General features: G+C 41.4%; 2 protein-coding genes and 1 pseudogene across 2 annotated transcripts; 1 reads left to right on the plus strand and 2 right to left on the minus strand.

The window, feature by feature from the left end:
- Nucleotides 1-3,646: 3,646 nt before the first annotated feature.
- On the minus strand, nucleotides 3,647-6,125 carry LOC113836272 (transcription factor Sp9-like). The gene is given in 4 exon segments (XM_027420175.2): nucleotides 3,647-3,703; nucleotides 3,706-4,749; nucleotides 4,751-5,089; nucleotides 6,105-6,125. Coding segments are annotated over 4 exon segments (1,461 nt in total).
- A 63,674-nt stretch (nucleotides 6,126-69,799) lies between these two features.
- Nucleotides 69,800-199,565, plus strand: Ola1 (Obg like ATPase 1). The gene is made up of 11 exons (XM_027420176.1): nucleotides 69,800-69,951; nucleotides 71,292-71,392; nucleotides 82,231-82,374; nucleotides 84,985-85,112; nucleotides 135,891-136,066; nucleotides 149,956-150,036; nucleotides 150,349-150,446; nucleotides 192,896-193,036; nucleotides 193,717-193,813; nucleotides 195,817-195,939; nucleotides 199,051-199,565. The coding sequence occupies exons 2-11, from the start codon at nucleotides 71,292-71,294 to the stop codon at nucleotides 199,150-199,152; spliced, it is 1,191 nt and encodes a 396-aa protein (XP_027275977.1). The 5' UTR covers nucleotides 69,800-69,951; the 3' UTR covers nucleotides 199,153-199,565.
- A 17,523-nt stretch (nucleotides 199,566-217,088) lies between these two features.
- LOC100770591 lies at nucleotides 217,089-217,436 on the minus strand (annotated as a pseudogene).
- Nucleotides 217,437-288,358: the final 70,922 nt, after the last annotated feature.

Genomic DNA, 288,358 nt, shown 5'->3' on the forward strand with positions numbered 1-288,358 from the left:
GATTGGGGCCGGGTAGGCGCAGGCCCAGCAAACTTGGTCTTGGTTCATCTACTGCGCGGAAGCTGGAAACAAGAAATCTCTGGAAACTCGATGAAACGAAATTGCATTTCCCCTCACCCCGGCGGGGGTGGGACTCCTGGCCCCAAATCTCAGGCCTGGCTTCACAAAATCCACTTCCAGACCAATGCCCTCATCCCGGCCACGGCCTCCCCGTCTATTCTACCCGGGACCCAGTTAGGCCCAAGCTGCGGGAATGCATTGGTGGCCCTGGGGAGGCGCAGCGGCACCTCAGTCGGGGACCCAGCCAGTGGGTGTCCTCGCTGGCGGACCTCGCCTCTGGTGCTCGCTCTCTGCAATCTGCTAGCCTTCAGTCGCCACCCACTGAGGTCAAGGTTCTCAGCGCCCCAGGGACGCCTAGAGCTGGGGGGAGGGGGAAGGGGCTGCTATGTTTCCCCTGCTGGGCTTCCGACTGGAGCTAGGGACCAAGTCCCTCTTGGCTCAGCTTCCGAGCACACGATGTCTGACTGGACACTGGGGCCTGGGCTGCCGCCCGCGGTTCACCGGAGCCGCGGTGATGGACGTCGGCTGACCCGCGGGGCAGAGGCAGCGCGCAGAGGCCTTGATCACTGGCCTGCGGAGGGAGCCCCTCCGGGAGCGAGACCTGCACAGCCAGGCCCTTTGATCTGCCTTTATTATCAACAAGAAACAAAGCTGCCGGGGACCGACGTCCCGGCGCCCTCATTCTCAGGAACCCCCCAGCACACACTCACCTCCGCGCCTCCAGCCCGCAGCCCCCAGACGCGCAGGGCACCCTAGGGGCCTGCAGAGCCTCGGCCCAAAGCCCCCAGAATAAGCGCCTCTGCCAGCTTCTCCCCAAGACCAGACCCAAACCCGAAGACGCCTGGGGGGTTTGGGGGGAGAGGGAGGCAATGCCAGGCAGGAATGGATGAGACGGGAGAAAACGCGAACGAAAAGAAGAAAAACTAGAGGAAGAAGGGCCTGGCAGCTGGGGCGGCTGGGACCACAGGGGGGAAGAACCTCGTGCAGCAGACATCCCGCTGGGAACCTTCCTGCTGTCTGCTCGCTACTTTGCTATTTGGCTTTTCAGAGCAGTTTTTGTTGACTGTTAATACCAATAATGTATTATTTCCAAAGAATCAAAATCTTCATTTAAGTTTCCAAGGCCAGTTAATCAAGGGGGAAAAAAAAGAGGGAAAATTTATTGATGCTGACTTCGCTTGTAGTTTCTATTGTGTGAGAAGCCTTTTAGAAATATTTTTATTCTGTAAATATGTACTTTCTTTTCCAAACTAACATTTTTTTTTCGAATTGCGAAATTGTCTCATTTACCAATTTTCCTTTCGTCATTCTCTCCGTTCTCCCTCTTTTAAACTGGGGCTGTTAAGTTGGTGGTCAGAAGACAAAGAGAGTGAAAATAATTTTCATTTCAATAATTGCCTTCTGGTCAATTTAACTGTGCCTTATTTTGAAAGAGACTGTCTAAATGAGATTCCTGTCCCAAATGTGTTCCCAGGCCTGATCCCAGCCTTTAATTATTCCTGAGTTTTTTTCTTCAGAATAAGACGCCGCACTGAGTAATCACAAAGAACGCAGAGAGCATCCTTGAACCTTTTCAGAAGCAGCCACTGATATTCAAATAACCTGCGAGGGCCATTTGACGGCGAGGGGACCTAGGCATTTCCAATTCACTATTTGCATAGATCAGCCGTCTTTGAAAAGGAAAGGAGCAGTTGTCTTCCATAACATTAAAAAGCCTAGTTATCAAATCAAGTGCTTAGTTTGGGGCTTCTAAAACGTTTACATTTTATCTCAGGTTGCCCTTTACCGTTTGACATGCAAATTTGGTGCAGTTAATTTAGACAATTAAAAAGATCTTCAAGGGAGCTTTGTCACAGAGAATATTTGGAGTTTTCCCCGCGGACCAGCTGAGATAAAGTTGGCCAGAACAAATGATGTCTAGGAGATTAATTAGATATTTGATAAGACATGAATCCCTAATAAGGGAATACAAGGCACAGGGGGCTGCTGTGTGCTCTAAGTCAAAATTAATAACATTTAACAAGATTTTCATTTAGGCATGAAATGTCTTTTCCGGGGTATTGACTCTAGCGATTTATTCCCCAGAGATGACTCCCAACGTAGAGGGCCTTGGAAACTAAAAGACTTTTTTTTCTAGAAAGATTTTTTTTCTTTCACAGATTGTTTTAAAATCATACTTTAAAACAAATCCACCGATTTTCTCTGAGCCCTCTGGGAGATGTAGGTACCTCCACAGTTAAAACTGCCCAAAGAACTAGCCTTTTTAAGAAGGCAATCCAGAGATTTAAAATGTCACCTTTTGCTAGCCCTCCCATTAAGTAATACAACTACACGTTCTTATAACCCAATTTAATTTATGCTGTTGATACACAAATAAATAAATTTGACTTCTCAAAATGTATGTGTGTTATGGCTTTTGCAACCCATACCAACTTCATTGGCTAAAACTAACATTAAGGGAATTTGTTTCCCAACCGAAAAAATGATCCCACATTAAAGGTTATTGAGGGGGAAACAGGATATTTCTGCGGGGTTTGTTCAGAGTCCTTTAATAATACCAAAATGAAAATATGATGTCAAGATTTTCTTCATACAGATAAACGCATTTAATTTCTTTAGATGACCTTAACTTACGTGTTTGAGTGAAATGGTAACTCAACATTTTAAATATCTTTTACATATATACTGACTTTCACAAAGTGCATCAGAAAATTAAAAAAGAAACTCCCTGAATTTCAGGAATTCACAAAAAAAACTATTCGAATGAACATTTACAAGAAATTAAAAGAGAACACAATCCTTTGAACCCTATTTATACAGATGTTATGAAATACAGAGAAACTGTTGCTAGACTTCCAGTTGAGTATCTCACCTTAAGCCGTTTTTGATACTTCCTTTTTTAGGGGAAAAAAAAAGAGTCTCATTGTAAGTAGACATCAAGCAGGACTTGGAGCATCTTATATATAATATAATCCACACAAAGGGTCTGTTTTTATAGGTTTCGTTTGTTTTCTTTCGAAAGTTCTGACAGTCCTTTGCTGAATGGTAGCTAGTTTTTTTTTTGTTTTGTTTTGTTTTGTTTTGTTTTTGAGAAAAGGACAGAGGATGGTGGAGGGAGTGGGCAGTAGGGGGGTTGGGAGGGACTGTTTCTGTGTATTGCTCTTCTAGGGAGAAGTTTGTGCGAGTGGGTCGCCTGTGAGTGCACGCGCGCGAGTGTGCATTCTTGCAGTTGTGGGTCTACTCTGTGTGTGTGTGTGTGTGTGTGTGTGTGTGTGTGTGTGTGTGTGTGTGTGTGTGTGTGTGTGTGTGTTCTCGCGCGCGCGCAGTTTTGTTTATGTCGGAGGATGGTTTGCTTTTGTTTCTGGACCTCAAGTTCGATTCTGGTCTGGGTGCATTGGGTAGGGGGAACTCCGGCTCCGCCAGCAAGCCACCGCCCGAGGATCAGCGTGGCTCCACCTCGTGCCCAGCCTGAGCTCCGGGGTGTCACTGGAGCCCTTGCCCTCCCGTGCTCCCACTCGCTCGCCCTCCGAACCTCTTGCTCTCTCTGGGTGTCTCTACTTGCTCGCTCGCGCTTCTCCGCCAACCTCTAGGAGTCGTTGGGACCGGTCGCAGCTTCTTTGCCTCCCGCCGAGGCCGCCGCCGCGCCGCCGCCGCTGCAGCCGCCGCCGCCGCCGCAGCCGCAGCCGCCCGGGCTGCACTGACGCCGGAGTCGTGCAGGATGAGGTCGGGGGACTCGGAGCGGGGCGTCTCCAGGTTGCTGGCGTCCGTGTCACTGTCGCTGCCCTTTTTGCCCCCGCCGCCCCCGTTGTGCGTCTTAATGTGTTTGCTCAGATGGTCGCTGCGCATGAAGCGCTTGTTGCACACCGGGCAGGCGAAGCGCTTCTCGCCCGTGTGAGTCCGCAGATGCCGCTGCAGCTCGTCTGAGCGCGTGAAACGCTTGCCGCAGAAGAGCCAGTTGCACACGAAGGGCCGCTCGCCCGTGTGCCAGCGCAGGTGCGCCTTCAGGTGCGACGTCTTGCCGTACACCTTGCCGCAGCCCGGAATGTGGCAGCTGTGCAGCCCCTTGCGTCGCAGGCTCGCCCCGGCCGGACCTAGTCGCTCAGCCTCCTGGCAGTTGGGGCAGTCGCAGGTGGCACGGCCAGAGTAGCGGCGGGCGGAGCGTGCGGAACTGCCCCCGGCGGCGGCGGCCGCGGCCCCGGAGATCATGGCACTGGCGGCGGCCGCGGCGACTGCGGCGCTGGAGTCCGAGTAGGAGGGCAGCACCGGCTTAAAGCCGTCCTGGGCCAGCAGGTGCTGGCTCGTGGAGAGCAGGTGCGACGCGGCGGCGGCCGAGGAGCCGAGGCCGGTGGAGCTGAAGGCCGAGTGCGTGAGCGAGCTGAAGTCGGGGTTGTAGGTGCCCAGCTGAGAGTGCAGCGAGGCCTGGGGGGCGCCCGAGTGCAGCGAGCTCTGCAGCCCCCCGGCGGGGTTCTGCACCTCTAGCCAGGAGCCGGGGCTGCTGTGCACGTCCCACCACGACGACGCCGCGCCATTGGTCACCTCGCCCGCCGCCAGCGTCGAGTGGAAGCCGGACTTGTACCACGACTCGTACGGATGAGCCATGCCCACGCGCGGATACAGGCCGTCTGCAGCCGTCGTGTGCACCTTGGAGATGAAGGCCGACTGGCCGCCCGCCTCCTGCGGGGACACGCCCGGCCGCCGCGGCCGCAGCCGCCGCCGAGTTAGAGAAGAGGCCGCCGTAGTCGCTGCTGAAGGCGGACGACGTGGGGGACGTGGAGGCCAGGCAGAAGGCGCTGTTGGCGGCTCCGGAGCCACCCGCCAGGCCGCTGGAGCCGCGGCCACCCGTGGCCACAGCGAAGCCGGAGAGGCTGGAGCCGAGGTTGCAGCTGGACGAAGAGCGCTTCCAGGGGTGGAAGCCGCCTTTGGCGAAGGCGCTGGACTCGGGCAGCGTCGTCAGCGGGCTCGTGTTGCCGATCTTGTTGCAGGTCGCCGCCAGCATGGCCAACGGGGTCGTTCCGAAGCGTGGCTCTTCCTGGAGTGGGTGGGGTGAGGGAGGGAGCAAGGAGGAGGAGGGCAGGAGGAAGTGGGGGAAGACACAAAGTGCACCCGTGAGCAGCCTCGTTCCCCCGCTCCGGTCCCAGAGGGCCCTGGCACCCCGACTAGCGCCTCCTCCCCACGGGCTGGCCGAGGACGTGCCGCACCCCGCACAAGGCAGAGGCGATCACAGTCGTGGAGGTCCTGGCGCTGTAAAGTTGTTCTTCGGTGAGGCTAGATCAGAGATGCCTGGGTTTTCTTCACCTCATTCGCTGCCTTGGCTACAATCAGACCTGGCTGACGCCATAAACCCGCTCTTCTCCCAGGAGCCCCCAAGTCGCCCTTCCGGGTGTAGCATGAAGGTAAACACAGACGACTAGCAGGGGTGAGGGCAGGGGTATGGCCGAGATAGCGGCCCAGAGCTGGGAAAACTTAGCTAAGTCATAGTCACTCAGGCGAGGAGTGTTCTATTTTCTTTTATAGTTTAAAAACAACAACGTGGTTTTAATATTTACACGCACACACACACACAGTTACAAAAATAATCCGAGTATAAACAGCCCATACAACACGCTGCACGAAGCCGCTTTCAAAGTCAAGGGCGGGGGGGGGGGGCACGCAAATGTAAATGTTTATTAATGTAACTGCATGGCCTACAAAACAAGACTTTTCTGAAAACATTGTCTTATAATGCAACAATCCCCAAAGCAAGGGGGTGGAGTGAAACCAAAGAGAGTAAAAGAATCCTTCAGCTTTGCTTTAAAACCAATTACAAGGGAATTTGCTTAATTTTTTTGCTTGCAAAGGCAATGCCCCAGGTTCCAATAACTTGAAAAGATCAGTCCCGGGAATGTGGGAAATGCTAAAAAAAAGGAACCAGAAGCTGCGGTCCAGCAACAGTTTCATGTGAGCCGCGGACCCAGAGAAGCCATAAAGAAAAAAATAACTCCATTCAAAAACAAAAACAAAAACAAAAAAACCGAGCAACTGCTTTGCAGAGCTTTTTTACTTACCCCGAGTATAGACGTGGCCATAGCAGGTTTCTTGGCTGCGCGGCGAGGCCGGGAGCGGTGTTAAGCCTGGCGGCTGCTAGGAAACACGGCTCGGGTCCCGCGCGGCTCCCGCGTCCCGCGCTCGCGCCGAGCGGACTCTGGGCTCCCGCCGGCAAAACTCAGCCTAAGTGCGAGGAGCACCCGCTTTGAAGTGCCGCTGGCTGCGCCTCTCGCCCAATGAGGGCGCAGGCAGAGCAGACGGGAGCTGCCCCGCAGCCAATCAGACACGCCGAGGGGCCCGAGCCCGGGCTCCTGGCGCGTGCCAGTCAAGTCTGCGGGCATGGGTGGGAGGGGGGGCGGGCTGGGGACAGAAGAAATTACAGTGCAATTAAAAATTTACACACAGTCACGTACCAAGCCAGGTTTAAGTACCGTTGAGACCGTTCCGCAAGACCCCCCCCCCCACCTGGGTCACCTCAAGATGTTGCTAGTTAGGGCTGACAGTCTTCACTCCCCACTTGTGGGAAAGAAGCAGGAGAGGTGGGGACACCCGGGCCTAGGGCACAAGTGGAAATGATTTGCGTTCACATTATGTGTACAGGTTCTTGCTGCGAAGAACTTCGGCTTGTATCCATCACTCTCGCTGTTGATTTCATCATTGTCGTGGTCGGTTTTTTTTTATTATTTTTTTATTTACCAGTTTCTTATTCTCAGTGTATTCGGTTTTACGCTCAGAGTCCGATTGAGCAAAGGGCGCAAAGGACAGCTGGGCCTCTCCAGGCAGGTCTACACCCACAGACTCATTGGGAGAGCCCAGAGCCTGCTGCATCCCGCCATTTCCCTCCAGCGGTCTAAGTGACTTCCTAATTGTCGCTTTGGCCTCTGACCCAGAGGGTAATACAAGTGCCACTCATGCCAGAAGCTTCTGGTGGTAATTGAGGGCACCCTTTGTACGGCTTCGCCAGCGCCTAGATACCAGGTTAACCCAGTTGTCAAATATGACTAAACAGTGGGACGTGCTGATTATCTGCCAGGTTTTGCTGGGGGCTGGCGTGGGGGTGGGAAGCACCAGCCCATACAACACGCTGCACGAAGCCGCTTATTTTCACATTGTAACAACTTTGGAAACAGAGACCAGCGCTAGAGGCGTCCGCCCCCACCGCCACCCCCGCTGAAGCTGCAGCTTGCTTTGCACCGCTGTTTGTTTAACCCGGTGGAGATTTGCATGTCGGATTTCAGCCTGAAGTCAGAGTTTTAGACGTATATAAAAGTCGTTTTTCTTGCTTCAGCTCCAACCTGTCTCTATCGCAGACTGCAAGGCCTAGAAACTCGGTCTGCAGGAGCAAGGGTGTCCAAAGGTAGGCTCAACCTCAGTAGGCACCCTGCTGGCACAGACCTCGGAGGACCTCTCTGGAACCTTCACCGAAGAGTCTGCGAGAGCCAGGCCACACGTGGGCGCCTCCGCGTTCTACAAGCTGGAAGCTCCTTCCACTCCTCTCTGGACCTTGGTGTAGAAGAGGTGTCTTCGCACATCTCAAGGTGCCGCCGCTGGAGTGTTTCTGGTCCTCTGGGTCTCCACTTTCTCTTTTCCAGGGTAGCCAGAGGCTGCTTTTGAACTAGAAATCCCAGAGCCCTCAGGCAGATCTGGGTACTGTAAAACATGTACCACATTCCCCCTCCGAACCCACATCCTGCTCTCTAAAAATAATAACCACCATCCCCAAATGCTCGAGTGCATAAGACAATTTGTCGAGGAAGGACCATTGAGGAGCCCGTGGAGGTGCGCTTCCAGCGTTTTCCGTGTTCTCTTGCAAGATCTCTAGGCTCCAAAGTAAGTCTCCAGCAGCACTTCTCTCCCACCTTAAGGTGGAATACTAGGCCTGCGTGCATCCGCTCTCTTCTTAGATGTGGATAGCTATGTGGATCGCGTTCATTGCTTTTCACTAGAATATTTTTGTTCAGAATGCCTTGAAAAGAAAAAACCTTTAAGGTGGCACAAAGCACCGAGGGAGATGATTGCAGAAAAAGAGAAAAGAGAGAGATGGCTTAAGCAGCTATGAAGGCAGCAATGTGCCCTAGGGGACTGAGAGAAATCTGAGGGGAGGGGGTGGGTAAAGAAAGGCCCTAGGGCTACTGGGTGGAAGGTTGGGGGTGGGTACCAGGCCGCAGGACCAAGACGGAAAGCCCAGCAGGGGGACCCTGGAGCTTTTCCCAACAGGTGACTTCTGCCCTGGAAGGGGAGGCAGGCCCTTGGCTTCCCGTGGCGTCCCCGCGTCGATTTACTAATAGAGGGATTGTTAACTGGCAGCGAGGCGTTTCCGATTCACCCGGTGCAGCCACGGGAGGAGAAGTGCCGAGGGTTCCCCACGACTTCTCCTCCACAACCCACCCTCTTAAGGAAACCTGACCAAGTAATAAATAAGACAGCCTGCAAAGCCACTTGGCACTGGTGACATTTTCAAGCCAACCATTTAAACAGTTCTTACAGGCACCTCAGGCCTGCGGCTCCCGGGTCTTCTCCTCCTCCTCCTCCTCCTCCTCCTCCTCCTCCTCCTCCTCTCCAGCAGTCCCCTCCCCCTCCCGCTGTTTTCCACGCAGTTCCAGCTGTCAGACTCTGAACGTAGGTACTCTCATATTCCTAGATACACGCGTCCTCATCACAATAAAAGTTAGGGACATCTTCCGAACAAGACAGACAATCCGGGCTAGTTCAACTCCCAGGTGGGGCTCAAAGGAACTCTTTCGGGCAAAGTCCAGTTTTTTTTTTTTTCTTCCTCCCGTCTGACAGATTTTTTTCATCTTCTAAAAAATCTAGTTTTTAAACAAAGATCAATGTGTTATGCTAAAGTGTTGAGCTGACTGTTAAAACATTTGGGGAAATAATGACAATGTAACAAAGGCCTGGTTTGGAGTGAATCATCACCCTTTTAAAAGTTAAAGCAATTTTCAGGAGAATAGCTTTCAGCAAACGCTTTACATTATTCAAAACGGCCAAATAATGCTCTATTATAGCGCCTGAATGCTGCCAGTCAGCCCCTAAGTGCAATTTGTGCAAAGGCCCCGGTGCCTTATCTCCACTTCTTTATAAAGAGGTGAATATAAAACAATTTCTTCCAAACCCAGACAGAGAGCACGAAAATTGCTTCCCTTTCTGCAATCAGGGCAATTTAACTGGAGTGCAATTAGCACTATTAAATGTCGATTCTGCATAAACAAATCTGACTGAGCAGAGAAAGTGGGGTGAGAACCTCATATACACTGAAACTGATTTTTTAAAATTATGTATCCGGGTCTTTTACAATTGATCCGTGACGTTTTCATCTTGGCATATATTTACATCGTAAATACACTATGGTTAAATCAACATGATTTTTTGCGAAAAAAATTTCAATACGAAACCCAATAAAGAATGGAGCGATTAAAGGGAAGAGTTCACTTCCTTTGAACAAATGTTGTTTCTCCCGTTTTTTGGCTCTGCGAAGGGCTTTGATCTGAGCAACTGCTCAAGTTTGTGGTGTTTAAGGGGCGAAGCTAGGGAAACAATTTCATCTTGCGCACTCATCCCGGATCGAAGCGCCTATGCCATAAGTGAAATGCTTTCTCGCTGAGCTGATGCACGAAGCAGGGTGGCGATTCCGAAGACCGGTTATTTTCTGAACCCCTGCATACCGTAGCTGAGTAAACCTTAGGTAGTGGCCCAGTCTCCCCGCAGGTTAGCGGTTGATGTACATCACGGAGGTGGGGTAAGGTGTGGTTGGAGACTCAGGATGTGGGCAGGAAGGGAGACATTGGGAGGGGAGGAACGGAAGGATTCTCAAATTGGTGGGGCCGGTTTCAGTGGAAGCCTGGGCCACTAGAACCAGGATGCGGGGCGGGGGCGGGGTAAGAGGGAGAAAGCCCATAAAAGCATTTGTCTGACCTGTCCTCCCACCTGCCTTTATTTATTTATTTGCTAAGCCACAGAGGCACCGGTTTTGAATCATTTGTGCAATTAATTATGCTTTTCATTTGCATGATCTACACCAGAGCAGTGATTATCAGGTCAGCACCGTGTGGGAGTTGGGGAGAAACATAATAACTTCAGAAAAAAAAAAAAAAAAAAAGCTGCATTTGTACTGTAGTAGCCTGCCTTGAGCAAGGGGGGAAGGAAGCCCGGTGCAGCCTTTAGCGCCTGTTGAGTCGAGTGAATCCTTCCCACAGTTGGAGTTTGTCAATGTGAGTGAAAATGAAATACAGCCTTTGATTACACGGGAATCTTTTATAGTTAACATATATTTATGTCTTTAAAAGCACCAGTCTTGAGTTCAAATGGATCAAGAAAATTAATTGAAAATTGAGGAACTCTCCCACAATTTCTGTGAAGGTTTTATTTAATAGTCATTTTATAACACCCTTCCTTATTTTAGCCCAACCCTTACAAATAAAAAAGCCAAGAAGATTCAATAGGCCAATGAGATTTTCATCTTTTTTTTTCTTTCTTTCTTTCTCTGTCTCAAAGGTGTCACTCCCATTTAGAGGTGCTGGGAGGTGAAAAGCATTCCGGCCTCTGGAAGGTTTCCAGAAGAAAAGGAAAGTCCCTGGCCTGTGGAGAACAGTCCATGTCTTTGCTGCACAAGCAACTGTCTGCCCCTAGATGTGACTGGACCTTATAGTCTAAGCTTGCCTTGATCTGTTTATCTGAGTCAAAAATGCATTACCAATTAAAGGAGAGACTGGTATGTCAAAGGAAGGAAGGTGACTGGAGACTGTGATGATTTTAATGACTGCAATTATTGGAAGATTATTCAACAAGCATCATAGGTTTGTTTACTGTACCACTGGGAAACTATGGGGGGCCTGTTTGGCTTGAGGCTGTACTTTCCTTCCTCACCAACCATGATGAGGGAGTCCCATACAGGAGAGTCAGTTTTCTTCTTTTTAAGAGAAGTTTAAGAGGCTGTTGCCTCAAACAAGGCTAACAGAACCATCCTTGGAGCCACTGTAAGATCTTCTTATTTTCATCTGAACCTTGGTTATCCAAGAAGGCCAGAGGATTCTAGTCATGAGCCCTCTTCTGGCCAGCACACCAGTTCCCTCAGTTTAAGCACTCCCCAGGCAGCATGAGGGGAGGCTTCTTCACCTTCCAGCTTTTTCCTCCTTCCTCTAAAGCTCAGAGAAGGAAGACACTCCACCTATAAGAAGCACACTTCCCAGAGCTCTGGGAAAGTTCCTCTTCCCTTTCTTCAACAATCCCCTCAAATCATGCCTTATCATTACTGTTCAAAATAAGTAGAGGAAAAGATATGAGCAAGGGCATATTGGTTTGTGACTAGCCAAGGTTTTACTGCAAATATAACTGCAGGGGATGTCAATACAGAAGGTTTCTGATAGTGACAAAATGTGTTTTGGTTCACAATCAATTATTCTGGGAATGCTGGTGTGGAAGTCAACTTGGGCACCCCCAGCAACACTCCCTCTTCTGGGCACCAAGGTTCAAGTAACAGGGTGTTCTTTCTGGGTTCTGTAATGACCAGCTGGGGCTTAAGGTAGACTGAGCTGGAACTGAGAACCTTCCCTACTCAAGTGTGAGCCTGCAGGCTTCTGCAAATGACAATTAGGAACCTATTACAAGCCATTAGATTGATCAATGTACCTTAAACAATGTGAATGATTTATATGGCTGATTTATAAGGGTGAAAGAAAGGGGGGGGGAGACAGCTCCATATGCTTTATATCCATGACACTGCTGTGCAGAGTAGGGGACCCAGATCCTGGCACTTCTCAGCTTAGAGCCACCAGTGACAACTTTTCAAGCAAAGACTTAGGTTCCTCAGCTTGTCCAGTGGGTGGCGAGATGCATGTTCTTTGCCCGTGTTTCTTCTTTTTAAGGAAAATCGAAGAAGACCAACACTAAGGCCAGACACAGAAGAGGAGGATCACAGAGATGCCCCCCCCCCCCACACAGCAGAGGACACTACCAGCAGGGGTCCCAGCTGCCTTCTTCCTCAGTCTTTCCCCACAAGGATGACTTACATATTTGTTTAACGGAGTGTTGGGTTGCTGCATGGTCCCTAATTACTGCAGAAACACACACCATTAGCCCTTGAAATTTCAGGCCAGACTAGGGAGGAGCAGCAGCAGCTCCGGAAGGAAGACACTGCTGATGGTGAGGATGAAGGGGAGTCCTCCTTAGGACAGACTCTTCCAGCTAGTCTACACAGCAAAGACAAAATTACAATGGGGCTGAAGCCATTAAAGCTGCCCATCCTTTCCTACAAAGTCTGTTTTGTAGTTGTCTACTTACTGCAGACACTCTTTGGCTTCTCACAAGGAAATTCCTGCCAGTTCCCCCCACCCCCACCCCCACCCCCAGAGCCTGTAAGGAGAGGACAGACATACTTCACCCATCCCAAAGGAGGATTCCCTTTGTCTAACTTCTTCCTTCTGGTGCACCTTCAGCTGAGCAATGGAGAGGGAGGCCAGGCTGGAAAGACTGTGGGCCTGATTAGTGACTACCACAGAACATCCCATACTCAGGCCTAACTCTGCCTCTCCTCCTCCTCTCCCCCTTTCTCCCTTCACAGGAAAGGCTCTCTGGGTCTCTTTGCCTCCTGACCCTCCCCAGGTCCTCTTAGCACTCTAGTTCTGTCCCCAGCTCCTGTCTGTAGAGCCTGGACAAGGTATGTCCCCTACCTTAGTTTGGCAGGAAAGAGCTTCATCTTGGTTTGTTCACGATTGTCTAAAACAAATCCTTTTGCTTGTGTCTAAGTGTGGAGTCAGAAGCCTTTCAAGGGTTGATGGCAGTGTGGGAAGGAAGAGGGAGAGAGCAGAGAAACAACATACATGTGTCTTTTGCAGCCTGTGTGCCACGGGAGACCAGGATTTGGAAAGCCTTCTAGAAAAAAGGATCATGCTCTTTCCAGAACACCTCCCACCCCCATCACACACACACACACTCACTTCCAGAGGCTGTCCTCTGACCTTATTTCTGCAGATGGCACCCTGCTGAGTTCTTCTCTGAGTAAGTTCCTTCAGCACCCCCCCCACACACACACACACATACACACCACCCTGGAGTATCTTCTCAAGGCCCAGAAACTCCAAGAGGCAGAGAAGAGAGGTAGTTTGTGTGGGCCATGAGATTCCCAGTGAGGTCTCAGGCATCCCTGTGACATTGCCCAGACAAATCTATGCTTTCTGGATTTCAGCCGCTCTAGAGCCCATCCCTGGTGGGCCGGTCTTCTGTTTTACCACCCACTGGTGTTACATACACCCTGTGGCCATGAGAGCACCTGGACTCCCTCCCTGGAGGATTGAATGGTGTGCGGGCAGCTCCATACCCTTTAGGCACGTGCTTCTTCACTCTTTCCCAGGACGGCAAGCAAAAGACACACTTGCTGATATGGACACACTCACCGAGCACATGCCAGGGACGTCCATCCTCATCCCCAGCCAGGGTGGCCCTAAGGCAGGTGACAATGTGCAGAGGCAGGCTCAGAGCTCCAGAAACATCACTGGGAGTTGTGGCAGGCGGGTGACATCAGATCTCTCGGAACCGCCTGGAAGCCCCTGGTGTGGTGGCTCTGTCCGTGGCTGGGCCTCTCCTCCACCTCAGCTTCCTTCACCGAACCATGTTGAGTATCTCCGTGGCTACAGCACCCCTGCTCTGGTCCAGCGGCTCTCTGCAGGAGCCCAACACCCGTCTTGCACGCCCTCCATAAGCTCAGTTACATCTGGGATGCATTCCCCCTTAATTGTCAACCCAGTTATTGTGATCTAGTGAATGTTGCTAATCTCTACATTTATTGTTTAGGTAAATAGAGGTTGCGTTTCATCCGTATGCAGGGCCCCAGCCCTCGCAGCGCCAAGTAACTTAAGTCAACGCTGAAAATTTCAGGGTGTGTGTAATTACAGGGCACGCAGGGATTTTCACTCGATCCTAATTCCACATCTTTTCTCCGACCCGGGGGCAGCAGGAGGAGGGAACCCGAGGAATCTCCACCCTCTAAGGAGTGGAGGGTCTGCTCCTTTCAAGCAAAGGAACTTCATTGGCGGTGACACCGAGCTGTGCTGTCCTCGACCCACAGCCTGAGATGGATCTCAGGACAACCCTAAACTTCCAAGCTGCAGAAACCAGCGCTCAGCGTTCCCTCAGCAGTGCTTCTGGAACCCTCCCCCGAAATCTGCCGCAGTGAGGAGGGGGTTCCCCACTCGGCGGGTCCTCGTGGGAGGGGGGAAGGGATTTGGAGGCGGGTTGTCCCACGCGTGCCCAGTTCCTTGCCCCGAGGTTGGAGCGAGAGAGTGTGCTGTGCTTGAAAGCTGGCGCTTCTTAAATAGCTATTGTTTACTAATTAAGAGGATCTAAATCCAGAGACTAGGAGGAGACTAGGAATTCGCCTCAAGGAATGGGGGTCGCCAACAGCCAAGGCTGGTAGGGGCTTCTTCCTGCCTCTGGGCTCTGGGAGTGGCCTTGGACTGGGGTGGCTGCGGGGGAGAGGGGGGTTGCTCTGAGCCTGGCAGGGAAAGGGTTAGCTGAGAATATCCCAGGAGGCTGTAGAAATGAGACTCTTAAAAACTGATCCTCAAATCTGAGGGAGAAACACTTCATCAGGCAACTAGGTTGCAGGGAATTTGCTTCTCTGTTTCAGGAGTAACTCCAGTTATAACCGGACGTCCACCTTGCAGGAGATAGTCTGGCTTTATTTAAGCAGAATTTTGAAGTCAACTCCTCACAAGTTTAGGGTGTTGGTGCAACCACTAGATTAAACCGCGGCGTGAACTAGGGGCCACAGTATGGAGTGGCAGCTAGCAGTTTTTCATATAAGGTGTTTCTCTTTACTTTCCTCTTTACTTAAGAGTTGAATAGCGTTTGCAGCAAGGGGGAAATTAAACACAAATGTCAGTTCAATCCGGACAGCCTTTCTTTCTATTATCCCATTCTCAACCAACCCTTTGCAGGCCCAAGCTGCTTTCAAGCCTGTGACCCCCTTTAACATATATGCTGGTCTTTTACCACACTGACAATACCTCAGTGCTCTCTGAGAATTAAACATCTTGCCTTCCTAGGAAAGTCCACCCATAGCTAAGACACTAAGACTAAAACAAGACCAGTGGCCACTCCACAGAAGCACAGATGCCTGTTTGGAAGGCTTCAGGTCTGTGCTCCATGGATTCCAGGATGGTTTGTTGTTGGTTTACTTTGGTTTGGGTTTTGATTTGGTTTAGATTCTTTTGTTGTTGTTGTTGTTGTTGTTGTTGTTGTTGTTGTTGTTGTTTTAGTTTTGTTTTTAAACCAGGTCCCTCTCTGTAGCCTGGCTGTCCAGGAATTCTCTATGTAGACCAATGTGCCCTCTGAGACCCACCTGCCTGTGCTTCCCAGAATGCTGTCTAAAAGGGGTGCCTCACCATGCCTGACATTTTAATTTTTAAAGATCATTTATTTATTTACTTGTTTATTTTGTGTTTGTCTGTAGGGAGGCTTGTTCAGGGTTCCCAGGGATGCCAGAAGTGTGTGTTGCTGGACATAGAAGTGATTGTGAACCACACAGTGGATGCTGGGAACTTTGCAAGGGTAGTAACTGTCCTTAATCATTGATCCATCTTTCCAGCCCTTGTTTTTTGTTTTTTGTTTTTGTTTTGTTTTTTAAATGAGGTAAGGTCTCACCATGAATATCATACTGGGCTTGAACTCACTTATTTAGCTCAGGCTAGCCTCTAACTTGTGGTCCATTTGGGGTTACATGTGTATGCTAGCTTCCACGATTTTTGCACATAGAAAATGAAGGTCTTATTTCTAGGAACAAGAGCTAACATTTATTGAGCAATTATTATACCCATGCATTCTGGCACATGGCTTTGCACTCAGCATCTCATTTATTTCACACAATAATCTAAACATTTAAAAATGTGTTATTTTCAATTGTGTGTGTTTACACACATGGGTGCAGTTGCCCTCAGAGAGCAGAGGTATCAGATGCCCTGGAGCTGAAGTTCTATGTGGTTGTGAGTCACCTGATATGGGTGCTGGGAATAGAGCATGGTTCTTCTGGAAGGACCTGCATGCTGACCTTAACTGCTGAGCCATCTCTTCAGCTCTCTCTTTAAAACATTACTATATAAAGTGTCAAATACATATCAAAAAGTAGAGAAGATGCCATCCATCATCCAGTGTCAACCATTGTCATCTCAGGGACAAATTTGTTTTTCTGCTATTTCCATCTTCTCTTTCTTCATTTAAGTCAAATCTCAGATACCATATTAATTATCTATATTACATATATATGTGAAATAATATTTTTAAAATGTACAATGCCATGTTATGATCATATTTAAACACATTTGAAATCATTCCTTATAGAATCAAATATCTAATCAGTGTTCAAGTGTACCCTGGAGTCTTAAAGATGATGCTTTATAATTGTTTTTTTTTTTAGACCAAAACCAATTTTTTGTTTGGTTTTTTTGAGACAGGATTTCTCTGTTTAGCCCTGGATGTCCTGGAACTCACTATGTATACCAGGCTGGCATTGAACTCACAGAAATCCACCTGCCTCTGCCTCCTGAGTGCTGGGACTAAAGGTGTGCATCACCACTGCACAACTGATCAAGTTATTCTTACATAATATTTAGCTAATTGCCTCTTTGTGGGGGTTTTCTTTTTAGTTTGTTTGAGACAGGGTTTCTCTATGTAGCCTGGGTGTCTTTGAACTATGGCCCCAAATGAGCAGAGATCTGCCTGTCTTCACTTTCCAAGTGCTGGGATTAAAGGAATATAGCACCACACCTGGCTTTAATTGCCTATTAAGTCAATGTTAATCTATACATCGCAAACCTCTTTCACTCCTTTTCTTCCTTCCTTCCTTTTGTTTTTAACGTTGAGTCACTCCTTTTTTCTTGCAGTTTATTTGCTGAAATGAGTCATTGGTCCTGATATTTATTTTTAAAGTGAATAAATCAAGGTTCAGAGAGATTAGAAAGGTTTAGAAATGAATAGAAAAAGAATTTGTTTTTAGCTACTTCCAACTATAGTGTCTTTGCTATATTTGCTTTATTATATCCCCTTTAAGTCACACAATGAAAAGTAAGACACAGGAGAACCTAGTCACCCCTAAGGATTTCAGAGTCTGTGTGACTTACCTAAGCAAGCAGATTTACCAAACAACCAGAGAACACCATTCACATAAAACCCAGTCAGGGTTTGAAACTGGAAGAAACATTGAAAACAGGAATTCGGCATGATGAGGTAATCCCTGCATGTCCGTGTGTCTGTAACATGAGCAGATTTTTATGTTTATGTTCAACAAATATTTAATGAGATAAAAAATTTCTCAAAGAAACCAAATTCGTTTTTTCTTCCTCTTCTTCATTCGCTCCACAATCTCTACTTTCCTTTGCTCTACAAGGCAGGGTAAGGAGAAAATATCCCTTTCAGGTAGTTATTTTAAAATACCAGTCAAATTAACAATTTGGTAGTTTGATATGTGATATCTGGCTTTTGTTACCGTAGTTTTGAAACCACACGTTACCCTAGCAACTGAATACATTTTTTTCCTTTAAAAATTTTTTTAGCTGTCTGGAGGAGAAAAAAAGAAAAGGAAAACTTCTTGACAGAATTTTCCCATAATAGCTTCCATTAACTGCAGTGACTTCTATTGGAGAGGCCAGAGCTGCTGTCCCCTGCTGTCAGCAGTCATTCACTGATCTAGCAGATGTTTTGTTTGATAAGGCCAATTTGAGCTTTATAAAACATTTATTTTTTCACCTCCAAGGAGCAAATACCAGTAAGGGTGGGATTCAGCAGTGATCACTAAATACCACACAAGGGCCTCAACCCGCCAGTGGAGATGCTGGGTGAGAAGAAACACTAAAACAAATCGAAAGCCTTCATTTACTAAAAAGAAGGGACAAAAAGAAAAAAAGAGGAGGGATGGTTAAATAGCATTAGATCAGTCTCTAGGGACTTAACATGGGGAAGAAAGCAAGTTGAAGAGGCAAGAGTCTACTGTGGAATCAACTGGAAATTTCTGGTGGGTAAGCGGTTCCCAAAGAGGGCAATGCTGACAGTGAGAAAACAGGAAGGTGTAGCAAGCTTTGTTTTGGGCCACCAACCCGCTCCCCAATAAAGGTATGGAGACTTAATATTAGTTATGAATGCTTGGCCTTAGCCCATGCTTGTCCCACAAGCTCTTTTAATTTAACCTGTTTCTCTTCATTTACATTTTGCCTTAGGGCTTTTTACCTTTCTTTCATTCTGTATGCCCTACTCTGTCTGTCTGGCAGATGCCTGGCTGGCTGGCTCTGGGCATCGTCCTTTCTATCTCTCCCTCTCCTAGATTCCTCCTCCTATTTATTCTCTCTGCCAGCCAGCCCCTGTCTAGCTATTGGCCATTCAGCTTTTTTTTTTTTTTTTTTTTTTAGACCAATCAGATACCTTAGGCAGGCAAAGTGAAACAGCAACACATCTTTACATAGTTAAATAAATGCAGGATAAACAAAAGTAACACACCTTTACACAGTTAAAGTAATATTCCACAACAAGAAGGTGTGATTCATTTTACATTTAGTTCGTACTTTGACTTAGCTGTGTGTCAGCATTTCAAGCAAAGTAGAGAAGAATCAAGATGGAAAACAAATAAATGTTAGGTCTTCTCACAGCCACTAGACTGAAATAGCGACATTCATCTGAACAAGTGTCCCTACCTCCAACGTCATGACCCCAATGCAGATGGATCTAGGTTCCACTCTTTAAAAACACAAATTGATTTGATAAAATTATGAGCATATCAGTCCTTTTCCTGGAGTAAAAAGAAGACCTTGAAGTTGTACTATGTACAAATAATGAATCAGGAAAAAAGCATTCAGTGGTTTGTGCCTCTAGGTTCAGTGCCCCCTTTTATGTGTCCCTTGGGGACTGCTTATTTAGTCATTTTTGTAGTAGAGAAGGGAAAAGGGAAGTCATCTGTTGCAATATTTTGGCTGAACAAAGTTTGAAAGAAAAAAAACGGTTACACTGTTCAGGACTTTATTTTTGATTACCCTATCTCTATAATATTTTGATTTGGAGAATATATTTTGAGCAGAGTGAGAACTAAAGAACTAAGAGAGGGAGAAAAAGAAGGAAGGAGAAAGGGAGGAATGGAGGAGGGGGAGGGATGGATGGAGGGAGGGAGAGAGGCAAGGAGGGAATGAAAATGTTGACACTTTTTATAGAAAATATAAATTTTTGTAATAAACTCACCCTGATATATATATATATATATATATATATATATTATATATATAATATATATTCTCTTCTAAGAGAAAAGCCATAATAAACTTACAATATTAATTAGGACTTTTTCCTTCAATTATTTGTTTTTTTGAGACAGGGTCTTACTATGTACCTCTGGCTGTCCTGAGACTTCTTTTTTCTTTTAAAATTTATTTTTATTATATGTGTCTAAGTGTTTGCCTATATGAATGTATGTGTACCTCATGTGTGATTGGAACCCTACAAGGCTAGAAGAGGGTGTCAGATACCCTGGAACTGGAGTTACAATGGTTCTGAGATGTCATGTAGGTGCTGGGAGTTGAACTTGGGTCCCCTGGAAGAGCAGCAAATGCTCTTCTCTGTTGAACCATCTCTCCAGTCCCTAGAACTCCTCATATAGTCAGTTGTCTTCAAGTTCACAGAAATCTTCCTCTGCCACAAAGCTGCTAGGATTACAGATATAAATACCTATGACTTTCCTTAACTCCTTCAATAATTGCACGAGCCTTTGTTGGCCATCTACACAATGCTGCCTTTATCTGTGTTCTTTCCCACCTGTGCAGTCATGGAATGGATCATATTGACCTCTCACACCAGATCCCACATTGGAGAGAATGAGTCTTCAGAGGGAACTCTTAAGAAACAGAGGGGGAGCTGGGCAGTGGTGGCTCATGCATTTAATCCCAGCACTCGGAAGGCAGAGGCAGGCAGATTTCTGTGAGTTCAAAACCAGCCTGATATACAGAGTGAGTTCCAGGATACCTAGGATTACACCAAGAAACCCTATCTCAAAACAAAACAAAACAAAACAAAACAAAACAAAAAAGAAGGAAAGAAAGTGAGAGAGAGAATTGGATATTGAGAAGATAAAAAAGAAATACCCACTACAGAAAGCATAAATATTGATTGGTTTGAGAGAAGAGCTGAGGGAATTAGAACACATTATTTTGAAATGTTTCAGTATCAATAACATCAAACATCTATGCATTCATGATCAGAACTGGAGAAATGTGTGGTAGATTCAGTTATAATTTCTAGTCCTTGTCTCTTGTATGCCTTTTCTTATTTTCTTTCTTTTTAAAAATTTTTTATTTATGTACATTGGTGTTTTGCCCCTAAGTATGTCTGTATGAGGGTGTCAGATCCCCTAGAACTGGAGTTACTAACAGTTGTGTGCTGCCTCGTGGTTGTTAAGAACTGAACCCTGGTCCTTTGGAAGAACAGTCAGTGCTCTTAACTGCTGAGCCGTCTCTCCAGCCCATTGTTTACTTTCTCTTCCTTCCTTCCTTCCTTCCTTCCTTCCTTCCTTCCTTCCTTCCTTCCTTCTTTCCTTCCTTCCTTCTTCCCTCCCTCCCTCCCCTCCCCTTTCTTTACCTCCCTCCCTGCTTTCTTTCCTCCTCCTCTTCCTCCTCTTTTTTATTTGTTTTTGAGACAGAGGCTCACAGTGTATCGCTGGCTGATCTGGAACTCACAGAGTTATACCTGCCCTGGCTCCTGAGTGCTGGATTGAAGATCTGTACTGCTACAGCCAGCAACTTGGTGATTTTTAAATAATTTCAAGTGTTCAGGGGAGTTTTAATAATCATACAAAGAAGCACTTTGTTTTGTTTTGTTTATGTGTGTGTGTTTTTTCTTTACCAAAATGACCAGGTTTTAACACTTGGCTTCATTTGTTCTTCTTTTTCCTCAGAAGGTTCTTCTTACAAAGAAGACAATGGGTTGGTTTGAGAGCAACAAAGTTCTATCTAGTGATAAGGATACAGATAGAAAGCTCAGCTACACTGGGATTCAAGAAAAATACTACTCACAAACATTCAAATTTAAGCACAAAAACAAAACAGCACTTACTTGGCTGAGGACAGGACTTTCGGGGAAGAGTTCTGGAAGACAAAAGTCTAAACCAAATAAAAGGACATGGTCTGTGAATGGCAATTCTTTTCTGTCTCACTCCATTTTAGTGGGCAAAATGACAGTTCTCATCCATGGCAGGCAAGCACAATATCACTCAATTACACCCCAGGTCTGTTCTTAGTTCGTGATCCAGAGATACTTTTGAATATGTCCATTTCACGGTTTCTATTAATTACTTGTCTCATTGCTGTGACAAATACCCTGAAGACAAAGGTTTTTGTTTTGTTTTGAAAGATTTAGTATGTATACAATGCTCTGCCTGCATGCATGCCTACAGGCCGGAAGAGGGCACCAGATCTCACTATAGATGGTTGTAAACCACCATGTGGTTGCTGGGAATTGAACTCAGGACCTCTTGTAAGAACAGCCAGTGCTCTTAACCTCTGAGCCATCTCTCCAGCCCAAGACAGATCTTTTAGCTCACAGTTCAGGGTAGAGTTCAGCATGATGAGACAGAGGGTCATGATAACAGGAGCCAAGGCAGCTGGTCACATTGAACCAGCAGTCAGGAAGCAGAGAATAGTGAGTGTTAATGCACAGCTCATTTTCTCCTCTTTATTAAATCTAGGATCCCAGCCCACAGAATGGTGCTGCCCACATTCAAGGTGGGTCCTCCCATCTCACTTAATACCTCACAGGCATGCCTGTGTCTCTCAGGCGATGCTAGACTATCAAGTTGACAATAGCAACCATCAGGTGGTTCTCTCCTGATCAGCCTTGATTGCCAACTTTACATAGCCTGAGAGAAAAGCCTGGATTGAGGAATGGTAGACCTCAGATAATTGATGTAGCAGGACTCAGCCCACTGTGGGTGGCACTGTCCCTAGGCAGGTGAGCCTGAGCTGTATAAGAAAGCTAGTTAAGTGTGAGCCTAGGAGCCAGCCAGCCAGCCAGCAGTGTTAGCTCCATGGTTTCTGCTTCAAGTTCCTACTTGAGTTCCTGGTCTGCCTTCCCTCAGTGATGACCTGTGACCTGGAAATGGAAGCCAAATAAGCCCTTTCCCTCACCTTTAGCCAGAGTGTGTATCACAGCACCAGAGAGCCAACCAGAACAAGTTCTGTCCTGGGAAGTTATAGATACTGAAAATGTTACTAATATGACTTGTAACATTTATATTCCAGTTACTGTTACACACTAACAAACAATCCTGAAACTCAGTGGCATAAAACAATTGTTTTATCGTGCTAACAGATTTTGTGAGTTAGGGATTCAGATAGGAGACAATGGGATAACTTCTCTTTGCTCTGAGACACAGAAGCTTAGAGAAAGATACAAGGGCCAGGCATGTTCATAAGGACACATCTGGGGCTGGAATTACTGAACACATCTTCACACATATCCTACAGATGTTAGTGGCTATTAGCTGGGTCACCTTCCAACTAGTGGGCTAATTTGTGCTTCGTCAGGGGTATCCAAGTGAGTTCCTGCAGTGAGTGTTCCAAGAGACCAACATGAAACACTTGGCATTTTTGTCATCTAGCCTCAAACTTTACATAGTATTATTTCCCTGAATTCTGCTGCTTGATACAGTCATAAATGTTTGCCCAACTTTAGGGGGAAAAGGACATAAACTCCATCTTTCTGTTAAGGTCGAATTGTGAAGCGAACACTGGGACATGCCATACTGTTTCAACCACTTTTAGAAGATACAGTCTGTAATGATTCATGTATATGCATTTAAAGGAAAATCTGGCATCTGAATTGTTTTACTGTTTTTGGTACTTGTAAAGTCTTCTCATGTGTGATGTTTAAAGTAGGATTTTACCTCTTTATGCTTTCTCTACCAGGAATTATTTTCCATTAATTTCTTGGAAGTATAAGACTTACAGTATTCTTTTGAATTTATCTTATATATTTATTTATATTTATTTATTTTATGTATATGAGTGTTTAGTCTGCATCTATGTCTGTGTACCACATGCATGCCTGGTGCCTGAGGAAGTCAGAAGACATCAGATCCAATGGAATGGAGTTACAGAGAGCTGTGAGCTATCATGTGGGTACTGGGCATCAAACCCAGGTCCTCTTAACCACTGAACCATCTTCTCAGCCCCCTGATTTTCAGTATTTTAATTAATGTAATGCTCTCACACATGCAATATAGTAATGCATCAATTTTCTAAACTTCTTGTCACCAGGTGAACAGCAGCAAGCCTGGAATTCCAGAGCAGCCTTCACTGGGCAACGATGATGCTATTGAGGATGCTATCTCTTGTATCTCATTAAGGTAAAATAAGATGCTGGGGATGTAGCTTAATGGTAAAATACTTGTCAACACACGCAAGGCTCTAGGTTCAATACCTGGCACTGAAAAAAGAAGGTAGACTTTGTAGATGATTTCAATAGATAATTTTATAGTGAAAAGTAGTATTTTTGTCATTTCAGCAGCATTTCTGTATTCACTCCAGCAGAATTGGGACAATGCAGAATTTAGGGTGACCACAGCATAAGGATGACATGCAAATCTGTGAAGCAGTCCATATAATTTTTTCCCAATAAAATAAAATAAAAAAGAAAGAAAGAAAGAAAGAAAGAAAGAAAGAAAGAAAGAAACAGATCCACGACCTCACTGGGCATTTTGAAATGAACTTCCTTCCCATACCTAGCCTGAATGTTTGGAATATTGAAAACTTGCTTGCATCTTTAAAAGAAACCTTTTCCTTTTCCTTAATCCTTTTCCTCATTACCAAAAGTCTTGTTCCTTACTCTTTTTTTAAGTATAAGAAGAGACTGAGAAAATGCCATGATGTTTGTTTAACAAATGAAAATCCCATGTTTAAGTTCTTTAATACCCTGGTCCTATTTCACTGTGTCATCAGGGGCTGCTTTCCCAGCTGTAAAATTACTTGGGAAACCTCTTAAATTTGGACCTGTTGACAGTATTTGAACTTCTGTACATGTACTTTGATCTCTGCCTAAGGGTACATCCACTCTGACAGCTCAGTACACTCACCCAGAGCCGGCAAAAATCAGTGATGTGTGTTTAGAAATCTCAGGCTGTTCACCAGACGGCTTGCTCTAGTATCTCGTTTCTGTGCCACTTTCAGTTGTGCAGGCTTCTTGCAGTCTTCTTCGAATCCTTTTTAGCAGGCCAGCAACAAAATGTTTCTCTTAAGAGGCAAGCAATTTATTATATAGCAAGGACAGCTTCCAGGGAAAGGCATTTGGGAGGTGAACATGTATCATTTAAAAACAGTAGATTTTATGGGCTGTATCTCAGCTAATAGTGTATAAGGTGAAGAGCAGTAGCTCAGAGCTAACCTATGTTTCTGTGTCTAGCACCACCACAATGGAAAGACTATACGGAAATACATGTCAGTTATAGTTAATTTAGCTATATGTGCTAAAATCATTAGAAACCAAGATAACTAACATTGGCTTGAAGTTTGGAGGAGAGAGGCTTATTTCCCAATTGACCAGGTACCTCCATGCCCGTCAAGGATGGAGTGTTTCTTTCTTGGACACCTTACCCACTTTTACATAGTATGTAGGTTCATAGGTCAAAATGCTTAAGTTCCAGCTACTGGTTCATCTTTCTAGTCAGCAAAGGAAACATGTATTCTCCCCACTTAAGGGCATCTCCAGAAGCTTAATTCAAAACATGGTCTAATGCCTCACATTCTAGAGTTTACCTCTCTAGCCTCGTGAGGTTGCAGGAAAGCTTTCTTCTTCTTGACCATGTCTCTAGTTAAAAATTCTGTGACTGCGCCGGCATTGGTGGTGCACACCTTTAATCCCAGCACTCAGGAGGCAGAGGCAGGTGTATCTCTGTGAGTTCGAGGCCAACCTGGTCTACAGATCGAGTTCCAAGACAGGCTGCAAAACAATACAGAGAAACCCTGTCTCTGGGGAAAAAAAACAAAAAAATTCTTTGACTGAGTGCTATGGAGAGAGTGGGTGCCTCCTCTAAATTCTCACATGAGAAGCTCAGTCCCTGGTGCATCCATATTGGCAGGTGGGTCCAGGAAGATGTTTAGCTTCTACAGGTTTAGCCCTGGCAAATGGATTAAGACTATGAGAAGAACTTGCAGTAGTGGTCACTTTTGCTTTTCTGATGCTTGAGAAAGAGCACTCCCTTGGTGGCCACAGCCTTCAGGGCATCATCTGTGGAGACTGTGTCCTTGGCAGACATCAACCTGCTGCCTTTGTCTTGGACTTCTCAGCCTACAAAACTGAAAGGGAACTTTTTTCTTTATAAATCACCCAAGCCTAGGCATTCCGCTACCCTAGTACAAATGAACACTAAGGAACTAATAGCATTCCTTAACACAAAATCGAGTTTCATTTGGAAAAGGATGCATGATCTAAAAACAAAACAAACTGTTTTGGTAAGACATATTTAGAGTATGTTTGTCACTTTGGTCGTTTAAGATAAGAGTCTTTAATTGAAAAAGGTTTATACTGAATATAAAGAGTGAAATAAACTAATCTTCAGGATTTATTTTATATTACCTCTGCAAAGGTAATATAAGAAAAGGGGAACATGTAATAAGCATGCCCCGAATTTCTATTGTCTATCTACATATGCATGCATTCATAATCTCTATAATTTATCTACTTGTATATGCATATAATATATATATCCTCAATAGTCAGGATCAGCATTTTTCTCTTCTAGAGCAGAGAGTATAGCTCAATTATAGTACTTACCTAGTATGCAGGAGCCCTGGGTTTAAACCTCAGTATCAAAAAAAAAAAAAAAAAAAAAGAAAAGAAAAAAAGAAAGAAAAGAAAACAAAATCAGGGCTGGAGAGATGGCTCAGTAGTTAAGAGCACTGACTGCTCTTCCAAAGGACCTGGGTTTAATTCCCAGCACTCACATAGCAGCTAACAACTATCTGTAATTCTAATTGTTCTTAATAATAAAAATCCAGAGTCAGATATTAGGGAATGAAAGCTGAAAGATCAGAGAAGTAAAGGAGCAAGGCACAGCCAATTTTTACCTTGCCAACTCCTCAGCCTCAAAAGAGGACAGAGCTCCTATCTCCACCCAATTTATATTCCTCCCTCTGCCCAGTCATATAACTTCCTGGCTCCTCCTCCCTAGTGCTGGGATTAAAGGTGTGAACTGCCTGGCCTCTATGGTTAACTGGTGGCTAGTTCCATGCTCTGATCTCCAGGCAAGCTTTATTCGTTAGAGCACGAACAAAATATCACCACACCTTCGTGTATGTCTGTGTGAGGATGTTAGATCCAATGGAGCTTGAGTTACAGACAGTTGTGAGCTGCCACGTGGGTGCTGGGAATTGAACCTGGGTCCTCCGAAGGAGCAGTCAATACTTTTACTGCTCAGCCATCTCTCCATCCTCAAAGTTTATTTATTTACTTACCCATTTATCTATTTATTTATTCATTTTTGGCTTTTTGTGACAAGGTTTTTCTCTGTAGGCCTGGCCAGCCTGGTGTTTGCTCTGTAGACCAGGTTGACTTCAAACTCAGAGATTCACTGTCCTTTGCCTCATAAGTACTGGGATTAAAGGTGTGTGTCACCACAGCTCCGAATTATTTTGATAGTTTTAACAACTGAGTTTCTTCCAGTGTAGACTACAGGTGATTGGGGGTGGTGAGGTGGCTCAATGGTTAAGAGGTCTTAATGCCCTTCCAGAGGACTGGCATTTGGTTTCCAGCATGCTCATCAAACATCTCACAACGGCCTGAGCCTCCAGCTCCAGGAGATCCAATGATCTCTTCTGTCTCCACAGGCACCTGTGCTCACATGCTCACACATCCCACCCACCCTCCATAAACAGGTACACACACACAATTTTTTTAAAATACAGATGTCCTAACCAGTTAACAGCCTTCCAGTGAAACTGAGTATAAAACTGCCTGTGACATGTTATAGCATGTCAGATATTTTCAATAATGCTGCCGTTTTTAATTCATGGTAAAGTGAGTGGAGGCCATGTCTGGTGGTTTGCTATTGTATCTCCAATGATTAGTAAAATGCTTGGCACATAACAGACTAGAAATCAATGATTGGTGATCAAAGCAAAATTAGGAAAAAGTAATCTGAAACTGATACAGGCCCACGAGGATAGAAGTGATCGGATGATTATCCAGCAACCTCGAGTTACCCACGAGAAAACTTAGTGACAGAGCAAATACATAACCAACCTAAATGCCAGAATGGAATACTAAAGGCATCGTCATCTTCAGAACCACAAGAGAAACACCAGCACCCCAGAGAGAACGTCCTTCTCTTCTTAGTTACCTTCCGGAAAATATGTTGCAATGTAATCACTCCACTCTTTTCAGAATCCCAAGGAACAGCACATTTTCTTGCAGTACTCAGATTTTGTTCTATTAACTACTGTTTCCAAATAGGAGGTTAACCAGTGGGGACTCGGATCCTTTTGTCACGCTAACATTTTGGTTCTAATGGTCTCAATTATGAAAACTGGTTCTGTCGATGGAACTACAATTACTTGCAATCATTTCTTTAAAAATTCTCATAATACCGTTACATAATTTTTGTGTCCAAGAGCTGTTTATTCTGTTTAAGTATTTCATGGGAAATCTACTTGAACGAGTACCTGAGTGAAGTTAACAATGTTCTGACACAAAAAGGGTTACATTTACATATGAATGTGACTTTGATGGATGGGATCTGTAGGATCAGCAGTCCTCAGGAAACTCATGCAGAGCAGTCAGCCTGGTCTATGGATGTAGCTCAGTGGTAGAGTGCTTACCTAGCATAGGCAAAGCCAGGATTCAATCCCCCAGTGCTACAAATAAGACAGCATTAACTAACCAAGTTTCCATGTTAGAAATTATTAGACATTTTCTCTACTTCTTAGCACACAAACCATTTCTTTTCATTCATAAGTTTATGGGTCATTGTTGTGGTTTAGATACAAATGTCCCCATAACCCCGTATGTTTGATGCTTGGTCCCCAGCTAGTGGCACTGTTTGGAAGGTTGCAAAAGCTTCAGAAGGTGGGGCATTACTGGGGGAAGTGTGTTGTAACAGGCTTTGAGGTTTTCTAGCCTGGCCCTACTCCTGCCTGTTCTGCTTCCTGACTGTATAGGTAATGTGACTTTAGGCTCCTGCTGCCATGCTCCCCTATTCAGTAGATTTAATCCTCTTAAGCTATACACCAACTATTCCCCTTTAAGTTGCTTTTTATCATGTATTTGGCCACAGCAACAACACAAGTGGCCCAGACAGAAAATTAGTACCAGGAGTGGGGACATTGCTTCTATAAACCCCACCACATGGTTTGTAGGCGTTAGGACCTGGTTTGAAGAAAGAACATGGTGTAGTTTGGAACTTTGAGCTAGGAGAGCCTAGCTTAATGGTTTATTTTGGTGTGTTTTGGAAGGCCAGGATGCTTAGAAAAACAAGGACAGTGGTATCCCAACTATGAAGTTTCAGAAGTCATTAGGACTCTGTTGGGAACCGGGATAGAAGCTGTTCATGTTACATTCTGTCAAAGAATCTGACTACATTCTGCCACTGTCTGGAAAACCTGAGTGAGGTTGAATTAAAAAAAAAATAATATAACTCTTTTTTTTTTTTTTTTTTTTTTTGGAAAAGGAAATCTCAAAATGGGTTGGCATTTAGGCTGTGTCATGGCTACTCCTCAATGCTCTTATCCAGGTCTGCAGTGAGGAAAATCAGCAAGTAAAACAGAAAGATATAGAAATCTTCAGTTTGGCCTAGAATAGACAGACACAGAGGACACTACACTGTAGTTATAACAGAATGGGGCCAGGCTGCACCTCAAGCTGACAACAGAACTTGATAGCACTGTCTACATGACACTCTTTGTGCAGGAATGCAAAGTGTAAGAGTGAAGGGGACATAAGAGTTTTGTATCAGGTTCCATAAAGCTATTAAGTCCAAGCAATGTGTGGTAGGGTCAGCATCTCCTGCAAAGAGACTCTGAGAAGCCATTGAATAGAGCTGAAGCCTAAGTTGCCATGGAGACTTCAGGATGTTGGAGATGGCAGGACGATGAGGTAGGTGTCTTCAGAGGAAAGCATAGGTATAGAATGGACCTGGCCAAGAAAAAGGCTATGTGTGCCAAAGGCAACAGAACTGGAGAGGTAGGGATGGTTCTGTCAGGAGCCTCCGGGGCTGGATATGGAGCTATAGAGTTTACTGTTTGCCCTGCTGGTTTTCAGTCATGCTTGGTCCAATCTTTTCTTGTGTATCTCCATATTGTATTCTGAAGATGAAGGTTTCTGTCCCACCAGGTCCCACAGCCCTTCAGCCCCAAATAAACACACAGAGACATATTAATTATTAAACTGTTATCTGATGTCTAGGGCTTCTTACTGGCTAGTTCTCTCTTAATTATTAACCCATAACTATTAACCTATTTATTTTCACTTGGTCTTGGCTTACTAGAGAATGCCTGGACCTGTTACTCCTTTGGCGGCTACATGCCTTCTCTTGCTGCCTCTCCTCTCTCCCCAGCCTTCTCCTTGTCTCCTAGTCCAGCCTATCTTCCTGCCTCTACTGGCCAATCAGTGTTTTATTCATCAACCAATAAGAGAAACATATTTACAGAAGGACCTCCCCCATTAATTTCCTTCCCTTTTAGAAGGAGAATGATCACTCTGTGCTGTTGTATATTGGGAGACTATGACTTAAAAAAAAATTGTAGTGGCTAGCAGTTAAGAGATTGCCTTGAGTCTCAGAAAAGACTTTAGACTCTTAACAGTGTTGAGACTATTAAAGATAATGGGGACTTATGTGGTTAGAATAAATGCATTTTTCTCTATGAGATGGTTGTTAGACTATGGCAGGGACGGATTGAATGTTCTGGTTTGAACATGGAATGTCCTGCATAGGCTCATGTATTTGAACACTTGATTCCCAGCTGATGACACTGTTTTGGAAGGTTGTGGAACATTTAGGAAACTGAGCCTCAGTGGAGGACATTGGTCATTGGGGGGTGGGGCTTAAGGCTTTACAGCTCAGCCCACTTCCTGTCTGCTCTCTGAGTTCTGATTGCAGAGGCAATGTAAACAGCACCTCACAGTCCCACCACTAGGCCACTGCTCCTTGATGGACTGTGTGCTCTCAAACTGTGAGTTGAAGTTGGAGTCCTTCCTCCTTACATTGCTTTTTCTGTCGGCAAAAAGGAGAATATCTGTACTGGCTAGTTTCATGTTATCTCAACAAAAGCTAGAGTCATTTGGGAAGAGAAAATTGAGAAAATGTTCTCATCAAATTGGCCTGTGGGAAAGTTTGTGGTGCATTTTCTTGGTTGGTGATAGATATGGGCAGATATGGGATTATGGCTCTAGATGCTATAAGAAAGCAGACTGAACAAGCTATGAGGAACAAGCCAGTAAGCAGCACTCCTCCATGGCCTCTGCATCAGCTCCTGCCTCTAGGTCCTTGCCTTGTTTGAATTCCTGCCCTGACTTCCTCAGTGATGAATCGTGAATGTGGTACTATAAGCAGAAATAAACCCTTTCCTCCCCAAGTTGATTCTGGCCATGGTGTTCTGTTACAGAAATAGAAATCTTAACACAAAAATTGGTACCAGGTTGTAGGGTGACAGACCTGCCTATGTGTTTTCGGGAGGACTGTGGTAGCATATGCACTTTGGGCTGGAAGAGCTGTTGAGTGCTCAGAGCTCAGTGGTCTGTTCAGTAGGAGCTGGGAAGATAAGACTGCTGAGAGCAGCACAGACTACAGAGGCCTGGCTAGTGAAGCTTCTGAGGGAAGCATTCATGTGATATTTTTAATTAAGAACCACTGAAGTGAAACTTTCGCTTTTCTGGGACAATTGATACTGGTCAGCTGTAGCTGAAGAATCGGCCATGATTAAAAAAGAGAACAGAATCATTGAGGGAAAAAAAAAAATCTTCTGGGACAAGTTTCCTGAGGGTCCTCACACAGAAGCTGTGTTCCAGAAAGGGCTCAGGCTGTATCTTGTGTTGGTAGCCAAACTTCGTAATGTGCAAGAGTCTCCCAAGTGTTACTGGTTTAGAAGGCATGAAGGGGTCATGGAGAGCAGCTGAGGTGTGGCACCCTGAGAGGATAGGTGAAACTTTTGGTGAATATGCAGCCTAAGTTGAAGTAGAAGCTGTAGGATTGAAGGGGTTAAGGATAGAAGTTGAGGCTTGGCACCACGTGGTAGAGTCACAGTCCCTAAAGGGAGCCAAATGAAGCTATTGGTTTGAGATGCCAGTACCATGGGATGACCACTAAGAACAGTCACAGGTATGGAGGGGAGCCAGCCTGAGCCTATGAAATGCCTTGTGTACTGCAGCAAAGCCCTGGGAAATCTAGAAGACTGGTAGTCCCAGAAGCCTAGCAAGGAACTGTTGCTAGTTGGTTTTGCTTTAACTTTAATGTAACTATGCCCTCTTGGAATACGAAAAGCTGTAACTAAATTTTTTTAAATTTTATTTTACAGGAGTCAATAGCTAAGAGATTTTGAAATGTTAGAGAAACTTAGAATTTTAGAGAGGATTTGACTGTTTAAAGATACTTTGGATTTTTAAAAGAGACTGAAGTGTTTGGATTTTTAAAGGATAAGACTTTTATTTAAAGCTTGGAATCTATTTTATAATGGAATATTTATATGAATATGGCATCTCGGGGACAACAAGAGGGGAAAGGTTCTAACTGAATAGTGATGTGTTTCTGTGTCAAGCTGACAGTAGGTCAATTGTGCTGGCTGGTTTTATGCCAACTTGACACAAGGTAGAGTCATTTTGGAAGAAGAATCTCAGTTGAGAAAATGTCCCCATCAGATTGGCCTGTTGGCAAGCTTGTGGTGCATTTTCTTAATTGATGGCTGATGTGGGAGGGCCTAGATCACTGAGGGCAGTATCGCTCTTGGGCTGCTGGTCCTGGATGCTATAAGAAAGCAGGCTGATGTTCTCCTCTACCCTCCCCTTCCACCTCCCCTGCCCCCCCACCACCCCTCTGCTCCCAGTTTGCTCGGGAGATCTTGTCCCTTTCCCCTTCTCTGGGTGTCCATGTTGGTCTCTCTTAGAGTCCTCCTTGCTTCCTAGCTTCTCTGGTGTTGTGGAATGTAGGCTGGTAATCCTTTGTTCTATCTGGGTCTGGGTTATCTCACTCAGGATGGTTTCTTCTAGTTCCATCCATTTGCCTGCAAATTTCAATATGTCATTGTCATCCCCCCCCGGAGTAATACTCCATTGTGTAAATGTACCATGTTTTCTCTATCCATTCTTCAGTTGAGGGGCATCTAGGTTGCTTCCATGTTCTGGCTATTACAAATAGTGCTGCCATGAGCATAGTTGAACATATGTCCTTGTGGTATGAATGTGCATCCTTTGGGTATATGCCTAAGAAGGATTAGGAAGTAGAATCCGGGACCATCTGCCCAGGGGTGGCCCTGCCCACAATGGGCTGGATCCTCCTACATCAAACACTCATTAAGAGAATGGGAAGTAGTGGCCTATGCCTTTAATCCCAGCAGAGGCAGGTGGATCTCAGAGTTCAAGATCAGCCTGGTCTACAGAGTGAGTTCCAGGACAGCCAGGACTGCAAAGGGAAATCCTGTCTTGAAACCCCCTACACATACAATACCCCCAAAAAAAGAAAAGAAAGAAAATTCCCTATAGCTTAATCTTAAGGAGATGTTTTCTCACCTGAGGCACCCTCCTCTTCAGTGGTTCTAGCTTGTGTCAAGTTGACACAAAACTAGCCAGCACATGGTGTTACCCCAGGTCCCAAAATTCAGGAGCTGAGGCAAGAGACTGGAGAGTACAAGTCTACCCTGGGCTGCATACGGAGGTCAGGGCCAGCTTACAGGACATACTAACACTGTCTCAAAAACAAAAGAAAGTGAAACAAAGGATGCTCCAGTGAATTTTCTATGGATGAAAAACTGGTAAATATTTGACATCTTTGCCACAGAATGGTCATCAACTGCTTTCTTGGCCAACACATTTGTTACTATGTCTGTTAAGGTTAATTTGTGTTACATAGGTCTATGCAGTAGTACCTAATTAAAAATACCACAGACTCATGTCTAGCTAGATAACCCCAAAGGATCACACAGACCACTACTGGGAATACACCCTGTAATTTACACCATGTCAAAAATTTTGAGGTAATCACTTGAGATTTTTTTCAACTCTGTGTTTGAATCCAAAGTTTCCTAAGCACTGCAGATGATTTCAGATGACATGGATGATTTTTAATCTCAATCATGGTATTTTATTTTATTGTACAGCAGGGACAAAATTAGGTTAAAAAATCCTTATATCACAGATACTATTATTTTTAATTCATAACTGCTCATATCACTATAAATTTCAGGACATGGTACATAGGAGATGATTCTATAATTTTGTAGGAAGGAAAAATTACATACAAAGAACAAGAATGAAGACTAGGGAGATTGCTCAAAGTGTTTGCCATGCAAGCATTTGAGCTTAAGGACCAAAGTAAAAAAAGGCAGGCACGGTGGCGAGTGCTTGTGATCCCAGGCAGATAGGTCCCTGGGGCTAAGAGGCCAGCCAGCCTAACCTACTCGGTGAGCTCCAGGTGAGCTACACACACACACAAGGAGGAGGAGGAGGAGGAGGAGAAGGAAGGAAAGAAGTAAGGGAGGGAGGAAGGAAGGAAATGATGGCTCAAGCAATCACCAGTCCTTCTACCAGCAGCACTGGATGCTTGAGAAGCAAGTAAAAATATTTGGAATAAAAATTATTTTAAGTGTAGAATTTTGTTTCCAATCAAAGTGTTCAATAAAGACTGAGAACAAAGCACAGTCATTTTCAGGAGTTCAATAACTCAGAAAGTTTAACACCAATAAATTCCAGACAAATTAAAAATCTTTAATATAGCACACACTTGTTCCCAGCAGGGGTGAGATAAGCAAGACCAGATTCCCGTCCCACCCCATCAGAAACAACTGGGAAAAAAGGTCACAAAATATCCCTTTGTGTGTGTGTGTGTGTGTGTGTGTGTGTGTGTGTGTGTGTGTGTGTGCGCGCGCGCATGCTCTCGTGTGTACAGATTATGGGAGTGTGTGAGCCAGAAAAGGATGTTGAGTGTTCTGCTCAATTGTTCTGGCTTAGTTACTTGAGACAGTGTCTTTCATTGAACCCGGAACTCATCATTTTTCTGGTAGGCTGGCTGCTAGCCTAGTGAGCCCTAGTGTTCCTCCTGTCTCCACTCCACTGCCACGGAGCTGGGATTGCAGGTCTAGTGTAGCCACATCTAGGTTTTGCATTGTTTCTAGGGATATGAGCTCAGGTCCTCATGTCTGCAGAGCGGGTACTTTAACCACTGAGCCATTTCCCTGGCTCTAAACAAGGGGTCTTAAGCCTCTGGACATGAGACAATGAAAGGCAGTGATCGCTGAGCAAAGATAAATCAGGTGATGCTAATAACTGGCCCCTCTTAGTGCTTAGGGTTTCCCGGCTGGGACTGCAGCCACAGGGAATGCAAGAAGAAACATCAAAAGCTGGAGCTGAGAGGGATGGCAGCTGCTGGAGTCTGTAGGACGGATTTCTAGAAGAGAGAAGGAGGGGGGTCCTCTACATGTTCAGGGCTTCTCTCAAGTATTCAGCAGAGCACTAAAAGCAGATGTAGGTGAAAACTACTGTAGGTCATGGGTTCAACCAACCACAAGGGGTTCGTGTAGAGCTAGAAATGATGCCAATTCATTCTGGCTAGACTGGAAAAATCTTGTCATTCATGGGGCACTAGGTAGACTATGCAACATCTTATTTTAGTGCTAGAACAAAATTAGCCATAGATGCAATACTATTTTAGCCCCCACTAATGAGGCTAAAAGCAAGACCTGAAAAAAAAATCAAACCTTTTGCCAGGGACTTAGTTGCATCTCAGAACAAAGCTCAAGAACATATATAGGAGCATAAAAATATCCAGCATCCGCGAAAGTAAAATTCTCAGTGCCTGGCATCTAATAAAAAAAAAAAAAAACTATAAGGCAGATGAAAAGGTATGAAGTTTATAAGGAGAAAAATCAGCTGAAACTCTGTAAGCTGGATATATGATAATGGAAACAGTTGACAAGGGCGCTTGCATCTACAGCATTAGCAATAACCAAGGAGCATTTGACAATGCCTGAAGACAACATTGCTACAACCTGGAGACAGCTCATGACACCAGGTAGGTAGAATCCATAGGTCAGGTAAACATTCCACAGTGTACAGGATAACTTACCACAACAAAATAATATCTAGCTCAAATTCTCAACAATTCAGATGTTGAGGGACCCTGGTCTTGAGCTCAAAATAAAATTTGAAAATAGACTCATGGGAGACATGAAAAAGATACAAGTTGAACTTCCAAGTATGAAAATGAGAGATACTAGGATGAAAAATGCACTAAGTAAGATTAACCACAAATCAGATACTTCGGGGGACACTGGTATAAATTTGAAAACAACAGCAGGAATCTTGCTGAGGGAACCTAACACAATAAGCCTGTGGTGGAAAAAAATTAAAAAAAAAAAAAAAACCAGCCAGCAGTGAATCTGAGATAACTTCAGGTACTCAAATACACATGTCATTGGAGCCCTAAGAAAAAGGATGGTGACAGAAAGAAATCAACCCAAAACTCCAAACATAAGAGCCACAACATTTCTAAATCTGATAAAAGGGAGGACAACAGATCCAAGAAAGTCAAGGAACTCTGGGAGCAGGGAACAGGAAGAAAGCTACACCAAGGCAGCACCATCATCAAATTGTTTCAAATGAGTGATAAAGAAACCTTTTGTGTAGTGCTGGAAATCCAACCCAGAGACTTACACATGGTAGACAGTGATTGGTCAGTCACCAGCCTACATCCGCAGCCCAAGAGAAAGTGTTGAAAGCAGCCATACATAATCAGTACGAAGGAACAAAGATGATGACAGACTATTTCCTATCAAAGTCAATGTGAACAAAGCAAAACAAACAAACAAACAAAAAAACCCACAAGACGACAACACCCAAACTGGACAAACCAACATCTTTAAAGTGCTTAAGAGCAAAAATAAAAGTCAATTTAGGGGTTGAGGGTGTAGCTCAGTTGTGCTTGCTTAGAGTGCTTGTTTAGTGTGCATGGAGACTTTGGTTTAATCCCCAGCACCACACAAGAAAATAATGCCAGATATACAGACATAATGAGCTGATGAGATGGCTCAGCAAATATTGCCAATAGTTACTACTGCACCCTTGTATGACTAGGGTTCTAGAACCCTGACTAGGGGCAATGAGGGAATGAAGAAAAGATAGACAATAAAGCAATGACAGACATATGAACACAGAAAAGATGAGACAGGGTGATCTGATGGAGGAGCTGCACCCCTGAAGCTCAGTGTATTTATGACACAGAGTTAAACAGGGAGGCGGGGTTATTGCACACAGCTAAATAAGGAGCCAGGGAAGAACGCTGCAGTGGACATTTTCTTCACACACACTTAACATTCTCACCCTGCCCAGGGAGAGGAAGGCTTTTCAAATTCCTTGAGCCTGAAGTGGAAAAAGCTTTGCCTTTCCCATGGGTCTGAGGCACTGGGGTTCTTTTTTTTTTTAAGATTTTATTTATTTATTATGCATACAACATTCTGCTTCCGTGTATATCTGCACACCAGAAGATGGCACCAGATCTTATAAGGGATGGTTGTGAGCCACCATGTGGTTGCTGGGAATTGAACTCAGGACCTCTGGAAGAGCAGTCGGTGAGCTCTTAACCTCTGAGCCATCTCTCCAGCCCGCATAGGGGTTCTTGACATGGCTGTGCTCATATCAGCAACACATTCTCTCAGGGATTTCTCTGCTCCCCACAATGGTGCATGACTGTATTCCCAGAATTCTAGAGGTAGAGTAAGGAGGATTGCTATACATTGGAGGCCAGTTGGGTCTCCATAATGATCTGCATATTTTTAGATAGCCAAGGTTATATAATGAGATTCTATCTCAGATAAACACACAAATACACACACACCACCGCTGCCACCACCACCACTACCATCACCACCAACACCACCACAGGAATGTAAGTAAGGAAGATTTGTTTGGGTGACATATCCTTAGTTTTGAGGCTTTCTCTTTGACGCACCCCATTACTGAGCTCTGATACCATAATATTTTGCAGGTAGGTTGTGTCTATCAGATTTGAGACTGGAAGAGGAATTTACGAAGTTTCCTTTTTAGGGGACATCATGGCAAGCAACAGACAGCAAGCTGGCTCTTCTCAAGAGGCATGGCTACTATAATAAGATGGCAAAGCCAAACCTGGATCCTTACTGCTCCTTTGGCAACAATCCCAGACACAAGGTGTTGAAGCTAGGAAGGCAACTTTACTTTCTAAATGGCTCACTGGAGAGATAAGGATTACTTTCCAAAGTCCAGCTTGCTGTGTGCGGTTTATGTACTTGCTAGAGTAAATACGCGTGTATGTGTGTGCACAGAGGACATTACTGAGAGCCTTTCTTTGGCCAATCTTTTTTTTTTTTTTTTTTTTTTTTAGACAAGGGACAAGGTTTCTCACTGAACCTGGAGCTTATCGTTTTGTGTATGTGCTTTTTTCTTCTTCTTTTTTTGAGACAGGGTTTCTCTGCATAGCTTTGGGGCCTGTCCTGGCACTTGCTCTGTAGACCAGGCTGGCTTCAAATTCAAAGAGATCTGCCTCCTGGGTGCTGGGATTAAAGACGTGTGCTACCACCACCCGGCTTCTGGAGCTTGTCATTTTGACTGGACTGGCCACCTGGTCTGCAAGCCCCTGGGATCTTCCTGTCTTTGCTGCTAGGCCTGGGATTACAGCTGTACACTACAGCCTCCAACAGTTCCTATGTGGAGGCACTGGAGATCCAAACTCAGGTCCGTAAGCTTTTGCAGCAAGCACTCTATCCACTGAGACCTCTCCTCAGCCCCAATACAACTTTTCTAAATCTTTGTTACTTAACACTTTCAGACTGTTTTGTTTGTTTGTTTTTTGAGGCTGGGCTTCTTTGTGCAGCTTTAGAACCTGTCCTGGAACTCATTCTGTAGACCAGGCTGACCTTGAACTCACAGAGATACAGCTGCCTCTGCCTCCCCAGGGCTGGGACTAAAGGTGTGCGCCACCACCACCTGGCTTCAGACTGATTTTTAAATTTAAGTCACATTTATGTATTTGTTTATGCATGTGCACATGTACACATATGTAGGTTAGTGTCATAGTGTTCATGCGAAGGTCAGAGGACGATTTGTAGGAATCAGTTCTCTCCTCCTACCGTGTGGATCCTGGGGATCAAACTCAGGTCACCAGGCTTGGAGGAAATCGCCTTTACCTGATGAGCCATTTTACTGGTCCTAACTTTATACATTATATATAAATACACACATATACATATATACATATATGTGTATTTTTTAAGATGGTGTGTTCCACCACAGTTCCAACCTCTTTAATATTCATCGATTGCTTGATGTCATCCTAGTTTTTTGGTTTCCATTATGATATGGTTATCTTCTTGGTATCATTGCTTAGTCTTATTAGAGTATGTAGGAGAATCACTCCATTGATCCTGTTGTTGTCTTTAGAGAGAGAAATGTCCTTATCACTTGGTGAGATGATCTTCAGAGACACTGATAGCAATGCACAGGTCTGATGGAGAAGACTTAAAATTTTCTCTCACTCTTGCCAGGGACATAAGAGAAAGTTTGAAATTTACAAGGGACAACACCTAGCAACTGGATACTTGATCCAATCCAGAGTCATGAACTTTGGATTTGAAGGGTCATGGACCACACTAGGCCTTCTTTGTAGCCTAGTGTGAACTCCCAGTGTAGAAGTTAGGATGAACAAAATTTCTGAAGAAGTAAATAGCCTTTAGAAACCTTCACCTTTCACTACTGAAGGGGATTCAGAAACTCTAAAAGGAGCTGAGAAAGATCAAGGGCCATTTTTATCAATGTGACAAAGATGATTAGTCAGTCCATACAGGATTTCTCCAAAGAAGTTTATCTTTTCTCTTGAGACTGGGCATCACTACATAATTCCAGGCTGGCCTTGAACTTGTGATCTTTCTGTCAGCCTCCGAAGTGCTGAGGTTAGAGATTTGCGCAATCATGTCCAGCTGGAAATGTTTAAAGATAGAAGTGATGTACAAAAACTGAACATTTTGAGTGCCTACGTCTTGATGGATATGATAACTATACCCATGAAACCATCAACACAATCAATGACACAAACACAGCCATGACCCCTACAAGCTTCCTCCCACCCTGCTTCTTCATTTTTTTAAAGACTGAGTAGTATAAATGTACCTTCTTGCAGTACAGTATTGACAGCTATAGGCACTATGTTATTGTACGCCTCCAGCACTGCCAGGTTGTTCAACTGGGGATTAGTGTGCTTTGGCTCACACGTTCCCATCTCTTTCCTCTAGTAACTACCAAAGGCCACTCTACTCTCTGTTCTAGGGAGTCTTCACAGAAGCCCCAAGTATGAAGTTATTTGACCTTCTCTGACTTGTTTCATTAGCATGATGCCATCTAGGTTTGTCACACTGTCACTAGTGGCAGGATTTCTTCTTATAAGGCTAACATTCTGTTACATATACCACATTTTCTTCTCTTGGTCAACATTTAGATTGCTTCTGCATCTTGGCTTGTATGGATAGTGTGAGAAGTATTCACACATCATTTTGAGATATTTATTTTATTTATTTTTGACAGGAATGCCCAGGATGGTAGTTGTCCACCTTTGTGGCTATCTAGCTTTATTTTTTTGGAGCTTCCATGATGTTTTCGATAGTGAAGAAACAATCTACGTTCTTGCCAATGGTACACAAGGGTTCCCTCATTTCACATCTCACAAACAGTATTTAGTTTTTAATTTATAATGGGCATCCTAATAGACATGAAGAGGCATCTCATTGGTTTGCATCTCTCTGATAATTGGCTGTTAACCACTTTTTCATATACATGTTGGCTATTTATATATCTTCTTTAGAGAAATGTCTCTTTGGCTTAGTCCCAATTTGAAATGTATCTTTTATTTTATTTTATATTTTTAATTGAGCTGTAAGAATTTCTCAGGCATTTTAGATATTAGTCTCTTGTCAAATACATGGCTTACAAATGGTGTGGGTTGTATTTTCTTTTTTTTTTAAGATTTTATTTATTTATTATGTATACAACATTCTGCTTCCATATATATCTGCACACCAGAAGAGGGCACCAGATCTCATAACAGATGGTTGTGAGCCACCATGTGGTTGCTGGGAATTGAACTCAGGACCTCTGGAAGAGCAGTCAGTGCTCTTAACCTCTGAGCCAACTCTCCAGCCCCGTGGGTTGTATTTTCATTTTTTAAAAATCTCCTTTGCTACTGAGAAGCCGTTTAGCTTGATACAATCTTACCTGTTCATTTTTGCTTTTGTTGTCTGTGCTTTTTTTGCAAGCCATATGCAAGATATTATCTCTAAGTATCAAGAAGATCCCCACCACCAATGTTTCTTTTAGAAATTTTATGCTGCGAGATGCCCATTTATTATTAATTATTATCACATTTATTCAATATAGCAATAGCTGGGCCGGCTAGGCAAAAAATTAATTAAAAGTATTCAAATCATAAAGGAAAAATAATCTCTGCAGATTCCATGGTTTTATATAAAAAACAAAATCTCAAAGACTCCACAGAAGCCTGTTAGACTTAATAAATGAATTCAGTTTATTGCAATATATGAAATCAATGAATGAAATGATTTGCACCTGTGTGTGATAGCAAACACCTGTACTAACCCCAGTACATGGAATGCTAAGGCAGGAGGGTTATGAGTGGAAGGCCAGTCTTGGCTACATACCAAATTCCATGCTACTCTGAGCTAAATAATGACAATTTTTTTAAAAAGTCAGTTACATTTCTGTACAGCAGCAAAGGATTCAAAAGGAAGTTAAGAAGACAATCCCATTTACAATAGCATTAGGAACAAAATACTTAGGAACAAGCTAAGGAGATGAAACTTATATACTGAAAACTATAGAGCATTCATAAGGGGATTTGAGGAGGACACAAATAAATGGGAAGAAACTTTGGAGGAAGAATTGATTTTTACTGCAATGTCTATGTTACCTGAAGCACTTTATAAATTCAACAAAGAAATACTAATATTTCTTTGTAGAAATAGAAAAACATCCCCAAGTTCATATTGATCCATCAAAGTATCTCAGGCAAGAGGAACAAACTTGGAGGCATCACACTATAAAGCTACAGTAATCAAAACAGTGTGATACTGGCATGAGGACAAACGTAGAGTGATGGAACAGAACAGAGGGCCTGGAAGCAAACCCCTGTATGTAGAGTCAACTGATCTTCAACAAGTGTGTCAAGGGGCTGGAGAGATGCCTCAGAGGTTAAGAGCACTGCCTGCTCTTCCAGAGGTCCTGAGTTCAATTTCCAGCAACCACATGGTGGCTCACAACCATCTATTATGAGATCTGGTGCCCTCTTCTGCTGTGCAGATATACATGGAAGCAGAATGTTGTATACATAATAAATAAATAAAATCTTAAAAAAAAAAAACAAGTGTGCCAAGGACAGCCAGTGGAGGGAAGGCTAATCATGTCAACAGTGTTGGGAAACTAAATATCCAGGTGGGAGGAAAAAAAACCTCAGTTGGCCCTTTATTTTATATCAAATATAAATATTGACAAGAGACTTAAATACAAAACTCCAAGAAACCATGGAGGACCTCTCTCCTTTCTTTCCCTAGGAGTTAAGAGAAGTCAGAACCCATGAAACAAGGTAGCCAGTGGCCCGGCAGGACTATGGGCTGTTGTCCCGTGACGACAGCCCACAGGTGGTTTCTGGAGGAGATGAAAAATAGCCTCTTCTGGTGTTATAGAGTCAGCCTAGGTCTTGTCTTGGCTAGTAATCTAAGCTTCACCAGTGTTTAACTTAGACTGGGCATGAAAGAGGTCTACATTGGGTAAAGCCAGCATGGAGCTGAGTGCTAGAGTTTTAGATAAGGACTTGAGAGTTGGAAACTCTAGGAAGGAGAGTCATGTCTTGGCCCAAGAGGGTGGGGTACTTGAAGGAAGTTATTAGACTGTGAACAGGGTCACCAAGATTAAAGACAGATTTTTCTTCTTTCTTTTACACAGTGGAAGCTCCTAAGACCCATTCACACAGGAAAAAAAAAATCAAATTATTGAGGTCTGCCTCCTTGAGGATGGCAGTGCCATCTTTCTCTGTGTCCCTTTCCCCAAATGAAATGCTTCAGTCCCTAAGTTAAGTCCCTTCAGACTTTCTTGGTTTAGGTAATATTGCCTCTTCTTAACCAGTTGTGAAAATGTTTCCTGCATCCTACACATCTCTAAGAAGAACAGTACACAACAGACCCAACCTGTTTCCAATTGGGTTTCATTCTATTGGCTGGAGGGAACTAATCCATTCTCCCATGGGCAAAGGTAAAGGAAAGATGGCAGGGTTTTCAGGGTTGGAGAATGTGTCAGTGGTGGTTAGACTGCAGGTCTACAAATGGCAGAATTGCATTTGTTATACTGTTGAATTGGAGTCACAATAGGATAAGCAACATGCTAGGCAATGGGCCGATAGTAAACACATCAGACAATCCGTGCTCTACAGGTGTTTTACATATAGGAGTCTTTTATGTGTAAAACTGGGGAGAAAACAGCTGTTCCACAGCCCTTCCTTTCCCAGCAGGCCTTTTCTTTAAAGAATAATGAATATATATTGCTCCCTGCACATTCTCTACTTCTGCTGTCACAAAGATTGTATCCAGGAGGCATGTGAGTCCCGAAGATCCATTTGATGATGGGTGAATAGTACGAATTAATTTGGCTGGATTTCTGGAAGTCGCACCCAACTATCCTGTCCTCTTTGAAGTGCCACATAAGATGGCAATTTGACGGCTGCTGGCCTTCTGCAGTCTCTTTTGTGGCAGATGAAAGGACCAACATCATGTAAATCACTACAGCATTCAGACTTCCTGCATACATTGTTTCCTCAAGGAACAAATTTGTGTTGGTGGGAAGGTGACCCATGCAACTTAACTGGAACAAAAAGTTTGGGTGGCCAGTAGGACAATATGGAGCCTGCTGTCAAGCCTTCAGACTTGGAGGAACAGTGAAGGAGAGAGTCTTGATGGGAGCTGCCTGCTTGAGTCATCAGGGGTGTGTCCATTGGGAATCTGCCACCTCAGGACAAGAGACATGAGCCCAGATGGTAGCCCTAGAATTCAGCTGCTCACCAGAGTCTACTTGGCTAATATGATGGCTATGTCTGTTGGGAGTAGGAAGAAAGGAATGTAGCATTGAGTTGCGAGTATTCCTGGACTTCAAAGAATTGCCAACTGGGCACACTTGCTACTTTCTGATTCCTTCTGTCTGGTTTATGACATAACTCAGATCCAAAAATTCTCAAGACAGAGTTGGGAGTAGCATTAGTTCAGGTAAACATCTTTGCTCATATCTGATCAGAATTTAGTGATTTCTTTGAATCAGGTATGACATTTCTTTTGTTGTCAAAGGTTTTTACTTGTTATTATTGTGTGTATATGTATGTGGGAGTGCAGGTACATGTATGCTTTGGCGAGAGACTGTGGAGGTCAGAGGACAGCTGGATTGAACTCAGGGTGTCAGGCTTGCAGTGCAAGCACCTGACCAACCAAGTTGTCTTCTGGCCTCAGATATGTCATTTCTTCTTCCAGGATTTCCTGCTTTGGTGGATGGCTGGCACTCACTGTTATGTAGATAGGCCAATGGTTGTAACCATACAAACATTCACTCTATATGTAGTACCTGAAAAGCAGCGAGCTGGAGGCTAGCCTGGGCTACTGATTGAGTTCCAGGCCAGCCAGAGCTTCATAGTCAGACAACATTGGGAAGACTTTAAGGTCTCTCTCTCTCTCTCTCTCTCTCTCTCTCTCTCTCTCTCTCTCTCTCTCTCTGTGTGTGTGTGTGTGTGTGTGTGTGTGTGTGTGTTCATTATTCATTGAGATAAAATATCAGGGGATTTTTCCACATAGGGACAGTGTAAATGCACCTATGCTCTGGACTTACACTAGAAAGGTCTATGGACCTTTCCCAGGTCTAAGCAATCACTTATGCAGCTCTCCAGTTAAAAGACTCTTGTCCAAATCAGAGGAGCATGTACTCTTCCAAACAGTTGCTTGACAAAGGATGCTACCACGGTCTTTTCCTCCAATGCTTGTTTCTTATTTTCTGAAATAAAACTCTAAATAAAATTTTAAGATCCAAAGAAAACATCATAAAATAAATCCTTAAAGTCTACAATTCAGTAGGTATCAGTAAGGAAATAAGTAACATCGCTGCCATTATCACCTTGTAATTCGAGGGTATTTCTATCACCTCAGGCCAACACATGGGAGGCAGAGGCAGGTAGATCTCTGTGAGTTCTAGGCCAGCCTAGTCTGCAAAGCTAGTTCCAGGACAGACAGGGCTGTTACACAGAGAAACCCTGTCTTGAAAAGCCAAAAATAAATGTTTAAAACAAAACTTAAGCAATCATCTCATTACTAAGCTTTAGACTGGACACAATTTGTAAACACTTCTTCCTATTCTGTAGATTGTCTTTTTCTTTTTCTTATTTTTTTGTTTGTTTGTTTTTGGAGACAGGGTTTCTCTGTGAAGCTTTGGAGCCTATCCTGGCACTCTCTCTGAAGACCAGGCTAGCCTCGAACTCACAGAAATTTGCCTGCCTCTGCTTCCCGAGTGCTGGGATTAAAGGCGTGCACCATCAATGCCCGGTTTCTTTTTCTTATTTTTTAACATCATTTTAAAATTAATTCTTTAGGAATCTCACATGATGCAACCTTATCCCACCCATATCTGCCCTTCACCCTTGTGATGCACCCTGCAAGGAAAACTTAAACATAAATAATAAAAATAAGAAATGAAAAATACAAATAATAATATTAAGCAAAACAAAAACCAAAAACACTTTGCCCCTCCATTCTTCCTGCCTCTCCGTCGCCTCTTCATTCATCTCAGTGGCATTGGAAGCCGCAGTGTAATCATGCAACAGAGTCTTTTCCAAACAGCTTTTCTTGAACTGCTCATTGTGTAGTATATTGTCGGTAAGGTTCAAGGCCTCGGGCCTCTGGTACACCATCAATACTGGATCCTCAACCAATATCCACTCCGTTAGCCTGCTGTTGCCTTAGTCATGGAGATCCTGCAACCATGGTGCAGTTCCTTCACGTTCTGTAGCAGGTCATATATGGGGTAGATGTTGGGGAGCTCCAACTCAAAGCCCTGGATGTATATGCCTGGGTGGTAGCTGAGTTGGTCAGTCTAGGCCACTGGGACCACCCTCCTCAGGTGAAGGGTGGATCCATCTTTCCCAAGTGTAAAGGGCCAGCTCTCTTACTGGGGCAGCCCAGCTATACTGTTCCAAGATCATAAGGGTTTTCTATCCCAGAGGTCAGCTTTCTAGTTAGGTGGTGCTCTCTCAGGCCAGGAAGGGGCATGGCCAGCTCAGCAGGGGGCCCTTGTCCTTCTACACATGGTTCACAAGGGCCCTTGTGGTAACATGGGCAACAAACATCAACACCGACCCCAGCTGCAGCAGGACCCCATTACCAGTCATGGCCATCAGCATCAGCTTGACCCAGATGTTACTATGGCCCCCGGAGGCAGTGCAAGCCATCCTTATCTGTATGGCCCTGGTAGCATCATGACCCTGGGACACCAACATGGCCTAAGGTGTGGACCCAGGTCCCAGGCATCTGTGCAGCCTTCAGTGGTAACAGGAGCCACAGACTCAGCCTCTGACTGTGGGTGGGCCACAGAGTCTTTTAGTTTTTTAAGTGTCCTTTAAATCACATAGCTTTACGTTTATTTGCCTTTTCTTTGATTGCTTGTATTTCATGTGTTTTAATTAATAAAACACTGCTAATCCAAGACCATAAATGTATACCTGTATTTTTTTTCCCTTAAAATGTTACATCATTTTGGTTCCTACATTTAGGTTTTTGGTCTATTTTTAACTCATTTTGTATATAATGTGAGGTAGGAGCTTAGGTTCATTCTTTTGTCTGTGGATACTTACTAATTTTATACTGTGTCCATAGTTTCTGGTAATGTATTACAGCATTTTTTTCCAGTTCTGCAACTTTATTGACATTCAGCAGGTTAGTTCTCATCCACGTGTACAGAGCTTGTTTGGTGAATCCTCATCCTCATTACTTGTTACGTTTTCTAGACAAACCCACACAGATACGATATGGCACATTCCTTTTTCCTTTGGCCTAGATGGCTTTATTGAGCCTGGTATCAATGCTCACATCTGGAATTCCCATCTTTATCATGACAAATTTCTGGATTTCTTTGAGAGACATGCTTCTTGAAGCCTACTCCATGGATGCAACTGTGAATGTTGAAGGTGTATTCTTGGGTCACCTCCTCGTTGATGGCAGAGCAGCCCTTCTTCTCGACACCCTTCCTTGTGGGAACCTTTCTGCATGGCTCAAGCTGGAAAGACTGTAAAGCAGTTTCCAAGAGCAAACTGCTTGAGTAAACTGTCGATCCTACAGTTGGTGGCAGGTACACTATTTGCCCAACACTGAGCAGTGATTGTTTTTTTGAGCAGTGATTTTTATGTCTTATTTTTAGCATTACTTTAAGATCACTTTCTCTTATTTTTATAGCAATGATTGAACAGCCAATATCTTCAATTTTACACTTCTATTTTGTAGCATTTATTGGTTTAACTTTAGCCAATTGTAATTGTTAGCATGAATACTGGACTGTTGTCCATAATGCCTTTTGCCTGCTTGTAACTAGAATCAAGGAGCTATTTTATTCAGTGAAGTTACTCATCCCAACAAACAAAAATAATCCAAATAAAAGCTGGACATGATGACACAGCTGTTATCCCAGCGCTCGAGAGGCAGAAATTCTGTGAGTTTGAGGCTAGCCCTGGCCAGCCAGGACTACATAGTAAGACCTAGTCTTAAAAAAAAATCTTAAAGAGAAATAAGGCACTAGGGAAATGTCCAGATATCTACAAGGATGACACCAACTAACAATCTAAGCAATAGTGGAGAAGCTACCTTAAATGCCCTCCCCGATAATGAGATTGACGACTAACTTATATGCCATCATAGAGCCTTCATCCAGTAGCTGATGGAAGTAGAAGCAGGCACCCACAGCTAAACACTGAAATGAACTGGAATCCAGTTGCAGAGAAGGAAGAGTGATGAGCAAAGGGGTCCAGACCAGGCTGGTTAAACCCACAGAAACAGCTGACTTGAACAAGGGGGAGCTCTTGGTCCCCAGACTGATAGCTGGGAAACCAGCATGGAATGATTCAGACCCCATGAACGTGGGTGTCAGTGAGGAGGCCTCAGAAATCTATGGGGCCTCTTATAGTAGATCAGTACTTATCCCTAGTATAGGAATGGGCTTTGGGAGCCCATTCCACATAGAGAGATACTCCCTCATCCTAGACACACGGGGGAGGGCCTAGGCCCTATCCCAAAGGATATGATAGACTCTGAAGCACCCCCCCCCAATGGAAGGCCTTGCCCTCCCTGGGAAGCAACAATGGTATGGGATAGGTAGGGTGTTAGTAGGGGGCAGGGGAGGGAGAGGGAACTGGGATTGACATGTAAAACAATCTTGTTTCTAATTTAAATAAAAAAATTGAGGAAGAAAAAAAAAGAAAGGAAAAAATCAAATCTTGGTTACCTTTGAAAATGTTACAGGAAAGAAAAAAGCACATAGAACCTTGCACCTATATTCCTCAAAGACATTCAGACCAAAGCCACTACCTACCATTGTGGAAATGGCATTCTAACAAGCAGACACTATGAGCAAGAATGTGAATTAGTGATGCACCATAGTACTGCCACTAGCAGACCACAAACTCTTTTAAAAAAAACTTCTTTTACATACATAGTTGATTCTGCTGCGGCACTGTGTACTCTCAAAGCCACAGATACATCATGGAAACACTGACCAAGCCGTTAACTGCTCTGTCTGTTTGTTCATAGCATATATCATTATTCAAGAAATTTAAGAACCACAATGATGGGAAATCACGCAGGAAGAAAAGAGGAGGAATGTAGACTGTCAGCAACAAGGGCGACATTTTTATTCAAGAGGTCCCTAATGATGGAAAATCACAGTGAAAGGCAGGAATGAAACTGGGTTTCCATAAAGAACTCGACACACACCAGTTGTACAAGTAGACCAGCCGTAACAGACGCATAAAGATAAAGAAAAACAAAATTAGCGAGACAAGTTGTACTGGGGCTGACACACAAAACAGCAGCAAATCACAACACATTCTGAAGATTAATTTCAACGAATCTTCTGAAATAAGCAGGGAGACAGACAGCATCAATATTAATGATTGTGAAATGGAACTCTCCGAAAGACCCCCGGCATCAAGCAGCACATGAAATGTTTTGTTTTTAAATGGGTTGTAGATTGGATTGCAGGACCATCAGGGAAATGAAGGGACATCTACAGGAACATCATAACAGGGCCAGCTGTGTGATGAGCAATTACAACATCAGTGCTAAAATCCCCAGAGTAAAAGGAAAACATCAGTGTGGAAATAAAGGAAATGTCAACAGTCTGCAGATGAGGGAGAAGAAAGTAAAGAATGGATTTTATTGAGACTCAATTGCTTGCACTGTGTCTATATTGACTATCCTTGATAAAACGGACAATAGGCATTTGAAGAAAAATGAGGATTTGATTCATCTTGTATTGCACTCACTCCCCTTCAGATTGTTGGGTAAGGCAGGCTGGGAGTCAGCCCAATGCTTCCAGTGCTTAAGCTAGTTGCTGGTTACTTCTGGAAACTGTGTCAAGTGTCATGGGTTCCTACAGATTCGATGTGTCTCTTATGTACCTGTGTAGCTCAAAATTTAAAATAAATAGTTTAAATGTGTAATAACATGGTCTACTTAGTCCTATGTTGCAGTCTAAATTCTTATGACAAATTTACTATTAAAAGGCAAATGATCCTTTTTTGTTGTTGTTGTTGTTGTTGTTCTTATGGAATTCTGACTTCTAGTTATAAGTCCACGGGCTATGGCACCCAGCCACACATGATAGCACATGCCTGTAATACCAGCACTTGAGAGACTGAGGCAGGAGAATCATAATCTTGAAGTCAGGGTTGGTATGGTGAATTGACTAAGAACGGCTCCCATAAGCCCATTCTATATGGAGAGATGCCTTGCTCAGCCTAGACATAGGGGGCAGGGCTGCTTCAATGAAATGATGGGACAAACTTAGTAGACTTCCTAGGGGAGGCCTTACCTTCTCCAGGGAGCAGATGGGAGGTGGGGTGTGGGGGGAACTGGGGGGAGTTGGAGGAGAGGAAGGAGGAGGAACTGGGATTGTTAGATAAAAATAAATTAATAAATTAAAAAATATTAAAAACAAAATAAGAATGGCTCCCATAGACCCAGATGTTTGAATACTTTGTTGCAGAACTGTTTGGGAAGGATTGACCAGTTTGTAGGAGGATGTGTATCACTGGGGGCAGGCTTTGAGGTTTCAAAAGACACATGACACTCTCAGTGTACTCTCTGACTGCTGCTTGTGGGGCCAGATGTGAGCTCTCAGCTGTTCCTGCTGCTATGCCTTTTCTCCACCATCATGGACACTGACCCTCTGAAACCATAAGTCCAATTAAATATTTCTTTTGTAAGTTGCTTTGGTTATGGTGTTTTATTACAGCCATAGTTAAGTGACAAATGCAGTGGGTTACATAGAAAGACCTTGTCTCAAAATGACAAAGAAAAGGAGAGAGAGACGAGACAGAGACAGAAACAGAGAACTGTATTATGTTATCCTCCCTTGGAATGTTGGCTAGATTTAATGAGAAATAGATTATGATGAAGAGAATGATTGGTTGTGAAAGACTCTGAGGTTTCATCTTTGCTCTTTTGAACCATTCACTCTGAGGAAGGCAGATGTCATTTCCCAAGGACACCCAAGGAGTCCTGTGGAGAAGCCCACCTGGCAGGAAACTGAAACCTCCTAAGAACAGCAACAGGAATGAAGGAGTGACTGAGGCCTTCCTATCTTTCTATCTATCTATCTATCTATCTATCTATCTATCTATCTATCATCTATCTATCCATCCATCCATCTATCCAACCAGTACTGGGATTAAAGTGTGCAACACCATGCCTGACTCAAAAAAAAAAAATTCTTTACAGCCATCCATATTCTTTTTTTTAAAGATTTTATTTATTTATTATGTATACAATATTCTGCTTCCATGTATATCTGCATACCAGAAGAGGGCACCAGATCTCATAACAGATGGTTGTGAGCCACCATGTGGTTGCTGGGAATTGAACTCAGGACCTCTGGAAGAGCAGGCAGTGCTCTTAACCTCTGAGCCATCTCTCCAGCCCCCCATCCATATTCTTATGTAGCCAAAGAATAAATTTTAAGATTAAATTTCTTTTTAAAAAAGATTTATTTTACTTTCATTTATGTGTATGGAGTATGTGTGTGCTGGTGCATACCGAGGCCAGAGTGATCCCCTAGAGCTGGAGTTTTGAATGGTTGTGGGCCACCTGACAGAGATGCTGGGAGCCAAACTCAGGTCCTCCACAGTGATGATACATTGTTTATGATCTAACAAATAAAGCTTGCCTGAAGATCAGAGTGCAAAGCTAGCCACACTTGTTAGCCATAGAGGCCAGGGAGTGGTGGTACACACTTTTAATCCCAGCACTCAGGAGACAGAGGCAGACAGAGCTCTGTGAGTTCAAGGCCATCCTGGGGTACACTAAATTGATCCAGTCTAAAAGAGAAACAGAGTTCACACAAAGGTGATTTCAGCACTTGGGATTCCACCCCTTTAATGCCAGCACTAGAGAGGAATATAAGGCAGGAGGCGACAGAAGCTCAGTGAAGTGTGAGGCATGGTAGAGACAGATGCAGTCAGGAGATCCAGTCTGAGGACAGGATTTTCCTTTCGGTCTGAGCATTGGTAGAGACCAACTGGAATTCATGCTACATTCCACAATAGCCAAATGCACTCTTAACCACTGAGTTGCCACCCCCACCTCGCCAGCTCAGAGAAATGATCTTTTGGTGGTGAGAGCATGATGGTGATAAAAAAGAGAAATTAGATCCAAATACTACAAAGGAAGCCTCATAGGCCTATAATCTCATTTCCATTGTGGTGAAAGAGCCCCAGGAAAGGAAGGGAATGTTGATCCATTTTCTTGGATTTTGACCAATCTTCTATTGCTTAAGTGACTGTCCTTATCCATGCTAACAGGATATTGCAATTTGCATGGGATGAGAACACAGATAGAAACATCAAGAACAATGGAAAACCATACTGTATCTAGATGGAGACTTTTGGTAAACACTGAAGAGAATAATAAGTACTCCTTTTTTACCCTCCTGAGGCAGACTTGCTCTGTGTAGCCTGTCCTGGAACTCACTCTGCAGGCCAGCTGTCTTCTCAAACTCAGACCCACCGGCCTCTGCCTCCTGAATTCTGGGACTAAAGGTGTACCACGTTATGCCCAGCTAGAGGACAGTAACCTAAAGTAGTAGCCACAGACAAATCAATGAGGCCATCTTCCTTAATTGCTTTGGAAATGACTGTGGGGCTGTTTCTTCCCCCATGAATTGGTACCCGTGGCCCCTCTTCTTTCATAATTCTCTGTACTGTCCTTGATTTTTGCAGATGGAGTTTTTGTAGGTGTTATCTTCTACCTGCAACATATGATACCTCTTAAATTCTACAACTGCAGTCTGCCAAATTCTCACTTTTTTTGTTTTGTTTTGTTGAGACAGGTTTTCTCTGTGTAGCCTTAGCTGTCCCGGAACTCACTCTTGTGGACCAGGCTGGCCTCTAACTCACAGAGATCCACCTGCCTCTGCCTCCCAAGTGCTGGGATTAAAGGTGTGCATCATCAATGCCTGGCTTCTCACTTCTTTTAAAACGTCAGAACTGAGTCACAAGATAGCCAACAGCCATCCCGTCTCCCTAAAAACTGCTTGAAGTGCAATGCCAGTGAGTGATGCCAACCTCAAACTGTACAGCAAGCATCTGCATGTCTCCAGTCTTCATCGTGCTAGAAATGATGCCCCTCGAGTCTCTTCTGTTGTCGGTTTTGTGCCTAAAATGCACTTTCCAACTCTAGTGAGTAAGGCTGCAGACTCATGTCACCAATTCTTTCTTCTTACTTCACTGACCTCAGATAGTATGCAGCAGGATTCTGTCTCCATTGTTACTGCAGAAACTGCCGTCTTAGAGGAAATGGCTTTGGGAATCTTGAAAGAACTCTAACTTGCTTGGCAAAGGTTGTAAGTTTATTTTGGGGTGTTTTTATTCTGTCCCCCCCCCCGGGGAACATCTGTTTAAAACAACAACAACAACAACAACAACAACAACAACACAGCACTCTACAGCTTGGTTCCTTGTGCACATGGCCAGTTCCTTTTCTACTTCCCTGACATATTTAGCAAAGCCAAGAGTCATCTCCAGGATTACCATGCTCTTTGCATTTTCCAACCACCAGAAATGTGAGCCAACTACCTAGCATTAAATATTGTGTTATAGCAACACAACATGGACTCAGCCATTATATGACCTCAATTTACCTTAGTTATCTCTTTTAAGCCCCCCTCTCCAAATATAGGCACATTCTCAGATGCCAGGGTTTTAAGACTCCCACGTGTGAATTTGGATGAGAGACACAACAAAGTGCATAATAAAGAGTATTGTCTGCTGGGGCAAGAAGATTTGTGAGATCACTGTTTGCTGTAGCAAAAATGTAATGTTATTAGAAATAAAGCAGAACGGTACTGGTGCTCAGAGGTTTAAGGTTCTAATCTGTCAAAGCAAGATTTCGTCCTGGAGAGCATAGGCCTTGCAAAAACTGAAGCCATAGAAATTCCCCAATCAGCCAGGTGATGGTGATGCATGCCTTTAGTTCTAGCACTTGAGGCAGAGGCAGGCAGATTTCTGAGTTTGAGGTTTGCCTGGTCTACAGAATGAGTTCTAGGACAGCCAGGGTTATACAGAGAAGCCCTGACTTGGAAAATCAAACAAAAGAAAAAAAACAGAAAAGGAAAAAGAAAAGAAGTGTCCCAATGAAAGATGTTTTTTGAATTCTCTGCAGTGCAGGGACTAGACTGTAGAGAGGGGTAATGTTTGAGGACACAGAAACTAATTAGGAAGTTAATGATAAACTCAGACTGTAAATGAGGATGACATTTGTAGAGTGTTAATGTAGAGAGTGTATGGAGAGAGGACAGTAGCTGAATGTAAAAACGTTAGCCAAAGGCAGCCCTGGAAAAAGCTAAAGGACCATAAAAACAGAGAAAGACATCCATGAAGAAATGAGGCCCAGGCTCAATCTCTAGTAAAAGAGCAAACGGAAAAGAAAGGAAAGGCGTGGCCAGCTGTGATGTATGATTCATACTTTTAATTCCAGCATCCCAGAGGCAGGGAGATCCCTGTGAGTTCAAGGCCAGCCTGGTCTACATAGCAAGTTCCTGGCCAACCAGAGTGAAATAGTGAGACTATCTCAATCAAAACAAAACAAACTGTTGATGAAAAATTCAGGTATATATGTAAACAGTAGAGAATTAAAGGAGTGCCAACTTAATTGTGCCCCACCCATCCCTCTTTCCTTCTTTTTGAAGGACTAGTGTTGGGAACTTGAGAAGAGACATAACGTTTTAGGGCAGGCACTATGGATAGAAAGGAAAGAAGGAAAGAAAGCAATTCCTGAGCGATATTGTGAGCCCAGGAGATGTAGGGTTGGGACAGTGTGGGGAAATGCCATAGGACAGTTGACTTGTTTAGAGGCTGAGAAGGTCAGAGTCCAAGACTAAGGCTGTTGAGGGTGAGAGGGTGGCTACCATTTGGGGACCAGGCATATGAAGAAGGGAAAGAGCCAGGATTCACAGAACGAATGGCCAGATGGCTCGGTGGTTAGAAAAAATGAGGTTGCGGGTGACAGATGCCTGAGAAAGGACCGTCTGAGGTAGTGACAAGTCTGAAAGTCCCTGCTAAAGGAGAGGAGACATGTGCCGAGTTCCACAGGAGAGATTTATTTGTGCAATGTCCAGAGGAAGCGTTTCCTAAATACTCTGTCAACATGGCTTTATTGTTTGGCCCTTTTTAAGCATAGGGAAATATTGAAAACCTCTGTTCCCTAAGGAAGATGAAAGTGAGAGGATGGGTTCTGGAGAGCAAGTACATCTGGGGACCATTAATTATGTGTAAAAACAAAAACAGAGCAAGAGCAGGACGGGGAGGTGAGGACTCTACCTCTCGCCCTGGCAATAACCAATGAGGAAAGCATTCGCTACACAAATCTCCATAATAAGGCAATTTTATTTGGCTCATACATCCCATAAATCTTGAAATAAGAGAACTTTTATTTAAGTTTTGTTATATAAATTCCCCTACCTCTGAAAAACAGCATGAATTCTCTTTTATGTTCTTGTCACCCTCCTCCTGGGGTTGTGGGTGTGATTAATACAGTGGACCCATAATTTCTAACTTCACACTAAGTATATATTATTGCCCTAATTTCTCCCCCTAGAAATCGGTTTTCTTTTAGATGGCTTTCTCCCTTGAAATACAGATTCCAATCTTGAAACAAAAGCTGAAAAAAAAAAAAAAAGACAACGTAAAACCCTACCAGAACCAAACACATTCATCTTATTTAAGACATTCTACAGAACCCTTAGTTTAAATTGAATAAAGCTGTAAATAAATATTCGTGGAATTAGAGTGACTCAAAGGGGAAAAATAATCAAGTTATCTGGCAATTGATGAATGATTGAAAAGGAACCGTGGTATCACCACATGCAGAACAAAAAGGTGGGAGACAGGAGAACCGTTCTTTCTGCCTGGCTTCTTGGGCTGGACACCAGCCTTCTGCTCTGACTGGGACTAACACCAACAGCACTCTGGTCCTTAGGACTTCATCAACAGTTTCCCTGGGTCTCCCAGTCACAGGAGCCAGACAGTGGGATTTCCAGTCTCCATAGTTATGAGAGCCCGTTCTTCGTTATAAATCTGAGCCACATGAAAAGGGCCCAGAACTCACTCTTTTTAATTTACCCCAAACTAGGCAGCTCTAGACTTAACTTTTGCAACAGCCTTTCAGATTCTTTATGTTCTTGGTTCACATGTTTCTCATGTGTGTGTGCACTTGTGCACGTGTACAGACGTGCACAGGTGTGCATTTAAGAGGTCAGTATTGGGCTGGAGAGATGGCTCGGGGGTTGAGAGCACCGCACCGACTGCTCTTCCAGAGGTCATGAGTTCAATTCCTAGCAACCACATGGGGTCTCACAACCATCCGTTATGAGATATAGTGCCCTCTTCTGGTGTGCAGATATACATGGAAGCAGAATGTTGTATACATAATAAATAAATAAAATCTTTTAAAAAAAAAAAAAAGGTCAGTATTGTTCCCTCAACTGCTCTCCTTCATTCTTTTTGAGACAGGGTCTGTTATTGAACTCTGACCAGCTATTCCCAGGGATCCTCCTGTCTGTCTCCTTCCTCCTAGTATTATAGGTGAGTATGGCTTTTTACATGGGTTCTGGGGATTTGAACTCAGGTCCTTATGGTTGTACAGCAAGCACTTTACTGAGGTCTGAGATCTCTTTTGTAAAAGCACTATGTCTATTCACACCTCCATGAAGTAATAACTTTCCAAAGGACATAACTTATAATAATATCATATTGTGGGGCATTATTTGGACATTTGCATCTGGGCAGACATAAACATTCATCCATAACAAACTCAATTGCTATGACTACAACTACATAAGAGACCGCAAACAAGATCAGAAGAACTACTCAGGGAAACCCTTGACATTCCCTAGAATCAAGAGAAGTGATAAAGCCACGTCAGTTTTAAGTCACTAAAACTTTGGTTTTACATAGCAAATTTTACATAATAATAGATAACAAAATAGAAACGAGATTCACCTCAGGGGTTGCTGTAACATAAATCTAGGTCATGTGTCATTGGTGTGGGGACCAGCTGGAAGGCAGAGGCTAGAAGGGCCATAAGGAGACTGTAAATGGGACACAAGGACAGTGTCATTGGATCAGAAGATTTTATTTATTATTATGTATACAACATTCTGCTTCCATGTATATCTGCACACCAGAAGAAGGCACCAGATCTCATAATGGATGGTTGTGAGCCACCATGTGGTTGCTGGGAATTGAACGCAGGACCTCTGGAAGAACAGTCAGTGCTCTTAACCTCTGAGCCATTTCTCCATCCCCCTGCATATTCTTAAGCAGAAATAAAACCTTATTTTATATATGCTGCCATATAATGTATATATTGGTATTTTATATGTATTTATGTGTATGTATATATATATACATATATATATAATACATGTACATATGCATGCTTTATTTGGATGTATATCTCCAATTCTTACTTTCTCAAATCTCAAGAGTCTTACTGTTCTTAATTTCTTCTTTGGGCGTAAATAATCTGAATAAGAGTGTGTTGGCTAGTTTATCTCTTAACTTGACATAAGCTCGGGTCCTCCGTGACGAAGGAATCTTAATGGAGAAAATGCCTCCATAGGATTGGCCTGTAGGTAAGTCTGCAGGATGTTTTCTTGACTGATGGTTGACGTGGGAGGGTCCACTCACTGTGGGCGGTGTCACCTCTGGGCTGCTGGTCATAGGTTCTGTAAGGAAGCCCCCTGAGCATGTCTTGAGGAGCAAGGCAGTAAACACCACTCCTCCATGGCTTCTACATAAGTTTCTGCCTCCCGGTTCCCACCTTGATTTTTTTCTATGATGAACTGTGATGTGGAAGCGAAAGCAAAATAAACCCTTTCCTCCCTAAGTTGCTTTTGGTCATGGTGTTTCATCATAGCAATAGAAACCCCCAACTAAGAAACACTGGAAGTTTGTTTTGTTGCTTATTTTGATAATACCTTTTTATTTTTATTTCTATGGGGAAATCTTGTTATTCACGAGAGCCTTTGGCTGGCCTTGTGCTGTCTAGTGAGGCAGAGAACTATTCATTGTATTAGACTTTCTTTGAAGTTGATGTTTGTCTCATTAAGTGCAGCAGAAGACAAGTGTGTATGACAGGCACGTTTCTGAAAGTTTGGCTTTTAAGGAAAGAATATGGAAGGCGAACATAAAAAAAAATAAGCAGCATGAAATACCTTCAAAGCCTCATATTGAAGACGAAATCTATGGTTAAAGAATAGTGAAAATTCTATACTTTCCCAAGATAGCTCATTCCAGTTTATTCACAGATTATTAGGTAGTTATATTTAGCTAACAATTCTATACAAAGATCACTTAGTCTGTCTTAGAAGAATAGCTTTATATAAATGTGAACAATTGCTTGGAGGCAAATCAGTTCTTTATATCCACCTGCTCTGAGTGATCACACTTTGGCCTGCTTTATGGTTATTTTTTCAGCTGGTTAGAACTTTATCATGCCTTAATTGAATATGTTATCAGGAGTAGTGGGGACAACTGTGGAGGGAAGATTCTGGCAGGCAAGCCCTTGTAGGACCTTGCTTCTGTCCAGTGGCAGTGGGCACCCTATACTCTGCCCTAGTCACATGAAGCTATGCGTTGTGAGGGAACTGTACCTTTGTATTTCTCTGAGACTTCCTGCAGCCATCTCAGTTAACCCCATCTTAGTATTGCTCCCCCACTTCAGAATGCAGTTCTTTCCAGTTTGGTGCCACATTAATTCTGCTGGTCAATGCTATACGGTTCATTCACCACACCGAGTCCTTCGTCTCTTTCCCCTGTTAGGTTAAGGAACTATTAAAGAAGGAATTGTAGTATGTCCATCTTTAGCTCTCTTCTGAGAGCACAATATCTGGCATGGCATTAGCTTCAATAAATGCCCATTAAAGGTAAAAGTTAAAGTGAAAACTTCTGATCTTAGAAGAGGGAGAACACCAAGTCTTAGAAAGACACCTTCAAGGGGACCACAAGAAAACATGATTTTACTTCTTTAAAAAGCTTTACTAAGTACGGGACCTCCTGTAGTAGTCCAGTACTTATCCTGAGCATAGGTGTGGACTTTGGGAGCCCATTCCATATAGAGGAATACTCCCTGAGCCAAGACACACGGGGGTGGGCCTAGGCCCTATCCCAAAGGATACGATAGACTCTGATGACACCCTATGGAAGGCCTCACCATTCAGGGTGAACAGAAAGGATATGTGATAGGTAGGGTTTTAGTTGCGGTGGGGTAGGGGGGGGTAGGGGAGGGAGAGGGAACTGGGATTGTCATGTAAAACGATCTTGTTTCTAGTTCAAATAAAAAAAAAGAAAAAAAAAAGCTTTACTAAGTGAGTCTTATAGTGTACCCTTTTAATCCCAGAACTCAGGAGGCAGAAGCAAATGGATCTCTGTGAGTTCAAGCTCAGGCTGGTCTACATAGTGAGTTCCAGGACAGTCAGGGCTATGTAGAGAGACCCTGCCTCAAAAAAAAAAAAAAAAAAGAAAAGAAACAAACCAACCAACCAACCAACAAACAAACAAAAAACTATTGAGTGACTTACTAAGACTCAGAGATAATTATGCTGCTATGATGAACTCTAGGAGACAGTTAAATCTATATTCTTTTAGGTTATCATCTATATACATACACTATATATGATCTATCACAAATAGTTTATTTTTAGACAGGGTCTCACTACGTAGCCATAGATGGCCTGGCCTGAAACTCACTATGTAGATCACGCTGGCTTTGAACGCATAGACATCTGTCCTCCTCTACCTCCTTAGTGTGGGTGTGTGTGTAGCACTTGTGGAGATCAGAGGACAGCTTTAGGAGTTGGTTTAGTCTTTTACTGTGGACTCTTGGGATCCAACTCAACTTGCATGGCAAGGGCCTTAACCTGCTGAGTCATCTGACTGGTACCCCTTCCTTTTTTATCTGTTGATAAAATCATGTCAATCATTTTGTTGGATATGGATGATTGCTTCCTTGTAGTGACATTAACTTGTCCCTCTATTCACTGTATTTCTTGTAAACTGGGAGTTAGAACTAATGGTTCATTTGGATTCAGTTTTAACTTCTTTAGCAATACAGAATTATATTGCTGCCACAATAGGAGGTGTGGTAGTTTGAATGAGAATGGTTCCCATATGCTCATATAGTTTTTGCTTAGTGCCTGGTTGGTGGAACTGTTTGGGAAGGATTAGGAGGTGTGACCTTGTTGGAGGAGGTATGTCATTTTGGGCAGGTTTTGAGGTTTTAAAAGCTTACATCATTCTCAGTTAGTTCTGTCTACCTCTTGGTTGTATCTTAGGATGCAATCTCTGAGCTACTTCTCTGGCAACATGCCTGCCTGGCTACTGTTGTGCTCTCCACCATGAAACTGTAAGCCCCAAATAAACTCTTGCTTCTATAATTTGCCTCAGTCTTGGTGTCTTATCACAATGTGGTGGTTTGAATAAGAATGGCCTCCATAGGTCATTTATAGATTTGAATGCTTGGCTACTGGCATGTGGCACTATTTGTAAGATGAGCAAGTGTGGCCTTGTTGGAGGAAGTCTGTCACTGGGGGTGGGCTTTGAGGTTTCAATGGTTCAATCCAGGCCCAGAGACTCTCTCTTCCTGCTGCCTGTGATCCAGATGTAGAATTCTCAGCTACCTCTCCAGTACCATGTCTGTCTGCACGCCACCATTGCCATGATGATAATGGACTAAAGCCTTGAAACTGTAAGCAAGCCCCAGTTAAATGCTTTCCTTTATAAGAGTTGTTTTTGTCATGGTATCTCTTCACAGCAATAAAACCCTTACTAAGGCACACAGCAATAGAAAGGTAACTGACACAGCAGGCATAGGTCTGTTTATCTCACTTTTAGTGATGCTAAGTCAATGGCTCTATTGAAGAAATAGTGGCTTAACTTTATGTTGTACAGTGTACTACCAACCTTTATCCTAGTAGTTTTACTATCCACTGATGAGCACTGTCTATCTCATATAATGGTACTCTTCTAAATATACCACTTCTTTCATATTTATTAGCATCATTTCTTACCATTAGGTCTATTTTGTTGTGGAATATTTGTGTACACTATAAAGACGTGTCTTGGCCTAAGGCACCTTCTGATTGGTTTAATAAAGAGTTGAATGGTCAACAGGTAGGCAGGGGAGGATAGGTGGGATTTCCAGGGAGAGAGAGGAAGAGGAGGAGGAAACTAGGTGCTATGAATTATGCTAGAGACTCTGAGCAAGTCAGACATGCCATACTGAGGAGGTAACTGAGCCATGTGGCAGAACATAGATTAAAAGGATGGGTTAATTAAGTTATAAGAACTAGTTGGAAACAAGCCTAAACTAAAGGCTAAGTTTTCATAATTAATAATAAGTCTTTGCATCATTATTTGGGGGCCAGTGATCCAAAGATAGCCTGAAAAGAAAGCTTGATATATTTGGCATCCAGCATCTGGCACATAAATCCACATAGGGCTTGATAAAGCTAAAACAACAAAAAAGTTCCAAACATGGAGTAGTATGCAGCCTGGCAACTGTGGTCTCTTGATATGCTTGTGGCATACAGAGAGGATGAATGCTCCAACGTTACCGGGAACTCTGGGCTGATGGTCCAGGAAGCCAGATGTTTCTGTTGTTTATTAGTTTTGGATGTGTTTGCTCTGCCCTTCCTGCTTACTCAGGTAATAGTATATCCTTCTCAGGTCTTTGATGGAGTTGAAGATGAGAGAGTTACAGTTTTCCTTGTTACCAAATTCAGAAGAAAAAAACTCACAAAAGATATGTAAAGTGTATAAGGTTAAGAGACAGAAAAGCTTAAGTTGTTTATCTAAGAAAATGTTTCGAGGCCTAAAAAGATAGCTTGGGTTGGTAACACAAATTATGGTAGAAAATAGTTTAGGTATAAAACATTGGACTCATCAAGATAATAGAGTATTTTCTCCAAAACTGCCAAATACAAATGGACTGGACATTGTGAACATGATTCTTATCTTATAATTGTTCTTATTATATATAGTTTTGCTGTGTTAAAGTTGCCTTTTTGCCAGTACCACATATATATAGTCAAAGTCTAATGTTCTAAAACATGGCCCCCCAAATTATTTTGTGTGGCTAAATCATTAACTTGATAAAGAGTTTGTTTATTTTAGCACAGTCTTTTGATACTTTGTAAGGCATACTCTTTGTCTTACTTTATAAGCATCATTAGAAAACAGTTTTGTTCAAGTTTGTGTTAAGAATTGAGGTTAAAAGAAGAAATGAGAAGAAGCAGTTTAGGAAGCTCATCTTCCCCTTATATGCATCACTTAATTATTTTTTTTACCAATGGTTTCACAGCAATTCATCCAAGATTCCCTGCAGAAACTGTTACAGTAGGAAAAAATTTTAATCACTGCCTCAATTTAGATAATCCTGGTCAAGTCACTGACACCAATGCTGGTGCCTTAATGTAACAAGCTCTTGTCTGTCTTTGAATACCGAAGCCAATAATATGTCTTCCAACAGTTAATAATCATATTGACCAAACTGAAATGGTCATGATTAAAGAAAAGAAATCCTAGCCAAGCATTCCCTTTGAAGTCCATGTTTGTACATAAAATATTTGAATTCATCTTTTGATCCTGTAAGAAGAACACCCATACACACACAGTTCTTTTTCAATAGGTGTTTTTATTTTATTTTTAAAGAGTGGTCTTAGGCTCACAGCAAAACGGAGAGGAAGTTACAGAGATTTCTCATATCCCTCCTCTCCCCACAATGCATGGAATCCCATTCCCAGTCTCCCTATTGGAACAGTGTATTTGCTAACAGCTGATGAGCCTGGCTGATACCTCCCCTCCAAAGTCCATAGACCCTAGAGTTCACTTTGAGGCTGTGGATCCTTGGGTTAGGACAGAATATGGAGTTATTAAGCACTGTAGTGCTATGTAAAGTCATTTCATTGCTCTAAAACTCTCTGTGCTCAGCTCCTCCTCCCTCTCTCCATCTTTCTTATCTTTCTTCCTCCCTCCCTCCCTCCCTCCTTCCCTCCCTCTCTACTCTTTCTCTCTTTTTCTGAGGCAAGGTCTCACTGAATATGTGCCTAAAACTGGCTGAATAGATCAAGCTGACAATGAACTCACAGGGATTCCTCTACCTCTTCCTTCTGAGCTCGGAGATTATAGCCATGTGCCACCATATCTCAATGTTATTTTTGTGTGTCTACATATGTGCACATGTGTGTACATGTGTGTGGAGGTCTCAGAACAACTTATGGGAGCTTGTTGTCTCCTATCATGTGGATCCTAAGGTTCAAACTCAGGTGGTCAGGCTTGGCAGTGTCTTTACCTGTTGTGCCATCTTGCCAGCGCTTGAGATTTAACAGGTGTTTTTATGGGGCTTGGCAGATGGTTCAGCAGTTAAGAGCACTCACTGGCTGCTCTCCCAGTGACCAGGGGGCTTTGATTCCTAGCACCCACATGGCAGCTTACAACCATCCATAAAACTCCAGTCCCAGGGCATCTAACACTCTCTTCTGGCCTCTGTGGGCACCAGGCATGCATGTGGTACATAGACGTACACACTGGCAAAACAGTCAAACACACAAAATAAATGAGAAAAAAGGTGTTTTTATACCAACCTTCCAAACAACAACACCCAACCCTTATCTAATGTATTACATCAATCTCCTGAAAAGATTATGCAGTGCTTCCTGAGCTCATCTGCCCCTGCGCCCCTTTTCAATACACTGTTACAGGGAGCACACTCTGGGGAAACTGATACATAATTTAAAACTACAGAGTAGAGGACCGGAGGAACAATGTCACTCCTGCATACAATGCACTAGTTCTCAGGAGGGTCTAAGTTCTTTTCTGCCTTGGCCACTGCAAATTTTGCTTGGCTATTAGAAATCTACTGTAAACCAATTTAAACAGAAAATGGAAGTTCTTGGTAGAAAGCAAGGTTATCAGAGAGTTTGCGGTTAAAAAGTAAACAGGCCATTAGGTGGATTAGCCACTTGGAATTGGACACTTAGAACTTGTGATTGCTCTTTCCGCTCTCAATTTCTCCTGGTCCAGCCTATGATTGCCTGCCCCATTTCTGCCTTTTCTTTCTTTAGAATAGATCTCTGTCAAAAAAAAAAAAGTGCCTAATATAGTTCTTAGCCCTGGTTTTATATTCTCCTTTAAGGAGCTGATAGCATTTGTTATGATGGCTTAACTCCAACTTCTAGAGAGAAAGAGAATCTTGATTTGTTCAGCTAGGGTTTGCTGTCCCTGGTGCAATGTGTTATGGCCAGAAGGTTCATGTGCTACAAACAGGAAGGCTTGAGAGGAATAACGCCTTTTTAGAATGAAGGGGCCTGGGATATGTAAGTGCCATCACAGAAACGGGTCACTAGCTTGGGTAACTCTGAGAGGATCCTTTGAAAGCAGGGCAGCCTATGCAGATGTGGTGTTGTTTACCTGTGATGCCAACACCCGGGAAACCGAGGCAGGTGGATTAAGAGACAGAGCCTAGCTTGGTCTAATCCGTGAGAGTGTCTTTAAAAAAAGAGGGGCTTGGGAGTGGCTTAGTTGGTATAGTGCATGCATGCTGTGCAGGCATGCATGCGGGAGGCTGAGTTTGATCCTCAGCACCCATATAAAAAGTCAGGTGTGGAGGCTGTATGCTTAGAACCCCAATGCTGGGAAAGCAAGGCAGGAAGACTGCGGGCTTTACTGGTTAGCCAGTATGCCTAATGGGTGAGCCCCAGGTCCCAGTCATTCCAATGAGAGATATGGCTGGCTCCTGAGAAATGACACCAGAGGCTGGTATACACACACACACACACACACACACACACACACACACACACACTTCCGCATTCCCACCTAAACATACACATATTTCCTAAAAAGAAAGTTTCCTAAATTTTGTGTTGTATTTATATATGGGGGTGTTTTGTTTGGATGTCTGTGCACCATCTGGCTGCCTGGTACCCTCAGAAACCAGAGAAGGCATCAGATCCTCTGGGACTGGAATTACAGTTTTACGTTGCCACGTGGGCGCTGGGAATTGAACCTGTGTCCTATGGAAGAGCAGCTAGTGCTCTTAACCACTGAGCCATTACACCCCCAAAATGGGACATCTTGATTGCCCTAGAATAGCTCAATCCTCTTATCTGTGGTTTTACTTTCTAGGGTTTTATTTAGCCATTCCCAATTGCAGTGTTAGAATACTAAATGGAAAGTTCCAGAAATAAGTAATTCCCAAGTTTTAAATCATGTTATTCTGAAGACACAATGCAATGTAACTTTTTCACTCATTTTACATACTGACCATAGTTTCCTCTCCCTCCTCTGGGTCCCACCCTTTCCTATCTACCCCTCTGCTCGTCTCCATTGTGCTATTGGGGGATGTATGACTAACTCATCACACGACCTAGCACATCCACACTCCTAATACCCCTCCCCTGTGAGTCAAATAGGATCCACCCAGTTTTGCCCTGTGAAATGGAAGATGTTTGCTAGCGGCTTCGGATAGATTTTTTTCCCAAGAGGTCCACTAGAAGACAAGTCATTTCCTCTCTTACTCCCCATATTTTAGTGTTGTCCAGAACTGCAATAGTCTTTTTGTTGTTGACTGGAGGATGAGACCAGAGGAAGACCCAGCAACGTAAAGCCATGATATGGGAGGAAATCAGAGTCATTGAAAACAATGTTATTCTTGAATCTATCAGACCTGAAATTGTTTCTAAACTTTGCTATTTATCTATTTGGACTTTGTTAAATGGGATAAATTTTTACTGAACTAGAATTTTTGCTACTCACAGCTAAAATCATTGGCTTGCCCAAAACACTGATTGTATAGTTACTTCCATGGATTAGCAGGTGCATTTTGATGTTGCCTCAGGAAAAGAGTGCATGGACTTTTCTTCTAAGAACACCTATATCTTGGGCTGGAGAGATGGCTCAGAGGTTAAGAGCACTGACTGCTCTTCCAGAGGTCCTGAGTTCAATTCCCAGCAACCACATGGTGGCTCACAACTATCCATTATGAGATCTGGTGTCCTCTTCTGGTGTGCAGATATACATGGAAGCAGAATGTTGTATACATAATAAATAAATTTAAAAAAAAGAATGCCTATATCTTTACCTGCGAATCACAATGGTAATAACATAACAAAAACCTGCTTGTTTCTAACCTGCATTCTTTCATATACTATGAGTAATTGGTTAAACTGGGGTATGGATTAGATTTCAAATACCTATATGTAGTTGACTTGAATAGAAACAGTGATTAAATGTTTTCTTTTACCAGTTCAGTTATGGGCAACTTTCTAAGGTCATTATCTGTTAAGTGGAAGAATGAAAATGGAAAATCTGCTTCTTTGCTGGTCCTTAATGGGCTGAGTGCTGTGCTGTGGTGAAGGAATAGGGAAGGGGGGTGATGACCAGTCATAGAGACAGAATAGGGAAAGGGGGTGATGACCAGTCATAGCATGGACTATAGCATCAAAAATCCTGTCAGGGAAAATCAAAATGTCTTATCTTAAACTCAGTATTAATTAACTGTAGCTAAATTATGTAGGTATTCTGTCAATTTTTGTTTTTTGTTTGAGACAGGCTCTTACTATATAGCCTTGGGTGGCCCAGAGCTGAATATGTAGATCAGCCTAGTCTTGAACTCACAGAAACCCTCCTTCTTCTGTTTCCTGAGTGCTGGGATTAAAGGCATCTTCCACCATGCCCAGCCCATCTGTAGATTAAAAAAAAAAGATTTATTTACTTCATGTGTATGAGTGTGTGTGTGCGCGCCTGATCTCAGAGGAGGCCAGATGAAAGTGCTGGATCCCCTGGAACTAGAGTTTTGTGTCCTATGGGTGCTGGGAACTGAACTTGGGTCTTTTGCAAGAATATCAAGTGCTCTCAACTGTTGAGACGTCTCTTCAACCTCCATCTGAAGAGATTTCCAGGCTGCTATTACATACATTCATTGCATGAGGACTTGTCTTCACACTAGATCCCATGTTCCTCAAGGGCAAAGGACTATATTTAGCTTGTTCTTCACAACCCCAAAGATCACTGGGATGGAGTAAGAGGCTTTTCAAGAACACAAATGTATATGGACAACAAAATACAAATAGACATCCTAAAGTTTTCAATTGTTATACATGTAGATATTGGATATGACAAAACTTAGTGTAAAGACAATTTTGATGAAAGTAACAGAGAAGAATGCTATTTTGTTTTCTGTTACACCTTATAATGGATTGGATCTGGACTAGTCAATAGGTGTTGCTATGGTTCGGTTTATGTTTGTCTTTTATAATGGTTACTTTTCTTGTTGTGGTAACAAAGTAATTGACAAGAAGCAAAGTAAGGGAGGGTTTACTTTGGCTTACAGTTCTAGTGTATACAGTCTGTCTTGGGCCAGGAAGCACAGTGGAAGAAACATGAGATGACTATCACACTGTCTAGGCAGTCAAGAAGTGGTGAACAGGCAGGAAATGAGGTTAGACTATAAAACCTCAAGTCCCACTCCCAATGACTCACTTCCTCCAGCAAGGCTCTACCTCCTGAAGGCTGTACAACCCTGTGGAAACAGGGACACCCTGTCTGTCTTTAATGTGGTAAAGTGAAGAGGTGGAAGAACCTTTGAACAGTCAAATTTTTTTTTTTAATTAATCTTAGTTAGCCTGACAAACATGTTTCATGTTTGTTGCCTTCCCCTTTGTGCACATTAGCCAATCCCATCTGACTGTGAAGCCCACCTCTCATCACTGGGATGAGAGTGGTTAAGGACTATTCTAGAATAAAAGAATTTCCCATCGTTTGTGGGTTCCTTTGTGCAACAGGGACATGACTTTGTTTGTGGCAGGGTGAAGCCTAGTGGAAAGTAATTAGATCTCCAGAGATGCTGTCCTCAGTGAGATTAAGGTGTTCTTGTCAGAATTAGTTCTCCAGAGAAGTGTGTCACAAAAGAGAAAGATAGGAGATGGGTGTTCTAAATCTGTAATCCCAGTTACTCATGTTTCTCACCTGGTCATCAGTTGAGCTCAGGAATCTGACTCTAGTTTAGGCAAGAATCCTCATTCCAAAAGCTGGGGGTAAAATTCACTAAGCCCAATAGGTACTATACTTCACTTTGCGCAAACGGTTCCAGCAGTAGCTCTTAGATTCAAAGTCACATTAGTTTTAACTGTTACCATTGCTTATTTCATGGACTCTTCTTCCATTGTGTAAAATAGCTGATTCTCACTCGGCTATTCTCTCAAAATTACCTGCTTTATGACAGGGAGGTCACACACACAGGGATGTTATGATTGTGATTTGTAGGACTCCCATTGACCTGGCTGCTTCAGTTGGGCCCTTAGGAAAACTATCAAAGTTAGGCAAATTAGGTATTTCCCGTGAATAAAAGTTGACTTCCTGACCCTTCACTGTAAGTTGGAAATGGAGTCCAGTTACTACAGTGGTTTTCAACCTTCCTAATGCTCCAACCCTTCAATACAGTTCCTCATGTTGTGGTGACCCCTAAACATAAAATCATTTCATTACTACTTCATAATGGCATTTTTCTACAGTTATGAATAGTGATATAAATATCTGATATGCAGGCTATCTGCTATTTGACACCTGTGAAAGGGTCATTCGATCCTCAAATGGTTGAGACCCTCAGGTTGAGAACCACTGTGTATTAACTGTTAATAGCAGCAACTGGCCACTCAGGAAACTGCCAGAATCTATTTGTCTATTTGTATGACTTGCTTTGTCAAGGCACTTTAAACTCAGTCAAAAGGACTGGAGGAAAGATACAGCTACACAGAGTACGATAACTGACTCAAGGACTTGAGTGAATTTAAGGGAATGAGTAGACTTGAGATGGGTGAATTAGCTAGATTTGGCCAAAAGACAGTGATAAGTTGAAGTTGATTCCACTACTCCACACTGGGGGAAATTTTCAGTTGGTATTGGAGTGTCTGGTTTCAGGGAGTGAGGGCTATTTGGGATTCATGAGTTTTTTTTTTTTTTTTTTTTTTTTTTGTGTGTGTGTGTGTATGTGTGTCTGTTTTCATAAGCAACACTGTAAACCCAGCTATCGAATTTCAATACTAAAGAGCAATAAAGTATTATTGAGGAATTATTTTGTGCTGTTCTTGTGAGTTACACTGATAGTGGCTACAATGTGTACTGACATCTATATTACAAATACTTGATTTGGTGACTAGTATTGAGTGTATAGTGTATTAGTAACTGTATAAAGTGAGGACATGACCCCAGTTAATGACCTTTAAGCAATAATAAAACTAAAGACAAGTTGTCTGTGTCTTTAACATTTTTTTTAAAAGCGCTAATACTTTCCTCAGATCACTTTCATAGGGTGACAGAAAAATCTTACTGCAATTTCATTATCAGCAGTGGCTCAGTTGCTGCTTACAGTAAAGTCACTATTCAAGAGGATTCTGAGGAAGAGAACTGTTTTAGACCCTGAGATTGCTCAGTGTGGAAAGATGCTTGCTGCCAGGCCTGGAGATCTGAGTGTGATCCCCAGAACTGGCAAAGTGGAAGCAGAACTGATTTCAAGTTGTGCTTTGAATTCCTGTGGCAAGCACACGTACAACAGATAATAAACATAATTAAAAAAAAAAAACAACAGATTTTGCAGTGGTCAGGGTTTGGAAGATGTCTTTCTTTTTTTTTTTTTTAAAGATTTTATTTATTATGTATACACATTCTGCTTCCATGTATATCTGCACATCAGAAGAGGGCACCAGATCTCATAACGGATGGTTGTGAGCCACCATGTGGTTGCTGGGAATTGAACTCAGGACCTCTGGAAGAGCAGTCAGTGCTCTTAGCCTCTGAGCCATCTCGCCAGCCCAAAAGATGTCTTTTGTCACTAGTTTGTGTGACTTTATCAATTAGCCTTTCTAATACTATTCTGTCATCTGCAAATTAGAGGTAGCAACCAATTCACATCCTTTCCTTTATTTAGAGCTGGTATGCTTGAAAAAATTATCCTTTTTGGACATTCACTGCAATAAATAGTTGAAGGTCACTGAAGAAAACTTAATAAAAATACTTTTTCCAGGGGAGTTCATCGTGTAATCAGCAGGAGTGGAGACTTTATACATCTTATTTTATCCTCGTAATCCCTTCGTCAGATGGATCGCAACAGTCTCATTTTATAATCAGGAGGAAAACATGTTTTCCAAATTCCAAAGGCCTCCGTTCTTAACTACCTTGAGAAAAGGGAACGTGACTGTGGCCGTGGGAAAGGATATGGCGATTCTTTAAGTGTTTTCTATACTTCTGCTAGCGGTTCCTTGGATGCTAAGTTTTTCTTGGTCCATTTTTCCTTGAAGAAAAGTTTAACGACCTCTCACCGTCAGCCGGTCTGAAAGAAGTTATCGGAAACGAGAGTCGGGCGGCGCCGTGCAGGTGGCGGAGGGCGGATCTCGGTTCAGTCGCTCAGGCCAAGGGGAAGCCGAGGTGGTGCGGACGAAGGAGCCGGAGCAGCAGGGCGGAAGGAAACACGGAAGCCTTGCTGAAGCCCACGTGTCGAGACGCGGAAAGCCTGGCGCAACGGCTAAGTGCCCGCCCCCTCGCAGGCCCCGCCCATCCGGGACTCCGCACCCGGACCAATGGGCGTGGCCCATGTGGGGGCGTGGCCTGCGCACAGGTGCCGCCCCGGCCCGCCCGTTCCGTCGCTTTTGCCGTCGTACGTGCGGCTCGGCGGAGGGCCGGGCCTGCGCTCTCTCCGCCTTCCTACCCACCTCCGGCTGCCGGCTACACGGGTATTTGCAGCCCGGTACCCCGTGCGATCATCAGCCCTTTGCACGGTGAGTCCCTAGGGAACACACGGACGCCCAGGCCAGGGGCTTGGAGGCTAGCACCAGGCCGGAGCCGGGCTGCCGGGATGGACTGAAGGCAGCGGACAGCATGGGGCGTGTGGATGAATGAGGCGCCCTCGGACTAGGCCGCGCGGCCACGAGATCAGCCCTCGCCGCAGTCTGGGGAGAGCCTTGCCTGGGCGGGACGCCAGTGCGGGGTCAGGAGGGGAAGGTGGTGTGCCGGGATCCTGCTCAGCTGGGCCGCGGGCCACCCCCTGTAGGCCACAGGACTGGACCGACCCTCCCCATGTAGCTGTTCATTGGAGGCCTGCAGTTGGGCCCGGAACAGGTGTCAAGACCCTAAGGGAGATCTTTGGTCTCCCGATCTGAGTTTACTGGTTGGAAAATCACTTCAGGAGTGGGGGGGAGGCCTGCGTGACTCGAGGAGGTAACAAGCCAGCCAGTAGACAGGGACAGTTTTTTTAGTTTGCAGCTTCTGAGACCCGAGATTGCCATTCTCGTCGACTCCTATTGCAGTGTTAAAGTGGGATCCAGTTTTGCACAGAGAAATCTTGGAGCCAGAAGGAGCATGCAAAGACAGAAAGTTTGGACTTGTCAATCAAAGGGCTAAAAATATTTTAAATGGGGCTGTATAGCCTATTGGTAGAGCCCTTGCTTTTTAGCATACCTGAAGCTCTGGGTTGGAATTTAGAAGGAGGTGAGAGCCTGAGAATTACCCAGTGTGTGTAGAGTGTGGGTTTTGAAGATGTTCATAATTAGCTATACCTACAGTGTCAAAGGTGGAAAAGTCTGGGTTAGGAGGACCTCCAGGCCTAGCCGTGGCTATTGTGGAGAAAGGTGAAAGGGCACGTCCTACCTAGGTGATGGAGGAATGATTGGTGAGAGGTGACTTGGTTGCTAGTGTTTCCAGAATGGTTTTTCATTGACTCGTGTCCATGCCCCTGCTTCCAAATACTCTCCTTGATATATAATATGACAAGTTAAGAATGTGGTTGTCAGCAGCCAGGATGGAAGCTTGGAACTAAGTTTTACATTTATCTTTGACTCCTGCTGCCAGAGCCTTTCTGGGACTACTCAGAAGTGACTCTTTCAGAAGTGACTCTTTCACAAACATTAGAATCTGGTATGTTCACAGAAACCCTTCCCCTTTTGTTGAAAACAGAATGGATTTTGCTCTTATTTTAGTTGTGGATTGATATATACAGTTTGTTTTATTTTCTATTACGCAGTATTAGGATTATTTTCTATTTCCCACTGATATATTCTATATAGAGGAATGTGTTTTGTTTGTAGAGGTCCACTTTAAGAACTTTATTTTGACATTTTAGATGCCTCCAAAAAAGGGAGGAGATGGAATTAAACCACCCCCAATCATTGGAAGATTTGGAACTTCTCTGAAAATTGGTATTGTAGGATTGCCAAATGTTGGGTAAGTAAAAATTGGGACTTTTTGTGTTTTTATTTTATAAACTTTTGGGTCCTGTTGTAGAAATAGAAACTCACAAGGCATTAAAAATTGTAATGGAAAAAAAAGTCTAGAATATTATTGTTATAAAACTAGGCTTTAACTTACACGTGCTTTGATTATTTAATTTTAGGGTTCTTTTTGCACACATTGAAACGAGTTATGTATATTGCTTTGCTAACCTTGGAGGAAGAAGCAAGGAGAGTTAAAACATCAAGAGGCAAATCCACTACTTTTTTTTTTTTTTAATGTTGGGAGAAGCATAGTATTGCATTTGCTGGGAATTGTATCTCCTACCTAGACTGCTACCAAGAACCTCATAGCAGAATAATTTAGGAAATAGTTTTAAAGTTTTTTAATAAAGCTGTTGAGAGAAGGAATGTCTAGGGGGTGAATTTTTACCGGAAAAAGAGGTGAGTACTTTGCATATATGATTGGAAGGCGGGTAAAGAGTTACTGTTCCTGGCATGTTTAAAGGCTGAGACAAGGAGTCTACAGAGCAAGCTGGCTAGCCAGTCTAGCCAAAATGGTGAGCCCCGGGTTCAGCAGCAGACCCTGCCTCGGTAAGGTGGCAAGCACTCAGGAAGACACTTGATGTCAGCATCAGGCTGCCTTATACACACCTGCACTCGAGTCTACACATATTTGAATATGCAAATACATGCCACACACATGCGTACACAAAAACTTTTTTTTTTTTTAAATTTAAACTTAGGAATTATGAGAACAAACTACTGAATTTTGTCATGTTTTCAAAATTAAAGGTAACCATATATACCATATATTTGTACATAAGGCAGTTATAGAAGATGTGTATGGGGTTTATCATATAGTTCTCTGCACATGTAACTTAAATGTTCAGTGTCTGCTCTTTGATATTTAAACTGTCTTAGCCAGGCATGGTGATTCACATCTTCATTCTAGCACTTAAGAGGCTAATGCAAAAGCATTACTATGAGATTGAGGCCAGTCTGGGCCATAGAGAGATCTTGTCTCAAAAACAAGAAACATTCACACATATTAAAAGTGATTAGGGTAAACCAGGCGGTGGTGGTGCTTGCCTTTAATCCCAGCACCCAGGAGGCAGAGGCAGGCGGATCTCCTAGTTGGACGTCAGCCTAGTTTACAGAGTGAGTTCCAGGACAGCCAAAGCTACACAGAGAGACCCTGTCTCAAAACAAAACAAAACAAAAAAGTGATTAGAGTAATAAGCACATTGTGGATTTGTGAAGATCACTAGGCATTTGGGGATGTGCTCTAGGTCTTTAGATTGGTGACATGTAGAACAGCTGTGTTCTCTCTGCTCCTTGGAGCTCCTGTTAAGAGTCCTCAGTGAATGGCTCACAGTACGCTCAGGTACCCCAGTTCTTAGATTCTTGTAATGTAAAACATGAGCAAATATGGTTGTCCCAATTTTGGTCTCTTGCAGAGCAGGTTATATTCTGAAGGGGTTTCCTGCTGTGCTAAAGTCTACTTGTAAAGTAATAATAAAGAGTGGAAATATAGCAAAACAAGTAATCAAGCTAGGTACTGTAGGGTACTGTCAATACATTTGAAAGCAAAATAGGATTATAATGTTTGCAGTGAGTATTTCAGCACCAATAAGAAAGGTTTTAGATATTGGCATTCAACTCTTTGCAATCACTGTAGTCAGAGCATCTTGACTTTAAATAGGACTAATTGAAAATTGCAATCTTAAGATTTTTTTTTTTTTTTTTTTTTTTTTGGTTTTTCGAGACAGGGTTTCTCTGTGTAGCTTTGGAGCCTATCCTGGCACTCGCTCTGGAGACCAGGCTGGCCTCGAACTCACAGAGATCCACCTGCCTCTGCCTCCCGAGTGCTGGGATTAAAGGAGTTCGCCACCAACGCCTGGCCAATCTTAAGATCTTAAGTGTTTTTTATGTAAGTTTTTTTGGGGGAAATAGAGTATAATCATAATATATGAGAAAATAAACTAAAAGATTTTATTATTCAGTGTAATTTATACTTTCAACTTCAAAATAGCCTTTGTTTTCAATTTTTTTGAGGTATGTTTTACATACAGTAAAATTTTACTTAAAAATATTGGAATTACATTTTTATTTTTTTTGTTTGTGGGTGAGGACACAAATATTGGAAATTAAGAAACAACTTGTAGGAGTTGGTTCTTCCACCACATAAGTTCAGGGGGTTGAATTTAGGTAATCAGGATTGGTGGTTGGCACCTTTACCTGCTGAGCCATCTTGCTGGCTTGAATTTACTCAGTTTTGATAGGGAGGTCCTGAAGATTTAATTTAACTCAGGTCTTACGTGAAAATTCATTTTTTTTATTATTTGAATTAGAAACAAGATATTTTACATGTCAATCCCAGTTCCCTCTCCCTCCCCAATTCATTTGTTTTTAAGCGATAGTTTATTCAATTTTGGCATTTGTGCTTGCTTGTAAAATTCCTTTTTATAGAATGATCTTCCCACTAAGCAGTATCAGGTAGGATTCACTGTATGGAACACATATCTTGACTATTTTAAGCAATTGAAGGAGAGAACAGCCAGACTTCAGGAGGATAAGAACTTGGGTGATACAGGCAGGTCCACATGGGACTACTCTTAGCATCATCTACATGCCATCTACATGAACTTGACCTGGATGATTTTTATTTCTTTTCTTCTTCTTTCCTTTTTTGAGACAGGATTTCTCTGTGTCGCCCTGGTTGTCCTGGAACTTGATCGTAAGCCAGGCTGGACTTGAACTCACAGAGATCCACTTGCCTCTGCCTCTGAAGTGCTGGGATCAAAGGCATGTGCTACCACACCCGACCAGGGTAGTTTAGTTTAGGATGGTCTGCTAGTGGAAATAAGGGCATTCCATGTAGAAACAGTTTTGGTTAAGGTTACTGCTGCAGTGATAAAACATCATTATCAAAAGTGACGTGGGGAGGGAAGGGTTTATTTGGCTTACACATTCTGAATCACAGTCCATTGATAGAAACTAAGGCAGGGACTCAAACCAGGTAGGAACCTGGAGGCAGAAAGTGATGCAGAGATCATGCAGGAGTAGTGCCTACTGGCTTGCTCTCCATGGCTTGTTCAGCCTGCTTTCTTATAGAACCCAGGACCATCTGGCCAGGGGTACCCCCACCCATAATGAGGTGGCCCTCCTCCATAAGAAAATGCCTTGCAGGCTTGCTTATAATTGATATTATAGAGGCCCTTTCTCAATTGAGGTCCTCTTAGATAACTCCAGCTCATGTCAAGTTGGCATAAAACTGTGCAGCACAAAAACTACATAAAGAATCTCTTGATATTTAGAGAGTTAGTTAAGAATGTTTGCTTTTAGTATATATCTGTAAAGCTAATTGCTAGAAACTAAGAGGTTATATTTATAGATGCTGATTTTTTGTTTGTTTGCTTGTTAGTTTTTGTGTTCATGACAGGGTCTCACTATGCAGCTCTGGCTGTCCTGGAACTCACTATGTAGACCATGTTGGTCTTGAATTCACAGAGATCCTTCTGCCTCTGTCTCCCTAGTTGCTGCCACACTGAGCCCAGCTGATTTTTGTAACAAGGTCTCATTCTGTAGCCCATGCTGATCTAGAATTTACTGTGTAGCCCAGGCTTTCCTTGAGTTCCCAGGAATCTTCCTGCCTGAGCCTACTGAATGCTGGAGCTACAGGAATAAATCCCTTTGCCCAGAAAGCTAATCTGACATTTATTGAACATTTAGTATGTGCAAGTCTCTGTTCTGAGTGTTTTATACATACTGTTTAATTGAATTAGCTGTTTGCCATCTCCGAGAAGACTTTCAATCCCATAGAGGAAGAAATTGTGATGTTCCTGTTTATTGACATAGTTCTAGTGCCTAGATTGGTGTTAGTAACATAGTGAACACCCAATAATTATTTGTGGAAGGTAGTAATTATTTGTGAATAGGGTAATTTCCCCCCTTTGATAGCTGTATGTAGGCTTAGTGATAAAGAGACATGTTTTAATGCTGCTTTTAATGAAGAAGAAAGAGATGATGCTAAGAGTACGGACATTTAGTTTCTAGTTCCGTCTCACTGTTTCTTCCCTCAGGGTGCTTTGTAAATGGCCTCTTGTTAGACCAGTATATTATTGTGAGGCTTAGAAGCACTTGGGAAACTACTCAGTGTTCTAGATTTGTATCAGGGATAGCTCTTCTTGCATGGCATTAGATTGAGTTATGGATGTAGAATATTCCAGATAACCTTGGCTTAACGAGTTTATTGTGTAAAGGTGTATTGCAGTCAAGGTTGGTTGCTTCTGTCATAGTGGACCTTCTTTCTGTAGGGAGCCCAGGTTCTTTTTGGCTTATAGCTCAGCAGTCCCTAGGATTGTGGCTCCAGACAGCTGGTTACCCAAGGTTTCAAAGGACCAAATAATTTAGCAGCATTTTTCTTTAAATTGCAGTAGCATATTTCGATATCTTGCCTTTGCCAGATGTAGTCAAGAGTTTAGTTGCAAAGAATGTTAGGAAATGTAGTTCATATTTTAACACACACACACACACACACACACACACACACACACACACACACACACACACACACTGTGAGAGTGGAATTTAGGACACATGTTGTATCCTTTGCTCAAGCACTCCAGAGCTACCCCAGGAAAGTAATTCCTTTGCTTGGTTGATGTTTCAGGGAATTGTTCTTTAGTATACCTACAGCTTTCCCCTTCTAGCTGGTTCCCTTCTTTCTTTCTTTTTTAGATTAAAAAAAAAAATAGCCTGGCGTTGGTGGTGCATGCCTTTAATCCCAGCACTCGGGAGGCAGAGGCAAACGGATCTCTGTGAGTTCGAGGCCAGCCTGGTCTCCAGAGTGAGTGCCAGGATAGGCTCCAAAGCTACACAGAGAAACCCTGTCTCGAAAAACCAAAAAAAAAAAAAAAAAAAAAAGTGTGTATGCATGTGGCTGGAAGCAAACAGGTTCCCTTTGTACTGGAATTACAGGTGATTGTGAGACTTCCTAATGGGTGTTGAAGACCAAACTCAGGTCCTTGCAAGAGTAGAGCCATATTGTGCTCTTAACTGGTAAGCCATCCCTTTAGTCCCCATTCTTGATTTTGTAAAGGAACTCTGAGGAAGGTATTTATAGACTGCAAATATGGATGGATGATCACAGTATTTTCATTTAAAAGAACTGACACAGTTAAGAATGATTCCACCAAGCCTGATGACCTGTATTCAAGCCCCTGGACCCACATGGTGGAAGAACCGACTCCCACAAGTTGGCACATATTTTAAATGTATATATATATGTATTTAACTATATACATGAAACTTAATATATATGTGCAATTTTAAATACTTTATATATTGTGCTAGAGATTCAGTGATAGTTGCTTTATTTATTTTATTTGTTTGTTTTTTGAGACAGGGTCTTACTATGTAGACAAGACTGGCCTTGAACTCATAGAGATAAAGTTCTGAGTGCTGGAGTTAAATGTATGAGCCACTATACCCAGCTTGCCTTTTTTTATGAATTTTAATTCTTTGGTTTCAGTAGGTTTTTGCCTGTAAGAATATGGCATTTCAAAGGTAATTTCCCACTTCCCTATTCCTTCCTCTTGTATTCTTTGAAATGCTTTTATATTGAATTATTTTTTAAATTATTAGTATAGTTCTATTCAGTATTAGTGAAGCTTATTTTATTCCTTGGATTATAATCCATTACTACCTCTTAATTTTGCTGCTCAAATTGCTTCATCTTTGGCTGTTGGGAGCTCTTTCAAGTTGGCCCTAATATATATTTGATGTATTCTCATCAAGTGTGTGTGTGTGTGTGCAATTGGAAGCCAGAAGTAGATCTGGGGCAGGTGTCTGGCTTAGTTGATTTCTACTTTTCTTTTTGTTGAAAATAATTTTTTCCCATATAATATATTCTGATCCCAGTTTTCCCTCCTCATCTTCTCTCGAATCCTCCTTACCTCCCCACCCATCCAATTCCCTGCTTTCTCTCACTCTTTAGAGAACAGTCAAATAAAACAAACCAGAATAAAACAAACATAAAACAGCCAAAGAAAAGGCACATACACATATATGTGTGCGCGCGCACACACACACACACACACACACACCATCAAAGCAAAAACCAGAAACTATAATATATAAGCCAGATACCAGTAAGGTAAATGCCCACATAAAGCATTATGAGACAAAAATATCCAAAAATGCCATTGAGTTTGTTTTTTGTTGGCCTCTCTTAAGTGTGATTCCATTGGAGAAAACTTTTTGAGCAGTTGGCACTTGGAGATAGTTTCTGGGTTAGGGATGGCGGCTCATGTCTATTTCCCCTCAGCACTGGGACTCCATCTGGCTTGGGCCTGTGCAGGGCCTGTGCTTGCTTCCACAGTTTCTGTGAAGTCATGTGTGCATCTGTTTCCTTGGTGTCTTCCGTCCTCCTGGCTCTTAACATTTTTTCTTTTCTTTTGCATCGATCCTTAGTCTTGAGGTGAGGCATATGATGAAGATACTCCATTTAAGACTGAGTTCGAAGGACTGCCACGTGCACGTTGTCCTGTTGTGGGTCTCTCTATTTCCTCCCATCTACTGCAGGAGGAAGCTTCTCTGATGATGGATAAGCTAGACACTGATCTGAGTCCAGGTCAGGTGTGTGGCTCCTGGGGATCCCAGGTAGAAAGTATTTCTAGATAAAGGTAGCTGCCACAAAGGAACAGGAATGGGCCCAGCAGATCCACAGGAAAGAGGAAATCTGGGCCAGCTGCAAGGTTTAGAGGAGTTGTCAGACAAGAGGGTTTGTTTGAGAGGAGAGGCCCCTGCCAGCTGTCTCTACAGGGCTGGGATGAGACTGGAGAAACTGATGGAGAGCAGGAAGGGGAGTGTCTGCCTTAGTTTTCTAAACAAGTTCTTTCACTGAACCTGGAGCTCAACTCAGCTAGACTAGCTGGTCAGTAGCTCCATGGATCCATCCGTTACCACATCGTCTGCCCTGGGATTGCAGATGGGGGAAGCACTCCATTATTACATGGGTTCAGATATAAACTCAGGTCCAGTGAACTTTTGACCCAGCCCCTCACCTGTTTTTTTGGAATAAAGAAATATTTAAAAACATAAGGAGAAGATGACTTTTAGGCTCATTTTCTTTCTTTTCTGGGTCTTATGTCCAGGGAGCCCTGTTTCTTTTTATTCATGAATGGCATTAAGGGAATAATAATCTCATCTCTAGGTATGATCATTGTTTCTGGGTGTGTTATTGAATTTAGGCTCCTTTACCTAATAGTTATAAAATATATGTAGCTACACTGACTTGTGTACATACATATATATTGGCACTCATTTGTCTTTTGTATTTTTCTGCTGGGTGGATGCTTTTAACAGTTAAGTATCTAAATTCAAGAAAGTTTAGGACTGATAAGACAATTCAGCAGGTAAAGGCACCTGAGCCTGACCACCTAAGTTCAATACTTGGGACATACATGGTGGGAGGCATTGTTCTCCAACCTCTGCATGTATGTAGCGGCTCAAGTGCACCTCCACATATAGGCACACAAAGTAAATAAATGAAAAGTATAATTAAAGTTGAAAATAAAAGTATGAAAGGATATTCTGCTTTTATCTGTCTTAGGGTGTGCGGTATAAATGGTTAATTCATTGTACAGTGGGAATTTACATTAGTATTTCTATTTTTCTTTTACCTACTGGCATTTTACCAAGATTTTAGGTAAAATATCTATTCAGTTAGATTTTTTTAATATATTAAAATATATAATTTCCAAAGTAAAGTGTTTATGTCTTAAGTAGAGGACTATACAATAAGTTTATCCATTGTTTTCTAATTGTGTTTTTGTTTTGAGATAGTGTCTTGTTTGTAGCCTTAGCTGGCTTCAAACTCACTGTGTAGCTCAGGGTAGTTTGTGAATACCAATTTTGCCTCAGCCTCCTGAGTGTTAGGATGAGAGGCATGTACCACTAGGCAATGTTTCTTCAAGTCCCATTACTGCTGAAAGAGTCCTTTGTGCAAACCAATCCTTTTGTTTAGTTTTATTTTATGTGTCTGTGTGTGTACCACAAGTGTACCTTCTGCTCATTGTTCTCACAGAGGACAGAAGAGTGTGTTCCCTTGGTACTGGAGTTACACATGGTTGTGAGCCAATATGTGGGTACTGGGAATTGAACCCAGTTCCTTTGCAAGAGCAACAGGTGCCCATAACTCATGAGTCAACTCTTCCAGCCCTTCAAATTCATTCTTGTGTACATTTCCTATAATTTTGAGTCTTTCAGTGGTTTTAAGTTGTAATAATCACCTCACAAGATTTAAATGTGTATGTATGTATAAAATTTCATTTCACAAAAAGCAGTCTCTGTCTTAGGCCAAAATAACATCCTTTGCCTCCACAAGGTATTGGTTGAATAGATTTAAATAGATCAAAAATGTCTTAAGTTTGCTATTGAAGTCCATAGTAATAATCTTAGTTGTTTTCTAATTTCTCCTTATTTCATTTTGCTTTTTTTTTTAATTTTTATTTTTTATACCTATAGAACTGTTGGAAGATATGGTACAGCTTCTTCAGGCTTCACTGAAGTCTGCAGGAGTAATCTTCAGACATCTCTATTTCTTCCTTATTTCCTTTTTCATGCCTGTATAATTACTCACCTTCCTAAAATTTGAAACATATCTAAGATGAGATGGCCTATAAAAAATGGAGAATTGCCTTTCAAGTTTAGTTTGAATGTGTTAAATTTTGCCCCCTAACAACTAAGGGGCATTTCTTGTGTATGTTTTGGTATATGGCCTGAAGGATAAACTTTCCTTTTTTTCATGACACTGAGGATTGTTCTGCCACTGAGCATCCTTAATATGTGGACAATGAGAATTTATTTTTTGAGGTTTATTTACTATGTATTGATATTAAAATTACTTGATTTGTTACAACATGTATTTGGGCATTTTGATTCATGCTCAGATTGATGGACCTTTGGTTAGGTGGGTTTTGCCCTCTGATGGAGCCATACTTAGTACTGCTACAACCTGGAACCTCAGCACAGGGTGAGAGGGTCTCAGTAGGCAGTCTCCAAGAGGAAGCTGCAGTTGCTAGTGTTTGTACACAGTGGTCATTCTGTTGCACTTGGATCACCACTAAGAAAAGTTTTGCCATCCTATGGAGCCTGGTCTGTATGGGAACCAGCTTTGTCAAATGCCTTGTGAGCCTAGGGCCTTGATCTTTATTTATTATGGCTGTGTGGGTGTCAGTGGTACACATTCATTTAGGACTTCCTCTGCTCTCCACATACTAGGTTGTTATGAGTACCACTATAAATCCTACAGCAGTCACCATTAGTTTGCGGTTTGTTAGCTGAGCATGAATCTACTGCATGTTTCTAAAAACCTGCCTTTATACCATGTATCTGGATATATTTAAAACATGGGGTTGTATACTGGTGAATCTTGAAGAGGTCTGGTAATGCCCACTTTTACCCTCTGTGATGCAGGTATTCAAAAGTCACTAATTGATTGGACTAGTGGTTTTCCATCCAGCAATGATTTATATGCCTGTTGTAGCAGTGAAAGGTGTAGTCTCAATGTGATGTAAGTGTAGTATTTAAAGACTGATAGGGACAGTTCAATATCTTGTTAAAACATATTTCTCACTAGTAGCACTAATGTTAGCCTTGTTACTTTTTGTTCATCACATTTTTATAGGGTGCTCAAAATTAAATAAAAAAGGTCTGGTTCTTTGATTTAAAAGTTTAATCAGATGTGCTGTGGTTAAATTTGATCCCCCCCCCCCCCGATGAATATAAGCTAATTAGACCTCATCTTAGAGATAGTTATACCTTAAAATTTTGGGGGGGAAGGGGAAAATAATCATTTTTAATTTCACCCTAGTAGCACAACTATTATACTTTTTGAGTATTCTTTGTTATCAGATTTACTCCATATGCAAACATTTTTACATAATTACATCTAACCAGAGTTTGTAAATGCTGGCCTTACAATTACCAACTAATCCTTAGCCACTTCCTCAATTCTTCGGGTAAAAACCAAAAGACACTGTATAACAATAATTCTCACTTTTAATTACTTGTGCCCTTGGTCTGGCTCAAGGGAGTGTTGTTGTAGTGAGGTCTCTGCCATCTCTTGCTCATGGGAGTTTGGACAATCGTCCAAGCTGGTCAGTGAGTCCTTAAATGTCTCACTTTGTTTCAGATTTTACTGTGCTTGCATATTACTGTGGGTTGGCATCGTCCTCTGGGCACATATCACTTGGAAAATTAGTGGCTAGTATATTCCATGTGAATGCACTTTTTATGTTGATTTAAATCACATAGCATAAAATTTACATTTTTACTTTCATAAATCATAGTTTGAGGCTTACCGGTAATCCTTTTATAGTAACAGAAGTTTAGTGTGAGCTCTGACCTCCCCTTTTTTCACAAATAGCAGCCACTCCTCATTTTAGAATGCTTTGGGAACAGTTGTGCTAGCTTTCCAGTATGTCATGTTACAGAAGGTTATGTTAGATATGGGTGAAATGATACTGGCGATACTGGCACTATGGGGTACCTTATGAGAAGAATATGTTTTCTGACAGTCTATGAAACTCCAGCTATCTTATGTAACAAAGGTTCTTTGGGAACATTCTTTTCAAATTCCAATGGACTGAAATAGGGAATATAACCTAATTATAAAATTATATATCAAATTAGGTATTTTGTTAGTAAAAATGTTTCTTCCCCCTTCCCAGGTTTGTCCTTATAAACACTGATCTCTGAAATTAGTACCAGATGCGTTTTTCTTAGCAGTTTAAGAATTGACTGAAAGTCTTTCCTTTATTTTAGGAAGTCCACCTTCTTCAATGTATTAACCAATAGTCAAGCTTCTGCAGAGAACTTCCCATTCTGCACTATTGACCCTAATGAGAGTAGAGTGCCTGTGCCAGATGAGAGGTTTGACTTCCTTTGTCAGTATCACAAGCCAGCAAGGTAAGAAATACATTATGCCTTTGTTTATTTGCGCTTAGATGGGGGTAAATATGTGTTTGATATGTTCATAATCAAGTTTCTTTCAAAATTAATGTAGCATTACTTTGGATGATTGTAAAAGCAATGTAGAATAGAAAATGGAAGAAGGAAGGATTTTCTATGTTAATGCAGTTATTTTCTTCTGAGATTGTGAAGTAGAGGGGAAAATTAGCTTATGTTATATATCTCATGTAGTAGTATAAGGATATGCATGTATTATGCATAGGAAAAGGTGTATAATGAATGACATAAAATTTATTGATGGTTATTTCTGGGTAGTGGAATTTTTAGTAATTTTTGTTAGTTTGTTTTTGTGTGTTTATTAACACAAGGTTAACTAGGTAGCCCAGGCTGGCCTTAAACCCGTAGTCTTTTTTTCCTCAGCCTGGGATTACTGACATATAACTCTACAAGCTGGTTAAGGTGATTTTTTTTGCTGTGTAGTTGTTCCTTGGTACTCATGAATGGGAGATTGATTCTTAGGCCTTAGGAATATCAAAAGTTGCTCACCTAAAATGCTGTAATCATTTCATTCATATAACCTTTGCATATCATCTCTGTTATTTATACAGTGAATTTAAATGTTGTGCACTGTATTGTTTAGGGAATAATGACAAGAAAAAAATCTGCATGCTCATTACAGGTGTGCTTCCTTTCTTGTGAATATTTTTTGACCTGTGATTGGTTAAATGTGAGCTTGTACAACCTGTGATACATAATACTGTTTTTGTTTTGTTTTTATGGCAGGGTCTCACTGTGCAGCTTTGGCTAGCCTAGAACTCATTATGTAGATAGACCAGGTTGACCTCAAATTTACAGAGATCTGCCTGCCTCTGCCTCCTGGTTTCTGAGATTACAGGCATGGGCCACCACACCTGGATCTAACTGTATTCTTAGTTCTGCTGTCATGTTTTCATACAAATTGTAATTTTTTTGCTTGTTTGTTTTTGGTTTTGGTTTTTCGAGACAGGTTTTCTCTGTGTAGCTTTGGAGCCTATCTTGGCACTTGCTCTGGAGATCAACCAGGCTGGCCTCAAACTCACAGAGATCTGCCTGCCTCTGCCTCCCGAGTGCTGGGATTAAAGGCGTGCACCACCAACGCCTGGCACAAATTGTATTTTTGACCTTATAAACTTCAGAAGACAGGCTTCCTTTCAGTCTCCTTATTTCCATAAGAACCTTTAATTGATTGTTTTTAGTAAAGGAAAACATGGAAATTTTTGAGGAATTCATTCCCTTACTACCTAAAACTTCAACAGATTTGAAATTCAAAAGACTTCTTGTGTCTTTATCTATTTGAAATTTTCAGCAGCATCACATGACCATACAGTGGCAGCTGGACCTCTACAAGGACTGCCTATTGGCAGGAGCACAGCCTCACAATAGCCAGGGCCCAAACAGGAGGGGCTGCAAATTAGTAACCGATGGAGTTAAGAGAGTGATGATAAAGAAGGATTCAACAAAGGAGCAAATATATTGAGCATCACAGGAGTATCACATCAATGTTAGAAAAAAAGAGAAGGGCAAATACAAATAAGAAGAAAGCCAGTGTTAGCTCTGCAGTGCTGGGCAGGATTAAAGAGAGCTGGTGGCCTATAATATACATTCAGATATATTAATACTCTAGAAAAATTCATATCCTCTGCTTGAGTGTGCACATTGAGAATAGAGTAAGGACAGGGACCATCACTCCTCACACTATAGCTGCTTTCTGTCTCAATGACCTACACTGTGTTGTCTCATTTTCTCATTAATAAGGTTTCATTTGGTCTAACTAAAGATAAAATACACACCTAAAGAAAAATAACTTCGTAGGTTAAACACACATTGAAACTATCATTTCTGTTATCTATTTTTAATACCATGTGCATATATAGTATATTTAGTTTTTATTATTACTGAGAATTCAGTTTTCTTTTTAGCTTTTCACTCAATATTACATTCATTCACAAAATAGTTTCATTCACTATTTTGAAGTGCTGATAAATACGAGGTTTCTGTTTCCAACCCTAGATTCTGTGGAATCTCAAGAGTATCTAGCTGCCTATGTGATTTTGGTACTTGGTATGCTCACAGAATTTTTAGTGTTACTACTTGTTGGAGTTTGAATTGCAGAGATAATAATAGTTGCGCCCTCATCTTCCTAGGTAAGAAAGTCTTCATGTGGGCTGTGGAGATGGCTCAGTGGGTAAGATGCTTGCCATACAGTCATGAACACAAGATGGCTCAGTAGGTGAAGGAGGCTACCATCAAGAATGATGACGTAAATTTGATTCCTAGGACCCACATGATGGAAGGAAAGGACTGACTCTTGCAGTTTGTCCTCTGACCTCCACAAATGAGCTGTGGCACATCTACACACATGTACATATACATGCACAAAATAACAATGTAATAAAAAACAAAAAGAAAAAAGTCACAGTTTATTTATTTGGGGAGCTACTAGTTTATCAAGTTATTATGTGTTTTCCAAACTTTGTTCCAAGAAGCAAGTAGTTAATTTATGTGAAATGTTTGGAGAATTCAGTTGGTTGATAAGCAGGTTCTTTATAATTATCTTTTGTATTTCAGCAAGATTCCTGCTTTCCTAAATGTAGTGGATATTGCTGGCCTTGTGAAAGGAGCTCACAATGGGCAGGGCTTGGGGAATGCCTTTTTATCTCATATTAGTGCCTGTGATGGGATTTTTCATCTAACACGTAAGTACAATTGTTTGTTTATTAATTAAGACTAATGTATGTGTGTGTGTTTTACATATAGAAATAGAAATGAGTGGTTTATAGATGAAAGTGGTTTGCTTTGTAAGATGAATCATGAATTAGTTTATTGATTTCTAACCTTAAATGTTCCTAGCATTTCCCCATGAGACCATTACATAGCAGATGTATTCCACGACATTAAAGTCCAGTTAAATGTTATTCCTTGTTCTGGATTAGAGACCTGAGGTGTGTTTCTGTCTGAACTGACTTGGTGATTATAAAAGCATTTAGATTTTTTTTTAATTGTGCTGGGTTGAGCCAAGAACTGTGAGCAGACCTTACTTTTTCTTATGTTGTGGGACTCTGCTGCACTCTGCTTTCCCACATGCTGAGAAGGCAGAATTGGTAGAGGAGGGGCTTCTGTTTCAAAGGAGGGAAGGGAGGGTACCCAGTGTATTTGTTAGAGATACAAAGAGTAAGAAGGAAGTCTAGATCGTGTCCATTGTTGCTAATGGAAAGGACACGAGGAAGACCAAGATTGGAGGATTATCAATTGACAGGAATCTGAGAGGAAAAATAGTGAAATTTGAAGCATCTAACCTTCAAACAGTAGAACATATAGGCCATTGCTGTGCCTAATTCTACTATTAGCATGAAACGTGGAAGGCCCCCATCATCATTGCATCATTGTGTTCCTAAACATGGATACTAGTCAGTCATTAAACTTAAGGCACAGACTGATGACTTGTTTTAACTTCAGCACAGTGGCTGTGCCTTAGTTTACTGCTATTCCAGCCAACAATCACAACTCTACAGTTACCAGCCTGCTTTTCTAGTAGCCTAGTGGGAATTCTGTTCCCACATGCGCTGTCTATGTCACTGCCACCAAAGGTAGCTTTAACTAAATCTCTATTGTTCTGTTATGAATAAGACTCAAGGTTCAAAGGCTGGGGTGAACACCTGCTAGATCAGAGAGCCTGAGTAGCAACAAGCTAACCCTTCTTGCTGGCATCTCCCATAGACCTGTGCTTCTGCTTTGCCAAAATAGAAAACCTGTGCCACTCCAAACTACTACTACTATTTCCTATGTCTCTATCTCTCCAGATGCCCTCTGATACTCTGATAACTTTCTGTCAACTAGTTGCTAATGCTGCCTCCTGACCCAGGTTAATTTTAATTAACACAAATGCAAGCTCAGGGTTCACAGTGTGATCAATATCCCCCAATGGATGACTGATCTTGGAGGAAAACTGAGGAATAGTGTCCAAATTGTTAGGTTACATTTAACATTTCACTTTAGTAGTGGCACAGGTTCAGTTGAGACATTGAAGACAGCTTCCTACAAACCTGAATAAACCTTGATACTCTGTTTCCATTCAGTGACAGTGCCAGTGCCAGCTCCATGGAACAAAACTTGAGAGATTTGGGCTGAATTACAATGTTTTATGTGTCTTTAAGTCCTGTCTAGTTATACTGTTTTGTTTTATGTCTGTTATGATAAATCTTTCCGCCAAAAGCTGCTCGAGCTCCACCGCCACATGTGCGCTTTACACCAGCCGCCTGCCCGAGTTAGGGCCCAAATTAATGCACTTGTATTAGGTACAATGTTGCTTGGCCAATGACTAGGATTCTCATCTGTTAGCTCAGTCTTAATTATCATAAATCTATATATTTTATAAGACTTATCTTATTGGTCGCCTTATTGGTGTCCCTCCTTGTAGGTGGCTCACATCCTGCCACTGGAAGAGGCGAAGGGGAAAGGGGGGACACTTCCTGTTTCCTTTGCTTACATGAGTCTCCTTGCTATGTCACTTCCTGCCTGGATCACCACTTCTCTACTACATTTCCCAGAACCCGCTTTGACTCCTAGTCCTGTCTAACTTGCTGTTTCATTGTCCAAACAAGTACTTTATTCCATAATCAATAAGATGGAACATACACAGTACATTCCCCATCATATGTCACTTGTGTTACTGAATAAAACACATGCTGTTTAGGCTGGAGAGGTGGCTTGGAGGTTAGGAGTGTCACAGCCACCTTCACACATTAGACATTCATACATACAGACATGCATACATTAAAAAAAAAAAGAGCTTAAGTCAGAAGGTTGTGGTGTACACATTTAATCCTGACACTCTGGAGGATCTATAAGCAGAGGCAGGGAGATCTCTGTTAGTTTGAGGCCAGCCTGGTCTACAGAGAAAGTTCTAGGATAACCAGAGAAACCATGTTGAGGGGGGTGGGGACAAAAAACAACCCACATGAGATTTGATGATTCTATCAGGTAGAAAGTCAGTAAAAGAATTTTATGGGGGTTGGAGAGATGGCTCAGCACTTAAGAGCATTGTCTGTTCTTCCTGAGGAAGCCAGGTTTAAGTTCCAGCAACCACAACTGTCCATAACTCCAGTTTTAGGGGATCTGACACCCTCACACAGATATACATGCGGTGAAAGACCAAGGAACATAAAATAAAAATCAACTCTTTCCAGGAGCTGGTGTGTGCCTGTGAGTCCTCTGCTGGAGATGGTGCAGATGCAGATCTCTTGGGGCAGACTTGCTGGCCAGCTGCTCCAGCCAGTCTGAGCTTTAGTTTCCCTGGAGACCTTGTTTTAAAAAGTAAGGTGGAGAATGGTTGAGGAGGATGCCAGTGTCTGACTTTCACACACATTGGCCTTCACATAGGTCCCTCACACACTTGAACACTTACACACAAATGTGCACACATACCAACATACATACACAAACTTTTTTGTTTAAACTGTCCATTGTCTTTACCTGTGATCATTAAGGAAGACCCTAGGTTATTCCAAACTCTTAATAGGGGACTGGAGAGATGGCTTACTAGTTAAGAGTGTTTACTGATCTCCAGAGGACCCACAGACTCTACACCAGGTTACTTACAACCACCTGCAACTCCAGTTGCAGGAGATATGACACCTCTGGCCTCCAGTGGCTCCTTTGCACGTGTATATCCCCCCATACACATATGTACACATAATTAAAAATGAAGTAAATCTTAAAACAAAAACCTCTTATTAGGGATAGGGGTATAGCTTGGTGGAAGAGAATTTGCCTACCATATATAAAACTGTGTTTTGTCCCCAGCAGTGCCCTACCCCCAAAGGAAAGTTTCTGGTGTTTATAAAACACTAGAAATTTATATTCCAAAGAGTTATTTAGCAGATTAGACTGCTTTTGAAAATAAGTATCTATTATGCTTAATATGTATTACTTTTGTGGAAGATTTTATTGTTGGGAACATCTGTTTGTACCAGTTTGTTTATTTTTAAATCTTCTGAAGATAATTATTCAAAATGCCTCTGCAGGTTAGTTATTTACATGAACTGAGGCAGCTTTTTAAATAAAAATTTTAAAAAATTGCCAAAGCCTTATTCACATTGAAGCGAAACTACAAGTAATGTTCAGAGTAGTTTTTGAAGTAGATCCATAGATGTGACTGTTTAGAGGCTCACTGCTCTAGTACCAAGAAAAGTCATTTAAAGATACCATGAAAAGAAAAGAAGAAATATGGTCATGTTAGATTAACACATTTTAATTTGAGGATAAAATGGTTTGAATGAATACAGTGTGGTATTTGTGTGTGTTCATGTGTGTGTATGTGTGATTGTGGGGATGAAATCCTAGGCCTCTGCATGCTAGTACTACCACTGAGCCATACCCTGATACCCTCCACTAAGTATGTGTTTTAGAATCAAACTGAGTGTGACCATTGGCTCCCACTGATAGTTATAAAACCATGAAAGAGTAATCTGCATTTCTGAACCATAGTTTTCCATGTAAAATGACAATGGCAATGCTATACTACCAACATAACTATTTTGTAGTTGAAATATAAAAATATCTTATGTTAGCACGTATAAATTGTTGCTTATAATGCTGCTTTTTTGTGAATATAGGTTTTATTTTATATATTTTTTGAGATATAGTCTTATCATACAGTTCTGACTTGCCTTGAACTTGCTATGTAGACTGGGCTGGCCTTGAACTCACAGATATCTGCCTACCTCTGCCTCTTGAATGCTGGGATTAAAGTCATATGCCACTATGTCCATGTGTGAAGGTAGATTTTAAATGTCAATTATTTTCTCTTTTTTAATATTAAAAATTATGTTAACATACATACATTTGCTGTTTTAATCATTATTACATGTAAAGTTCAATGTATAAGTACTTTTCCCATAGTTGGATAGCCAGTGTCACCATCTAGTTTTAGAGACATAAGAAATATTGTTCACACTTATTATGCTTTCTTTTAGAGTTGTTAAAATGTGTGTTTTGTTCATATTGTATGTGTGTGCGCTATGTGCATGCCTGGTTCCCATGGAGGTCAGAAGAGGGCCGTAGATCTCCTGGAACTTGAGTTATCCATGGGTATAAGCTGCCATGTCAGTGCTGGGACTCATACCCAAGTTCTTTGCAAGAACAGCAGTGGTTTTAATTGCTGAGCATCTCTTCAGCCCCAAAGATTTTTTTATGTATATAAGTATTTGACCTGCATATGTGTATGTATCATGTTGTAGGTAGAGTTTCTCTGTGTCCTGGCAGTCGTTCCCAAATAACCATTCAGACATTTAATATTAATTATAAGTGCTCAGCTGATAGCTTAGGCTTGTTTTTAACTAGCTCCTATAACTTAAATTAACCCATTTCTATTAATCTATGTGCTGCCCCAAGACTCTTTTACCTTATCTGTGAACTTCCAAGATTGCTTCTTCTATGTCTGGCTCCCAACTTCTCAGACTCTGCCCTTCTTCCTAGCATTCTCTGTCCCGAAAATCCTGCCTATCCATCAGCCAATCAGCTTTTTATTAACAATGAGATCAACAGATATTTACAGTATACCAAAATTGTTCCACAGCATTTCCCCATTTTTGTTTAATTAAAAAGAAAGGTTTTAACTTTAACATAGTAAAATTATATACAGCAAAACAAACAGTTATCAAGTAAGAATTACAGTTACAGTATCCAGGTTTGTATTTGGCAAAATTAGAGAAAATACTTTATATCTGTTTTAGATAATATCTTTGTGAGTCTAAAGTTTTATACCTAATTTACTTTTTGTCATAACTAAGGAAAATTTTAACTATGTCTATCTATTCTTTAACTCAATTATTGAATCTATTTTAATCCAAAAAACAGCTATTAATCTCAAAATATTTTATGTTGGTATGGATTTTGGTTTATTGATACAAATTTAAAGTTAATTTTCTTAGATAGTATATATGTTTCTACTCTTGTTTGGGGTATTATGCTTATGTGACCCATTTTAAAAATAATGAATAATTAAGAAATACAGGTAGAAATATAGGTAGTTATAAGAAATATAGGTTACTGAACAGCTTCTTATTTATTATGTGTAACTTCAAAAAATTTCAGATGTTGTTGCTAATGTATATTCTTTTTGTTTTTCGAGAAGGTTTCTTGGTGTATCCCTGGCTTTCCTGGAACTCTTTCTGTAGACCAGGCTGGCCTCAGACTCAGATCCACCTGCCTCTGCCTCCTGAGAGCTGGGAGTAAAGGCATGCACCACCACCGCCTGGCTACTAATGATTATCCTTATCACAGCTGTCTTCTTTGTACATCTCTGGTATTTCTCGAAGAGGTAGATTTAGCAGAAGGATTAGTAAGTGAGAGATGTATAATATACATTTAAAAATTCTCTTAGATATATCCTGGCTCCTTTTCCATCCCCAGGAGAGTTTTAATTTTCTTTTTCTTTTTTTTTTTTTAAAGATTTTATTTGTTATGTATACAACATTCTGCTTCCATGTATATCTGCACACCAGAAGAAGGCACCAGATCTCATAACGAGATGGTTGTGAGCCACCATGTGGTTGCTGGGAATTGAACCTGGGTCCTCTGGAAGAACAGTCAATGCTCTTAACCTCTGAGCCATCTCTCCAGCCCGGAGTTTTAATTTTCTAACGATAATTTTTGAAAAATAAAAAGGTTTAAAATATATGATAGTGAGATATGCATTGATAAATATTATTCTTGTTTGCTTTATGAATTTTTTTATTTAACTTTTATACTGAATGGTACTTACTAGTTTCCTGGCTTTTTGTTGTTGTTAAACATTTTTTAAAATGATTTACTTATTATTTTTTGTGCATTGCTGTTTTGCTTGCATGTATGTTTCTATGAGAATGACAGATCCCCTGGAACTGGAGTTACAGACAGTTGTGAGCTTCCATATGGGTGCTGGGAATTCAACCCAGGTCTTCTTGAAGAGCAGCCAGTGCTCTTAACTGCTGAGCTCTCTCTCCAGCCCCCTGGCTTTTTTTTTTTTTTTTTTTTTAAAAGGCAGACTGCCATGTAGCCACAAACTGTCTTTGAATTCATCATCACAAAGATGATCTTGAAATCCTGATCCTTCTTTTTCTACCTGCTAAATGCTGGGATTATAGACATGTACCACTACTTTTGGTATATGTTGTACTGGGGATCAAATGTAGCAATTCATGTTAGACAAGCACTCTGCCAGTTGAGACATCTGTATCTCCTTCTCGGTGGAACATTTTTTGGGAAACTTTTTCTTTTCTTTCTTCCTTTTCAAGTCGGGGTTGTAGCATGAATTCTAATTGGTATTAATAGTAATGACCCAGAAACAGATATTGGAGTTAAAGCTGAAGATTGGAGAAGCAGAATGGCTATCCATAGGGAGTTCTCATCTCTACTAATGAATGATAAGACCGAAAGAGTGATCCTGTCCTCAGACTGCATCTCCAGATTGCTTCTGTCTCCACCAAACCTCAGACGGCACTAAGTTCCTGTCTCCTCCCACCTTATATTCCTCTGTAATGCTGGGGTTCAAGGTGTGGGATCCCAAGTGCTGAGGTTACCTTTGTTTGAGCTCTGTTTCTCTTTTAGACTGGATCAATTTGTGTAGTTCAGGGTAGCCTTGAACTAACAGAGACCCATCTGCCTTTGTCTGCTGAGTGCTGCTATTAAAGGTGTGTGCCACCATTGCCTGGCTTTGCACCCACCTTATATTCCTCTGTAGTGCTGAGGTTACCTTTGTTTGAGCTCTGTTTCTCTTTTAGACTGGATCAATTTTGTGTAGTTCAGGGTAGCCTTGAACTAACAGAGACCCATCTGCCTCTGTCAGCTGAGTGCTGCTATTAAAAGTGTGTGCCACCACTGCCTGGCTTTGCACTCTGATGTTCAAGCAAGCTTTATTTGTTAGATCATAAACAAAACATCACCATACTAGGTTTCTTTGTGTATCCCTGACTGTCCTGGAACTCCCTCTGTAGACCCAGACTGACCTTGAACTCACAGAGATCCACCTGCTTCAGGCCTCCCAAGTGTTGGGATTAAAGGTGTGTGCCACTACTACTGCTGGCAAACTTTTTCTTTAATGGCCAGTTAGTAAATACATTACTCCATTGTATATTCTGTGTATATGTATACTTGTGTGTTGATGTGTGTTGTGTGTGTTTGTAGTGCTTGGAAGATACAAATGTCATGCCTGCTCCAGGATCATAATCCACAAGCTTTTAGTTTGGCGATCTCTATTATAGAGTTTCTTCATCCAGTACAGGTTCTTAACCTGTGAGCCATGTCTCCAGTTCCCACTGTGCAGAAAGTTTATTTTAATGTAGTCCTATCTGTTGTTAGTTGGGGCTGGCTCCTGTGTTACATGTTCTGTTCAGGAAGTTCTTGCCTAGCAGCTTGAAGAGAATTCCCTATGGATTTTTCCCAGAAGTTTCAACATTTCAGGTTTTAAATTAAGGTCTTGGATTCATTTTGAATTGATTGTTATAAAAGTGAAAGATGTGAACCTAATCTCCCTTCTTCCTCAGGTAGAAATCAGGCTTTGCCAGCACTGGTGAAAAGGCTGTTTTTATCCAGTGTGTGTTTTGTCTTTGTCAAAATTAAGCAGGCATAACTTATTTGTTGTTTTATTTCTGGGTCCTCCGTTCTGTTCTATTGGCCTACCCATCTATTTTTATGTCAGTACCAGGCTGTCTTTATTACTGTAGGTCTGTCTGTAGTATAATTAGAGGCCAGGTATAGTAATTTCGTTAATGGTGTTTTTAGCATTGGCTATTCACAGACTTCTATGGTTCCGTATAAATTCCTGAATTATTTTTCTAAATCTGTGAAATATGACATCAAGTTTTGATAGGTAGTTTAGTTTTGGTAGGATAGCCACTTTTTGCAATTGTAATTCTGTCAATCCAGGAACATGGATATTTTTTCATCTTCAATTTTTTTTTTTTTCCTTTCAATGTCGTGTAACACATTTCTGAAGCTCATGGGCCTTCTGGCTAATCTGGAGGAGTCAATGAGTTTTGGGTTCCTTGAGAAGCTCTTTCTCAGAAAGTAAAAAGTGGAGAGTGAGGAAAACACCAGTGTTACTCTGTCCTACACATGTGCAGACATGTGAGCCAGCATACATACATGCACACACCTACACCAACAAGCACCCCCCATACACACAAAGTAGAGGGTGTGAAAAGAAGCACAGGACACTGCCTTCTCATCTCCATGTGCGTATGCAACAGGTGAGTCTATTCACATATTCATGTGTGCGTGCACACACACACACACACACACACACACCCACCCACACACACACACCCACCCACACACACACCAAAAAAAGGAAAAAGAGAAAAGAAAAAAAAAACAAAGAAAACAGCCCGTAATAAGTATCAAATCAGTCAATTACACATAAAATTAATGATATAGGAGATCAGAATGAGAAGTTACAGAAATAAACTAGATCAGGATGTATGGATATCAACATTAAAGAAAACATTTATATTTTAAAGTAATAGATTATTATTTTTATTCAGGAAAGTACATAGCCTCATGGGCATGTGACGGGATGTAAAGATACTTGATGGAAGAAGACTGGAAGCAGGATGAGCAAACAGTTAATATTTTAGCAAACCAGCTTGGAGGAGGGAGGAGGAGGGAGGGAGGGAGGGAGAGAGGAGGGAGGGAGGGAGGGAGGGAAAAAGGGAGGAAGTTGGCCCTATAACTCAGACGCAAATGAAAAGCTGATAAGAAGGTCCCGGATTTTGCCGCAGATTTTGAGTACTGCTCATTTTTTAGGATTCTGAAACATTTTCCAAAGCTCTAGAAAAGACTGGAGATGGGAGAGTGAAAGCCATGAATAGTAAAGACTTTTGCTGTGTGATGTGTTGTAGCTGGCTTAAGAGGTATGCATTACACAGGTTTGAATGCCAGCAAAGAAAATTCATATTCCTCTGAGGGAGAAGGAAGATGGTGGGGGTGCAGATAGAAATGTAGATATTATATCCGGTAGATTCTTCCTAACTTAATTGTTTTGATTGGATGTGAGCGTATAACTCTGTTGACTTCTCTGTATAGTTAGCTAGCGAGGCCAGTTAGCTCATAGCTGACGGTTTGATTACTTTTGCACATCCTCTCAGCAGTGAGCTGTCTCCTCTTCCCTCAGTTTTACACGTATCACAGAGGTCTGGAGTTCACAGTGTGGTGCTAGATGTCCTTTGCAAATGGAGAGGAGGCCAGTTTTGGAACACAGAAATGCATTACTTTTGCTCTCTCATAATGTAATACTAAGCCCCAGACCTCTTATTAGATGTCATTTACTCTCTTTTTAATTTCAGTGCTTATTTCATTAAGTAAGAGGCTATCGTAGTAAATATAGCATTTCAGGTTTTAGAATAACTGCTTACCGTGTGATTTTATTTTATTAATTTATTTATCTTAGCTGGGATCTTTCTATTATGTAATTCTGGCTGTCCTGGAACTTGCTGTGTAGACCAGGCTGGCATTGAACTCACAGAGATCCACCTGCCTCTGCCTTCCAAGAGCTGCCTGTGCCTTGGTAGTTGGATGCCATTCCTTTTTGTTTCTGAATATGCAGTCTTAATCCTTAGAAAACACTTTTTTCTTTCCTTTCCAAATAGGAATGTGAGCATTTGCTAAGTGTACTTCTCTCTTGCTTGTTTCCCTCTTTGGCTGGTCAGCCCAGTTCTTATGGACACAGCTAAGATCAGTTCAATGAAAGACTATTTCTGTGCAGATGGTTAGAATTTTTGGCAAGGAAAAATAAAGGCCTTTATCCTTTCTCCTGTATTATTAATGGCAGATGTGTCTTCTTTCTGTTTTATATTACTAGGCCCCTATATCTGTTTGAATTTCATGTGTCACAATTGTTTAGTTAGAACTTTAACACACGGCTCCAGAGAGCTCCTTTAGTTTTGTTGTGGCCACTTGGCTAAAAGAGCTGAAGGTGGGACTCCAGTTTTTAGTTGCCTTTTTAGTTTATTTGGAGTTACAGCCTCCAGGCACTACTGCTTTATTGAACTGCTAAATGAGAAGGTAAAAATGCCTTCATTCAACTGCCCCTCCCCCTTAGGTTAAGTTAGGTGTTTATATGTTAGTAAATCACCTTTAATTACCATGAACATAAACTTCTGTTTTCAAGAGCCCACCTCCCCCCTCTATAAGCTCGTCATTTAGAAGTTTTAAATGAGTCACACATTTTTGCCTAGACACAAATTGCCAATATAAAGTTGTCTTTGATTGTATTCTAAAATAATGGAGCCCCCTCCCTTGGGTTCTGTAATTATCTTTTTCAGCAGTATATATTAAATTAATCTAGTGTTGGACTTCAGCAAATAATTTGACCAAAGCCTGTATGTTTTCTTTTCTTTAGTACAAATTCAGTGGGATAAATAATTATGTGGTAGTTCTCATCTACATATACAAAGCATTCTAATACCCAACCTCTGTTTACTGTGGAAAATACTACAGCAGAGACAGTTCCTTCTAGTTTGTATTGCAATGCTATATGAAACTATGTAGCCTACTTGCTATTTACAGCTTAATTGTTTGGCTGTATCCTTAGATCCTTGGTGGTCTCATATCTATTTTAGGTGATTGGAGCATTCTTACTTTTTCTTGAATATTTTTTCTGACATAACTTTGAGGCCTCATTTCCTGTCCTCTGCCAAAAATAGCCAACTGAAGGGGTTCTTTTCTAGCTCTTGTATCATTAATGAGTTGAAATTAATCAGGGATGTGAGAGCAACTTCTAAGGTCCAGGAGAATCTCTTGATCTTCAAGCATCAAATTTTGAACCACATTCTTCTTAGTTGTCAGAACTCTGTCTTTTGTTAAGTTAAAAATGTTAGTATCGAGACAGGCTTGGTTTTGAAAATCAGTGCAGTCTTTGTTATGCTTACTTGAATGAATGGTACCAAATTCCTTACAACCTGTCCTTTTGTGAACTTTTCATGAATACCTTCAGCTCTCCTTTCTGTGCCAAGTGTAGCTCTCCTACAGCAATGATGATACTAACTGCAAGAACAGCCATTCCACAGATGTCTGTAATCTGCAAATGTGTCTAGTAATTATAGTGACCCCTTTGACACCAGTAACTGTTAGAGGATTAATAACCAAGGGTACTATGGAATATATTGAGATTTTAGTTAGTAAGACTAAGAGTGGGAGGGAAATATGGTGGGTAAAAATAAGGATTAAGTATTAGATTGGCTCTGAAAAGAAAAAAAAAATATTTGGGTTGGGTAAAGTAGTCGGGAGGAGAAAGTTGGGATACGGTTAGGGAACATGATTTTGGAGGTTGCTAAAGGTATGTGATGTTATAATTAAGAAGTAAATACAGAAAGTGAATAAAGATGAGAGAAAAAAGAAGACAGGAATGAGAGGTAGCTGAAGAATGCCTTATGGTAAACTAGGTGTGGAAACATAAACAACAGTCCTAAAATCTAACTGAGCAGTATACATGCAGGAGCAAAACCGTCATGAGATATATGTAAGAGTAAACATTAAATCATCGAAAATGAGGAATGAAATAGTTACTGAGTGAATTGCTGGCATACCTGCGCTGAGTTGAAAGATAAAGTTCTTAGATTCCTCTGCTCTCGATGGCTGCAGGTGCTGTGAGAGGGAGACTGTTTGAAGCCTTAGTGTTCTTGCAGTTCTGACCTATGGGGGAGGGGAGGCTTTAAATCCTTTCTTGATAGTTCCCTGTCACGGTACCCCCATCCTCCACTGTGCCCTAGTCTGGTCCCCCTGCTCCATGTGTGTGATGAACAGTACTACTTTCCCTTGTTTCTTCTGTTTAACCTTGGGCAGTTTCATAAGATGGATCTTCCAGCTAGTCAGGGCTTGCCAATTGTCCTGCTTTTTTGTTTGTTTGTTTGTTTGTTTTAGTGTGTGTGTGTGTGTGTGTGTGTGTGTGTGTGTGTGTATGTGTGTGTGTGTTGTACACACATGCACATCTGTGTTCCTATGTATTTGAGCCCATGGTGGCCATATTTAAAGCCCCTCGTGTGTGTTGGGGATGGAGGTTGACTAGGATGTCTTCTTTGATCATTCTTTATCTTACATGTTGAGGCAGGGTCTCTTACTTGAACCCACAGCTTACATATACAGGCAGTCTAAGCTGGACGTCTTGCTCTGGGAATCCCGTTTCTGCCTGCAGAATGCTGGGATATAGCTGGGTCACCACACTCACTTAGAATTAATTTGGTTGCTGAGGATCTGAACTCAGGTCCTCATGATTGTACAGCAGGCACTTTAATTACCGAGCCACCTTCCCAGTCCCTTTGTTTGCTTAACTGGGAGGGTGTTGACCAGCACCAGTGACAGTGCACAGATAGAGGATAGAGTTTTGATTTTTTGAGACAGTGTCTTATATAGCTCAGGTTGGCCTTGAATTTTCTTTGTTTTTTTGTTTTCATTTTTGTTGTGGTTGTTGTTTTGTTTTTGTTTTTCCAGACAGGGTTTCTCTGTTGCTTTGGAGCCTGTCTTGGGTCTCACTCTGTAGACCAGGCTGGTCTGGAACTCACAGAGTGCCACCTGCCTCTCTAGTGCTGGGATTAAAGGCGTGCGTCACCGTCGAAGGGCGTGAATTTTCTACATTGTTGAAACTGGTTTTGAACTGATCCTTTTACCTCTGAGTGCTTGAATTAGTCTGTAATTCTACATGGCCACTACTCCTGTCTTATTTTTTAAAAGTTTAAATATGTAGCTTTAATTATTATAAAATATCTGGTATCATATTAATGTACTAGCAGTATGTGAACACATTGTGGAATAAAAACAATTTCATCCCAATATTAACTCTAGTTTGTTTGATTAAGCTTTCCCTTTTTTAGGTTGAGAATACTGTATTTGTCTGTTCATGAACTGTTTCATTGTATAAAGATTGCATCATATATTTTAACAAATCATATTATAAAAGTGTTGACTACAACTGGATGGTGGTGGCTCACACCTTTAATCTCAGCACTTGGGAGGCAGAGGCAGGTGGATCTATGTGAGTTTGAGGCCAGCCCAGTCTACAGAGAAAGTTCTAGGACAACCAGGGCTACACAGAGAAACCCTGTCTGGAAAAAGAAAACAAAAAAAGAGTGTTGATTATAAAGTGATAAAAGCTCGAGCGCAAGAGGGTGTGTGTGTGTGTGTGTGTGTGTGTGTGTGTGTGTGTGTGTAAAATCTCATTTTTTCAAACTTTAATGTGAAAACTTTTTTTAGGTTTATTCTTCTCTCATATATTGTATCCCAACTGCAGTTTTCCCTCCCTCCTCTCAGTCCCTCCCCCATGTCCCCTCTCCCAGAGATCCACTTCTCCTTTCCTTTCAGAAAAGGGCAGGCCTCCCAGGGATAGCAACCAAACATGGCATGTCAAGTTACAATAAAACTAGGCACGTCTCCTCATTATAAGGCTGAACAAGACAACCCAATATGAGGGAAGGGCCCCAAAATCAGGCAAAAGAGTCAGACACAGTCCCCACTCCCACTATTATAAGTCCCATCGGAACACCAAGCTACACAATCATAATATATGTAGAGAGCCTAGGTCAAACCCATACTGGCTCCCTGATTGTCAGTTCAGTCTCTGTGGGCTCTGTGGGCTGTTGTTTTGTGGTGTCCTTGATCCCTCTGCCTCCTACAGTCTTTCCTTCCTCTCTTCAGCAGGATTCCCTGAGCTCTGCACAATGTTTGGTTGTGTGTCTGCAAGCCTCTCTGATGATGATTATGCTAGACTACTGTCTGGGGATCTGGGTCCTGGCCTGGTCTTTGATGGAGCAGGGAGCTTCTGCCTGAGGAGTGGGCTGGGGATGTGGGCACTGGCATGGCCTCTGGTAGAGCAAGGGGTGGGGTGCGGGGTGCTTTCCTTTTCTTTCTATTTTATCTTTATAACCACCTGTTGTTTTGTGTGTATAGCATATACATTTGAACATAGTGCTCATCACTTGTCAACCATCAGTGGAAACAGAAATGACTTGTGCTTGTTTTGCAAAAAGTTCTTTTGTATTTGTGACATCAGCTTTATTTTATACAATTAAAGTATTACACGCTAGAATAATCTAAATTGCAACCGCTAAATGGAGATGTAGAGTGGTTTTGTTGTTGTTGTTGTTGTTTTCTTTTTTCTTTTTGCCTTAAACCCAATTTGTTGACTAAATGTATGCAGCTATTGACTGTAATTTAACATGACAGTTTCATTAAAAAAATTCCGATTTTAGTAGCAAGTAAAAACATGATTGTATTTATATATAATATACTTATATTTATTATATTTATATTTTCCTAATATTAAAAGTGACTTTCAGTATATACTAGTAACGATTATAAGCTCCACATATGTGAAATATCCTTCAGTTGCACAATTTGATTTCTGATGAGTTTACTGCTTTAAACATTCACTATCACTTTAATGGTATTGTTCTAATTTTCAAACTCTTACTAAAATGTGCTGCAGTTATTTTTATTCATGTTCCCCTGTTGGGAAGAACAAAGTATAACTATTCGATTAAGGTTTAAGATTGATACTGGAATAAATATTTAGACTGTTAGCTAACTTCTTTTGTACTTGCATGAGCATTAACTCCACATTGCAGTCTAGATGGGTAGAGACTTTACCAATGTCTTTTTTTCCCCTGAGTTTCCCCCTTGATCTGTCGTTAAATAATTCTGGTTATAATTTATTTAAATTGTTAACAACCTTAGTATATTAACATTATTTAAATTTACAAGCATTTTCTTCAGATAATTATTTCAATGAACAAGTTTTAGAAATAATTGAAGAAAATTGCTTAATTAAGGTAAGTTTATCTTGTACTTTGTAAAAAGCTTTAAGAATGTCAGTATTTAGCTTTTATTGTAATAAGATGTGAAAGGTTAATTCAGAATAAGGACATTTGCTAGTATATCTAGTGTTGTGTTCCTATGGTGTAATAAACAGACTTGCTTAGCTGCAGCACTGATCCCGCATAGAAACTGTATGCCTTAAATGATTAAAGAGCAAAAAGGTGCTTGCAAGTACGACTTTTTGTTCTTTTTAAAAACAATCTAAATTCAAATGGAAGCCTTATTATTTACATGAGCAAAATAAAATGTAAGAGTCTTTTTGGCTCCTTGGTTGCTTTTAAGTGAGTGGTCTAATATAGTGGACATTAGTGCAGAGTGAATGGCTAAATGAGTCATAAGATGCAGCATCTGCTCAGAAGGCTCTGGAGACAGCCTGAGTTATGCTGTGAAATCTCTAATCAGTGCATCTGTCCCCGAGACTTCAGTTGCTACAAGGATAGTTTTCTATTTTAGAGTACTCACTGTATGAAGACAGCATATTAAACTCTTTTATGCATGGAACTGGAAACTTTGTGCTGGTGATCTAAACAGTAGAGTTATAGCAATGATAATTTTGGGAATAGAGATACAGGAAATGGCAATACATATGTCAACTTTAACTGTTTCATGTCTTCTGGTTGTTTGTGGTTGGAGTTTTATGTTACAGACACATAGGTATTAATGTCTTACAAAATACAGCCATTGTAACAAGGAAACGTAGACCATAGCTAGGTGCCTTCTGCACAGAGGTGGAGTGGGTGAGGGAGACAAAGTTGTGTTACATGTATGTATATGAACTCATTAGTATGCATTTTGTCTTAAAAATCACCCTTAGTTTTCAATGCCCAACAACCCGTTAAATGGGCAGTATTCACATGGAGTTCTATGAGGAGATGCTGCCTTACTGGGAGAGCTGAATCTTGTTTTTTTTTTTGGTTTTCCAAGACAGGGTTTCTCTGTGTAGATCTGGCTGTCCTGGAACTCACTCTGTAGAGCAGGCTGGACTTGAACTCAGAGATACCTCTGCCTCTGCCTCTGCCTCCTGAGTGCTAGGACTGCTGCTGTCGCCACTGCCACTACTACCTGGCTGAGATCTGAATTTCAAATTCTAGTTTTCATTATTTCAATGTTCTAGGCTGCAGTGCCTTGTAAATATTACCAAATTTAGTATATTTTTTCTTTAAAAATTGAAGATTGTTATAAGTATGTTTAAAATAATCTCAATTTTTAAATTTCTGGGAATACTGATTTCTTGTTCTTGAGTCTCAAAAGTTAATATGCTAAGGGTTTGAAAATGCTATTTTTTTCAAACCACTATATATTATAATTCTAAAATGGATCATTGTTGCCTAACAAATGTAACTTTGCTGTAAACAAAACAAGATGCTCTTTAAAACGTTGTAAGTTCCTGTCCTGGGATGTAGACAGCTGGAAGGAGTATCATTCCTTATAGTGAAAGGGCCTAACTGACCTTAGAATGTAAGGGCATGAGCACCTATGAAGAAAGAGGCTGCACTCTCTGGGGATAGGCATAGCTGGACAAGATAAGAGGACTTCAGCTATACTTGTGACAAATTAGTGAAGCCGAGTGTAGGCTGGCTTCGGTGAAAGATGGCAAGCATCACTCAAGTATGAAGAATGTGTTGTTCACACCAAGAGAGAGTAGTAGGGTGGGGATCCTTCTGCCTCTTTGTTATAAAACAAATACCTAAGGCTTTAGGGCATTGATTAAAATTCATTGCAGCTGCCAGAAAGAAAGTTGGGGTAGGTGGAATATACTTACTTTCTCAGGAATTTGTCAGGTCCACTACTGTGTCTAGTATATGAAGAAAGTTGAAAAGGCTGCACTCTCAAGACCCAGAGTCACATGACTAAGGCTACACTTTAGTTACAACAACAGGGTGGTTTCCACTTCCAACTGTTGTTTACCATCCAAGTAACATGTTTCTAATGAGTGACATTAGAACATGGTTGAGTTAGGTAGAGGGAACTAGTAGATAGTCATAGAGCAAAGGAAAGATGTCAATGCACGATTGAATGACATTAGCAATAAGCCAAAGTGCATTCTAAACAAGACCATCTTTGTAGGAGTTTGAAGTTGTGTTTTCAAATCTAAGCCTTTGACGCCTCACCCCTTTACAGCACAGAGGCTCTTCTGAGTGCTAGCTAAGTGTTGTGCCACCAAGTCACACACAACCTCCAGTCCAAAATCTAGCTCAATGAATTCAACCCTACTAAAATCCCAGGAAAATAAAAGATTGGGCATTTTAAGATGGCTCAGTGGGTAAAGGCACTTGCCACTAAAGCAATACTACCTGAGTTCAATCTCCAGAACCCAGCTAAAGGTGGAAGGAGTGAACCAATTCCTCTCACCTGTCCTCTGACTCCACATGTGTGCCATGGCACACATAAAAAGTATTTCAATTTCTGCTGTTTCCTACAAGGTGTTTTTTTTTTTTTTTCAACAGAAAATTATAGGGCATAAAAGACCAAAAAAAACCACAATAAATGAAAAATCAATAATTGAAACTAGTCTTAAGTGTGTTATAGATGTTACTATTTCCACAAGGTATTTTAAGTAACCAGTTAATATGTAAAAGTTCTAGAGAAGTCACAATGTGCATGATCAGTTGGGTGATTTCAGTAGAGATGAAAGAACAGATGAACCAAAGGAACACTGGAGATAGAAATTACAGTAACAGTCCTGGCTAGTTTTATGTCAACTTGTTATAGCTAAAGTTGTCAGAGAGGAGGGAGTCTCAACTGAGAAAATGCCTCCATAAGATCAGGCTTGAGGCAAGCTTGTGGGGCATTTTTAATTAGTAATTGATGGAGGAGGGCCCAGCCCATTGTGGGCGGTTCCATCCCTGAGGTGGTGGTCCTGGGTTCTGTAAGAAAGCAGGCTGAGCAAGCAAGTAAACAGCACCCTCCATGGCCTTTGAATCTGCCCCTGCCTCCAGGTTCCTGCCCTGTTTGGCTTCCTTCAGTGATGAACAGGGCTGTGAAAGTATAAGCCAAATAAACCCTTTCCTCCCCAATTTGCTTTTGATTGTGGTGTTTCATCAAAGCAATAGTGACCCTAACTAGGACAGTGACAGATAACAGATGCTTTAGACCCATAATAAAGTCTACATAGTAAGAAGCATTGACTGAAGCTAATAAACATAAAGAGAAGAAAACTTAGAGAAAAACTGGAGAGTGTATCAAGAGACTCTGAAGCTATAACAAATAACTCACATGTCAGAGAAGTCTTACATGTATCACTTTATCATGGGGACGTGTTAGGAGAAACACTTGAGGTGATTTCATCATTGTGTAAACATTATAGCATGTGTACAGAAAACTAGGGGTAGCCTACTACATACCTAGACTGCAGGAAATGGGCTGCTGATTTTAGACTGAATAATATAGGGAATTGGAACACATTGTTAAGTTTTGTGTATCTAAAACACAGTACAATTATAGTAAAAGTAAGATTGGTCAGTACACACCTATAAACCTAGTGCTTGGGTTGTAGAGGCAGGAGGATTATCAGTTTAAGCCAGCCTAGGCTACACAGACTGTTTCTCAAAATCAAGCAGGTGAACCCTTTATAGTTTGGAAATTTTCAGGTAAAATATAATCTTCTGAGACTTTTATTGTATATAGTCTATTGTTGACCAAAACATTATTGTGTAATTCAGATCCCCCCCCCCCAATAGCTGTCTGTGTATGGAGTTTTCCCAAGTGCTGTGGATCAAACCAAGGGCTTTGTACATACCAGGCTAGTGTCTGCTGGAGAATTAACATCTCCAGTGCTCATCACTACTATATGTTAAATAATGACTAAAGATTTTCTAGCATCAATGAGACACAGGTCCAAGAAACACTGGTAAAAAAAAAAAAAAAAAAACCAAACAAACAAGAAATAGAAGGCAAGTCTCAAAGGCACCTATAGAAACATTGCTTACAGACAATAAAAGTAGAAATTTTGCAGGTGTGGCATCTATAGTCCCAGGTCCTTGGGAGGTGAGGGGCAGAGGATCACTTGAATCCAGGAAATCAAGGACCTGAGAACTGACTTTTTGTCAGAAACTATGAAAGCTGGGTGACAATGGAGTGACATTTGTTTTCTTATTGAGAATTTTGTGTTATAATAAGATGTGTTTTGATCTAGGCCTGGAGAGATGGCTCAGTGGTTAAGTGCCCTGGTTGCTCTTTCAGAGGACCCAGGTTCAGTTCTTACCACCCAAATGGCAGCTCACAACTGTTAGTAACTCCAGTTCCAGAGAATCTGATGCCCTTTACTGGATTCCACAGGCACTGCACACACATGGTTCACAGACACCATACACATATATATATATATATATTTTTTTTTTGACAGTTTCCCTGTGCAGCCCTGACTGTTCTGGAACTCACTCTGTAGACTAGGCTGGCCTTGAACTCAGAGAGATCCATCTGCCTCTGCCTTCTGAGTGCTGGGATTAAAGGCATGTGCCACCACATCCTGCAATATTTTTTGTTTGTTTGTTATTTGAGACAGTCTTACTATGTAGCTTTGACTGGCCTGGAACTGCCATGTAGACCCAGTTGACCTCAAACTCACAGAGATTGTACTTTCCTTTGCCTTCTGGGTATGGGGATTAAGGGTGTGTGCTATTCGGCCTGTCCAATTTTTTTAAAAAAAGGGGGGGTTGTTTGTTTCTTTTTGTTTTTTAAATTATAAACTGTTTGGCCAATGGCTCAGGCTTCTTATTGGCTAGTTCTTTCTTAATTAGTAACCCATTTCTATTAATCTAAGTATTTCCATATGGTCTTATCTTACTGGAGAATCTTGCTCCCTCTGGCCACCTCTGTGTTGTTTCCCCAGAATCCTCCTCATCTGGTAGCCCCACCTATACTTCCTGCCTGGCTATTGGCCAATCAGTGTTTTATTCATCAACCAAGAAGACAAACATATATACAGAAGTACATCCCCTATCATCTCCTCTTTTCTGTCTAAATAAAAAGAAAGGTTTTAACTTTAACATATTAAAATTATATATAACAAAACAGTTATCAAGTCAGAATTATAGTTAACAATGTTTAGTTCATTAACATTTGGCAAAATTTAAAGAAAAATTTTTATCATCTATCCTATCTTTGTGAGTCTAAAGTTTTATATGAACTTGTCTTTTATCATAACTAAGGGAAACCATAACCATAGTTATCTGTCTTCAACTCCATCAAAGACCACAAAAGGATAATATATAAACTCTAGAATTGACAGAGACATTTTGCTGCCTGGGAAGTCAGTCACCCAAAGTTCTTCTGTAATGTTGGAGCATCCATCTTCAGCCCATTGGCCATAGTGTGTCTGGCAGACATCTCAGCAAAGCAGGAAATTTGAAACTGTACCACCTGTATTGGCAGTTTTTGATTTAAGTTCAACCCGTATTTATTTCATTTCCTACTTGACTCTTCCCCACAGTTCCATCCCAACTTTGTGTGTTCATTCTTTCATTCTTTTTTGTTTTGTTTTTGAGACATGGTTTCTCTGTGCAGTTCTGGGTGTCTTGGAACTCACTGAAAACTGCCTGCCTCTGTCCCCAAGTGCCTGCCACCACCACCACCTGGCTACTTTCTTTTTTTAAAGAATGCAATTCTCTACATCCACTCCATGTTGCCAGTATGTGTATGGGTATTGGGCTACATGGTATCAACTCAGGGGCTGCATCCTTGAAAAAAAGTCTCTCTCTCCTAGCTGTCATCATTGGGTCCTGAAATACCCTGTTGGGTCCTGAAATACTAATTCGTTGTAGTCATCTACCCGCTTTGGTTCTTTGATTTGATTCTTTCCATGATGCTTCCTAGCCTTGAACAGAGCAGGTATGATGTTATTTAGGGCTGAGCACTCCTGCAGTCTCTTAGTCTCCTTATGTTACGAGCTGTGGGTCACTGTGTTAATTGCTATTAAAAGAAGCTTCTCTAATGAGGGTCACTAATCTTTTCTTAATTTATTTATTATGTGTACAACGTTCTGCTTCCATGTATATCAGCACACCAGAAGAGGGAACCAGATCTCATAACGGATGGTTGTGAGCCACCATGTGGTTGCTGGGAATTGAACTCAGGACCTCTGGAGGAGCAGCCAGTGCTCTTAACCTCTGAGCCATCTCTCCAGCCCGAAGGTCACTAATCTTTGTGTGTAATGATAAGTCAACAAGCATTGGCTAGTACTCTCTCCATTTAGCAGAATAACAGTAGTAGGTTCTCCGCAAGACCTATGACCTCTCTAGCTAGAGGTTTGTACTCTTGATTATGGTACCAGGAATGAGTTTGTTTTGTGCAATGGGCTTTAAATCTTGTCAGAAAGATGTTTGATTACTCCCATAAGATTTGTACCACTATTACATGGTGGTATATCCCACCAAGCCAGGCATTACTGCAGCTTGCAGGATTCACAGCTGCATAAGATTTATGATTGACCAAAAAAAAAAAAAAATTGTAATTGACTTTTTTTCTGCTACTGTGTATAGCACCTTCTAGCACTGTGAAAACTGGCCAGTAGGAGTGAAACTTCAGGTCAGTACCAGCCTTATTTCTCTATTTTCCAAGACTTATTATGTATGTGGTGTCTTCTGCAATCGATTTTAGGAATCTTCTCCAACAGTAGGTTTCCACATGACTTTGTCAAATGTTTTTAGTGTTAGTTATCCCTTTCCACTCCCATGCCCCACCTCACCAGCCCTTTATCTGAGGAATAGCTTTGCTTTGGATTTTTGTCCTAATCTGGCCAAGTACTGTCCTAATTTGGCCATATCGATTGAAGAAATACAGCATAAGCACATATACATACAACCAATTGTACTCTGGCTCTGTAGCTGGATTTTTGATGTATACTTAAATATGAGAAGTCTGATGTTTCCAGCATTTGGTGTTCAAATGTAGATACTGTTAATGAAAATGAATGCAGTTTTAAAAAGTGTGCTAGTGTTGCATAAATGCAAAGTTGGTTTTTGTATATCAAATATATTCATAATAAACTGTATTTTATTATGTATTTTTAAAACCTGAATTGAGGAAAATGTTTCCACTAATGTTAATTAGCTAGTAACTGCTGTTTTCAGTATGCTTCAATTATAGTATGTTGCTTGATTATATGTTACAAAGTAAATTTAAGGTTACCCTAGGCAGTTAGATAAAGTACTTTGTAGTTTAACAAACTGTTAGGGGTAGATTTTGTACATATTTTTTTTTGAGTGAGGGGAAGGAATAGGTAGAAAATGAAGATAATGCTAAAACATTACCTATTATCTCTTCTCATTAAGTTAATCTGTATTTCTCATTCTTATTGTATAACTAAAAATGAATTGTAAATTCATTTAATTGCCTGTCTAGAATGTTTCAGAAACAGGAGCTAGCCATTATTATTGGCTAATAATTGATAGCAGCACTTACTGAATAACATGTCATATGGAAGCTTAAGGTCCATGTTAGGAAAATTAATAATATCTCCCCTTAAAAAGTTCAAAAAAAGGCCAGGTGATTGTGGCATATGCTTTTAATCCTAGCACTCAGGAGGCAGAGGCAGGTGACCAGCCTGCTCTACAAAGTGAGTTCCATGACAGCCAGTATTGTTACACAGAGAAATTTGTTTCAAAAACAAAACAACAATAACAACAAAAGAAACCCTGCTCAAAAAAAAAAAAAACCAAAAAAAAACCCAAAACTTGGGAATTAGAATTTCACAAGTAAGCTATTTTTATTCATTTTTAATTTTTGTTTCCTTAGTTGTATTATGTCCTTAAATATAAGTAAAGTAAAATGCTGTTAAAAATAAAAATACGCATGCATGCATGTATTTTTTTGTTCCTCCTTTTAATGTAAGCATTATTCTTGATTTAAATTTCTACCTATATTACTTTTCTTTTTATATCTAAGTTAATGTAAATCATGAAGTTCAGATTATAAGCCAGTTCAAAGTGTGATGTTTGTCCTTCTCTCTTCTGCTTCCCCCACTTCTCCCTTTGTTTTATTAGTGTCTCTTCCTTTGTAACCCTGGTTGGCCTTGAACTCCCACAGTCCTCCTGCATCAGCCCCATGGTAATATGTATGTAGTATAGGCTGGCCTCACCTCTCCCAGCTTACCTTTGTTGCTGGATTCATTCTTCTGATGGGAGTTAACTTTTAAAAACAAAGATAAGTACTAACAAGCAAAATTTAATGTTGAACTGCCAATTTTGTTCTCAATCGAAACTTAGTTTTCAGAATCTGTGAGTTTCTAGATTTTTGTATATTTTTGTTCCAGTTTTGTAACATTACATATTTTTGCATCGTATTTTGTGATCATTTAAACCAAGCTCAAAGCTCAAGTGAAAGATTGTGACCAGAGAATGGCAAATATATTTACACTGGAGACTTGGGCACAATTGCAAGTTGAAGAAATTGGCATAATTTGCTTGGAAAATAAATTTCATGATTTGCTCATGTGAATTGTGTGTGTTAAGGAGGGAGAATATTTCATTTTTGTTCATGATGTTTGAAATTTAGATCTCATGTTTCTAAATCCCTAAAGCTTGAGAGTGGTGCCAGGTTATTATTGTGTACCTATATGAAGAGTACCTATATGGATTAATAATTTTAGATTGTCTTGTTTATGAGTGCTTATATTCACTGGAAATTTTTTTAATTTTAATTTTATTGATTGATTGATTGATTGGTTGTTTCGAGACAGGGTTTCTCTGTGTAGCTTTGTACACTAGGCTGGCCTTGAACTCACAGAGATCCACCTGCCTCTGCCTCCTGAGTGCTGGGACTAAAGTCGTGTGCCACCAACACCCGGCTCACTAGAACATTCTTAAAGTTGGCTTATTTCTTCAGGAGGAATTGTGATCTGACTTAACTAGTAATTAGAGAATAAGTTGTTTCTGCATAGATAGCCTTCTAATACTCATTGAACATCTGTAATAAATACTGAAATATGCAAGGTGTGATGGTGTGTGTCTAATATCCCAGCACTTGAGAGACTGCTTTGGGGCCCCCAGTGAGACCGTGTCTCAAAACAAAACAAAAAGAAAAACATGAAAATAAATACCTATAATTGGTACTTGTAAATGCTGACAATTAGTGAACTCACTACATTGTAGTTGAACTTTCAAGTTCGAAAAGGTTTAGATAAATAACTACAGTTTAGTATCGAGTGGTTAAATCGAGTATTTTAAAAACAGGAAAATTAGCATATTTTTTAATCATTTGGGAATTAGTGTAATTGGGGAAAGGTTACAAAGTTTTGTAACAACAGGTTACAGCATTTTGTAAATTATGGTTATTTGGGGGTATGACTTTTATAAATCAAAATTAATTTCTTGAGTTTACATTAATTTTTTATTTTTTTGTGATGAAGTGTGCCTGAAAAAAAAAAACGTAAGTAATCCAAATATTCTTGAATTATTAGACTGACTGGCCCTATATGAGGTGCACTGTCATTTGTATATGGTTTCTGACTTTGATAGCAGAGAATAGCTCTTCAGTTGGATTTAGGCTAACTTTTAAAGATTGTATTTGTTCTAAGTAGTCCAAGAAGTGCTGAGACCCATGTCAATATTCAGAATTCCTATTTTCCTTGAACAGAAGGTTGTGATAAAATGGTACATGGTGTGTTTTCATTGCCTGTTGAAAGACTTTCATGCAGTTAAAATAAGCATTTTGATGGTGGTTGAATTAAGAGTTTTTGTCAGTCTCTTCTCATCATGGATGATTAGACTAAAACGTCTGCTTGTCTTGACTTGAGATCACCACAGCTTCAGATAACATGCTTTGTGATTGAAGGTCGAAATATTTTGAATTCTAATAGGCTGCCAGATGAATTGCTTGAAATAGACTGTAAAATTTCAAGGCATCCTTTTCCATCTGCTGTGAAAAGAACCATTGGGAATGGTTGAGCTTGATGATCATAGAATTACTGGATGGTGATTCTAAAACCCTCAAAGGGAAGTTGCTATGGAGATCTTGTTCCAAACTGTGAAATGATTCACCTTTGAAAGGCTGCAGGGTCTGAGAAGCTGAACACATCATTGTTCAGGTGGTCATTGGTTAGGAAATTGCTGGTGCCTGTGTAATCAGCACTCCTGTGGTAGTTAACGATCTAAAAAGGTTTGTTCTGAATGGTGTGGGACAACAGCAACGTGCATAGGACGCCTCTCAGTCCTGGTTTGTTCAGCTTGGTGCTTGTAATACAGTGAGCTACACAGCTCAGAACAAACTGCTTTATTGAGGAAATCTTTTGAAAATAAGATTTTGCACCTGTGAGTTTACTGTCACAAGAAGATGGTTCCTTTTGGAAATAGACTTTTTATAGAAATATGATTCCTTGTTTTTGTTTTGATCCCCTGTGCATGTTGGTGATAGTATGCTCCTTATCTCTTAAGGTCCAAGGGTCTACCATGGTGAGGTTCGCCTCTTACCATCCTGCACACTGTGTCAAGAGCCTTCTCACAGAATTGGAGGAGCACCCGAGGAGGCTAGAAAAGACTTCACACCATTGAGAACAACTGTAGGACACTTTCCAAATGGATAGGATTAGGATCCTAACTGTTTTTTCTGTACCAGATTGTTTCTTAAACACATTTGTAGCAGTACTTCAAATAGATTTTTCTGGTTTTAGTAACTGAAATATTCAGAATCAACTTTTACTTTTAGAACCTTAAGAGCAGAACAGAATAATTCTTGAAATTCATATGATCACCCAGTAAATTGCTGTGCTCCCTTATAAAAATTTCAAAACAAATAAAATTGATTTTTTGCTTGATAAGTGCCAGTGATATCAAGCTTAAGTAAGCATGTATGAAAACTCCTGAAAGATATTTGTATACCAAGTTTCTCTAAGTGGTGTTTTCTCCCAACCATTAAGCTAGAATAGACACACATACGCAAACACACAAAACCATACATTTCTTATGTATCCACTGCCATGTGTTTTCACCTTCTGTAGTGTTTTTCATGTTCTGCTGCTATTGATCCCTCCCACTGTCCCTCATTACAGTTTTAGCATTTTTGAATTTCATGTAATATCACATTGCATATAGTGTTTGACTTCATTACCACACTTTTGAGTTTGTCCAGAGTTTGAATGTTGCTATTTTATTGCAGGTAGCCTTTAATACTATTGGCTGTCATGATTTACCTAACCATTTGTGAGTTGGTGACTATTTTAATTTGTTCCCAGCTTTACTATATTATAAACATCTGTGTGTTTGTGTTTATGTGAAAATACATTTTTGTTTTTTGGTGGGGCATAAATACTTAGAAATGAGGTTACTGTAAACATATAGAAGATGTGTGTGTAGCTCTAAGACACTACCACACTGGTTGTCAAAGTGTCTGTTAACCAGTGCACATGAGTTCTGTCCTTTCATATTCTAACAGTTGCTAGTAAACTATATAGAGAGGTTTCTAATATAAACTCACTGTCATAATGATCTTTACATGGTTTTAGACTTGCCAAATTCTTTGTTTGCTTATATACAAGTTACAAATTTGTGGGCCCATGTTATTTTTTTTTTTTTTTTAAACTTCTGTCCTCATTGACCTTTATGCCATGGAAGTTAGGCATATACCATTAGAATTTCTGGTAGTCATTTTGTAATGGCTAACTAATGGTCACTATATTTTGGGGTTATTATATAGAGTGGTTAAATTTATATTTTCATTTTGCTGTATATATGTTTCTTATTAATTTTTAGCATATCAAATAATGTTTCATTATGATACCAGCATACCTGTAGATCATTGTACTTGGGTTTGCTAAAATGTTAAAGGTCTTTTCATGTGTGTTCTTGAAGCCCTATCAGTTGTTTGGTTTTCTTGTGATCTGTGTCTGATTTCACACTAGGATATATTAGCCTTGTGAATTAATGGGTGTTTTTCTGATGGATTTGTTGGAGATTTTTGTTCATTCTCTCCAAAATGATGGACAGAATTTACCATTGGGGCCATTCTAGGCCTAGATTATTGGCTTATTTGTTTATTGTGGTAAAGTTTCTATATCAAATTCAGCTTATTGAGTTGGTACAAGACTATTTTTTTGTTCAGATTGGTCATTTATTTCTAGAATTTTTATTGAATTCTAACATAATATAATTCATTAACATAAAGTTATTAATCTATCATATGTATTATGACTTATAGTAAACCCTTTTTCTTTTCCGATATTGGAGTAAGACATAATTTTTATCTTTTGTCCTTTCTTGATTAATCTACCTAGGACCTTGTCAATTTTATTGATCTTTAAAGATCTTAAAGATCTTTTGATTGATCATTATTTATGTGTTCATTTTATTTCAGCAGTCTAATTTTCAATTTTATCTGTGTGCGTGCATGCGTGTGTGTGTGTGTGTGTGTGTGTGTGTGTGTGTGTGTGTGTGTGTGTGTGTGTGTGTGTGTGTGTGTGTAATTTCCTTTTGAGATAGGTCTCAACTGTTGCCCAGACCACTCTTAATCTCCTAGGTATAAGTGACTCTCCTGCCTCAGCCTCCTGTACAGCTGAGATTTCAGGTTGTGTCTTTGCACTCACTGTGTATGGCTTTAATTTTTTCTTTTCAATTTCTTATGGAAAGGGGGGGGGTTTCTCAAGCCATTGAGTTTTGAACTTTTCTCGTAATTATTTAAAGTCAAAAGCTTCCTTCTAAGTACTTTTTCAACTATATTCCTTATTTTTTTGTTTTGGTTTTTTGAGACATGGTTTCTCTGTGTAGCTTTGTAGATCAGGCTGGCCTTGAACTCACAGAGATCCACCTGCCTCTGCCTCCCAAGTGCTGGGATTAAAGGCGTGCACCACCAACGCCTGGCCCTTGTTTTAAATTTTTTCGAGACAGGGTTTCACTGGGTGGCCCTAGATGTCCTGGAATTTGCTTTGTAGATTAGGTTTGCCTTAAAGTCACAGAGATCTGCCTGTCTCTGCCTTTGAGTGGTGGGATTAAAGGCACGTGCCACCATTGCTGGGCTTTTTTTTTTAGGGGGGGGTGCTTTTTTTTTTAATAAGTTTTAAAAATTTTATGTACATTGGTGTTTTGCCTGTATGTATGTATGTGTGAGGGTGTTAGATCCTTTTGTACTGGAGTTACAGACAGTTGTGAGCTGCTATGTGGGTGCTGGAATTGAAACCAGGTCCTATGGAAGCACAGCCAGTGCTCTTAACTGCTTTAACTGCTGAGCCAACTCTCTAGCCCCCTGAACTCTTACTTTGTTTTGTTTTATTGTGCTAGGAGGACCAAGGTCTTGCTAAGCTAGGCAAATGCTTTTCTAGCTTCCGTGTTCAGCCCTTACCAAAGATTCTAAGGAGACGTGCATGGTGGAGAGTGTGGCTCAGTGGTAGTGCACTGGTACAGCCTGTGTGTGGCCTTGGGGTCAGTCTCAGTATTGCAAAAACAACAACAACAGCAAAAAAAGTTATCCGTATTTCTAAATATTTGAGCATCTCTTAGTGTTCTTAATGCTTTCTAACTTAATTCTTTTGTAGTCAGTTATCATCATCTATCTGATTTTGGTCTCAATTCATTGAGAATTAGTTTTTGGTTCAGTGTGAGTCAAATGTACTATGTTGTAGAAAAGAATGTGTTTTCTTAAGGGAAGCATGTTGGTATATTCCTGTAATCCCATTACCCTGGAGGCTGAGACAGGAGAGTTTTCTTTGTAACTGTGAATATTGAATGATGGTAACAAATGATACCTTTACTGATTTTTTTTGTCTAGTTCTGTCAATTTAGTTAGTATTTATATATGTGTGCCTAATAGACAGTAGAGTGTCCATTTTATCTTTAACTATGCCAGTGTCCTATATTTTGAAACTACTTTTAGGCATCTGTACATATGTTATGTCTTCGTGTATATGTTATGCTCTCTCAGTCAGTTTCCATAATCCCCTTTTATTTAATGAAGTTTTATTTTTCCAGGTAAACTGCTGTCCATTGTACCTGTTTGTGTATCTTGTCTAGCAGCTGAGGCACCTCCCGGCTTATATTTTTGGAGTAAATTATTTGAGCTCCATGCTTAGAAAGCAGTTTGTTGAGTCCTTTACTGCAGAGCTCCTGACGGGCTAGCCTGGCCCAGGAGCTGCACATCGTCAGGCCCAGAGACCACTGCTGATGTAGCGTGGATAGGAAGTGGAGAACAAGGAGTGTGCCATGTGTGCTTTGCGAAATAGGGCTGGGTTGTTGAGTGTGTCTTGGATGTTGCCTTTGGGCCATGCACTTCTCTCTGGCTGTGTCCCGAACTTGTTTTCTTGGTCTTTGTCTCTCTCGATCTGTTTTCTAGCATTTCCTCTTGCTGTTCTTGAGCAATTGACCTGACAAAGCTAAAAGAGCAATGGCAACAACCACTCTTGCTGATGTCCTATAGCATTCCTTCCTTATCTACTGGGGATGTTTTCCAGACTTGTCATGAGAGGTTAAAAGTGTGAACAGTATTGAACCCTTCTTATTCTTCAGTCAAGAATATTTACCTTTCCACTTCAAGCACTTGCTTCTTGGAGTTACTGTTTATTTAAGCATGGTTAACTTGAACTTAAACACTGTGGTAACATGACAGTTGATATGATAATCTAGGTGACTACCTGGCTACCAAGTGACTAATGAGTAGGTAGCATGCACCACATGGATGTGCTGGACAGAGGGATGATTCCTGGCATGAGTGGGGCAGCACAATTCATCATATTATGTAGAAGGAGAATCTACAGTTGAAAAATCTATAAATTGTTAACTTCTGGAATTCTCCATGTAATACTTCATGTAATTAATACTTAATGGAATTAAACCCACAGAAAGCAAAACTGTAAGTAAGGGAGGATTAATGAACTTTTTCCTAATTATAAAATATTTCTCTATTTCAGGCAATATTTTTATTTTGAAATCATTTTTATCCAAATAACAGAGCTATTATAGTAGCCTCATGCTTACTGTTTTCTGTTTACCTCTAGTCTATGTATATCTTTTATGTTTTAGTTGTATCTTATACACTGTATATGGCTATATCTAGTATCAGTTCTGACACTAGATATCTTTGCCTTCCCTCTCTCCCCTAATTCTCCAGATTAAGTCCAGGGCCTCATGTATGCTAGTTAAATGCTCATAACCTCAGCCTTGGCCCATTGTTCAACAGATTTACACTTAGGTTTGATTTGATATGTGGGTGTTTTGCTTTGCTACCATACTTTATCCTTATGGATTTTCTCCTTCCTTCCTTCCTTCCTTCCTTCCTTCCTTCCTTCCTTCCTTCCTTCCTTCCTTCCTTCTTTCTTTCTTTCTTTCTGGTACCCATTGGTTATTTAAATATCTTATGATCTTAATATTAATTTGTTCATCTACTGGTCTTATACATCCATTTTTAGAAGTTCCACTAATGATTACAGTCTATAGCCTTAACTTTTAAGTTGTGAGCAAGTGTCCTTAACTTTTTATAGTTCATATAAAATATAGAAAACTTGGATGTTTCCTTAAGCCCAGTTTCCCTGTCTGTTCCTTATTTTGTATTGTGCTAAGTATATATATTCTAAACCTTACCATTTAAAGCACTGAAATAAAATTTGCATTATGTAAGACCATTTAAAAATGGCACATTTTTAGTGATATTTAATATATCCCATAAACAACTTTTCAAAATTATTATATTTCTGTGTTTGTATTAAAAATCTGATGCCTGTCCTACCACCATTTTCTTAATCCTGAAGACCTTTAGCATTAAGGCTGTTGGCAGTGAGTTCTCAGTTTTCTTTCATCTAGAAATAAATTCATTTCAGATGATTCATAAAGATACTTTAATGAATAAAATATTTTTGGTTAATGGGTTCCTTTCTCCTTTCTGCACTTAACCTTACTGTCTCATGGTCACCTTAGTTTCTGATGAGATGTTAGCCATGGATTAAGATCTTTTTCTGCCTCTACTCTTGGTATTTGTGACATTCATTACTACTCTGTCAGCCTTGAAGTTTTTGAGTTTATTCTTCTTATAGTCATTGAACTTTGTTCTATAAATTTCTTTCTTGCAATTAATTGGGCACTGTTCATGTTTGTTCAGTTTTATTTATCTGTATCCAAACTATATTTTTTCTGTTGATTTCTTTGAGGGAACATACTCTCTAGTCATCTCACTTTGTTCATTATGTGCATAATTCATTGGCAGTAGTTTTGAGGGACACTTAAACACTTTTTTAAGGTACTTCCAGCATCCAGCATCTCAAAATTCAGTCTCATTTGTCTTCTTGTCTCTTAATAGCAGGCTTGGCTTCCCATAGGCTATTTTGTTATGAATATTATGATTCCCATAGTTTTTCTCCGATATGTGGTGCTTTCTCGTATCAGTTAGAAATTGGTTTTAGATTGTTAGTTCCACATCTTAGGAAGTGGCTTCAGCCTCACTTCAGACACGTTGCCCCTGTGTTACGATAAATCTTTCCACCACCCGCTTGAGTTCTGCCCGCCATGTGGATGGCCAAAATAATACACAGAGGCTTTTATTAGGTGCAAATGCTACTTGGCCAATGACTAGGATTTCTCATCTGCTAGCTCAGTCTTAATTATCATAAATGTATGTATTTTATAAGACTTATCTTATCGGATGCCAGTGGCAAGCATACTGTCTTCCCGGGCTCACATGGTGACTCTGGAGGAAGAGAGAAGGGGCCCACTTCCTTCCTGCCCTTGATTATATATGAGTCTCCTTGCTATGTCACTTCCTGCCTGGATCACTACTTCTTTACTACTTTTTCCAGAATCCTCCTTGACTCCTAGTCCCGCCTAACTTGCTGCCTCATTGGCCAAACAGTACTTTATTCAGCAGTCAATAAGATGAACATACACAGAAGTACATTCCCCATCACCTCTGATCTATTTTGAGTCTGCCTTGCCTATCCATGGTTGTGATAGGAGTTGAAGACACACTAGCTGTAGGGATTCCCTTTTTCTGGTTCTTTCCTTTCCCTTTAAACTTTTCCACTGACATCATTTCTGGCCTTTGTTTTGTTGCTTCCCGAGTCAGGAATACTGTGTTTTCCTACTTGTTGAACTCTGCTGCCAACATTGGCTCCCTGCTCAAAGTCATGGAAAGGGAAATGGTCCTCTTTCTGAGCATGAGCACTCAACATCATTTTTAGTTCACATTTCTCTAGAATAAAAGGATGACTTTGTCTCAGCCTTCCTAGTGAATTTACTTCACTGTGGATAGCTCAAGTCACATGCCTGATCCTTGAATAGTCACTACAGGAAGATAGAATAATCTAAGAAGCAGTTGAGTGATTAGAAGAGGATTCACTGGACAATTAACAGCAAGTCAGTACATATCTTTGTCAAACTTAAATGTTGTGTTAACTTAGGGAAACTGTTACCAGACACTCTTAATCCCTGTGCTCAGGGAGTTGGATCTCTGTGAGTTCAAGACAACCCTGGTCCTAGTGAGTTCCAGGACAACCAGGACTATGTAGAGAGACCCTGCCTCAAAAAAACAAAAAACAAAACAAAACCCATAAGAAACAAATAAATAAATGGGGAGTGAATTTACTATGATTCCTGACTGAAAATATCTTTCTTGTCATGGTAATACCTCATAATTCTGGTTTAAAAGATGTTATTATGAGAGTTGAAGCCATGAAATTCTGATGAAATTTCATTGTTACAATTGTAATAAAAGTATTTCCTCTTCATTAACTATGTAGTAAAGTTCATTGTTCATGAAAATGGCAGTGAGACATTCTTTTGTGGGATGGCCAAACGTAAAACAGAGTGGTTTTCAAGCTTCCCTGTTCTCAGGACCACTTTGTACTGTTTCTGAGCTGGCTATACTAGTAGAGGATGACATAGTATGAATTTAATTCTTTGATTCAGTGAGGTACTTCTGTACTCCAAGAGAGGAAGACAAAACCTTGTGATATCCTTTTATACCGGCACTCCATGTTTTCATATGTGATACTGATGAGTATGATTTCTTTAATCTGTTGGTCTTTTCTGAAAGTTTTTTTTTTATTGTATTTTTATCACCACTTAACTGATTTTTGTAATGAAATGTTATTGATCAGTGTGACCCTGGAGCCATCAGTCTCATAGACACATTTTCTGTAAGATGCAGAATCTCAAGTAACAGCCTAGCAGTTCTAAGCAGGGAGAGGGCTGGCAATCAGCTGGATGGAGCTGGAGGACTTTGAGAACCACTGTTCTTGTTTCTTCTTCTAGTTTCATCCTCCAAGAGCAAGAGTTCTCAACTATTATTTTTAAACTTTACATTTTAATTGTTATTTTGTGTGTATAAGTGTTTTATAAGCACACATGTCTGTGCACCATGTGTGTGCAGTGCCCTTGCAGAAAAGGGCATTGGATCTTTTGGGCCTGGAGTTACAGATGGTTGTGAGCCATCTTGAGGGTGGTGGGAATTGAACCTGGGACCTCTGAAAGAGCTGCCAGTGCTCTTAACCACCAATGCATCTCTCCAGCCCCAGTTCTCAACAATTCTTACATCACATCGTAATTAATTCTGTCCAGGAATTTTGGTCCCATACCCTGGGTGGTGTTGGGGAATAAGCCTGCTTTTCAGAAAGTAGAAAATTATGTGCATTTGGTTAAGTTTCTAATAATCTTTAGAAGGATGTATTATTGTATGCTTTAAAATATACACAAATGAAAATCTAGCATTAGCTGACTATTATCATAATGACTATTGAGTTTTATCTGTGCTGACTGTAAGACAAAGATAATGAATACATGAGCATACATTTGTTAAATACAGAGCAGTAATTTCAGACTTGGTATGAGACACAGAAAAGGAAAGACCTCATCTGGGAATATAGCTAATATTCCAGGAACCGGATTTTTGGTGTTAATCACCTCTAATTGTTATAGAACCGTTGAGAAATTAGAGGTGTCACCATTTGAGAGTTATTGCACTTGGTTATGCTGCTGCCTCATCCTTTTCTGGGGTTCCACTTTCTCCCTGATTTTTAAGGCTCTTTATTGTTAAGAATGACTGTGTTTTCTAGCATACTCTTTCTGTTCTGGAGTCCCTTCATACAGACCCTTTGTGTCTTTAATGTACCTTATGCATTCCATCTTTGTCTTTGCTTAGCTGTAGCACAATTTTCTCCTACAAGGGCCGTATGCTCTGTGAACTACTTTTCTCTGCCCCCCTCTTGCTCTTTCCTTCCTATCCTGGAGTTCATAATCCCTGTGTAAGCAGGTTCTGTTTTGTGCAACCGTGCCTTGGTTCCGTGTGTACCTATTCTTATTTCACCAACTAGACTGTCAGCCCCTTGAAAGTATGCCTCATGCCATTTACTTTTTTGTCTCTCCCCAGATGCCTAAAATTTGCTTTTTATTGAGCTTCATAATCAGATGATTATGGATTTCACTGCTTATATTTGTTTCTGCTTTAAAGTAAGCTAATATAAATTGTGACATGGTAGGATTTTTATACTGCTTCACTTTGTTGCCTAAGGACATTGCAAATCACCTTTAGATAAGTGAAAATGTAATTTATATTTTAACCCTTTACATGTATTCTTGGGCTTCCACATACAGGGCTTTATGCTAGTCACATGCATATTTATATTTGGCATATGTACAAACAGGATGTATACATTTGTGTTTACTTTGTTAATTTGCATTTGTTATAATGACTTCAGTTTTATATTGTCTCTAATGTTAATACTCTTATTTAGGGTTAAAACTTCACTAACAGTAACATGGCATTATATTTGATACATTTAAGCACATTTTTGGGCACAAATTTATATAAAGGAAAGGAAATCTTATTTTAAAGATGAACTGCACTATTTAAAATAGAAATCTGAGATCTTTTTGACATTGCAGCTGAGTTAAACAAATAATCTTTCCTCCATTATAAGTAGTACATGTAGTTAAAAATACATTTATACATATTATTTTTAAAAACCTAGTTAACTTTAAAATATGTAAGTTTTCTTGTCGTTTAGGGTTCTGTGAAGCTGATCATCAAGAGGGTTGCAAATCATTGGTGGTTTCTATTTTCAGATTTCCACATCCCGGAGTAATTTGCTTTAATTTCACCCAATTTAACCTATACTTCACACCATCACCATTCAGCTTTAATAGCTATGTTCTATGCATAAGAAAAGCAGATAAATGTCCACAATTAGGCTGCAAATGATTACAACTAGTTAGGGCTTTATGAAGACAAAACTTAAAGGGCTGTGGCGCCAAACAAAGCACAAAGGAGCTGGAAATGCGGCCTGAGAAGTCAGGGCTGGCGTGCACTTGATTTACACATGGTAGTTGATTTTACTTTCCTTCATGTATTGGCAGGTGTGCCCATCCTGAGAACTGTTCATAGTTAAAGAATACTAGTGCTCGGTTATTAATTTACTTTGCTTTTAAATTTATTTGCTTCCTTGAATTTCAACATAATAATCAGGTTTAATTAAAAATATATTAAAATGGTAGCATTTAAAAATGTATATGAATAATTCATTTGAAATATGCTGGTACTTAATATGCCTTGTCAGCACATTTGTGAAATGAAGCCTTTTCTGAAATATTTATGTGTATGTCAGATGACCCTATAGTGCATGTGCTGGGAGTATAGTTTTTATAATTCTATATGGAATTCTTCTCTAGATAGGACTTCCTATGAAATGTTCTCTACATGTGCACACACAGAAAAGACTCAGAACTTGCTTTAATTCTGTCAGTATGCTCTCCCTTCCCTTTCTACAGTCCATGTTGTAGTTGATGCTTAGTACATAATGTTGTCTTAATGTATAGAGAATTTGTTTACCATTGACATTTTTAAAAAAAGATAAACTAGTCATTTTATATAACATCATTTTAGAAAATAGTTATAATAATTATTTTATAATTAAAATAATACAATAGCAAAATGACAAAGTAAAATTTATCTTGGTTAATGTATCGTATCTCTCATTACAAAATTTTTCTAGTATTTAAATCAAAGTTTAAAAATACCTTTCTGAAAATGACTTATAATGAATATAAGCATACTATAAAAACAGTTCAAGGTTTTGTGTTAGAGGTCAGCTTCAGTCATCCTGTTAGATAGTCTCTCAGAAATCCTGTATTGATAAGTGTAGCAATATTGATGTGTAATATCTTTTTATGATTTATGTGCATGTAGAATTTAATTGAAATACTCTTCATTCTATAAATGTATCATTCACTGTTATATGAGGCAGCATACTTATTTAAAATGCATACTTATTTAGATACTTTATTTTCTTAAGTAATAACCAAATAACGCCATCTTAGTTTGTTTAAAGCTAAATAAAAGTAATTACATAATGGATGTGATTATGCTTTTTATTCACTGTGACAGACATGTCTATAAGAGTTGGCATAGTTGTCAACTTTAAAATAATGCTCAGGAATTAGTCCTTCAGGCACCTTTAGTTTTAAAATCCAGTGTGTGGGGGAAGGAGCACTGAAACCTAACCTTAAATATTCTTATTTTTTAAAGATACTGGTTGACTCTCTTCCCTACAGTGTAGGCCAGGATGGTCATGGCAAGACAATACAGCCTCACAGCATCAGTTGTGTTAAACTAGTTTCATATGCTATATCATAAAACTTTCAGTCCAATCAGCAACTAAATTTAAATACTGCAAATTGTAGCAGCAAAACAATAATTCTGCTGATTAGCCCCTTTCCATTTCTTGTAAGTGAACTGTTTATGCTGTTGAGTACCTTTTGAAAAAAGAAAAAGCCAAAACAGCCTTGATTAGTCAAGGAGTAATTGGATGACTTGATTTTAGCAAGAGAATGAATTGGTTGATGATAGCCTGTAACTAAGTGTAGTGGTTCTGTTCAGATGAATACATAACATACCGTCATCAGATCTTGACAGGTATAACTTATAGGCAGTGCTAAAAATCTAGTGCTGGGGGTTGATAGGATAGAAATGGAGGTCAGCAAGTTTGCCATAATGTCTTTTGCTGGAATTCTTGAGCTAATATTTTGAAGGAGTTCAGAAAAACATTTGTATTCCCCCACTTTGGGGGTGAGTGTGGAAATCCTTTATGTTATTATTGTAGTTCCCTGTTTTGTGCTCTAAAGAGAAAAGGTCTAACATGGTCATTTAACATTTTTCAAAGGGATCGGCAATGTTGCATCCTTTCCTTTTTTGTTGAAGATCTGGAGTAAATGAAGACCATGGTTGTTAGTGCAACCATTGGGTAAAGCTTAAAGTCTTCATTGTATTCATATTTAACTGCTTGAAGTCTGGGTTTTGCCAGAATGTTTGTGTGCTGCATTTTTATTTATAGCTCCCTGATTATTTTGAAGACTGCATATGAAATATAATAGAGTATAATTTAAAAAAAATTACTCATTTATAACTAGTCTTCAGTAAGCCCAGTTGTACTATTATCCTCTTTACCCACCCAAAGTATAATACACGAATTTTCCTTCTGTGCTATAAAAGTGTGTGGGTTCACAAATGTCAGTTGCATAAACTATGGAGTCTTTTTTTTTTTTTTTTTTTTTCTGTGTGAAGGCAATAGGAGAGATAGACCTAGAGGAGGTGATGAATGTCACAAGGTATAGGCCCATCCAAGTTGCTCTGGCACTGGCTTTGATTTGGCACCACCTGGTGGTGAGTAGCAGCTTTGGCTTAGCCATCAGTGGTGATGGTTGTTGGCAGACAAGATCTCATGAAGTAGGCTTCTAGAAATCTCTCAAGTAGTTGGTACGTATTTTGTTGGGCCAGTTGGAGTGGGTTGTATTGGAAGACTAGTGGGAAAGTAAGAGCCTACTTAACACAGGCTGCTTCTAAAGGACATACTTGTTTATTGTCCTCTTGTCCTAGCCTGCCTTCCATGCTTCATTTACCAGTTTAGAACTGTGAGCCATGTATCCAAGAGTATAATCATCTTTTTGACATAGGTTGCCTGGTTTGGAGGTACCCACTATTTTCATAGTACTTTTTGTGATCCCCTGTTATGTGGATATACTCATCATCTCCCTTTTCCAATTTCCAATACCAAATAAAGATGAGTGTTCCTTTTCTGTTAGTTTCTTCTCCTTTCTATATATTAGAAAACAGAGTTTAAAGTAAAAATCTATTGATATTTTAAAGAAAGTTTGTATAAAGTAGCTGTTTTTAAAATTAGTAGGTATTTTTATTAATTAAGCTTTTTTTATTCATGGATGCTATGTGCTTACGTAGTTCAAGCATTTAAATACCAGCTTCAAACTCCAGTGCAAGCAGTATTTTCTCTCTTCCCACAGCATCAATACATTTAAGTATTCTACTAAAAATAATTTATACTTCCATCAAAACCTGTATGTGAATCTGAATCTAAGTTTAAATTGGTTCTCTGTAATGCCTGCCTTCCAGTTTGAAAACTTGGATTGTTTTTTCCCATCAGCTTGTAGTGGATACTTGGATTAATGTTTTTTTACATGTATCATGTACTGACCTGTCTTTCCTATTTGATTGTAAATATCGTGGAGAGCAGAGACTAGTTTTGTTTGGCTTTTTTTCCCCTCTGTAAAGGTTTTATAGGAGAAGAAAGGCCTGAGCTCTTCTTGGCAGCTGGTTTCCTCGTGGCGGCTCAGACATTGCTTAGCTTCTTTTCCATGTGCTTGACATTGTGTGACCCTCCCTTTGTTTCAGTGAACTTGAGGGTCTCTTGCTTCTTAAAAGCTTGTGTAGTTTCACGTTTGGAATGCTGCTGATTGGATCGTTTTTTTTCATGGAAGGTTGTCATGACTGGTCAGACACCTATTCAGGAGCTCATGCTCTTGATCACCAAGTATACTTTTCTGAGGTTCACAATAATGCAGGAGCTCAGAGTCATGAAACCTGCTTGACAGTGGCTGTTCCAATTTTCTTATATTGAAGAAGTATCTTTTTACCCAATATCTAATAGACATTTGTTGAAAAATGTCTTCTAAGTTGTGTATTTTTATGGTGGTGCACACATATTATCCCAGCACTCAGGCAGTTGACACAAAGAGAATCAGAACAAAACAAAAAAAGTCGCATTCATCCCTTTGTCTTATTTTCTTTGTTTTTGGAGACTGTGTTTCTCAGTGTAGCCCTGGTTGTCCTGGAACTCACTCTGTAGACCAGGGTGGCCTCACAATCATAGAGATCCAACTGCCTCTGCCTCCCAAGTGCTGGGACTAAAAGTGTTCATCACCATTGCCAGGCTCAGATTCATCCTTAAAATGCATAGCTTCTCACCTGCAAGGCAACCCTGGAAGAATTCCGATCTAAGGGTTCTCTGCCACCTCTGACTCATAAAAGAGTTTTGGAGATTTCTTTGCTATAAATTACGGTAAAAGTGATTACTGAATATACTGATCTGAGTATGATTCCCTGGACAAATAATTATTCTAAATGTAATTTCTGAGAAAATAATTTTATATACTTCTGAGGAGTAATATAAGGAGGGGAAAATGCAGAGGAAATAGAATGGGTTTTCACTACCATTTCTGTGTGTAGTGAATAAAGGGTGTCACATGAACTACCTGCCATTCAGTAAATAGACTGAGCAGCAGACCTTGGTGTTAAATTGTCTAATGCTGGTGCCATAGTAGCATACTTTGAAACTCAGCCTTCCCATCCTTCATCTTGTACTCTCATTGATGCTTCTGCTGAGAATACTCTTCCTCCTCCACCTTCCAAAGCAAGTGTTTCCTAGCTTTCGTCTCCCTGAAATGAGATCTCCATGACAGCCTTTCCTTTGACTCTGCCACAGTGATCTGCCAGTTCTCTTCATATGGCTTCTAACATGAACATTAAATAGTAAAGCATATGATCCTGCTCCTGGCTTCCTGGTCTTGAGCATTGTATGTTAATTGCCTTTTCATTCCCACCTGTGCCTTGGTCAGAGCTGATAGACACACACAGTTTGGTACAAGGTAAAATAATACATAAGAGAATCAATGGATGCCTTATGCATTTACTCATACTGAGAATAGAGAGGTGGGGAGGGAGGCGGGAGGGGGGGAGATAGCCCCAGAGAAGAACTATAAATTTTAGAAGCTAAAATAGCAAAAGATACATTTCACAGCACACATTAAAGTATTCAGCAAATATTGTTAGGAAGCCAGTGCTAAGCATGTCAAACACCTAAGTTAGCAGATACAGAAAAGTCCTTATAATTTCTCTTCATATCTGTTAGTGCTGGCTTATAATCCTTTAGATTATAAAGCACCTTCATAGACTTCCAGAGAAGAAGTGGTCTTATGGTCTTTCCCACTTGCTCACTTACACTCTTGTCTAAATGATCCTGCCAGCTTACATCAAAACCAAGTACATCTATTCTTAAAATAAGTAGCTCCATGTTCCTCCATCTGCATGGCATACTTGAAGGAATGTGGTCTGGGAGATCTATCAACCCTGACTTGTATCTTGGGAGACTAATGATCACAATAGAGCAGTTAGGCACTCATTATATAGATGACATAAGAGTAATCAAATCTGAAAATAAAGTAGAATTACAAAGACTGTTTAGTTAGTGGCTAAGAAGGATGGTATCAAATTGAAAAGAAATCAAATGTGGCCAATCATCCAATTGGAAATGTGTGTAACAGTTATAAGTTATCTGGTGCTCAGAAGGGTGCAACTTAGAAAGAAGACATATGTATATAATTGAAACTCAAAATGGGGTGGATGGAGATACAGGGACAGATCTGAGGAACTTCCAGGGCTTGATGACTCTGATCAAAGAGTTTGGCTTGAGCTGAAGTTTGCACCTAGAGAAGATAAAGTCATAGAGAGCCTTTTTTTTTTTTTTTTTTTTTTTTTCTGCAGGCAGAAGACAAATGGTGTTTGGAAGTTAGGAAGTTAGGAAGCTAGTGAGATGGTTATTCAGGAGATAAGTAGAGCAGAAGTAGCTCAACACTGGAAGTAAGATGAATCCCAGTCTTAATAAAAATATCAAGTTTGTCTTTTGTGTCTTTCTTTAAAGTGTCTATTACTGAATAGAACAAGCAGTAGACTCTTTGTTGAGAGGTGAGACCTCTTCTCACTAAGGAACTTCTCTGTCTACCTCTTTGGAAAGAGTTGATGCGTTAGAGCAACTAAAAATGTAATACCCTTGAGCACTTGGATATAATTAACTACAGGTGTTGACTCTGAATTATAGTCGCAACTTTTAAGTGACTTTAAGGATTTCTTAAATGGTATGATTGTATAATTATCTACAGAGTAAGAATAGTAGTAGTAACTGTTGGGCAAAATTTTCTAGTGTTTTGTACATCTGAAATAATTGTGTGATGTAATGTTTTACTTCATGTCAGTTAAGTGATGTCACTCAAATCAAAGCTTTTTTTTTTTTTAACTTAAGACTATTCCAATAGTAGCTTCCATTTTAAACAGAGTTCATGTTATTATATCTGTTTCTTTTCATCTCATCTTTCTTACCCAATATTTTGGTTTTGATTCATTACTTTAAAGTATTTTTAATTTTAATGATCTTAAAATAAGGGGAAAATAATGAACAAGATTTTTTTAGGTTTCTCAGAACTCAAATGGCCCACTTTGTTATTCTGTCATATTAAATACTTACTTGTCTTAAGATCAGGATTATTTTTAATCAGTGTTTTTTTTTTTTCAAATTTATGTATTTATTTAGTATACAGTGCTCTGCCCAGGCCAGAAGAGGGCACCAGGTCACATTACAGATGGCTGTGAGCCACCATGTAGTTGCTGGGAATTGAACTCAGGACCTCTGGAAGAGCAGCCAGTGCTCTTAACCTCTTAGCCATCTTTCCAGCCCTTAATCAGCATTCTTGATTGCTTCCATAGAAGTTAGTTACTGTTTGGTGCAAAAGCCCTGTGTGAATCATTTATAATTCATTTAATTTTAGATTGGCCTCTCAAAGTCAGCTACATTACATTTTGTTTTCCTAAGTTTTAAAATTTTTTATTGTATTTTATGTATTTGAGTATTTTGTCTGCATATGTATATGTGCACCCTGTAAGTGCTTGGTGCCTTCAGAGATCAGAAGAGGGCAACAGATGCCCTGGAACTAGAGTTACAGACCTGTGAGTCTCTATGTAGGTGCTAGGGACTAAACCTGAGTCCTCTGCAAGAGTAGCCAGTGCTCTTAACCATGAGCCATCTCTCCAGCCCTATTATTAAGATTTTTGAGAACTCAAATAAATTCTTGAATATGTAAGGAGAGTGATAATTTTCTCCTTCTTTGCCTACATTTGGTTTTCGATGCTTTCACTGTGATGGGAGAAGGGAAAGAAGAACCAAGGCAAATGCAGCTTAACTCTGGCTACCCAGAATTCTATTTCTTGCTTCAGCATAGAATGATTGGCCTGAAGCATAGACTGTGCTTGCATGTAAGTACATGTGTGTGTTGTGTCCAAATACTTTTGCAGTATCTCAAACAATAGATTTTCTCCTAGAAAATGAAGATTTAGAAGATGCTGGGGATGGAACCCAGAGGGTTGTATGTTGCAGGCCTGCCTTGTACTATCATATCTTCAGTCCTTTGTTGGTTGTTTTACCTAAGTACAACTCATCAAACCCAGTTACACTGCTCCATTCATAATTTTGTGTTAAGTGAATAGCACTTCATTGTTACCGGCCTATTTCTGATTATAAAACATTTCCTTTTTCAAATATTATAAATTAGCCAACTAAAGTAATTAAAATTTGAGTGATACAACTTCATTTACTTTAGACTTTGAAGGCTTAAGACTTAAAATTATGTTTTAAAGAGAATTGTTAAAAAATGTATATTCCTTGATTTTTTTCTAAAATTTGCTTTGTTGCCTTATACTCTTGAATAAGGCAAATGGACTGTGTGTGTGTGTGCACGCGTGCGCGCGTGCGTGCGTGCGTGCGTGCGTGCGTGCGTGTGTGTGTGTGTGGTATATGCATGTGTTTGCCAGTGTAGAGGCTAGAGATTAATGTCTTCTTGATCAATCTCCATCTTATTTTTTGAAGTAGGATCTCTCACTGAACTTGGAGCTCGTGGTGTTGGTTAGATTATCTGGCCAGCAAGACTCCATCTTACTCCTCTCCCTTCCCTATCTGTCTTGTGTTGAGTCACAAGCAGGTGCAACCATGTCCAGCTTTCACCTTAGTACCAGGAATCTCAGCTCAAAGCAGCCAGCATTTTACCTACTGTGCTCTTTCCAGCTCCATAAATGGACTTTTAAAAGTAAACAAGATACATTAAAATGATCTTTTTTCCTTTTGTAACGTACAGTAGTTAATTATTTTAATCCAAAGGCATGAATTACACATTTGAGGACCAGCTGAGAATTAGATTGTTTTCTTGTCAAGTGGGCCCTTTTTATAGATCAGGACTAGAATTTTAGTGTACCTCTAAGCTGGGGTTTAAACTGCACTTCTAAATCAGAGCATTACAGTAAATAGCTCCCCACCTCTACCCCAGTGCCTCTCCTCTTCTATACAATGAAACATTTTTGGTTGTGTTTTTAGAAAAAATAAATGGTAACTTGCATTTTCCAGTGTTCCAGAGGTGAGGGTGTTGCCCATGCAAGCTCACCTCTCTTAGAGCACTTGCCCTCTTGGACTGCATGAGTCTCTGGGTTCAATCCTAGCACCATCAAACAATAACAAAGAGCCCAAACAATACCTTCTGATAGTGACTTTGTAGTTCTAGCTATGCTACTCAGAAGGCTAGGAAGGGAGGGTTTCTGGAATTCAAGCATTTGAGCCCAACCTGGGAACTCAGCACAGTGAGTTCCAGAATAGAAAAAATAAAAGTTGTAAATGGAGATTGTTAGTATTATTATTAGGAGATTGTTAGGCATCTGAACTGGTCTGCCCTTGGGGTCCTGACAAGATACATCCTCAGCTGCAGCCACTAAGAGCACCATCTGTGTATATTTATTTGCTTTGTTACCTTTTAAAAAGTGGGCCTTGCCCCTGTTTCTTTCTCTCTTTCCCTCTCTTCCACTGCTCTTGTCCCCAGTGACTGGTCTTTGCTGCTGCCACTCTCTGCCCCTTCTCTCTCCTCTTCAAATAAACCTCCTATGTGAACCTTGTTGCATGGCCTGACTTCTCTTCCCAATATTTTTAAAAACATTACAACAGAGGTTTGATGTACATGGAATTATGAAGACTTGATTAGAAGTTTGAAAAGATACAAGTTTTAAAAATGATACATTTGTCTTGATTTCCAACGTTATATTTAATGAAGAATCTGCTTTAAAAGGCTGGGGCTGCAGCTCAGTGGTAGAGTGCTTGCCTTGTGTACCCAAGGCCCTAAGATGTAAGTTAAAAATGAAAGACAGTGGTAGAGCTCTTGTCCAGCATGCAAAGGCCCTGGGTTTGATTTCCAGAACTGATCCAAACAGCAACAAAGCTGTGGTCAGTGAGGTGGCTCAATGGGTAAATGTACTTGTTGGGAAGCATGGTGACATGAGCTTTGTCTCCAGAAACCATGTGTGGTAATTTAAATGAGAAATGTCCCCAGTAGTCTCTGTCATTTGAATACTTGTTCCACATTGGCAGTGCTGTTTGGGGAAGATTAGGAGGTGGGCCTTGTTGGAGGAAGTGTGTCACTGGAGGCAGGCTTTGAGAATTAAAAGCTAGATGCCACTCCAAGTTCGCTCTCTGCTTTGTGCTTGTGGTTTAAGATGGAAGCTCTGAGCTTGCTGCTCCAGTCATCAGGCCTGCCTATTGACATGCCTCCCTGCTGTGATGGTAATGGACTCTCATCTTTCTTCTGGAGCCATAAACCAAATAACTTGTAATTTCTGGCCGGGTGGTGGTGGCGCACACCTTTATTCCCAGCACTTGGGAGGTAGAGGCAGGCGGATCTCTGTGAATTCGAGACCAGCCTGGTCTACAAGTGTCCCGCGCGATAGTCTTGCCGGCAAGAACCACACAGGACATTCGGATCCTTCTGCAGTAAAGCTTTAATGCATCTTGAGAGGAGAGCATAAGCTTACCAGAGCGGAGACCCCGAGCCAAGAATCCCGTCCCCTAATAAAGGCTGGCAGCCGCCGCCTGGGACGTGTCACCCTATGATTGGCTGCAGCTCATAAGGCCATATGACGCCACGGAATAGGCAGAGATCAAGGAATGGAAAATTACCCAGCGCCTGCGCAATAATCTTGTTTACATTCAGTGCCTGCAGGCGCCATCATTGTAATGGAGAATGCAGGGACGGCTCCCTACATACAAGACCTAGTTCCAGGACAGCCTCCAAAGCCACAGAGAAACCCTGTCTCAACCCCCCCCCCCAAAAAAAAAAAGAAAGAAAGAAAAAGTTGTAACTTCTGTAAGTTGGCTTGGTCATGGTATTTTATCACAGCAATGGGAAGTTAACTCATGTGAAGGTGGAAGGAGAGAACCTGCTTTACAGTTGTCCCTGACTTCACATGTGTGCTGTGACATCTGTGTGCCCTCACTCACATATGAAATAATAATCAATAAAAGCATTTAAAAATGTGTAAGCAGAAGGGGGACCATTTGAAGCAAGATAGGGGACCACCAAAAGGGAGGAAAGTATGGGGTAGGGAGATGAATCAGAATGAATCAGGTCAGATGGCATACATAGTGAGCTCATCATTGTGTATGTACATACATACATACATACATACATACATACATACATACACACACACACACACATATATCTTCTGATTTAACAATGTGGCTTCCTAACTTTTTGGTGGTTTTAGTAGAAATGAATCAGAAGTAGGTTTTTTAGAACATTCGCTATTTACCTTGAAAGACAAACTAGAATGCAATAATATACAGATGTCTTGATGCTGATTAGATATGACTATATGTTTGTACGATGTTTCTTATCTCTTTTCCTAGAGCAGTAGTTCTCAACCTAACTGCAACCTTTAAATTCAGATTTTCATGTTGTGGTTACCCCCAACCATAAAATTATTTTTGTTGCTACTTCCTAACTGCAATTTCACTACTGTTATGAATTGTAATGTAAAATATTTTCGGAGATAGAAGTTTGCCTGAGGGGTCACGACCCTTAGGTTGAGAACCACTGTCCTAGCCAGTATGCATTTTGATTATATAATACCTTTTGCTTCATCCTTGGTTTGTGCTTTTAAATTTATGTGCATTGGCTTTACTGTAATCCTTTGGCTTGAAACCATATAGTGATTTCTCAGCTTCTCTTTTTGCCTTACATCTACTCTGCATAGCCTTGGCTGTCCTGGAACTCATTCTGTAGACCAGGCTGGACTTAAACTCAGAGATCCTCCTACGTCTGCCTCCTGAGTGATGGGATTAGAGTTTTGCCACCACAACCTGGCTCCTTTACTGTTTTTATCTAGTCGGAGTGGTTTTCTGCTGTTGTCAATGTTCATCCTATCTTTATATCTCCCGCTGAGATTCTTCTCAGGGTCTTTGCAGTGCAGTGGTATGCTGCAGTTCACTTTTAGTTGTTTCCTACTTCTGCTTAGTCTCTGAAAATGCTCTTTACACTTATCACTCATGGCATAAGAGCCATTGCTGGCTTCCTGCTGCTAACAAATGAGAACCACTCTTAATTAACGCTGCCGCCTGTAACTTCCTATGTCTTGTACTTTTTTTGGTTAATTCTCTACACTAAGCGTTGTTCTTTTCAACCTTCAATTTTTAAATATGGTTTGCCCTGTTTCTCAGCATGACTTCTTTACCTATATAAACTTTTTATTTTAAAAGTGCTTAATTATATCTAAGATCCTACTGTTGTTTTTTTTTTGTTTGTTTTTGGTCCATGTATTTTTTTTTAATGGACTAGCTTGTTTTGCCAACCAGTTTGTACAGTTTACAAGACCAAAATCTTGGTTTTTTTTTTTTTTTTTTTAATTCTCATAGACTTAGCACATTGGTGGATTTATAAGGGAGTTTCTGTCAACTGAGAACGTTATAATTAGCAAGTCATATTGTAGTTTGCATATGTATTGAGAGTGACAATTTGCATATCAAATAATTTTTTATTATTGCATTATATAGTGGTATAGGATAGAAAGATAGGTGTGGTGATATTTTGTTTATGATCTAACAAATAAAGCTTACCTGAAGATCAGAGTGCAAAAGCTAGCCTCACTAGTCAGCCGTAGAAGTTGGGTGGTGGTCGTACACACCTTTAAATCCCAGAGGAATATAAGGCAGGTGGAGACAGGAGTGCAGTGTATTCAGTCTGTAGTCACACTGAGCACAGTGTCACCCCAGCCTTGGTAGAGGCAAGAACTCTCTAGTGGCTTGACTCCTTTGCTTTTCATCATCTTGAACCCCAAGGTCTGCCTCTGGGTTTTTATTATTTGTGCTGCAGAGAGGTCCATCCAGACCATGTATCCTTTTATTCACAAGAAAGCTCTGGATGTGCTGCTCAGAATATTATTCCCGTGGCCTGTGGTTTGTAAAATATCGCTGTGAAGCTTATACTCTTCAATATGGTATGTAACTTGGAATTTTCTCCTAACATCTAGCATCCAAGAATATTCTGAAAACTGAATACAACTCAGATGTAAGAAGTAGGATAGCAAAGTATAGGATGATGGTGTATTTATTTCAGTGGTGGAACATGTATCTGTCACATGAGAGGATCATTCTCAAGCACCAGCAAAACAAAAATAACATGAAAAAGCCACCAACACCATATAAAAGAAAAGGGCTTGAGAGGCAACTAATAAAGACAGTAGCAGAGAACAAGGGGGCTGTGCCTAGACCGAAGCAATGGAAAACTTCAGTGCTCCGAAGTGAAGAATAGTGATTTGAATTAGTATCATGAAGGCAAGTCATTGTGGTCAGTCCACCTCCCCACTCCTGCCCTCCATTCTTTCCATGGGGTCTTGCTGTATAGCTCAGGCTAAGCTCAGACCTTCAGTCTCCATCTCTCAAATAACAGGAATCCGTGGGTGTCCGTGATACCTGGCCAGTGCTATGATCTTTGCTGTAAATGATTTCTGATAGTGTTGCAGAAGCATATGGTTTGAGTTATAAAGAGGTTAAGACATGGGGATTTAGCAGACATGGGCAGTGCTTTCAGAATATTTGGCTCTGAACTGGAGGAAGGAAAGCAGCAACTAGAGAGAAATTAATGTCCTGGAGTAATTAACATATTTGAGTTAATATAGAATCTTAAATTTACTGAAATGTTTGAGGGAAAGAATTCATGAAATGGAGGAAGTATTAATAGCCTAAGGTCTCTATAAATCAAAGGAATAATCTTTGGTAGCAAACATTTATGGGGAGGACAGGAAGAAGGAAGGAAAGAAGCAATAACTTCTGTGTCACTCAGAGTGAAAAGTATCTTATACAATTGTCTATATTTACATAGAGGCTAATGAATCTGTTGTTGTATTTAACAACATCCCTACAGTACATGCATTAGGAAAATTTAAATGGCAGTTTATTAATTACAACCCTCAATTTTATCCAAGCAATAATGGAGAGGAACCTGGTATTTGAAATTCTGTTAGAAGCATAGGAACATTAATTTAAAGCGTTTTTATCGGTTTTGAAACTAAATTTTAGTTACAATTTGGTTTTACAGTAGTTAGCCAGAAAGAGAAAAATATTATTGCTTAATGTTGTGTCCAATAGTGTGTGTGTGTGTGTGTGTGTGTGTATGTAATGAGAAAGAGGAAAATATTAAATACAACAAACCTTTGTTTTTCAAAACTTTTTCAAACTTATTTTTTAAAAAATTAGCTGTAAACCAGGTGTAAATTGAATTCCACCACAAAGATTACCCAGCAATCCTATCATGTTTCCTTTAATAACATTTTCATTTCAGTCCTGTCTTTCCCTACTTGCTTGCTCCCCTCTGCCCACCCCCACTCTGGTAAATAACGTAGGCTTAGATCCCGCAGGAAACACGCATGGTGTTTGTAAAATCCAACTCCACCTCTTTAGTTTTCATCCGGCCATTCCTTCTTCCTGGGTGAAATGGAAGCCTCTGTCTGCTGTGCCTAGCGCACCTCTCTACTGTCTACTCTGGGTCTTAGTATTTGGGGGATGGGGGGTGTTTTTGAATCGCTGTATATATAAAACCGACTCTCTATAAAGATAATTGTACAGGATATTTTTTACTGAGTGTCAGAAAATGTAGTTATTTCTTCTTTTTTCCCTTCCTATTTGACATGGTTTCACATAGTCAAAGTTAACCTTGAATTCACTGTGCAGCCAGGCATGATCTTGAACCTCTGATGTTCTTGTTTCTAACCCGTGAGTATTGGGTTCATAGGTGTGTCCCACTACATCCAGTTTAAGCACTCTTGGAGATCTAACCAGAGCTTCCTGCATGCCAGAAAAACATTACCAACTCAATCACACCCCAGTCTGACTTAGATATAATTGGCTGTGTTTCTTGTGTCAATCTACTTGTCTTTTTGTAAGTTAAATCAAAGCAAGAAATACTATTGTGCCTGTCAGCTGGGGATTATGTGTTTGTTGAGTTTAGTAGGAAATACACCCAGTTTGGGTTTTGGGTTTTGATTTTGGTTTTTTGCTTATTTTGTTGATACAAATTCTGACATCATCTGATATATCAGTTTCATGCACAAAGCACTTAAATATGTAAATACCTATATTTTAATAGCAATATATACATATGACTTAATACTAAACAATCCACATTAAGATTAAAAGCGACTTTTAAAAATCCTAGTCAGTTGCATTTTAGAACTCTTGATAACCTGTAACAAGAATATCCTAGTCTATGCTGCATAAAAATGAGCTATATTTGCTGTTTCTTTATCAAAGTCAATCTGACTCATGATTTCTATAATACCTCTGTCAAAAATAATTGATACTCTGTTAGAAAACATCTCTTAGGTAGTATAATCAAATGAAGGATTTTCATAAAATTAATTTATGAGTTTACTGTTGTACCTATATTACTGCTTTCTGTTTATAATATTTCATAGCATTTATTCATTTTTTGTGATACTGTTCTTTATCTGGTAATTTGAGTAAATCCCAGCTGAATTATGTTGCCACATTTATGTCTTCAGAAGGGCATAAAGTCAGTACACATGCTTCAGTAATATCTGGTTGTTTTACCCTTATGTTTCTAGTTGGCAATTTGAAATTATGGCTTCAACTGCACTTTAAATATGTGATAATAGCATGTGTTTCTAATAAGGGCCAGCACCATTTTGTTCAGATAGTGTGAATGGTTGTCACTCATATATGACAAATGCACCTTCATCTGCTTCTTTGATAGCCCCCTAAAAACCATACCCTCAAATCAGGCCGATGAAATTAGCTGCTGTGTAAATTGTGTGTCTGAGTGGTTCATTATCTAATCACCGTCAGAACCAGTGATAAAGTAGATTGAAGCAGAGAAGAGGTCTGCCAGATGATTTGAACCCCCCCCCTCCCCAATGTGGTTTCCCTTGGAAACCCTAATAGTGCAGTTTAGAACTTAAGGCTTTCATGCCTGGCATTTAGTATCTTTTATATATCAAACTTGAAAACAAACAGTAGTTCTAGAGTAAAATTTTTTTCCTATAAAGATAATAATTTTAAGTGTATGTATCAGTTTTTTAAATGTTGATGCTCTTGAATTGCCATTTCTGTGGTTAGTATGTTAAGTGTTACCAAATGCTGGGGGATGCTATGGTCTGCTTGAAAAGAGTTAAGAGTAATTGATTTGCTGTAGCTGTTTGTTCACCGTCTAAAAGTCTTCACTCTGTTCACTGTGACTACCTTCTTTACATCTGCTTACTAAAATGTTCTCTTTAATTCACTTTAGGTGCTTTTGAAGATGATGACATTACGCATGTTGAAGGAAGTGTAGATCCCATTCGAGATATAGAAATAATTCATGAAGAGCTTCAGCTAAAGGATGAGGAAATGATTGGGCCCATTATAGATAAACTAGAGAAGGTGGCTGTGAGAGGAGGAGATAAGAAACTAAAACCTGAATATGTAAGTAAACATTTACAACTTTTAAAGAAATGCCTAAGTCTATTTCTCTTGGTTTAAAAATAAAGCACATAAAATATTTACTATTACTATTGAATTTTAAAATAAACTAATTTTTTTTTCTTCTGGGTTTTTTTTTTTTTTTTTTTTTTTTGAGAAGTTTCATTTGCTGGCACAACGAAGGGTCATGGTGATTAGCAAGCCATAGTATAGTAGTATTGAGAATTTACAAGGTTTTGGGTTAGATTTTTGAATTTTAATACTTAATGAAACATAGCTTTGCAATGAAACACTAACTGGGTTTTAAAATGTGATGAATACATGAACATCATGGATTTGAATTAGTGATTTACACAAAAGATTGGTCTTTCTTTGGGGTGGATAGAATGAATACACGTGTGTGTGTGTGTGTGTGTGTGTGTGTGTGTGTGTGTGTGTGTGTACACATATGCACATTTGTGTGTGGGATATAGGTGCACATATGGTACAGTGTTACATGTTAGGTCAGAGGATAACTTCAAGGGTTGGTCCTCTTTCTGTTTTCTTTGAACCTGGGTCTTTAGCTGTTTACCACTATGTGTGCCAGCTGGCCCATAGACTACAGGGGATTCCCTCTCTGCCTGAGGAGCATCAGATTCTCAGGTGTTCACTACCGTGTGTGGCTCTACATGGGATTTGAACTTGGGTCTTCATGTTTCTATGGCAAGCACTTTACCTAGTGAGCCATCTCCTATTCCTGGTTTTGTCTTTTTGAGGTAAGGTCTTACTCTGCAAGCCAGTATGGCCTCAGAGTCACCAAGTAACCCAAGCTTGTCTCAAAACTAGCTGTGATCCTCCTGCCTCAGCCTCCTGAGTACTGGGATTATAGAGATAAGCTACCATGCCAGCTTTGAATGAGTATACTTTAAAAGCAGATATAAATTATATTTTTATGGAATGGAAATAGATACCATTATCTCTACTACTTGGTTATATTTTTAATCACACTAGTGAATTATTAGTAGTATAATATTGTGATAGAAGTTTCAAAGTCAGTTTTCAAGTTTTACATAGTGGAATTGTACTTTTCATTAAAAATAAGTAATGCCATAATTGTACTTTTTTATTTATTAACATCTTCTAGTAATTGTTCTTGCTTTATGTGTAGCTTTGTTGTAGAAACATCTATGTATTTTTATGTGTTAGTTTGTTTTAGTTTTTGGAAACTGATTATGTCATCCCCCCCCACCCCATTTTTTTCCGGTGTTTATGAAACTGGTGCACTCCTTAGGAAGAAACCACCGTGGCGGCTCAGAGCTATAGCTGCACCACTTCCCAAGCCTGCCTACTCTTCTGAGTCTTCGCATTTCTACTCTGAGCAGGCCTTTTCTTTACTCTGGGCTTTCTGACTTTCTCAAAAGTGCTTCTCTTTCTGCCTCTGTGCTGGCTTAACTAAAGGCATGTCTGCTTTGTTTCTCTTCTGTGTTCAAGGAAGGAAGGAAGGGGTCTAAACTTGTCTAATGAATTTAGGCAGACCTTCAATAAATAATAGTTAAGAGAAGTTTGACTTGGGGCAGGAAGAAATGTGTATTATCAGTTTCCTTCGTGTTCCTTACGGTCATTTCCTGTTCATGTGCAATAGAGAATGGAGAAGTGTCTAATGACGTTGCATGAGGTTAGGATAGAGAAGAAAATGGAAAGTGAGTATAAGAAGTATTCCTGGGCAGGGGCGGGGGGCGCACTGCGATGAAACTGTCTTTTGAACATGACAGGACTGCTGCACCCATGAGCTTCCAGCAACTGTGTTTGCCAGCATGAGACCTGCACAAGTACAAGCTAGTCAATATCTAGCATGGAGCGTTGAGGGGCTCACAAGCTCCCATTCCTAACTGAAGTGCTGGTGACAGTTAATGGCTTCTGGGGAAAGGAGGAGTCAGTTTTATTTAAGGGTCTGGCCCTGTTGAATTGACTGTGTACCAGTGGGTGGCCCCATACTGATGAGTATATGAGCAATACAAATTGGACTTGGTGGGTTATATTTTAAAAAGACACAAAATTGGGGTGGTGGATCTGGGACGAGTTGAGGTAAATATAATCCAAGTACATTGTATGAAATTACCAAAGAATTAATAAAATATAAAAAACATTTTAAAGATTAATACTAAGGACAAAAATAGTATTTCTGGGGATGGAGATGTCGCTTAGCAGTAGAGTGCTTGCTTAGCATGTGCACACACATACATGAATACAAGTGCACCCCCAACACACACAGATGCCAGGCATGATGTCAATACCTGCCAAATACTTGAGAGGTCAGGGCAGGGGAATAAGGAGTTACAGATCAGCCTTACTCGTTACAAGAAACACTGCCTCATAAATAAAAAAGGGGTGGTGAGATGGCCCAGTGGGTAAAGCCACTTGCCACCCAAGCCTGGCAATCTGAGTTTGATCCTCAGAATCCACTTTGTGGGAAGAAAAAAGCTGACTCCCACAGTTGTCTTCTGACTACCACATGAACCCTATGGAACAGGACCCCCCATTACATGCATGCATACATGCATATATACATAAATGTGTGTTTTAAAAATCATCTCCTATCTTATAAAAGCTTTACTGTTAACCTTTCACATTTACATCTGTAATCTACTTGGGATTAATCTTGTTGTTAGCAGTGTTAAGGTAATCATCAGGTTTGATTCTGTCCTCTGTTGGGAAAGCCTGTTGTTGTTCTAGCACCCTTTACTAAAACCTAAAGTAATTCTCTTCCTACTCCAGTGAATGTTAACTCGGTCATAACTCAAAGAGCTCTGTGCCATTTTAGCTCTTTGCTAAATCCTCAGATTGGCAGATGATAGCATGGTGTCCAAGAGCAGTGGAGGTCCCCGTTATCTTATCCTTCACATGGTTGTGTTTCCTCTGTCCCCTCTGTCCTAACATCCTCTTGCTAAAATGACACCAGTCATACTAAAGGCTCACTCTTTAATTCTCGGGGGGAAAAGAAATTCTTGGAAGGATGAATAAAATTCATTTCTGAAATGTGTAGCCCAGTCTGGCTTTGAACTTGGGACCCTCCTGCCCTTGGGCTTCCAAGTGCTGAGATTCTGGGTGTGTAAAAACATACCTACCTGCCTTACACTAGGAATTTTCTTAAATGACTTAAATATATCTTCTTGTTGTTATTGTTATTGAGACAGAGTGTCACATAGCCCAGGCTGGCCTCAGATTCTGAGTAGCCAAGGATGCACTTGAATTCCTGATTCTCCTGTTTCCATCTTCCAAGTTTGGGGCTCACAAAGGTGCAGCGCTGCACCTGGCTTTATGTTCTGCCTGGCATAGAAACTAGAGTTTTGTTCATGCTAGGCCATTATGGTACCATCTGACTTAAATCTTCAGCCCCTAAAAACATCATTTCTGAAGAAAAAGATATTGAGAGTCAAATTTATTGAAACCGAACATCACCTTCCATCTTCCTATGTATGTAGTCTCTTGTTAATGAAAGTGAGTTTAAAACGAAAACCTATATCAGTTTCTGTAGCCTAGGCTGGCCTGGAACTCACTGTGTATCTCAGGCTGGCTTCAAACTCAAGGTAATTCTTCTGCCTCAGCCTTCTAGGTGCTGGAATTACAGACTTCGGTTACCATATCCCTTCTTCTTTTCTCCTCTCCTCTTTTCTTTTTTCTTTCAACCCCCATGATGACCAGGTTGCCCTTGAACTCAGTAACTTCCTGCCTTAGTCTCCTGAATGCTGGGATTGCAGGCATAGTCTACCCTCAGTGTCTTAGTTACCTGTTAAGGGCTGAGACAGAAGGTTCCTGCTCTAAAAATGGTACTTTCATGCAAACTGCATAACACAACATTCTCCATTAACCAGTTCAGTGAGGTTGAGGAGTCATCACCAGAATCTTCCATAAACTCAGAGTGAGTGAAATTCAGTGGTCTTAAAACAGTGACTTTACATTTTCTTATCCCTGTTCCTGGTAACTTGTTTTCCTTTCTGTTTCCAAAGATTTGCTTATTCTAGATGTCTTATAATATGATTTTCATTCTTTTCTATTTGGTTTATTCCATTAAACATAATACATTCAAGAATATCAAATGCTTAAAAATACCTGTATTTTTATATCATTTTTATTTACTTATGTGCATGTGTGAGTGATTGCTTGCATGTATGTATATCCCATGTGTGCCTGATACCCAAAAATGCCTAGAGAAGGCCTCAAAACTGCCTGTAACTGGATCTGAGCCAGCATATGGGTTTTGGGAACTGAACTCAGGTCCTTTGCAAGAATAGCAAGTTCTGTTAACCTCTGAGTGGTCTCTCCAGCCTCTTTATTGCTATTATAAAATGAATTTATAGAAAACAAAACCCTAAAGTTAAAAAATGCTTAAGTACATCAATCACTTTAAAAGTTCATGACCGTAGGCTGGGGATGATAGCTTGGTTGGTAAAATGTTTGTAAGATGACCTGAGTTTGAGCCCCAGAAGCCACGTAAAATCCAGGTGCTCTGGCACACTTACACTTCCAGTGCTACAGAGACAAAGACAACAGGATCCCTCGGACTTACTGGCCACCCAGCCCAGCCTACTTGGTAAAGTCCAGGCCAATGAGAGACTCCTGAGGAGTGACACTGACTTTGTCCACTGGCCACCGTATGAACACATACATAAGCACATAACGTATACATCTGCATACACATGAATGCAGCCACACACAGAGGAAAGACATGACGACTGGAGAGGTGGCTCATTGATTAATTAAGAATGCTTGCTGCTCCTACTGAGGACTGAAGCTCAGTTCCAAACACCAGATCCGGCAGCTCACAACTACTTATGCCGCCTCCTGGGGATCCAGTGCCTTCTTCTTGCCTCTGTGGGCACTTGCACGCATGTATAGACATACACACACATCTATTTTTTTAATGTGTATTAATCAGGAGTGTAGCTAGATTATTAGAGTTTATTTGAGTCTTCATATTCTATACATTCAGAAAGATTAAAAAGTAAAGTTTTTCATGTATATTCTATAAATTCAAAAAGTTTAAAAGATAAGTTTTTTCAAAGTGAGAGTGATAATATTCTTAATTTGATGTGACAATGTCAATGTGGAACTCAAACTTTGTCTTATTTTTCTATTGCCATGAAGTGACACCATGACCAAGGCAGCTTATAAAAGAAAACATTTACTGGGGGCTTGCTTCAGAGAGTTAATTCATGATGACCATGGCAGGGAATTTGGTGGTAAGCAGGCATGGTGCTGCAACTGTAGAGGATAGCTCACATCTGATCCACAACTTCAAGGCAGAGAGAACAACTGGAAATGGTGTGGGTTTTTGAAAGCCACCCTCCAGTGACACACCTCCTTCAATAAGGCCACCTCCTAGTCCTTACCAAGACAGTTCTACCAACTGGGGACCAAGCATTCAAATACATGAACCTATGGTGGCCATTCTCATTCAGACCATCACACTGTGGTAGATTGGAATACTTCATGGGTACAAAAGTAATTATTCTAAACACTGATGAGGGGTTTGAACAATGGTGCTTTTAAGCAATAACTAGAAAGGTTGAGTTAGTGTTTCCCTTTTGCTTTTTACATGAGAACTTCTACATAATTGACTATAATTAACCAAATAATCTTACTACTATATTTTGCTTAATTTATAGTCATTATTTTGGTAAAGAACTATTGTAAGATTTCAGGGAACAAATTGACTTCATAGTTTATAGCATGTGAACATATAGGTAAAAATTGCTAGAGATGAAAAAACTTCTATGTCATTTACTCTCAGAAATTTTATTTTTAAATTGAAACTTTTACTTGAAAGGACCAGGTTCTGCTTAAGGTTATTTTAAGAAATGGGATTTTAGTCTTAAATACAAAGCAATAAGTGCAGTGAGATTAAGAAAATACTCAAGAACCATTTGTTGTATAGTCACAGGCCTTGTGGTGTTGAATTGTAAGTCCTGCCAGGACAGCTCCTAGAAACTCAGTATCTGTGCGTCTCTAATACTCTGCCATCATAGTCAGAGATGCTATTTCTCTGCCCCACAGAGGAACCTACTTTTCCTTCCATTGCCACTAGGGTTTATATCTTGCCTTAGATATTATTTTTATTTCTGACTTCTGCTTCTTTAAAATTATCTTACTTGGTTTCACGAAGTTTATCTGTGTTCTTTAGTGTTTCTTCACTTGCTTTCCATGTTCACTCTTTGTATTTTCTGATCCAGATTCATGAGCCTGAGCATCACATGCCTTTGCTCCCATTTTGGCAAAGCTCTTGCAGGACATCTCTACTAGTTGTGGCTGAGAAACTAGCCTCATAACAGTAGTTGTAGATTGAGCCACATTGGAAAAAGACTTAGGAGTCAGGTACCATGGTGGGCAATGTGTTCAGTAGGCTGTGTAAATTCACACCTTGTTCTCCATTTGAGGACAGAAGTTAGGAAGCACAAAGGTGTTTGAGACCAACCAAGATAATGCAGAAGTGAGCATTGAATTTGGAGCAAGTGTCCCAAATGTTAAATATTTTAGAACCATCAGTTTATATAGCACATAAGACAGAAGTAAATTCATGTAAGAATTGATATTAATGTCATTGGTATATATAAGGAGAGATATATACCAGTGGTAGAATGTTTTCTTAGGATGCTCAGGTCTGATCTCAAGCATCAAAAACAGTGGATCAAAAGCAGGACTTGGTAATACATGCCTGCAAACCCCGTAGTTCAAAGCCATCTAGGACCCTGTCTCAAAAACAGCAAGAAAAATTAAAACTAAAAAGTGAGGCTTAGGAGAATCACAAGTTGAGGCTAGCCTGTGTACAGATGGAAAAGTTGTCATAAACAAATAAATGATAGCAGAGAGCTAGATCGTGGCTGGGGAGCTAACTTGGCTTGTAAAATGCCTGCTAGGCAAACTTGAAGACCTGACTTTGCATCTTCAGCTCCAATATAAAAGCTATGTTTGGTGGTGGAGAGCAATCAAGGAAGGTACCCACCATTGACCTCGGACTCCACACGTACATGGTCACACAATATTATACATAAAAAGAGGAAAAGAAATATATACCAATGCTATGATACATATGCTGGAGAAACATTTACCCAAATATTTCTACCTATTCACCTTTTCTTTCCCAGTAACCTGCCAAACACAGAAAAGATTTTTAAGAAGACAAACTAATGTCCCCATGAATACGATTTCCCATGGGCCCTTAGTAGTATCTAGCAGCTCTGTTTATTCTCCTGCTCTGCTGCAGCTGTTTCCCTGTGCTTCCCAAACCTCTTACTTGTGCTCTGTGATTCCATCCATTCCTTACTCCACTAGATGACTTTGCCCCCCACTCCAAAGATCAAGATAAAAGTCTGTAGACATAGGAATTCCTTTTTCCACCAACCAAGCCTGAAGCTCTTATCCACAGGACACCTTGCTTCTTGTTTTTTCTTTTGTTGCTTTTAAATGGCTTTTAGATAGAATTCATATAACAAGATATTTGCCCTTTTAAAGTGTATATTTCAATGGGCATTTAGTACATTCATAAAGCTGTGTTTGTCCTGAGCAATCCTCCCTTCTTTTTTTCCTCCACACATTGCTTAAATGTTATCTAAAAGTTTGGGAGCAGACATGTTCCTGATACGGATTTTTTTCATATTTTTCATTATTTGCATATATCTTCTGTTATGTCCTGAGGACAGAATCCAAATTCTAAACATAATCCATTCATGTTTCATATATGTTGCTTATGCATATTGCCTGAAGACAGTTTCATATAGGGTTTTTAAGTATTCCTTCATTTACTGCCACTAATCCCATGAAGTCAAATGTGGAATTTCTCACCTGTGGAGTCATGTCATTGTTCAGAAAGCTGTGGAATTTGGAGGTTCTCAGGTTTTTTGAATTAGGGATTCTCAGGGTTTTTTGTTTTGTTTTCCCCCGAGACAGGGTTTCTCTGTACAGCCCCTGCTGACCAGGCTAGCCTGGAATTGCTTGTCTCTGCCTGGGATTAAAGGCATGTGCCACCATGCTTGACATGGAGTTCTCAGTTTTATGTAGATATGATTTGTTGTACAGACTAGATTCTTTTCAACAGTTTCAAGATTTTTCATCATCAAATAAAAAGTTTTGGGCAGGCAGGGCTGTGGTGGTGTACACCTTTAATCCCAGCACTAAGAAAGCAGAGGTAGGCGGATCTCTATGAGTTAAAGGTCAGCCTGGTCTGCAAAGCAAATTCTGGGACAGCTAGAGCTGTTACACAGAGAAACCCTGTCTCAAAAAAACAAGCCAAAAAAAAAAAAAAAAAAGGAAGAAAGAAAGAAAGAAAAAGTCTTGGACCACAACTTTCAAAAATACTCCCTTTAGTTACATTTATATTTAAATTTTTATTTATTGTTATTGTGTTTGTGTGGGTGTTCATGCCATAGGGTGTGCATGCATGCAAGGTCAGAAGACACATTTGTGGATTCTCTCCATCCACCGATAAGTGGTACTGGGGATGGAATTCAGGTCCCTAGACTTGCAGAACCATCTTCCTGTAAAAACTTCTGAGAAAGTTATTTGTATTTACAGTCTTTAATGATGCTAATCTCTTTAATAATTAACAAATGTTTTGTTTGCACCCTGCTTGTCATCAACTTTATAGTTCATGTTCCTTCCCTCAGCCCCCATGAAACTGGAGATATTTTTATATATTTCTGTTCTATTTGTTGCTTTTTTTCCTTGTAAACTTGGGTAAAAGCAGTGAGCAGTAACTATGCCACAGCCATGGTTACTCCCCATGTCTTGAATTCAGCCTGGCACAGTTTTTAAGAGCTAGACAGAAGACAGTGAGATTCTCTATCGAATAGTAACATGGATGACCTGACTTTCAGACAATAAAGTTAGTTTCCAGTAGAATCTTTGTTTCTTTGTTAAATCTCATGAACACAATCTTCATTGTTCACGTTTCCATCAGCATTGCAGTCTTTACTCCACCAGAATGGTCCATTAAGATCAATTTACAGTATCCTAGGGTTTATTTAGCTCATAGATGATGATGATTTTTGTTTGAGACAGGGTGTCTATATAGCCCTCGCTGTTTTATAACTCATTCTGTAGCCTAAGCAGTCCTCAGGCTCACAAAGATCCACCAGCCTTTGTCTCCCAAGTACAGAGAGTAAAGCATCCGTCACCATGCTTGGCTAGTCCACAAATTCTTAATCTGTAGGTCACAACCCTCATAACCAAACATAAGAGAATTGTGAAAAATGTGGCAACATTAAAAGGTTTCTGAACGTGTGGCAACCAAAAATTAGTTCATGATTAAACGTGGAGTAGTGTTCCCGACAGCATTTGCCTGTTTGATTTTAAAATTGTTATTTGACTTGCTGACTGAATTTTTATTTTATTTTTTGATTATTAAATGAAAGTTTGGATCTAGAATTAAGACCACATTTCCAACAATTTCTGAAATGACCCTGAACATACTTCTGCCATCTTGTATTTGTATAAAGGGCCTTCTTAGCATTGACAGTCAACTTGAAAAACACTGCAGGTGCTGTACATTCTGTGGTATCAAATATTCAGCCAGCATTTAATTCTTGATGTAAACACAATTTGCTCTAGTTTCTAATAAATAGCAATATTATATGCATGCAAAAATGGTTTTAAAATAAAATTCTTTATGCCTTATCAGTAAATGTTTGGTTCATTTGCATATTTCATATACCTGTATACACAGGGCCATTAAAAATTGCTCAGGTGTAAAGGGATTATTAATGGAAAAAGTTTTAGGAACCTGCTTTAGCCTGCAACTCTGAACTCTTTCTCATTTCTTCTGTAAACTGGTTCCAAAGACTTGGGAACCACATAGTGAGACAATTTTGTGTGCTGCTGTAGCCAACAACCTGACAAGAAACAACTTAAAGAATTTGTTTTAATTCTAGCTGGAGAGGTAGTCTTAGTCTATTGTAATGGGACAGCAGGAGCAGCTCCAGGCTACACTGACTGCAGTAGGAGGCTGCTTGCTCAGTGCTCCGTGCACCAAGAAACAGACAGACAGGACAGGAAGCACATCTGGGCTATAAAACCAGAAGGCCTCCGATGACTTACTCCCCCAGCTAGGCCCCACCTTCTGATAGTTCTACAACCTCAACAACTGGGTGGGAACCAGGTGTTTAAAGGCATGAACCTGTGGGAGACATTTCACATTTAAATCATAACAGCTCTCCTCTTACTATAAAGTCTTTCCCTATGTGGTCACATCCCTATCTGTGGTTACAACTCATTGTCTAAATACAGGTAAATTCTAAATGTATATCTCTAGCCTTGATTTGTCCTCTGAACTCCAAATGAGTGTATTTAATTCCTGACTTGATTTCCCTTTGATTTTTCAAACATACCTAGATAGTGCATATAAAACCAAGTGCAAGAGCACTGCCTCAAGCCTAACATTGTTTCTTAGTGAAATGTGCTAGCATCAAACCCAGGGACGTTGTATAATCAATCATTCTCGCTGAGCTACATCTACAGTTCCCCTGGTAATTGTTGACCCTTTTGGTTTCCATTCTTAAGCATATATTGTTAGCTCTAAGATTAGTATACTCAAAACTACAAGCTAATACAAAATTCAGATGACAAATTTATTCTTTTGTCTTTTTGAGTTTTTTTGTTTGTTTGTTTGTTTGGTTTGGTTTTGGTTTTAAGACAGGGTTTCTCTTTGTAGCCTTGACTGTCCTGGAACTCAATCTGTAGACTAGATTGGTCTCAAACTCACAGTGAACCACCTGCCTCTGCCTCCAGAGTGCTGGATTTAAAGGCATGCACCACCACCACCCGGCAAGTTTATCCTTTATGATACACAGAATATATTTTTAATGAAATGTTAGATGGTTACAAAAGCAGTCCAGTGTCATATTCCAAAATCTGTATTACTACATAATGATAGGAAAGATGTATGAGATCTTGGATGGGAGAGATGGCTCATCGGTTAAGAGCACTGGCTACTTTTAGAGAGGACCTGAGTTCAGTTCTTGACAACTACTTTGGTGGCTCACAACCATCTGTGACTCTGGTTCAAAGGGATCTGGTGCCCTCTTCTGACCTCCATGGGCACCAGGCAGACGCACGCACGCACGCCTTCAAGCAAAACAGTCATATTCATAAAAATAATATGAAATCTTGGGCTAGAGAGATGATTCAGAGTTTAAGAGCATTTGCTGTTCTCCCAGAGTATTTGAATTCAATCCCAGCCCAAATATCAGGAGACTCACAACTTCCTGTACCTCTAGCTCCAGGGAATCCAGCCCTCTTCTGACTTCCATGGGCTCCTTCACACATTGTGGCAGACACAAACTGACCTGCATGAATAAGCATCTTAAAAAGAAATATGAAATCCCAAAATTACTTAAATGCATTGGAGATTTAATACAAAGGAATTAGTAATGTTTTTGCTATGTGCTCATTTGCTGTGCGTGGGTAAAGTATATATACTTCAGCTAACTAAATTTATTTAGCTGGAAATTTTTATTATTCACTTTTGTATGTACTATTAATATATTGTATCTGTTAATATATATGCTTATATGCAAGCACAAGGGAAACATTTACTTAGCCTAATGTATTTTATCTCAAGCCCTTTTGGTCTAATTAGAAATTTTTCAGATAGGCTATAACATTTAAATTTCTTATTAAAATTAATTTTTCTCTTATATAAGAGAACACACTGAAAATACAGCATCTACTGGTTATTTATGTGAAATAATGTTACCTGATTGCAATCTACTTCTGTTTTGTCTTAGATGAAACCGGCATCTTTTAGTAATCTAACACATAAATGTGGCTTCTAAGGAAAATACTGTTGGTGAACTTCATTTATGACTTAATTCTCTTTATGTAAACCTGTAGTGCTCCTAGTCTATAGTATAAAAGGGAAAACTGAAAACTAATGCCACAGTGCTTCTGTGATATGGCTTCTGTGTCTGAAGCAAGAATCTAGTTACTTTTAAATGAAGAGCAGGCCTGAAATTCCTTCACTGATGTTCAGCACTCATTGAGACCCTTTGGCTTTGTAAAATTGTTTGTCACAAAAGTATTTTATACTTTTTATATGATTAAAATTAATTTCCTTCCTTATTTTTGAATTGGCTTTCTTTTCTCTACTTTCTTTTTTAATTGGAAAAGATTAATGGAACGACGTATACGATGGTAACTCTGTTTTCTTCTTTTGTATAATCTTGTTGCGTGTCTCTACATAAGCTGTTCTGGCCACTCATCATAGTAACCAGCTGGGCCATTTCACCTGCTGGAGCCATTAAAGAGGACTCTCTCCCCCTAGATTAATCCCCTCCGACATTAGTTTTTTGCACTGACAACTGCAGCAGGCATTCAGAATTTGCAGGTGGCCAGTGTGACGCACATAATTGCCTACAATTTTAGGCAATGAATAAAAATGGTCTACATTACTTGTCAAAGGTTGTATATGCAGTGCCAAGTGAGATCTATGGGAAGCCTTTTAGGGTTTAAAGAACAGTTAATAGCAAGGCTGCACAGGGCTTTTTTAATCATAATGCATTTGTAATATAGCACTTTGATCTTCTCCTTGTAGGAAATGGTGTTACATTAGCCACTTTTAAACATTTATGAGTGAAATTCAGTTATAGAAGAGTAAAAGTGATTATTCTTAAGCAGAACATGTTAGATTTCATTAAAAGTTTTCGGCTTGCCCCTTCCTTGTTAAAATCCATGGGAAGTCCTTTCCCTGGAGGGCTTCAAATCAGGATCTAAGGATACAGGGCCTTTTCCTTATTTTTCTTGTTGGTAAAAGTAAGATTTGCAAGGAAGGTATACTAAATATTGAGATAATTTATAAAAGTGGACATTTATAAGAGAATAACTGGCCATGGTAATATAAAATGCTCCCAGGAAATCTATTACTAATGATTGTGTTGCCACAGATTTTAAGAAATTAATATTTAAAACAAGTCCATAAACTATCTTTACAAAAACAAAACAAAACAAAAAAATTCCCCAAAACAAAAAGCCCAGATGACTCTCAACCGTGCCTCTTCTGGAAGAGCTGAGTCTGACCTTTCGGACCTGAGAGCCTTTTATTAGCACCTGCCTGTAAGGAGAGCCGTGCCACACGCAGCTTTTAGATTCAGACCCACAGGGCTGATGAGGAAAGGCTTGAAGGGTTCAGTTTGTGTCACTTGCTGTTTGCCGTTTCCATTTCACAGATGATTAATCTTTCTGTGAAGAAAGGCCAGAGAAACAAAGCACATTGGGCTCTTCCCGCAGTTACTCCTTCTGAATGCACACTGGCTTGCTAACTAAAAGGCCTTTAGATTTCCAGCAGAGAGAGATGTTCTGAAAGTGAATGCAGCTGGTTGGAGGTCACAGTGCAGGGCTCTTGCCATTGTGTAATGGAGGCTTTGGCAGGTTGGGGTGGGGGAGCAGGGGAGAAGTGGCGGGGAGAAGGTGTTGTCAAAAAATTAATTCAGAAGAAAAAAAGGTTTTGGTCGGGTCATTTACTATTTTGTAGAGTAAATAATCAATAATAGGTTTAAATTAGTTACTTTGTTTTTCTTTTTAAGGAAAAAAATATACTTTAGTCTCTCTTCAGTACACAGCCCGCATTTCATAATAGCTTGTGACGTCACGAGATAATGTTGACTCTTAAATTCTGTCTCTGATGTGATCAGTTGTCTTGCAGTTGTTCATATTGTTATGTTAACTAATTTTGCTAACTTTGTACACTAAAATAATGCTTCATCTATATATTTCATCAGTTTTATTTTGAGATACCAAATATCATTTGTATGACTTAGATCTCTTCATTACAAAAGTTATCTTTATTTTGAAGACTTGAAACTTTTAGTACTTAGTATCAAGTGCTTAAGTGTTCATCTTGAATTTTTTTCCTTGATTGTGTACAGGATATAATGTGCAAAGTCAAATCCTGGGTTATAGATCAGAAGAAACCTGTACGCTTCTATCATGATTGGAATGACAAAGAGGTGAGTTATAAATTCTGGTGTCTTATTACTGCCTTTGCTTTGATTTCTTAGAGAAGACATGGGGCTGCTCATTATTTTATATCTAGTTATTATACATAATTAAATTTGATTTCTGTCAGCCATTGCATGTTCCCAAGCTTGTATTTTCCTTTTCCTCATTTTTCACTTTAAATATTTCATAGCATCTAATCTTTTATAAACAAAGATTATAAAAATGAAAACGTTTACTCAGTGTTTATGTTCAAATTATTCAATGATTTACTCCGTATTTCCTCAGCTTTTCAAAGGGTTTTTCTCTGTCTCCTACTCTAGATTGAAGTGTTGAACAAACACTTATTTTTGACTTCAAAACCAATGGTCTACTTGGTTAATCTTTCTGAAAAAGACTATATAAGAAAGAAAAACAAATGGTAAGTTTTTCTTCTCTGGATATAGCCATATACATATCTCTAACACAAAGCATATAGGTATGTGTATAATGTGTTTGATTTTAATATCTTTTCCTTATAAAATGTTGAAAATGGTAAGAAAGTTTTGCCTTATGTTACGCTTAGAGATATAAATGATTTGCACTATGAGAACATTACAAAACTGAATTAAATTAGGAAATTCTGAATCATACATATTTGCTTTTCCAATTTGAGTTCTTTAAACGTTGTTTAGTTTTGCTACGAGATGAGAGTAAAATATATTTGGAATAATAGAGTGTTTTAAGGCAAGAATTTCTAGCCATATTGACTCTGCAGAGGTTGCAGCCGGGCATAAATTTTAAAATCCAGGTTGAATAGTTTAAAAAAAAAAAAGATAAACCTGAATGCAAAAAAGTCCAGATACAGGCTTGAAACTTGCAAAATGTATCAAAGTAAAAACTGCATCTGTATGTTACCATCCTAATATGTAACTAAAATGCCCGCAAGGTCTGTTCCCCTTCCTTAAAAATTCAAAGAGAACTCTTGTGTTCATGTGGGCATGGAGACATTTGGCATAGTACTCACTATGACTTCCCTCACTAGACCCTCAGCATTTTATACTATTGAGTCATAGAAACAAATCAAAACTATACAAAGAAAAAGGCCTGAATTCTCCTAAAATATATTGTCGGTTTCTCCCTGTACTTCATTAAGTACTTAGATGCACATGGTTTCAATTTTCCATTAAAAATTCTCATTTCCATATGATATCAAAGAGTGAGAAGGCTTTAAACTGAAAAATAAACATTCATAGACTGGAAGCCAAAACAATAATTAATGTCAGATGGTTAACTCCAATAAATCATTAGAATAAATTCTGTGAAATTACTGCAACTAAAAATGCCCTGTTGATATTACTGTAAGACATTTTGTGTCCCTGATAGGAAGCTGAGTTTAACCTCTTTTTTGGCAGTGTTCTGGATAACATAAATTTAACCTAAAAATGACGTTCAGACTGGTCATTGTCTTCCAGAAAGTAATTAACTTTAAAATATAATCAGTCCCATCTTGTTTCAAACTCTAATAAATTTGATGATTAATGTGTCAAAAATTGTTTCCTTTAAGAAGGAATTTTAAAATTTATTATTTGACTTCAGCTAATAAATCTTCTCATGGAAGTATGAATGGTGAGTTTTCCTGAGGCTGGGTAAAACAATACAGACATCAAAGTTTCCATGAAAAGGGATGAGTCAGTTTCCTTGCCCAAAGGGGCTTCTCACACCTGTATTCAGTGATTACAGGTAGAACTCCCTGGCTCTAATTGTATAGTAAATACCGTTTCCCAGACCCTAATGGTAGACAGACTGCTTAGGAGACGCCAGCCTGTGATTTAGCTGTCGCCAGACACCCCATGTTTTTTGTGAGACCAGTTGTGATGATGATATGGTTATAGCCCATTGAAACTACTCTTGTCTAAATAACAAATTTTAATTTGTAACAACATAGATGTATGAATGGTTCTATTTTATAAAACCAAATTTTCATGGTTTTATGTATAGCTAATGATCCAGTCTGAGGTTGGGATATGTGTGTTGGGGGGAGGTGTCCAGATCTTGTGGAAGTTAGTGTAATTGTAGCTGCAAGATCAAAGACTGGCTAACTGAGTGATGTTCCAGAAGAGAATTTACCACATAGCCATTTTCTGTACAGTTTCTGCCGCCTGCTGTTCCTATTTTCCCTCAAGCTAGCCATTGACTACCCCCTGTGCATCCCTGCTCGTAAAACATGATTGAGGAAGTATTTGTCATGTATTTATGAGTGGGAAACACTGTGTGATAGGGAATGGCATCTACTGGAGCCAGAAAGATTGCCACTTTCCTTCCATTCAGCCACTCTGCTGCAGCTTTAAATCCTCTGTTTATGTAACATAGCCTTCATATTAAAGCGTAGAATGAATTTTTATTATGAAGGATGTGAACTCTAGGTTTTTACCATTTATAATACTGCAAGCAGATGTAAATAGTTAAAATTCATTTTAACTCCTAAATCCATTTGCTTCTGTTAGCATCTCGTTTTATAATTATTATTATTATTATTATTATTATTATTATTGTTTTGTTTTGTTTGTTTTGTAGCTAAGCCTCATTTTGCATCAGTTGCTCCTTCAAACAAAAAAGATTTTTGTTTCAGGGTTAACATGTTAATACTCCTGTTGCAAATTAGAACTGATAAAGGAAGCGTTGATGAATGTGCTCACAAGGGCTGGGAACTGCTAGGTGATATAGTACTTGCCTAGCATGTGCAGGCCCTGGGTGTAGTCTCCATTACCAAAAGGAAAAAAGTTTAAAATACACATGTGTACACACACACACACACACACACACACACACACACACACACACACACCTGTATTTTAATTGTGAGAAGTTATTTTCAGTGGTTAGAAAAGATCAGAAAAGGTCTGTGGCTTTGACCCCAAGAGGAAGACTATCTTCATTTTAGCAGGCAACATATCTAGACTGATAAACATTTTGGTTACTGGCTACAATTCCCTTTAAATTGAAATGGTAGCATTTTTTTTAATGTCAGTTTTTTTTTTTTAAAGAAGCATTTTGATAGATAAGGCTATTTATACTAACTAGAGGCATACTGACCTTTTGAAAGGTAAAAACTAGAGTGAGTCCAGGTTTCTACTGTGTTAGCAGTGCTGAATTCATTATTTCATTGATGGATGATTAAGACCTCAGTCCTGAAGAGAGGCTGATGTGGCAGCCAGTTTGACTGTAGCTGTGTTTTGATCAGATGACAGTAATCAAGATGCTGTGAAAAGAATCCACAGAGACCATTAATAGTATTACAAATGAATAAATAAAACTATCTAGAAATTTTTGTTGATTTGGTAGGTGCTAATGATTTTTTAACAATTTATTTTCTAAACATGAGCAGTTGTTACAAGCAAGATCATACACAGTATTAATTTTCATTTTAGATTGCATAGTGAGTCATGGTGTTGAGCAGGTAGCGGACATTAAAACTGTCAAACCACTGCTTAATTGGAGGTTTAAATTTCAATCTTTGCACCTTTGCTGCTCTGTTAGTAATATATGCTGTCCAATTATGGAATCAGTAGAACAAACTAATTTTAGATATTTTTACACCTAATAGCTACCAATTATGTTTTATTTTGTGTTATCCTATCCTTTCTTTACCTTTCTGTAAACTATTGATGAGGACGGTTGAGTTTTGTTGTTTTGTACCACATAGATGTTCATCTAGAAATACTAGTAAATTTAAAACTGAAAACATACACAATTCTTATATACATCTTGGTTAATAAGTGAGTCATTTTAAGTGATGAAATTGTTTCAAGATTCATAGATAAATATTTGGAACTTTTTTCAAGCTTTAGAGCAATCATAGGCAATATGTCAAGTTTAATCCAATGAATTTTAAACTCACAAAAGTTTTATTACTAACCCTTATACTACTATATATATATATATAATATATATATATATATATATATATATATGATTCAAGTTTTGGATTTTGGTTTGGTTTTTGGTTTTTCGAGACAGGGTTTCTCTGTGTAGTCCTGGCTGTCCTGGAACTTGCTCTGTAGTCCAGGCTGGCCTAGAACTCAGAGATCCACCTGCCTCTGCCTCCACAGTGCTAGCATTAAAGGCCTGTGCCACCACACCTGGCTTTGATTCAGGTTTTTTTCCTACCCAACTTTCTGCTTTTGTTAGTTTTCCATATTTGTTTACAAAACCAAAAATAACTTTAGGATGATATATATTGTGTAACTACTAGAGAGGAAAATCATGGAATAGATTTAATCTTTTCCTACTTTACTTTCTTTTTATTTGTTTGTTTTTGAGACAGGGTTTCTCTGTATAACAGTCCCAGTTGTCCTGGAACTGTGTGTGTAACCATGCCTGACACCAAATTGCGTATTAGTGTAAATTCAGTTTATGTATTTGCATATATATGTACGTGGCGGGTGCCTGGGCATGCTTGTAGCCATCAGAGGACAGCTTAGGGAGTTGGGACTCTCCTACCCCTGTATGGTTGGGCCCTGGGATGGAATTCAGGATATCAAGCTTGGTGGCAAGTACCTTTACCCACTGAGCCATCTCACCAGCCTCTGAATTATGTTTTAGGTGTATTTTTGCATTTTAATACAGTTTTCATGTAATAATATTTGTGAATTTCTGTTTTGTTTTGTTGTTCTTTTATAAAGCCCAGATTGGCCTTAAATTTGAAGCAATCCTCTTGCCTCAGCCTCTCAAACACAGGGACAATGGGTGAGCCAAACAGAAGTTTGGTTTTCGTTAAACAGTTTGGCTACTCTTTCAGCAATTTCAGATTCTTATCAAGGGACTAGTATATTAGTACACATTATGAGAATGGTAATTATAGAAGTGTGTCATTCTGTATAAAGAAAAGACTACTGTCCCCACAATAAATGCATATGTGGAGGTCTGTTTACATATTTTTTTGTTATAAAACTGTTTATTGGTTACCAAAACCATTGGACCTCTTATCAAATGCCGCTTGGTAACAAAATCTTATCACAGTTTAATAAAAAAGAAAGAAAAGAAAGCAAGCTAACTATTTGTCTCAGAGTCATTAGTTAGGCTTTCAGCAAGGTCACTTAATCCAGACTTGTTTAGTGCGCTGATCAGGTTATCTGTTGTTGCCTGAGCTCCTTCTTGATCTTGCCAGGCAACAAGGAGCTGCTTGGCCCTCATCTTCATGTCTTCACTGTCATACTCAATCTGGCAGATCACAACGATCAAGTTGTTGGAGTCTGTTTACATTTTGTTTAATATGATTTATGGCAAATTCCTTCTATTTGCAGGGTAGGTCATTAATTTTTTTAAAAAATAATACATTAGGAACATAAGTTTTAATTTTCATAAGCATCATCTACTAACAATGATTTCTGAGTGATGTAATTCATGAAATGTATAGGATTAGTTTCTCTATATAAGCAGGAAATATTTCATAATTTTTTCTAGCTTTAAGAGATTAAAAGGTTTAAGCCCTTTTTAAAAGACAACAAGTATTTCATAGAATTCTCTCAATGGTTCAAGTGTACATTTCCTCACACACCAGTGGTTCTCAACCTTTCCAGTGTTGCAATCCTTTAACAGTTCCTCATGTTGTGGTGACCCCCAACCATAAAGTATTTTCATTGCTATTTCATAACTGTGATTTTGCTACTGTTATGAATCATAAAGCAAGTATCTGTGTTTTGAGACCCCAGTGAAAGGGTTACTCCCAAGAGGGGTCTCAACCCACAGGTTGAGAACTTGTTATACATGGATATAGACACCTGTGATCTAGAAAACAAAAGAATTATGTTTGATTCTGCAGTGTTCTACAGATTACCGATGGCTCACTTGTGTTCATGAAGAATTTCTCTGATGCCCTGTCCCTGCTCACTAGAAGATAATTCAAGACAAACTCCTTGAAAACCTATGTACCAAAGATTAAGAACCTCAGATCTGATTTTGTTTCCAAAACAATGAGTTGAGATGAGCCATAATCAAGAATGGGAATTTGGGGGCAGGAGAGATGGCTTGGTGGTTAAAAACACTGTGGTTAAGAGGCCCTGGATTCTGTTCCTAGTACCCATGTAGTGACTCATAACCATCTGTAACTCCAGTCCCAGGGGATCCAACACTTTTCTTCTGGTCTCCATTGACGTCAGAAATGCATGCAGACAAAGCATCCATACACATTAAATAGAGTAATTAAAATAAAGAATGGGAACCTGACTAGCTGTTGGTAGAAGTGGAGGAGAATTTGAAGTTCAGAAACTGTGAGACTGTTGGGAATTGAGACAGAGCCTTACAGGGATCAAATAGAGTCTTAGGTGGTATACATGTTTGCCTGGGACAAGGCAAAGGAGAAAGCTCATTTGTACTATTTCAATATTTTGTTCATTATGCCCTACCTGTGCAGGATCGAAGAACATATTACTTTCTCTGACCTTTATCCTTGTACTATATATTCTCTAGGTACAAGGCTTACATTTAGAGTTGTAGTTTACCAGAATTTGAAGGCTATCCCAAAATGCTGGATAGCATTAATAATGTTGTTTAATAAGAAAAATGAACTTTCAGAAGCTCTTATACTTTAGTGGTAAATGATGTGATCAAGAAGTTTGATTTATTGGGGAAAATATTGCTTTGCCAGGTGTGGTACAGGACTAGGGAGACAGGGCCAAGTGGATCTCTGAGTTAAAGGCCATCCAGGACAACCTAGGGAGACTGTTACAAGAGGAAGGAAAACAGAATAGAAAATTAATTACAATTTGAGATAATGTTGTGGTCTTTGCTACTCAGTGTTTTTGACCTTAGGCAAATTACATAGGCTTTCCTGTAGAGAGCACTTTGTTCTATTGCTCATACAAAATATATTCTATATAAACAAATTTCTCCAAACTTAATTATCATAGCTCAAAATTGCTCTAGTAACAGAAGAAAGGATTTGATTGTCCTGCATTATCTGCTTGATACTGGATATGCCCCTTACTTTTTCTCCTGTTGCATGGTAAAGAAAATACATTACATGTCATCGTAGCTCAGTAGCTCAGTGAGACTCCTGTGGCATCAGAGTGATCTTTAGTATGGTGCTGCAGTTTCACCATTTGTAGCTTAGAAGATTTGATTGTCGAAGCTTGGCTTCCTCTAGTATAATTTTTTGAAATTGTCATTGCATCGTTTCAAAAATAAATTAAGAACTTGTTCTTTTAAAAGCTCTTTGAAACACCTCCTTCAGTGCCTCTGTGTATGTGTGTGGTGTGTTATTTTCAGTGAAAGTAAATAAGAAGGCTAGCATCCCTAGAGTGATGAGTGAAGGGAATTGTCCCTGAAGTGCCATGTCTCCACGTGCTAGAATTTTGTTTCTTTTAACTTTTGCTTAGCATATGCAAGGCTTGTGCTCTATCACTGAACTATTCTCATATAGCCTCTGAATTTTGTGATTTCAATCTGAAATACTGCAGATTGGTAAGGAAAAAGATGTCCGTGTGGATATTCCGTAACTTCTCAGTCTTCACATTCTGGGTTTTAGACATTTCCCCAACTGGGACTTCATGGGGTGTTCTCCAGGCTGGAGCTAAGACCTGGCTGTTCGCCTAGTCTCATCCTTTCTCCTCGTCTCAGTTTTTGAAAATAAGGTTGTTGTTTTTTCCTGAGTCTTACCATGTGTCTTCGTATCTTCCTTCATAGTAAGCAGCAGCTGATTTGGCTAGAGCTGGGGGGATGTGTGCACGTGAAAATAAAACGCACATGCAGAATTGACATGTCTACATTTGAGACTAGTAATACTGCCTAAACTATTATGTTCTCTTATTTTTAAGTTTTCAAGAAAGCATCTTCCCATCAGAAATATTAATCTTGTGATATGCACCGTAAAAGCTTATTTAACACACATTGAGGCAAACAGTTCAATTTAGGTAAGACATACTTTGGAATCTGTGACCATTTTTCAGTTTTTCTGCTCAAAAAATATGTTCTGAGATAATTAACATATAAACTTTTGAGTACACCCTTATTTATAAAGTTGGGACTTCATATAGCTATCCATTCTGTCTTTTTAACAATGCTTTATTATAGCAAGAAGAGAAATGAATTTCATAAGAAGTGTCATTACAGTATTCAGGTGACTGGAGAGGTGTCTCTGTGCTTAAGAGTGCTTGGTCCTTTTCCAGAGGACCAGAGTTCTGCCCCCACCTGGAGAGGCGCATAACTATCTGTAACTACCCCTCCAGGGAATCTAGTGCCCTTTTCTGGCCTCCTCATACATGCTCATACATGTACACACATAAATAAATAATATATATATATATATATGTTTTGTATATGTTTGTGTGTGTGCGTGCACGCAAGAGCACACCCGTGTGTGTGTGTGTGTGTGTGTGTGTGTGTGTGTGTGTGTGTGTGTGTGTGTGTTAGCTGGAGAGATAGTTTAGCAGTTAATTTGGTTTAAAGCACAGACATTGGGTGATTGTTTTCAGTGGCCTATCACTGGCTCCAAGGAACCCTGCATACACACTTAAAATAAAAAACAAATATTTTTAAGAGTATACATTTCAAGTATATGTTCTTTATAATGCTCTTGAGCTCACTGAGGGGATATGTATTGTTTTATTTTGCTTTTCCTTTTCTAAGTAAGTAATTATTGATCCCTTCTGTGTGTCACATACATATCTCAGATATAAACAGAAAGGCCCTTGCTGCCATAAGGCTATTGTCTCATGGTAGCAGACATTCCACAAGACATTAAACATAATGTCTAGAAATTATTAGAAAAATGAATAAAAGCAAGACAGTTAAGGGCTGCCATCTTTCCTGGTGGAGATAGGGAAGATCTCAAGAAGTAAGGGGCAGGCACACCGAAAATCTGACCAGGGAAAGAGCGTAGGTAGAGTCAGCACAGGAACAGGTTAAAACAGGGAGGTTGAGCGGGAGACAGTGGTCAGTGCAACCATGGTGAGACTGGATTTGATTGTTACAGTGTCAAGAAACTACCTAAAAAGAACTTAGGATTCTTACTTAAAAATCATGTAATTCAATAAATTTTTAAGCATGTCCTATATGTACTTTAAAATTTGATGCTTTATTTTTTTCTACATTTAATGTCATTGGTTAGCTTTTCCTATGCCAAACTAAAGGGCATACCATAGATCACCATTTATTTAGGTTTCTGCTGTGTGACAGGCACTTGAAACTTAGAAATTGCTAAGACATTAATAATTAATATCAGGCACACTTTACAGAAAGAACAGTGGAGAGATTACAGAATATGCCCAAATACTTGAGTAAGTGAGTGTGTGTGTAAAATACTAGATCCAGCTGATTTGAATATTTATGCCTGTCCCATGTGTGATGACTAGAAGCCAAGTGGCAAGTACAGGATATAGTATGAATTTCCACAAACCTGACAACTATGTGCTGTTCTTAGGGTTTGCTTCTGATACTGCTGGTTTTGCCTTGCCTTGTAATTTAATATCTCACTGTTACGAGGCAAAAGCGGTCTATTTAGCATCGATTCTTAAGCATGTACTATTAAGTTCAGGCAGAGAAAATTCTGTGGACGCTACTGAAAACTATAAATTGTATAGAAGTGCTAAATCCAAATATAGCAGGCTAACTTTTATATATTGAGATGAGCATCTTTTCCAACAGTAGTAAAAACTGGTGATGATAATGGGCACAGCTACCTAAGTGTCTTTGCTAACTGCATTATTTCAACATTTCAAGTTGAAGCTTGAAATTAAGCTTATTTCAAGTTAAATAAGCTTCTATGATGAGTCTTACAGTCTAATATTTTTGATAAGGAAATGCTACCTAAATCACTTTACAAAGCAAATATTTGACCCATTTTTAAAAATAGCAAACCATTGTTTGTTAAGATTGTTTACTGCCAGGTTGAGCAAGTTGTAGGAAAGGAAAATATACCACAAACTGGAGTTGTGGCAAATAATTGGTATGCCTAATGTTGGACTGGGTGTGGACACCATGCCAGTCTACTCTTAACTGTGTACCACTTACGAGTCCCAACAACCTTATAAAGTAGATATTATTACCACTTCCCTTTTGAAGAAGGAAAACCATGTATAAGGACATTAAGGGAGTTGACCGGAGTTAATAGCCTGTGAGAGGTGTTAAGATTGAAACCTAAGCAGTTTCTGCAGAGCTTTCATGTTCTTCACTGCTCTGTCACCCAGCCTCAGCATCACATCATTGGTGATGCTGCCAGTGTAGAAAGGGCCTGAGAATGTGTCATGTGCCAGGAACAGTCCTATACTCCACATGTTATGTCAATAAAGCTTTATTATTGTTATATCACATGTTATACATATAGCTTGAGGGCTGGAGGAATGGCTCAGCAGTTCTGAGCACCTGCTGTTTTCCAGTGGACCCGGGTTCCGTTCCCAGCTCCTATGTCTGGTGGCTCACAATCATCTGTACTCCAGATCCAGGGGCTTCAATGCTGCCTTCTGCCTCCTGTGGGCATCTGCACATACATAATGTATACAATCACATAAACTTTACACAAACACATAAACTTTAGATTTGAAAATAGCATTTAAATGTATCTCTTATATTTGTAAACTTACCCCTGAAACTCTTTTGAGTTTAACAGCCTTTGTAGGGACAATCATTAAAATAGTTTATCTGATTTTGTGTAGAAGATAGGTATTTACTCTATTTTGAGGATATCTGCTTTCATGCTGGAAAGTTGGCACAGTAGTTTGCTGCTCCTAGGTAAAAATGCTAATTAGAATAAGGTTATGTGGGGGGGGCAACTTGTGAAATTAATCAAGTACCACAAGTCTAACCATGTAAAAATGTGACCTTGAGAAAAAAGAACAGAAAGAAATACATCATACTGAACCACAAAAAAATAAAAAATAAGAAAAAGAATACTTGCTGCTTTTGTAGAGGACCTGGGTTCTATTCCCGCATCTAACTGACATGGCAGTTTACAACCATCAGTAACTCCAGTCCCAGGGTATCCGTCATCCTTCTCTGATCTCTGTGGGCACCAGATGTGAACATGGTGCACAGACATACATGCAAGCAGACATTCATATAACACATTACAATAAAATAAATAATCTTTAAGAAAACAAAAGATAACTGCTTTCTCCAGCTACTGGTTTGTTTCTTTGCCTTCTGGTCTGGAGATCAAACTTGGGCCTCAGGTGTTCTACCACTGACCTACACTTCCAGTCCCATGTGTGCTTTAACCTCATTCTAATTTACTGCACTCATCACATTTTCAATAACAAGGATTTGTTTTTATATTTTTTTTAATTATTTTATTGTTGAGATTATAATATGATATCATTTACCTCTTTCCTTTCCTCCCTTCGGACCTTCCCACACACCCTTCCTTTTTCTCCTTCAAATCATGGCCTCATTTTCCATTAATTGCTGTTACATACATATGTGGGTGCGATCGTATGCGGTGTGTGTGTGTGTGTGTGTGTGTGTTTGCATGTTCGAGAATGCATGCATAAACATATACATTCCTAAATATTTAAGTACAGCCTATATAATGTATCTTCTACGTGTGTTTTCTGTGGTGATTTAATAACCATTTCTGTGCTCATCCCTGAGGAACACTGTTTTTCCCGTTCTCAGCATAAGGATTTGCTTTTGAGAACTAATTTTTTTGTTTGTTTGTTGTTTTTGTTTTGAGTTTTTTGTCTTGTTTTCATTTTGATTTTTCGAGACAGGGTTTCTCTGTGTTTTTGGAGGCTGTCCTGGAACTAGCTCTTGAATAGACCAGGCTGGTCTCGAACTTAGAGATCCGCCTGCCTCTGCCTCCCAAGTGCTGGGATTATGGGTGTTAGCCACTGCCGGCTTGAGAACTAATTTTAAAGCAGAGATGTCAGTCTGTCTGTTTGTATGTCTCTTTTATAAAGTACAAGTAGATGGTTTGTTCACTGCTCTGTGTAATTGCTGTTTTAATACATAGCAGTGTAATGGAAAGAGTGTTACATGTGCATATATATATTTGTGCATATATATATATACAGCTTTTTGGGAGAAGTAACTACCATTTGTTAAATGCTTATTATGTGCCTGACTTGGGGGTATTTGAGTATATGCTGTCGGTGTGTTTAATCTTCCTAAGGGCCTCAGAAGACAAAGCACAACCTCCTTAATGAAAACTACTTAAGGCTTAGAGAAGTGAAATAAGAAACTTCATTAAATATTTGGTAGATTTCCTTTAGTTTGAACTCATGAGAGAAAGTATAAAACATTTTTGCATTATAGCACATTTTAATGCAGCAAAAAGCATGCAAAGAATTTTCTCTGTTTTTATCCTAGTAAAAGTTATACAAAACTCATACCTGCCAGAGAACAAACGTAATTGCAAAATTTAGAACGACATGACTCAACACAATTTGATTGGCTTCCTTATTCTTTGGTTTCTTTACCTGTCTTAAAGAAATGAAAATTAAATAAATTATATATATATATATAATATATATTATATATATATATATATTAAGTTCCACCACTGTATGATAGAAATAGATTCATTTTAAGTGTGATTTTTATGTAATTCTTCTGATTCTTTGATAAAAGCATCAGAATGTATGAACATGAATAGAATAGTTACTTATTGCCTGAAATTTGTCACTGCATAGTTAATTCTCTTAGTCCAAGTCCTTCCTTACATAGATTTAGCTGTACTTCGCTGTCATGTAAACATTCAGGACTTATATGGAATGGCAGCCCTTAGAAAACCTTGCTGCGTCTCCTTTTTCACTGCTTAAAACTTGTCCCTATATCTTTCTAACTAAAAGGAGTTTTGTATCTCAGTCCTCTATATTTTCTTTTCTAGTCAGTAGCTCCATTATAGTACTGTATAGCTTTAAGTAAATCACTTAATATATTAAATAACTAAGTTACATTAAAAGACAGTTTTTAAATGGAGATCAGAAAAGCAAGCTGTAAGAATACTTTTATTGTTTGAAAATGGGATTTTTCCCCCAGCGATATTTTAAGGAGTTAGATAGAACAGTTTGTATAACAGTTTCATATGTCATAGAACTTTCAGCGAATTCAGGCCAGAGCTATACAGAGACAAAGGAGGACAGAACAAGAGGATGCAGTGATAGCAACCATTTGTTTTCTTGTCTATATTCAGGAATAACATGTGGTTGTTTGAACCAAGAGCTTTAAAGGGATATTATAATACAGCTGCAAAGCCATATCTGTGAATAAAGCTTTTGAGCTAAGTATGATTAAGGAATTACGTGTTTTTTTTTAATTTATACAAAGAATGATTATTATTAATCCTAGGATATTTTATTTTGAATGTTATTAATTAAAATATGTATAGCTTGCCAAGTATTTATTTGTTATTACTTGGACATTTAGAATATATAGCTTCAAGATCACCAAATTAGATTGGAGGGTTCTGTAAGCTTCATGAGCTTGAGAAAGTGAAACAAAAGGAAAAGAAGACTAGTCAGCATTCTTAGCCATGTGCAGGGGATGTGTGTATGACTTAGCTAGGAATACCTGCTTTCTTGCAGTGTATCACTTAGGGACTTTTTTCTCTATGAAATATTTAATAGTTATGGTTTGCAGTTTTATAGTTTATTTTAGTGCCCTATTGACATCAAGGGTTACTGACTGTTTTATTAGTAGTTCCTGACAAACAGAAATTATTTTATATTCTCACCCATTTTTGACAGAAGATATAAAGTTTTGACAAATATGTATGGCACAGCAAGTGTCCAATTCTAAAGAGCAAAATAAATGCAAACCACCATTATGGTGAACACAAACAGCCTGAAAGCAAGTTATCAGCAAGCAAATAATTGTTGAACTGTTATGAATGGAGCAGGATGTTGAAATGGGGCATGATTGGCTGATGTTACATGTGTCCTTGATTACCTTCCTTGTGCTTTTATCCTAATAAGTGACATTCTTTGTATTCCCTGGGATGGCTAGACAGTCTGACACTGAAGAAGAATAAATATTGCATGTGGTACACATTAAGCTGTCATCCAAGACAGCATTTATAAAAAGTAACTGGAGAAATTCATAAGAAATTCTGCAGTGCTACAGTTTCCTGGCTCCAGTCATAATTGTCAAAGTTCCTGACACATCCAGGTCTTGAGAAATGATTTGGGTTTACAGTGGCTTGGCGCATGAATAATTATCATGGGTTTGTGTTCTCATACTGCCTTAGGATGTTAATGTTAGTTCCCAGAAGGTTTCATTTTCTGATCATTTTTACTTTAGGAAATATCTACACTGGCGATAGTGCCCTGTCCTCCAGCTTTGGCGAGAGAGTTTTTTGGTCATTTGTGTATTTAAAGGCAGAGCAGGAGTTTAAATGTTTGTGTTTGTTTTTAATCTTAGAAAATATTGCTTGCTTGTGTTTAATGCTAGCAAATGACCTTGAAAATAGTATTTTTATTTTTCTCCAGCAACATTGGAAAGCCTTCAAACAATCCAAATAAATACCATTTTAATCTATCCCACCCCCAAAAGCCTCAAATCACCACTTGATGTTCCATTTAAAAATATTGTATGCCTTTATTCACATACTTTTGTTATTTTAATGTAGTTCCTTGAGGCTGGGCAGTATTTGATTTATACCAGTCACTGTTTTCTCTTAAAATATCCTTTCAGAAGAGGACATAATAAATAGTACACTGGAATAGGCATGCCTCATGGTGAGGGGAGTCACGGCTCCAAAGAGAGTCGGTCTTCAAGCAGTGCACATCTCCTTTCCAGCCTCTCCGTGCAGTTACCTGAAGGGTGCCAGAACAACAAACTTTTAAACACCTATTCCTGTAATCTGACAGCGTTATTCTAAACGATTTAAAATGAAGTAATTAGCATTGCTGTTTCATAATTTAATCAAGAATATAACATTCTATCTGCTGATTACTGAGAAAATGTGATTAGATATTAGAATGATTTAGAACCCATTGCAAACAGGAAAATAACATTATATTTGTGAGTTTTAAGTTCTCAGCCTTTGTGTTGGATAGTAGGAAGGAAGTGAGATATACTCCATGTAACAATTGTATTTTGGGTTAGTCTTTAAATTTATATTAATTTGGGAGGTGTTTTTAGGATATTCTTGATACTTTGAAATCTAAACCATCCATTTGTATTGAAGAAACTTTTCTCCAAGTATAACACTTCTCTATGTTACCTATGTCTTTTAACTCTCTAGGCCACTACAGAGCACAAAATATTTGCCCAACTGGTAAATTGGACTGTAAGTCCCACTGTGGGAAATTGCTTTACTGTGCGCCAAACAGCAGTTATCTTAGTAATTGTACCCGAATTCTTTGTGGCTAATAGAGCGTGGACGTCCATTTTAAAAGCAGAAAATTATTTGTCTTAAATGCTTTTAATTGTGAAGCACCTAAGTAAAATGAGAATCAGCAGACTATGAAGAGGCATTAAACTGCCTTATTTTTAATTGTTTGTGCAGAAGAGTGAGTTCTTTTCCCTTTTAGTGTAACACTGTGTATGTCCGACATTTCCCATTCTAAAGCGGAGCTCTCAACAAGGAGCTTATCAGAGCAAATTGTCTAGTCCACCCCTTCCTCACTCAAAACCTAATGACCCTTTATCATCATGGTTTAGATTGCTGGACACAGATGTGAGAAAATACAAGTCATCTACAGGTAACTACAGTAGCTGCACTGATGTTCTCGGAGAACTGACTGCTGGGAAGATAAAGAGCTTCCCACAGAGCCTGCGACTTTCCGGCAGCAGAGCACATCATGAGCTCATACATGAAGTTTTATTTGCTGAAGACTCACAATAAGATGCATTAGAACATCCAGCAGGGACTCTTCTTAGATGAGCAGAGACATTCTGGAGGGTTATTAGTTGATGCACCAGTGCATAGCATCACTCTAAAAAAAAAGTTCAATGATATTAATTCTTTCTGTGGACAAGAAGGATTACAGCACAATGCAGCACTCGAGTTGAATTCTTTTCTTGATACTTATATAATCTGCTCAGACTCTAATCACTTTCTCTGCACAGAAGCATGAACTTCTTACTGAAAAGTTGTTTGCTTCTGGTTTTTAATAGGAAAGTAGAACAGCATTTTTTTTTTAGACTTTAGCATAAATTACACTCAAAGGACTTGTTTTGTCCAGGTGTTCTGCTTTTGTGGCTTAGATTGTGATCAGTGAGGTAAACTTATTTTCTATTTGCATGCAATTGAGTAATTTACCATGAAAAGGACGGTCGGTTTTGGCTAAGGTACTGCACCTGTAGCTGAAGTTTTATAATTGATACTTTGTTCTTTGAAATAATTGTAGTTTCATATTGCCTTAAGAAACTACAATGCAAAATGTATCTACTCTTTTTGTATATGAGATGTTTGTTTTTAGTTTAATAAATTTGGTGAGAGTTTACTAAATTGAGGTGAGCCAACATGAATTAGACTGTTTGAACTCCAGGTGTGGGCTTCTTTTCAAAAACCATTTGCTCATCACAGTCTTCTAAAAGCTAAACAATTCTATTTCAGTGAAAACTGTAACTCCTAGATTAGGGCTGCTCACACTGCATTCATATGTCAGGATATTCCTCAGACCACTTCTAAAAATTACCCTGTTAGTAATTGAAAGGTAATCTTCAGCAAACAGTATTGGTTCAGTGGTTTGCAAAGGGAGGTGGTGGGGTATTCAATGCAGTCTTGAATGGGTGTATGTGTTACATCCCTAGCTGCAGGTTACTTCTTACAGACAACACTGAAATGCTTAGCAACTTAGAGAAGACACTGATTAAGTTATTTAGGCTTGGCTCCTACTCATCTTTCTTTGGAATATTAGGATGCGCTGTCATAAATAGCCCTTTGTAAATGGAGCCTCAAAGTTACTCTATATGCCATGAACCTCAGGATTAATTTCATGTTTGGCTCTAGTATAGAATGACCAATAAGCAAAGTAAATTTCGTGCCAGAAAGTAGAAGTGACAAATTATCTGTACATACTGCTGGTCATTAAAATCCCTGTCACTCTGCTGACAGCAATTAGTGTCACTCCTTCAGGAGATTTGTATCAGTGGTTTTTAGTTTATCTTTATACATCTGAAATACTCCTGGTATATGGCATAGATTAAAATAAAATATAGAACATGAAAATTGTTTGAGGCGGTATTATGCATTAATTCTGTTTTTACTTTGCTGTAAGATCTAAAGAAAAAAAAGATATTTGTTTCCATTTAGCAGCAAATAGGAAACACAGAACTCAAAATTCTACAAAGTACATTTCTTACCCACTCCGTGTTTAAAAGGAAAGAGACCAGAGGAGCATGTGCGCCATGAGATTGTTTTGCATTTTTGTTTTTACATCACCAGATTAAGGATAATGAAACCCATCTGCAAGCTGTAGAGCTGCTCATTGGTTTTCCTTTCTTCAAGGACTGTGTGTTCTATGATTTTTTTCTCTTCTTCTACAGTTTTTTTTTTTTTTTAAATTTCAACAAGATATACATAAAATTAAAAACCTTGTCTGTTATAAAGTTTTGTTTGAGCTTTTTAAACTGAGTGATTAGCAGAAATAATGACCCTGTCAGCCTTAATCACATTAAAATGTGGTTAACATCATTTAATTTTTTCCACTTAATATGCAAAAATTTCCAGTAGATTTGCAGTGAAGGCCATTGAAATTCCATTAGAACAAGAATAAAAATTTCAGGCATCATTTATTCAGAGAAGAAATAAAGGTCTCGATTGAGAACTGCTGAATCTTTCTGTTGGAGACACTATGAATCATTACATTGAAGTGTACCTTACATTTTGATAGACCTGTATCTGGCTTTTCAAATGGTTGGAAATCATGTTTTCTCACATTTCATGAGGAGAAATCAACTAGAATTGTCTGATTATTTTATAAATGTATAAAAGGGTACCGAACAGTTGATTTTCATGCCGCTTCAACCTGATTAAATTTTAAGTAGAAAGTTATTTGTACTCTAAAATCAAGATAACAAAAATGAATTTTAGGCATAGAACAGACCTCAGAGGCAATTTATAAAATGTACAGATTGTTTTCAAGTTATGTTGGAATATATTGAGAATGACCAAATGATGCCAGCTCTTGTTCCATGTTTATAGCTTATCATTTTTCAATCTTCAGCTGGTATGTTAGGCTGAATTGAATACCACAAAAGAATATTCTAGAATTATTTAATTGTTGTATTGTATTTATAGAATAAAAGAGAAAAGGCCTAATTTTACTTTAAGCAATGTCTACTATTTAAATTTCATTTGGCATATTTGATTTGCCAGTATCCTACATGTTTTCCCCACTGTAGTGTGTGTGTGTGTGTGTGTGTGTGTGTGTGTGTGTGTGTGTGTGTGTGTGTGTGTGTGGTGTGTGTGTGTGTGTGTGTGTGTGTGTGTGTGTGTGTGTGTGTGTGTGTGTGTGTGTGTGTGTGTGTGTGTGTAAATAGCTATCTGGAACCAGTCCTGTTCCTTGGTAATTGAATGATGATATGATGCTGTACTTCTTTTGTTATTTTTATTTTGTTTCTGAACCATTTGAACCTATCACATAATTACACTGTGAGTACTTTGTAGTGGGAAACACCACTGAGATTCTCAGGGAAAGTAGGCTGAGCATGTGCTGCTCACAGTGTCATTTCTTCTGGCCTGCTTCTGTGTCTGTGCAAGTCTTAAGAACATTTGTCTGCTATGGCCATACCATATCATCCCACAAGGATCCTAGTGCCTCCTCAAAAGAGGTATTTAGAGTAACTCCCTAAACTCTTCCTGCCTATCGTGTTACTGTGTGTGTTTTCTTTGGAGCCTTTATTACACAGTATGATCTTGCTTAGCTATCTTGTGAATAAGGGGAGATTGCTTATTGGTTTTACATTTCTAGTGGTTGGTCATGGGCTTAGTGACTAATGACTGAGTGAAGAATGATTGCAAATCCATTGATTTTATTTTTGTTTTGCATTGGTTTTTCAAGACAGGGTTTCTCTGTGTAGCCCTGGCCAATATGGAACTCTGTAGACCAGGCTGGACTTAACTCAGAGATTCACCTGCATCTGTCTCCCAAGTGCTGAGATTAAAGGTGTGTGCCACCACCAGCATCTGTCGTTGCCTCTGCCTCTAAGTGCTAGAATTAAAGGGATGGGCCACTATACCTGGCCAGATACCCATTGTTTTTTACTTCCTTTATTCCGACACTTTTTTTTAAAGTAATGATTTATTTACTATTTAAGAATCTCATACAGTGAGTTTTGATCATGTTCACCCCTTCCCCAATTCCTCTCAGATCCTCCTTCACCGTCCTGACCATCATGTTCTCTCTACCTTTCCGTCAACCCCACCCAAGAAAGAAACCCATTGAGTTCAGTTTGTGCTGGTGAAATACTCGTGGATGTGGAGCCTGCCCTGGAGCATGGTCAATATACCAGGTGTTAGTTACTCCATTGAAGAAAAGTGTACTTGCCCTCTCCCTGGCCGACGTCAAATGCCAGTAGTGCCTCAGCTTGGGCGGAGACTGTGTGCCCCTCTCCCTCCTCTATGCTGGATTTTTGTCTTTCTTGAGCCTGTGTAGGTCTTGTGAGTACTGTCAAAATCTCTGAGTTCATATGTGCACCTGCCCTGTTGTGTCTGGAAATCACTTTTCTGGGTGTCACCTGCCACCTCTGGCTCAGTGTGCTCCTCTTGCACATAGATCCCCAAGCAGGGGAGGGATGTGATACAGACATCCCTTCAACACTCACTTTGGATCTTCATTGATGAAGCTTCTAGATGGTTTGGAGTTAGGCAGTTCTGCTCAGATCCATCTGTGGCTTGGGACACAGGTGAAATTCTATTTAGGTCAACACCTATTCTCTACAGTGAGTCAGAGAGTAAATGTTGGCAGCAAAGCTCTCTGTTACAGCTTCTCAGCTTTGTCATTGGAAAGTTAAAGCAGTAATAGACAATGTGTAGCCAAGCAGTCATACCATTGTTCCAACAAATTCCATTTATAAGTCCTGAAATATGATCGTGGATCATGTGATCTTACTGGCATCAGTTATTGTTATTTTTAAGAAGTCATTTAATAATGTATAAAATAAGCAGTGCAGTGATCTGCTAGCTCCAAGTTACACCTGGTGTAACCAACCTTTGTGTTGTACATGGGATGATATAGCCCCATTCACCTACTGAAATAACTCTTTCTGAATCATCAGTTTTCCGTCCTTAGTAGATATTTTCATGAAGCACGTAACCATAATCTTACTTTTCCATTTTTTGGGGGACAACTTGTTCTAACCTCACTTGTCTTTTACACTACAGCCATTTTTCCTTCCTCTGTGAAAGTGTTGTGTATAAAGTTGACCTTCCCTGTCTGTTGGTTCTACACCCATGAATTAGATAAAATAGATTTTTAATCTATTTTTAAATTATATCTCTTGTAAACATGTACAAACCTTCCCCCAAACATTATTCTCTAAACAATATAACAATTAATAACATAACACTTATGTTAAGTATGTTGTGGAACCTAGAAATGAAAGTATATGGAAAAAAGCAGGTGGGTTATGCAGATATAATACTGTTTTGTAAAAAGACACATTACCTTGAATTTGTGGAGTTACTAGAACTACTCCCCCATGGGAGACAAGAATGACTATAACCATTGTCATTGAGCAGTTAAAAGAAAGAAAAAAGAATACAGAAGTCTTCTGAGTATAAGTGGGTAATTGATATCATTTGGAAAATATAGCTCAGTCCAAATGAGCAAACGTCTTGGAATAGTGGAAGAACCCAGAACTTTATGGTTGGGAGGACTTATGTCCATTATCAATCTCTAAACATCCTTAAGTAGTAAATGAAATGATAGAGGTTAGAGGCTATCAGTTCTCTTTCAGATCAATGTCATCATATCACTGTTTTTAGTATTACTTATACAGGTTTTCCACTTTTAAATGAATGCTAGTAGGGAAAGTACATCATGATTAAAATTTGGGACTCCTATCTGAGGTTGGGGGTTGGGAGAGATGTATAATGGATGAAGGAGTACTTCGGATACTTGTCTCTCTATCAGACTCAGAAACTTCATGGCATTTTGTCCTGCTTGGCTTTGAGGGCAGTGAGAACAGTGACAAATTGTTGGGAATAAAAAACAGCCCAGCCACCTTAGAAAGTGGGCAACTTCTTTCAAATTGAGCATAGACCTTGCGCTGTGATCCATTAACTCCAACTTTCCACTTTTAGTGTGTTCTCAAACAAAATGAAAATGTGATTTTACAGAATAAATATATGAGAAAGAAAGAAAGTGAGAGAGAGAGGGAGAGAGAGAAAGTGAGAGAGAGAGAGTGTGTGTGTGTGTGAATAGCAACTTTATTGTAGTAAACTGGAAATAACACACGTGCTTATCAGTAGTAAAATGGGTAGATAAATTATGAGATTTTAATACATTAGTTAATTGGCTGTGTTGTGTGGGAGGGGTAATATGTGTATGGGGTCAGAGGACAACTTGCAGGAGATGATTTTCTCCTTTGACCATGTAGATTCTGGGAATGAAACTCAGGCTGTCAAGCTTGGTGGCAAGTATCTTACTCAGTGAACCTCTTGCTGACCCAAATTATGGGATCTTTGTCTTGTGGATATCATACACCTTACCAATAAAATGCACATAGCGGCATAGAGAGTGTAGGGGATTGACTGCAAATGGGGCAAAGAAACTTACTGGAGAGATAAAATGGTCTGCTAACTTTTTTTATGATGTGTGTGTGTGTGTGTGTGTGTGTGTGTGTGTGTGTGTGTGTAGAAAATTCATCAAACTGAAGATTACAGTATTTGCATTTTAAATCTTTGTTAATTCTGTCTGTCAGGTCTGTAAATAGACAGTCATGCATGGAGACAGTCTGGGGAAAGTATAGCTAAGCAGTTTCATTGCATGCAAACAGAATATATTTCTGCAAACTGAAGTATCTGTGATGTCTGTATGATCCTATGGGCAGACGAGTAAAATCCATGAAGAAAAGATCCTGTCTCTGGCTAGTGGCATGCCTGACACATTGTTAAGTATTAACAATAAATGACTGTGTAGCTGAATAGTCTTAGTGTATTGTGTCTCCTAGTACTGCTTATGATTGCTGTGTGATGACATATTAAGGTACTACATTTATCCAAGTCTTCCAGTGTTTTCCTTTTTTACTTTTCCCCCTTTAAAAAGAAATAAAGTGCATTGTCCTTAACCCCATGCACTGATGTAGACTGTTGCTGTTTTCATCTTTCCTAATTTGATAAACAAGCAATGATTTGTTACTTTTGTTTTTGCTTGTTGGATCACAATCGAGAGATGGTGGGTTTAGTTACTAGAAGATGATTATTGGAAGATGGAAACCTGTTTTATGCCTCTACTAGGAATAAAAATGGATTTAAGTTAATTGCATAGCACTTCAAATTTGTTATTATTTTGTTAAAATTTTGAGCAGATATGTTGCATAAAGAGAAAATACTCAAGAACATTCATTTAATTATAATACATCTTAATAATTCAATTTTCAGCAATTGCTTTTCAAATGAATTAGTAAGAGATGGTGTAACAGGGTAGTTATGTTGGCTAGTTGCCACAAGCTAGATTTTTTGGTAAGAGGAAGCCTCACTTGAGAAAATGTCCCTACTGTGGTGAATTTTCTTGATTTGATGTAGGAGGAACCAGATCACTGAGGGTGGTGTCACCCCGGCTGCTATATGAAAACAATCTGAAGAAGCCACAGACAGCAAGCCAGTAAGCAGCACTTTTCCATGGCCTATGCTTCAGTTCCTGCTTCTAAGTTGCTTTTTTTTTTTTTTTTTTTTTTTTTTTTCTGAGACAGGGTTTCACTATGTGGCATTGGAGCTTGTCCTAGAACTCACTTTGTACACCAGGCTGGCCTTGAATTCATAGAGATCTGCCTTCCTCTGCCTCCCAAATGCTGGGACTGAATGTGTGTACCACCAACACCCAGCTCCTGCTTCTAGGTTTCTACCTTGAGTTCATGCCCTGGCTTCTCTCAGTGATGAAACTCTGATGTAGAACTAACTGTACGCAAGTTGTTTGGGGTCATGCTCTTTTAATCACAGCAGTAGAAACCCAAGACAATGGTAGAGTGAAATCTTTGCACCAGGAAAGGAAACAGAATAGAATTTATGGAACTACTCTGTATGTAGAGAATCAAGTAGCAGATGGTACCGAGTGATTTATATTAGGACATAGAACAAAATCAAGTACTCTTCCTACTTTTTTTTCTCAACGCTTTCTTTTACAGTATTTTTAACTCTAGACTGTTTCTTAAAGCCTCTTAGAAGCTTTGGAGGTATTATTTAGCAATATTTTTATCTTAATTATTTTTATGTTCACATATAAACTGAAGGTTTCATGGCTTTTTCATACATGTGTCATTATACTTCTTTCTTGTTCATCCTTTCTCTATTGGTGGTTTGAATGAAAATGGCTCCCATAGGCTCAGGTTTGTGTGCTTTCTAAACAGGAGATGAACTGTTTAAAAAGGATTAGGAGGTGTGGCCTTGTTGGACAAGGTGTGTGGCGCTGAGGGGGGTGAGGGGTGGGCTTTGGGGTTTCAAAAACTCACACCTGGCCCAGTGTCTGTCTGCTGCCTGTGGATCAGCATGTAAAACTCTCATCTACAGCTCCAGTATCATCCTTGTTTGTTCCCTGCCATGATGATAATGGGTTAACCCTCTGAAACTTTAAACAAGGCCCAATTAAATGCTTTCTTTAAAAAAGTTGCCTTTGCCATGGTGTCTCTTCACAGCAATAGAGCAATGACTAACAGTAACAGTAACACCATCCTTCCTGCTTCCTTCCTCCCAGTTTCCCCTTCTGCTTCCATGTCTTGAGAATCCCAGTATATTTTCCCCCTCTTTTAGATATCCTTCACCCTCTCATAGTACTTTTTCTACCTCTCGATCTTTCGTACACACACACACACACACACACACACACACACACTTCAAGAAAACATGGTATTTCTAAATCTTGCTTATTTTACGTAATCCTCTCCACTTCATTTGTTTTCCTTCAAATGTCTTGATTTCTTTTTTGTCTTTTTTTTTTTTTTTTCCCTGTGACAGGGTTCCTCTGTATAGCTTTGGAGCCTGTTCTGGAACTAGTTCTGTAGACCAGGCTAGTCTCAAACTGACAGAGATCTTCCTGCCTCTGCCTCCCAAGTGCTGGAATTAAAGGTGTGCGCCACCACCGCCTGGCTGAATTTTTTTTTTTTTTTTTTTTTTTTAGGCTGGAAAAAACACCATTGCATATATGTACCACATTTACTTATCTATTCATCTGGTAATGAACATCAAAGCTTGTTCCACTTCTTAGCTATAGTTACAATATTCAAGTCCAGGTCCCAGTGGTCAGTGACTATTGTAACTATAAACATGGATATGTAAGTATCGCCGAAGTGTGCTGGTTTAGAGTCCTTTAGATTTGCACCTGGTATAGCTGGCTCATGCAGTCATTTGTAGTTGTTCTTCTTGGTGACTTTCATAGTGGCAGCAAGGGTTTATATTGCTATCAACAGGGAATAAAGGTTCTCCTTTCCCACATCATCTGCTGTGTGTTTCCCTGATATCGGCCACTCTGGCTGGGTCGAGGTGGAATTTCAAAGCACTTTGAGTTTATCTTCCCTAATGCTATGGATACTGAACACTTTTCAGAATATTTATTGGCCATTTATAGTTCTTCTTTTGAGAATTCTGTTTGGTCCGTTCACCATTTTTAGTTGAATTTTGCTTCTCAATGTTTTTAGTTCCTGTGTGTGCATGATGAGGGGCGGGGCAGAGATAGGGTCTCACCGCACAGCCCTAGCTAGCCTGGGACTCATGGTCTAGACCAGGCTGTACTCAAACTCAAAGAAATGTGCATCCTTCTGCCTCCCAAATTCTGAGATTCAAGGTGTGTGCCGCCACCCTTGGCCTAGTTTGAGTTCTTTATAGATTCTAGGTATTAATTCCCTGTCAGATGTATAGTTGGCAAAGGTGGGATGTTTTGGTTTGGTTTGGTTTGGTTTTTGTCTGGTTTGTAGGCTGCCTCTTCCCTCTTCCTTAGTGATACAGAAAGAAACTTTTTGATTTTATGCAATCCCACTTGCCATTGTTAGAGTTCTTTTAGAAAGACCTTCCCTAGATCATGAAGTGTTTTCTTTTGTTTTGTTTTTTCTAGCAGCATCCAAGTTGCAAATCTTACATCGAGGCTTTTCATCTATTCTTTAAATAATTTATTCACTTTATGTGTGAATAAATTTTGTTTTGCCTGCGTGTATGTATGTGCACCATGTGTATGCCTGGTGCTCACAGAGGTCGGTAGAGGGCACTGAATCCCTTGGAACTGGAGTAATGATGGTTACTGAGCTGCCTTGTGGGTTCTGGAAACCAAACCTGAGTCCTCCACTAGAAAACAAATATTCTGAGCCATCTCTCCAGCTGGGGCTCTTGGGGGGAGGCAGACCAGAAGCCAGCCTTAGGTGTCATTTCACAGGAACTGACCACTGGGTCCTGGACTTGTTGACTAGGCTGACTGGCTGACAAGCCCTGGGGTCCCTGTCTGCCTCTCAGCACTGAGGTCTGGGAGTCATTACACCTGGCCTTCTGCACTGGTACTGGGGGTCAAATGCAGGTACTTGAGTTTGTGTCGCAGGTACTTTACTCACTGAGCCATCCCCCACCCCACCCCCTTTGTTCCATTTTGAATTGCTATTTTTTTTTTTTTTTTGTACCGAGTGAGATAGAGATTTCTTTTCATTCTTCTACATGTAGACATCCGTTTTCTCGGCACCATTTGTTTATGAGACTGTCTTTTTTCCAATGTATGTTCCTGGCACCTTTGTTCAAAATGATATGGCTGTTTGTATTGATTTATTTCTGGGTCCTCTATTCCATTGGCCTTCATCCCTTTATGCCAATTTTTGTTACTATGCTTTTGTATTATAATTTGAAACCAGCTACACCTGTAGCATTGTTCTCTTTGCTTGAAATTGCTTTGGGTGTTTGGAGTCCTTTGTGCTTTCATATGTATTTTTTCTAGTAATTGGAATTTTGATGAGAATTGTGTTTAATCTGTTTTACTAATATAGCCTGTTAATTTTGTTTTCACAGTATTCTGACAACTTACGAGCACTGGAGGTCTTTGTAATTCTAGTGCCTTCTTTAGTGTCTTAAAGTTTTCATTGTAGAGACCTTCCTTATACTTGGTTAGGTTTATTCTTAGGCCTTCCATGTCCCCAGTTAGATTTATCCTGGGTGTTTTGATTTGCTTTGTTTTCTGTTTGGTTAGTTTGTTTTGAAACTATTTTGAGTGGATTTTTTTTTAAAAGTTCATTATTGGTATATTTAGAAAGGCTACTGAAGATGACCTTAAAGTTATAATCCACATATATCCACTTGGCATATAGGCAGCCCTAGTGCTGGAAGAGAGCTGAGAGTTCTACATTCAGATTCTAGGGCAGCAGGTAGAGAGAGCCACTGGACCTTGCTGAGCTTCGGAGAATTCAAAAGCCTACCCCCAGTGACACACCCACTCCAACTTGGACACACCTCCTAGTAGTGCCACTCCTTGATAACTAAGTATTCAAATCTGTAAGCCTATGGGAGCATTCTTACTCAAACCACCACACTGACTGTCCTTGGGAGTCCTTTAGTTATTAAGTTCCTCCATTTAAAATAATTAACTACCTCTGTAGTCCAGGCTAGTGTCTGTTGTGGAATATTTGTTTATACTGTAAAGATGTGTCTCTGCCTAAAATGCCTTTTGATTAATTTGATAAAGAGCTAAATGGGGGGGCAGGGGGCTGGAGAGATGGTTCATCTGTTAAGAGCACTGACTGCTCTTCCAGAGGACCTGGGTTCAATTCCCAGCACCCACAAGGCAGCTCACAACTGTCTGTAACTCCAAGATCTGACCCCTCACACAGACATACATGTAGGCAGAACACCAATGTACATAAAAATAAGAATAAATAAATTTAAAAAAAAAAGAGCTAAATGGCCAGTAGCTAGCCAGGAGAGAATAGGCGTAATTTCCAGGGAGAGAGAGGAAGAGGAATCTAGGTTCACAGATTCAGTTGGATGTGCCTTACTTGGGAGAGGTAACCGGGCAATGTGGCAAAACGAAGATTTAAAAAAAAATGTGGGTTAATTAAATTATAAGAGCTAGTTGGAAACAAGCCTAAGTAAGCTAAGGCTACACTTTCATAATTAATATTAAGTCTCCATGTTGTTATTTGTGGGCTGGCAGTCCAAGAAAGTCTTGACAAGAAAGCTTGCTATAGACTTCAAACTCAGAGACCCTCCTGCCTCTGCCTCCCAAGTGCTGGGATTAAAGGCTTGCATCACTGCCCGCCTCAGTTCCCACTCTTTTTACATGTGGACTGTCTAACAGTGTTTTTAACTCTCCTGTAACTAGAATGGCCCCCTCACTGACAACTGAGATTGAAAGCTCTCAGTTGAAAGGTTCTTCTGTTTAGAGCACTTTATCGAAAACAGCCTACAAAGGTAGGTGTGATTTTTGTTATAGATGATTAAACTGAGGCTCAGAAAGCTCAAATGGTATTCCCAGGATCACATCCTTACTGTGTAGTTGAACTATAATTTGAATTGGCATTTACCTTACTTTGAATCCATGGGGTTCTTTTTGGACTGGTCTGTTTCCATGGAAAGTTCAACATAGAGCTTTAACTTTTTTTTTTTTTAATCTTTTTTTTTAGTCTTTAGATTAGTTTTAGCTTACTTTCATGGTTTTAGGGTTTTCTATCTGTAGATATGTGTATATGTATACACACACACACACACACACATATATATATATATATATATACACAATATATATATATATATTTCACATACTCAAAATCATCCCTTTTAAGGTGCACAGTTTATTGGTTTTTGTTTGTTTGTTTTGGTGTTCTCACACTGTATCACCATCAGAACAGTTTGATAACCCTGAAAAGAAGTCCATGCCGTTGACAAGCAGTCCCCTCGCTTTTCCATCAACCCCTCCAGCCACTTGTCTACCGTCTGCCTGTTTGAAACAGAAACATGCATTCTATGGGTTATTTTTACTAAGCCTAATGTTTCAGTCAGTATTCATCTGTATTTTTCTATGCATTAAAATAATTCATTTCTCCCTTTTTTGGCTAATACTGTTTTACACAGATATGCCACTTATTATTTTTTGTCCTTCTATTTGTAAGCTCCTCCTAGATAAGGAATAGTGTCTCATGAAGGTTTCAATTTATGTTCTTCTAATAACTAGTGTAGTTCTCTTATATGCTTATTGTTTGTATATCCTCCTTGGAGAACTATCTATTCAGTCTTTTGCCTGGATTTGTTTAGGTTCTGTCTTCTTATTATTGAATTATAACAATAAACATTCTTTGTATATTCCTAGCACTGTACTTATTCAAACAAAAAAGTGAGGTGATTAATCTGGGGTAACAGAGCTGAAAATAATTTTATCCTATATAAGGTCACACCATAGTTAGAAATTTTCTTGTAGCTAACAGAGTCTCAGTGTATAAATATGGGCTTCATAACTCATGACAACTGTAATTGTAGAACTATTCTATAGGTGATATTTAAAATACAGTATAAAATTGCAGACAACATACAGATTCAGTAGTGACTCTTAGCTCACATACCAGAGGACAACATTTTATAAATTCTTACTTCTTTAGACCCTAACTTTAGATAATTTTTAAAACCCTAGATTTCACAGGTGTGTACAAACCGTTTTGAGAAACACTGCTCCTAAGTGGCAAAAGGTGCTTTTCTGGGGCTAATAGTGATCAATACAAATCTTAGTAACTGTGGAAATGGAGAAAGCCCCAAATTAATGAAGTCTTGGGTGAATGTGTGCTGTTTACATATGCGCAGCCATTTCAAGGACCATAGCCTCAGATCCATGGAAAATGGCAGAGCATCCACCCATCCCCCATGAGGCTTAGTGAAATGGCAAAGCTTTCCTTGGGGGTCTGAGCGTGAGTGTTGATAATTTGTGCAGAAAATGTCCACCATGACTTTCTTCCTCTGGGTGTTTGCAGAGAGTGCTCCCACCAAGATTACGAGCCTAGCTCCTTTATCCAGTCTTCTAAAGTAAACCTTCCTCCATATTTATCTCTGTGTAGTAATCCCCATCTCCTTGTTCAGCTGTTTGCAATAACCCTGCCTACCTATTACATACACCAATGACAGTATATACTAAACACACTAAGCCTCTGGGCTGCTGCCATTTCTCCATCTAAGAGCTCAGTCTACCTGACCCCATCTTTCTGGTACATGTGTCTGTCTTTTCTTCAGTCCCTCCTTCATTCAGTGCCCTAGCAAGCTCCATCACTGGAGGTCATGCATGCAAAGCGTTTAGGGAGTAAACATGAAGGAGGCTAAGCATCCTAGGTTTGAACTGTTCCTTCTCATACATGCATAGTGAAAAACTTGATGAAGCTGATAACTTGATGATTCAAACCACAGGTTAAAAACTGAGAATGAATTTGACCCTACCAGTCTAGATTTTTAAAATAAAAGGCAAACATCTTTTGTTAAGTCATAGGAGGCAAAAATATCAGGGTTAGACTTAACAAAACTACTAAGGAAATTAAAGGAAGTAAAAAGCAGTCAAGTATGGGGCAGTTTCGAGTCGGTGATCACTGGGAGGAGCTTGGAGCAAGGTAAAGAAATAATAGAGTTAAGATGTCTGAGTCTTAGTCTTGAGAGCCACATCACCATTGATGCTATCTCTTCATCCTCTCCTTGCTCCATCTCTTCTTCACCATCCTTCAAACTCCAGCCCGTTGCTCCTCCCCATCTTCATCATCACCATCCTTCCCCTCCTCACATTCATCTTGTCCCCACAGAGGTACTGCTTTGCTCTCTTCTAACTTTTTTATTCATCTCAGTAGAGTTGAGGATGACAGGTCTACTTGTTCTGTATGCTTGTTTTCATTTTCCCCAGGCTTTCCAGTGGAGAATCTACTTTTTGTTTTGTCTGGACCAGTCTTAATGGCCTAAAGGTTATTTCCATTCAAGTTTCTAGGCTTGAAAGATGATCGTCATTGTTCACTCTTAGAATTGAAGCACTTTAGACCTTCATGAGGCTCCCGATACTATACACTGGCATTTAGGGGGCACCACAATAAAAGCAACAGGAGGAGGAGGTACCTGTGCAGGGTAACTGTACATTTGCCATAGTAATACCACTAAAAGGCATCATTCAGTCAAATAGGGAGTTGTAAATCTCTGCTGCGGTCTTCTCACAACTGCTTTTGTTTGGTTCATATCTGTCTCTGTAGCTAGATTAGTATCTAAAGCATAGCCAGGAGTTTTTCCAGTGTCCTTCCTGCTTCACCACCCTGGGCATTTCTCCTAAACTTACTGGCCAAAGCAATATGAGCAGAGCAGCCTATAGTTGAGTGTACTTCTAGAAGATTTCTTCCATAAAGGTGTTGGGATTCCCAGTACACACACAGCAGTTCATGGAGTGAGCAGCTGTCTTGTTGGTAGCATTGTTGCTGTTACCTTAGAGAAGATTCCTCACAAAGCATAAGAAGGTAGCTGACGATGACCCCCCCCCAAAAAAAAAAAAAAACCTCACAAGAACAGAGAGAAGAGATTCCATTTCTAAATCTACTTAAAGGCTCTGTGTGGAGAAACTGGCTGCTTCAGGATGCTGGCAACACATACAACCATTTAGTCTTCATCTCTTCACAAAATGGTTCTATGATTCTATTTTTGTGATAGAGCAATACAGCAGTTAGTTACACCTCTCCCATTCTGTTGTGACTTTTGCAGTTATAGCTGAAAAATAAGCCTACCTCCAATGGCCAGTTCTATTGTAGTTTATTATTTTCTAGACCTTAGTTTTGTAGAAGACTGGTAAACACAATGTGTAGGAATATTCTGAATATTCTTTTTAGCTGCTCATATATGTGCATGTGTGTGTATGCTGTTGGGTGTACCAGTGCATTTACCATGGAAGTCAGAGGAAGATGTGCCCTGCTCTGCCGCTCTCCTGTCTCTATTACCTTGAGACAGGGTCTCTCGTTGAACCTGCAGTTCACTGTTTTTTGTTTGTTTATTTTGTTTTGGCTTGACTGGCTGGCCAGCAAGCCCCCGTGATCCTTCTGTGTCTATACACACCACCACCCCCAGGGCTGATGTTACAAGTGCATGCATATACATGGCTTTTTACATGGATTTTAGAGATCCAAATTCAGGTCCCCATGCTTGAACAGAGTACTTTCATCATCAGAGCCATCTCCCCAGCTCTTAAAAGTTTTTTTAAGAAGAAAAGTCAAGTTTTATTTATTTATGTTCATTGTTGCACCCAACATTTACTGAACATCTATCTACTTGTGCTGGACACTTTTCTAGGTGGTGTTAGAGATGATTGATAAAATATTCAAAAAGTCGCTGGCTCCAATAACTGGACAAGTAGATCCATCAGTGTTGTGTAAAAGAATAAATCATCCGGGAGGCAGAGACAGGTGGATCTCGGTGAGTTCGAGGCCAGCCTGGTCTCCAGAGCGAGTGCCAGGCTCCAAAGCTACACAGAGAAACCCTGTCTCAAACAAACAAACAAACAAAGAATAAATCATCAAGGGCACAACAACAACAACAAAAACTGTAAAGAGAAAGAAGTAAGTCAGGGTGTGGGAGGAGAGAGTGACAGAACAGAGAAGGGGGCTATTTAAAAGGGGGCTGGAAAGTGGCCTTAGTAGAAATGTCAGTGAAGTGCTTGAAGATTTCAGTGCTGGTTCCTGTGTACCCTGGGCACATGCCTGGCACAACAGTTTTCCATCTGAAGAAAGTCACTCATCAGTGACCTTTAGAATGCCAGAAAACAACAGAGTTCTGTCTTCTAATGAAATCTTACTCAGAAGTCCAACATAAATTAAATCAAGAAGCTCTGATTAAGTGCGAGAGTAGGGTGACCCAGACCTCCTCCATGCTGTCCCTTTCTCCTCCTAGCACCATGGGAATTCCCTCAGGAAACTCAGAATAGGTTATAGTTGCTAACAGAGACAGCTTTATAGATGAGTGAACTAAGATGTTAAATAGCCAACAGAGTCACTCAACTACTTAGAAGTTGACTAACCCTCAATCAAAATGCTTGAGACCAAAAGTCTCAAAATGTTTTAGATTTCAGAGTTTTTTTTAACTTTGTACAAACTGAAAAATCTCAAGTGCTTGTCATTCTGAAACTTTCTGAGCATCATGGAACTCAAAAAGTTTGGATATCAGAGCATGTTAGAGTAAGGATGCTGAGCCTGAATTACCCATGAAGAGTATTTGAGCGACTGCTGAGTGTTGGTTTGAAAGAAAATGACCCCAGTAGGCTATGATCATAGGGAATGACACTATTAGGAGATGTGGCCTTGTTGCAGTAGGTGTGGTATTGTTGGGGGAAGTATGTCGCTGGGGGTGAGCTTTGAGGTTTCAGATGTTCAAGCTAGGCCCAGTGTCTCACAGTCTCTTCCTGCTGCCTATGGATCCAGATGTAGAGTTCCCAGGTACCTCTCCACCATGTCTGCCTGTGTATCGTGCCTCCCACCATGATGATAATGGAATAAATCTCTGATCTGCAAGCCAGTCCCAGCTCATTGTTTTCCTTTGTAAGAGTTGCCATGGTCATGGTGTCTCTTCATAGCAATAGAACCTCTAAGAAAGAAGTTGGTACCAGAAACTGGGGTAATCTGTGACAGACTAGACAGTGCTTTTTGGAGTAATGTGTACTTTGGATTAGAAAAGCAGTTGAACAAAGTGGGGCTTAATGTGATATCCTAGGAGCAACATGGGAGGCAGTGATGCTGAGGGTGATTTGAACTGTGGGGGCCTATTGGTAAATAGAATAAAGGGGGTGGAAACCTCAGGGCAAGATCCTAACCAGCTAAGCTTCCGACTTTTGAAAAGGAATTGAAGAAATGTTTAGAGCCTGGTATGGTGGCTCATGCAGAGACAGAGACAGGTGGATCTCTGAGTTGAGGTCAGCCTGGTCTACAGATCAAATTTCAGGACAGCCAAGCTTAGGCAGTAAAGGAAACCATGAAAACAGAAAGCTGGTGAAGATTTAATTGAACAAGGGGGCCATGTTACAGCCCCAGCAAGCAGCAGAGCGTGGCAACTTTAGCCATGTGATTCTGGCTTTAGAGTCAAGGTTAGAAGAAAGAGGTTATGGAATCTCCCTCCATGACTAAGGAAAGCTGCTGAGGCCAGGTGTCCCTGAATGGAGGCCTAGAGAGGCCATGTGAGCTGTGAAGGTGAGGCCTGGATTGCCTTGGAGACTCCAAGATGTTGGAGAATGTGGGATACTTGCTGAGGAAACTGCTAACAGGGAGTGGAACCAGCCCAAGAGAAAGAAGTATGTTGTAGTCAACAAAGCTGAATGGAATTGGAGATCTGAAGAGCACTTGGACATCAGATATGGAGGTGCAGACTTTGGAATTTGCCCAACTGGTTTTCGGTCTTGCTTTGGTCCAGTGTTTTCTCACTGAGCTTCCTTTCCTCCCTTTTGGAATAGTAATATATATCCTGTGACATTGTATGTTGGAAATACATGATTTGCTTTTCAATTTTACGGGGGATTACCAGTTAGGAGATTGTATGAATCTCAGAAGAGAATTTGGACTTTTACAGGGTTGAGACTTACAGACTATGGGGACTTGTAAGCCAGCCCCAATTAAATGTTTTCCTTTGTAAGAGTTGATGTGGTCATGGTGTCTCTTCACAGCAGTAGAAATGCTAAGACACACTGTGTGCCAAGTATTGTGCTTAAGAATGCTCTGTGGAGATGACAAGGAACAAAGACATGGTCCTGATCATAAGGTTTTTTTTTTTTTCTGACCTGGCCTGATGGTGTAAGTCTGTGATCTCAGCTACCCAGGAGGCAGAGGCAGGAAAATCGTAAGTTCAAGGACTGCCAGGGCAACTAAAAAAAAAAAAAAAAAAAAATGACTATAGCTTATTGGTAAAGTATGTGTTTATTTAGAGCAATGAGACCTGTGTTCAATCCCTACTATGGGGGTGGGACATCTAAAGCCACGTGTGGTGGCTTACACTTGTTATCCCAGCACTTAGTGGGGAAGGATCACAAGTTTGACACCAACCTGGACTGCTTAGCAAAAACCTGACCCCCCCCAATAGTTTTTCTGTATTGGGAGGAGAAAGAGACAAAAAAGGGGGTGCAAAATAAGCTGTTTATAATATAGGTAGAATGTTGTGCTGGCTTTTACCATATGGAAGCTTGTTGAGGAGGAGAAGGATGTCTTAAAGAACACTTAGATGGTACCCTAGTTAAGAGGTCACTTAAATGAGGCTAATTCCTTAGGAAGCAGCAGTATCAGGTGCTGCCAGGCACTTACAACAAGGACAGTCCTGATACCTAGGAAGACCAAAGGGAGTCTGTCCTGAGAGGGTCCAGTCAGAGCTCCATGTTGTCATCTAGATCAAGCGCGTCTTTCCTAGCCTTCCCACTTCAGATCCTCCTTTCCCTTTTTAAGAGCCTTATGAACACTTTGAAACCTTGCCCTGAAGCTTCTTGGTAGGCTGTCCCAGGCCATTCTCAGTGTGTCTGCAAAGAAGTCAGCTCTGATTGGCTCGGGCTGATTGAATTTACCCTGATATTTTCTGTTTGCTTACTAACTGCAAGGAACTTTAAAATTATGTGTAGGTATGTAAGTTTTCATTATGGGCATGTGTAGGTGCAAGCAAAGTGTCCTTGAAAGCCAGTGCTTTGATCCCCTAGAAATGATGTTACAGATGGTTGGGAGCCATGTGATATGGGTGCTGGAGCCAAACTCCAGTTCTCTGGAAGAGCAGCAAGTCTTACCACTGAACCATCTCTCCAGCCTGAAGAACTCTCTCTCTCTCTCTCTCTCTCCTCTCTCTCTCTCTCTCTCTCTCTCTCTCTCTCTCTCTCTCTCTCTTATAGTCCTTTTGTTAAACAAAGAAACTATTTTCAGACATTGATTATCGGCAATCACAGATTACTTACATGTGTTACCAGTGTACTCCAGTTTTTCTGCTGTGTTTTTATAGTTGGCTACTTGTCCTAACATCTTTCATTTATTTAGATTTGTGATAGATTTCTAGTTGTTAGTAGAGTCCAAAGGCTTTTTATCCTGGGGAAAAAAAAAAAAAAGAATCAAAGTGGATTTTTATTTGCTGCAAAATTCACGCCCATGTCTCTCGCATTCGTTGATTTTCATACACAGCTCAGGGGACTGGACTTTAAGACAGTGATTCTTTGAGGTCTTCCTAGGAAACAGTTTGTAGCACTACTCTTTCATTTCACCAAGTCCTTTGCTGAAATCACTCCTAATAGAATCTGGACCCAAAAGTTAATGGGCTGCAGATGTTTTCCCAGGTATTGAAGCTCATAATTGTATCTTAGCAAAGTACAGACTGCTAACCATAGCTATGTATCTGAATTAGGTCATCATCTTTCTGTGAATCTGAAGCTGTATTAACATGGAATATGATTCAGACAGAACAACTTCTTAGACTTGTTGACATTCTAGTGACCTACTGTGTTTCTGGTTTTGAGCCCTGGAGACATATCTGCAGGAATTTACCTGTCACTCTTTTGTTCTATTGGTGGAATGGGTCACGCACTGACTGCCTTGTCTGTTGCTCTACAAAATCATTACATACATTATATTAAGTGCTCTTATTTTCACAGTCCTTAGGTTTAGTGCTACTAAAAATGTAGTATGTGCACGAATGACCTGGGGTCTCATTAAAAATGAAGATTCTGCCTTCCCAACATGGCTCTCAAGTGATGGAAGTAGAGCTAAAGTGTCACAATTGCAATTGTTCTACTTGCAGCCCCATGATTGTCAGGCCATAACACCAAAACTTGAAATCTTTTCCAAAGATGGCTTGAGGCTGTCTTTCAGAAGAGGATTTGAGTTTTCAGTCACCTCACAGACGTCTAAACAGTAGTCAAAACTAGATCTTAGGATTTCTTCTTTCTTCCACCCTATCTTTTTGTTTAGTTTGTCTTTGAGACAGGGTTTCTCTGTATCCCTGGCTGTCCTGGAACTGGCTCTGTAGACCAGGCTGGCCTCAAACTCACAGAGACCTGCCTGCTTCTGCCTACCCAGTGCTGGGATTAAAGGTGAGTGCAATCACCTCCCAGATCCTATCTTTTTTTAAATTACAAACTTCCTTTTGTTGTTTGTTTTTTTCAGTGCTGAGGGTCAGACCCAATGAATCATGCATGTCAGGCAAGCATTCTATCACTAAGCTACATATTTCCTTTTGAGACAGGAATTCACTCTGTTTCCCAGGTTGGCCCTATACTTAGCTGGAATTACAGACCTATGCCACCAGTCCCAATTATGGACTTCCTTAGTAGTTCCCTTCAAAGAATGCTTACCAATAAAGTTGTACTTCAGTAATTTTACTTTAAGGTAGAAGATTTGGAAAAGTTGTTGTCTGATTTTCTAGAGCTAACACTTTGACTTTAAAAGATCATATGTTGTCATAATTACCTGTGTTATATTTCAACTTTATATGTTGCCTATGGTTCAAATCTGATTATAGGTCCCAGTATTAGTTGTTGTCATTTGTTTACAAAATAATCTTTAGGGAAATAATCTTACTTTTCATTAATTGCCCTTGTCTTTTTCTGGTTTTAGAACGATAGTAAAACAGCCTTAATCTGCTGGGGTCCTGTCAGGGAAATGGGAGGGACTGTCCTGTCTGCACCATATTCTGTGGACGCTGAGCTGTGTAATAGAAGTGTAAAGCTACAGGGAGGCAGATCATGGCCTTGGTATTTCCCATGCCTAAATTACGGCACTTCCACACTGTAGACATGCCAGAGCTAGCTCACCAAAGGCCAGATGTGCTGCAGTCTCCTTTAGTAAATTGTGGCTTTTTCTGAATATTAGCCTATGGTTCTTACTACCAGTCACCTTCAGTCACTGTGCACACACAAACACACAGAAAACCAGATAAGGCACGAGTGAGAGTCTAATAGTACCATATGCCATGTTTTTTTTTTTAATTAAATAAATTTTGATGTTGCAAAGGATAATAAACAAATCTAAAAAAGTTCTGATGTTCAGCAAAGATGTCATGATTGCCATTGTAATTTGGCCATAGTGCTGGACTGATCTCTTAAGTATTTTAAGAACATACAATCTGAATTTGAACGAAAAGGTCTAGAAAAGAAAACAAAATCCTTATTAAAATATGCTAGACAAGACTGGGTCAGGTATGTTTTAAGTTGCAAGAATTTGGCTTTTATGGAAAATATCAAATAGCATTATTGAGATTGTCCTGTTCTTTTCTTTAAGGAAATTGTTTGTGATTCCTCAGTTTGGGGATATAAAAGAGTATATCTCAGTACTCTGAGTTGGCAGGGCTGTTACACAGAGAAACCGTGTCTTAAAGAGAAAAAGAAAAAAAAGCAAGAAAGAAAAAGAAACTGAGCCTGGTAGTGATACATGCTCACAATTCCACTCAGAAAGTTGAGGGAGGAGAATCGCATTAAAAGCCAGCCTGAACTTTGATCCTGTGTGTAATAAAGGGGGAAAGTAGTGATGTTCTGGGGGGCTTAAGAACACACAGAAGGACTTGAAGACAAAAATTGGCGCTCTCTGGGAATCAAAACCAAAAAGGAAACTCAGTGACAGAGAAAAGTGAAACTGACAGTGCACAGTGCTCACTAGGTCAGTATGGAAATCTGTGCTAGATGCAGCTCACTCACAAAGCCTTGGAGAAAGCTGCCCTTTCACAATCATATGCTAGGAAGTGTCTTGGAGTTTCTGTTGCTATGAAGGGGCACTATGACCATGGCATCTCTCAGAAGGAAAATGTTTAAGTGGGTGTCTTACAGTTGAGAGGTTCAGTCCATTATCACAGAACATGGAGGTGTGCAGGCAGACATGGTACTGGAGAGGTAGCTGGGAGTTCTACATCTTGCACAGGCAACAGGAAGTGGTCTGTCTCACCGGGCATGGCTTAAGCATATATGAGACATTAAAGCCCACCCCCTCAGTGATACACTTCCTTCAACAAAACCACACCTATTCCAACAAGGCCACACCTCCTAATAGTGCCAATTTCTTTTAAGGACATTTTCTTTCAAACCAGCACAGGCAGGTAGCCTCACCTCTTCCAGACAGGAGCTCAGTAGCTTGACATTTGGCCTGCACCGAGACATTCCCATAACCAACTGCTTAAAAATGAAAAAGTGGAGGGCTGTTCTTGCAGCAGACTTGGGTTTAGTTTCCAGCACCCACATGGTGGCTCACAACCATCTATAACTCACTTTCAGAAGATTTGACACCCTCTTCTTACCTCCACAGGTACCAGATACACACATGGTTTACATACGTACATACATACATACATACATACATACATACATACTTATGTACATCAGGCAAAACACTCATTCACCTAATAAAATGAAATAAATAAGTATATATAAAAAAAAGCAACCCCAGAGCCTGGGACTTCCAAGGGTTCTTTTTCTAAAAGAATCAAAACTATACTGTAAATGTGTCTGTAGTGGCTAGTTTTGGGTGTCAACTTGACACAAACTAGAGTCATCAGAGGAAGGAGCCTCGGTTGAGGAAATGCCTCCATGAGATCCAGCTGTAAGGCATTTCTCAATTAGTGGATCAGTCCGGGAGGGGCCAGCCCATTGTGAGTGGTGCCATCCTGGGCTGGAGGTCCTGAGTTCTCTAAGAAAGCAGGCTGAGCAAACCTTGGGAAGCAAGTCAGTAAGCAGCTCCATTCCATGGCCTCTGCCTCAACTCCTGACTCCAGGTTCCTGCCCTAATTAAGTTCCTGTCCAGACTTCCTTCAGTGATGAACAGCAATGCTGAAGTGTAAGCCTAATAAAACCTTTCCTCCCCAACTTGCTTTTTGGTCATGGTGTTTTGTTGCAGCAATAAAAACTCTGACTAAGACAACATCTCACCCCAGGACCACCAGATTCACTTAGAGCTTGACTAAAAAGCAATTTGGAAAGAATTTTTTTTATGTTGAAAGGGACAAATACTTTATTAATATTATCCTTTCCCCCCAAAATAAAACAAATAATGTAGCTCAGTGGTAATATACCTGCCTAACTGCACAAGAATGCTAGGTTCAGGGCCCAGCACCACCAACCATTTAAAAATTAACAAGACTAACAATGTCTAGGAAAGGAAGATCAAACAGTGTAGAGCAGTGGCTCTCAACCTTCCTAATGCTGTGACCCTTTAGTACAGTTCCTCGGGTGCTGAGCCCAGCACAACATTATTTTCGTTGCTGCTTCATAACTGTAATTTTGCTAGTTATGAATTGTAATGTAAATATTTAATCTGCAGGATATATGATATGGGACCCCTGTGAAAGGTTGTTTAACCCCAGAAAGGATCACGACCTACAGGTTGAGAACCACTGATAGAAAATAACCCAGGGAGAAAATCAAATTTTGGAATCTGGAATTTTTATATGGAAATAAGAAGCTAAAACTATAGGTAGGAGGTAAATTTTAGATATTTTTAGAGACTTAATGCGAATTCAATCCTGCAGAGTTTACTTTGCTAAAAATCTGACAGGTTGCAACCTGCTGGCATAGCTCAAGGCTCCCCCCCCTTCTAGACTCAAAACTAGCTGCCCCCTCTTTGTTCAGTTACTCATAATTGCTGCCTGGGAGGACAATACAGGTAACTTCGGTGCTTCCCTTTGTCACTTAAGATTTTTGAAGACATCAAACTATTTGGGCTCCTTATCAGGGAGGTAGAATACCCTTGCAATAATCTGCACATGTAAATTTACAACGTAAGTGCTATGACAGCTTTTATAGTGAGCTCTGCAAGCCTTCTGTCCCTACTCATGCTTTCTTCTCTCCCCAACCAACCATGGTATCATTTGACATTCTGTGACAATCTTTATCACTGTTTTGGTCACTAGCAATTGAATGGCTTTCTTGAGACATTTTATTGTTCCATTATTGTTTAGGCACTTTGACAGTGTGCTTAGAAATCTATTTGAGTAGTGACAACTGAGCTCCACTTTGAATTTTCTGGGTCCATCAGGTGCCAATAGCACACATTTTCTAGATGGCTGGCTATAGTTTGGGCCATGGATTGTAGCAAGAGAATAGACATTTCTTTCTGCAGAAGGTCCCTATGGGGTTCAAACTTGTGATCTTAGCCTCATTATCACACTTTTAAAACCATCAAACCTAATAGGCATATTGTATGTATTTCCATCCGTAATCTTGAATTGAGCTTAATTTTTTAATTACCCAAGTCTTGTTACAAATGCGCAATTAAAAATCACTTTGGGCTGTTTCTCACTTTTGTTTGATAGTAAAAGTCACAAAAGTAAAGCAGACAGCCAAAGAACCTGTCACTTTTCATCTTCCCTGTGCTGTCTGTGACAGTGAAAGTCACAAAAGTGGAGCTGGCAGGAAAAGAGCCGAACTCACTTTACGGAGAGTGTGACGGTACCTTTTTCTTCATCGAGGCTGTAGCAGGTCTGATGTCAGTCACTTTGGAGACCTTTAGACCTCAGTGCTCATTTACTGCTAAACGTGCCCGCTCTGCTTCTGCATTATGAAGATCATCTGTCAACACTTTGACATCGTCCCCTTTGTTATTAAGCATGTGAGGCTCTACACTGTCAGGTTTTTTTGCCAATTATAGTTAAGGTACAATGGTGTATTCACCAGATCAAAGTCTTACATTGGCGGTAGAAAAATGATTTGTAAGTCTTTATTCATCTGAATTGTACAATAGAACACCTGAGGAATGCAAATAATCCCTCCGAGGGCTCTGCAGGAAAGGCTGTGAAATGACAGTGTAGAACTATTGTTATTCTGAATTGATGTTTTAGCCAAAGTAATTATTTCTTATCTTGTTTCCTAACAGTTTTAGCTTTATTGGCTATGTTGACCATACTTAAGAGACAGATATATGACATTTTCCATTATTCTTACACATGGGTTTATTCTGTTTCCTTTCAATGAAGCTGTATTTGGTGTGCTTTTTAAAATGACATATTTGATTCTAACTTGTATAATAAAAGTCTGTTACTAAGCCATTAATGATAACATTTTAATATAGAGATTTGAATAGTTTGTCTATAAAGTAATGTAGAATGCCATAATGTTATTATATGCAAATATGCCTACTTAAGTCCCCTTTTTTGCATTATTATAACCTTCATAATTTTCCACAAAAAAAATACCAAGTGTTAATCATAATTTAAGGCTATATACTTTATTCCAAAATAGATCTTAGTTGTTAGTATACTTTTTAGGGTGTAAATAAAAGGATACAAATATTACAAAGATCCAAAGTCACTAATAGCATATTAAATTTTTTCTTTCTTTTTTTGAATTTTTCAAGGCAGGGTTTCGCTGTGTCATCCTGGCTGTCCTGGAACTCACTGTGTAGACTAGACTGGTCTTGAACTCAGAGATCTGGGATCCCAAGTGCTGGGATTAAAGGCATGTGACTCAATCGCCTAGCTATAGTCTTAACTTCCTAACAGCTATTTGAATTCCTGCCATTTTGTTTGATATTTAAGTTTTGATGAATTTGGCCTTTAGTTATTCCTTTTCTTTGCCCTTAAAAGTAGCTTGTACATTGATTAACATATTTCTCCCACAGTATTTTGCCATAATGCCTATTAAATTTTAGTCAAAATAAGGAATCTGGGGCCAATGAGATGGCTCTGTAGGTAAAAGTGCTTATTGCTAAACCTGATGACCTGAGTTCAGTTCCCAGAGCCTACATGGTGAAAGGAGAGAACTGAATCCTGCAAGTTGTCCTTTGACTTCCATAGCATTTGAGGTCAAGACTGTGTGCATGATAAAAACTAAATGTAAAATACAGGGTGCTGATAGAATGATGTAAAACCCAAGTTACTTAGTTATTCAATTCTGTAAGCAGACCTAGGTAAAAACCCTAGACCCATAGGAGAACATGCTATGATTATCTGGGAATGATGAAGATATTATCTGTTTAGTGTTTGTGTGTGTTGTATTCCTAGGTTCTTTACAATATAATGTATACTATTATTAGTGCCATTTTTGCAAATGAGGAAACAGACTTAGAAGCAGGTACCTACCCAAGAATAAGAAACTATGAGTATAACCTTGTAGTTATTATATATTTGTTTCACTTAAATTCTAATTACTGCTTTTAAAAAATACTCACTTAAGAAGGGAGAAAGACCCAATAGTGCTTTTCCAGGCAGCAACTACCTTTTCCTAATGGCCTTGGCTTTCCATAACTTCTGTGATTAAAGGAATTTGTTTCCTCTACATTTCTATTTAGGATCCTACAAAAGTTTGGATTTATAAGAATAGTATGTACTCAGTTGGCTATATTTGTAAATCTGTATTTTGCTTTCTTGCTATTGTTGTTGTTGCTAATGTTAGCAGAAACTTCCCTCAAAACCAATGGCAGCTGTTGGTTCTGTTCGTTCAGGGAGGAACTAACCCAGTCAATAGATACCTAGGTGAGACAAATTATTTTTCAGAGATACTTCAAAATTAGTTGGCATTTCAAAGTGTTATTCTTGTATGAGCAACTTTGAGTTCTGTTTTCTAAAATGTACTTTGTAAAGGACATTAAACATTATAAAATAGTCATATTCAGAAGTACAAGTATTAATGCTGAACAAATTCAATTTAACTTTACAAAGTTGACAATATTTGTAATAGAGTTCCTATAGATAATGTGCTAAAGTAAAACTAGATTACAATAGAAAATTCCCGAATATACCTGAAGAAATTGCTGCCTGCTAATGCCTTGACCTTGGAAAGCTATACACAAAAAGATGGCATCATAAAACCGTGCAGTTCTTATGAATATGTATGTGCTACTTGATAATAATGAATGTGGTACAGTCATGCATGCACTACAAGATAATGTTGTGCCCTTTTTTGTCTACAGGTTGATAAAAATTAAAGAGTGGGTGGACAAGTATGACCCAGGTGCCTTGGTCATTCCTTTTAGTGGGGCCTTGGAACTCAAGTTGCAAGAATTGAGTGCCGAGGAGAGACAGAAGTATCTGGAAGCGAACATGACACAAAGGTTAATTAGCATTCATTTTCCCTCCACTTTATTATCAACTATTTCCTTGCAGTAATTTAATTGCTTGCGCTGATAGAATAATAAATGACAGAGTAATTACCATTATAAAGAGGGAATCTTCTCCTTTCTTTACCATGAGACAGAGTGAAAAGATTTATTTTAAATTAAGTTTTTAACTGTCATCTGTCACCTCCGTACAGTGTTTTAATTATAACATAGGTATTAGTTATGTATATTTTTGAGGAGGGATGATCGCCAAAACTCTTTCGTCATGTTAGACGGGGGAGGGGAAAGGGTGAATCACTTGCCATAATTTTTTTCTGAGTAACAATAATATATTGTTAGAAGATTGGGTTTCAATCAAATAATTTTGCTTTCATGGCTCAAGTTCTGGGAATAATATTGGATGGAAATAGTTATAGGCTGGGGAGATACAATTTTTCATTTTTAATAGTAAACAGTTCAAAATGCTTCAGGATAATACAATTAAAACCAATTTTAGAAGGGGTGTTTTAAGAATAACTCCAGCTATCTGACCCCTTCAAGTGTGCTATGAAAGATAAATGGTCATTTACTAATATCTTTACCATTATCTGCTTGAGATGAATAATTTCAGTTCTAGATGGATCCCTGGCAGAGTCAACTTAAATGTTGAGTGAATTTGTTTCATTTTATTTCAGTGCTTTGCCAAAGATCATTAAGGCTGGGTTTGCAGCACTCCAACTAGAATACTTTTTCACTGCAGGCCCAGATGAAGTGCGTGCGTGGACCATCAGGGTAAGATTCATACTTATTCATCAGCTATATCCAGTTCCACACTATTGAATTCAGATTAATATCACTGACTTTGAAGTTTGTCATGGTGGCGGTTAGCTAGTCATTACAGATGAGGTTTTTGTCCAGGATAACTTTAATTATTTGTGAGCTGCTGAACAGTGAAAGTGGAGCGGCATTGATTGAGGCAGGTAACAATTGATTCTGCCTATTACATAGTCTGAATTTCTTCATCCTGTAGAATCTGTCTACCCTCCTCCTGTGGTCAGAGATAAGACGCACCAGTATTGTGCTTGCTTAATCTGTGTGACTGGGTTTGTCTGCAGTGAAATTGATGTTGCTTTTCATTTTGTATTCGCTAAGTTTGTTTGGGTTGCGGGTGGTTCTTTCCTCCTTTGCTTTGCTCGGATTACATTTCAGCAATAAAAGCAATATGACATCATTATGCTCTTCACAGATACACAGTTGGGCTCAAAAAGCTAAACTCAATGTGTAATAATTCATTCCTTTTTATTGAATCCATAGAAGTGATGTTTATTTCCACTGTTTTGTGTTCAACTTCTTCAAGAATGTGGTACATATTTTAAATATTAGTGTATACTGAATATGACTAGGGAGAATGACTAATTTATTCCCAGAGGACAATAGACTGAAATGTAATAGTTTGCTTTTGAATGTAAATATATTATAATATAGTAATTCCTACTGAAAAAATATTTTGAAATGTATGTAGTCCTAAATTATGTGTTACAGAATATAAACAGGTCGGACTTTTAGATCAGTGTCTCAGTGAGTCTGTATTAGTGATGTTCAAAATAGGTACGTTGTGGTGGTCAGTGCTGCCTGACTCTGTTCTTGGTGCTTCTGGTATGTTTTTATTTAGTATGGATAGAAACATGGAGATGGTCAGCAGTGTTAGATAAGCCTGTGAATCCGAGAGTCACTCTCATTTATGTCTCTTTTGTAAGAAGATATCTGATTGACTCCTAACCGAGGTCCTTTCATATAAACTTTAAAAATAATGTCAAAGCAAATCCAAGTTGTTAAACAAATTGCCAGTGTTTATTGTTACTATATATTTTAAAGATGTATTTTAAAGCCTTAAAACTTCAAACTGAGGTATGCGAAGCAGTGTCTGAAATGTGAAAGCTGGTTTGTCTTAAGACTGATCGTTAGTTCCCATGATTTAATGTGCTAAGACGCTCGCTCGGTCAGGTAAGCATCAGCGAGTAGCCACATTAACCCAATACATCTTTTATTATAAAAACTGTGCTCTATAGTGTCAGCCTCTTTAGCACTTTAACATGCTTTATTAAGCAGCTGTAGGTCGCCATTATTTCTCAGATTTCTTTCTGTGGTTGTGTGTGTCTGGAATGTAGGTTCCTGTAATTTAACATATGGGATAATTACAAGACATTTTTCTTCCCATCTTGACTTGAATTTCATTCATGATGGTTAGATGCAGGGTATATTATGCAAAATGTTCAAAAGTCTTACTGTTAACATTTCTTGATTATGTCAAAATTATTTGCTGACCATAGCTTATCTGATTCCCTGTAGAAATACCTCAAAAATATCCCTTTATATATTGACTTTTATGTGTTCTTTAGATTTGCTGAAATTTTGAGGGCTTTTTATCTTTTTTAAACCTTTTATAATTCAACTTGAAAGTTACTTAAAAATCTTTACTTTTTTCCACTGTGAAGAATAGAAAATCGAAATGAAACCCACACCAAACCAGACCAAGTGCATCTAAATCAATAAAACCGTAGATGACTGTTAGGAAAAACAAAGCTATGAGCTGTGCTTCTTCAACACCTGCTGATGCGTCTGGGCTCAGCCTGCGGCACAGTGTCCACTGGTGAAAACACACTGATTGTATGGCTGACATCCCAACTGTATGAAACTTCAGTTTGAGTTGAGCCAACTACAGATCAAAGAAAGAAACTCGATGCTTATTATCACTTATCTTAAATGCAATTCATTTTCTCTGGTCCTTTTCAAAGAAAGGAACGAAGGCTCCTCAGGCTGCAGGGAAGATTCACACAGACTTTGAAAAGGGATTCATTATGGCTGAAGTAATGAAATATGAGGACTTTAAAGAGGAAGGTTCAGAAAATGCAGTCAAGGTAAGCAATGATTTTATTTTTACTTGCAAATTTCATAATTTTAGCACTCGTGATAAATTACAGCTGTTTAAAGTATGTACTGCTAGCCTGTTAGCATCACACTGTCGGCTGGTGAGGAGCTGTCCCCCTCCATATGCTCACAGGTCACTTTCAGATAGCTGGATGGAGGGATTTTTTGTTTTGTTTGTTTTTCTCTAACTAAAAATAAAAATACACGTTGAAGTCACATGAATAAAAGGAGTTCGTTCACTGGTGGCTAATGAAAAAGCCATAGTCATCCATTGGAGTATATGAACTAGAAATAAACAGATGATGATGCCAAGTCAGATAAACCCGCCGCCGGTACTGTGGTACTGAAACTTCATGTGCTGCTGCTGCTGCTTTTTTTTTTTTTTTTTTTTTTTTTTTTTTTAAGCTCTTTGAGAATTTGATTTGCTTTTTCAACACTAGAGGGCAGGTCCAAAATTGTGCTTTATTTTAGCTAATAACTATAATTTGATTTACAGACACAGTGAAGCAGTGTTAAATATGAGTACTAAATGAGTTTTAATGTAAGTTCTGTTGCAAAATTTGTTTTTCTAGCTTATTTGATTCTCCACAGAAACATATTAATATCCAATAATTAGGTAGTTCACCTAATTAAAGTTGACCTTGTAGAAAGCAGCTTTAATTTATTTTTCATAGAAAATATTGAAAGATTTAAACAGGACTCTCATGTTGACTATTTTGTAATTTGAAAGGAATGTGAAAGATATTTCAAGTTGAGCTTATTCTTAGCAGTCTTATTAGAACAGTCAGTCATATACCACTGTAGGGTTTTGATGGTACTGTTGGACCCTGGACCCTTAGAAGCAAGAAGGGAAAAATCTTCATATACCTGGTTCAATATTGAGAGCCATTTGATTTACCAGAAAAAGAGTAAGTTACCGTTTATAACTAAGCAGCATTAATTTTGTTGGTGTCATCTGTATTGATAGAGATAAGCATGCAAATATTGATGGTGAATTTTGTCAAGAATACTGATTAGACTTGAATGTCTGAGGTTTTTTGCCAGGATGTTATATCATGTTAACATATATTTCTTTTCACACAAAAGATTAAAATGAGGATATTTTCTCTTTCTAGAATTCAAGACAGAGCTTCCTTTTTTTTACTTACATATGCTGTCAATTCTGACCAACCCTTAGTAGATTTTTTTGTTATAATAAACTTAAATAATGTGAATCATAACTACTTCAACAATCCCAAAAACTATAATACAGATGCAATGGTGTTTCCTGCTTATAATAATATGTAAGGCTGAGTGTTTTGTATCACAAATTGGAAAAGATTGGTTTCTGGCTTTTCCACCTAGAATGTCACTAAATACCTTGTGGGTTTTTAACTAACCAAAACTAACATTTAAAATTTTGAGCTGTGACTAAATGAAGGATTTATGATCTGCTTTATACTCCTTATTCAACAGTGTTTACTTGTATATGACAAGAACTTTGAGTCTGACTCTGTGTGTGTGTGTGTGTGTGTGTGTGTGTGTGTGTGTGTGTGTGTGTGTGTGTATTTCTACCAGCGGTGCAGCATAGCTAATTCAGTGCAGTGCTGTGAACTATATACTGAATAGCTCTGTGGGCTTTGTAGTCTACAGGGATATCACACTATTAGCAATCATATCTGCTTAGGCAAAGCTGCCTTCTACAGATGGCTGCTTTCAAGTGCAAATGAACTGCTTAGACGTGTCTTGTTTAATACATACTCAAGATTCACAAATGGGTATTGATTTTTTTTTTCAACCAGTGTTTCTGATAGCAGTGGAAATGGATTAAATGGTCTCTAGAGAATTTAAAGAAACACTGTCACTATTAATAGTAAACTTGAGTGTAACAAAGTATATAAACTTACACTAATATGTCATGTCAATGTGTATTTCATTTAACTTGTCTGTATAGTTTAATAATAGTAGGCCTTATATTCTAGAAATAAGTGGCATTTGGCTTTCAGTATATCACATCTTTACAAAAATCATGTGAATATTGTTTAGTTAGAATGATAGAGTACATTATCTTTTTAAGGATAAATTTCATGTTAATGGCATATTGCTAGGCAAAATCCTTTGTATAGTGTACTATCAAAAATATGCACATGCGGGCTTTTCAGTCTGGTTTGTTGATTTTAAACCTCAGATGTGTGATCTTTGTTAGCATCTTACTACTGATTAATATCATTTCACTTGGCTTGGAACTTTCAGTATTGTCAACGGGAAGTAGTAATCTTACTTTGGACAAGTTTTCATGTTCTGAAGAAATTCTAACAGAAGAAAAACACTTTTGAGATTTTTTTCCCAAAAGATTCTCAGGTCCCTGTTGAGTAGTTGGTGCCGGGGTCACAGGAGACTGCTAATTGTGAGTGTTAAGTGTGGGTGCTGAGGAGCCTGAAGTGTGTGCTGGGCCACAGGATAAACCTGCTTTATTTGTATACATTACTAAGAGTGTCCCTGGGTCTGCATACCAGCAGGTGGAATCAGTTGCTTTGCAGACTGATTTACAAGTGAAAATATATCTGTCTGCAGTTCCAACCTGTTAGAGTCTGCTTGTCACCAGCACTAGTTAATGTTCAGAAGGCACAGTTGTTCAGCACTGTTGTCAAGATTAAACTGGCCTACAAGAAATTCAAATATATGTGCCACAATTGAGCACAGTTTTTCTTAGAGCAAACTTGTCTTTAAGATGTCATCAGGGTCACCAAAGAATTCTTTAAGCAAACAAAGCACTTGTAGCTTTTTTCTGCCTCATTTGATCAGTTTTCTTAGAGTGACTTGCTGAATGTTTGCAGACACACCACAAACAGCATATAATGAAACTTAATGATATTGGTATAATTACATTTATGTATCAACAGTTAGTGAGAATACATTATGTACATACACATATATGTGGGAGCCTACTCCTGCCTTAGTTTTGCTTTTCTTTGCTTTAGAACTTTTGTGCCTTCCAACACTTCTCTTCTTTTTCATCATGTTTTGACATGACCCATGGAGTATTTCTTTGCATTGTTTTCGCTGTGTATTTGGTTATCAGTGATAAACCATTTCCTCTTGTTTTTTTTTTCTGTTTGCAGGCTGCTGGAAAATACAGACAACAAGGCAGAAATTATATTGTTGAAGATGGAGATATTATCTTCTTCAAATTTAATACACCTCAGCAACCAAAAAAGAAATAGATTTTAGTTATCTCTCAGATAAATGTACAACTTCTAAAATGCATTTATTGGGTTTGGGGGTTTTGTTTTTTAAATTAAAGTTTCTGAAATCTAAAGAGACAAAGGAGTGGGAATCTTCTACAAATTATTTTTATTTGTTTTTAAATTATAAAATACTGTGTATCTTCAATGAAATGCAAGTTACTAAACGTGAACAGCTTTGCTTTTCACGTGATTAAGACCCTACTTCAAATTGTAGAAGCTTTTCAAGACCCATATTACTCTCATGATACTTCATTAATCTCCATCATGTATGCCAGGCCTGACACATTGACAGTGAAGACAATGTGGCTTGCTCCTTTTTGAATCTACAGATAATGCATGTTTTACAGTACTCCAGATGTCTACACTCAATAAAACATTTGACAAAACCAGCCTTGGTGTGTTTGGGGATGTCTGTATTGACTGACTGTGGTGTGTTGAATGCGATATGGCACCTGCTGGCTGCTGATTACAGAATTTTAAGGCGTGTGTGTGACACAGGAACTGGCAGTGTGGGGCAGCTGCAATTGTATCTTAAAAGTGTGTCTTTCATGGGAATTAGAAGAATAATTTACCAGGGATTGTCTCAAAAAAAGTTAATTAATTTGTAGATGGACATTTATTGAAAGATGATAGCAGTGATATTTTCAAAGGTTATAACATAGGTGACTCTGACCAGAAAGAACATAATTTTGTTTCAGACATTAGTGAATTTTGTTTGTTGTTATTGTTCTAACCAAATGGAAGGCATCTTTATTTTTTGCTTTTCTTTAAAACTATTAAATTTTAAAAACTTACCATTTTGTTTCTGAGGGGTTGCATTTTTATTTCAATTCAGTTTCATAGACTGGTTTAAAAACTTGCTGGAGATTGTTTACCATCTCACCCTCTTAAGACACAGCCTCGACTCTGTTGTCATCGTCGCGCCGACTCCCCCCCCCCCCCCCCCCCGCGCCGCCCCTTCTGTAAGGTGTAAGAGGTGTAAGAGGAACTATTTCCAAGAAATGAAGGCTCAGACCCAGGCGAACGTCATTCTTACTCTATGAGTTTGTCTGTTAGAGATGAAGAGGTATGGAGCACACAGTGGAAGAAAGGGTGTTTCCTAGGGAGATTAGGCTGCTCTGAGGAAAGATTTGAAATCAGATTCGGTTACCTGGCATTTGGTGCAAGCCTGCAATCCCAGCATTCAGGAGGCCGAGGCAGGAGCATGGTATGTTCAAGGCTCACCTGAGCAACATGGTGAGAACCTGTCTCAAAAGACAGACTAAAGCTGGCCATGGTGGCCAGCAATCTCAGCCTTTGGGAGGATGGGTCAGCCAGAACTACATAGTGAAGTTCCAGACCAGTTTAGGCTAGAGAATATGATCTCTCTCAAAAAGAATCAGTCCATAAATAAGCAATAGATAAGGGTATAATGGAGTAGTGGGTATAACTTAAAACCTGTGGTGACTGCCAGATGGAGCAAAGCTACAAGTGGTGTTGGCCACGCTTGCTGGGAACTCTTCCTGTGTCTGCATTAGCACTACTGTAGCTTAGCGACCATCAGGCCTTCTGGTAACAAGGAGAATCAAATGCCTTGCTTATCACATTAACCTGCATCACAGTAACCTGCATAGATGTGTTTAAAAGCTTCCTAACTTCTAATGAGATGGTTGCACACCATGGGAAAGAACCAGTTACAGGAGAAAGGAAAGTGTTTTGAGGTAACTATATTTGTTAGGGCAGAAATTAGATGGTAAAAATGTGCAATATCCAAAATTGAATTTTCTATAAAAGTTTAGAATTCTAGAACTGTTGCCTGTGCATAAAAAGGTATCTGAAATGTTTTCAATGATATATATGTATAAAATATAGTTTATATATTTTTAGAATTTTAGGTAAATGTTTTTGCACCTGTCTAGCTTCATCCCTGACAAAACTGTACCCAGGAGATTGATTTGTGCCAAAAGCATGGGAAAATGTTTTGATAGCCTTTAGTTGAATTTTCTTGTGTTGCTGTTAGGGCTTTTACATTGCATCGGGCATGGCTTGGATCAGAACCAGGGCTGTTGAAGAAGCCAAGTCCTCTTCATGGACCATGACTCATTTAATTATAAATAAAGGTTTTGTTCATGTATAATTCGCCAGCACCGTGCTGTAGTAAACCTTCCCCCAAGTGTTTTATCAACTTCTAGTGTTAGAATGCCACACTGCTGATCACTGTTAGCCACCCCTGTGCTGTTGTCAGTGCTGATTGTGACTCTGCCTCAGACATCCCTTGGAGGACAAGATCTCTTTGTGTCTCATGTTTTCTAGCCAGTCTGCTTTTTTTTTAATACTTTTAACAGAGCCTTCAGACATGTTGGATCTTATGGCTAACTCCTTAACTTGGAAAAATTGATCTTGACACATTTTTAAGCCTGTAGAAACACAATATGCTAAAAGAAGGGTTTGGCTTTGGGGTGATTTTTGGCTCCTTATATTGTTTGGGGTCCCTTATAAAAACTGGCAGTTCTTGACTGGCAAGATGACCTAAAGGGTAAGGTCACTTTGCTGCCAAACCTGTCAACCCAAGTTCAGTCCTTGGGACTCATGTGATGGAAGGAAGGAAAGGATCAACTATATTGCAAGTTGTCATATGGCCCCTATATGCATGCTCACGCATATGCACACAAAATAAATTGAATTAAAATGTAATTTTAAAAAAAATATTGACAATTCTTTCTAGGTTAGGTGGTGTATATATGTGAGTCCAGCCAGGGCGACAGAATAAGGACCTGTCTCAAAAGAAACAAAAGTTAGTGACAGTTCTTGAGCTACCTTCATGGTCTGTAAATACCCTGAACCATTTACTAATTCTTTCCTCAGTGAAAAGCCCTGTGTTGCAATTAGTTAATTGAAAACAGAGAGAAACCACACACACACACACACATACACAGACACACACGCACGCACGCACATGCACACACATGCACAAGCACATCTCAAAACATGGTCTGGTCTTTGGCCTATGGGTGTTAGGAAGCCAGGTTAGATTTGCATCTTAGCTATATATGCTGCTTCCAACTTGTGTGGCCTTGGTTAGACAAGTTGCTTGAGCAGTCCTGAGTAGGCCTTTAGTGAGGGTTGAATTTAATCTGAAAAATGACAAAAATCACTCAGCACCTATTAAGTTGTTTACATTAGCAGTTTGCTAGTGTATGGAATACTGTCTTGTGTCCACATCTATCCAACAGACAAAATTATGCAATAGAAAGTTGCTGGTACAAGTAAAGTTGGGAGAGATAAGTAGATGTTCTCTGTTAAGGATATATTTGTCAGCCGGGTAGTGGTGACACACACTTGTAATGCTAGCACTCAGGAGGCAGAGGCAGAACTTCCTCTCTCAGTTGGAGGCCAGCCTGGTTTACAGAGTGAGTCCCAGGACAGCCAGAGCTACGCAGAGAAACCCTGTTTCAAAAAGAAAATCATTTGTCTTACTTGGTCAGTAAGTCAGTTTATTAATCTTGCCACTGGAAGGTCACAGTGAAATGGTGGGCACATTTAATTACAGATTTTTTTTTTTTCAAAAGGCACAGGGAGAGTCAACACTCTGCCTGCCTGGCATCACAGAGCAAGCACAGCTTCAGGGAGAGGCAGATTTTCTAGTGAAACAGAAGAAAGGAACTGGGTCACAGAGTTGGGAGTCCTTGGATCCAACTTTCTCACTTGTGTTTGTTTCCCAGGACAGAGTAATGTCTTACGCTGGTGTCACCTCCAGATCATCTCTGTGCTTTCACACTGGAAGATTAGGTTCCTTCACACTTTGACAAGCAGCCAAGGAAGAAGCCATCATGTGGTAGCCTACTTATGTGACCTACTATTGAAGGCCCAAAGGCCATCCAGAAAAGCCATGCATTCTGTTGCCACCAAATATAGAAGAAAAGGACAGGGCTATTTGTGTTCGTTGCCTCTTCTGGTCCCTGTGCATATTGCTATTTGTCAGGGGAGGGGAGGGGAAGGGAAGGGAGGGGAGGGGAGGACCTCTGGTGAAGCCCCACCTTGGTTGCCTTAGAGTATATCAAGAATGTATCACATCTAAGCTATGTTCGTACTTCCCAGGTCTTTTCCATACTTTTTTTTTATTTAGAGAATACTTTATTAGTTTTTGTAATCAAACCCACGTAGATAAGACCTTACATATTTAATACATAATTTAATTTCCCCTGTACAAATGGAAAAAAATTAAGTTCAACATTTCTAGACCAATAAGGCTGTTGATTTCTGTACAATGCCAACTCAACATGGTAAACTGGGATACTTTTTTCTAAAGTTGACAGCACAGCTAAAGTTTCCAAAAATTCAAATTTATATATATATATATATATATATGTATGTATATATATATATATATATATATATAGAGAGAGAGAGAGAGAGAGAGAGAGAGAGAGAGAGACCAATAATAGCAGTATGTTATGCATCAATAGCAGCAAAAGCTTTTCCAGGTTCTGCAGTCATTTGAACAAAATTGTAGAGACATCCAGCACACTCCATTTAAAACAAACAAAAAAAAACAAAAACAAAAACAAAAAAAAAAAGTAAAAAACAAAATCCCAGAAAACAGCACAGTTCTGTTACTCTTGTGGTACCTGGCACCATTTTTTTTTTTTTTAATTAGCTTCTCAATCATCATCTGGAAGGAAACCATTCTGAGCAACATCATTAAAAACAGCTCTGATAAAGCACCGTCACTACTATGAATCATAAAGCAGGTCCACATATGAGTGAGTACATATCATGTTTTCCATATGGTTTTATTAAAAAGCTACTCTGGGGCTGGGCATTGGTGGTGTTACACCCCTTTAATCCCAGAGTCAGGTGGATCTCTGTGAGTTTGAAGCCAACCTGGTCTGCGAAGAGAGTTCCAGGACAGTTAGAGCACAGAGAAACCCTGTCTTAAGAAGAAAAACAAAAACCAAAACAAAACCTACTCTGGGGTCAAGGCTACCTGCTGCTTTTTGAAGAAGTTATTTGCAACTTGGATGTGTGTTCCTGTTTTTCCTTTTGGAGAACTTATTAATCATGCGTGCAAGGTCAACACCCTAAGCAGCAAGTCTCAACCTGTGGATCTCAACCCCTATAGGGGTCCACCTACCCTTTCACAGGAGTCGCCAAAGATCATTGGAAAACACAGGTGTTTACATTATGATCCATAAATAGCAAAATTATAGTTATGAAGTAGCAATGAAAATAATTTTGTGGTGGGGGGATCACCACAACATGTTTTAAGGAGTTAAAGCATTAGGAAGGTTGAGAACCACTGCCCTAAGAGATAGTGAAGCAGCAATATGGCAGGAGCCTGCATCTCTGGGGTGTCCAGCTACCTGGCTGCTTACCGTGGTGGTACATGAAAGAAAAACAAGGGTAAGCTATTGGGTCTGAGCTAACATTCTGTAGTCACGGTCTGGCTTTTACTTCAGCAAATACACGCACGCTCTGTAGCTGTTTCCATGCCTTCCTGTCCTTTACTGTAAACATAGTGGTATAGAATGGAGAGGACTTTTGACCAGATCTGGATTCTACTTAGATGTCACACAATGCTGGTTACTCTTCTAGCCTTAGGGTCTCCATAGATGTAACAAAAATGAAGATGATGTATAAATAGATTAAATGGCTTCCTTTGAAAGAGCAGAGAAGAGAGAGAGCCACTTAGTGTCAAATCCTACATGCCTCCCTTCAGTGTAACTTAGAAGAAAGCAGCCCTTATGTAGTACACAAACACACACGAGAATTATGGAGCATATTTCTCTATGATTCCCTAAAAATCTGCCCTTCAGAAGCTACTTGTGGTGGTATCATGAGCTAATACACTGTATTCTAAAAATCAGAGTTTATTTTATCGAATAAAATTGAGGCAGAATTTCCAGAGTAGCTCCAAAGATTTACTCAACATTAATGCTACCCTTGGCAGCTTAGAAAAAGGACAGGTTCTCAAATTCTGGCCAAAGCCTCCTGCCCCAGCTTCTCCTATTACTCTTTCTTGTACAGACATTAGATTCCATAACCAAAACTGCATAGCTCACTATTTTCTGTTAAATTTTTCTAACCTCCCATGAATTTTGCCACATTTGAGAGACTAGAATGACTTTGATCAAATAGACTTGAAGTTTTCAGTTTTCGGCAACATGTTATTTTCCCATTAAATCCAGCTGCCCATCAGCAGGCCTTTATTTAGAGAGAGAGAGAGAGAGAGAGAGAGAGAGAGAGAGAGAGAGAGAGAGAGAGATGAGAAACTACAAACATCTCTTGCTTCCCTGACTCTCTCCTTTCCAAACTGTCAGCACCATAAAATCGTAAAGGAGAACTGATCCCAAAGAAGAACTGAAAATTGAAGGGAAGAAAACTTCAAAAGTGTCCTACATAAAATGTGCTGCCCCTACCTAGGCATGGCCTGACTTTTGAGCATAGGAAGGTAAGATCAGCCTGCACACCAGAGATCCCATCTTCCAAAACAGAAAAAAACAAAGTTGTTCCTTGCCAGTGGTGGTGGCGCACACCTTTAATCCCAGCACTTGGGAGGCAGAAGCAGTCGGATCTCTGTGAGTTTGAGGCCAGCCTGGTCTACGGAGTGAGTTCCAGGAAAGCTAGAGCTACAGAGAGAAGCCCTGTCTTGAAAAACAAAAACAAAAAAGTGTTCCTCAAAGAGTGTAAGATACATTAAATATTTTATCTCTGGAGCTGTTACTCAGGTGTGTGTGCTCTGTATATCATACAGATGCATATGATATGTGTGTATGCTCATCATAGTACTTCTCTAAAGTATGCATGTATACACATGCTTGCATGCATGCACACAAAGTATGGCAAGATGGCTCTGAGATCAAAGTACATACTGATCTTGGAGAGGACCCAAGTTCAATTCCCAGCACATGGGGATCTGATGCCCTTTTCCGATGCAGTGACAGAATCACACACATACACAATTAATCGACATTTGTGCACGCTATATGTTATATCTCAATTTTTAAAAGAAAATGCCATCCTTCAAATACTTGTTAGAGCCGCTGTACATACATACATTATTATAAACATTGGGTCTTCAGGAAGTATTCATGTGCTTTAATAGTGTAAAGATGTTAGTTAAAGTAGAAATCATACAAACATACAAGCTGCATATGAAAACTTGCTAATCCTTAAGACAACCATGTCTCACAACTAAATGGTGTATTGCCATTTCAGAAGCGATGGTAAAAGACTGGTTCCCATAGGTGAGAAGGTAAATTATTTTCTGTGGTTCAAAGAATTGAAATCCGGTTTGCTGTAAGAAGATTCAATTGTAACAGAAAAACAATTAGAAACAATTTAAAATAATCTATCAATATAGGAAAATGGCAAAATGAATTATAATGCACCCATACAAAAGAGTACCTTAAGCCATTAAAACAGAATAAAGTACATCTATATGAGCTGGCATAGAGAGATTGCTCATTCACATTGCTTTGTGAGAAAGAGCCACAGAACTGACTGACAGGGAAGGAAGGCAGCCCCTGCACTGCAGACACCCAATGTGGGGTTGGATCCCAGAGAAAACCAGTGAACTAGTTGGTATGTGTCCTCCTGAATAGTTAGGGATGTGCTTACATGGATGACTAGTTCTACATATAAATGAGAACATTTTACACATATCATTTTGTGACTTTTTCACTGAAGGAGTCCATTTGAAGGCAATGTAATACTGTCTAGGACTTACCTTTCTTTATGTGCTTAAACCAAGACTTGATGGACAGGATGCAGCCTTCAATGCAAAAAAAAAAAAATGGTAGATGCTTTACTCAAAAATATTAAATGTTTATAATGTTGATAATGTTGTTTATAATGTTGAAGAAAAAGGCAGGAGCAACCAGGCAGATGCAACAGCAAATGCAGTGAAACAGAGCGGCTCAGGTGGCTGCAGTGCAGGGGCTGCCCTCCTTCCCTGTCAGTCAGTCAGGTGGCTGCAGTGCAGGGGCTGCCTTCCTTCCCTGTCAGTCAGTCAGGTGGCTGCAGTGCAGGGGCTGCCCTCCTTCCCTGTCAGTCAGTCAGGTGGCTGCAGTGCAGGGGCTGCCCTCCTTCCCTGTCAGTCAGTCAGGTGGCTGCAGTGCAGGGGCTGCCCTCCTTCCCTGTCAGTCAGTCAGGTGGCTGCAGTGCAGGGGCTGCCCTCCTTCCCTGTCAGTCAGTCAGGTGGCTGCAGTGCAGGGGCTGCCCTCCTTCCCTGTCAGTCAGGTGGCTGCAGTGCAGGGGCTGCCTTCCTTCCCTGTCAGTCAGTCAGGTGGCTGCAGTGCAGGGGCTGCCTTCCTTCCCTGTCAGTCAGGTGGCTGCAGTGCAGGGGCGGCCTCCGCAGGGTGCGGGACCTTGGATCTCACTCTGGCTTCAGTGGAAAGCCCTTAGACTTTAAACAAGTCATGCATTATGATGTAGATTGTGAAAGGTCAGCTGGTGTCCTGCCCCATCTGCTGCCTGCCCTGTCCTCCAAGTCCCACGCTGGCTGTGAGAAACACCCAACTGCTGGTGTCAGTGCCTGTGCGAGAGCAAAGGGGGAGGAGGGAGCAGGAAGTGGGTTCCAGAGGCCAGAACTGCAGCTGACTGTCCAAAAGAAGTGTGCTAGGGGTGGCGTCTGTTTCTGTGAACAGCCACTTTGGTTGTGTTTTGGATTTTGAGACAGAGTCTCACTATGGCTTGGCTTGATACTCACTGTAAAGACCAGGCTAGCCTGAAACTTGGGAATTCTCTTGCTCTGGCCCTCATGTGCTGGAATTACAGGTATAACCCCCCATGCCTGGCTAGTAGCCACAGTTTTAAAGAAAAGCAAAATTCATCTTTATAATGATTTTTATTTAACCCAAGTTGTTGTTTCAATGTGTAACCAACCTTAAAATTGCTAATGTCTTAGATGTTTTTTTCATACAGGTTAAGCATCCCTAATCCAAAATGTTCGAGCACTGACATTGAAGACATTTGGGTTTGAACCATTTAGGATTGGGGGTGGGGGCGGGGGGGGGGGATGGTTAGAAATGCTCAATCAAGGGAAATCTATGCAAATATTCCCAGATCTGAAAAACTCTGTAATCTAAAACACCCGTGGTCCCAGATACTTTGGATAAGGACTATTGTCCTGAGTCCTTCAAATCTCACAGTACAGTTCATGCCACACCAGGCACATTCCCAGTGCTCAGTAACTCCTTGAGTAGCTGTATAAGGCCAGGGTTTTGCCTTCCCTCCAAAGGACTTTAACCTGAACTCTCAACCACATCTGCTTCCCGCATCTCATCAGAAGAATGGACATTCCCTAGGCTGATTGTTTCCTTTTAAGCCTGAATCTCAGAAGTATGGCAAATTCTCATGTCTTTTAACATAAAAAGGTTTCACACAAGAGGGAGACCAGGCATAGTAGAACCAATGAGATTGACTCTTGACATGAACTAGGTGGAGATAAATGCAGCCTGGCATGTTCCACTTGCAGCAGGAAGAGTTGACAAGACATGTAGAATGGATGGATGTCAGTGGAAAGAAAGAGTTCAGACAGACTTCTGCAGCTGGGGAGATGATCTAGTTGGTAACAAGCTTGCTGTGCAAGCAGGAAATTCTGAGTTCAAATCCCCAGCACCCAGGTAAAATCTGGGCATGGCTGTCAGCACCAGAGAAGCAGAGACAGAAATCCCTTGTTAGCCAGCCAGTCTTGCCAAATCAGGGAGCTTTAGGTTCAGTGAGAGGACTTGTCTTAGAAAGTAAGGTAGAGAGCAATTACGGAGGACAACCAGCCTTGGCCTCTGGCCACACACACACACACACACACACACACACACACTCATGCATGAATAACTCTGGCTAGGTGTAGCTCATACCTGTAATCCCAGCACTCAGGAGACAGAGACAGGAATCTAAATTCTGGTCATCTGTGGTGACAAAGTGAGTTCCAGTCCAGTCTGGCTAAAAGAGAACCTGTCTCAAAAAAGAAAAGAAAAAAAAAAAAAAAAGAAACAAATAAAAATTTTATTTTAATTAAAATGACTTCTGTGTGTTTTTATTTTTGTTTTTTTTTTTTTAGATAATACCATTTTTTTTATTTGTTCAAATTAGGAACAAGCTTGCTTCACATGTCAATCCCTTCTCCCTCTCCCTCCCCTCCTCCACAACTTCCCCCCCTCCCCCCTCTGCTCCCCAGGGAGGGTAGGGCCCTCCACAGGGACTCCCCAAATTCTACAACATCATCCTGGGCCGGGTCTAGGCCCTCCCCCATGTGTCCAGGCCGAGAGCATCCCTTTACGTGGATTGAGCCCCTTCTTACACCAGGGGAAAATACTGATCCACTACCAGGGGCCCCATAGAGTGCAGAGGCCTCCTCATTGACATCCATGTTCAGGGGTCTGGATCAGTCCCATGTTGGCCTCCAAGACAGCAGTCTGTGGTCCTTGTGCTCCCCCTTGTTCAGGTCAGCTGTTTCTGTGGGATTCACCAACCTGACTTCTAGGTTTTTAAGCTGAGCAACTGGATGCAAAGGTGTTTACTGAGGCAGGAAAGAGGAGGGTGGCATGGGTGTGTCATGTGTGTGCAGATGGAAGGCAAGAATCTCTTCTGGGTGTCCAAGGCAGTCAGGACTTTACAGTAAAGCTTATGATCAATGGCAGTATGGTATTGGGGAGGGAAAAAAAAAACGATATCAAAGAAATAAAACAGAACCCAGACACAGACCACCTGAATTGCATTTTCTTGTTGCTTGGACAACTTAAAAAAGGAAGGGTTTAGGGCTAAAGAGTTGGCTCAGCAGTTAAGAGCACTGGCTGCTCTTCCAGAGGAAGAGGGTTCAATTCCCAGCACTCATATGACAGCTAACAGCCATCTTAAACTCCAGTTCCAGGGGACCCAACACCCTCTGCTGGCCTCTGAAGTCACTAGGTGAACATGTAGTGCACAGCCATAAACATGCTGTGCCAAACCCTGTGTGTATAAAATAAAGATCATTTTCTAACTAAAGAAAGGTTTGTTTTGGCTCTCGGTGTGAGGATGCAGTCCATTTTGATGGGGAAGAGATGACTGGAAACTTGAAGGCAGCCGGAGCCCATGGTATAGTGCCTATCACGATTAAGATATCTGTTATCTCAGTACTCCCAACCTCACCCCCACCCTCACTGACATGCCCAGAGATGTCAAGTTGACAACCAATTAACAACTAGCGAACTGATTTTTGTTTTATAACTACCACAGGCAGAAGTAGGTGGATCTCTGTGAGTTTGAGGCCATCCTGGTCTACAGAGTGAGTTCCAGGATAGCCAGAGCTACATAATAGAGAAAAGCTTGTCTCAAACAAAGAAACAACTACAGGACTTTTTGACCAGTAGTACTGAGATGACTGGACAGGAAAGAAATATCTAAACACAGACCTTAAACCCATCACATCAATTTATTTAAAATAGATCTCAAAATGCATCATAGACCTAAGTATAAAGTATAAAGTGGGTAGGCTAAAGCCTAGCTCACCCTGGATGTGGGGATAACATTTCAGGTCAAGCACCAAAGGCATGATTCTTGAAAGAAAGAAGTGATAGTGGACACTGCACTAAACATAAGATACTGTCAAGAATGTGAGAAGGCGACAGACAGATGGGAAGAAAATGTTTGCAAAGGATGCGTCTTGTAAAGATTGTAGCTGAGCTACTACTCAAAATACACAAGAGACTCTCCCAAGTGGGTGGTAAAGAAGCAAACTGCCCTGTTTTAAAAGCTTTGAATGTAGGATGAGGTGGCTACTGAACACCCCTGCAGATATCAAGTTGCTCACTAGGCACACACACCAGAAGCTCAGAGGCTGGGTCTGAGAATGCAAGGACCTATTTTCAGAGTAAGTACTCTGGGAATCGTATTCAAACCCTGAAGGCTACAGGAGATGGCCTAGACAAGGGGGGTCTGCAGGAAGAGAAGAGATTACAGGAAGAATGTGCAGATGTCCAAGAAACAGCATCTGAGAGAGGTGGGCAGCCTGTGAGCAGGAAAGCTGCTGGAGCAAACAGAGGAGACAGGAAGGAAGCACATGCAAACCAGTCATCGAAAGGCAAGATGCTTTGCAAGTTTGCTTCACCAGGAAGAAGGGTCCGAACACCCCTGAGAAGATCTAACATACACGAGGTAGGGCTGATGGGCAGGAAGCTGAAGGGAGCTGTGCAAGCAAAAGGGGCTTTTGTTGTTTTGGTTGGTTGGTTGATTGAATGCTTTTAGCTGTGGAAAGTGCTAGAACTGTGGCCCTCAACCTGTGGATCAAGACCCCCCAAAAGGGGTTGCATATCAGATATCCTGCGTATCAGACATTTATATTATGGTTCATAGCAGTAGCACAACTATAGTTACGAAATGGCAATGAAATAACTTTACGTTTCGGGGTCACCACAACATGAGGAACTGTATTAAAGGGTCGCAGCATTAGGAAGGTTGAGGACCACTATGCTAGAGCATGTTTAGATGTTGATGAGGCTTGCTTCTAAGAGGAGAGAGAGCTCAGGACCAATAGAACAGAGAGCAGCATTGTTCCAGAGCTGCAGGGGCTGAGGCCTTGTGGCCTTGGCCTTTGACAAGTGCTTCCCCTGCTGAGGAAGGGCAGAGAGTGGAAGAATGCAGCTGCTGTTTCTAGGTGAAAATGCAGCTGAAGACCTTAGTGTGGAGACAGCGGATCTGAAGAGGCAGTGGAAATATTATGAGGTGCTCTTCATCGTGCTGTGTGTGTTTGTCTGAGGTCCAAGAGCTGGTTCCGAACCCCAAGCGCCTTTGTTCATTAACCCTTTAGTTACTGGATGGGGGGAGGGTCAGGATCATATTCCATTATCTTGGATAATGATGAATCGTTCTTGGGTCTACGAGCCGCCCAGAGAAGAACTCTGTTAGCTGAAGAGCTGAAGCTCAAGTCAGCCTCTCAATGACTCAGATTCTCAGGGTCAAGGTGACCTTTCAGTAGGGTCTACCTTTTGGCTTTCTAGTTTTGTGTTGTTCTCAAGAGCCCTCCAAATCTGAGCAGTGGTTAGGGTCACTAGCTTTCAAAAAAAGTTCCTGTCGCTTTTTAGAACAATCCAGTCTAGCTGCTGTCATCAGTGACACAGACATTACCCTTTCCTTTCAGTCCTTTGAGATCCCGAGAAAACGTCAAGGAGAGAGGCCACCTCTTGAGCTTTGGAGCCTCTTGTCCAAGTGGATTAACTAAACTCTATTTACTAATATCTCTCTTCCAGCTCTGAGGACCCTACATTTAGAATTCAGTGTTTTCATGACCTGCCCTCTCCTACTCCTCTAAACACAGGATGAGAGCAAGCTTTTTACTTTGGTCAAAAGTTGTGGATTAGTGATTTCGACCTTTGGTTTGCTGTATCTATCATTTGGGAGCGAATTCCAGAGACCCCAGAGCCTTTTTCCTCTTCCTTTTCTTTCTTTCTTTTTCTTTCTTTCTTTCTTTCTTTTTTCTTTTTTTTTTTTTTGTTTGTTTGGGTTTTTGTTTTGTTTTGTTTTTGTTTTTCAAGATAGGGTTTCTCTGTGGCTTTGGAGGCTGTCCTGGAACTAGCTAGCTCTTGTAGACCAAGCTGGTCTCGAACTCCAGAGATCCACCTGCCTCTGCCTCCCAAGTGCTGGGATTAAAGGCGTACGTCACCAGCACCCGGCTGCTTTTCTTTTTTTAAACTTGAAAATAGATTTAATGAAGAATTGTATTTCTAAAGATGGACCTGGCAAAATGGATTTTGAAGGGAAGGGTCTAGCTTGTGCTCACCTCCTCCAAAGATGTATGGGATTGTTAATCCCACCAGGGTAAGAATAAGACCATTACTATATTTGGGGGGCCAAATTTGAAGCAAGCTTTTTAAAATACTGGCCCAGACAATAGACACAGGCCAGGTCCATACCTGGAATTCCCAGAAAGTGGCTGAATCATGTTAGTCTGGTGCTTATAAAGGCAAAACCCCCAAGGCTTTGTCTGGCCTTCATTCAAGAGGGTAAGCATATATCTCGACATACTTCCAGCCTATGTAACCCACCCCACCTCTGTGTGATCAAACACATCCTGTGCAGTTGGGGCTACCAAACTTGTTTACAAACATGAAAACACATGGCTTGTTCTCTTACATGAACATCAGGCCCCAGCATTCTAGGAAGTTAGCTGTCCTTAAGCTCTTAAGCACAGCTCTTAAGCACAGCAATTTAAACTTAAAACATAACTTCAGCCCTCACAGGATATGTCCTGAGACTGAGGTCCCTATGTTACAGTCATGGAGCAGTAACGAGCTACTCTAGCTTTTGGACCAGTGTCTCACTTTTCATGAGCTAATGCCTCCAAATGTCACCAACCCTGGTGGTTGTTTGCCTGGAACCACCTCACAAACACACCACCCCTTTTCTTTGCTCAGTTAGTGAGTGAGCACACCCAGCTCCTGGAGACTAATGATTCTTGGTCTGAAGTTATCCTGATATCCCCCTTCTTGCCAGGGGCAGGCTTGGCTGTTGAGCCAGCTCCAGCCTGACACATATGAGGGTCTGCAGAGGGGGCTTGCAGGACTTTGGAGGAGACCACCCCCATTAGAGATATCCAACCCTTCCTCCTTCTGTGAGGACTTGAATTCCTGAACTATCTGGATATCCTAACTTTTCTTTTGTTTGAAAGCAGATAGATGGAAGTAGAGGTGTAGTTTAGGACTAGTGTGCGAGGCCCTGGACAGCATCCCTGAACTGAAGAAAGAGAAAGGGAGGGAGAAGGGAATGGATTAAAAAACACTATCTGGAGTTCTGGCAGAGAGGCAGCCCCTAGGCTATGAGGAACTAACTAGCCTTGTTGAAGCTGCCTCCCAAGGGACTTCTTGTTTTGTGTAGGAATTAGCACCCTCATTTCTAAGCCACCCTTAGCTGAGTGCTCTGTCATTTGCAGTTGAAAGCCTCTACACCTGACCCAACAGAACTTGCAGGCCCCTGAGAATTTCTAACTACCATGCTGCATCCTGGCTCTCTGAGAACAATTCCGTCTACTACTTGGGTTGTCAAGCCCTGGTTCCTTAACAACTGGTGAAATATGTTGTCTAGTCAACAGCACTACTGAAGAGGGAGGTGTTTTTATTCCTCTGATTTGCTCACCACGTTGGCTAAATGGAATATTACAAACAAATGATGTTTAGTAGACGACCTACAGAAGAGAACACCTTTGGGGCCAGTTTAGAGCTCTTGTCTTTAGAAGTTTTTTGTTTGTTTGTTTTGTTTCTTTAAGTTTAGAATTGGAGTTCTTAATTGGGTCAGCCTTTGGGAAGTATTGGAAAGCTACCAGTAATAACCTCTGCTAGTGCCTAAGGCAGGCTTTTTCTTAATGTTGTAAAACCACCCCATGTTGTCAAATTGGAGAGCATCACTGTTCTTTAAGACATGGCATTTGTTACTCTATTGTCTGTAGCTTTAGCAGCCACCCACTTTATACCTAGAGGCTTAAATTTGTACTATATTTAATATATTTTTAGTTTTTAGGTGATGTAATGATTTCCACTGTATCATTTTCATACACATACAATTATGCTGTTATTTGCTTCCCCCGCCCCATCCTCACCACCTCTTTTTCTCACTGGCCCTGTCCTCCCTCAAACAATCCCTCCTTCTGTTCATGTCACCTGCACATGTTTTCATTCCCTACTCTTTCTTGTTCCCCTCTCTCCTTCCCTTGAGATCTCTTTCTTCTTAAAGTCCCATTTCTGCTTTCATCATACATGCACACACATGTGCCCAGATATGTGTGTGCTTAAACTAAAAGAGTTGGGTTAGGGAGGAAAAGGGTCAAAGGAACACTGGCCAAGTTAGGAGAAAATTGCATGTGTGGTGTATGTGAGTTTCAATGTAGGTTCAGCATATTAGAAAAATATACATATGGTATTTTGTCTTTCTGAGTGTGGCTTGCTTTGCTTAACATAATGATCTACAGTTCTATTTTCCAGGTGGTTATTCTGGAACCCCAAAACTACCAAGAGACCAGATTTGATGCAAAAGCAAACAGTCTTTTTAATTATGAGTTAACTCCAGTCCTCCATCTGCCCAACACAGTGGGTGGTGCAGGAGGGACCCTGAGCAGCAGTGGGGCAGGGCATATATTGGGGTAGAGCAAGGGGGTGTCTGGGGGTCTGCTAGTTGCATTGTAACAGTCTCAGGATTGGTGCACCTCCAGGCTGGGGGAACCTGTCCAGAGCCTGCCAGTTTCTTCCCAGAAATTGGAGGGGCAGAAGAAAGGGGTCAGGGGACTCAGCACATCCTCCTGAGTCAGGGGCCTATATCTTGCTGGATCTTTTCTGGGTCTGGGCCCTTCAGTAGTAATTTTAATTTTCTTTGCAAATGAATAAAATTCCGTTGTGTGTATGTTACCCCCACCCTACCCCCATTCATCTGTTGATGGCTGGCTCCATATCTTGGCTATTAAAGACACAGCAGTAAATGTGCTGTGTGTGTATCTCTGTGGCATGTTGTCTTAGAGTCCTTAAGATGTTTAAGTTAGGGGTGTATTTAATATTTTTATTAGCTTTTCTTCTTTTTAGCCCATTTGCACCTTCTCATTGTTTTCTTGTAAACACAGCCAAACCTGTGTGACTACTGTGAAGATTTATAGAATCAACTTCCAAACGTATGTCCTCAACCTGCCAGGCTTTCAGTGTCTTTGCCTGGAGAACAATGAAGGTGATTAGGGGAGAAAGCAGCTTTGGGGGCCCTGATGTTCTGTAATAAACAAAACAATCATAATCTAGCATCCACCCAGACCCTGGAATGAACCTTGCAACAAGCCTAAAGGATACACACTTTTCCTTCCTTCTGGGGTCTTAGTTCTTAAAGTATTTGAGACAGATGTAGTTCCAGGAGTAGGCATGCCTTGCTTGCTTAATTAAATGGGCTGGGGGAATGGAGGGAAGGGAGAAAGATATGACGACCAAGTTAAGACCAAAGCATTTTTGGTCAATTTAGTCAGAGCAGAACTGTGGGCCGAGGAGCATTGTGTAAGTGTGTTATTGACCTTATTTTCAAATTCCATGTAGAGCACTGACTACAGCAAGTGAACTGAATAATTTCACCTCCTGCATCACCAGAAAGAAAGCTGTACTCTCTCTGTACTCTCTCTTTCTCTCTCTTTCTCTCTCTCTTTCTCTCTCTCTCTCTCTCTCTCTCTCTCTCTCTCTCTCTCTCTCTCTCTCTCTCCCTCTCTCTCTCTCCTTTTTGGGACAGAGTCTCAGACTCTGTGTATCTCTTCTGATTTTTGTCTTTATCTTGTCCCATAATAAACTAGAAGCAAAAGTGAAATAATAGCATTTGATAATCTCAGTGTGTCTCAAGTGATTTATCCAACATGAGTGTAGGGGTTTGATAGAAAATGGCCCATAGGTTAATAGGAAGAGGCACTATTAGGAGATGTGACCTAGTCAAAGTGGGCACAGCCTTGTTGGAGGAAGTGTGTCACGGGAGGTAGACTTTGAGTTTCCAGATGCTCAAGTCAGGCCCTTGTCTCACTCTCTCTTCCTGCTGCCTGAGGATCTGGATGTAGAACTCTCAGCTTCTTCTCCAGCACCATGTCTGCCTGCAGTGCCACCATGCTTCCCTGCATGACAATAATGGATTAAACCTCTGAACTGTAAGTCAGTCCCATTGGAAGCTTTCCTTTATAGAGTTGCTGTGGTCATGGTGTCTCTTCACAGCAACAGAAACCCTAAATAAAACGAGGGCACTTCTCACACCCTTCTTTATGGATTGGAACATGAAACTTTTCCCATAGGCTCCTATATTGAACACTCGGTCCTCACTATTGTAGTTGGTTCCCTCCACTTTGGGGGCCTGCCACCCAGCTCCCAAAGAGAGACTTATTCTTTTTTTTTATTTTTATTTTTTCAGCATCCAAATCTTTATTGAGGAAATGGGTATCTAGAGGGGTGGTCCTGGGGCCCTCACTGCACAGCTTGTTCATTGGCACTGCCTCCAGAATCCTGTGACTTCATCACGTCTGGAAGCTCTGGAGGGCTGGAGAAGGGCTCAAAGCGCAGGGCTTCAAAGGCATCATCTGCTGGGAAAGCCAGGCCCACTGTGGCTGGGGCCCTGGTCGTGCTGTCTGGCTAGTGAAGCCACACTCGCCCAGAGCCCAGAGTTTTTCCTGGTCATCCTTGCACAGCCGTGGCTCATGCCGCGGCCGCTTGCAGATGCCCTTGACCTTGCGTTTCAGTTCGAACTCAGTACTCCTTGGCGTCGGTGAAGATGGTGGTCTTGTGGCACAGGATCATAAGAAACATGTCCATCCAGTAGGCTGTGTCTGTCTCGCACGCTCCACCCCTTCCGGGCAACCCAAGCGTGGCCCTGCGTGCTCTGGAACTTATTCTTACTTACGAATGCCCAGCCTTAGCTTGGCTCATTTCTTTTTCTTATTTCTTTTTATTTGGGGGGGGGGTTGAGACAGGGTTTCTCTGTGTTTTTAGAGGCTGTCCTGGAACTAGCTCTTGTAGACCAGGCTGGTCTCGAACTCACAGAGATCCGCCTGCCTCTGCCTCCCAAGTGCTGGGATTAAAGGCGTGCACCACCACTGCCCCGCAGCTTGGCTAGTTTCTTGCCAGCTTTTCTAACTCAAATTATCCTTTAACTATGTTTTGCCTCTGGGCTTTTTATCTCTTTTTATTCTATATGTCTTTCATCCCTTCTTACTCCTTGGCTAGCTGTGTGACTGGGTGGCTGGCCCCTGGCATCCTCCTTTTCTCACTCCTGGCTCTTCTTTCCAGCCTAGATTTTTCCTATTATTCTCTCTGCTTGGCAGTCCTGTCTTCCCTTCTCATGCCTAGCTATTGGCTATTCAATTCTTTATTAGACTAATCAGGTGTTTTAGGCAGGCAAAGTAACACAGCTTCACAGAATTAAACAAATGTGGCATAAAAGAATTCAACACAGCTGAGCAGTGGTGGATCAGGCCTTTAATCCCAGCACTCAGGAGGCAGAGGCAGGTGTATCTGTTTGAGGACAGTTTGGTCTACAGAGCAAGTTCCAAGACAGCCAGGGCTACATGAAGAAACCCTGTCTCAAAACAAGAAGAAGAAGAAGAAGAAGAAGAAGAAGAAGAAGAAGAAGAAGAAGAAGAAGAAGAAGAAGAAGAAGAAGAAGAAGAAGAAGAAGAAGAAGAAGAAGAACACAACACATCTTGGCATCATTAAACAAATATTTCACAATGACACATCTTAAACTCATATTCCACAACACTATTTTAGAAGGTTCCGGAAACTTTAAGGATTGGGGGGGGGGGTCTAGCTGAAGCAAAGAGGTCCCTCATTGGTGGGACACAACTTTGAAAACTGTACCTATTCCCTCGTCCTGTGTGAAGGTGAAGAAGGCCCCCTTACAGGATCCTTTGGACAGGATGCACAGCACTGCCCATGCACATGGCCAAGCAACTGCGAGCCTCTGAACTCAAGAGCCAAAATAAACCCTCCCTCTCATAAGTTTGAAAGGGAAAAATGAATAAAAGTCTAAAATCTCGGACTCCAAAGCCCAAATAGAAAAACTCTTAAGCTTCTCTGAGTTGCCAAAAGGCAGCCCAACAAACAAGGTTAAACAATGGTTCACATGACTCAAGGCCTTAGACCAGATATCACACCCTTGAGCTGTGTGGACATTCCTCTAGTCCAAAGAGGATCAGATAGTTATCAACTGTAGAAGTCCCCAGCCCAGGAGATAACTAACAAATTCATTTCCTCTGCAGCATCCTGCTTAATTGCACCTTGCCTGAAGCATACAATCATTGTCCCATCCTATGCAACAATGGAAGTTTTGTAATCTCAGAGTTTCCGGCCCTACACTTTTCCCTTATAAAAACACCCCTAAGTCGAAAGTGGGTACTCCATTTGTTCCCGAACAAATGGCGTCCTTGCTGCAGCTCATATCCTCGAGTCAATAAAGAAACCTTTGTCCTTTCATTCGGTAAGTTGTCTCCTTGTTGGTGGGTTCTTTTGGGGTTCCGAAATCTGGGCACAAGTTGTCTGTGTCAGATATTTGGTTGTCTGACTAGGACACCCCAGGCACACGGTTAGTGTCAGACGAAAGGCAAGCGTGAGAACTCTGAGGTCAGACTTGGCAGTTGGACTAACCCTGACCACAATTAAAGAATAAGTAAATGAAACACAAGACTCCCCACTTCCTACCATACCTTTCCAGAAGGCCTCCCTGATAGTTGTTTATTTCTGATTCTTTTGCATGGCAAACATATTCTGCATAAATATAAATACTTATGCATGCATATTGTTATAGAAAACTATTTTAATCATAAATAGGATTATGCTCCACAGCCTGTCCAGAGACTTCCTATTTTATGAGTGTTCTTTGTGTGCTCACATCTGGACCTACTTCTGAGCTTTTTGATGGCTGAGTGGTATTTCTCTTTATGGCTGCCCCATCCTAAGACAAGAATGAATCAACTCCAAGGGCTCTTGGATGATTGCACGATTTCAAAAATGTATAGAAACTAAGCCAGCAGTACATGTTATTTATTTGTTTAGCCAGCCATATGTTGTGCACATTGAGATGTCTAACTTACCATTTCCCAAAGGGCTGATGAATGTCCTTAAACTTGCACTTCCTTGTAAAGTCACAGCAAGGAGAAAGCATGAAGCACAGAATGGCTGGGACAAGGGGTTTGTGCGTGAAAAATCAAGCTAGGTGTCCTCAGATTGCCTGGAATGGTTCTGCCACATTACATCTCACCCGCCTGTGAGTCCCCTGGGTCCCCAGCTCCCACTACTGAGCACTAACGAACTTTTAGACTTTGCCCATCTGCACAAGTTTTAGAAATTCAATCTCCCTGGATCTCAGTCCACACCTCTTTAACTATTGATGAGAGTGACAGTGACTTTTACACATTTACTTTTTATTCTGCTGCTTTTTCTTCAAGCAGCTTATTTGTGTTCACTTTGATTTTTCTCTTCGGTCTAAACAAGTTTCCTGAGGGCGCTGAGTGAGAGTCAAGTGAAAGGAAAGTTTTGCTGGAGTGACTTCTACCTCCTTGACAAAAGCGGCGTGGAAAACAAGAAAGGCTGTGGAGAGGCACTAATTTTCTCTGGTTGATTGAGGGGCTTTTGTTTGTTTGTTTGTTCCTTCCTTTCAGCTGGATAGAAATCAACGGAAACCAACTCCCCAAGAACTGAAACTTTTGATTCTATCATTTAATCCAATCTAATAATTACCCTGGCTTTGCTTGGTAATTAGTGACTAGTGATGATAGATTGCAGACTGGTAAAGCACTTTTTAATTTTAGTTAATTTTTAAATCTAGATGACTTTACTTTTTTTTTTTAACTCATCTATTGTTCCAAAGATCTGGATCTGTTTTGTTGTTCCTTTGTATGTATGATGTATGTAAGTGTGTGTGTGGGGGGGGGGGATAGAGGCCCTGCTGTACCTCACCTGTGGAGGTAGGAGGACAACTCCTAATGAAGCCTTCACCTTCCACCTTGTTTGAGACAGGGTCACTGTTCAATGGTTTGTCACTGCATATGCAAGACTAGCTGGTTTCTTCTGTGTGCTCTCTTCCCATCTCACTGTAAGTGCACTGGGAATTCTGGTGCACAACTTTATATGTGTCCTGGAGCTTCAGATCAGCCTCATGCTTGCCTGACTATCATCCACGTGGCATTGTACAGGCTGCCCTCAAACTTCCGACTGCTGGTCCTGCGCAGCGTGGTCCTGGAAATGAAGACAGGTGCACCTGCAGGAAAGCTGGGATCAACTGGGCTGTGTTGGTTCTGAAGGGTGACACTGACTGCACAACCCAGAAGAGTAGTGGGTGAAGTGAATTTATTTTTTGCAGCACAGGGAGGAGGAGTTAACCTCGGTAGGAGGTCTCCGCTGGGAGCAGTCTCAGGGTGCAGTCATGCAGGCATCCAGAGGAGGAAGCTGAATTGCTAGTTTTGGCTCACACTGGTCAGTCTTTGTAAACACTAGTACTTGAACCGGAGGAAGACTCTGCCATTCCTCTGACCTCACCTGGGGAAGACTTTGCCATTTTCATGGGTCTGAGGCATTAGGGTCTTTGGCATGGCTGTGCTCACATCAACAACATACACCGAATCAGGACTTCATCCCCGCCCCACACCTGAGCTCACATGATCGTCCCTCTTCCGGCTCCCCAGCAGTGGGACCTCATACAGCATTGCGCCACCATGTTGGACTTCAAGCTAGACTCTTGATTTTCGAGTGAGTTTCACAGTTTTACAAAGACCATTGGGATGAACGCCTCAAGATTTGACTTCTGCTCAAAGGAGAGAGCCCCATGATATGGGCTTGCCTTTCTTCAGGCTCCTTTTCCTTCTAAATTAACCTCTGGAAAGCTTCCTAAATAAGCTTCTTGTTTCCCCACTGTACAACCTCCGCCCTCCTCCCCCACCCCATTTCTCTGAACTCTGTAACAATCAGTACATAATTATCCACATACTGGTTGGTTTCACATATTTCTCTTTATTCATTTTCATCTTTTCTTCCCTTTTAAGTTAAAACGCTCCTACAGATTAGGTTTTGCATTAATTATATCATGTGGCGTAACAAATTACCCCCCAAATTTAGCATCTTAAAACAACATCATCTAGCGGTTTCTCTGAGCCAGAAGCTCCAGCTTGGCTGCGCTGCATCCATGGATGGGCTTGACTGAGCTGCAGGCTCCCTTCTGGGGTGGGGGTGGGGCCGTCCTCACAGAAGCAAATTGAGACTCTTAGTTTCTTGCCACCAGGACTCCATAACGCTGTTCCAGGAGTCATTCAGGAAGTGTGACACTCACCCAGACCTCTGTTGAGAGCCCAAGAAAGAACAAAGCAAAGGTTGTACTGTCTTTCATGAAGGCTTCGAAGTCACACGGTGTTGTTTTTCCATCTACCTCGCTGGGTACATAGCCCTCCACGGAGGAGAGGCATGAACACCAGCACACAGGAATTATGTGGGGCCATCACAGAGCATAGCCAACTCAGTGCAGAGACCCTGTCTTCTCTGCATTCTTTTTATCAATCATGTTGGCATGAGTATGGTCACTTAGAAGAACCTAAGTTCCTGGCAGTGCACACCTGTAATCCCATCACTCTGGAGGGTGTGACCATGGGCGTGCAAGGCCAGTCTGCTGTGTGCAATGAAAGTGTTTCTCAAAAGAACAAACACTTATGTAGAGCTATTGTGATGAGTCAAGAAGCTGACGGTTTGGTACATGAGAGCACAGGGTCTTGATGTGCCGCGTTACTGTCAGGCAAGGTAGAGTTTTGCATGGGAGTTCATTGAATGTGTCATGGAGAGGAGCCCTCTGGCTCACCCCTACTTGTTAGAATGTCAGAAGTGGGACTGACAAAATAACAAAGTCCTCTGCAGGCCTGAGGGGACTCTCAAACTGGAATGACTTTTGGGTTTCCATCGTGGAAGTTGCAACACTATAAATCAAAGCTTTTAAGCCCAGATTTAATTCTCAAGTTGGTCATTAATCATTTGCCAGCACACCAGTGATCTACTGAATGGAATATTTTCAAATATTAAAGTTCTGAGAAATCCTACAATAAACAAGTTTGCTTCCCAAACATATGACTTGAGTGTAAATCTCAGTTCAGAGATTGAAATCTACAAGAAACTGATTTTTGATTTGGAGCGCCTTTCTTCCAGACTGATGGGGAAAGTGAAAGGTTCAGGCATTATGCTGGCCTGCCCCTGTTACCTGGTAGAATCCACTCAGGCAGAACCCTGGTCAGCCCAAGGTTCCATGGGAACTAAGTCTGCAGCAGGTGCAGAGGACCCCTTTAAAAGATAGGCCCCTGCCCATTTACGCTCTCTGTTTCTCTGTCCCGCTCTCTCTGTTTCCCGGCTCTGTCTCTCTATGGCGACCGGCCGTGGCGGTCAGCCATTTACCCCTGTTCCTCTTCTTAGTCTCCCCATTCTGCCGGGCCTTATAATAAACTTATAGTCTTATGTCTCATGTCTCAGCATTTCTCTTTTCTTCTTTTTAAACAAAACAATAACAGAAAGTACCTTAAGTTCCTTCTTTAATGGAACTCTCTCACCTACCCTGGGTTGTGCCCAACTTCTGGGATACCCATGTATATTCTCACTTTGGGCACACATAGTCACTGCTCAGATGCCCCCAAATCCCTGTCCATATGACTCTGCCAGGTCTGAGGCCCTGGCTTGCCTCTTGCAATCTACTCAAGTCAAAGGGATCCTCTTGCTTTGAGGTTGGATAGTTCCCTCTGCAGACCCAGGCCTTGCTGCTCGCTGTTCCTTCAGGCCTGTCTCACCCATCCACTCTAACCCTGGAAGCCCTTAGGTTGCAACCGTGGTCTAAGTGGCCTTGCTGACAGTCTCCCCATCCCCCTGGCATTTGGCTTAAAGGCCAGCCTGAGGCACTGCTGAACCACAGCTAGACACTGCCTCCTCTACTCCTGCCTCCCCTACTCTTCCTGACCCTCCCTCCTCGTCCCTTCTCCTCTCTCCTTCTTTCATATCTCTTTTGCTTTTCTTTCTCCTCAAACTCTTTTTTCCAAGTTGGAGCGAAGACCCCTGAATTCTCCTGAGAATAAGGAGAGACCCGTTTTATCAGAGGCTTTGCCTAGCAATGGTCACTGTGCTTCATCTGCTTCCACGGGAGAAGGCTAAGAGATGGAGAGATGAAGGAAGGGGTCACACCTGAAAATACCCGTCACCCATCACGCCAAGGTAACGGTTTTGTGGGCCATAGTCTGGAAATTCTCTAAATGGCTTCCCAATGGCCTATTAAGAAGCCAGGTGGATGCCAAGAGGGTGGCCCTACAGCCTATAGTCTGGTGACAAAAAGGACAGTGGGAAGCCTTTTCATCTGCAGATTCCTCTCTGCCCTCCTGGAGGATGGGCGCCAAAGGCATGGGCACAGCTGCTGGGAACCTCTGGGCCTGCAGTAAGAGCCTGAGGGCTTGTGGGAGGAGATGTTGCTATTCTTGGTGGCTTTTGAACACTTTTTAAATAAGATTGCATGTCTCTCCACCCATTGCACTTGTTTTCTACAAGGCACCACTTTCTTCAGGGCTCTTTTGAAAAACATTCAGCTCCCTACTGTGAGAGTATGAGGCTCTGAAAGCATCTTAAAGCCCATCAAAAACTTAACACATTGACTTTGAAGTGGGACCAAAAATGCGAGGACTCCACCAGAATAAAATATCTCCCAAACCAGTTAAATAGGCACCACTTAATAGCCAGCCATTGCTAAATTGTTTCTTTTATATAGTGTAGCATTTACATTGGTGGTAACTATGGTAACAGATCCTAAGGACCTCTGTAAGATCAGCAAATTACCAGGTGCTAATTGTAAATAAGGAGACAAATAAATAGCTTATAATTTAAATAGCAGCATCTAAGAGTACCATCCCTAGATTCATGGGTTGGTCTGTACCCTCTGACAAAATAGTGTCCTCTCATCCATAGTTAGCCATTTTTTGCCTCTAAAAGCTAGACTCATTAATGGACACGTTATCCTTTTTACTGATGAATTTAAAGGAGTAGAAAATGCTAAGACAATGCAATCTGATAAACTGAACGTTAGTGACATATCATCCTTTCGCAATCACTGAAATACAGTCTATCTATGTCTGCTGGGAATTGGTTCCAGGAGCCTTGTGGATACCAAAAACCCATGTGTGCTCATGCCCCTCATAGAAAATGACTTGGATCTGCAGAGACCCTCCGTTTATCCTCACATGTACTTTAAGTCATCTCTAGATTGTTACTGCCTAATACTGTGCAAACACTATGTAGAGCATCACCTCCTGTACTGTGTAGGGTATAAACAAGGGGAAGTCCCATACATGCACAATGCAGAGGCAGGTTTTCTTCCCCTGTTACCAACTGCAGCCATGGATGTAGAAAGCACAGCTATTGGGAAAAACAGTACAGATAAAGGTTTCAGACCACCACTAGATCATCTTTTTACTGCCCCCATAAGGATCAATTTCTGTCTCCAGCACTCTTAGGTGGCAGTCATCGTATCTGGACTGTGTGGTCCTGGCCTGGCACTTTCTACTATCTGCTCTTCCCTCAATGCTGTTGGCACTTCTACATTGCATTAGATCAGTGGTTTTCAACCTTCCTAATGCTGTGACCCTTTAATACAGTTCCTTATGTTGTGATGACCCCCAACCATACTTTATTACTACTTAACTTTACTACTTCATAACTGGAATTTTGCTACTGTTATGAATTGCAATGTAAACATCTGTGTTTTCCATGGCCTTACGTGACCCCTATTAAAGGGTCAATCCCCAGAGGGGTCGTGACCCCACAGGTTAAGAACCACTGCATTAGACCATCACATTTATTCTATCCCAGTTAAAATGTCTTAACTTTATCACGAATATCAAGTGCTCCATTTCTGACTTGTGCAGACCATAAGTGTTGAATATGACTATCACATTAGTCTACTGGAGATGCACAGAATACAGAGCAGTGTGAAGGGTTATTTTTTTTCTTCCCCTTTTTTTGTTTAGTCTATGAACATCTGACTGGAGAAGTGTTATCTGGAAGATGTTAGTTTTTCACTATCCTCCAGTCACAGTGGGTCAAATGTGTTAGAAATGTATTGTCTAGTCCTTGTTAGTTTCTACCCATCCACCCACTCATCCATCCATCCACCCACCCATCCATCCATCCACTCATCTATCCGTGCATCCATCCATCCATCTGTCCATCCATCCATCCATGCATCTATCCATTCACCCACCCACCCATCCATGTATGCATGCATATATGCATGCATCCATCCATCTATCCACACACGCATACATATAGACATACATACATGCATCCACCCACCCACCCATGCATCCATGCATCCATCCATTTCATTATTTAGTCTTCTCATGGCTCAGCTGAAAGAATATAAGCTGGACACATCTTTTTTTTTTTTTTTTTTTTTTTCTGCTAGGCTCAAAGGAAGAGGCTCAAACTGTAAACCCTGATCAGAGTCTAACACAGGTAGGCCTCACCCAGTTTAGGCCAGACAGGAGAATTCCAGTGAAGAGATGAAAATGTACGAAGGAAGGAGAAACAGAAAACAGCCTTTTGTGGGCCTCCTGCTGAGACTGCCACAGAGCAGATCAGTCAGCTCCCACATATCTGATCCTGGGGAACCCTGCACCAAGCCCTGGCACTCTGAAGATGCCCCTTGCCCAGCCTTCTTGTCCTGGCAACCTTGTGATGTTCACATGGTGTTGAGCCCTTGTTGTTCTGTAGTGGAGAATAAGAGGGAAGGATGGAGAAATCCTGGCTGTTCACTGCAGCCTGGGGAAGGGAACTTCCTAGCTCTGAACCTCCGTTTCTTGATCCATGAAAATGGGAATCCTAACACTTCCTTCCTAACACTATTGCTAAGAAGATTAGAATAGCGAATGGATTCAGGCCAAGGGATTTTCTTTGACTTTTCCACTAAAGGCATTTAAATGTACTCGTTTGGAGGTGCCCTTCAAAATAGTTCAGAGGGAGCTGGAGAAGATGGCTTAGTACTAAGAGGGCTTACATGTCTTCCAGAGGACAGAAGTTCAGTTCTCAGCACCACGCATCTCCAGTTCCAAGAGAATTGGGGGCCCACACCTGCACTCACGTTTGCATACCCCCCACCACCACCGTATACCTACAGGTAAAGATAATAAAAACAAATCTTACAGAAATAGTTTTCGGGGAGGGAGATGGGCATTTCAGTTAGAGGGAAAGGGGTTAGAAATGGGAGGGGGGCTGGCTGGCCACCTGATGGGCAGGAGGGTCAGCCCACTCAAGTGTGGGGAGGGCAAAGGATCTTTTCTGTAAGCCCTCCAGGGCTCGCTCCCAAATGGGGAGGGGACGGGTACGGGAATGCGGAGGTGGTGGTGACAGGAAGGGCCAGGCTGCTATAAATCGACTTCATTCTGCAGGGCAAAGCCAGATTGGCTCCTGGTTGTAAAATGTGAAGAGTGGAACTGGGACCTGCTTTACAGGACTGAATGCACAGAACAGGGCATCCAAGTGAGCGATGTACGCGGAGACGTCTAGAAGGTAGGAAATGGCATACAGGCCTATTGGCACTTGAGTGAAGGTCACACGGGGGTCACACATCCTGCCCAAGCGCCTAATTATGTCCAGTTCTTCCCTGCCCATCATTTCCCTGCTAGAGCCACCAACCTGAGGATCCTGTGCCAAGATCCTGTGTCATTCTGAGCCTTATTTCGACCGCTAGAAGAGCAGGAGAAAGTGGGGTCCGCCGGGAGGTTGTCAAATTCGGGTCCACCCCAGCAGCACACAGACTTCTAGGGGGCTCTGAGGAACCCCAGGGAGCGGATTGGCAACCGGCTGCGGGCCTGCCTCCCAAGCCCGCCAGCCTGTGGTCCCCAGCAGATGTCAGTCTGGGAACAGGAAGCAAGCCTGTTTGGGGTTTCTAAAAATAAATAAATAATAACCACAACCACAAGAACGATCTTTTATCCCAAAAATTAAAAAAAAAAATGCTTTAATGACTGCAGCATTTAGCACATCGGGGGTTTGCATAGTTTTCAATTATGCTCAATTCTGAAAAGGAGAGTACAGACTCTGAGCCTGAATGGGGAATTGTGGGACTGCGGGTTTTTGCTGTTTTAAACATTCGCTTTGCTACTTTAAGGAGAGAACTGTAAAATAGAAATAATAATATATTATTGCAGCTCTGCGGAGTAGCATTAATATTGCCGTTGAAACCTAGAATTTGAAATGAAGATGGAAGTACTTATTTGTGCATACTCTTTGTTCTTAGGAAAATTATTTTGGAGAGAGGCAAAAGGCCTCCTTGTGCATGTGCGCAGCAGGCTGAGGTGCCCTGGTCAGAGAGGCCAGTTCCCAGGTCCCGGTCAGGTCCCTGGGTCCAGGGAGCACAGCTCTCAGCCCTGCTTAGCGCTCTTGTGGCTTGCTCAAAGCCACCAGAATGTTCTCTCCTTCTCTTTCTTGTTTTCTAGAAATGGAGAGAAGACACAGAGGAAACACAGCGGATCAGAACAGCAGGAAATAGATCTTAGGAAGATGCACTTAGTTTGGCATGGGAAGTGGATGCTTGGAGTTCTCACAAGCCCTTTTGCCTTAAAAAAAAAAAAAAAAAAAAAAAGTAATCAATAATAAGGGGCTGAGGAGATGGTTCAAGAGTGCCTATTGCTCTTCCAGAAGATCTGAGTTCTGTTCCTAATGCCCACATGGGGTGACTCACAACCACCTGTAACTCCAGCTGCACACACATGCACTCGTGTATACACACACACACACACACACACACACACACACACACACACAAATTTGAAATAATGAAAATAAACCCTTAAAATCACATCAAATGTAATTTGTACTTGTAGAAAAAAGAAAGTGAACATATAATAAAAATGTGTGATCAGAAAGCAGTAATGTGTAGGAGGCAGGCAGAGGGAGGCTGGGTGAGCTCACCAGGAGCAGATTCCAGTGTTTCTCTCCAGCTGGCAGGCTGCTGGGGTGTAGCTCAGTGTAGAAGTCCCATCTGGCACAAACAAGGGCCTGCTACTATCCTCAGGACCTCAAAAAACAGAAACAAAGGCCACAAACAAACAGCAACAACAAACCAGCTGAGCTCCCTGGTGTGTTACATTGCACTCACATGTTGGATTATCTCACTATACCTAACAAAACTACACATTTTTAAAAAGTAACTTAAAAGGAAAGAAGCATCTGCAGTCTCGGTTGTAGATGGGGCTTTAGGTGCTTCCAGGAACAGAGACCAGATAAAATGCAGCGACAGGTGGCAGACAAGCTTCACTCTTTACATCCCCCGCCATTAGGCCTGGTTCCCATCCAGGCTTTCTCTTCCCCTTCTGGAAGGGAGAAGGTGATGCCCCGAGTTTCCCTCTGGTTATCAATTAAAGGGCCTCTTCCTCCTCCTCTATCAATGTAACATAGCCAAGTTTTCTAAACCAAACATCACGCTTATCCTCTCGGGAATGAATGGCCTTTGGGGGCATTTCTTTAAAGGTGCACCATCACCCAGACAGACTGGTACTGCTTGATTGTGACCCATTTCCTGAATACGGCCCTGCTCACTTGCTCTTTCCCAAGGAGATCTGGCAATCTGCTGGACTCCTAAACTACCTAATACCTTTGCCATGAACACTCTTTTCTCACAAGCACAGGACACCAGACTCGCCATTGCAGACAGCCCAACTCTACGGCTCCCTGAAACCTTTCAGGGTAAGTCCTCGACCAGTAAGGCCTTTACGGATTGACCACAGGGATCTCCCATTTTGTCTGTGTTTCCTGAAGTACCTTGATTCATTCGCCCATCATTTTCCCCCAGCGTACACAGCAATGATGTTTGATGAGTGGATTAAGTGGAAGGGTGGGGAGTGGCCTGAGAGAAAGATTTATTTAGGATATTACCAGTCATACATATCACTCCCACGTTAATAAATGACAAAACTGAGGGTAAGAGAAGTTCCGCAACCTGACCAAAGTTACAGAGCCAGTGTAAGAATTGGAATCCAGGTCTGTCTAACTCTCTGAGCCACCTGTTTATGGTCTGGTTACCCATTCATTTTTCCAGACAAAATGTAGGGCAAGCTGACCTGGAATTTTCTATCTAACCCAAACTCATCTCACATTCAAGACCCTCCTGCGTCAGCCTGCTTAGTACCAGGATTACAGGTGTGCACCGCCATCCCAGCCAGCTGGAATGTCACCCGAGAAACCAATGCTGAGATTTGGAACAAGGTTATAAAAAATGGTGGCCGTCTGTTATAACCCTATCTCCCCTCTCGCTCTTCTGTAACATTAGCGCAAGCTGGCCCTCAACAGAGCTTCATCTTTCCAGTCCCAAGAACTGTTTGTTAGCCAATATATTTCTGCTCATTATACATTGCCCAGTCTCACGAATTCTGCTGTAGGAGTACACATGGTCTAAGAACACATATTTTAAACTTTACCTGGTGGGGTGAGGGATGTCTCTGGCCATCGTCAACATGTACACTAGGAAGTACTGGTAGCCCTAGAAGGTCCCCTAGAGTCTTAAGGAGGGTCCAGCATGTGCCAAGGCTCTTCGCAGAGCCTGGGATGCATTCCTGACAGTCATCCACACCTTCCGCCTCCACCTTTTAGTTGGAAAACTTAAAGGTAGGGGAAAGTTCATAATGCAGTGAATATTGAAAATGCTTATACATATTTTGAATGATAGATTGGGTTGTATTTCCCCCAATTTACAAGCACCAAATCCTTGGGATTTATATTTCTGTGGTTCCTAACACTTTTGTTTTGAGTCAGGGTCTCTCTACCTAGCCCTGACTGTCCTGGAACTCACTATGTAGACCAGGCTAGCCTTGAACTCACAGAGATCCAACTGTTTCTGCTTCTCAAGTGCTGTGATTAAAGCAATGTACCACCATGCCTGGTGGTTCCTAACACTTGACTCCTAGATTTTTTTCCCTTAAGAAAACAGATTCTCTTCAATAGCCACCAGATCACTGACATACCCAATGAGTTTGACACTGCATTACTAGTTTGATAGATGGTCTGTGTTCAAATTACTTGACAGTTGTAGTGTGCCTTTTTCTGTATGTTTCTCTGGCTTTCCATTCTAATCAGAAATTTTATACTTTTCTTATTTTGGTTTTTTAAGACTGTCTACATAGCCCTAGCCTGAAGCTTGCTATACAGTCCAGGCTGTCCTTGAACTCAGAGATCTGCCTGCCTCTCTTCTGAGTGCTGGGATCAAAGGCACGTGTGCCACCACCACCCAGCCAGAACTTTAATCTTCCATAGCTTAGAAAGGCTTGACTTCTTTTCCAGTATGCTGACATTTTTAGAGTCCAGGCTAGTTACCTTATGGAATGTCCACATTCTCTACCTGTCTCTTTCTTCCTCTCACTCCTGACACTACTACAGTGGTGATGATGTGTATTTTCTAGTGCCACTGTATCTGTAGGCACATAATGCCAGTCTATTCTGTGATGGGTGACACTTTCAATGGCTGAGATAGAGGACTTTACAGACATTCTTCCTTGAGTGTGAGCTAGAACTCAGCAACTTCCTTCCTAAGAATAGAATAACTCAACAGTTATGAAATGTTCATTGATCTACTCACAATAGCTAGGAAATGGAATCGAACTAGATGTCCATCAGCTGATGAACGGATAATGAAAATGTGTCACATATACACAATTATATACACAATTGAGTTTCATTTGATTGTAAATAAAAATGAAACCTGCAGGACAATGGATGCAACTGAGAAAATTTATACTGAGTGAGGTAGTCCAGGCCCTGAAAGGAAAACACCATGTGCTATCTCTTATTTTAAGATCCTTGCTTCACAGATTTAGATCTGTGTGTTTGGTGGGAGTACCTTAGAGTCCAAGAAGCTGGAAGGGCACAGCTTGATGATAAGGACCTATTGCTAAAGACAACCATGGATGCAGGACTTAAAAAGTTAAGCTGAACCTGAGCTGGAAACTTCCTCCCTGCTCGCCAGGTAGGGTGGTCATGCCTCTGTTGTACCGATGGACACATCCTGCCTGGCAGGTTAGTATTGTAGCCCTCAGGGTTCACAGCTGGGTAAGACATTGATGGTGTTTCTCCCCCAGCAGCCTGCAGAGCACTTCCTGGCTTTAAGAATGCTAGCCTGCAGCTCGGTTCCAACTGGGTGATTTTCCTCTTCTTCATCATTATTGTCATTGTTATGGTTTGTGATGCTGAGGGTAGATCCTGGATCTACAATATACTACGAAAGTGCTCTGTCACTAACCTGCACCTCCATACCTATGTTACTTTATTTTTTGACACCCTAATTGCCCCCAGGTTGGTTAGTGGAGGTTCCCTCAACCTGATGACTGGAGGTGCCTTTACTTTCTGACTCTCTTTGTATTTTTCCCTGCACCAGAGCTATGACGAGCCATTTCTCCAAGGTTTCTTTTAGTGGGTGGCTTTCAGAGGTTTGCTCACAGTCACTTGGATGCCATTGCTTACAGACCTTCCTAGTGCATTGAGTAAGGAAATGCATTTTGTAGAGGTACTGTTTTATGTCTGTGGCACAATGGCTGCGCCCATTCCTATAGCTGCCTCAGTTGTTGATTGTATCTCAGGTCCTGAAGCCACAGCCCAGGGGATCCTTTGTCTCTGGCAGCCACAGCCTCCACTGCCGGCTCAGCCACCTCCATGTAAGGAGAAATAAGTTGTTTTAACTAAGTCACTATCCTTTTATTTTACTGTCAAAGACTCAGGATCCGGATGCTGGGGTGAAAACCTGCTAGCTCAGAGAGGCGGAGAAAACAGCCAGCAGACCTTCCTTCTCTGCTGGTGTCTCAGAAAGAGAGCTTCTCTTCCACCATACCAAACCAAAAAGGACAGCCAAACTCAAAGTCCCTCCTTACTACTTCCTGTGCTTCTGTCTATCCCTCTTCCTGACTCCCTCTTACTGTCTACGGTTACTTCCTGTCAACTAGTTGATTGCTCCACCTCTTGACGTGTGGTTGATTTTATTTAATCCTGTTTACAATAAAGTGGAAAGCTCTTGGATTAAGGGTGTGTACTAAAACCGGGCCACACCACAGCTAGAGGCAGGTTTTTCCAGTATATAACCCAATCTCAGAGTTTGAAGTGTGATCAACTATCCTGCAACATGGAAGTAAATAAATAAATGAAAAGTTTTTTTGTTTTTTGTTTTTAAGAAACTTTCTCTAGTTCAGAACCAGTTTCATGGCATTCTCCCTTACCTTCCCATTCCATATTTGACATTTTCCCTCGACACTGCTTGCTTCCTGCCAGCATCAACATATTTAGTCCTACATTCTATCCTGTAATTGCCCTAAATGCCTTCAGAATTACTACCCCAGTGTCATTCCCAAATCAACATCTTCTAAAAACATTCAAAACTCCTTATTTTACTAAATATTTCCAAATTCCTCCCATACAGAGTGTACCTTTTTCATTCCCACTCATGAAGAGGAGGCCCCTTTCCCCACAGCCATGCTAATAGAGTACATTATCAAACTTCTGACCTTGGTGAGTTGATAGACTAGTGTGGTTCGAGCCAGCCCCTACAGCAGAGTAAGTGGAAACTAACACGTTTCCATATTTTCAAGGTCTAGTTAGCAACATTTTATGTCCTTGTAAACTATATATGCCTTTTGCCTGATTTCCTACCAAGTTGTGACATTTTTCTCCAATATTTAAATGTCCTTCATATCCCTAATATCATAGATAAACTCACACCCAGGATAAATTTCTCACAGCCTTTTAATGTCCTTGAGAGGCAATCATTTCTGAATAAGATTGTTGAATTTATTGTTTTACTTTTATTGCATTTAGATGTCTTATTTCTCATTAGAAAACATTTATTTGAGTGTTTGGTTAAGCTCAGATGGGGTTTTATGTCTTGTGACACTTAATGGTGTCCTCTCAAATTTCTCTTTTTGTGTTGCCAAGGTAGCTCTAAGACTCTGGAGTCCAAGCCATCCTCCTGCATCAGTCTCCAGAGAGAAGTGAGGTATATATCACCATGACCAATAGACTGTCTCCCTTTGTGAGGCACAACCATAAGGCCTATTTTTAAACCTTCTGCCAAGAAGAAAACCTGAGGAATGGGTCCAACCAACCTAATTGGTTTCTCATCTGATCTCTTTGGAGGACATGAGTCCAGGTTAAGTCATTCTTAGTACTGGCTGGGGAGGGTGAGCCTTGTGTCACCCCTGTAACTTGGAATGGCAGGTGTCTTACACAGAGAGTTTCAATCATGGACTTCCCCCACACCCAGGATATAAATAAATCCACCCAAGTTTCCCCCTAACAGTTGTGTAGTTTCATGTTTCACATCAGGATACCTGATCCACTTGGAATTTACCCCGGTGAACGACAAGAAGTATGGGCCCAGTTTTCTAGGCAAGGCAACCAACCCGTGGAACAGCAGGGAAAATGAGTGTCAGTCCTTATGGTGCAGGCCACTAGGTGGCGGTCCTCAAGGTTTGTTTCTTGCAGAAGTTTGGCAAGAAATGTTAAGTCTTCAAAAGATAAAGGAAATGACTCAAGATGTAACCAACCAAGAAGATGTCCCTCTGGGAAGTTTCCCTCATCTTCACAACCTTAGCAAGCTCCGTGTTTCTCTCCCCACAACTACTTTCTCACTGGAGGTCCACACAGGCCACAGTGTGTGTGGAGACTGCCTTTGCAGGGATGTCACCAGGCCCAAGGGTAAATATGGGCTAGAGAAGGAGAAAAGGAGTGACAATGCTGACTGTCCTGCCCTGAGCTTCTGCAGGAGCTTGCAGCTGGTAATGACAAGATGTAGGTTTTCATTCCAGGGCAGCCACCAGCTGGCTCAGTTACTGCAGGCACCTGCTTGGCCTTCTGCCCTTTAATTTCCCCATATATAAAATGGGGCAACGTCAGCCCTGCCTGTGTGCAAAGCAAACCAAGAGGATAGAATGGTCCATGTGTTGCAAAGTGAGAGATACTGTGGAAACATGTTTTCCCATCATTACGTGTCATTTTGTCCTATATAGGTGTGTCTCTCTTGAATATGGTATAGTCATAAGAACTGGTGGCTAAAGGCTGATTCCTGTTTATAAGGTAAATTTTGCACCTCTATCCCATCTTTTGAGAAAACAGGCTAGCTTAACAAGAGCTGCTGAAGGGCCCTAGGAGAGTCCTGCTCAACTTTGCTCACATGGCCGCCAACCCTTCTGAAGATGTATATGGAATACTGTATATGTGTAATTTTCATAAGTCCAATTTCTGAAGGGGTTCATGGGTCACAATGCTTAAGAACTGCAACTGTGAAAAGGGAGCCAGGCTGGCCCCAGAGCTTCTCCTCATTCTGTTTCTGCAATGACTTAAGCTGGTGCTAGTTCCTTCTCACACCCTAGGTGGGTTTTTATGTCTATTGAAGTCACTTCCGGTTGTAGCTGGTCTAAAGAGAAAAGAGAAAGAGATGTAGGCAGGACCCAGAATATCTAGAAACCAAAGAAACAGTTCCACGGTCAGGAGGCAAACAGGTCAGAATGCTACCTGGATACACGGAACTCTTAGCTGTGCCACAGTGGTCCTCTTTCTGTCCCTGAAGTGTGTGGAAGCTTTCCTACCCCAGGGCCTTTGCTGAAACTCTTGTATCTAACTAGAATGTTTTGTCCAAGATCTTTGATTGGCACCTTCTCATCTTTGAGGTCTCCTATGGAATTTATTGCCTTAGAAACATCCTTCCTGGTCACAGATTTCCACAGGCTGAATCATTTTCCAAGAGTAGTTATCAGCATGGAAAATAAACTTTTAAAATATTGCCTAACTTGGTTTTTGTTCACACAGCCTGGACCCCTCCCATCTGAATGGAAACATCTTTGAACCATGATGCTAATCCAGAGTCCACAGTGAGATCTCAAGCAAAGTAAGTGCCCATTGCATACTTATGAATGGATGGATGCACATAGCGTGGACAGACTGTATGTTCCTGTTAGAAATGCCACATTAGGGTCTTTGACTCCTCACTCCCTTGGTGCCTGTGTTCTCGAATGCGTTCTACTTGGGGCTGCTGAATGAATATCATCTTAGTTACCATACAACACGTCTTTCCCTGTAGTCAGACCTTCTGAACACTCAGTTTACCTTGTTCCAGCCTGCAGCGACCCACATTCATCTCCCCTTCCTGGGACAGACCCTTGTGCATCTTTTACTGCTGTTCTTAGAATCAATATCTTTTTCACAGCTACCCGAGGCTTGGCTTTCCTAATCAGCTGACCACGCTCATCTCTGCACTGGACTCAAGTAGAGAGGAGTGAGAGGCTCCTGGGAAATCGTGAGGAGATGTGAGAATTCTCCCTGAAGCTGGTAGACTTTGGAAAGAAACAGAGCAGTGCTGATGTGAGAAGGAGATGGATGACAGTTGGAGAGAGCTTTCTAAAGATGGCAGGTCACAAACAGCTTCCCTCAGAACAGAACCGGGACTCTGGCTGGTCTTAAGGAGCCTTGGGCAAAATTCAATATGGCTGTCCTAAGCCCAATAAGCCAAGTCCTTGGGAGAATTGGAATGATGCTATTTGAGGTGACAAGGCAGCCTTATCTCTTATAATGCAACCATGTATTTGATAATTGTCCAGACTTGATCTGGTAGACTGTGTTGTTTTCTGCTGAGATAGCATACAGTACAAAATGAAGAAATCTCCCGGGGTAGACCTTTCAAAACCCTCTTTTAGATTTATTTCCATTATGAGTTTAACTGCTTTGCATGTGTGTGTTGGAGGTATTTGTACCACAAGTTGGCCTGATACTAGAGGAGGCCAGAACAGGGTGTCAGATGCTCTCATTTGTGAGTCACCATGTCGGTGCTGGAAACTGGTGGAAAGAAGACAAACCCAAGTAAGATCTTGACTTTGTCATAGAGTAAAACACTGCCCACAGTTGATTATTTTCCTTTTCCATCAAAAGCCATTGCCAAATGGTTGGGCAAGGGTTCACAGTGAATTGTTCATACCTCAGAACTGTCTCATCTGTCCAGGTAGCTAGCTGTATAGGTTGTTCTTAGCAAAGAAATACATGGGACACTGTATGTCAGTCACTATCATTAAGAATATTTAAATGTGCTAGGCAGTGGTGGCACACACCTTTAATCCCAGCACTGGGGAGGCAGAGGCAGGTGATCCTCTGGGAGTTCAAGGACAGCCTGGTCTGAAGAATGAATACCAGGACAGCTAGGGTTGTTACACAGAGAAATTTTATGTTGCAGAAAAAAAAGAATGTTTAAGTGTAATGCCAGGTGCCTTCTACCTTTGAAGGCTGCAAAGATGGCTTGGTGGTTAAGAGTACTTGTTCTTGCCAAGGACCTAGTTTCAACCAGTTTCCAGCACTGACATGGTGACTCACAACTGAGAGCATCTGACACCCTGTTCTGGCCTCCTCTAGTATCAGGCCCACTTGTGGTATAAATACCTCCAACACACACATGCAAAGCAGTTAAACTCATAATGGAAATAAATCTAAAAGAGGGTTTTGAAAGTTCTACCCTGGGAGATTTCTTCATTTTACACTGTATGCTATCTCAGCAGAAAAAAAAAAAAAAAGTTTTCCTGAAATGTGTCAATTCTATTCATAAAAGGTTCAGTGACCTATTTCTGTGATTCTCATTGACACTGAAAGAGCAGCAGGGTCTATTTAGGCTCAGCTCTATTTATTCCTGCCAGATGTTGCCTAGAGAGGTGCCATGTTGCTCTGCAGCAGAGAAGTATAACTGAAGAGATTGTATTGTCAGGTGAGACGATAAGAAAGTAAACACACTGCAGCCAAAATTGACAGTAGGAGATTGCTTAAGAGCCAGTCATTTCCTGGACAAAGGACTTAAAATGATGATTGATGAAAGAGGAACTACAACTCATCCACTAAGATGTGGACAAACAGTTGGTCCCTCCAGTAATCCAGGAAACGGCAATTCTAATGAAGGCAATTCACAAAACCAACCTGTCATGTGGAAAGGCAGATGGTGAGCACCTTGGGTAAGACATCACGGCTCTGATGATGCTGTTTCTTGAGGTGGGAGCTGTTTACTCAGACATGTTCTCTATACGAAAGTCCATTTCGTAATGAGAAGTGTATTCTCTGAATTATGGTAAAGTACATATGAGAAACAAGCTTGCCTTCTACCTAAGTCAACATGCATGCATGCATACATAGCCTGTGAGCTTGGAGATTCAAAAAATTGTTAAAGATTTTGTTTTATGCCAGGTGGTGGTGGTGCACACCTTTAATCCCAGGATTTGGGAGGCAGAGGCAGGCGGATCTCCGTGAGTTGGAGACCAGCCTGGTCTAGAAGAGCTAATTCCAGGACAGCCTCCAAAGCCACAAAACCCTGTCTTGAACCTCATTTCCTTCCAGCCAAACAACTTGAAAGACAATTTTCTGCTAAACTTCAAAATCTATCTCCTGTCCCTCGTGACACACACTGCCCTAACCCTGTCCTCACTAGGGCCACCAACCCTGAGCTACTCTGGGCCATAGCTGACTTGGTGGGATGCAGCTGGGGCAATGATACCCAGCTTGGAGAAAGGGATGTTCCTATTGTTCCTATTGCCCTGAAAGAGCCATACTAACTTACCTCTGTGTGCCCAAAAGTTCTCCAATGCCACCTTGACAGCCTCTCTGTCCTCCTTCCAGCCTTCCCAAACCATCTGGACAGGATCCTCTGCAGGTCCTTCTCCTTGTCTAGTTGTTTCTCCTCCACGGACTCTGGAAATCTTAGACATTCCCTGAAAAATTGTTCCTTCTGCAATCTTAACCTTTACTTCCTTTCTCAAGGCATCAATTACCTCCCATTCCATCCCATCTTCCAAATTGAAAGGTTCATAGTAGGCTGGAGTGACATGACCTGTATCTGCATGGCATTGGGTCAGTTCCTTCACCTCCCTGAGGCCCAATTTCACATATAATATAAAGGGATGGTCTGCTTTCCTGAGGGTTGTAGAAAAGGCGTGGTATTGGCCCTTCACAAGTCCACAATTTGTTTTTGTTTGTCACAGCTCATATAATGACAGTGCATCATCCTAGGGAACTCTTCTTACTTTCAGACCCATTCATGCAAAGTCTGGACATCTTCACTTGGGTTTTTTAATGTTAACACATTAATGTAAATGTGCTCAGCCGGGCACTGGTGGCACACACCTTTAGTCCCAGCCCTCGGGAGGCAGAGGCAGGCAGATCTCTGTGAGTTCGAGACCACCCTGGGTCTACAAGAGCTAGTTCCAGGACAGCCTCCAAAGCCACAGACAAACCCTGTCTCGTACCTCCTCCCCTCCCAAAAAAATAGTTAATGTGCTCAGATCAACTCATATTCCTTCTTGCTTTAATTTTCCCCCTTCACATGTCTTTGGGGAATGGTTCCATTGGTCACCCAGACTCTCTAAGTATCCTTGGAGTCCTCTCTCTACACAACACCAGGTCTTTCACTGGTGTTTCACTACCAACTCTACATCCTAAATGTCTTTCACATGACCTGACCTGCAGCTTGACAGACACAAGTAGAGTTCCTGAGGCTCAGACACTTAAGCTTCGCACCAGGACAACAAACCTGCCAAGATCCCACAGAAACCCTAGAAATGGGTTCTAAAGAGACTAGGCTCCAAAACACAAGGCAAAACTGAAATTACTGAGTGGCGGTTTGAATGAAAATGGCCTCCTTAGGCTTGTAGGGAGTGGTACTATTGTTGGAGTGGGTGTGGCCTTGTTGGAGTGGGTGTGGCTTTATTGGAGGAAGTGTGTCCCTGAGGGTGGGCTTTGACGTCTTCCATACTCAAGCCAAGCCCAACTCATTTCTTTCTTTCCTGCTGCCTGTGGATCTGGATGTAGAACTTGTAAGCTACTTCTCCAGAATCATCTGCCTGTGTGCCATGATAATGGACTAAACCCCTGAACTGTAAGCCAGCCCCAATTACGTGCTTTCCCTTATAGTGTCTCTTCACAGCAATAGAAACCCTAACTAAAGCACTGAGTATTTGTTTCAGTGGCTATAAAATATAAATTGTATCAGTAGTCTTATTTTATTTGTGTTTGTTTTTTGATACAAGGTCTCAGTAGCCCATGTTGGCCCTAAATACTATATAGCCAAGGATAGCCTTGCTGATCTTTCTTCCTTCACTTCCAATACTGGGACTCCAGGCTGGATCACTGTGCTCAACTGAATACCCTTCCTCACTAGCTTTTAAGCAGGCAAACATTCTATTACATTGAAAAACAAGCGGATGGTTAGGTTTTTATCTATATGATCCTGAAAGAAATCATAGTCTGTAGGGGAAATGTTAGCCATGCCCTTTTGGGGGCTGGCACAGAAGACGCAAACCACACACACTTGCGCGTGGTCAGAGTGACGTAGCAAGACCTTAAATATGAGGGTCACACGCAAGCTGCTCTATTCCCTAACCTGCCTAGTGGTATAAAACTGACTCTGTCGTGTGAGTACTTTCCCAATAAAACACATATATTACACAAGAACAGTCAGTACTTACTGTTAGTTGTTCTTATTTTGGTAACCAAGTAAACGTTAAAGGTAAAGTTATATGAAGTCTCACAGAATCAGCAATATAATGATATAAGGTTTGGAACTGATGCATTCTTAATGGCTGTTCCAAGGGGAGAGGGGTTTTGTAAGTGCTGAGCCTGGGAGGCCTTGCAAGCCGAGTTGTGTTGGTCATCTTTCCTGAGGCAATGAGCAGCTGGTTAGAAGTTCCCCAGTCCGCCCCTGGGGTCCATTCAGGTCCATTGCCGTTGCAATCCTGCTGGTCTCCTCTAGCCCTGTTTGGAGACAACCCCTGAGCCCTGGGGCTAGGCAGGCCTTGCTCCTCATATTCTTAGCCTAAATTCTCTTTCAGCTTTTGTCATACTACTTTCCTCTTTGCCCTGGAAGATCCCTGAGGGCAGGGACACCTGGATATCCCTGATGGTAGGGACAGCTGGAAGATACCTACTCATGGATTACTCTTTAGGGAACAATGGTAACATCCCAGACACTTCAGCACTTGGACCAGTAAAAGAAATCAATGACCAGATGGAAGGGAAGGCGTGAGGAGGAGACACATGTAGCACGAGTTCTAATTGGTATTATTAATAAAAACTCAGAGTCAGATATTGGAGTGAAAGCTGAAGATCAGAGAAGCAGAGCGACCAGCCGTTAGAGTTCTCACCTCTACCAATGCAATCCTGTCCTCAGACTACATCTGTCTCCACCAAACCTCAGATTGCCCTGAGTTCCTATCTCCTCCCACCTTATATTCCTTTCCAGTGCTGGGATTAAAGGCAAGGATTCCCAAGTGCTGAGATCACCTTTGTGTGAGCTCTGATTCTCTTTTAGACTGGATCAATTTCGTGTAGCCCAAGGTGGCCTTGAACTAACAGAGATCTGTCTGCCTCTGTTTTCCTGAGTGCTGGAATTAAAGGCATGTGCCACCACTGCCTGGCCTCTATGGCCGACTTGTGTGGCTAGCTTTGCACTCTGATCTTCAGGCAAGCTTTATTTTTTAGATCATAAACAAAATATCACTTCCGGGGGTCTGAATCTATGGATTTGATCTACCCCTCAATCAAAACACCCAGGAAAAAAAGTTTCAAAAAGCAAAACTTGAGGTTTCTTGGTGCCAAGCATAAAGCTGAGCCTGCATGGATACAGCACAGTGTAGGACCACCCTGTTGCAGAGATTCAATTACTCTCCAGCCCTTCTTGTTAGGCCAATGGTTGCACCTACATCAACAATATAGACTTTCTTCTTCCTGGTCATCATTCCCTCCAATACAATATGGCAACTATTGACAGGGTATTTACATTGCATTGGGTGATGCTAGTAATTAGAGGTAATTTAAAGTATATAGAAGGATGTGCTTAGGTTATATGCAGGCATCATCTTATATGTGGGATTTGAGCTTCCACAGATTTTGGTATCCACCAAGGACTCTGAAGTCAATCTCTGTGGACACTGAGGGAGAGTTGTACAGGATCAGGAAACTGGTGGGAGCAGGTGGGGGTGAGGTCAAGGAAGATGGCATGCATGGAGGGCACCAAGACTGCTGGATTAATGGATACAGGGAGGTAAATTAGAGAAATGGGAGGTGGCTGGATATGAGAAATTGGATGGTGGCAACTGACATAAATGGGGAGTGGCTAAGAAGAGGAAGTATGGTCAGGAGGAGAAGCCAGAATGACAGGAAACACCACCACATGTGGGGAGGGCAGATGTGTGGAAGGGTGCACTCCTGGCAGAAAGAGGAAGCCAGCATTTGCAGCAGGGCATGAAACCCAAGAGTCAGAACACTTCCCCCAAGCACTTGCGTGCTTCAAAGATGAACTCGGTCCTGTGCCCAGTATTGTGCATGGAACATTATGCTAATCCATTTTACAGATGAGCCAGATGAGCCCCTGACTGGCTGAAGAACTTGTCCATGGTCACACTGGTAGGAAGTAGGGAGCAAGGACGCAAACCCTTAAGGTTAGATGGTGTGGGAGTAAGATTAAGTCTGGGAAACTGTCCAGGTTCATAGAAATAGGTGAGGTTACAGTGAGAAGCAAGCACTGCTTAGTAGAAGGAGTGGTGTCAGCCAAGCAAAGGTATGAATGTGGGGCAGGGGATATATGGGTGGCTAGGGATCACACACACTCATACACACTCATACACACACACACACACACACACACACACACACACACACACACTTTTACACTCTATTCAACAGCAAAGGTTTTCTTTTATTTTCTTTTTATTTTCCCAACTTACACTCTTTTCCAGAGCCCATTTCTTCTCCCATGTAGAGCACATGGGAGAAGAAATCAAAGAGAAGGACTTCTGTCCCTCCTGTCTTAGCTACTTTTCTATTGCTGTGAAGAGACACCATGACTGAGGCAACTTATAAAGAAAGACTTATTGGAGCTCACAGTTTCAGAGGGTTAGAGTCCATGACCATCATGGCAGGGAACATGGCAGCAGGCAGGCATGGTTCTAGAGGGGTAGCTGGGAGCTTACATTCTGATCTGCAGGCAGGAGGCAGGGAGAGAAAAGAGGAGAGAGAGAGAGACAGAGAGAGAGAGAGAGAGAGAAGAGAGAGAGAGAGAGACTGGGCTGGAGTGGGCCTTTAAAACCTCAAAGGCTACCCCTAGTAACACACTTCCTTCAGCAAGACCACACCTCCTAATCCTTCCCAAACAGTTCCACCAACCAGGGACCAAGCATTCAAATATATGAGCCTAAAGGGGCCTTTCTCATTCAAATTACCACACCTCCCAAAGACGAAAAAACTGGGGAGAGGGCACCATGCCTTTGGAAACCTGGGACTGCTGGGTCAAAGTCTTTCCTCCCCAGATGTCTGATTGGCTTGCTTTAGAACCTCCCTGGAGTTAACAGGTTCCTAACCAGCAACCTGCCTCTGGCTCAAGCTACCTGAGTTGCTGCTCTCTCCCCTTCCCTGGCAAATCTCAGCTACACTCCAACCTGCTTCTGCATTCTGTTTCAGTTTGCTGTCAGGGTCCCCCAGGACTTCAGATGACCTCTTTGAAAGCAGACATCCTGATCTGTTTTGTTCCATCCCATCCCAGGTGCCCAAGCAGGCTCTCAGTTGAGATTCTGCACTACATAAAAGGAGCTGAGGTTATAGCAAGTAGGCATTTGATCCTTCTGGAAACAGGAATGGTAGCCTCCAGCCTGAGGAAGATGGATGAGTAGTCCCCTCCAGGGGGAAGAGAAACACCACAGCTTTCCAGGTAGGGAGTGATCTGGGCAAGGCTAGCAGTCAGGGGTTTGGGAGACAGTTGGATTTGTCAGTGCTCAGCATGGGCTTATAGTGCCAGGGTGGGGTACAGATTTTCCCACTGTAGGCAATGGGAGAATTGCTGGAGGGCTTTGAGCAGATCATGGACCCAGTGTAAGTGACATTGTAGGAAGTTTGGTCTGGAGATGGGCTTGCCATTAGGTGGGAGTTCTCTTTGGAGATATGTTCCTTCAGCAATATCACCCTCATCTCCTTGTCTCATGAACAAACACTCCAGAGCAGCGTTGGCTGTTCCTGTATTTCATTCTCTCTCTGCTGCCAAGTTCATCAGAATCCAGCTCAGGAGGCCTGTTACACATCTTAGGTTCAGACCAGGAGCCTCTGGACCCATTCCCTTTCTCTCATCGAAAGGAGAGAGGGAAACAGCTTGAAATGCTTCCTTTAGCTTCTCTGACTTCAAATGTAAGCAGTGGCTTACATTTCAAAGGAGAGAAAGGCTCTGCTTGACACTTCAAGAATGAGGGCGAATTTAGCATCACAGCCTTGTGTGACAATGGTAAATCAAACTCCAAGTGAGGAAACCCACCCATTAGCATAGGCCAGGAAGCTGCTTTTTTTCCCCTACCATCTCTCCAAACACACACACACACACACACACACACACACACACACACACACACACACACACACAGAGAGAGAGAGAGAGAGAGAGAGATGCATACTCTCACACTCACGCGTCCATTGGGTCCTTAGAAGGTCAAGGCCGTTTGCAAAAGTGTGCATTCCCTTAGACTCCATTTATATTGGGTACTAACTATAAAACTCCTGTGGCCCCCACTTCCCTTGCAATGATGAAGAGCATGTCACATCACACTAAATGTGACACTTAATCAAAACCCATCTTCTTTAACAAATCCTTAACCTCCAGCACTTGAGTCACCAATGCCAAGGGACAAAGCCGGGGAGCTGACTCAGGTGGCACAAGCTTTGATTAAGATGGTAAGATTTTATTTCACTTTCATCAGAGTCGTAAAATTCCGGCTCCATCCTCTTTTTGATTTGACAACAGTATATTTCAATAGACGTTGACACCAAGAAGAAGAAGAAGAAGGAAAAAAAAAGAAAGAATGGGACTTATTCTCTCTTCAACCAGGAGTAGCCCATAATGCCTCTGAATCCCCCTCCGGAAATGACCACCTTCCAACCTCCCCATCAGCAAGTTCGCAGGAACACGGCCAAATGAGAGCACAAACCCAGCCGCCATCAGCTCTTCTTCTTAAGTGAGATCTAAATCCTCCTAATCTCTGGGCCCCAGAGAAGCCCTCCCCTTCTCTGCCTCCTTCTTTGGGTCTTTTTTTCTGAGACTTCAATGCTCAAATGAGTTCTTTCGCTAGATTTCTGGGGCAGAAAATTTACTTCCCTTCCACACAGTACTTTCAGCCTGCTGGGGGCCCCACAATTGCACATTTCTATCGTATGGGCCATGGTGCTTCTCATGACCTAATTAGGATTTTGTTTTCAAATTGCTTGCTTATCAGCTAAATTACATGATTTACTTGAGCTATGTATCCTAAGAGAAGAAATTGATTTCTTCTGCTTAAAAAAAAAAAAAATCTGCCCTTCAAGTAAAACACAACAATGATATCTAGGGTAGAATGGAATACCCCAAAGCTCATCACTGTGCATCTAGTAAATTGGGCACAAGTCATGACCAGTTCCTAGCTCAGATCCTATATATATGTATAGCAGTGTACAATCGTTACTCATCCCTGCGTACATTCCTGGGAGGGACTGGCATTCAGGTTAGGGCTGGCTAGCAATTTCAACATTTATAAACTTACCTTTCGAACGCCTTTATTTCCAGCCCTTGGGAGGCAGAGGCAGGTGGATCTCTGTGAGTTCGAGACCAGCCTGGTCTACAAGAGCTAGTTCCAGGACAGCCTTCAAAGCCACAGAGAAACCCTGTGTCAAAAACCAAAAAAAAAAAAGAAATGAACCTGGACCCTCCTGCCTCGGCCCTCCAAGTGTTGAAGTCACAAGTTCACTAGCACACTAAGCTGCTGGTTTGGGCTTTTGAACGTCCCTCACTGCTGCACTTCCTTCGTTCACCTTCTCCAGTCTCCTTCTGTGTATTGTATCTGAACCCTCAAGTGCTCACTGACTCCTGCCTATGAAGATAAAAGATCTGTAGTTTTTGTCCATTGACGACTAATTCATATACCTAACAAATAAAACATCAAGCATGGCTTATAACCGAAGGAAGTCTTCAGAGAAAAGCCTGAAGATAGAAGAGAGGCTGATCCTTCAGACTAGGTCACAGAAAAGCCAGCATGGAAGTGAGAGTTGAGAAGGAGTGTATGCCGGGCCTGGTTTTAGCTTCTCCAGCAAGGAGCCTTCCCTGTGGTCCTGGGAGAAGTCTCCAGCTTCCACCTGCACCAGCAGGAAGGTGTACATCCAGCTGTTCCTGGAGGATGGTTCTGGATGGAACAGTGCAGGGATCTTGGGGTGTGACAGTAATAGAGGGAACTTTGGTCAGCTGTCACTCAGTGGCATAAACCCAAAAGCAGAATTCACTTATCATAGAAACTTAGACAGGTATGTATTTTGTTCTTACAAGGTTTGTGGGGATATTACAGTTGAAACTCCATTATAAAAACATTTTCACGTCTGGGTGTTGGTGGAGCACGCCTTTAATCCCAGCTCTTGGGAGACAGAGGCAGGCAGATCTCTGTGAGTTCGAGGCTAGCCTGGTCTAAAGAGCGAATTCCAAGACAGGCTCCAAAACACTACAGAGAAACCCTGTCTCAGAAAACAAAACAAAACAAACAAACAAACAAAAAACATTTTCATGATACATACACATGGAGAGACTCCTGCCAAAGAGACTTTATATGCGTTCTGAGATCCAGCCACCAACACCATCTTGATGGCTTGATCTTTGACTGTTGATGTTTCCTGAAACATTTCAAAACAAATCCCAGACATTGAAAGTCAGCATTAAATATTTCCACATACATTCTTTTAAGAATATCTTATATTTTAAAATTGTATCTATGTATTGTGTCTCTGTGTACATATATCCACATAAGTACAGGAACCTATGAAAGCCAAAAGAGGGTTCAGGTCCTCTGGAGCAGGCATTGCAAGTGTTATGTTTTTGTTTAAATTAGATATAAAGAAAAAGAGGAGCCGCAAGATGAGACATATTAACCAGTTTATTATAGGCCCGACAGAGTAGGGAGACTAAGAGAGAAGAGCAACAGAGTTAATGGCTGACCGCCATGGCCAGTCGCCATAGAGAGGCAGAGAGAGCAGAGCAGAGAGAGTAGAGAGAGAGCGAAGAAGAAGCAGAGAGAGAGAGTGAAGCAGGGAAGTTGGAACTTTTAAAGGGAAGACTGCACGTGCACACTGAGGTTCCATGCATGCCCAGAGTCCTCACGCATGGGTGGTGGGTGATGTGATGATAGCACGTCCCTGTGCGTGCCCTGACTATTGTCAGGGGGTGGGGTCTGTCTCTTAAAGAGGTAGAGCCTATCAGCATTAAAGCCTGAACCTTTGAGAAAGTGGTTATGAGGCACTCAATATGGCTTTTGGGAACCAAAGTCAGGTCCTCTGGAAGAGCAGCAAGTGATCTCAATCACTGAACATCTCTCTAGCCCCTACACATAGACCTTTCAAAAGACTTTTTCTTGTACAATCATAATACTATTGTTGCACATACCAAATTTAGTAATCTTAAATTCTTTTCTTTTGTTTGAGACAGGGTTTCTCTGGATAGCCCTGGCTGCCCTGGAATTCACTTTGTAAACCAGGCTAGCCTTGAACTCAGATATCCACCTGCCTCTGCCTTCTAAGTGCTGGGATTAAAGGCTGTGTCACTACATCCAGCTTCAAAATGTCTTTTATATGCAGTCCCAATTAAAATTTCCTGATCATCTCAAAATACCTTCTCACAGTTGGTTTAAATTAGTATCCAAAAAAAGGTTTCCACATCGCATCTGGCTGCCTTGTCTTTTGGCAATCAGTTTGATGCATCAACCAAGGGGGCTGCTCTCGCCCTCCTAGCCCTCTGTCCTGGGCTTCAGTGAAACTTTCCAAGTTACTCCCAGTAATCCACAAAGACAGACCAGAGCATCCAGGGCCTGAGGGAGTAAGCTTTGGCATGGAACTCAAAACTGCTGGGTTTTCAAGGTCCAGGCAAGAGACCACCAAATGTGGGGGTGGGGGGGGTGGGCTTGGGAGGTAGATTCTGTTCCTGGACGTCCGTCCTTCAGGTCAGAGGAGTGAGAATGAAGAGGGATCACCTGAAAGATGGGCTAAGCAAATCTGAAAGCAAATCTGGAAACAGGGAGTCACATTAGTGAAGAACAGAGAGAAATAAACACACTCTCATCTGCTTAGCTTTTTAAAATGTATTTTTCTTAAGATTTATTTCTTGTGAGACAGCATCTTGCTATGTAACACAGGTCAACTGGGACCTAGCTGCATAGACAAGGCTAGTCTCTAATTCACAGAAATCTGCCCACATCTGCTTGCCATGTGCTGAGATTAAAGGCCTGTGACATCACATCTGGCTAAAAATTCATATTATTTTTAATTTTGAATATGTGTTTGGGTATGTGCATATAGGTGCCATCAGAAGATAGAAGGGGGAGTTGGATCCCTTGAAGCTGGAATTACAGCTGGTTGAGAGCCACCTGCTGGGTGCTGAGAACAGAACTCAGGTCCTCTGCAAGAGCAGTACATACATAGTATACAGTTCAGGAGCCAGACCATGAACTGGTGCTGCCCACGTTCAGGGTACATCTTCCCACTTCAATTAACACCCCCCCACACCTGTAGATATGCCCACGGGCAACCTGATGTCGGCAATCCCTACATTGTAGGTTGTGTCAATTTGATAATTAAAGTCACCCATCACACATCTCTGTAGTTGGACCCCATGAGACTAGCAAATCCCCTTTGTGTGTTGGGGGGGGGGAGGGCTGTGGTGAGTGGGGTTCTGGCTGCCTAAAGATGATTGATTCTAGAAGGAAAGCTCTCCCACCAGTCCAGAAGAGGACCAGCCCTGTGTTGTGACCTTCTCAGTAATTGAGCAGGTGTTCACAGGCATACTTCCAAGCTTCCTCTGAAGGTGGACCACATGCTCAGCTTCCCCTCCTCCTGCCCTCCCACCCCTTCCCGGTGTTGGAAACTTCCATCAGAAGAATTTCACTTCTTCTGTGGAAAATACAGAGCCTAAACTTTGTCCCCTAAACTATTTTCCAGCTGCCACACTTCCCTGGACTTTCTGAACCAAAACTAGACATGCTAGTGAGCCCCTGGTCCCTGGGGGCAAAGTAAGCAAGCCAACCCCCGGTGGACAGCTGTGCTCTTGGGCTCTATCTTTCCAGACCCAGGCAGGTTTTCAGCTTGAGTCTGCATGCAAACTTGTTCCCGAGGATCACATTTAGGTGGATGGTCTCCTTTAACGACCCACTTAGTCTTCTTTGGCTCTGGTCCTCTCTTGAAGGGCGTTGGTGGCAGCAGCACCGGAAAGCCGTGCTCTTGAGGAGATATCCCAGGGGACCCTGAGATGCTGGCCGCAGGGAGGTGTGGGAATGCTGGGAAGATTCTTCTGGGCTGGCCTCCACATGGAGCCTGCAGATCTTGGCAGCTGGCGATCTGGCCTGCATCTGATCAATTTTATCTGCAAGGCATTCAGAAAATTTCTCCCCCAGAGAACATGTTGACCCTCTGAAGAAGGGAATGCGATGCGGGTTGCCTGTTTGAAGACACTCTGGGTTTTGATGAGGCTTGTGCGGAGACCCCAGATAAGCCTCAGAACGCGAGCCAAGCGGGCGGGGAAGCGGCTCCTCGGCGAGTCTTCGCATCTTCCACGGCCTTCCATTTTACGTGTTTACCAATTGTGAAAGCAGATCCAGCTGTTGGGAGGAATTGCTTCCAGATGACATTATGGGAAAGGAAAACACGTATTATAAAAGAGCTGCAGAATAAAAACCAGAACATGTACACTGTGCGAGCCAGGGTTTCATATGGACCGTTTCCTGATGTTGCGCAATAGGCCAGCTCCAGGGAGATGTTGTAAGAACAGTGTGAATAGGCTCCTGCAGTCAGGCCAGAGGGCCGCTGGACTTGGCTCTATTTGATGGTGGGGGTAAGATGGGGATCACTTGACCTTGTTCGGCTGCCATCCCATTCTCAAAACTTGCTTTCCACCTTGGCTAGGATTCTTAAGAAAGCCCTAGAAAAGTGTGTGTGTAGAATTACCAGCGAAAAGCCACTGAAGAGCAAGGACATTTTGCCACTGAAAACTGGAGGTGTGTCTTCACCCCCACCCCCACCCCCACCTGTCCCCCAACACAGAATCTGCTGTGTTGGCTTTCTTAAAGATTTTAGAAGCTCTCTAACGAGCTGGAATTAAAGTGTCCCTTTTGCTAATTTGGTTTTACAGGTCACTGGATAAACCTACTTAGAGTGGTTTGGAAGAGGATTAGGACATTTGCGTCTCTTCCAAGTTGACTTTCCAGGCAGGGTCAGTCAGCAGCTGGAGGCTCCCTTTGGCTGGGAGCCAGAGGTCTGAGAAGCTGCAAGTTTTGAAGGCCTAGTGAGTACTCCTGGAACTGTTTGATCGCTTTAAAATGGAAATGTCTAAACGCAGGACAAAGGCTCTCAAATCTGCCTGTCCAGAGAGAAGTCAGAAAATCGAACATTCCAGTTCCCAAGGAGAAGAGAACCCGCCAGAACTATACTGTTTACTCTTGCTGCCTCCACTCTGAACAGTGGTCTTAGTTCCTAATGGGGCAGAGTGAGCTTTAGCGGCGATCCAGTGGCCTTAAGAGTGGAGACATGGCCTCAGACAGGCACCATAACCCTTAGCATAGGTGCTATGTACATATGTGAATGTAATTGGTCCCTCTAATCTCATAGGGAATGGCACTATTAGGAGGTGTGGCTTTGTTGGAGTGGTATGACCTTGTTGGAGGAACTGTGTCTCTGTGGGGGAGGGCTTTGAGGTTTCCTATGCTCAGGATACTGCCCAGTGAGTCAGTCAACTTCCTGTTGCCTGCAAGATGCTCCAGCACCACATCTGCCTACAAGTGGCCACGCTCCCCATTGTGATGGTAATAGATTGATCCTCTGAAACTTTAAATGAGCTGCCCTAGCTAAATGTTTCCTTTATAAGAGTTGCCGTGGTCATGGTGTCTCTTTACAGCAATAAAAACCCTAACAAAGAAGACACACACACACACACACACACACACACACACACACACACATATATATATATAGAGAGAGAGAGAGAAATTGAAGCCAGTCAGTGGTTAAGAGCACTGGTTGTTCTTGTAGAGGATTCCCAGCACCCACATGGTTTCTCATGACTCTAGTTCTCATAACTCTAGTTCCAGGGAATCTATGCCCTCTTGCCCTCTTCTGACCTCCTCAGGCAGCAGGCAGGCATGCATGCATATGGTGCTCAGACATGCATGCAAACAAAACACAAACATAAAAAAATAAAATAAATCTAAAAATTAAAAATCAAAGAAAGAAATTGGAGCTGGACATGGCGGTGCATGCTTGTAAAACCAGCACCGAGGAAGCAAGGTGGGGGGGCCTCCTTCCCCTGAGGCCAGCATGGACTGTATAGTATGACTCCATCTAAAACACTTTTTAAAAAAATTCTCACTGGTCACATTTCATGTGCCACATGCAGCTAGCAACAACCACATGAGACAGTACAGATGCAGGCTCTCATCTGTTTGACAACTATGTGTGGCATGCCACCACAATGAACAAGGTATTTAACATCTCTGCTCTCCAGGGGTTTATGTTCTCCAAGGAAGAAAAAATTAAAAAACAACAACAACAACAACAAAAAGAGTAGACACTAAAAATGCTAAGGTGCTCTCAATAACAGTTGCTGTCCCTGCTGGGAACTGATGGCATGGTCATCAAGTAATTGAGAAATTAATAATGTGAGGGTTTGCCAAGAGCAGAACTCAAGAAAAGCATCTGTTGCTTTCCAGCCCTGATGGGGCAAAATCAGGGGCAATCAGAGCTTCTGGAACAAGGCTGACAGCAGGACTATGGTTCCCATTAGAGACAGGGCCTCCTGGGAGCACGGTGGTGGATAAAGGACCTAAGGGCTCCAAGCCCATTCTCCCTTCTCAGCACTCCTGTTCCTGCCTTCCACTTGCCAGGGAGCCCTAGGGGAGCCAGAAGCAGGGTGAAAAAGAGTAGTGAACCTGGAGGAACAGAGTATCTAACATAATCTTTTGGCCTATGAGAAGGAAACAAGTGCCAGTGACAAACAGCAGGCTATGAGGTCATGAGAGGGGTCAGGCAAGATGCAAACAAGCACAGGAATGTGTTTGGTGTCTGTCCCTGTCCTGCTCGCCTATGAATGACCGTGTGCCCTCCACCATGTCATGCATTTCTCTGTGCCTCCTCTGCATTCTCTCTGGATACCCTCTAAGTGTCTTGGTGCCAAAGCCAAAGGGCAGCATCGTGTGACCATTAGGGGTTTCCTGTGCTCTCTTTACCTCACACAGATGGGACAATTTATTTTATGAATAGGCTGTTTCAGAACAGAAAGTAATTCTAAGAAAATAACACAGAAAATCTCTACATACCTTATATCTAGCTTTTTTATTATTAATATCTGACATAATCTTGGGTCATGCATTATAACTGTGAACTAATAAATTACATTATTTATAGAGGCCCATATTTAATTCTGGTTTTCTTGGTTTTTACCATTAGCTGTATTTGTATACATGCCCATGGTCCCCTATCTACACCCTGCTGCCTGTTTTTTTCTAATTCCCTCTCAGGCTTTCAAAAACTAACAGAAGAAAATTCCAGGTCTGATGAATAGAGAGTCCAAGAGAGAGCAAACATACCCAACCGTTATACAGATAGAAAGCAGTTGACAAATGTCAGCTGTGTTCAGTAGCTTCCTCATGGCTGCTGTGGTTGAGATATGCCATGTCCTCCCCAAAGATTTGAGTGTTGGGGGCCTGGACCGCAGCTAGAAACACTAATTTTGGAAATTCTGTAAACTTTAGGAGGTAGAACCTGGGTGGTAGAAGCAGGTCACTGTGGCAGGTTCTTGGAGTATCTTGTCCCTGGATCCTTCTTGTCCCTTTTCTCTATTTGCCAGTGACAAAACAGAAACCTTCCATGGTATATTCTCCAGATGCTGAAGATCTACCCAAGCACATGGAGCCAAGCAACCCTGGACATAGCTCTCTGAAACCGTGAGCCAATGAAAACTTTTCTTTTCTAGTTTCAGTGATAAAACTAATACACCAGCTCTCAATGTCTGTCCTCACCCTCCTGGGAGCCAGCAGGACAAGTTCCCTCAGCCTTTCATTCATCTTCCCTTGATGGTGAAATCCTACGCAGCCAGGGCTCCATTATAAACCCCGAGAGATTGCACTGACATGAAATTTCAGTAGTTGTTGTTGCTGATTTCCAGTGTGCGGGATCAAACCCAGGGCTTTATACAAACCACATCCTGTGCCCTTAGCTGTATAGCTCAGGCTGGCCTTGAACTTGTGATTTTCTTGCCTAGATCTCCTAAGTGCTAGGATTATAGATGTGTGCTACCTGCCTGGATGATGTAAAACTATTAACGACAGAAATAGTTCGATTTTGCCAGTCTTCCCAGAGTCCGAACTAGACACTACATAGGATTTAGTTGTGTCCCTACTCTTTCTTCTTGGGACTGATAGTTTTTCAGGCTCTCCTTGCTTCCATAACCCGGAGGGACAGTGCCCTTCTCTTGGCAACACGTTGTGGGGACATGATAGCAGCATGACGGGTGTGGATCTTGATTAGTTGCTTAAGTTAGAGTCTACAGGCCAAATTTCACAACTCTGGAGTTACCAATACTCCCTTTCTCCCGCTCTGTAGTCCTGGGGGATGGAACCAAAGGCCTTGCCCATACTAGGCAAGTACTCTATCACCACACTACATCCCCAGACATTTAATTTTCTTGTCCCATGCTCTCTTTGTTACAGGTAAGCAACAAAATTCAGTTTATACTCCACGACAAGGAATTGAGTTCTTATTCTCTGGAGATGGGAATACAGAAGTAATTATAGGGAGAGTGGTGAGATGGCTCAGCTAGTAAAGGTGCCTGCTACCAAGCCTGACAACATGAGTTCAATCCCCAGGCCCCGCATGGTGGAAGGAGAAAACCAACTTTCACACATAGTTCTTTGACCCCCACATGCACACACACTAAATAAAATTTGAATAACAAAACAATTTTTGGACATACATTGAAGGCACAGGAGTGACTAATATTTTAGGGTAGATACTTTGAGGCTACATGGTGTTTCTGCTTCTCCTTAAAGTATCATTGCTAATTTTTGAATGCATGCATGATTTTGCCCACAGCAGTTATTATTGTGGTAGTCAAGTGGCGATCTTCTCATCCCTTCCACATTTATAATCTGGATGAACATTCTGTCTCTTCTACTCATTTATTTACTTACCCAAATCATTTATGTACATCAACATGTACAGATGGATATTTATTTTATCCTTTGGGCTATAATCCATTACTATTGTTATTTTATTGCTCCCATTATTCTAGCTTTGGGCATTTGGGTGCTTTTTCAGGTTTGCTCCTGTGGTCTTTTGTTTTGGTTTGTTTTGTTGAGACAAAATGTCACTACAGCACAGGCGAGACTGATCTTGTTATGTATCCCATGCTGTCCTTGAACCTACAGCAATTCTCCTTCCTCAGCTTCCAAGTGTTAGGGTTACAGGTATGAACCACCACACCTTTCCTGTGGACTTTGATACGGCTTTATCCAGTCTTTAAAATTTTTGTTCTGTGTGTGTGTTGGGGGGTGTATATGCATATATGGTGTATATGCATTTGAATGTGTGAGTGTGTGCATGCATTTGAAGGTATGGTGTGTGTGTGTGAGAGAGAGAGTGTGCAAGTGTGAGTGTGTATGTCAATTTTAATGTGTCAGTGTGTATGCATGTGTGTTGAAGTGTGAGTGTACAGGTATTTGTGCATTTGAATGTGTGAGTGTGTATGCATATGTATATGAGAGTGTGTGTGTGCATACATTTGAAGGTGTGGTGTGTGTGCATGCGTGTGTGTGTGTGTGTGTGCAAGAGTGTGAGTGTGTATGCTCATTTGAGTGTGTCGGTGTGCGTGCATGTGTATAGGAGTGTGTGTGTAGGTGTTTGTGCATTTGAATGTGTTTCTGCATGTAGGTGTGTGTGTGTGCATGCATTTAAATGTGTGAATGTGTGTGTGCATGTATGTGTATGTGCATACATGTATGTGTACGTGTGTGTGTGTATGTGTGTGTGTGTGTGTCTGTGTGTCTGTGTGTTTTGAACACTGCTTTGCTTTTGTCAGAATGAAATTTGCCAGGCCTACCATGTATTTTCAGACCCTGCTGTCCTAATCCTAGAATGTCTCATTTCTCAGAGGGCCCCCCAGGGCATTAAGAAATTCCCATTGCTGTGCTAGTGAGGTGTTTAAACCCTCAATCAACTCTTCTTCTTAGGGGCAGTTGTAGAGGTGGCAGAAAGTCCAATTGTCCCTGTTCCTAGCACATGAAAGTTATGTAACACCGGCAGCTTATCTATACAAGCTGGAATGTCTTCTGTGTAAATGTGGAATAGTACTGTGTTTTTTTATGGCGAGGCTTTGAGGGTTAAATGGGACCACAGATGAAGTCAGCCTTGTGCTTGACACAGCGAGGCAGACAAAAATACAGGGGAATTATGGGAACACGAGAAGAGAGAGGAGGCGCTCACCGCAGTCTGACTGAAGCCTCATCTTGATACGTGAGGTCCAAACGGCTGGTAGCTCTAAGAAACGCTTTGTAAACCATCGAATTTACAAAATGATAACTACGATCAGCCAGTGGGGGAACCCCTTCTGTGGAACCGACACAGTGAGTGACGTAATGATTAGGGTGCAGGGACACTGCTGGCCCCCAAAGCCCATAGAGCATTAAGGAGCATTTGACTGTAAAGGCTGCTGATATGGCTAATATTCCTTGCAGTCACAGATATTTATGAGGAAATAGCTACCATTCAAGCTGTTTACTGTAAAATAGCCTGCTTCCCTAGAATCCATTGGGCTGACCCAAAGACTTTATTGACTTTAATTCTATCAGATGCCCTCAGAAACCACTCATTGATAAGATAGCAACTTCAGTCCCTTGTATGACCATTGCCATAACGACGAGCCCCGCTTTTCCACTGGAGGAGACCTGCTCACCCTTGAACGTGTCTTCCTTCCCCTGCTCCCACCCCAGGCTGCCCTTTCTCCTAACCCCCACGCTTAAACCCATGCTAAAATGTCTTTCCGACCCTGCTTCGCAAACTGGCTGGGCCTGAAATTCTTTTCAATGTCCAAGCCATACATCCTGGTTTGGCTTGAGGCAAGGACCCTAAACCCTTAATGGACTCCTCAAGCTGTGAAGGGTGACAGTGGGGAGCTGTATCTCCTTTACCCCAGAAATCCAGTGATGGTAATGAAGGTGCCTTGGTTTCTGGTGTCACATGGATTCAGGGGCAAACTGGCTGTTATCTTCAGCGATGCTCTGCCTCAGTGTCTCATACTTCACCAGGACAGAGTCAGTGCACACAAAGTGCTCAGCACAATCTGGCACTCGGGCAGCCCTGCCCTTCCTGCTATTGACTACTGTCCCTGTAATTACTATTGCTATTTCAGACAAAGCTCTCCGGCTCTTTTGATGTTACTCTCCAGTTTCTTTCCGTAAGAAGCCACAGAGTTTACAAGCCTGGAAAGACAGCTCAGCAACAAGAGCCCTCATCACTCTTGAAGAGGCCCGAGGTTGATTTCCCACCACCCATTTGGCGGCTCACAACCATCTGTAACTCCAGTTCCAAGGGACTTGATGGCCTCTTCTGGCCTATGCAGGTACTGCATGCAGATGCTACGCTTACCTACATGGAGGCAAAATACTCATATGCATAAGATAAAAATAAATAAACCTGCCGGGCGTTGGTGGCACACGCCTTTAATCCCAGCACTCGGGAGGCAGAGGCAGGCGGATCTCTGTGAGTTCGAGGCCAGCCTGGTCTCCAGAGCGAGTGCCAGGATAGGCTCCAAAGCTACAGAGAAACCCTATTCAAAAAACCAAAAATAAAGTAAATAAATAAGCCTTTTAAAAATGCTATGAAGTTCAAAGGTATACCTGTTTAGCACCATGTGGTTTCAGTCTTTCGACGTAAGAATGTAAAATTTAAGTTCATAACTACTTTGGTCACTGTGCTGTGCTGCTGCTATTTTTTTCCTCCAGGGTACAGACAAATGGTTGAGAAACTCTTTCTCAGGTCACATTTGCTTCATATTGATATGTGAGGTCCAAATGGCCAATAGCTTTGAAGAAACTCTTTGTAACCCATCAGATTTACAAAATGGTAACTATGATCAGCCAGTGAGGAAACCCTTTTTGTGGAATCAACACAGTGAGTGACATAATCATTAGGGTGCAGGGACACTGCTGACCCCCAAAGCAAGCCCATAGAGCATTAAAGGGCATTTGTCTGCTCACTGTTGGCAACTGTTAGGGTTGCTGAGGGTCTAGAGGATAAGAACAAGGTGGCTAAGAAGAGCAGCGGTGGAGTTTTCAATGAGTGATGTCTAGAGCGTGAGGACCAGCAATGATCATGGAAAGGAGATGCCCTACAGTCCCGACAAGTGACTTGACAAGCTGCATTCAGCTTAGGGGTTCCTCAAAGAGTCTTTAGTTGGGGTACTTTTCACAGTAGGAGATGCAGAGCCCTTTTTGTGTAAAGGTTTTAAAATAAAGTCTATATTAGGCCACTCATTTCTTCTGGCAGTGGCTGCAACTAGGCCCAGTTAACCAGACAGTGTGCCAGAGTTTCTCACTGCCCAGTTGAAGCCAAGTTATCTGACCTCAGAGAAATCAGGAGAGGCAAGAAATAATAGTCAAATTCCCACACCAGCCTGTGTTAGCTGGCATGACAAAAGTTATTCTATTTTAAGTTCTCCAAGGAAAGCAACTTCTGTTTTGTTTCTGCTTTTCTCTCTGTCTTTAAAACCAGCCTCCTCTGTTCGGTTCATCAGGACACTCGGACTACTTTATATCCTTCTTTTTAATGGACCTTCTGCCCAGTGGTCAAAGGACAAAAGAAAGCAAAGACACAGACCTCTGACCCATCAACCAACCAGAATTTCCCACATACATTCAAACTATCCAACCGAATTAGTCCTAACTCAATTCCTAATTTACATGTGGGTGGGACCAAATTGGTTCATTACCTAGGCTATAAAAACTCCATTCCAAAGTGCTATTTGGCCACTTTTTTTCAAGTCTCCTCCGGGCTGCTGGGAGTTTTTTCTGTACTTGTGTTTGTAACTGTGCTTGCCCTCTGTCCTTACTTCCCATTCCTCAACTAGGCTCTGCCTCAAGAAACTTGTAACATATGGACACTTTGATCCAGTGTTCATGACAGAGCACCAGGTCTGACAGTCTACATGGTAAAAGAAGCTGTGAGCATGGATGACCTCATCCAGGAAGAAGAGAATGAGAGCAAGGGTTAACTAATTTTTTTTTTCTTCCAACCAACAAGGAACATTTGTAACTGAAGCAAATTCACATAATATAAAAACCATGGACTGGGCCTGATGACGTTTGTAATCCCAGCTCCTGGGAGGCTGAGGTACAAGGGTATTTGAGGCCAGCCTGAGCTATACAGTGAAATAAATAAATAAATAAATAAATAGGGGGGAAAAAGAAAAAAGAAAGGAAAGAAGAGAAGGAGAGAGGGAGGGAAAGAAAGGAAAAGAGGAGGTGAAAGAAAAAGAAAGTGACCCTACTAACCATATTTATTTATTTATTTATTTCGTTTTTTTTTTTTTTTTAAGGCAGAGTTTCTTTGTGTAACAACTCTGGCTGTCCTGGAACTTGATTTATAGATCAGGATGGCCTAGAATGTGGACATCTACCTGCCTCTGCTTCCCAAGGGTCGGGATTAAAGGTGTGCCCCACCACAAAAGTGGATGATGACTTCTTTTTTTTTTTTTTTTTTTTTCTCTTCAAGATAGGGCTTTTCTGTGTAACAGTTCTGGTCTTGGTGTAGAACAGACTGGCCTCAAACTCCCAGCTAATCAATTTAGAGGGTGAAATTTGGTGATGTTTAGTTTAGTCCCAGGGCTGTATGATCATTGCCATTATTTAATCCTGGACATTATTATCCCGACAGGAAATATGTACCAATTAAACTCCTCGGAGCCTCTACGAGTCTAGTTAACACTAATCTTTCTGTCTCCAAAGGTTTACCTATTCCGGACCCTTCACAATATAATTTATGACCTTTTGTCATATAGGCATAGTATTTTTAAGGTTCACCATGTTGTACTCTATTCTTTTTATTTTTAGCCAAAAATCTCAATCATTTGTCTATTTATTAATTGATAGGCAAATTGGTTGTTTCCAGGAAAGTAATTTTTTGTGTTCAATTAAGACAAGGTGTCTTCAAGTAGCCCTCAAAGTACAACCCTCTTGCCTCAGGCTCCCAAAAAGCTAAGATTTTTAAATATTATTTTATTTTTATTGATAAGGCATCACACTGTCTTGTATCTAGCCTTTGATTTAGGCCTAACAGCAAGCCAGCCCTAAAATAAATTCCTTGTCACCCATAAGCATAACGTGTTCACACTCTTTATCCATTTAGGCATTGGTATGTAGGAGGTCAGTCTCTGGTGTTCATATTTTACAGAGACCCTTGGAGATCGTTCTGTTGGCTGGTTACCTTTTTCTAGGCCAGAGGCTCTCAATGAGTGGGTCGAGATTCCTTTGGGGGGGGTTGAACAAGACCTTTCACATGTTGTGCCCAAATTCTGAACCCCCAGATCACCAAGAGACCCATTCCGACGCAAAAGCAGATCTTCTATTGTTCAGTGAGTTAACTGTTTTAACTTGGGGCCCCTTGTCCATTCATCTCGGCGGCGGGTGGAGTGAGAAAGGCCCAGGGGAACCACAGGGTGGGTTAATTGGGGTGTGTAAGGGGAGTGTCTAAGGATACAAAACAGTCTCCGGATTGGTGTGCTTCCAGGCTTGGGCAACCTGTCTGGTGTTGATTGGTCAACTGGTTGTTATGGCCTACAGCCCCTCCCAGGGCAGTTGCTATGCTCTGCACATCACTGTTATGCCACTTTTAATGTAAAGCACCATAAAGCATGTCTAGAGTCCACTAGCTAACTTCTAATTGGTTCCTTGCCTTGTGGAGGGTATCTGACCTCCTAGTGACTTCGAGGATGGGCAAGGTCAGGATGCTCAGCACATTTTGCTGAGTCAGAGGACATGGTTGCCAAAGCAGGGGACTGGGTGAGAGTCTACTCCCATCATACAGAGGTCGAATATCAGATATCCTGTGAAGGAACCAACCCCACCCCACCCCACCCCCGCCCCATTTTTGGCAGCCATGACAAGCTAACATGTGCTTGCCTGACATTGCCTTGGTCACTAGGAGGTCAGATGCTCGCCTCGTGGCAAGGAACCAATCAGAAGTTAGCTGGTGGTGCTACGCTTTACGGCTCTGGCTGTGATTTACACACAAGTGCACAACAGTAACATGCAAGAGCATAGCAACTCCCCTGGGAGGGCCTATGGGCCATAACAACCAGTTGACCAATCAACACAGGGCAGGTCCTCCAAGCCTGGAGGCACACCAATCCTGAGACTGTGTGTACTCCTAGCTATCCCCCTTAAGCTGCCCTATAAGATCTCTGTCCTGTGGTTTCTCAAGGTCTTTCCCCAGCCATTCGCCGGAGCTAATGGGGTTAGCTTGTTAAACAACTGCAATAAAAGACTCATTGCTTTTGCATAGAAATGGGCCTCTTGGTGATTTGGGGGTTCAGAATTTGGGCACAACACCTGCATATCAGATATTTACATTACAATTAATAACTAGAAAAATTACAGTTGTGAAATAGCAACAGAAAATATTTTCTGGCTGGGGGGGTCACCACAACATGAGGAACTGTATTAAGGGGTCACAGTGTTAGGAAAATTGAGAACCACTGCTCTAAGCCAGGTATTGGTGGCACACGCCTTTAATCCCAACACTCAGGAGGCAGAGGCTGGCGGATCTCTGTGAGTTAAAGGCCAGCCTGGTCTACAGAGCCAGTTCCAGGACAGGATCCAAAACAATACAGAGAAACCCTGTCTTGAAAAACAAAAACACACACACACACACAGAGAGAGAGAGAGAGAGAGAGAGAGAGAGAGAGAGAGAGAGAGAGAGAACCATTGGTCTGGGATCATCCCGGCTAATTAAGTCTTGACCGAGTAGATCAATTACTTTTCTTTTGTTTTGTCTTCTCCTTAATGTATTCTCAGTCACTGTGATACGGAAGCTGGTTGGACAGGAGTGGGTTCCTGTCTGCACTTTTTCTGTATCTTTACTTTCAGTCCCTTAGAAATCAAGACCATAATGTAACGAGTGACAAATCTTGCACATCAATGCAAACTACATTGAGCAACAATTTCAAAATGGAATCAGCAATTGTATTCGTGTATGTGTACAATGATTCTGTTGTGGGATATGTGAAGATACATTGCTGTGATTGGTTTAGTAAAGAGCTGAACATCCTAGTAAAGAGCTAGGCAGGAGGTGTAGGTGGGACTTTTGGGCAGAGAGAGAGAGGAAGTAGGAGACAAGTCTAGGCCTTTGAGAAAGACTTGAAGAGACATGGAAGAAGCAGGATGGGTGCTATGTGACAGCACGGAGATTACTAGAAATGGGTTAATTTAAGTTATAAGAGCTAGTTAAAAATAAGCCTAAGCTAAGGCCAAGCTTTCATAATTAGTAAGTCTCTGTGTCATTATTTGGGAACTAGTAGCCCAAAGAAAAGTCCATTACAAGATTCCTTTTCCCAACTCAAGAGATGAGTCATAAGGGGTATTTATTTATTTACTTACTTTGTGCCTTCATATGTGTGGGCACCACTGCCACAATCCCTATGTGGAGGTCAGAGAAAAAATTGTAGGAGTTGGTTCTCACCCTCTATTTTAAGGATCTCAGGGATTAAACTTGGTTCTTTATATTAGCAAGTGTCTTTACCTATTGAACTATTCTGCCAGCCTACTAAACAGTATTTTAACAATGTTATTTTTTATGCAACAAACCATTTAAATTCATTTGCTTTTGAAAAACTTCAAGTTTTTCTACTTGCTAGAGCCACATTTTCATTTTTTTTATAGATAAACTGAAATATAGTAGTCTGATGACTTAGTCACAGAAATTATAATTGGAACAGTTAAGACCCATTTCTAGAGATATCAACACATGCTAATTGTTAGGCCCCCCCGGAAAACTCAGGCCCCCAGGGTCCCAGCCCAGGACCTCGGTCACCCCAATCACCAGGCAGATTCGAAAACTTGCTGCAAACTGCATGAGGCTTTCTTGTGTTTAACGAGCTAACCCCATGTTAGCTCTGGTCTTTCACCCACCCACCATGGCAGATGGCTAGCAAAGACAGTTCAAACTGGCTGCATAGAGATCTTGAGGGCAGCGTAAGGGGAGTGTCTAGGGGTTCGCACAGGCTCAGGATTGGTGTGCCTCCAAGCTTGGAGGGCTTGCCCTGTGTTGATTGGCCAATTGTTGTTATGGGCCCATAGTCCCTCCCAGGGTGGTTGCTATGCTCTGCTCATCATTGCTGTGAACTTGTCTGTAAAGCACACCCAGAGCCATAAAGCATAGCGTCACCAGCTAATTTCTGATTGGCTCCTTGCCACGAGGCAGGCATCTGACCTCTTAGTGACCAAGGCAAGGTCATGGCAAGCACGTGTTACTGTCATGGCTGCCGAAAGGGGCAGCTGGTCACTTCACTAATATCATATTGTGTGTGTGTGTGTGTGTGTGTGTGTGTCTGTCTGTCTGTCTGTCTGTCTGTCTGTCTGTCTGTCTGTCTGTCTGTGGTGTAGTGTAGAATATGTGTATGGTATATGTGTGTGTGCTCAAGGGGCCACGTGGAGACCCGAGGGTGCATCCTATGTTCTGCTCTTGTCACTACTCAACTTGCTTCCTTAAGACAGGGTCTCTCACTGGTCCTGAAGCTGGGCTGGTCCAAACAATCCTCCTGTCTCTCTCTGTACCCTCAGCACTGGGGTGATGGGTGCATGAGCAGTCACACTGAGCTTTATATGTGGGTGCATGGGATTTGAACTCAGGTCCTCATGCTTGCACAAGTGCTTTAACCTGCTATCTCCACAGTGCCCAATGGATGGTTATATTAAGTACTATTTCATTGGCATTTGTATTTCCTTGAGTCACTGTTACTATAAAATAGTATGTATTTTTCTGGATTCTCACTACAGTTTTTGGTACCTTCTTGTGAAGCACATAGAGTAGTCCAGAAGTCACAAACCGGAAGCCCAGATAATGTGTTTGGTTGTGTCACGGGGTAAGATTGAGCCTAGAACTTTATTTAGACTAGATGAACACTCTACTACTGAGCACAGAAATGAGTTTTGATGGCTCCACAACTGTTTCCTAAATGCTTGAACTAGCAAATAATATTAAGATTGAATTAGCCTGGGACTTTAGCTCCATCATTCAGGAGGCAGAGGCAGGTGGATGTCTGAGTTTGGAGCCAATATGGTCTACAGAGCAAGTTCCAGGTCATCCAGGGCTACACAGAGAAACCCTGTCTTGAAAAACCAAAATAAATAAATAAAATAAATAAAATTTAAAAAAGATCTCTCTCTCTCTCTCTCTCTCTCTCTCTCTCTCTCTCTCTCTCTCACACACACACACACACACACACACACACACACACAAACCCTCTAATTTTTGGCTTTTCTTAAAACGTCGATGAATGCAAAACTACATTCTTTATGACTTTTCCCTTTGGACCTGGCCTATCTTCTTCAGCTCTCTGCAGCTCCTGCTATGCCTATTTATGTAACCAACCTGGCCACTGAGAGCTCTTGAGAATAGGCCCCACCCTAATCTACCTGGCAGCTGCTCAAGGTAATGGCTGATTGCATATTGTCATTATTTGTGTCTGTTTCAATAGAGTCTGGGGATTCCTCCAGACCTAATGTATTGCCGTTTTTTAAAAAATATTTTTAGAATTATTACTTATTTTTATTTTTGTGTATATGAATATTTTTGCCTATATGCACACGTGTGCACCAAGTGTGCGCCTGTTGAATCCCCTGGACTTGAGATTACAGATAGTTGTGAACCACTGTTATGGGTGCTGGGGATGAGACTAAAGCTCTCTGCAAGAGCACAAGTTCTCTTAACTATTGAGCCATCTCTCCAGTTCTGTGTATTACTGAAGGAACCGGCTTCCCTTTTGGCAGCCATAACAGCCGAACACGTGCTTGCCATATACCTGCCTTGGTCACTTAGAGGTCAGATGCCTGTCTTGTGACAAGGAACCAATCAGAAGTTAGCTGGTGGCGCTATGCTTTACGACCCTGGGTGTGCTTTACAGACAAGCGCACGACAATGACATAGAGAGCATAGCAACCACCCTGGGAGGGCCTATGGGCCATAACAACCAGTTGACCAATCAACACAGGGCAAGCCCTCCAAGCCTGGAGGCACACCAATCGTGAGCCTGTGCGTAAGCCTGTGCGTACCCCTAGACACTCCCCTTACGCTGCCCTATAAGATCTTTTGGGAGACCCAAGGAGCCGTCTTTTGCTAGCTGTCCGCCATGGCGGGTGGGTAAAAGACCCGAGCCAACATGGGGTTAGTTCGTTAAACTACAATAAAGCCTCGTGCAGTTTGCATCAAGCTTTCGCCTCCATTCTGTGTTTGGGGTGGCCGCCGTCCTGGGCTAAGATTCTGGAAGCCTCAGCTTTCTGAGGGTCTAACATTACTTAGTTTTGTTTGCCTGTGTCTATGTATCCCGGTGCTTGGAACAAAGAAAGACATTGGATACGTTTTGCTCAACAGATGTGTGAAGTTCATTTCTTCACAAGTATGCCACCAGTGGGGAAGTTGATACTGTAGGCCTGAAAGCTTATAAATTTTAAATATGATATTAGTCCAAGCTGCCAGTAAGGAAGTAGCTCCCCATTTCGGCGGCCACGACAATAACACATGCTTAACATAACCTTGCCTTGGTCACTTAGAGGTCAGATGCCTGCCTCGTGACAAGGAACCAATCAGAAGTTAGCTGGTGGCGCTATGCTTTACGACCCTGGGTGTACTTTACTTTACGGACAAACGCACAGCAATGACGCACAGCATAGCAACCACCCTGGGAGGGCCTATGGGCCATAACAACCAGTTGGCCAATCAACACAGGGCAAACCCTCCAAGCCTGGAGACACACTAATCCTGAGCCTGTGCGTAACCCTAGACACGCCCCTTATGCTGCCCTATAAAGATCTGTACGCAGCGCTTCGAACTGTCTTTGCTAGCCATCTGCCATGGCGGGTGAGTGAAAGACCTGAGCTAACATGGGGTTAGCTCGTTAAAAAAATACAATAAAGCTTCATGCAGTTTGCAGCAAGCTCTCGAATCTGCCTGGTGATTGGGGTGACCGCGGTCGTGGCCTGGGACCCCAGATACCTTAGTTTTCCGGGGGTCTAACAGTGATCACCCCTGAGCAGGCCTGTTCAGAGTCACAATGCCCAAACCCGAGGCTCAGAGGGTTCTGTGGTAAACCAACAAAGAACCCGTTTCACCCTGTTTAACCCAATGTTTCCTAATCATTTCCTTTCTCATTATTTTGACACTCGGTGCTTGATTTTGTAATATCTTTCTTCACAGATACATTTTAGTAAAAAGCTGTTTTTTGGTTTTTTTTTTTTAATTATTATTCTTTTGTCTTGTTTTGGAGATAGTTTCTCTTTGTAGTACTGACTGTCCTGGAACTTACTCCGTAGACCAGGCTGTTCTCACAAAGATTCACTTACCTCTGCCTCCCAAGTGCTGGGATTAAAGGCATGTATCATGACTGCCTGGCTGGCAAGCTGCTTTTTTGTTTTGTTTTTCAAGACAGGGTTTCTCTGTATAGCACTGGCTGTCCTAGAACTTGTTTTGTAGACCAGGCTGTCCTGGAATTTAGTGAGATCCACCTGCCTCTGCCTCCTGAGTGCTGGAATTAAAAGCATGTGCCACGACCATCCAGAAGCAAGATGGGGTTTTTTGTTGTTGTTTTGGTTTGGTTTTTTGTTTTCTGTTTTGTTTGTTTGTTTGTTTGTTTGTTTGTTTGTTTTTTATGACCATGAGCTAACAGTATTCTAGTTTAAGACAATTTAGCAAGGATTTCTGGACAATCCAGCAAACTCCTAGTGTCAAAACCACTGTGAGGACCACTGTCACTGTGATGCAAAGTCCTGTCGCTTTTCTCTTTTCCTTTTTTATAGAGATCGATGAAGCAACAGCTTACCTTTGCATTCTATTAATCATTTGTTATGGAATGCACTCTCAGTTTCCCTCTCAGAAACTCTTAAGTGTGGGATTACTGTGTTATAGTAACTGGGAAAGTGTTACATGCTTTCAGCCCAAAGCTAGCCAGACTTAAAGCACTTGTATATATTCCTGGTGATTTCCATCGTGTGTGTGTGTGTGTGTGTGTGTGTGTGTGTGTGTGTGTGTGTGTGTGTGTGTGTATGTCTCTCTTGTGTGTTTGTGTGCAGTGTTTCTTTGCTCAAGTTATCTAGGTTTTTCTTTGTTGCTAAGACAGGATGTTGGCTGTAAATTCTTAGTTATGGAACTGTATTCTACACCCTTCAAACTTGCAATCAGAATGCTACTGTCTGAGGATGCCTTGAGTACACTACCCGCTTCCCCCCACTCCCAGGAACAGTGCAGCCCACAGTTCTCAGTCATTGTAGACCAGCAACAGCACCCACAAAAGCAACGAGAAATCTTTGGCATCGTGCAGCGGGGACTGACTCCTTCCTCTGCCCGGGTCTTTGGCTCTTTCCACACCTACCCAGCTGCCTCGTGTTTCCCTGGGGAGCTGCACCCCTGCAGCAGATATCCCAGTGGGCTGGGAGGAGTCCTTCGTGTGCATGGCTCACCTCTCCCTTAGGGCCTACTCCGAGAGCTTGGGGATGTGCCTGGGCTCCTCGCGTCAGCCCCGGAAGGTGCGGCTCTGACCCCACTGCTCTCCTAGCCTGCTCTCCCAGCCGGGTGCCCCGGGGTGGGGCAAGGCCCAGAAAGGACCGCGCCTATGACAGAGCAGCGGGAGCCAGTCCTGTCCGGTAAACACAGCCGGGGGCGGCAGGAGCCTGCTGGGCAGCTGGCTGAGGTCAGGCCCCGCCTGGAAAGCAAAGGTCAAGAGTACTTCTTGGTTCTAGGGTTTTAATTGAAAGGCCTGGACTGTCAGATTCCTCCATGAACCCCTCCAAGGAGTCCCTTCTTCTGAAAATGGGCCTCACTTCCGCAACCAGAGGAAGGGGAATGTGGGAATATGTGCGCCCTGGAATGTGAGCTGGAGTGAACACCCATGAAGGATGAGGGTTCAGGCACCTCTCTCCCCAAACTTCCATGTTGGGATGTGAAGTTTGGGCTACCTACAGAAGGACTGACTGCTCTGCCTCTCCACAAGGCCTGTGATCCACAGCCAAGCCCTGTCTTGCAATGTGACTGAAGTGCCGAGGTTGAAGAATGCTCCAGAGAGACACTTGGCCGCCTTTTCCTGCTCTGCCTGTGGTGATACTGAGATTGCTCCTGTGTGTGATCTCTCCTCACCTCTCACTCACTGCTTCTGAGCCCAGATTGTAGACTCGGAAGTTTGTCTCTGCTGACACAGGATCGGATGCCTCCCCCCGGCCTTTGGACGTCACCTTGAAGTCAGGCTTCACAGGCCAACTCTGGAGAAAGACTTTCAGAGTCAAATCTGAGCTCTGGCTCAAACTAGTTCTCAGACTTCCTGGAAGTTACTTAATCTCCTCCCTACAACAGTTTCCCCTGCTATCAAGTAGGGAGAATAAAAATAGCGCCCACCTACCTCGCAAGCTTGACCGGAAGGTTAACCACAAGGATTCAAGTAGCGTTTACTTAGTGTTTTAGACTGTTTTGCAATGCCATAACAGTCTGACTGGGTAATTTCTAAAAGAATAGGGGCTCATTTTGCTCAAGGTTCTAAAAGATGTGACTCCCACTGACATGCCACATGCATGTAGCAAGGGATTGCGAGCTGTGTCACCCAATAGCAGACAGTAGGGGGACCAAACGAGTGAGAATGGAGGGGCAACAAAACTCTTTTTATGATAAACCTTCTCTGAGATAAAGTCATTAGTCCATTCATAAGGATGGGACCTTCCTGACCTAACCCCTTATTTGGCTTCACCTCTTAAGACTGAATAGTTAAGAAAAGCTCACAGATATCTAGAGAAAGGTGGTTTTCTTTTTTTAAATAGGAATTCCAGAGATATAAAAAATTCTTTATGGAACAGAATTAATTGAAGAAAATATATAAAGTAGCTTGTCAATTTAGAGGCATACAAATGCATTTACCATGTGTCACAAGCAAGAAGGTAGATACTTGTAGTTAGTATAACAAAGTTTTATTATGCTGAGTGACCTCACGTAAGGTTTACACTCTAAACTCCTGACTAGAGCCCAAAACCTATCTCCCCAAGGCTGCTCACCTGTGTGACTCTCTTAGCTGAAGGTCAGGTCCAGTCTCTGACAGAATTCTCTGAGTCAAGGGTCAGGACCCTGGAGAGACTCTCCAGCTGCAGGGCAGATCAAGGTGATGTCTCTCCAGACGTGCACGTGCAGAGCAGAGCATTGCTCTTGGTCCCTGCTTATACACTGTCCAGTGGGCGTCACGGTTCTAGGCCTGTGTCTGGATCTTCAGTGGTGTCACTGGGTTCTGGTTATCAGGTGCAGCCTGGGGTGTAGTGGGGATGCTGACTAAGCTGTTTATACATTTCTAAAAGGCATTTTTTTTTTTTTTTTTACTATGCTCACTACACCATGCGTAGAAATCTCAAGTACGTAAAGTCCAAAAAAATAAAATTGGAGGTAGAGGCAGGTGAATCTCTGAGTCCCAGGATGGGCAGGCTACACAAGGAAATCCTGTCAGGAAAAAACAAACAAACAAACAAACAAATAAATAAAAAATAAAAAAATAAATAATGAAATTTGAAGAGAGAAGGTCTACTATTACAGTTGCTGCCTCAGTATAGCAGGGATGTGACTGGTTTTCTTTTCCCTTTCTCACTTTATCATTTTTGGTCCTTTCCAAAACATACTTTAAATGTTGCTTTAGAAAACTACTTCCCTCGGGGTGGGGAGGTGGGGATGGGGGTAGGGAGGTGGCAGCACAGTCCTTTGATTCCAGCACTCAGGAGGCAGAGGCAATCAAATCTCTGAGTTCAAGGCCAGCCTGGTCTACAGAGTGGGTTCCAGGACAGCTTCCAAAGCCACAAAGAAACCCTGTCTCGAAAAAAAGAAAAAAAAAGAAAACTACTTCCCATTATTTATCTGCTTATATGTTTGTATCTATTCATATATACACAGGTGTGTGTATGTGATCTTATTTTTGATAGGGATGTGAAGGCCTGAGAGGGGAAAAATATTCTAAGAGCAGAAGACTTCTCCTTTTTTTCCTCCATGGTTTTTGAGATCAGCCAATCCTTACCAATTTGTACTAGAACACCAGTCTCTCTCAGTTTAAAGGATAAAGACAGCTGGTTTTTGGTGGGGAGAGGATTTGTCTTTTCTATCTAAGGGGACTTTCTTTACAGTGTCAAAATACCAGGCAGCAGGAGGAGTGAGAACAGAGAGAGGTGTTTATGATCAAGATGCTTTGTATACATGTGTGGAATTGTCAAAGAACAATGTTAAAGCAGTCTTTAAAAATTATCTAAGGCAAGGAATCAGAATCCTAGAAGGTTAGGACTACATGTGGGCTTGTCTGTTGTTGCGGAATATTTGTTTACACCATAAAGATGTGTCTTTGCCTAAGATGCCTTCTGATTGGTTTAATAAAGAGCTAAATGGCCAGTAGTTAGGCAGGAGAGAATGGGCAGGACTTCCAGGGAAAGAGAGGAATAGAAAGAGAATCTCGGTGCAGGAATTTCACCCCAGACTTGGAGCAAGTCAGATGTGCCTACTAAGAAGAGGTCACTGAGCCATGTGGCAGACTGTAAATTTTTTCTAAAAAAAAATTGGATTATTTAAATTACAAGAGCTAGTTGGGGAAAAGCCTAAGCTAAGGCCAAGCTTTCATAATTAATACTAAGTCTCTGGGTCATTATTTGTAGGCTGGCAGTCCAAAGATAGTCTGACAAGAAAGCTTGTTACAGTCTGTACACAGGGCCATTTCCTCAACAAAAATTTGCTAAGTATCAGCTGATTCTCATCAGACTCTGTGCTGATGCTGGGGACACCAGGAAAGGCCTGGAGCTCAGACACTTGTATACACAGAGACATATAAGGAATTGTCTTGGGAGTTTACTGAGACAGAGAAGCCAGTGTGATGAGCAACCATTTGTGGTGAGGCAGAGGGACAGCAGAGGACGGACATGGAGGCAGGAAGACTTCAACGATGACTAGTTCTCCCGGTTGATGGTGAATCTTAATTGTTTAAGTAGGTAGCTCTCCCTAACATGAGACTTGTTTTTATACTTTGCCCTGATTGAGAGTACTTGCTGTTCTGATTGTATTCTTTGACACCTTAGGGGTGTGGTTTGTGATAACTTCCTTCATTAAAGAATGCAATGAATTTATAACATTCAAACTGTTGGATTTTTTTTTAACTCATCCTGTCCCACTGTATTTTAAAATTGGCCACATTTAAAAAATTATGTTTGCCTTTTGTCAGATTTGATTGAATTTAGTGAACTCATATACCTTAAACAGGCACTTCATTACACTCATTCCCAGTCAGTAGTACCTCTTGTTTTCCCTGGGTTAGCCCCACCCTTCAGTCCTCTGAAACTCCTTGTTTTCCCTGAGTTAGCCCCACCCTTCAGTCCTCTGAAACTCCTTGTTTTCCCTGAGTTAGCCCCACCCTTCAGTCCTCTGAAATTCCTTGTTTTCCCTGAGTTAGCCCCACCCTTCAGTCCTCTGAAATTCCTTGTTTTCCCTGGGTTAGCCCCACTCACCCTTCATATACTGGTTTGTGATTTCTAGCCATTTTCTTTAAAATTAGTTTATTTCGCCTTTAACCCCAGCTCTCGAGAGGCAGAGGCAGAGGCAGGCGGATCTCTGTGAGTTCCAGGCCAGCCTGGTCTCCAGAGCGAGTGCCAGGAGAGGCTCCAAAGCTACACAGAGAAACCCTGTCTCAAAAAACAAAAAAAAAGAAAAAAGAAAAAAAAAAGGGAAAAGAAAATAATTTACTTGATGTCTGTGCATCACATGTGTGCCTGGTGCTTATGGAGTCCAGAAGAGATGATGGTAAGCTACCTAGTGGGTGCTGGGGGTGGGATCCAGGTCCTCTGAAAGAGCACAAGTGCTATTAACCAGTAAACTATCTTGCTTTGCTTTCTTACAGTAAGAGAACTACAATATCAGTTGTGAGTTATTTTAGGTTTTGAAATTTGTTTTCCTAATCTTGTATGGTTTTCTAGCCCACAGGTAATTTGACAAGTCTTTATTCTTTAGTTTTTACTGACCTGCTTTCATGGAGCCCACTCAAAACGGTTCACTTCATTGTCATAATTTGAAGTTGTTTTGTTGTTGCTGAGGGTTTCTTTGTGTTCATATTTCATCGTGTAAAGTAATAACAGAAACATGTTTTAGAACAAATAAATGACTCTACACATATAACTCAGGTGTTCCGTATTCATTTTTAAGCACTAGTAGTGACCCAGTGAGTGTATTTCAATGCCAGTAAGTAAATTGGTACAAAGACCTGGAATTTGAAAATGGCTATGTTTAAAAGCAGCTTCCTAGCTCTGGGTGCACACTGACATCAGGGCTATTGGAGAGAAATCCAGGATGTCAGTTCACCCGGAGAGCTGGTTAAGCAGCGCTCCAAGAAGGCAGGGAGCTCCTACTGTATTAAAATTTTGTTGGATTGGATTTCTGGGTCCACCAGCAGGGTTTGGAAATCTCGTGGCACTTAAGCTTTGGCGGTTATGGTTTGAGTGCTAAAGATACCTGGCCTGGATCTAAAGCTCTCAAGCTGACGACACTTGGTGCTAATGGCCCACAAAGTTCATGTTACGTATTTAATCAGCCATCACTGAGCCAATTTAAAGCCATTTGAGCATATCTTTTTTTTGTGGAGAAAGCAAGGAGATTGATTGAGAGAGTGTCTAAGCTAATCTAAAAAAACATTTTTCCTAGCCCAGGACAGCGTTCGAAGACTCTAAGAACCTCCCCTTAAGTCGTAGCTCTGTGTTTTCTCTACCACACAGAACTTGAAAGATGTCATGTGGAGCTATGAAAAGGCTATGCCAAAAAAGAATACTAAGGTTGAAACTGAGATCTCCCTTTTCCTCATTAGGGAGTCCAGCCATGGGAGGGGGGGAGGTTATCCTGCCAGATAGTACAGTGAAGCTAGGTGGGTGATACCTTGCTTTATCCTGGACTGTAGGCTGAACTCTCAGTTTATCCCTTCTGGAAAATCCTGTTGTTGGGCAGTGGTGAGACCAGTGAAAGGGTGGATTATCTGCTATGGGATACCTGAGGCCTAGGGCTGGAGTGATGGCTCAGCAGCTAAGAGTGCTTATAGCTCTGACAGAGGGATCAGAGTTTTGCTCTCAGCTCTCATGTCAGACAGCTCACAACTGCTGTAACTCCAGTACTAAGAGGAGACAATGCCTTCTCATGTCCTCCATGGACACCTACATACATCTGTTCTTACACACACACACACACACACACACACACACACACTGTTGTGCCCAAATTCTGAACCCCCAAATCACCAAGAGCGCCCCTTTTGATGTAAAAGCAAAGAGTCTTTTTATTGCTGTTGTTTAAGGCCCATTAGCTTGGCCCTTCATCCATTCCACCATGGGGATGGCTGGAGAAAGACCCCAAGAAACCAGGAGGTAGGGATCTTATAGGGCAGTGTAAGGGGAGTATCTAGGAACAGGATTGGTGTGCCTCCAGACTTGGATGACCTGCCCTGTATTGGTTGGTCAACTGGTTGTTATGGCCCATAGGCCCTCCCAGAGCATTTGCTATGCTGTGCACATCACTGTTGTGCACTTGTCCGTAAAGCACAGCCAGAGCTGTAAAGCACAGCCCCTCCAGCTTTCTGATTGGTTCCTTGACAGGAGGAGGGCATCTGACCTCCTAGTGACCAGGACAGGAAGGGTAAGGTCAGGTGAGCACATGTTAGCTTGTCATGGCTGCTAAAACAAGGGGCTGGTCCCTTCAACACACACACACACACACACACACACACACACACACACACACACACACACGAAATCTTTTAAAACTTGAGGATCTCTGCCAGATGGTGGTGGCCCACGCCTTTAATCCCAGCACTCAGGAGGTAGAAGAAGGCCTATCTCTCTGAGTTCAAGGCCAGTCTGGTCTACAGAGCAAGTTCCAAACTCTTGTCTCAAAAAAGAAAAAATAAAATATGATAAAAAGTTGGCCAGCTCTGCCTCTCTATCTCTATTAGTTAGGGATACTTAATGTGATAGCTTTTAGAAGATTTGTTGTGTTGGCGTCTGAGACCTAGGGCTAGTGAGATGTACACTATAGCGCATGGCCTGACTCCTCTCTTTTTCTTGATTTTCTAAGATGGAGTTTCCTTTTGCAGTTACACAGAGGGACCAATATTGCCATAGAGAAAACAATCGATCCTACAAATAGGACCTTTCTTTGTCTATTTTCTTTTTGTGAGAGTAAACCTCAATAGTCAAATTAGAGAGGTCCAGAGTCACCTGGGAGATGGGCCCTGGGTTTGCCTCTGGGGTATTAATCTTATTAACTGAAGCTGGAAGATATGCCGGTTGCAATTGGGGGTGGGCCTGAACTATATAAAAAAGAGAAATAAGCAGAGCCCAGAGCCATCCTGCCCATGTTCTGATGAAGTGAGTGAAGTTGTAATACAGATGATAGCAATTTTGAAGGCATGAAAGGTTGAGATATTATGGAAGCTGGTTTCAGTTTCGAGAGCAACTGAGGCCAGGCAATGTGTGGCAGGACCAGAGACCCTTCAAAGAGGCCAAGACTTTCGTGACAAGATATTTTGTGAACCTGTGAAGGGGAAGCCCAAAACCCAGGATACTAGAAACACCAGGACCTTGGATCATCTACCATGGAAAGCTTCAGGCATGAAATGGAATTAGGCTAAATGAGAAGTTATGTGTACTCAGGCAGCAGAGCTGGAGGAGTGAGAATACTTTGAAGGGACCAGTTCCCCATTTCGGCAGCCATTGCAGCCGAACACGTGCTTGTCTGACCTTGCCTTGGTCACTAAGAGGTCAGATGCCTGCCTTGTGGCAAGGAACCAATCAGAAGTTAGATGGTTGTGCTATGCTTTACGGGTCTGGGTGTGCTTTATGGACAAGTGTACAGCAATGATGCGCGGAGCATAGCAACCACCCTGGGAGGGCCTATGGGCCATAACAACCAGTTGACCAATCAACACAGGGCAAACCCTCCAAGGCTGGAGGCACACCAATCCTGAGCCTGTGAGTACCCCTAGACACTCCCCTTACACTGCCCTATAAAACTGCAGATGGTTCAGCAGTCTTTTCTAGCCACCCGCCTTGGTGGATGGATGGAAGGCCCGAACTAACATGGGGTTAGCTCATTAAACAACTTTAATAAAGCCTCATGCTGTTTGCATCAAGCTTTTGAATCTGCCCGGTGATTGGGGTGACTGTGGGCCTGGGCTGAGATCCTGGAGGCCTGAGCTTCTGGGGGGTCTTACAACTTAAGTCATGTGGAGCCAAGCCAGTTTCATCCTGAGTCCCAGGTGCCAAGCATGGAGCTGCAGGCTTTGGTGTTTGTCCAGGCTTTGGTGTTTGTCCTGCCAGCATCTGGTTTTGCTTCGTTCTGATTACAGGAACACTCTCATTCTGTGTGGTTGGATGTTCCATTGTAAAATGGTTTTTGTTTGTTTGTTTGTTTTTGTTTTTGTTTATGGGAACTCTCAATTAAGAGACTGTCTTGAGTCTCAAATGAAACGTGATGGACTTTTAGACTGACCGTTGGAACTCTTCATGACTATGGGAAACTTTTGAAGTTGGATTGTATTTTGCATTATGGGACAGTATCTTAGAGTTTCTATTGCTTCGATGAAACACCGTGACTGAAAAGAAAGCTGGGGAGGAAAGAGTTTATTCAGTTTACACTTCCACATTGCTGTTCATCACCAAAGGAAGTCAGGACAGGAACTCAGCAGGGGAGGAAGCTGGAGGCAGGAGCTGATGCAGAGGTCATGGAAGGGAGCTGCTTACTGACTTGCTTCCCCTGGCTTGCTCAGCCTGCTTTCTTACTGAACCCAGGCCCACTAGCCCAGGGATGGTACCACCCACCATGGGCTGGACCCTCTCCCATTGATCACTGAGAAAACGTCTTATAGCTGGACTCACAGAAGCATTTCCTCAGCTGAGTATCCTTCTGCTCTGATGGACTCTAGCTTATGTCAAGGTAACATACAAAACCAGCAGTACAGGTGAATAGGAGATTTTTGAGACAAGTAATGGGGATCATGTTGACAAGGGGGTAGATTTGTATGATTAATCTCTCTCTCTCTCTCTCTTTTTTTGGTTTTTCGAGACAGGGTTTCTCTGTGTAGGTTTGGAGCCTATCCTGGCACTCGCTCTGTAGACCAGGCTGGCCTCAAACTCACAGAGATCCGCCTGCCTCTGCCTCCCAAGTGCTGGGATTAAAGGCATGCACCACCAACACCTGGCTTAATCTCATTTGTTAACTTGAGGAGACCTAGAATCACATAGTTGTGATTGGGCTAGATGAATTGAAGTGTGAAGACTCACCCACTGTAGATGGTACCATTTCCCAGAGTGGGTTCCTGAACTGTATAACATAAAGAAGCTAAATATAAGCTTTCATTGCTCTCTGCTTCTTGTTTGTTGATACAATGTGACCACTGCTCTCTGCTTCTGCTTCAATGACTTCCCCGCCACTGGGAGCTATAACTTTGTACGGGGAACCCTCTCTCCCTTATATTGTGTTTGTTAGTGTTATCACTGTAACAGGGAAAGTACCTGAGACACTGGTACAGGATGAGTTACAAAGAATAAATGTCTATTTGGGTCAGAATTCTAGAGGTTATGAAATCCAAGAGCACGATGCTGACATCTGCTTAACATCTGGTGAGAGCCATCTTGCCGAATCGTCACATGATGACGGGGGTACAAATCACATGGCAAGCACAGCATGGATGCTAGTAGAGCCTTTCCTTCTGTTCTTGTCAAGTCACCAGTGCTGTCATGGAGACCCATCCTTATAGTCTCATCTCATCTTAATATTTGCCAGAAGCCCTACTGCCAAAAACTATTAACACAGAAGCTTTGGGATTAAGTTTCTAAATCCCAAATCTTTGAGAAATGCATTCAAACCATAACGGGGCTTAAAAGTTTTGTGGTCTTCGGACCTCACACTGTCAATGTAAACAGTTAACAGACTCTAGGGGACTGTTGTATGGTAGCTGAACTCACTGAGCAACTGAGCACCCATAAATGAATAAAATACTAGTTCAAAATAAGGACAATTATTCTCATTGACCAATAGACTTGTGTGTTTTCTCCAGGACCCTCCCTGCTAAATCCTAGGTGCTTAAGGAACCATACTATTGGTTAGAATAACTTCGTTTCTCTTTGTTTTGATTGAGATGGAAACTAGAGCCTTCCACATTCCAGGAGAGTGCTATACCTCCAGCCCCAGATGTTTGAAGATGTCAAAATATGAAAAGCAAAAATGGGTATCGTGTGTCTCTCAATTTCACATGTTGAAGTCTTAACTCCTAGTACTTCAGAAGATAAATTTATCGGGGTCTGGAGGGATGGCTCACAGGCTGGGAGCATGTGCTGCTCTTGCAGAAGACCTGGATTTCATTCCCAGGACTCAAATGGTGGCTCACAACCATCTCTAACTCAAGTTCCAGGCCATCTGATGGCTCCTTCTGTACTGCTCCAGCACAAGACATACACATGGGTCACAGATATACGTGCAATCAAAACACTCAATTCTAAAGAACTAAATTAACTGTGCTTTTTTTTTTTAAAGAAAACTAATTTATTTGAAAATCTAGTCATTGTAGAAGTAATTAGCTAAGATGAGCAATATTAGACTTGAGTGGGGTGATTCCAATATGACTGGTAAATTTTTCCTCATGGAAAGAAAAATTTGGACATAGACAGGTAAGAGGGATGGTCTTCATGCAAAGATGAGGCAGAGTGGGTGATGTGTCTATAAGTCAAACGTGGCAGTGAACCAACCCTAGAACGTTCCTAGGCAGAGAACAGATTCTTCCTCCCAGCTCTCAGGAGCTAACTTTCCAGCATATAGCAGAGTGACACAGCAAATTGTCCAAGTCATCTAGTTCATGGTATTTTGTTACAGCAGCCCTAGCAAACTAATACAGATTGTTTTGAGGGCTGCTTACATGGCAGAGCTCGACAAATGATCTTATGACTTTGTCTAGTGACAAAATTATTGGTAATATCATTTGTTTCTTAGCCAGTACTGGAAAAACATTTTCCAAATGTTGGTTTAAACCCCACTTCGGTCCCGCCCCCCCGCGCCCCCCCCCCCCCATTTTTCCCCCACTCCACTCCCAAATCCAAGAAGCTCTTCTGATATGTTAAGTTCATATACTATGCCTCAATTTTTGCTGTTGTTGTGTTGTGTTGTTTTGTTTGTTTTTCTGAGATGGGCTTTCTCTCTGTAGCCCTGGGTGTCCTGAACTCTCTCTGTTCAGGCTAGTGTGGTTATACTTTGTTTATGATCTAATAAAGCTTGCCTGAAGATCAGAGTACAGAGCTAAGCCACTAGTTAGCCACACACACACACACACTAAGCCACTAGCTAGCCACACACCTAAACCACTAGTTAGCCATAGAAGACAGGCTGTACTGGCCATACCTTTAATCCCAGTACTCAGGAGACAGGGGCAGGTGGATCTCTGTGGGTTCAAGTTTATACTGGGCTACAAGAGAGTGAATCAATCTAAAAGAGAAACAGAGTTCACACCTTTAACCCCAGCGCTTGGGATGACATGCCTTTAATTCCAGCTCTAGAGGGGAGTATAATGTGGAAGGAGACAGGAGCAGTGAATCTAAGGTTTGGTGGAGAGCAGTGAGGTCTGGACATGCAATCTGAGGATAGAATCACCCCTTTGGTCTGAGCATTGGTAGAGGTAAGAACTCTCTAGTGGCTGGCCACTTTGCTTTTCTGATCTTCAGCTATAACTCCAATATCTGTCTCTGGGCTTTTATTTTTAATACCAACTAGAATTTGCCCAACTTTTGGGGTACCAATTCACAGATTTGTGAGAAAGCCACTTGCCTGTGGCTTTGCAGCCAATGGCACAGTCCCAGAGCTGTATGCAGCCTCCTGCCAGAATCACTGCCCAGCCAGCTAGGTTTTCTTTTCTTTTTTTCCCAAGCCTCTGGTCAAATTTGGAATTTTTCTGTTGTAGCCTCTTCAAAACAGTCTCCAAGTGCCACCCAAACTCCAGAAGCACCTGGGCTCCAAATGCCACAGGACTTATCTGCCCTAGACCAGCTGGCTCTGCCTTCAGGTTGCTCCCATTACACATGTTTTTTCCACACAATCCCTTTCCCGGTTTTCAGACAGCTGACAATCTGTTTCTCCCTCCACTTCCCCCTGATCCCAATCTGACCTAGTGTGATCTCTGAAGTCTCCAAAAAGATGATGGAACCCCCACAATGACAATTCTACCAGGACTATGATAACAGCACTAAACTGAACAGCCCCAACTAAAGATCAGCTTTGGACTACAAATGCTCAGAACAATTTTGAGCTGGCTATCTGAGATGATCCAGTCTCACAGACTACTCTAGCCAGGACTAAAGACAAGCCCTGCCCTTTCCTCTTACGAAGAGTCTGGATAAAAATTATATAGCTACCTCTCCCAAGACTTGACCATTAACCCAGATTTTTTCTTTTCAGGATTCCCTAAAGATGCCATTGTCCCCAGACAGCAGGAAGTAACTTCAAAAATATGATGTCCAGCACTTGGGAGGCAGAAACAGGTGGATCTCTGTGAGTTTGAGACCAGCCTGGTCCACAAGAGCTAGTTCCAGGACAGCCTCCAAAGCCACAGAGAAACCTGTCTCTAAAAAACAAAACAAAACAAAACAAACAACAGCAACAAAAACAATGTTCACATTCCCAAAAGGTGGGGGTGTTTTTTGTCTTTCATTGGGTTATGGATATTTGTCATTGTTTAGGGTAATTGGTTAAAAGCTGTTATTGGCAATTGTCAGGAAAAAAAACTAAACAAAGGAGATTAGATTCAATGTTCTGAAAAGAAAAAAGGGGAATATACATATAATAGGATAAATGTGTAGATTATTGAATCTACTCCGGAAAACAAAGAGACAATATAGATATGATAAGGCTAGATTATTTTAATCTACTTGCAAAAAGCAACTACTAGTTTTAAACACTTTACATTGGATTGGACTTTTGTATATTGATATAAATTTGAGATTAATTTTGTTAAAACATACTATACATATATTTCTAATCTTGTTCAATCTATTGTACCTATAGAGCTCATTTATCAATGTAATGCAAATTTCTAGTCCTTGAAAGTTACTATTACCAACTATTTAGGATAACAAGGAAATGCAGGTTAGTAATTAGTCAACTATTACAATTGAACGTGTAGTCACATTAGGTATGTTTTCAAGGTCAAACAGAGATATATTTTAGAAAAAGCAGAGTATGCATTTAAGATGTTTTAATAACATAGGTTTTTTGTTTTTTTGTTTTGTTTTGTTTTGTTTTGTTTTATGACAATGAGACATGTCTGCTCTGGGCAGCAACAATCTACTTCAGAGAAGATGATGACATTGAAAAAACTCCACATGGAGTTTACATTCTTTGTGGCAAAAGTAAGCCACTGGGTAACAAGGTACCCTTGGCCTCAACCGTTGACAGTCTGCTGTCCAAATTGGAAAAGCAGGACACAAAAGAGAGTGACTGTCAAACGTTGCCAAGACAAAGTAGGACAGTCCTTCAAAAACCCTGCTTCCCAGAAAAGTCTGTTGAATATTCTAGGCCTGTAGGCCAAAGATGGATGCCCCAAACATTACAGAGGAACCTTTGGTGAAAAGGGTTTATCTGGCTTACACATCCTGATTAAATCCATCATCTCATGGAGAGTCCAGGCAGGAACCTGAAGGCAAGACCTTACACAGAAGCAGAAGCTGTGGAGCAATGCTTGCTTCCACAGTTTGTGCTCCCTGCTTTCTCTTTTTTCTTCCCTGCCACCCCACCACCCCTCACCCCCCACCCTGAAAACAAGGTTTCTCTATATAATAGTCCTGGCTGTCCTGAAACTCACTCTGTAGACCAGGCTAACCTCGAACTCATAGAGATCCACCTGCCCTTAGGTGCTACTTCCCACAGTTTGTTGGGCCTTCCCTCACCAATTATTAGTATAAAAATGCTCTACAAACTCGCCCACAAGTCAAACTGATGGAAGCAAATCCTCAACTAAAGTTCCCTCTTCCCTGATGACTGGTTTGTGTCAGGTTGACAAACACTAACCAGCACAGGTGCCTAAAATGTCACCTAAAAAAATGTCACCATGCCTGAGGCCATCTAGGTTTTCTCTTATGCCTTTTCACAGTAGTTCATAGCTTTGCATCTTATAGTTAGGCCTATCATCCGTGTTGAGTACTTCTGAGGAAGGTTATGTGGTGTTGCTCAGTCCCACCAGGGCTAATCTAAGAACACAGAGACAGCTCCTCACCCATGAATTCCCCGTACATGTCTTCTGATGGGGGAAGTACTTCTGTGTATCTTATTGTTAAATAAAATACTGTTTGGCCAATGAGACAGCAAGTTAGACAGGACTAGGAGTCAAAGAGGAGTCTGGGAAATGTAGTAAAGTGGTGATCCAGGCAGGAAGTGACATAGCAAGGAGACTCATATTTAAGCGAAGGAGAAACAGGAAGGGCCCTTTTCTCCTCCGCTCCTGCTCCAGCGCCACAATGTGATCCACTGGCAAGGAGGGACGCGAATAAGGCGTCCGATAAGATAAGTCTTATAAAATATGTAGGTTTATGATAGTTAAGACTGAGCTAACAGATGAGAATCCTAGTCATTGGCCAAGCAGCTTTGTACCTAATACAAGTTCTGTGTATTCATTTGGGCCCTAACTCAGGCGGGCAGCTGGCGTAAAGCACCCACATGGCTATAGGGCTCAGGGGCTTTTGGCGGAAAGATTTATCATAACAGTCTCCCATCTTATCCTTTTCTTGTGGAGTTGCAAGCTCCTTAGGGTACTGTGTCAGGAGCAGAGACAGACCACTTAGCACAGAGGAACGCCTGACCAACCAGCCCAACATTCCATGTGATTGGTTGCTGTTTGCTACCTGTATTCTATGAAGTCAAATTATTTGCTACCTGTATTCTACAAAGCAATTATTAAGGGACTTAGCCAGGATCAGAGAAATCTATTTCAAACCTAAGATCAGTCTGTGTGATTGATTACCTAAGTTACAATACACCTGCCACATAGAGTCAGAGTCAGGAGCTTCATCAATTGCCAATAGATTGGTAGCAATAAGAAAGTTCTGGTCCTCAGCTTTCCAGATCCATAACTTCTGGGCCCCTACCTGAAAACAGTTTAGCCAAAAAGGATCCATCCAGCAGCCTTATGCTGGTAAGAGACTAACTGAAAAACACCTCATCAGGTCATTCATAATCAAAAGTAATTCTCAGGGGCTGGGCAGATGGTTCAGTGGCTAAGGGCACTGGCTGTTCTTCCAGAGGACCTGGGTTCAATTCCTAGCACTCACATGGTGGCTCACAACTGTCTGTAATTCTAGCTCCAAGGGGATCCAACAACCCCACTTGGGCTCTTCAGTCACCAGGCATACACATTGTGTACAGAGACAGAGAGAGGATAATTAAAAAGTATTTCTCACACTTAGGATCATGTATACTCTCAAATATAGAGACTTGAGGTGATCACTTGATCAATAGAGTCACCAATACAAATCCAGACTGGTTGTTGATGTTATATACCAGGGCTCCCTTAAAAAGACAGTGCTGTTTGTTTGAAAGACCCACGGAAAACTCAGGCCTCCAGGGTCTCAGCCCAGGACCTTGGTCACCCCAATCACCAGGCAGATTCGAAAGCTTGATGCAAACAGCATGAGGCTTTATTGTTGTTTAACGGGCTAACCCCATGTTAGCTCAGGTCTTTCACCCACCTGCCATGGTGGATGGCTTGCAAAGACATCTCGAAGGGGCTGCATAGAGATCTTGTAGGGCAGCGTAAGGGGAGTGTTTAGGGGTACGCACAGGCTCAGGATTGGTGTGCCTCCAGGCTTGGAGGGCTTGCCCTGTGTTGATTGGCCAATTGGTTGTTATGGCCCATAGGCCCTCCCAGGGTGGTTGCTATGCTCTGTGCGTCATTGCTGTGCGCTTGTCTGTAAAGCACACCCAGAGCCGTAAAGCATACCACCAGCATCTAACTTCTGATTGGTTCCTTGCCACGAGGCAGGCACCTGGCCTCTAGTGACCAAGGCAAGGTCAGAAAAGCACATGTTACTGTCATGGTTGCCGAAAGGGGCAGGCATCTGACCTTAGTGACTAAGACAAGGTCAGACAAATATGTGTTCGACTGTTATGGATGCCAAAATGGGGAGCTGGTCCCTTCATGTTGATGTGAGTGAAAATATTTTCATTGTTCTTGAAGGGACCAGCTTTGGCAACCATAACAACCTAACATGTGCTTGCCTGACATTGCCTTGGTCACTAGGAGGTCAGATGCCTGCCTTGTGGCAAGGAACCAACCAGAAGTTAGCTGGTGGTGCTATGCTTTATGGCTCTGGGTCTGCTTTATGGACAAGTGCACAGCAATGGCATGTAGAGCATAGCAAATGAAAAAAACTTTAAAGACTCTATAATGAACTCTTGGGCCTCTAAGGATATAATTTAGATTCCAATCTGGAAAACAATGCTGTGGGTAAAGGCTTTGTTTGAAAGCTGGGCAATTTATACACAGGATGCTCCCAAGCAGGTTCATACCGGAAGAGGGTTGCAGAGTAGGAGGTAGACTGGTAGACAGAGAAGAATCAGCTGTTGTTAGGGAATGGGAGCTAGTTAAAGGAAACTAGTTATCCTGTGTGCCATCGATGCACATAGATTTCTGCATTGACTCGACACCAGACAGCACCCTGTCTCTTTGCATTGTAGTAGAGAACCATGGACTGATCTCCCTCTGGCTTTTTCTTAGACTTCACATTTTGGATTCACAGACCCTTCCTGCCAACATTATTTCTAGTTAATAAAATTGCTCTTTCCTCCTCCAAGGAGACTTGGGCCGGACCTGTGAAATGCCACAGCCCACACCTTTCCAATTAGCAAGGACTTGTTGTCTTTGAACTAAAATTATGAGAGACCCATCATATACTCGAGGTAATGGCAAAACCAAGTTTTGAACACTTCCTCACTTTCATCTAAGGCAGCCCGAGTGTCACTCAATCCTCTCCTATGTGCCCACCTCCAGGCTCTGTTGTGTTGGTGCTAGGAACCAGTGAGTACCCACCGCCCACAGTCATGTACTCCCTTCAGTCTCTGGTGCCAGATTGGACTAGGGCCAGGCTGGGGCTGGGCTGCCTCCAAGCAACCTCCAAAAACGCCTGCTGTTTCCAGGGGGTAGCATTCTATTGCCAATTCTTCTCGGGTCCCTCCAAAAAAGCATGTAACCCCACTGCTTGGTAAATGGTCGCTTCTTCCTTGGGATGGCTGGAACCACAAATGCTGGTAAGGAGGTGCCTGGCCATGCTTAGAAGTATGAGGACTCCAGGAAGCCCAGCTAGGAACAGTGGTGGCCTACCTCTCTCTCTTACCAGTCAACCACATCCACTGGGTGCTGATGCCAGCACTTGAGCCACCGGTGACCTCAGGTGTCCCTCAGGCCAGCCAAACTAGATGGCTGCTCTTCTCCACCAATGCAGGACTCCTTACCCCACCCCCACCCCTACTGCTTAGCCCTGCTAGAATCTCCCCCACACTTCCCAAACCAGCTGAAAGGAGTGCTTCGAGAAACTGTCTATGATTTATAACCTAGAAATATCACTCCCTCTTTCCAATTGCCACACCTGTTACCCCAGACTCATCTGCAAACAGGAACAACTGTGCGGTGCAAATTTCTTATCTGTTCTTCCAGGAAATGGAGATGGGTCATAAGGCAGTGTCTGACTTTGTGTTTCCCATAATGTTCTCCACATTGTATATACAAATTTCAGAAGACTGGACCTGGAGGTGATGGCAAAACCAATTTCCAAACACTTTCATGTTTGTCTACAGCTGTCTGAGCATTACTCATTCCCTCTCCAGCCTACCTCCATGAGGCTTCCTCCAGAAGCTGCCTCTGCCTCTCAGCAGGGCCTGAGATTCTCCTGCCTTCTCACTAACCTGCAGCTAACTGCACATATTGCAAGGGGAGATGAGTTGTGTCCTTGATTTAACAGTAAGGCAGTGTCTCTTGTGCTTAGGCAGTGGCCATACCCAGTAACTTCAATATCAGCCCACTATGGAAGGCAGGCAAATGATGGAAAAGAGACATTGGATGCATATGTAGGCGACAGCAATACAAAGGTCTCCCTTATGCTGAATATGAGGTGGGGTGGCAGAGACATTGGAGAGGCCAGGTGTTGCTAAGACACTGGCAAACTATTTACTTTTTTGATTATTACTCTAGAAACTTTTGATGAAGAGTGGTGGTAAGAGCGCCAGGCTGAAGTTAGGGACCCTGAGTCCCCATTGCAGTCCAAGCACCTGCAAACAAGCCATGTGGAAGTGACTTCATCTGCACAGTAAGGCTGAGGTTCCAGAGAGATACAGGGCAAGAAAGAATGAACACATGGACAAGTCATGGAAGTGTTGATATGTTGCGGCTTCCCACAAAAGCAAGCTCCCATTTCTTGCTGTGCTTTAACAAGCTAGATTGTCTCTAGACCGAGCCTTGGATTTGAGCATGGGGAAATAACTGGGTGTCTTCAGCACTCTGCTGAGATTGCAACACCAAAGTGCCCCCGGGGTCTAAGATACTTTTGCTTGAAATGGGAAGTGTTTCTTGCTATTTCACATCACAAACTATGGCCTCTTTTTTTTTTTCCCTTAATAAAGACTTTTTTTAAACTCTCTTTTATTCTCCTAAGAAAGGGCTTACAGCTCACTCACTGCCAGGTGTGTATGGTGAGTTGGGGTACTTACATCAAGGCTTGGCACAGTTTCATTTATTATCACTGCTTTCATGATTTGGATTTTGAAATATCAGGACAGCCAGGGCTATACAGAGAAACCCTGTCTCAAATAAATAAATAAATAAGTAAATTCATGTATTATGTTTTTCTGTGGCGGGTGGAATTACATAATAGAGAACATGTGAATAAAGCCACTGGCCATCAAAAAGGAGGAGGTGGGTTGCTTTCACATGATTCTTCAAGTTTGAGCCGTACACTCCGGCCTTGGCAGCCGATGCTGAGGAGTCAGGAGTTGTACTGAGTGAAGTGAGAAATAAAGACACAAGAGGAGCCAGGAGAGCCGGGCGTTGATGGCGCCTTTAATCCCAGCACTCGGGAGGCAGAGGCAGGCAGATCTCTGTGAGTTCGAGGCCAGCCTGGTCTCCAGAGAGAGTGCCAGGATAGGCTCCAAAGCTACACAGAGAAATCCTGTCTCAAAAAATACAACAAAAAAAGAGAAGAGCCAGGAGAGACAGGAGGTGGAGTCATGGAGGCTCACCGGGAGGTACCTCTGAGCAAGGCTTAGAAGCAATGAACACTCACAAACCCAGCCCCAGTCTGTGGAGCAGATGCATGCTGTGGGCATTCTCAATCCTCACACTGCAGTTCCGCACCCGTGAGGGGTGCTCCAACCCCAACATTCTATAAACTGGTTCTGTTTGAGATCGAATCCCCAACTGGTTGACTAGTAAGATAATTTCCTACATTTGAAAGGCAGATGGGATTTGAAAGTCTTCAAAGTGTTAGTATAAAACTTGGACCCTGGAGCCGAGATTTACAGTTTTCACAATACGCACTTAACTTTGAAGAATTATCATTGGTGAAACAGATACCAAGTGTACCCAGCTCATAATGTTAGACCCCCAAAAACTCAAGTATCCGGGGTCTCAGGCCAGGTTCACGGTCACCCCAATCACCAGGCGGATTCGAGAGCTTGCTGCAAACTGCACGAGGCTTTATTGTGTAATTTAACGAACTAACCTCATGTTAGCTCGGGTCTTTCACCCACCCGCCATGGCGGATAGCTAGAAAAGACGGCTCCTTGGGTCTCCCAAAAGATCTTATAGGGCAGCATAAGGGGAGTGTCTAGGGGTACGCACAGGCTTACGCACAGGCTCACGATTGGTGTGCTTCCAGGCTTGGAGGGCTTGCCCTGTGTTGATTGGTCAACTGGTTGTTATGGCCCATAGGCCCTCCCAGGGTGGTTGCTATGCTCTCTACGTCATTGTCGTGCGCTTGTCCGTAAAGCACACCCAGGGTCGTAAAGCATAGCGCCACCAGGTAACTTCTGATTGGCTCCCTGTCACGAGACAGGCATCTGACTTTCTAGTGTCTAGGTCAAGGTCATAGAAGCACATGTTCGACCATTATGGCTGCCAAAAGGGAAGCCGGTTCCTTCAATAATACCCATCTAAAATCCATAAATATAGTACCAAGCAGGAAATCTGGGCCGGGACGACTGACTGGTTTTTCTGGCAAAGGGTATTTTCCGAACTCATTCTTATACTTTGTTGTTTAATTATGTTGGGTGCTGAGTGAAAGGTTCAGGCTTTGAGGCTGATCGGCTCTACCTCTTTAAGAGACAGACCCTGCCCCCTGACAACAGTCAGGGCACGAACAGGAACTCGTGCTCCCACCATGTATTATGGCCTGCTGAGGACTCTGGGCATGCGTGGAACCTCAGTGTGCATATGCACAGCCTTCCTTTTAAAAGCTCCAACTTCCCTGCTGCTCGCTCCTTCTCTGCTCTTCTCTTCTCCCACCTATGCCCTCTCTCTACCTCTCTATGGCGACTGGCCATGGCGGTCAGCCATTACCCCTGTTCCTCTTCTCTCTTAGTCTCCTTACTCTGCTGGGCCTTATAATAAACTGGTTAATATGTCTCATCTTGCAGCTTTCTCTTTTCCTCTTTTTAAATAAAAACATAACACTGCGGATCAAGGTGAGAGCCAAGCTACCCTCACAGTCTTCCATGCATGTACAATTGAATTCATGCTCACACTTGGTCTTGACTGTTAACTATCTACTAGAAACACTTGGTTTGTATTCTTTTTTATTTATTTATTTATTTATTTATTTATATGAGACAGATTATTTATTTATTTATTCATTTATTCATTTATTTATTTATTTGAGACAGGGTTTCTCTGTGTAGCCCTGGCTGTGCAATAAATACCGCCTTGCTTATTTTTCATCTTTACAAGCATATTGGTTCCTGGTAATCTTGGGAGGAGGCCTGGAGCCAATAAGCGGACCCAAAGTTTTAAAAAAGTAACCTTTGTTATACAAAAAGAAATTAGGAAGTAGTATTCAAACACATTCTGTGGGGCTGGAGAGATGGCTCAGAGGTTAAGAGCACTGACTGCTCTTCCAGAGGTCCTGAGTTCAATTCCCAACAACCACATGTTGGCTCATAACCATCCGTTATGAAATCTGGTGCCCTCTTCTAGTGGAAACAGAATGTTGAATGCAAAATAAATAAAATATTAAAAAAAAAGCACCGCTGAGGGGTTGGGGAGGCACTTAACTAATTGCTTCTATTGCTAAATGCAAGTGTATAATGTGTATCTAATTAGTTTCATCCTGAGAAAACATGTATTTTCTTTTACATCAGATATAAACAAATGTCTTATTTTTACCTAAAGTTTGGTATTTTAAATAAGAAGTTAAGGGGCTAGAGAGATGGCTCAGCAGTTAAGACCACTTGTTGCTCTTGCAGAGGACCTGGTTTGTTTCTCAGCACCCATGTGGCAGCTCACAGTTTTCTGGTAATTCCAGTTCAAGGGGATCTGACTCCCTTTACCAGCTTCCACAAGTACCAGACCTGCACAGGGTGTGAAAGGACACTGGCCAGCTTGAGAACAACGCTGTGAGCGTGGCTCTGGCAGACCTTGCCCTTCTCTCCTGTTCTTGGTAAAAGCCATTAGATTACATTCCTAAAGTTAGCCCCAAGATCTATTCCACCTGAGGCTCACTACCAAAGTCCAGCAATCAAAAGCCCCTTTGGCTCACCTAATTAACATGCCCAATTAAATTTAACACCCTATCCTAACACGGGGTTTCCTCTTTTATCTTTATTTTTTTTTATTTTATTCATTTTTATTTTTTTGGTTTTTTTTCGAGACAGGGTTTCTCTGTGGCTTTGGAGGCTGTCCTGGAACTAGCTCTTGTAGACCAGGCTAGTTTCAAACTCACAGAGATCCACCTGCCTCTGCCTCCCAAGGGCTGGGATTAAAGGCGTGTACTACCAACGCCCAGCCCCTTTTATCTTTATAAACCACCATTTGCTTATGTGCGTCTGTCTTCTCTCTATCCAGAGGAAGTCCTTTGTTCCTCTGGGACAAATACCCCTCCCCCTTCTCCTTCTCCCTCTGGTCTTTCACCCACCCTCCATGGCAGATGGCTAGCAAAGACAGCTCGAACTGGCTGCATAGAGATCTTGTAGGCCATAGGCCCTCCCAGGGTGGTTGCTATGCTCTGTGCATCATTGCTGTGCGCTTGTCTGTAAAGCACACCCAGAGCCGTAAAGCATAGCGCCACCAGCTAACTTCTGATTGGTTCCTTGCCACGAGGCAGGCACCTAACCTCTAGTAACCAAGGCAA

Source organism: Cricetulus griseus, chromosome 6, assembly GCF_003668045.3.
Source record: "Cricetulus griseus strain 17A/GY chromosome 6, alternate assembly CriGri-PICRH-1.0, whole genome shotgun sequence".
NCBI lineage: Eukaryota > Metazoa > Chordata > Mammalia > Rodentia > Cricetidae > Cricetulus > Cricetulus griseus.

What these genes read in the sequence shown, in the direction of transcription:
- Ola1 (XM_027420176.1), top strand. Translation starts at nt 71,292, where the DNA reads ATGCCTCCAAAAAAGGGAGGAGATGGAATTAAACCACCCCCAATCATT. An exon ending in CAGTATCACAAGCCAGCAAG is followed by an intron (nt 82,375 to 84,984) that starts GTAAGAAATACA and finishes TTTGTATTTCAG; the next exon opens with CAAGATTCCTGCTTTCCTAA. An exon ending in GTTCAGAAAATGCAGTCAAG is followed by an intron (nt 195,940 to 199,050) that starts GTAAGCAATGAT and finishes TTCTGTTTGCAG; the next exon opens with GCTGCTGGAAAATACAGACA.